This window comes from Myodes glareolus, chromosome 4 (genome assembly GCF_982192425.1).
Source record: "Myodes glareolus chromosome 4, mMyoGla1.1, whole genome shotgun sequence".
NCBI classification, from domain to species: Eukaryota; Metazoa; Chordata; class Mammalia; order Rodentia; family Cricetidae; genus Myodes; species Myodes glareolus.
This window is the reverse complement of record NC_142029.1, coordinates 34,550,789-34,825,299: the sequence shown is the minus strand read 5'-3', so window position 1 is coordinate 34,825,299 and position 274,511 is coordinate 34,550,789. Positions and strand designations below refer to the sequence as shown.

Here is a 274,511-nt window from a genome sequence, read left to right as displayed (position 1 = left end):
AGTCCAGTTATTTGGCACCAATGCTTTGCTGGTTTCAACTTACATTGACTGCCTTTCTAACAGGCTGGAGGAATTACTACCAGATACCATATCCCTCATCATTTGATAGATAGACTAATTAGAACATGTGCCTCATTCACAGCAGAAAAAATTCATTTATCTATTTAAACTATACCATCTATAAAATTCTTGACAGCATAGGTAGATTCTTTATTAATAAATTAATTAATGGTTAAAGATAATCTTAAAGTCAATAATTCTAAAATATCACTCGCACACTTAACTTCCGTTCCTCCTGTTGCCCTCATTCTTGATGGAGGAGGGTTATCTGTCTATTGTGTTATTTTCATTGGTCAATAAAGAGACTGCCTTGGCCCCTTGATAGGACAGAAAATTAGGTAGGCGGAGCTAACAGAACAAAATGCTGGGAAGAGGGCTATGAGCCAGAAGCCATGGAGCCAGCCACCAGGTCAGACATGCTGAATCTTTTCCGGTAAGCCACCACCTCGTGGTGCTACAGATTATTAGAAATGGGTTAATATCAAGATATGAGAGTTAGTCAGTACTAACTCTCTAGAGATAATGGGCCAGGCAGTGTTTAAAAGAATACAATTTGTGTGTTGTTATTTTCGGGGCTAAGCTAGCCGTGCGGGAGCCGGGTGAGGCGAAAAGCAGGCCTGCCCGAAGCTCCTCACTACACATTCTTTTACTTTTTAAAAGAGTTATCTATTTTTATTTCATGTATATGAGAGTTTTGCCTGTATAGACGTAAGTGCATTATGTATGTGTCTGGTACTTACGGAGCACAAACAAAGAAGTGGGATCCCCTAGAACAGGCCATGTGAGTGCAGAAAACAAAATTCTGCTCCTCTGTGAGATCAACAAGTATATTTTTAAGCACAAAACTACCTCTCCAGACCTCTCCCCACCTCTATATTGCCTTGAACCACAATGGGAAGATGGGCAGTTGAAGGGACATGGGAAAGAAAGGATCTGTGGAAAGGATGCTTAAAAGAAGTCCCACACTAGCTCAGAATTGAGAAACAGATGGTTATTTATTTAGGGGTAAACTCACAAATCAGAATCCTCTGCTTGAACGGAGAACAGAAACTGAATCCAGCAACTGGAACAGAAAGGCCGGACGCAAGCTCTGCATCAGCATATATAAGATGCCACGCCCCAGTGGGCGAGTAACCACTTGATGTAAGACTTCCTACAGCAAGGATCCATCCAAGTCTGATGGAAACCTCTTTCCAGCTGCGAAGATCAATTATAATCCCAGAAGAGCTAACATTTGCTTGAGGCCCTTCTCCTTTCTCATGTCCAGACCTGTAATTGACTGAGAATCTTTCTATCAGATTTTCCTATTAGAACTGCCCGGTATAGGAAAAGGTCCAGTCCAAAGGCCTTATGACTTCAGTGACTCTGAGTTTTACTCAGATTATAACCTCATCCAAGGCTTCTCCGGAGTCATCCCATAATTTCATCAACCAAACAAACAGAGAAGTGGACAAATTGAAATGTTTCTTAGCAACCCTTTGAGAAATCATTGATACCATTTGAAAGGCACAATGGTATGTAGGGTTATGCTAAGGCACATAAATGTGGCTCTGCCTTGGGAAGCCCACACCAACACTTGAGCGCGTCATTTTCTTTCTCTGAGCATCTCTCTTTCTTTTAATCTCTGTACTTAAACTCTATATTAAAAATAAAGATGAGGAGATGACTCAGTAGACAAAGGATTCACAGTACAAGACTGAGAACCAGAGTTCAGATACCCAAAATTTACTTAAAAGCCAGACATCCATGGCAGCTGCCTTTGACTCCAGCACTCTGGAGGCAGAGAAAAAAAATCCTCAGAGCAAGCTGCTTGGCTAGACTAGCCAAATTTGGGCTAGCTCCAAATTCAGTGAGAGACCCTTCCTCAATAAATAAAGTGGAGGACAGAGGAAGGCATCCAACACAGGCATGGACACACAAATGTTTACAAACACACTTATACACACACACACACACAGAGAGACAGAGAGAGAGAGAGAAGAATGCACTTATAAATACCCATACCATATACACATTCACATACCAAATAAAAGGAATAAAACTATAGCAAATAGAAAGAATAAAAATGTATCTTAATAAACTTTGACTAATCTCTGAAAGGCACATACCCACTCTCTTGGGTGTGTTTTATTCTTTCTCTGAACACCTTTATATTTTAATAAACTCAAACTAACTTCACAATGACTCCCACTAATATTCTCTTCCACATTCAAACCAAAGATCCTATTTCATCTGAATTGAGGTCCTTAAAAGATTAGAGAACTTCTCAGGCTGCTGAGGGTGACAGTATGGAGCTGTGCCTCTGTCCCCGGCTGCTGAAAGCCTGTCATTGAAACGGTATATCCCAATTCACCTGGTTCAGTCCTGGTTAGTACCATTCCTGTCCTGCTTAGAATTAGCTTAACTGATCATTTGTAGCAAAGAGATTTATCTAATAATTGAATAATAAAACGAAGAGGGGGGAATTTATGCTCACAGTGTAGCTCTAACTTCTGTCCAGCCTCTTCCTGCAGCGTGTGAGGCATTTGCTCTGAGAATGGAGTTCTCAGTTTAGCACATGATTACATCTGCAAGATGACCCGGCAAGCCTCGCCGTAGCTTGATCTCTTCCAGATGCAGCACATCCACTATCTCCCTTTCAAAGTCAGCATGCAGAATGCCCGCTGATAAAATGAAATGTGTTCTGAGAGAAGCAGCGAGGGAGTCCTAACTCTCTCTGATCTTGGGTGCTGATGGTGGGAGGACAAACCAGCCCTGTTACTCTGACAGGTCTTTGTTCTACTAGATAATTTGGCTCCTGATTGTCCTGGGACTTCTCTGAAGCTGAGTCAAGGAAATATTTGAAATTATGTAAGCATAAACATTGTGAGATAGCAGGCTGGGCAGTCCTGCCACATATGGCAGAGAGGAGCCAACACTTGAGATATACTGTTTTTATGCTACCCTACAAATACAGAGTTTCTCTTAACTTTCTTTCCGTCACTGTTAATACTTCTTATTTTGCAACAAAATCAGAAGACACCAAGTTCTTACTAAAAGTATCAGCCATTAGGAAGACAATCCTTGAACCGATTGGCAGTACCTTGAACAGTAGGTACAGAACATGGAATATGTACTGCTCCCCAACTGTTAGTCCTGAGCCAGTTTTTCAACTATTTTAAATCAATCCTACCTACTCATATTCTAAGAGGTTTATTGCTGTTGCTGTCATTTGCATAAAAGATAAGGTTAATTAGTCTGTCTGTGAGCAACAATTCCTCAATGAGAACTTCAGTTTATTACATGGTTCTCAAAGGTTTCCCGAATCACAGCTCACTCAATTATAATGAAAGTTATTTTCACTGGGATTCTAGCTTTTCTTGTGCCAGGGGAAAATATCCAATTTTATTGGTAATGTTACTAATAATTTGTTTTAAAATTCAACATTAGAGATAAAATTATTTAACTTTTGCTGTGTTGATAATAAACAAAACTTTGGGTAAAGCACAGAAGTAGAGGACAAAGTTCTTAAGAAGAAAAAGTGTAATCGGAACTGGATGGGAAGCACAAATAATCCAATCATGTGAACAAGTGCAGGGAAACAGTCTACTAACTCCCACTGAAAAGTTAATAAGGAATATTGGGGTGTCTGGGAACTATAGAGTTCTTCCCAGTGAGCCAGGATTCTGGAGACTCCATGGCTCCTGAAGCCACCTCCAGTTAGTGGCTTTCAGGTTCCCTTCTTCCGGAGTTGAAAGATGAATTTCAAGGGACTTAGAGGCTGAGATTTGAAGAGCAGCACATCCTAGATTTATAGACGGAAGCTTGGGAGGGAAAGAGAAAGCGCTGTTAAATTATGCATGGAGACAAGACACATGTGGCTGACAGGCAGCTGGTGACAAAACGGGGAAGCTCAGAGTGCCAGAAAAAGAGTAATTAGGCTCTGACCTAATTAAGAAACAGACAGAAGAGAAGAAAGAGGGAAAATGAATGCTTCTCTGAACTCAGAAATGTGGGTAGACCCCCCAAAAAACTCATGACAGCTCCTAGAGATGACAATGAAGGCAAAGATTTGGGGAAGGAAAGGTATTTTTCTCCTTACAGGGGTTATTATTCCTCCTGTCTCTTAAGCATGAACCCTAATCCCTGAGAGTAGTTCCTTGGTGGAGTGACTGACTGGCTCAAGGGAGGAGACAAAGGCTTGTCTTCACCCAGTGGGAGATTATCCTCATTACTGTAATAATGTAGCTGTCAACCAAACTACGCATACTAGGAAACAGATTATTTATGTGCAATTGCTTTTACAAAAATTGAATTGATGTCAGAAACAAAAATCAAAATTTCAACATAATGATATTGTGTTCACTCCTCGTGACCTTTGGTCTGATGTCAGAAACTTGATGGAGCAATGTCAGACTTCGGCATGATATTAGATTTCTCTGCTAAAGGTTCCTCTGTAATGTGATAATGTTTTCTCAAAAAGAAATGAGAAATATAGAAAATATTAATGCTTTTCTTTACTACTTCAACTAAATAAATTTAAAATGATGTAAAAGATTTAAATCTGAAATTACACAATTGGGATTTTGAGTGTTTGGAATTTTCGAAAGATCTTTTAATAAAGTTGGATTCTTTTCCTTGCTTATCTTATAAATGAGAGTGGAACTAAATTTAATGACAAAGCTTATCCCTATACAACCTTTAATTTGAAAATGTCAACAAAGTATATCCTGAATAGACTATTAGCCTTCATGCATAAAAATACATTAATTGTTTACAACTGCTGATATACACAGCATGCTTAATGAGTTCTGTCTTGAAATTTGTTGTAGGCAGCGCTGAAGCCCTGAGATGCAGCCAGCCGTGGGTGAGATGTTCCCAAAGGGTGCACAGCCCTATGTGGCCCTGGACAAGGCTGGAGAAAGTACCAGGCTCTTGATGGACTTGGCAGCCAATGAAAATGTAGTTTATGCAGACTTTTAAAATGATTTTGAACTCTTTGATGACGATGATGATGATGATGATGACGATGATGTCCAGTGAGGCTCTCTAGTTCTATATGCTCCCCTTTTGTGATGTGTCTCGAATTTCTCAGGACAGGATCGATCAGATGGTTGTAGAGACCTTGCAAAGATCACTAGAAGTCAAGGCCTGGTCAACCACAGGAGGGAGACTGTCTGAACCAACTGGGTGCTACAGTCTCTGAGAATGCTAACCCCTTCTTCTTATTTAAATTAAAAACAGCGCCAAAACAAGGAGGGTAATTTAAAAAAGAAATTTGTTGGAAAAGGAAAACTACTGTGAAGGCAATTAAAAATGCCACACTTTAAATTTATTTATAATGCTATTCTCAATCTGGTGACTGAGGTAGGAAGATGACAAGTTTAGTGCCAGCCTAGGCAGGCTATACAGGGAGCTTCAGGTCAGTCTGGGACAGAGTTCGGATGTACAGTAACAGAAAGCTGATAGGATCCCACCACAAGTGTATCTGGGTTTTGGCCTGAATTTGAAATGCATCCCCCACCCCAAAAAGCACCCAAAGTACCTTAGTGTGTGGGCTCCTTTGGGATGACTTCTTTCTTCGCTAAACACGTGAGAATTCTGGCTTCTGGATGCTAATACAACACTTTACATCATGCAATGCAATCATTAAGAAGATCACTATAAGCTGCAGGCGGGGAGCAATTTGTAGATGCTGCTACATCCCCAGAGAGGGCCATGGTTAATCCATGTGCAAAGATGTAAATTCTAGGAAGTGAGACTTTCTGAGTATTGGCCTGGTATCTGTATACAACAAAGGTGATATCAAACGTTTCTCATTTTGTTAAAAAATAAAAGATGGGCTAAAAGACGGACAGCTAAAGAGATGGCCTAGTGGTTAAGAGTGTGGACTGCTCTTGAAGAAGATCCAAGTTTTCAGTTCCTGGCATTGGGGTGTATACAATACCTGTAATTTCTGTTCCAGGGGGAATCAGATACTTCCGATCTTCATGGGCACCTACGAGCACACACACACGCACATGCACACATAGAGAATAATTAAAATAAAATAAATTTTAAACAATATAGAAAAATTGTAATGTGTTGGCATAATCACATGATATTTGGATGGTTTTAAATACTGAAATGCATGTACAAGCAAAGAGATAGCGTGGTTGATAAAGTGCTTATTGTATAAGCACACAGACCTGAATTCAATGCCCACCACTTATGGAAAAACCTAGGAATGGTGCCACATACTTGTAATCCCCATCAAGAAGACAGGAACAGGCAGGTCTCCGGTACTTTCAGGCAAGCCAGTCTTACCAACCTGGTAAACTCCAGCCTGCTAGAAACCCTGGCATTTCCAAAAGATGAATGATACCTGAAGAACAAACCAAAAGGCTGAACTACGGTCTACACATTCATGTGCACCTCCACACATATGTGAACATGCACATATAAACATGTGCACTCATATAATAAAGTTTGACCATTTTGATTTTCCTACCACACGTGGTGTCTCTTCCTGTGTCCCACATCTTTAACTCAGGACTAATCTTTGTTGTTTTTTGTTTGTTTGTTTGTTTTGGGTTTTTTTTGTTTTTTTGTTTTTTTTTTTTTTTGGTTTATCGAAACAGGATTCTCTATGTAGCTTTGGAGCCTGCCCTGGCACTAGCTCTGTAGACCAGACTGGCCTTGAACTCACAGAGATCCACGGCTTCTGCCTCCCCAGTGCTGAGATTAAAGGCGTGCACCACTGCCGCCCAGCGACCCGGGGCTAATCTTAATTGGTTCATTTCTATATACAGAGTCCTGTGAACTGGTGCATAGTGACTTCCAACACTGGGTTAGAAAGAATCGCCATTCTTTTACTGAATCACGTTAATCATTCACTCTCACAGGCCTCTCTTGTGACATGTCCTTTGAGAATCCACTTGACATACTTGAAGGAATCTGCACCATCTGAAGAAGCCATGTGTGAACACTCAAGTCAATAGACTCAGTCTAAAAGTCCAGCTGCAGGTAGACTTTATCTTTAAAGTTGTCTCTCCAGCCCCCACACTTTTTAAAACGTAGTCATCCTTTGGTCTTCCCAGCAGGGGTACCAGACATTGTGGAACAAGAAATATTTGTCCTCTTTAAGCCCTTTCTTAAATAGCAATCCACAAAATCTATCAACATAATGAACGGTCATGTTGGTGGACTGGATCTGAAATGTTCCCTCAAATGCAGGCTTAAAGGCTTGACCGACACTCTAGTAGCATGTAGAGGCGGGGCCTTTAGAGGTGACTGGGTCATGAGAACTGTACAGTGGATTAATTCATTGGTGAATTCGTGTGAATGGGCTAACAGTAGGCTAAGATCCAGTCTAAGAAAAGAGGTCATAGAGGGTCACAGGCTTCTGTAGGGAATATCCTGTCACGTGAGTGTTTTCTTCCTTCTCTCCTTCCCTCACCACCTCTGCTCCCCTTTTCCACAGACACCACTGAGGTGAGTAACCTCCTCTATCACAAGACCCTGCAGCCAAGATGTTCTGTCTGCTCTCAGGCCTAAAGTAACGAAGGCAGCCGGCCTTGGACAAAAATGTCCAAAACTGTAAGCCAAAATAAACATTATCTTTTTGGGTTCTTTGAATATATTTTTCCGGAGTGTTTGTTACAATAACACTGTATATGGCTCTATGTTCAATACCTCTTCCAGTTTGTTTTAATTTTTACAGAACACTAGTATTAAAACCTGAGGACTTCAAATTTTAGGTTAAAATCATTAAGTCTGTAAAACTCTCATCTAACTCAAATGCTTCTGACAAATCAATAAAAAACAGAAAAACTTTGGAAACTTCATGAGTTACCACTTTACAGTATTTTCAGGCCATGTCTTTATGCATTTCAACTACACACACACACACACACACACACACACACACACACTTGAAAGCATATTTTCTTTCAAGGGAGATAGCAGAAGTTACTTTCAAATTAGTTTATGCAACTGATGTCTTTGAAGATTCAATTCTTTGTTAAACTGTTACTTGCCTACTTAAATATTTTTATTTAAAGCAGCTGTGACAAGTCTACTTACTATGTAGACTTTGAAAAATCAATGAAGAATACTAAAATATATATAAAACCTATAATTAAAGCCAGTTGCTAGCTTATCAACATACAAAAAATTTAAATCAAATATTACCATTTAAATGAAAAATATATTAAAATGGCATGTTGTACATAAAAAATAAGATGTATACAAAACTCAAATGTTCTTGTGCTCAGCAAGCAAATATGGACATTATTTGCTCCTTCACATTTTGTTTGGATTTCATTTCAAGGTTGAATTGCAGTATTTAAATGTTATGAATAATGTAAAATATTCCTTGGAATCTATGATATGGAAGTAAAAATATTGTGATTTGGGGTTTCTATTGCAAATACCATGTCAACAAACTTAGTAAGATTTTAATAAAAAAAAAACTGGAAAACTTTTGAGATCCTATAAATTTTTGTAATGTACTAAAGTCATGTTATAATAAAGTATTTAGATATGATTCACAACTACTTTCTATCTATGAAGACATAACTTCTTCCAAGCAAGACCGTTCAGTGTAAAAATTAATCCCAGATTTTCAGAGATGTGATTGAAAAGGATACAGAGGTTGACAGGAAGGAATTGAAAAATAAATATATGAATAAGTTGTTAAAGGAAAAGGTTGAAAAGGCTCAGAGCTCATGGCCCAGAAAATTACATGTCTAGGTTCTATGTGAAATAAAAAACTAAAACAAAACCCAAAACCTTCTTTTTCCTTTACTGGTGAAAATTGATGGAAAGGAAATACTAATTAAAATGGTTGAAATGAAGTCATTATTTAAAACCTAAGGGAGTACAATATTCATCTAAGGAAGGATGTTAGTTGAAATTATAAATGGGAGAATTTATAAGAACAGAAAATAGAAAGAATCTTCAGTGACCAGCACAATTTCACACACACACACACACACACACACACACACACACGCATGCATATACATACACACACACACACATGCACGCACGCACACACGCACACACAAATGTTTCACTCTATGCCAAACTCACTTTCTGGATTGACTAATCAGGAAAGATAAGAATAAAGAATCAAGAACCTGAACCCTCCCCCTTCACAAGATAATACTTGCAAAATAAAATCCTAGCTAACAGTAAATGTCTGCGGAGATTCCATTACTTCACCTGTGTGGCTACAAAGATTAGAGTTTGGATTGATGATAGAATCCTACATTTATAGCAATAAAGTGTAGCTTTCAGCGTTGAGTTCATGGTGAGCTAATTCGTACACCTAATCTGCACAGCTTCAGAAGACAGGTTGTCATCACTAGATATGGTCAAATATCGGGTCAAAGCAAACAAAACTCCTGCTCTAGAGTGTTCTGTCAGTTATCTACAGCCGCTAGGGTTGCCAAGTGTTGGGTACATTCAGACATGGCCAGATCTGATGATTTTGTGCTGTGTCCTGCTCTACCTCAGACAGCATGTCCCAAATGTCTAGTATTTTTCTTTGGCATTCGGTGGATGCCAAAGAAATTACAAAAATGTCAAAGAGCTATTTATCTGTCACAATAATGGGTGCTTAAATTACTTAAGTGGCAACACCAGTCGAAAGACATAATCCATACATTAGGAGCTGGACAGACTCTTACAGAGTTTCCTGCTGTCCTGGCTAAAAGACCAACCAAGGGGACTGAGACTTAAAAGGACTTGCTTTTCATAGCCAAGGAGAGAAACAAAGAAGGCTGTTTTTGGCTGGAGGCCCAAGTCATGACAAATAGCCACCATTAATTGGTGAAAGAAAGCCAAATCCGTTCACATGCTCTGAAACTCACAAGTCAACAAGAGCCTCACTTCTTCAATTTCCACATGAATGACAGCTTTACGCTTCTGAAAGGAAGTTTTTGGTTCCTAGAAGGAGAAAAATGCATACAGGAAGACTTGTAGTCACATTTGAAGGCACCATCTTTTAAGACTCACTGCTGACATTTCAGAAGTTTGTTTTCCTGACTTTGCCTTTCTTTCCACATGAAAAAAAAAATCAGTTCATGGTTAAGAAGGCATTGAAAAGACACACCCAAAAGTCTGCAGCTTGTTGGTACCCAGCAACATCGCTAATAAATAAACACAAAACCAATAGAATCAAGTCACATGTCTAGGTGACACTAAACATATGTAATTTCTGGTGTAGGTAATAATGATTAGATACAAACCCACAAGTATTATTTTGCATAAAATTTGCATGAATTATATTTTAGTAAGCACTCGCAGCATTTTGATGGTTTTCTGTTTCTCATTCTTTGAAATAACAAAGCAAAAAATCAAAATAACTGTGCCAATGTCTAAAGTATATGTTATTCAAAACTCAAGATCCTGAAAGATTTGAGCTGTTGACATTATCACACATGAAACTAAGTCAACAGCTCAACTCTCTTTTATGATATTCATCTGTATTTAAGACTTTGTTACATTGATGAGTACAATTATTCAAAACTCAAACATACAAGTGATAGAATCTGAGTATAATTTTAGTGGAAGTATGTGAGTCTTTTCAAACACAAAGGTTATCAGTCCTCAGTATGTCTCAGAATCACATAGGGGGCTGCTAAAATATGAATTAATGAGCCTTAGACAAGGACTTTGATTTAGCTGTTCTGATATAAGATCCCAGAGTGTGGAGTTTTTTTCACAAGTACCATATGTTTATGCTGCTGGTCCCAGGAAGAAACTTGGAGAACTGTTGATTTAAGGACCTGAGAAGCAGCATGAAAATGCTATCCTTTGTTATTCTAGAATCTCCTGTCTACAATTTATTTTAATAAATGATTCTATTTTCTATAATCAACTTAATTCATAATACAGTTGGTTTTCTGCTTGTACAAGGCAGAAAAGATTGCTACAGCTAAAGAATACATGACTTTAAGAAATTGCAAGTATCCATATAAAGAATTAACACTTCTTCATAATTCAGATATTAGGAACATGGAGTTGTTATTTAAACTTCATTTAGGTTATGATTTATCTTCAATTCTATCTCTAGCAAATTTTGTTTCTAAATAAAGAATAGAAGGATATTTTGGGGGGCTTTCTATATCTGATAATTCAGGGTAGTTTTCCAGAAAAGTGTTATGTTCTATCATACTTTGTGACTTCCTCGTGGAAGCGTACAGGCTATGAATACTGGACTCTTTTCAGTGGGCTTGGAATGTGATTATTTTCCTTTGTTTCTAGGGGACAGAACACGGCTTTACCGACTGGGTGTTGTGTCACCACAAAGCTTCATGTGAGAAAAGAGCTCTGTTTCCTGCCATTCATATTGACTTTAGCCTGTTACTACATCTCCACAACGAACTAGTCTAAAACTTACTAAGATACCCTTCAAAACCAAGTAAACGTCATAGAACGCAAACTTTTAACATCATCGTGTGTTGCAGATAAGCCAACTAATGACGAAACTATATCGTTTTGGAAACTCAAGAGTATAGGTCTTGAGATCTGAGTGTGATTTTAAAATACTATACATCTTTACAAGTTAGATGAGGGCAATTAATATGACTCATCAGGTGAGGGTGTCTCCAAGTCTGACCTGAGTTCAGTCCCTGGCACCCACATGGTATAAGGAGAGAAACAATGAATTTTGCAAGTTTTCCTCTGCCCTTCACAGTATGTTCCTTGACACACACTGTGTACACACGTGCACATGCACACACATACACACACATATGCACGCACACACCACTGAATAATATAAATTTTATAAAATCATATTTTAAAAAAAATCAATTAACTTTTTTTCTGCAGATTACAATTTGCCCAGCAAGATATATTGTTTTCTTCTGGAGAGAAACTGACGGGGTCAAGTGTATACAGTCTCTAAGTTCTCTCATGTACTTAGCTTACCTGTCTTTCCATCAGTGAAAAAAATAATGAGCTTGTTCCACAATAACACACAAGCCTTCTATTGATTCAACAGCTAAGAGGATAGAAGAGTGTGGTGGAGAGAAAGTTCATTCACTAAAGTGTCTCATCCAAAATTTCCCTCCCCCTCCCCTCTTTCTTTTAAAGGAAACCTTTTAGAGCAAAGTAAAGTACTGGACGGGCGTTGGTCCAGTCGCTGCTGCACCACTGATGGCTTTATCTGCAGAGCTCTTGCCAAGTTTCCTACTGACAGAGAAGCCCTGAAATATGAACCTAGGAGTCAATTCATCAGAAAACAAATATTACATATAAATTAGCTGGAGGAGATGAAAACTGTACACATTCTCCAACTTCCATAATTATTTTGAAACAAAACAATTCCCTCCTACTTCTGCCAAAGTATTTGGCAAGCATACAAAAGTGGCTACAAATTAGCATAAAAAACTTAATACTGCATTTATCTTTCTAGATTAGTTTAAATAACTTCCAATTCCTCAAGTTTTGTAGGTTCAAATTTGGAAACAGTGAAGGTATTTTTTAAAGACTACACACATAATTTCCAGAACCTTTAGGTGAAAACAAAAGGGAATTTTAGCTGCTAAAATATTTACATTAAGTAAACTTATTAAAAATACAATAAAAAATTCAGAGGATATTGGCAGATCAATATGTAGTTTTAAAGGTTTATTTTACTTTTGAAATTAACCATGAATGAAATGTTTTCTTGAAATTTTTTCACTTAGCAATATATCTAAATCTAGAGAAGAGATTATCATTAGAATGGTGATAATTATATAGATTTTTCACCTTTCTGGATGCAGGAGATTATACTGACATTTTATACTCACATTTGAACAGTGGCCACTACATTATAGAGAATAGTCTAAATTTACTAACATATCAATTTCAATAATTCTTTTTTTTTTTTTGGTTTTTCAAGACAGAGTTTCTCTGTAACTTTGGAGTCTGTCCTGGAACTTGCTCTTGTAGACCAGGCTTCACAGAGATCCACCTGCCTCTGCCTTCCGAGTGCTGGGATTAAAGGCGTGCGCCACCACCGCCCAGCCCCGTTTCAATAAGTCTTACTGAAAGAAAACTACAGCACAAAAAAGTTAGTGAACAGTTGACCAGGTATGTATATTCATATGTGACATTATTTTATTTAACAACATTTAAATCTATAATTCTCTGTGATGAAAATGGAGCACTGTCATACCCAGAAAAGTCTTTGGCCACAGATTCCACGAGAACTGTTTCAGGTAGGCGTCAGCTCGCAGCACTACCATCTGCTTTAGGATAGAGAGACCCGTGTCCTCCCTAGCGAGTCCTCCGTTCAATGGTTGATGAGGGCAAAGAGAAAATATTATGGCGATTCCAGCTGAAGTTGGGCCAACTCTGGCTGCCCATAGCAGCTCCGGAGGCTATCTTCAGCCTTACATTGAAACTTGACTCACCTCTCAACTCAATCCTATTTCTTCCTCCTCCCTTCCACAGACTGGGATTCCAAGAACACTTCATAATATATGTCTCACCTACTAATCTCCATCTTAACATCTGCTTCCCAGAAAACCTGGCCTACAATGATTTTCCACACACTTCTTAAATGCGTTTGTGTTACTGCGTACTTCAGTTGATATATTCTTCTGATTATAAAACTTTTCAGTGAATATCATTGTATGTATATTTAGACATTGATAAATAATCTATACTCAAATGGTTATGATATGTTTTATTTAGTGGCTTGTATTTCTTAATTTTAGAATTCCATTGCCCTTCCTAAAGATTTTTCTAACATAGTAAGATATATATCCGTAATAACACTACAACTTAAAGTCTCACTACAAGCTATAGATAGATTTCCATTTTCAACCGTGCCGGTTTCTGTAGTAACAGAGAGTGGTAAATACATGTTACTACCACGTTAATGCTCTAACTCCTAAAAAATATACTATGAATACCATTATTTTTTAAACCCATATTTGTTATATAGACCCTGTATTGATGGTATATTGTAATTCTCCTCTGACAAAATAGCAATATAAAGTCCTATTTTTTTTCTTTTTTGAAAGAGATGAAGTAGTATTCATTTCGTAATTTTATAATAAAATTTTATAATGAAAATGTATTCATTTTGTAATTTCCTTATTGAATAGGCTAGTGTACTGGATAGTTTCTGTCAATTTGACGCGAGTTAGAATCATGCTGGAAGGAGGAACCTCCATTGAGAACCGTCACCACTGGAAAATACCTGCAATGCATTCTCTCCCCGCCTCTCCATCATCAGTTCCCACCTCTAGCGTCCCACCTTGAATTCCTGCCCTGACTTCCTTTGTTGATGAAAGGGTTAGCTGAAAGGAACATTTTCCCCTAAGATTCTTTTGTTCACAGTGTTTATGTTATATTCATGCTCGTTCACAGCAATAGAAATCCTACCTAAGACAGTCGTTTACAGGTCCTGCAGTATTGCTGTGACAAAGCTAACTGTGTTTAGGGTGGGCCTTGTGTTGATATTGAAACTTGAAGCTGAAGAACCAGTTGAGACCTCAAAGATGAGTACGGAGAATCCTGTCCTCAAAAGAAAGGAAAGACTATGGTTTAGCAGTGGTTCATTTGTGTTTTGAGTTGTCAAGAGGTCAGTTATGATGGCTGGAGTTATATCAACCTGACACAGTTAGAGTAATTTTGGAAAAGGAAACATCAACTGAAAAAAAAAAATATCTGCATCAGATAGACCTGTGACCAAGCTTGGGCACACTTTCTTGAATGATGATTGATGTGGGAAGACTCAGCTCACTGTGGTGCCACCCCTGGGCTGGTGGTGGTCCTAGATGCTGTTAAGAAAGCAGGTTGAGCAAGCTATAAGGGGTAAGTCAGTAAGCAGCATTTCTCCAGGGTATAACAGTTTCATTCCAGACTGAAACACTACATTCTACATGGAAGCTCTCTAAACAGGAAGGGAAACAACTCAAAATAGTGAAGAGTCTCTCCTCTCATACCAAGAGAAGCTGAGCTGCAAAAAAAAAGAACTGAACCAGACCCACTGCCTGAAAGAAGTGAAAGCCTGAAGAGCAGCCTGGAAGGTTCAGACCAGCTGAGCCACCTGGGAAGCACACTGCCCACCCTGTTAAGCTACCTACAGGCTGTGCACTGTGCTCCAGGTTCCCAGGTTTACAAGCTGTCGCTCCTGCTGGGGTGGGCTTTGCTGATACAACTATCTTGGAGTCATTTCTACCACTATAAGTGATATCAATAAAACCTATTGGTTCACCAAATTGAATGTTGTTTGTATCCATACTTTGGTGTGTCAAGAGTTCCCTGTCTGGTGTGAGTAGGCATGTGTTGTATCTTTCCAGGTGAAGTTTTGTTACACAACACCTCTGCATCAGTTTCTGCTTATAGACTCCTGCTTTGCATTCTTGTTCTGGTTTCCTTCAGCAATGGAAGTCCTAATACAGTTTATTTAAGATCTAAGTTTCATAATTATTTATTGACAGAATGAAGATCTCAAGTCAAGTATTTTGGTACCTGTCCCTCTATACTCTATCCTCCTAGTCACAGTGATTCTTTTAATCTGCCATACTCAACAGTTAAGTAAATACTTGTAAGGACTTCTTGGCAAGCATCCCAAAAAGGAGTCTTCTGCATTTACACATCAGAGATGTTATCCAAAAGTATGTCTTATTAAAATAAGGTTTGCTCCGTGCAGAAAAGAGAATAATGTGCCAACTCTCAGAGTATCCTTGTGCTAATCCCCATGTCCTCTTACATGACAAAGGTTCACATGTTGCCATTACGAGTCTGAGTGAGATGGCTATCCTAGATTAACTTTTGGGAATGAATTTATAAGGCAGAAACAGAAGAGTTGAAAATCAAAGGAATTCTGGCAATAGAAGGATAAGGATGAGGAGACAGAGGTGGGTAGGGAAGGATGGAGGGAGGGGGAAGGGGGAAGGCAAAAGAGATAAACAAAGATAAAAATGCTACGTTACTTCCTTCATTTTAACCAACTGTGCTTTGCTTTGATTCTTGAAGCAGAAATGATAGCATAATGCTTCAATGCTTATAGAAATTAAGCTTGTAATATTTAGTTATAAAGCACCAGAAAGCATGTTCCATGCTTGCAATTCTGCAGACTCCTTCATGTGTCAAAGATGAAGTGAGCTAGAACGGCTAATTTTTGTTCTTACACTTAGAGTAGAGATAAATATATTTTTATGAGCCCACAAAATATAGTGCTAATATTACCAGTTAATAAAGTGATATACAAAGTTGAACTTTAAATTCATAACAAAATACTACCCTGTAATTTTTACAGGAGAATACTATTTACCTCCTATACTCAACTGCATTCCCTACAATAACTTGGAAAATAAATCATCACTATGAAGAGGGGTGGCTCAAGCAGCTAAAGATCACAAAAGGGGTTTGAAGGAGAAGGTAATGTGGCAGGCACGGGGTCATGTTCTCAGATGTTCTCAGATCGTTCACCAGAGACAGGATTGATACACTAAGTTCCAGGATGTTGACAGCAGATTAACTTCAGCTTACAGTTCATTTAGTGTCAGCCTTAGCTACAGAGAACTCAGCTACACCCCATCATGCCTACACACTTTTCAGGGTAGCCTACATGAAATATCAGTGCATGCCAGAAAACAAAGGCCTGGAATTTTATCTCTGTTAGGGATACTGTCGGTAGCTATTACAGTACCTGGTGGTCTCTGTGGAGCAGTTGCGGCTGTTCCTAGTACTAATTTCTCCTCCAATCGCCCTGAGTTCATTTTCCCTTTCAGGTGTTGGTCTCAAGTGCCTGCTTTGGTTAACATCCTGATAGTAAACTGCACCCTAAGAATCTGCTTCTTCTAGAATCTACTTTATAAGAAATAGAATTCATGGAAACCTACTTCCATTTTTACTGTTGAATATTAGTGAGCTGAAGAATAGAATGGCTTTCTTTTCCCTTCAGTTAATTACTCTGTATGAGAAAAAAAGTCTAATACACACACACATAAGTGGAGGCTGCTCTTTTGTTTCCTGGCCATTCAGTTCTGAACATAGAAACTATATTAATTACAACATTGCTTGGCCTATTAGATTATGCTTATTTTTAATTAACTCTTACATATTAAATTAACCCATTTCTATTAATCTGTGTATCACCAAGAGGCTATAGCCTACCGGTAAAGGTTCTGGGGCATCTGTCTCCTTCAGCAACTACATGGTGTCTCTTTGACTCTGCCTACTCTCTCTTTCTCTCTATATATATTTGTTCAGATTTCCTGCCTGAAAAACTTTATTCTGCTAAGCCACTGACCAAAACAGATTCTGTATTAACCAATGCTAATAAAACATATCCATAGCATACAGAGGGGAATCCCAATCACATGCACACATGCACACACGCACGCCCACACACACACAGAGAGAGAGAGAGAGAGAGAGAGAGAGAGAGAGAGAGAGAAAAGGAAAGGATCTCATGAACTCTGGCTAGTCTCAGTCTGGTGAGGCTCCTGACTCAGCTTTCTCTGTGCTAAGCATGTATAACCCTTCTTGTTTCACTTCTGGCTTACTTCTGATCATTTAATGATGTAGGAGGGTCTTCTATCTGTCTGTTGCTTTCATTGGTTAGTTAATAAAAAAAACTGGTTGGCCTGATAGGTCAGAACATAGGTAGGCAGGGAAGGCAGAACAGAATTGTGGGAGAAAGAAAGCAGAGGCAGGCAGGCAGACGCCATGCTTCTCCTGCCCAAGATGGATGTGGGTTAGAATCCTCCCGGTAAGCCACGACCTCATGGTGACATACAGATTATTAGAAATGGGTTAGTCAAAATGTGAGAGTTAGCCAATAAGAGGCTGGAGATAATGGGCCAGGCAGTGTTTAAAAGAATACAGTTTCCTTGTAATTACTTTGGGTAAAGCTAGCCGGGTGGACAGCCAGAAGCAGCCCACCATTCCTTTTACAATTTAATGCAGTTAATCTGTATCCTTTCTTCATATTCACCAAGACCATTGCTTTTCATAGTAACACATTAAAATTATTCTTCATAATATTAGTAAATATTTATGATAAATCATGAGTTCTTCCTCAGTCTTCTTAACTATTTTGCAGCATTTTTCCCACTCAAACTTGTTCTTGGTCCACTAGAACCTGCTGCTCCCACTTAGCTTCTTACCTTCCCTCAAGGGTAACATGCTTTTCATATCACCTCTGTGTAACAACATTACATACACACTTTCATGCATCTTTGAAGAAGTCAGCACTCTACTGACTTCTTCTTTATATGTCTCGGCTATATAAAAAGTTTGTTAAACAGATAAGGCAATGGTTCCAGAGAGGTTTGTGGGTGCTTCAATTTTCATTTTTCCCTGCTCTATCTACACATAAAGGAAGACATTGTCAAAGTTTGTGAGTCTTTGCTAGTAAATCACATATTTTTTAGCTGAAAGTTTTCAGAACAAAATTAAGAGCAGGCACTAAGTTAATCATATTCAAGGATAGAAATGATATTTTTTTTTCTGAAGATGGAATGACCTCCCATGCTCTGGGATTTGTACAATATTAGTATTGCAAAAGTGACTTATCAGATCAAAAAAATGTAGATTTAGTGAAATCCCATCAAAATTCTAACTCAGTTCTTCATAGAAGTTGAAAAACTCTAAAATTTTATTTGGAACACGTGTGCACACACATACACATACAAAAAACCTAAAACAAGATAGCAAAAACAATTCTGAATAATAAAAAAGATCTACTGGAGGTATCACCATCCTTGATTTTAAATTATATTACAAAACTAGAGAAATAAAAAACTTGATACTGGTATAAAAACAGGCACATTGGTCAGTGAACTAGAATTAAAGACTATATAGTGTCCAGCACTAAATCAAATAATTATATCATATCCCTCCACCAAAAGGCTCACAGATCTTGGAAGAAGAAAGGCTATACAGATGGTAAGAAACGGAAGGAGTTAATAACATCAAGGAAACAGTGTTTTCAGACACTTGGGGGGTAATTGCACAAATGAACTCACTGAGAGTGTCCAAGATCTGTACAAGTTCTAAAACCCTATCATAGAGGGGAAAGTGGCATAAAATACCATCACTGATGAGGGGATACTGGTATTTGATAGATGATTGTGTAGGGTCAGTTTTCTTTAATAAAGTAACATCTGGTATGTTGACCATACATCAGGGCAGGCCTACTGCCAAGCACAGCTGGGCAAGAATGAGGAAAAAAAAGAGAAGCTGTCTCAAAGTGGTGTGGGAACGGACAGGAGGGGTCAGAGTGTGATAAAGGCAGGTGTTGGGGGAGAAGAGAGAATGCAATCAACATTTTAAAACAAAATATATGTTTTTATTTAAAAAACTGATATGCCTATTATTTTGCCATTAATTCATATTGCTTAAAGAAAGTTTAGAGTATTAGTGTTTTAGAGTATTAGTTTCAAATTCTACAATTTGTTAGAATTTTCTTTTAAGATTATCATTATAAAATGTTGCTAATACTTACACTAAGAAATCATGTAACATAAGCAACAGTAAGTAATATCCCTATGAAAGTCAATTTCTCTATTAAATGGAAAAGGTCATTCTGTAATCTATTATGTATATATATAAAATAATGAATATGAATTGAATTTATTAAGCACATGGGTCTTCTGGCTGGTCTTGTTGTTTCCAAGATAGTTTTCCAACACCAGGAGATATATGAACAAATTGCTATTGAAACATTAATTTAAACAAGAAAAAAATAAAAATAATAATAGCCTACCAACCTATCTATACCATCTATTTTAGCTAAAATTTATTATTAGAGCCAAAACAGCAGAAGAGATGATTATAGGACAAGCTGCAAAGTGAACACAGGACTGTTAGCTGCGACAGACCTCAGAGAGGCAAACCCAAAGCTAGCCATTAGGGAAGCATTAAAGGGAGTTTAAAGGCATCCAATGCACTTTGAAAACTGCCAGTAGTATGGTTTGATGGTGCACAACTTTAATCTCAGCACTCAAGAAGCAGAGGCAACCAGATCTCTGTGAATTCAAGACCATTCTTGCCTGCATAGGGAGTTCTAGGCTTGTCAGAACTATACTGAGACCCTATATATTAGCCACCTTTCTGTTCCTGGGATAAAGTACCATCAATAAGGTGACATCCCCAAGGCTACTTATAGAAATAAGGCTTTATTTAAAGCTTGAGCTTCTAGAGAGCCAAGAGTCCATCACCATCGCTGTGAAGAAGCCAGGTGTCAGGCAGGCATGGGGGTAGAAACAGTTGAGAGCTCACATTCTGAACTGCAAGCAGCAACCAAAAGTGAACTGGCTGGTCCAGTCTGAGACCCATGCCATGAGAGTGAGTCTATTCCTGACACTGCCTGGAGAGCAGGAACCCAGAGGCTGGATGGACCAGAAACCTACGATAAACTCAAACACAACTACAGGAAAAAAAATTGTCAATGTAATGATGCCTAATGACATATTTATAGGTATGATACCCAACCCAATTGTCATCAGAGAGGTTTCATCCAGCAACTGGTAGAAAAGGATCCAGAGACCCACAGTCAAACATTAAGCCAAGCTCAGGGAATCCTGCTGAAAGAGTGTAGAAGCCAGAGGGGTAAAGGACACCCCGAGAAAATCCACAGAATCAACTAACCTAGGCTCACAAGGGCTCACAGAGACTGAACCAACAACCAGGGAACCTGTATGAAACTGACCTAGGCCCTTTGCATATATGTGATGTTGTGTAGCTTGGTCTTGTGGGACTCCTAACAGTGGGAGCAGGGACTGTCTCTGACTCCTTTATTGGCTTTTGGAACCCTATTCCTCATGTTGGGTTGCCTTGCCCAGTCTTAATACATCGGGAGGTGCGTGAAATTACTACGACTTGATATGTCATCTTTTGTCAATATGCAGGGAAGGCCTGACCTTTTCTGAATAGAAATGGAGTCGTAGATGGGGAAGGGGCAGGCAGAGGGGAGGCCAGGGTAGGGGAAGGACTGGGAGGAGAGCAGGAAGGAAAAACTGCAATTGGGAAGAAAAAAAAGCAAGAGTGAACTGGAAATGTGAAGTGGCTCAAAGCCCACTAGCATTGACACACCTCCTCCAGCAAGGTCACAACTCCTCCACCTCCCCAAACAGGGCAGCCCCCAAATATTCAAATGCCTGAGATTATGGGCAATGTTTTATTCACACCACCACATCCTGTCCCAAAAGGAAAGACTAAACACAGGGAAAGTGAAAACGAAAGAGGTTGCTGGCAACCTCCAGAAGAGCTTCCAACCCCATCATAGGGTAGCTTCCGGGAAGGTACTTGTGAAATACTTTGAACTTACTGAGTATTAAAAGTGTTTGAGGCAGGAAAACTCACAGCATTTGAAATTTGCACAGAAATAGTAAGACCTATAACAGAGTGTTTCTGAATAACAGCATTGGGCAAATCTTACTTAAAAACTCACTTTAAAAGAAAAGATCTATTTTGCTTCTGATTATGTATGTAAGATTGTGCCTGTGTGGGAGTCTATGCACGTGAGCGCAGGTGTTCCATGGCAGCACCAGGGCACTGGAGCCCATAGAGCTGGGGATTTAGGTGCTCGGGATATGCCCGATGTGGGGACTCAGAACTGATCTTGGGTCCTCTGCAAGAGCAATACATGCTCTTGTCAACTAGGTCATCTCTTCAGTCCTAACACATTGCATTATTAACTGTGATTCTGACATCTTTTTTATTTATTTTTCCATTTCAAGACTCTGTCTAGACAAATCTGTCCTCTATGCCTCACTAGGAGAAAGATCAGATGCGTACTACCTGGGGACATTACGTCAGAGGACCTACTGCTTAAATGTCAACAGAAAAAAAGTGAATGAGGGTGCAGATGAGAGGTACAGGGAGTTCCCACGAAATTCAGTATTGGTGACTGGAATTAACTGGCGCGAGTGAGAAGGAAGCACGAAGCATGCAACAAACCCACTTAGGAGTTTATTAGAGGGGACGTGGACAGGCCCAGTGACGTCGGTGTGCAGAAAGAGAAGGCTGAAGATGGCATGTCCAGCTTTTAAACGCTGTCTAGCAAATGTGCACAAGGGGTGAACGAGGCTACGTCATATGCAGATGACAGAGCTCACGCATGCGTATAAGGACTTACATAGCTGCGTCATTCTTAGATGAAGCAACCATGCCTCATAGATCACGCAGGGCCTTTTAAGGTCCCCAGAGCAGCTAGGTATTTTGCCTGAGGGCTTGTCTGTACATTCATGGCCCTGGAACTCGCAAGTGGCAGCCATGCTGTGTGGCTGGAATCTTCACAGTGACTGGTGGTGTTTTTCCAGCTCTCTCTTCCAACTGGAACTTACATAGCCAGACTCAAACCCCCTTGAAAATTTCACTCTTGGTAAAATGTTCCTAAAGTATTTATGGAATATGATATTTGAAAATACTCAACAGAACAGCTGGGAGCCATTCCATTGCAGATGATAAACATAACCACAGGGTCTGCTCATGCATCTTGCTGAGCATTACAGATACTCCCACTAAGAGATGAGAGCAGTTTCTCCACCCTGTGTATCTGGGCTTGGTATGTAGCTTGCTTTGGCCAAAAGAACATTTACAAGCACAATACAAAACAGATGCTTGTGAGCCACTTGTGCATTAGGTCTTGCTCTCTACTGCCCCTGGGATACTAAGAATATCATGTAAATGAGACCAATCTAGCCTGCAAGAACAGGAAAAGGGAAAAAAAAAGTCTTAAACAACAAGCTGCCAACTGCAGCCTCTGAGGCCCTAGACCATCCACCTGCCAGCCAGTGTAGCTGATGGTTTTAGAAGCATGAACAAGACAAAATAAATCAGCCAAGTCAGTCAAGAACCAAATCCTATAGAGCAAGCGAGTAATTTTGTGTTCAAGAATGGTTCTCATTGGAATCGCCATGGTTATTACAATAGAATGACCACCTACTATATCCCGTAGGTTCTGTTATGTAGAAATCTAATCCAAGATGAATAACTTAAAGCAATAACCATTCATCTATTTCATAAATTGTTATTGATTAAAGCTGTTTATTTTTAATTTCTTTATATAGCTATTCTATTGTAGCTCTTAACTAGAAAAACAATCACATGCAATCAGCTCATGTTAGGAGTCACCAGAAGACTAAGAAAAAACAAGTTTTTTAAATAAAGAATTCGTAGAAAACAAAATAAAGAGAAAAGATTAAACTTTGAGAAACTTCAACTTCCTCAGAAAATGTGATCTTTTTAACTGTATAATAAGAATATAAGTTTATTTAAAAATGGAAACAGAGCAAACACACACAAAAAGTTCTTGCTCATTTTAAAATGCAATTGTAGAAATGAAAATGTGGCAGACGATGTCAGAAGAATCGATTGTGGAAATGGGTAAGGAAAACAGAATGAAAAGATTAGAAACATTTTATTTGTGAGTTGGTTTAAGAATTTGAATATGAAGAAAAATCCTTTGAGAGAGAACAGAGAAAGAGATGAAATCGTCAGAAACATAATTCTCCTTACGAAACAGAGAATGTTAATTTCTATGCTAGTTTCAAAGACCTACACTAGATAGATGATTTTGAAACATCATAGCTTTGATTAGAGACATTAGAAACAAAGAGGAAATTAGAGACAAAGAGGAAAAGAAAGAAAAAATATTATGTCAAGCACTTAAACTAAGTCAGTTGTGGGCCTGAGAATGGGTAGACTCCTAGTTGAAAAATTTTAGACAAGTTTCTGTGTGCTGGGAGTGCAAAGATTAATAGCTAAAACCTAAAATGCAGTTAAAGCTAAACACCTTAACTATTTGAAAAGCAATAATTCCCAACTGGAAAATCAAGGTATCAAATACGAGAGTGACTAATGAGATTCTCAGCAATGCAGGTTTTAAAGATTTTACTGTCCATGCATCTTTTCTCAGGGATGACCACAGGAGATACTTCCTAAAAAGAGAAGATAAAACAAAAAGATGTGGAGGCAGGAGAGATGTATATTTCAGGGAATAAAGGATACATACAGAATGATGGAGAGAAGCCTTCTGCAAGCCTCACAGCCAATAGGCCAAGGATATGGGGGAGGGAGAACTTAAGGACATAGAAAAACAAAACTAATAGAATGCCAGGATCATATAGAAGGGAAAGAAAAGAACATTCATGCTTGGTGTGCGCACTCATGCGTTTATAATGTTAAAACCATATGGTCCTTGTGGTGAAAAGTACTTAGGCTTAGAAAGTCATTCTGTGGGCCAGTAAGATAATCAGCAGATAAAGGTACTTGCTGTGTAAACCCAAAGACTTGAGTTCAATTCCTGGAACCCATGTAAATGTGGTCAGAGACAACTGACTCCACAGGATAGTTTCTACCTGCTTCTTCAACAAACCAACAAGCAAGTGAACATTTCATACTCAATCATTTTACCCCATTACAGGCAGGAACAAAAATTCTAGAAAATCAGTAAGGTGTGGTTGTCTCCCAAAAGCTTGAGTACCCAGACACCCTTTCAGATATAGCTCTGTCCCAAGAATAGACAGTATGCTTCTCTGGGCCTCACACCTCCCTCATGATACAAGAGGTCTCCTGATCCAAGAAGAGAGTTCTGTTCAAGGACAATCGTCTCGCCACTCTAAGAACATGATCATGTATTTTGGTCTTCTGTGCAACTACCCTGTATACTTTGTACTTCACTCTACATCTGATGTATGTTCTAAGTAAAACATGATATATAAAAGGAAATTCTGTATAATCAAGTTTAATGGTTCAATAATACCTTTTCTCCCCCATCTTCTACTGTCAACTATAATAAAATGAGGTTGGGAACCAAGCAGAGCAGGAAAGAAAAGGTGGTCTATTATGAATTAAAGTGAATTTTTAAATTTTTGTTTATTTCTTTTCTTTCTTTTTTTCTTTCTTTCGTTCTTTTATCTTCTCTGTTTCTAGTGTTTAAAGCAAAGTCTTCCTTAGATCTTAGGCATTGCAGGCCAGCCTGAAACCCCTTGTTTAACTGAGATAGCTGTCAGGTGACCACCCGTACCTACACCGACTGATTACAGACTAAGTTTACAGTTCCATGCCACAACACCTGGACTTTCTTTCAGTATTGAAGAATTTGATGTAGAGTATGGCTGAGAAGCATCAGTTCGTCCTTCAAGGGTACAGCCTAGAGCATGAGGCAAAGCCAATATAAGCATCACACATAACAGTTCAGAATAAGAAGGTGAGAGGATTAGAGAAAACATACAATATACAATCGCTTTGATAATTCTGGAAGCAAACGTTTACTGTCTTACCTCAGCATTCTGATGACTAACGAAAGTGAAAATAATGTATTGTTAATCATTATTAACCAAAATAATCTAGACACAGCCATGGCATCCAATTGAATCAGTATAGTTTACTATATTTATTTTTTAAAACTCCATCATTAACTAATGTTAGTGAGTACAAATATTTTAAACACAATTATGCATAGTCAATAATTTTCATTAATTCAAAATTGTTTACTCTTCTCAATAAAATCTCAAAATAGAAAATGTGTACCGACATTTCACTTGTATTTTAATACATAAAGTTTGCCTGAGGATCAGAAAATTAAACAGCCACACTGGCCAGCCTTATAGATCAGGCAGCAATGACACACACCTTTAATCCCAGTAGACATATTAGCTTGCCAGAGAAACCAGGTGGTAGTGGTGCATGCTCCTAATCCCAGAACGAGAGAGGATTATAAAACGGGAGGAGACAGCTCTCAATCTCAGACTCATTCTGAGATTCCTCAAGGCAGGATTGCCATTTTGGACCGAAGTAAAGTCCAAAACAGTGACTGGCTGTTTTGCTTTTCTGATCTTCAGGTTGAAACACAATTTCTTTCTGTGAGTTTTTATTAATTGTACATCAAAAAGGCTTTTCAATTTTATTCCACACTACTAAAGCAAGTCTTTAACTAGTTTATTCTTACATAATAAATATCTGTGTTAGGTTAAGATTGTAGACATACTCAATTTTATCTATAGATCTTTTCAACTCAGAAACAACTGTATTTTGTAGATAAGCATATCACATATCATAATGGACAGTGAGCTCCTCAACTTGGATAAGCTATTCACAGTATTAAGCACCATACTTGAAAAGTAAATTATGCGCTTGCTTTAGTAAGATAATAATAATATTTTTTTAAGATTTCTTTTTCTAGAATTAGGAAATAGTTTTCATCTTGATCCACAGTCATGCTTTTTATGAACTAATGGGGAGAAGAGACAGTGATACATAAAGCAGCAAGAAAGCCATATAAAGTTGCATTACATTCCTGACATGTCTAAAAGAATCACTGAGAGTCCTGTGTGTACACCTACATAGGTAAACACTCATATTTCATCCTACTTTTCACTTGAAGAAACAAGCTTTCTTACTTTACAAAAGACTATAAATGTGAACAAATCAGAGAAGAAATGTGCTAGCCCATACACTTACTGGTAATTGACGAGTTGACCTACATTCACCTCAAGGCAAATATGATCAGAATTTATGCAGCACCCATAGAAAAAAATGCATGAAATTTCTCTGTTCTTGCAAAAAATCAAGGCCACTAATACAAGTGTAAGAGTATCTGGTCTAATACAACTCACATGTTTCCTTCGGTTACAATAAATAATAAAGCCATTTATTGTGTTTACTTATTTATTAATTGTTTATGGAGAAAGATATGCATTTAATTAACATTGTAAAAGCATGTATTGGAATAAAGAGAGAATTACAAGCTCAAAAATTGGCATCACTTAGTCCTAAAGATGAAATGAGAATGCAATACTCAGAAAACAGTTAAGATATATATATATATATATATATATATATATATATATATATATATATCAGGAAACACCAGAGGAAATATTTTTATTAAAAGAACCACAGTTACATCAATGGTAATTTCAGAAATCCATCCTCAATGAAATTGGCTTACCAGTCTGAAAATGAAATAAGCACAAAATGTATTGCTCTACAAGATGAATCCAACACTGATGAGCTTAACGTACTAAGGAGGTTTGAATTCTACAGCAGGAACAATCATCAGGAAACGGAAATGACTAGAGCAGGCAAGAGGAAGTGAAGAGGAAGGTATAAAACTCAAAGGGACTGAAATGTTATCCAAAATTAACAACAGAATATTGGAAAGCGAAAAAGAGAGATGAGAAATATATTACTTAAGACAATTTCCTCACATTTCAGAAACATTCTTCTGAGTTTATAAATTTCAAAACTTTTCACTTGTGCTAAAAAAATCCCTTTGAAATAAATTATGTATCTTTGTATCTTGTTATATTTAATCTCTTCAAACATACTGAAGATCTGTGCTTTTCTTATTTGTTTATACTCTAAACATCACTTTATTTAGCTAAAAAAAATCAGAATTTTATTAAAGACAATACTGAGCTTAATGTCCTGTTAATGTCCTTCACCATGGTGTTCTTGATTCTAATTGAAGCTAGGAACTGAGTCAAAAGCTGTAGCCAGAAGACAAACATTAGCAACAGATTTAGATCTTTGCTGTAAAGGTGTGTGCATAGTGGAATAGGTTGTTTGCTGAAACATCTACTTGGCCACAACACCCAACAATAGTAAGAAAAGATTGAGCATTCTTTGGGTATAACCCCAAAATGGCATTGCTGTGTCTTGAGGAAGGTTGTTTCCTAATTTTTTGAGAAATAGCCATACTGATTTCCAAAGAGGTTATACCAGCTTTCACTCCCACCAGCAATGCAGGAGTATTCCCTTTATCCCCCAACCTCTCTAGCATAAGTTGTCATCAGTGCTTTTGATCTTGGCCATTTTTACAGGTGTAAGATGGACTCTCGGAGTTGTTTTGATTTGCATTTCTCTGATGACTAAGGATGTTGAGCATTTCCTTAAGTGTGTTTCTGCTATTTTAGATTCCTTTGTTGAGAGTTCTCTGTCTAGTTCTGTACTCCATTTTTTATTGGATTATTTGTTCTTTTGATGACCAATTTCTTGAGTTCTTTGTATATTTTGGGGATCAGACTTCTGTCTGATGTGAAGCTGGTGAAGATCTTTTCCCATTCTGTAGGCTGTCATTTTGTCTTTTTGACTGTGTCCTTAGATTTACAGAAGCTTTTCAGTTTCAGGAGGTCCCATTTATTAATTGTTTCTCTCAGTGTCTGGCCAGCACCATTTGTTGAATATGCTTTCTTTTTTCCATTTGATATTTTTTGCTTCTTTGTCAAAAATCTGGTGTTTGAAAGTGTGTGAATTAATATCTGGGTCTTCGATTTGGTTACATTGGTCCTCCTGTCTGCTTTTATGCCAATACCAAGCTGTTTTCAGTACTGTAGCTCTCTAGTAGAGTTTGAAGTCAGGGATTGTGATGCCTCCAGAATTTCCTTTATTGTACAGTATTGTATTAGATATCCTGGATTTTTTGCTTTTCCATATGAAGTTGAGTACCATTCTTTCAAGGTCTGTGAAGAGTTTTGCTGGGATTTTGATGGGCATTGCATTGAATCTGTAGATTGCTTTTGGTAAGATTGCCATTTTTGTTCTATTAATTCTACCTTTACCCAAGAACATGAGAGATCTTTCCACTTTCTGGTGATTTTTTCAATTTCTTTCTTTGAAGATTTAAAGTTCTTTTCATACAAGTTGTCCATTTGTTTGGTTAGAGTTACTCCGAGATATTTTATGCTATTAGTAGCTATTGTGAAGGGTGTTGAATCCCTGTTTCTTTCTCAGCCTATTTATCATCTGTGTACAGGAGGGATACTGACTTTTTTTTAGTTAATCTTGTATGCTGCTACATTACTGAGTGTGTTTTTGAGTTGTAGTAATTCCTTGGTAGAATTTTGGGGGTCGCTTATGTAAACTATCATATCATCAGTAAATAGTGAGAGTTTGACTTCTTTTCTGATTTGTATCCCCTTGATCTCCTTTTGTTGTCTTATTGCTCTAGGTAAGATCTCAAGAACTATTTTGAATAGATATGGAGAGAGTGAACATCCGTGTCTTGTTCCTGATTTCAGTGGAATTGCTGGGAGTTTCTCTCCATTTAGTTTGATGTTGGCTGTTGACTTGCTGTATATTGCCTTCATTATGTTTAGATATGTTCCTTGTATCCCTGCTTTCTCCAGGATCTTTATCATGAAGGTATATTGTATTTTGTTGAAGGCTTTTTGTCATATCCAGAACCTGGAAATAACCTAAATGCCCCTTGACTGAAAAATAGATAAGGAAAATGTGGTACACTTACACAATGGAGTAATATACAGCAGGAAAAAATGACATGGTGAAATTTTCAGGCAAATGGATGGATCTAGAAAACATCATATTGAGTGAGATAACCCAAACCCAGAAAGACAAATATCATATATACTCACTCATAAGTGGCTTTTAGATATAAAGCAAAAAAAAAACAGCTTACAAATCACAATCCCAGAGAACCTAGACAACAATGAGAAGCCTAAAAGAGATATAAATGAATCTAATCTACATGGGAAATAGAAAAGACAAGATCTTCTGAGTAAATTGGGAGCATGGGGACCATGGGCAAGGGTTGAAGGAGAGAGGAGAGGCAGGGAGGGGAGCAGTAAAAAATGTAGACCTCAATAAAATAAATTTTAAAATATGAGAAAAATAAATAAATAAAACTGTGTAAGCATTTATGACAAAATGAAATAAAATGTAAGAAAAGAAATAAATAGGGGAAGAGCTACAAAAGAAGTTGTTAAGTTGCAAACCCCAATCTCCATTAGTAAACTTTGGCCACTAGACTAACACTCTTTCTTCCTTGCCACTGCTCTGATTAAATACAACAAAATACAACTTATGGAAAAAAACATTTTTTTTAAGCTTACACATCCTGAGCCACAGTCCACTGAAGGATTCAAGGCAGAAAGTCAAGGCAGGAAACTGGAAGCAGGAACTGAAGGAGAAGCCGTGATGAATACTACTATTGGCTTGTTCATTCATGACTTGATCAGCCTACTTTCTTATACATACCACCTTTTTCACACCTGACCAAAGCATGACACTCTCACAGTGAATTGGGCCCTTCCACATCAATCCCAAACCCAGAAAATTCCCACAGGACTATCGTACAGAGGTATTTTCTGGATTGCATACCCTCTTCTCAGATAACTATAGTTTCTGTCAAATTGAGGGGAAAAAAACAGCCAGGGCAGACTGAAAATACCTTAGTCCTTGTAATACGAAATTATAAATGACATTTACAAAATTACTAAAAGCTACAATGTTCTTACATTTATGTAAGAATAGTAATGAATGTGAACACTTCATATTTCTTTCTCATGTAGATCAATCTGTTGCTGCATTTCCAACTTTAATAACTTTACTGGGTTGAAATAAGAACCCTTAGGCACATTAAGTCGATTATTCATCCATCTTGAATATTGGATTCATATCTGAGGAAGAAAGTTTCCTCATGGAGAATTGTAGGTCATAGAATGTTTTATTTCCCTTGCTACCACCTAACTGGACCTTTTGTGAATAAAATCAACACAGTCTAGTGCATGTGTATATAAAATTACATTATGTGAAGATACTTTGAAAATGAGGATTTCTACTACTAATAATGTATTATCTGTTATGACACATATATCCCAAGTTGTCAAGTTAACAAAACTCCAAATATATAGATGGTTAAAATTATTTAATGCCAGCTATTGTTTTCCATAACATTTCTAGGTATTGCAGATAGCTTCCATATAAATATCATATATGTTCTTGACAAAACAGAAAAATTTATACATGTAAGATAAAAAAATGTAATGATAATGTAAGTGAAAAAATAAAATGTAAAGTATATATAAATATATATAGATGTATATATAAATAAAATGTGTATATGTATGTGATGCATATATTATATGTACACATACTTTACATTTTATATAACTATATTGCTGAGGGAAAGAAGTTCAAATTCACAACTTGACATAAAACATGATCAAGTTATAACAAAACCTCACTGATACAAAGAGCAAAATATCTTAGGTAAAAAATAGTTCCTTCATCTTATTGGAATACATTTGTTATAACAAAAATCTTAAATACAATGATACTAGTCATCAGTTTGACTGCATTCTTGCTGAGGGTAGGTTTGTTTTTCTGTTAAATTAGATTAAAAAAACATATTATTTTTAATCATTTCTCAGGTGTCAACTCTCCAGTAGGAGTTCTCTCTCATCACCAGGAAAAAAGGTCAGACAACAGGAAAGCTGAAATGCAGGGACAGGAGACCAATAGGGAAACTTTTAGTTCTGGTCCCGGTAACACTGGCCATTTCTGAATGTAAATATGGCATGTGCTTAATAAAGAATGTTACCTGAAAATGAGAGTTGACATTCTGGAGAAACTCTAACACCCAATACAAACAATCTCACAGGCTTTTCTGATAATACAGCTCTGCTGGTATCATCCCTGATCTGACCTTGATGTTAGTGTATCAGCTGTCTAACTAGATACTTGACAGCCTGGAGAGAGAAAACGATTCTGTTTTGAAACACTAAATCTCCTAATCAAGTGAACCTAGCCAAGCGGAACCTTGGTTTAACTTTCACAGCTTAACAGTATTCACAAGACTTAAACAGCACACATAGCCTACTCCTTAGCCCAGACAGTAAATGGAGACTGTAGCAAAGGAAATGCCATCAAAGAGTGCTGAAAAGGAATTTTATACTTAAGATAATGATTCCATTTGAACGCATTTTTAAAACACCATTTTGTCAGTAATAGTCTGTTAAGTATCGTAGAAGTGTCATGTGACACTGTTCCTGGGGAGAAAAATAAACATCTTCTCATCTCAAAGAGGGAACTAATGATAGACAACAGATCAAAGCAGGGATACCACCAAATCCATCTTGGTAAAGCTATAAATTTTATTAGAGTCACTTATAGGAATATGAGTATAGTAGTTTGTTTTAGAGTGTCTATTGTTGTGAAGAGACACCATGAACACAGCAACTCTTGCTAATGAAAATATTTAATTAGGTGGCTCACTTACAGTTTTAGAGGTTCAGTCTATTATCAACATGGCAGGGAGCATGGCAGCATGCAGGCCTATGTGGTAATAGCTACATTACCATCTTGGTTTGCAGGCAACATGTAGTTGTCTGACACACTGGGCAGCATCCTGAGCATAGTAAACTTCAAAGCTGCCCCCACTCCAACAAAACCACACTTCCTAATAGTGCCTCTCCCTGTGAGATTCTGGGGGATAATTACATTCAAACTACCCCATTCTATTCCCTGGCCCCCATAAGATTGAAATAAAATCATATTGCAAAATTCATCTAGCCCAACTTCCAAAGTTTCCACAGTCTATAACAGTCTCAACAATGTTTAAAAGTCTAAAGTTCAAAGTCTCTTTTGAGATTCATGCAATCTCTTAACTGAAATCCTGGTTTTTTTTAAAAAAAAAGATGACATACTTTTAACATATAATGACACAGGATACACATAACCATTCCATACAGAGGGAAGGGAACATAGTGAGGACTAAAGCAAGACTGAAAACCAGGTGGGCAAACTCTAGACTCTGTATCTTTATGTACGATGTCAAAACGTTCTTCAGATCTCCAACTTTGTTCAGCTTTATTGACTGTAACACACTTCTTTCCCTTGGGCTGGTTCCACTCCCTGCTATCAGATCTCCTCAGCAGGTATCTCACCACTCTGGCTTCTCTAGGTTCTCCAAGGCAATCCAGGCTTCAAATTTAGTTTCACACAATGGCCTCCATTCAAGACACCCCTGACACATGCTGGCCTCAGTGGCTTTCTTTAGGTATCGAGGTAAATTCCATAACCCATTTCTTCTATCCTTAACTTTAAAGCCAGAACCACATAACCAAGTTGTCAAGTTCTGCAGCTTACTGGGACTGGAGTACTTTCCTGTTGTTCAATTACAGTTCGCTAACTTTCTGTCCTTCCCTGCCTAAGCTTGGCTGTCTTAAAACTGGGTCTCTAGACCAGGCTGGACTCAAAATCAGAGATCCGCCAGCCTCTGCCTTTCCAGTGCTCAGATTAAAGGTGTGCCTCATCATACCTGACTCTAAGCTTTTCTTTTTGTTTCTTTCCACAAATCGGAAATTACCTCATGGGATCTTGCCCTGAGGTCACTAGTCCCTTTATTTCATTTCCTCATCTGTTTATCTCCTTGATAAACACGGGACTTAGCCCCATTTCACTTCCTGATGATCTTTTTCTCCTCAAAATTTACATTTTGTAAATTACCCTGATTGGCTTTCTCCTGTTTCATTTTAAATCTTTGTAAGCACCAACACTAGGAACCACACAGCAGAGTCACTTCTAGGTTGCTGTGAAATTTCTTCTGCCAATGGAATTAATCCAAATCTCGTCAGTTTAACCTCAGACATATTCTTCAGGCAAGGGCAAAAGGCAGCCACTTGCTTCACCAAAATATCATGACCAGTCTCTAGGCCACATATTTAATATTCTTTCCCTCTGAAACCTCTTGATTCCCACCATTCATCAAGTCAATAAAGCCACACCTCCTAAAAGTGCCACTCCCTGTGAGACTATGGGAAGCAATTACATTCACACTACCACATGGTATGTATGAATAAGATGTCCCTCAAAATGTCGAGTATTTGAATACTCAGTACCCAGTTGTACTGCTTTTTGGGTAGGTTCAGGAGGTGCAGTCCTGCTGGAGGAAGTGTGTCACTGGGAACAGGCTTTGAGGACAGTGAAGGACCAGCCTTAGGACCTGATGAGTTCCAGACTTGCTTTGACCAAATATTCCCTCAATGTGGCGAAAACAACAAAAACAAAAAAACAACCAAGCAACAAACAGCTTTTACCTTAAAAGGCATAAGAGATACTTTATTCTGGAACTATTTTCAATGACTGCACCCTGAGTAAACAGCTGTAGATTACCCCAAATTCCTTGTTCCCAAGTGGAATTGGTTTTATGAAGTCTTACAGTCTTACAGAACAAAGAAAGTCATGAATAAAGGCAAGTTAAATATATTGTTAAATACCTCAGAGAGGTGATTACTTCAACATGGAGGGGGGTTCTTCTATAACCCTCATGTGCTGTCTTTTGGGATGGTGGGAGACAGTTATCTGATAAGTCAACAGGTTTCAAAAGACCTTTAGGTATTAGTTACAGAATGTTAGTTCTGACACAAGGGTAGGCAAGGACTGGTTATTCAGAGAGCTAATGCTTGCCCAGATAGGGAAATTCGCCTCTGGATCTGCAACATTCCAACCTCACCACATCACTGGAGTTCTAATTAGTTAATCAGTGTGTGCAGACACACCCTCTTCCTAGGAATCCTTGTTCCCACCCTTAATTCTGCCTTTTGGAAAATTAATGTATATACTTTGCCATTATATGTTTGGAGTATATAATTTACTCTTTTTATTTTATAGGGTGGTTACAATTAAGAGATTTCCTACAGAATCAAAAAAGACTTTGGACTTTGGACTTTTAAGTACTGTTGAGACAATAAAAGACTATGGTACTTTTGGAGTTAAACTAAGTACACTTGGCATCATATTATGGCCAAAAGCCTATGGGACCAAGGAGTAGAATTTGATTTGAATGGGATATCCCCTGCAGAAGGACACAAGGTTCATGTGATTGCAGATAAACATTAGAGAAACTAGAACTGTTGAACATGCAGGCTTTTTTTCTTCAATAGAGGAAATTGACACCTGTTCACCCAGAAGGATGGAGTAGATGTTGTTTAATAACCTTGTGAGCTCTTGCTAGTCTATAGAGCCCTCCCCTACCTGAATTCCTCAGAATCCTGAGTATTGAACCAGAACCTATCTTCATGCAAGAAATATTATGTACATTGTAAAAGAGTTTGCTATTATGCTTATTATAAACACTCCCTACCTAGGCCCAAACTCCTAAGCATTGTTTCTCAGTCAATACCATTCATTCTAATACTTATTAGAAACCCTTCCTCCCTAGGCCTTTGTCCTGAATACTGTGTCAGACAATAGAACTCATTCTTGTGGGAAAGGTGCTTTGCTAGAGAGATGTACCATGCAAAAGAATTCCAATGCAGCCACATCTAAAACTTTGTTGTGATAACTGTCATGAGAAAACATTTTCCCAAAGTGATATGGACAATGTCTTCAACAGCATACAACAAGTACTGGCACCATCTCAGGATCCTTTTTGAGAACTTTACACAAGATCTCACTGGATGAAACAAATAAAAAAAAACATAAACTTTGCACCCAAAATTATCTATAGGATAGTCATGGTGCAATATACCTTTAATCTCAGCATTCTAGAAGCAGAAGCAGATGGTCTCTGTCAATTTTAGCCCAGGCTTGATTTACATAACAACTAAGACCCTGTTTTAGAAAAACATTTAAATTGTCTATATTCAAAGGCACTGTGAAAAATAGAAAGAAGGAAAAATAAAGAAAAAGAACCACTCATTTTTAAAACTTACATGTATGTTTAATTTCCTTTATATAGTTATTTTTATATTTGCATATATTAATAAATTAGATAACCCAAAGAATGAAGCTAGTTCAATTTGTTAATAAACATGGAATACCAATTATCCAAGTGAACAAGCACATTACAGAGAAAGAAATACTTATTTTTATATCCACAGATGAGTTCAGTTCTTAGGGGTCATTAGAGAAACTTCATTTTTAAGTGGAGAGCAGTTAATGCAGGGACTTGAAGTACCTCAGAGTGCAGAGACTAAAGAACTGTGTAGTTCTCAGTCCTAAGTGAGACATCTCCACCATTCCCTCTTCCCGTGTAGCTCAGAAAACATTTCAGAAGAAGAGGTAGAAAGACTGGGGAAGAACTGTTTTGAAACAGTCTCCTTTGAACATGTCAGGAACCCAAGGTAAAGCCAAATGCTACTGGTCTGAAAAAAACAAATAGAAACAACAACAACAAAACATATCAATAAAATGACTCTATTCTGCTCTCCCCCTAAACCAGTGTTCTGCTTTGCTATTATTAGAGAAACTTCCTACTGCAACAGATGGTACACAGACAGACACTCACAGCCAGACAGGCACAGAGTGAGACCTTGGAACACTCAATGCTAAATGGGATGTCCCTATTTCTTTACACCTTTCTTGTGAATCAAGGTTCAGGGAGCCCAGAAGAAGAGAGGGATGAAGAGGAGTGTAAGATGAATGAGTGAAGAGGGATGAAGATGATTTGTGTAAGGGCCACAGAGGATAGAAGACACCAAGAAAACAAGACCCTCTAAATGAACATGGTCAAAGCTCACATGGACTCAGAGACTGAAGCATCATGCACAGAGCCTACACAGGTCTGCACCAGGTCCTCTGAATAAACATTATTATGTTTTGACTCTAGTGTTCCTTTGGGATTCCTGAGTATTTGAAGGAGACCACAGATTTGAAGAGGAGAAAGGAGGGGAGAGAGAAATAATATAATTAAACCAAAATCTCAAATAGGAAAATCTCCTAATAATCATAATATAATGGGAAATTCATAAAAAAATGATCATGGAGAATAAAAGTTAATTAAAAAATGTTAAAAAAAATTAAGGTAGGTGTTAGCCTGTAATGATCCATGCTGTTTCATATGCATATTTTTAAATAGAATATTTTACTTCTCAGCAGGTGAATTCGTTGTTCTTAGCTCAGTTAGTAAAACAGCTAGCATATTTCTTATTTTTTTTAACTATTTACTTTGAATCGCTGCTTTTCTTCCAAATCATTATTTCCCCCAAAGTCTCTTATGGAGTAAATCCAAACTCAGCTTCCCAGTTCTGCTCTGTGCCTATATTCCTGTGCCCTAATGTTGTAATAATAACAACAACAAAAAGGCCAGCAAACTCTGCTGTCCTATGGGTCATTAGCTAACCTGCTTTGTTTCTGTTGCAACAAGATCAAATTTTAAGCTGATCATTTCCTTCCTTGGCACTGTGTTTATGTGTGTGTGTGTGTGTGTGTGTGTGTGTGTGTGTGTGTGTGTGTGTGTGTGTAAAACACTAATCTGACCAAGAAGAAAGGACCCTATCAAAAGTGGAAACAATGGAATGAGTTGATCTTAAGAAATCAAATACATTTTAAAATAGAATTTATGAAACTCAAAGCAGAAACATTTTAAACTCTAAAGAGATTGGATTTTTTGGAGCCACATCTTGGAGAAGAAATGTGCTTCTTATTACCATTTTATTACAAAAAGGTCTTACCTTCAAATAAATAATAATGAAATATCAAACTACCTATATAATTTACATCATAAAAAAGATTTAGAGAGATTTTCGAATGGTGGACTGTGAACTAGAAAGACTGTGCCACACCATAAAACACCATAAAATCTAACATCTTCTTAATAATTTCAACAGAGCCTGCAAGAGAAGTTTTGATACTAACTTTAATATCTCTTTAATACTTTAATATCTCTCTAAAACACCAGTTATCCAGGTAAAGGGAAAAGGAAGGCAAAGAATGACACATTGAATTTGAATTGTTTATACTGAAGCTTTTTTAGTTGCAACTTAACAGTATTTGTTTCATAACAATTTTAACATTATAGTAGTATATTAGATAATTTAGTGGTTTACTAAAGTTTTAAATTCCAAGTCAATGTGACTTTGAAGCCAAACTTCAAAGTTATTTCCCAATATAGATGAAATTATATGTTGTTAACAGAGCACATTGCCCATGGGCACATGTCTCCCCTTTCACCTGACTCAGGTTGCTGGAAGATTTCAGCACAAAACTCCACATCTTTCTCTCCAGTAAAGAGAGACTCTCTTCACTAACACTTCCTGAATGGTTTAACGTCCATGGCAGTGACACATCTACTGACAGAGTGTCAGGATTCCTTGGTTTTCACTTTGTCAGATTTCCTCGTTTTCAGTCACACATCATCTGAAACGTATTTTGGGACACAAATTATCTGCATCTCTGAGAGGTTAAAATTAAAGTTATCATTCATCACAAGTCCCTGTTCCTCAACTTGCTTCTCTGTATTTTATTTTCGGCAAAGTTAGCTTTGAAAGATTGGTTTTTGTTTATTGTGGATTACTTCCATTTTTAAATCCTATGTGACTTCTCAACATCATTTGTGGTTTTTAACCATGCCTCTTTTTGGAACGTCAACTGTTATGCCACCCTCTTATTTTCTAACTATTGTTTTGAGCCTCCCCTACTTAGACACTGGATATTTCAAGACCCATTGCTAATGACTTAAGTTCTTGACATAATTTCTTCTAAATTTTCACAAGCACATTTATATACTTTCTTGATTTCTATTTCAAAATGCATACTGGTGACATTCAAACAACACATTGATTCAGAATATCTCTCTAAAAGTCCCAGCTCCATACCAGGGATTTTTAATTGGGCATCTCATTAGAATCTCAAATTTCACATAGTCAAAATGTTCCTTTATTAAAGATGCTTCTTACATTGCAGTAAACAGCATCATTATCTAATATATTTCTTGAGTAAGAACACAGACATCACTTACGACCAATTCTGTGTCTTACCTAACTCAGATTATCTCCAAGTCTCTTTCTGTGTTGGAGTTAACTCTGACATGATGCGAGCTGATCATGGGCCATTAATGTCAGTTCTCTATCAATGTCTCCCTTTCTTTACTTTCCTTCTTGAATACATCTCACACACTGGTAATGAGTCTGAGTCACATGATTGAGCTAGATACAATACTGAGATACTAAAGCATTAGCTGGCACCATGAAGTTGTACTATGGCAGACAAGAACATGTCAGGGTACAGTTGATTGTGTGATAAATGATTTTTACATTCCTCTAACACTCCATTTTATGTTTCTTAAACTGAATGTCTTCGAAACGCTAGACTTTCGCTTTCCCTTCTTTTGTGTGCTTCTGTCCCAAGCCCAGTATAAATTCCTCTGTGTCTAATGATCCCCAAGCAAAGCAATGGTTTCAAATATCTAACAGAAGAATAAATTTTGTTTCCAATTTCTAGACAACCCCAAAGAGCATCAAAGCATTAATTTTCTTTTTAAGATGTTTTGGGAAGCTAATCTTTTAGTTATTAGAATTTTTTATTGGTTGAGGATCTCATGCATGCACCAAATATGTTTTGGTCAAATCTGCTCCCAAGTTCTTCTCCTCCTGTTCCTTCCACATCCTCTTCACTTTATGATATCAAGATATGCATAGGTATCTGGCCATCAACTGGAACATGGATAGCATCTCTAAGGAAAACTGACTCTCTGCTTCTCCCAGTGGCCATCAATTGCCAACAGATGCTCAACAATGGTGGATCTTTGTGATTCTCTCCCCAATTTATGCTGGGATTTTCTCTTATTCAGGTCTTGTGCATATACCCAAACTACTGTCCATTCCCATGTCTCATGATCCTGTTATGTCCATATGCTGTAAGACAATGGTCTTTTATTCTGTCACTTGTGTTATTATTATGATGATGATGATGATTATCATTATTATTATCATTATTTTGGGTTTTTGAGACAAGATTTCTCTGTAGCTTTGGAGCCTGTCCTGGAACTAGTTCTTGTAGACCAGGCTGGTCTCAAACTCACAGAGATCCGGCTGCCTCTGCCTCCTGAGTGCTGGGATTAAAGGCATGCACCACCACTGCCCGGCCACTTGTATTATTTTTAATAAAATGTTCATTGGCCAGTAGCCAGGCAGGAAGCAGAGGTGGGGGAAACAGACAAGAAGTAGAGGTGGGGCAATACGAATTCTGGGAAGAGGGAAGTTTCAATCTGCAGTCATGACTCAGATGCAGAGGATGCAAGATGTGACTGCCTTACTGAAAAAGGTACCAAGCCATTTGGCTAACACATGAAAGAATTATGGGATAATATGTTATAAGAGTTAACAAGAAGTCTGAGATACTAGGCCAATAAGTTCATAATTAGTGTAGACCTCTGTGTGATTTCTTTGGGACTTAACGACTGCAAGAACTGGGCAGGACAGAAAGTTCAGTCAACAGAATAGTACCCAATGTGTGGACAACTGCATCCACTTGAAACCTGAGAGAGCTTGGGAAGTAATACTAGACACAAAATAACAGTTTTAAGCTTGGCTTCTTGATAGCAGTACCTTCTTGGGTTGGCTCTGCTTGCTAGAAGCAAGTACTCTCATTTAAGAAAGGCTTCCTGACTCAGCTTTCACTGCAAAACCTTGCAGCTCTTTTAAGAGGTCCTGTCACAAAACACTTAAATGGTGTTGATGAAAAGCTGACCTTATGCTTTTTGGTGGTGGCAGGGACCTTGAAACACCATACCATTGTGGCAATAAACGAGAATTCTGGGAAGAGAGAAGTATCAGTCTACAGTCATGTCTCAGATGCCAAGGACGCAAGATGTGACTCCTCCTCGAAAAAGGTACAAGCCACATGGCTAACACAGAAACGAATTATGGGCTAATATAAGTTATAAGAGTTAATAAGAAGCCTGAGATACTAGGCCAATCAGTTTACAATTAATGTAGACATTTGTGTAATTTCTTTGGGACTTAACGACTGCAGGAACTGGGCAGGACAGAAAGCTCAGTCAACACCCATAAAACAGATTCTCAGAAGTCCACCACTAATTTAGGTCTTATAATCTTTGTAAATATTCTTTGTGATGATTCCTGAGTCTTGGAGAAAAGTATAATATACTTTATATATTATATATTATGTATATATATATATGTTATATATATGTGTGTGTGTACACACACACATACATACATACATACACATGTATATATCTCCCATTTAGGTCTGAGCCCTCCACATCTCTCATTATCTGCATCTTGATCAATTATGAATCTTTATTAACAGCCATCTATGGGGGAATAAAAGAAGTTTCTGTAAGGACTGAGAGTTGACACTAATCTATGAATATAAAGTAATAGGGGCAGCTGAATAGTAGGCTCTCTGAAAAATCCCCATGAAGACCTACTATTTTAGAAGCTTTCTAGTGCTTACATATACATCAACATCAATCCCATAAATAACTCTTCTGGATACCATAGGCTATCAAAAAGCCCAGCGCCAGGCGCAGGTACCTCTTTGCGCCATAAGGAATTACAGGCTGCTGTCAATGTCTTGGGTTACCCTCTGAAACTTGTTAAGACCTTACTGAATACACCACATATTTGAGTCATAGGACATGGAAATATTAAATTGATACTAACATGGAAGCATTATCTCTACTGGCTAGTTTTCAAATTTTATGCACAATTGGATGATAAAAGTAATTAATACCCTTATCTAATTGTGAACCCTGAGAGCTACAATAATGACTTTCTTGACAAGATAGGCGCATTGTTACAATAGCAACACAAATGCTATAACTAACCAACCACTTTCTGATTTGGTATGAGACCATCTCACAAGATAGAACTCATGTCTAGTGCTAAAAGACAAATTATTTGTATAAATAATAAAAATAATGTTAAAACTTTATAAAGTAAGACTTTATATTTTTAAATAATCAAATTTAAGTATTTTGATTTAGCCTTCTACTGCTTTGAAATAAATTCATTTATCAATACTTATAATGCATATTATTTGACAGTGTCTGTGGGTCAGTAATTTGGACAAGGATTCATAAAGACCTCTAACCACATGCTCTCTCTCATGAGATACACTCAAATTATTGGCCAGTCTGTAGTCCTTTCAAAATGGTACCATGCCTAAGCATCTGCTTCAAACTTGGTCACAAAAATGTTAGCCACCCTTAATCTTTAGTTTCTCTATGCACTAAACAAATTTTCACTCCATGGTAACTGCCCCAGTATCTCAGAGAGAGAGGAAGGTACAGGGAACTGCCTAGTGACAGTAACAGAGACAGAAAGAGATTAAGGTAATACAATCTTTTTATCATAAGAATATCATCTTATCACTTCTCCCATATATGAGTTGTTAGAAATGAATCAGAAGATCCAGGCTGTTCTGAGGGATGAGTTTATACAAAGGCATGAATAAGAGAAATGGAAATAATTGTATCTGCAATAAAAAATTCCTGCTCCATATTTTTAAATATCTAAGTGAAGAGGGTTGACCTGTATCTCAACAGTCTCTGAAAACACTGAATTTGGCTTTGAGCAATATTTTTGCAGTTACTAATTAACTTTTTAGATGCTGAAAAATATCTGTGTTAAAATAATTTGAGAAATATGTTTTGTTATTGTTTCATATAATGTGATTTTAAAGGAAAACCCTGTGGCTGTAGACACACTCCCTCACTGAGTTATATAAAAGCTCTTACTCACTGGAACACAGTAATCTGAATATACATGGATTCTTCTTAGGCCATTCCTTTGTACTTTGCACATGGATATTTTAGTAGGATTGTAGTTCACTGGGGACTATTAGGTTTGGGAAGAGAGGCTGGAGAGTTGGCTAAGAGGTTAGGAGCATTAGCTGCTCTTACAGAGGACCTGAGTTCAGTTTCCAGAACTCACATGGTGGCTTACTCTTTCCCATTTATAACTCTAGTTCTGGTGATCTGATAACTCCATGGGCTTCTTCTGTACATATGTGGTATACACATATACATACACTCAGGCAGAGAGAGAGAGAGAGAGAGAGAGAGAGAGAGAGAGAGAAAGAGAGAGAGAGAGAGAAACACACATGCACACACAAAATTAAATCTTAAATATTAAAAATAAGGATTGTAGTTTGGTCTACATAGTGAGTTACAGTCCAGGCAATATTACATAGCTAGACCCTATCTCAAAAGACAGAGGGAGGGAGAGAGAGAAAGACAGAGATTTGGGAGGAGATCCTGGGGCTGAACCAAGTGTTATCCTCTTGATAACTTCCTGAGCATACTGACTGCCATCTCCTCTGATTCCACAACTTTGAAACTTCACAGTTGTAGCCTGTGTGACCTCTTCCAAGGCCAGCCCAAATCTTTATTTTCATTTTTCCTAGGAAATCCCTTTGGGCTTTAAATTGGAATCCAAAAAATAATGTAAAGACATTTGCCTCAAATCTCAGCAGTGATGAAAAAACCTTCAGGTTAATTAAACTAGTTTTAGAGGAATGTATTAAGATCATTGTTTAAAACTCCTCAGTGAAACCTATTCTAAAATTTTTCAAAGTAACATAGATAAAATACGCTATTGAATTGATGCATTTGTTTTTCTGAGCTCTAAGTCCTACTTTATTAAAAAAAATTATATAATATTATATTCAAATCTACTATGAAGTTGGGCAGATTGGAAAACTGCTAATGCCTATTCACACCTACAGTAAGGGCCCATGTATTGCCTTAACAATCATGACATGGAAAACAGCTCTCTTGCGTAGAACATAAGCTTCTGGTCATGAAACAATACAGAAGGGCTGAGCAAAGGAATCCCTGGCTCATAACTTTTCTTCTCACAGATTTTCCCTCGCGGGAATATACTTTCATAAACTTTTTATTTTGTTTGTTTGGTTGGTCGGTTTGGTTCCAAATCAAGCATAGACGTAAGTCCCAGTTGTATGCTAAAAAGCAAAGGAAGCACCATGACCTTGCCACGTCATGATCCTATATAACAAATAACCAAAAGAGCCTAAAAGCATTCGCAGAACTGTGCGCACCAGCAGGATCACATTTCAAGAATTAACCCACAGGTTACTCAGTCATGAGTTAACCCTCTGCATGGAAAACCACACTCAAGGTATTGGAGATCAGCAACTGCTCTTCGGGAAATGCCTGAGGTAAATGCCAGGTTTGCTATTGTTTCTGTGAGCTTGAGCAAAAGCAATTACTTTCTCTTTTCTCACTTCTTACCATAGGACAGAGATAAAGCGCCGTGTTACATATGGCATGTTGAAACCTTAAAAAGAGTACTGTTTTCAATTTTTATTATGAAAAAAAACGAGCCCTGAATTATCGTTTACAACGGGACCCATTTATCTTACTTTAATATTGTCTAACTAACAGAGCATGAAGGACTCACACAGGTATTCTCTGCAAAGCAATAAAATTCATATCAGCCCCTCTGGTCTAGCGTCTTGAAGGTTTCGTTTCTACCGAAAGGAAATGAATCAGACTGCATGAGTAGCAGGAAGTTTAGAAAGCAGTACTAGTCAAACAATTCAAAGGGCTTGAAAACATTTTCTGGAACGTGCTCCAGACATGGCAGGGGAGTGCAGCAAGTCCCCTGTGGCCGTTTCTCCTTTAAAGCACTGTCTGTGGGAGCCGAGAAATATTTGCAACTTTTTCTTAAGAATTCTTTTCAAAAGTTTGAACTTTTCTACATTATGTCTCTTTTTAAAAGCTAGGTCATAAAAGTCATGAGCTGAGTCCCCATTAACCTTTGCCCTAACTTCTTAACTTTGAAGAGCATTGTGCCTTGTGTTTTAAGATAAACTGAATGGACATCTAGGAGAGGTATTCCAGAGTCAAATCAACTGTTAAGACCACTGTAGGAACACAGAGAAAAAAATGCCTTAAACACTAAGCTGTTCAATTTACTAACCATTTACCAAGAGAGAGAATATCATTCATCACAAAATATGTATAATTGTAAGCAGGTAGCATTTATCTTATTCAAAATTACAAATAGTCTTGAAAATTTTTGGAAGATAAAATAGATGCATTTTATTAACAAGCTTTGCAACATTAACAATACTAAATGTGACTGAAATTTCCCAAATGTCTATTCCCTACTGGGTTTTCTGTTTACTTCACTGAATCTGCTCAGGAATTCTATGGGCCTGGAACCCTCATCCTTATCTGCGTTCCAAAGATAAAATGCCTAGACTAAGCTGAATAACAGAGACCAAGCCACTTAGCTAATGGCTTCAAGGGAAGCCCTGTTTACCCTGCAGAGCCAGTGTTGTGAGGTACAAACATTGTGATCTGAAGAACTTTCTTCTTACCCGAGGCTTGCCTCTTTAACCGCTGAACATCAAGACTAGGGTGTCCTGTGTGAAAAGAATCTAGTTTGTGTTTCTTTGGTAACAGAATAAAGTAACTGTGTCATTATGAAACCTGCAAATACTGAACTTTGTATGAATGTAATATTTCCTTTAAATGCTTCCAAGCAATGCTACACAAAAGATCTTAAATGCCACATAGTTACACTAATTCTTCTGGGTGTTAATAAATAAAGTTAGGTCAGCAGACATGTGCCGTGTTTCCTGGCTGGCCAGCACCTTTTAGATATAACACTATGCTGGAAGCATTCTGCTCATGGAGTATAATCCATAAAGTGTATTTCTACAGGCTTTCAGCTCAGAAAATAAAACACCAGAAATGTACTTGAGTTGCACAAATTGCACTCATCTAGGAAAAATTAACTTACAAGAGAAATACTTTATCCAAAGATTATTCAGGGTTAAAGTGAATACTATTTCACGTACCGATTTTGGTTGATGAAATCCCTGCAGTGACTCCTTGGAAAGACTGACGGGTGCCAGTTCCTGTCATTGACAACTGTCCCATGATCAAGGAGGCTCTGTGACAGGGTTAATGGTATCATTCCTCATGTGACCTCCACTCCCATTTTTCAACACTCTCCATTCAGCAAGTTACTCTGTAAATTTGTAAGATTTTCTTCTTTATCAAGCAAAGTCAGTTTCTGTTGCTTATTTTTAAGAATCCTAACACTTGTTCTGAGTCTAAAAGGGAGGACTAAGCACAAGCCTGTCCCTGTCACGGAGCATGACTTTACAGTCAGACTACATAATGAATAAGACAAAGGGCAGACACCAGAATCAGTCCCGAATGTGACAAGTCTACCCTGCTTTTCTTTAGCATCACTTCGTCTACATGAGCACAGCCTAAGGATGGGACGGGCAATGAACTGAATAGCTTTTGTCAGTTTGACACACACCGAGGTAACCTGGGAAAGGGGCACCTCACCTGTGAACATGACACCAACAGATTGGCCTGTGGGTATGTCTGGGGGTATTTTCTTGATTCATGATTCATGATTGGCTTGGGAGACTCCAGTTCACTATGGTCAAGGCAGCTACTGGAAGCTAGTTCTGGCTTGTCTAAGAAAACAAGCTGACTCTAAGCAGTGGGAGCAGGGGCTCTTCCTGGGGCATTGGCTGGCTCTAGGAAACCTATGCCTCATGCTGGATTTATTTGTCCAGCCTGAACACAGGGGGAGGTGCCTGACCTTAACGCACCTTGATAGGTCATGCTTTCCTAATGCCCATGAAAGGCCCACTCCTTTCTGGGTGAATATAGAGAAGGGGTAGATTGGGGGGATGCAAAGAAGAGGGGGGAAGAAAGTGGGAGGAGAGGAGAGAAGGGAGGCTGCAATCAGGATGTAAAATAAGTAAATTAATTAGTTAAATAAATAAAGTACAATGACACTGTCAAAATACTAATGATGAAAAAAAAATACTGAACAAGCCATGGAGCTTTCAGTTCCTCCCTCCTGGTTCCTACCTTGGCTTTGGATAAGTAACAGAAACCTTTAAGTCAAATAAATGCCTTCATGCCCCAAGTTGATTTTGGTCAGTTTCCAACCAATAAATAAAAAATTTTGAGTCTCTGGAAAACAGAGTACCAAGGAAACAATGGAAAAAGAACTCCAAAAGGCAGTCTAACAACAGTCCTTTCTAACTCCCAGGGTCACTCAGAGTTTCAAATTCGTTGAATCTATTATCAGGTAGGCATGGCAAAAAATTTACCAACTTAATAAATAAAGTTCCTCCCCAGCTCAACACACAGTTAGGTAAGAAATGCACAAATAAACAAAAAAAGATTAAAGTATCATGGCAACATTTTTGAAAGGTCGACTGATTTTCAAAATCACCAAAGAAAAGAAAAAAAAAGAAAAAGTTTATATATGCATCCTGGGCCAAATTTTTTCAATTGCCTGATATTAGCCATCCTCACAAAATCCAAATAAAACCCAGAGTTTCATAACCATAAAAATGTCAGTAAATGACTCAATTATTTGTATCGTGATATTAATGTTAAAAGACCATCAACATACATCATTAAAAGACCATCAACAGACATCAATAAAAGACAGCAAGAAATCAAGCCAGAATTGAGCTCGAAGCTGCCTCACTGGTAACTAGCTTTCATTGTGTCTGGGGTGCTATGCAGTTGGCTGGGACAAAAATATCATCCTGTCTCACTCAATTCTGAACTCTCTGTGCAATGCTACTGATCTACCAAGCAAGATGTATCCACTGGTAAATAGTGGCACATCTATTATAGAGGTCACCAATCTCTTTCTGATTGTTTCTGTTTTCTGCTGAGGAGGTCATAGTTCTTCATGGAGAAATTATTTCTGTTGTTTGGCTAAATGGACATGTTGTACTAGTTAGACTGCCTTCTAATAATTGTGTTTATGCTCATAGATTAGTACTTTTCTCAACTATGGTCAGAGAAACTTCTATTCGGAGTGATTCATGATTGAGCGCATGTGAGCCATGTAGAGGCTCATAATTGTTTGAAGTACTGAGAATAAATGACTGTTGTTTGCTCAGACCTAAATGAAGCATTCATATTACTCCATCCAGGGTTCAGGGGACATTGGAAAAGAAGACACAGAAAGAATCTGAGAGCCAGAATAAGGAGTGAGTGTGTTGGAAAACTGTCTTCCAAGCAAGACATGGTCACTCACAGAAACTATGACTATCTGAACAAGATTTCTGTAAGACTGGAAATGTCAATATTGTGTCATTGATGGAGAGTGTTTTACTAGAATTCATCCTTCCCTGAGATCTATAGACAGTTTATTTTATTGCTGGTGTAGTAGTAAACTTTTGTCAGTGGTGTAGTCACTAGTAAATTGCCTGTGTTCCTATAAATAATCCCTCTTTTTCTCCCATGTTCATTTAAAGAACCCTAACTATGCTCATTACATCACAGAAAAAAAAACATGACACTGAGAGGACTAGTTTGGCAGAAGATGACCATCAGTAGTGAACAGTAGACTACAGAGGGAGTGAAGGGTGACATTGATCCAAATACTTTATATACATTTCTGAAAATGTCACAATAAACTCCATTATTATGTGGATACTAAGGTTCCACAGAGTCCCAAAACATTACACACTATTGCCAATGGTCTTGTTAACCATGCAGAACTTGAGGATAAGACACTATCACTGAAGAGACCACATACTTAAGTCATAGGACACAAAGAAATAAGCTGGAACTCACCTGGAAACTCCATCCTTTCCAGATAGTTTTCATGGTGCTAAAATGTGCTAAGCATGCTACTGAAGAAAAAAAATAACAATCAATATTACCCAACTGTTAATTCATAGAGCTACCATGAGAACCTCTGGCCCCCTGGTGCAATATTGGCACAATATTGGTATACATATACATATATATAATGTATATATACTATATTATATATAATCTCTAAATCATAAAATTCATGGAAGCATAAATATAGATATTTAATACCAGGATTGAAGAGGATGAGACAAGAATATTGATGAAGTTGGCCTAGGGTAACATAGGAAATCTCAAATCAATCTGGGATACATAGTGATAATTTAGCATATGATAAACCAAAAGAAGCTAGGAAAGGGAAGGAAGCATGGGGAACTGATCTGCAGAGATGTGCTACTCCTCACATGCTCCAGACCTAGCAAACTAGAAGAAGCAATGATTGGCTGCAGGTTTCTAAGAGAAACTACCAGGAAAAGACCTGTAGCTTCCCATTCCCATGCCAGAACCTTGAGAACACTGAGGATGCAGAGACCAGTGCTCCCACTCACTTCTCCTTCACATAGAACTGTAGACTGGATCAAAGAGAGAACATAATATCTCAGCTTAGGACAAGGCAGTGAAATTGGATCAATCAAGCAAGGGCAAAGAAGAAAATAAGATACCACTGGTAGCTCCAAATTAAGCAACACTTTGAAAAAAAATAAAATCCACAGGCAATGTGTGTAGAAGAAAGAAAATACTCTAGTTCCAAAGGCATAAGAGAGATTTACAAAATGATCATTATAGAGAATTCCCCATAGTTTAAGGATGAAAACCAGTCCAGATACAGGAGGCATGTAAGACAAGAAAGAGGCAATACCAGAAAATGTTCCTCTTATTGCATAATGAAAGCATATTAATAACAAACAGTAAAGATATATTTTAAGTAGCAAAAAAGAAATACCAAGTCATCTTCAAAGGCAGACATATAATAATATCAAATTACGTATTTAAAATGTTGAAAACCTGGAGAGCTTGGGCAGATATATTTCAAATTCCTAATGATAAAGTGGTAGGATGAACTACTATACCAAGAAAAAGCATCTGTCATATTTGAAAGAAATGTGAAAACTTTCTATGATAAAAATATAGCTAAAAGAATTTATGACTAGTAAGTCAACTCTACAGAAAATACTTGAAAGAATTCTTTATACTGAAGAGAAAAACTAATCCATCCAGCAAGGCCAGAAGAAAGAATAAACCACACTATTTAAGTAAGGAAGAAGAAGTAAAAAAAAAAGATCTAACTATAAAATCAGTAAAACTGTAAACCAATACAGAACTTTCAATAATCACTCTAATTATTAATAGTCTCAATCCCCTAACTGAAAAGGGTATGAATAAATGCCAAAATGAAGACAATGAAAATACAAAGAGCTGAATGAAATACATAAAAATATAATTAAATAAAGAGATATCATCTCTGGGAGAAAAGCCAAATTGAAATGAACTTGAAAATTCAGAAATACAAATTCAGAGAGAAGCCTCACCAATAGCTTGGACAAATTATGATAGAGAATATCAGGCCTTAAAGACAAAGTAGAAAAATCGGGGCACTCAGTCAGAGAAAATGGAAAAGCCCCCCAGAACCCAAGAATGAAATATGTAGAACATCTGAGACACTGTAAATAACCAAACCTATGAATAATAGGTATAGGAGAAAAGATCCAGAACAAAGGCACAGAAAATATTTTCAACAAAATAATAAAACTTTCCTAACCTACCCAGGTCTAAAAGGCACACAGGACATAAAATAGATCACACAAGAAAACAAAGTCCTCTCATCATGCAGTAGTCAAAATGCTAATTGCACAGAACAAGAAAGGAAGCTGAAACCTTCAAAAGAAGAAGATCAAGTCACATATAGAGGCAGGCCCCTCTGAATAACAGCAGATTATTTTCAATACAATGTTATATAAGTATGAAAGACCAAAAACATCCAGCCCAGACAACTCTATTCAGAAACATAATCAGTCATAGTCAAATGACAAAGGAATTTTTCCAACATAAAAACAGATTTAAGAAATTTATGACAATAAAGCCAGCTCTAGAGACAATGCTGGAAGGAGTACATAGGTCTGAAAAGAAAGTTAAGCACACCCAAACACAAGGAACAAATAATTCCAGAGCACTGAACCAAGAGTCCTAAAAGAACACCAAAAATAAACAAAATGATAGAAAATAATGAACATATTTTAATACTGACTTTTAATATTGGTGGTATCAATTCCTCAATAAAAAGACACAAGCTAGTGCATTGGATCAGAATACAGAATCCATCTTTTGATGTCCCCCCAAAACACACATTTCTCAGAGTGAATTTTGCTGTCATAAAACACCATGACCAGAAGCGTAGGCTTCATACAACAAATTGGCACCAACGTGGCCAACTAAAATCCACTTAAAACCTGAGAGAGTTTGGGAAGGAATCCTAGGCAAAATAAATAAATAAGACCAGAAACATAGGCTTTCCTACAATAAATTGGCACCAGTGTGCCAACTAAAATTCACTTAAAACTTGAGAGAGTTTGGGAGGGAATTCTAGGCAAAAACAAACAAATAAACAAACAAACAAAAACCAAAAAACACCAGACTTAAACATAGCTTAATGCTGTGGCTCCTTTAAGAGGGGTTTTCCTGATTCAGTGGTAGCAGAAAGAAAGGTTGTGTGGTTTTGAAACAGCAGCTTCCTGGGCCAAACAGCTCTGACTCTTTCCAGAGGCCTATCTATGAAGCATTTGAATGGGTTCTGTGAGCAGAGTGCTACAACTTGCTTAATGGCAACATAGACCTGCTGTGTGTCTAAAAATGGGGCAATGTGCATGGCTCTCAGAGGCACTAAATGGACTTCTGCCATGTTGGACTAGGCAGAGCAAGCAGGCAGGGCCATATTTTCCCTACTATGCAGTCGGAGGCCCACATTGGAGCAACGGATTGAGCCCCCCCCGAGGTCCGGAGGGGGAGCGGAAGGAGGAGGAACATGAAAGACAAATCAGTACTGCGAGGGATGCTATCACCCACTGATACAAGGGAACGGATCTGATGAGAATTTACCAGGGCCAGTCGGACTGGGACTGAACGAGGACGTGATCTAGCCAGATTCTCGGAATTTGGCCGGATTCTCTGACTGTGGCTGGCCCGGGGTCTTTCTGAAAAGCCATTGACTATGACACTGGGACCTGTTTCCTCTGCATATGCTGGATTTTGGGGATCCAGTCTGTTTGGACGCTCGCCTTCCTGGACCTGGAGGGAGGGGGAGGGAGCTGGAGCTTCCCACAGGGCAGGAAACCCTGACTGCCCTGGGGGACGGAGGGGAAGGAGGGGGGGAGTGGGGGGAGTGGGAGGGTGTTGGGAGGGGGGGCAGAAATGGAAACTTTTATAATTTAATAAAATTTACTAAAAAAAAAAAGAAAAGAAAACACAATTATAAAGATAAAAAAAAAGAAACATAACAAAAAAAAAAAAAAGAAGCAGTCCTGGTCAGAAAAGAATTATAGATACACAATAAAGACAAATTTAGATGAGAAAGACCTCTAAATGGGTGACAGTGTTGTATAAATGTATGTAGGCTTGGGAGAAATAAGAAAAAGAGTATAGAGAGCTATGAAAAGAAGTAAATTGTTTTAAAAAAACAAAGTCTTTAAGTCTTTAAAGATGCAGAGTAACATGTAGAAAAGTAATAGAGATAGAAAAATAAACCATGTAAAAACGGGAAATGCACAGAGAATCTGGATGATGTATATTATTGCGTTTTCTTTGAATTTTTTAATTGTGAATGAACTAAGTACAGAGAGACATTTCATTGTACAGACTGTTAAACTAAACCAGCATATATACTTTAAAAGTTTCTTGACTTCAGAATTTGGGTCTAAGGATTTGTTGCTTTGGAAAAGAGGTTCTTCTTTTGTTTCCACAGAAGATGAGCACCTGTGGAATCCTACCAGACTAATGTGGTTTGATGACTACCAGACTAATGTGGTAGCCAAAAGGCTACCATAAACACCCCCAAAAATACTTCACCTAACAAAAAGCAGGAAGCAATTTGGAGAGAACTATGCCCAAATTCTCAAATATTATTTATAAATGTTTGATTACATTTAAAGGTGTATACATTATAGAGATTTGCATTGGTATGGATCTTGGTTTATTGATACAAATTTAAAGTCAATTTTGTTATATGTAAGGTATTATGCTTGTGCAGCTCATTTAAAAATGTAATGTATAATTAAGAAATACAGGTTGAAAAATAATCATCTAAAATAGTCATGCTTGTAGTCATGTTAGTTAGGTTTTCTAGATATATAGAGATATATTTCAGTTAGATAGGTACTCTTCAAATCTTTCAGAGACCTTTAGAACATGGCATTTGAAATGTTTTAAAAACTTAGGACTTTTCATGACTATGAGACACATCTGCTCCTGGCAGCACCAATAACTTCAAGAGGAAGATGGCCATTGAAAAGGCAAACCATTTGGGCAAGAAACTGATCTTGCCTGGACAGTTTGATGCTATGCTGTATAAACTGGACATGCAGGACTCAGAGAAATGACTGTTGAACTTGCCTAAAGATTAGATGTTCCTTTGGGGTTTCTGCTACATGAAAGAGTCTGCCAGACATTCTTCATTACACAGAAGAAAGTGACTGACATACTGCCAATACAGGTGGAACTGTCTTTGAAATTCCCTGCTTCATGAAAAAATCTTCTAGATACTATGGGCCTATAGGCTGAAGATGGATGCTCCAATGGTACAAAAGAAGTTTAGTTGACTGTTCAGGCAGTGAGATGTCTCTGTCAATTTTAGTTTTGGAAGTTGTTTACAATGTACTTCCTATTTACTTAGGTAATATTATATCCTTCTAGAGTATTTTATGGAGTCGAAGAATATATAGTTATAGTTTTAGTTATGATAAAAGATAAAGTGGATATAAATATTGTAACTGATAGTTTTGCTTGATAACTGTTTTATATAATTTTACTATGTTAAAGTTAAAATCTTCCTTCTTATTTAAACAGAAAAGGAGAGATGATATGAGAAGTCCTTCTGTATATGTGCTGCTTTTATTGGTTAATGAATAAAAAGAACTGCTTTGGCCTATAGCAAGGCAGAACTTAGCTAGGTGGGGAAAACTAAACTGAATGCAAGAAGCTGGAATCAGTGAGAAGCCATGTAGCCCCTGCCAGAGACAGACGTCAGACAGAACTTTACCTGGTAAGCAACAGTTATATGGCAATACATAGACTAAAGGATTAGTTTAGAATATGAGTTAGTCAGAAATATGCTAGAGTCATTGACCAAGCAGTGTTTTAAACAATAAAGCTTCTGTGTGATTATTTTGGAGCTGAGCAGTCGAGAATAAACAAGCGACTCTCTTACAACACGGAAGGATTTATTTTGCTGACACTTCTGTATCATAGTCCATCATTGAAAGAAATTAAGACAGGAACCTGGAAGCAGTAGCTGCTGTGGAGGCAATGGAGATGTTCTGCTTACTGGCTTGCTCAGCATGATTTCTAATAGAAAAGGGACCACTATCCCAGGGTTATACCTACCCACAATGTCCTGGGACCTTCCACATTAATCACTAGTGAAAAAATGTCCAACATGTTTGTCTACAGCCAGATCTTGTGGAAGGATTTTCTCAGTTGAAGTTTCTCCTCTCAAGTGACTGTAACTTATATCGGGTTGACACAAAACTAGCTGACTCTCCTCACAACTAAAGATAGCTAGTTTTATCATGGGGTTTAAAAAAAGGAAAGATATTCTAAGAAAATAAGACAAAGAAACAAGCAGATATAGCTATTCTAATATTTGACAATATAGATATTAAACCAAAATTAAACAAAAGAGAGAAGAAAGGAAATGACATACCCATTTAAGAAAAAATTTAACAAAAGGATATCACAATCATAAACATTCTGTGCAACAAACACCCAGCTTTATAAAGTAAACAGTATTATGTCTAAATATGACAAATTGACCTCAGAATTGTGTCAATGATTTCAATGCCCAACTCTCATCAACAGTGGGAAAATTAAACAGAGTGGAGAAATTCTGGAGTTAAGTAAAATTTCAAATCAAATATACCAAATCAATATCTATAGAACATTTTACCCAAACATTGAAGAATACACAATTTTCTCTGTACCAGCCTTTTTGCTTGAGGTCACCAACCAGCTCCCAAGCCATAACCCAGAGACTTATTATTAGTTTTGAAATTTAAGCCTTAGGTTAGCTCTTATTTTAATCTGTTTCTTATAACCTACATTTTTCCCCAGGGCTTTTTATCTTTCTTTCTTTCTGTATGTTCTGCTTTGCTGCTATATCCATGTCTGGTTGGCAATTTCCTGCCTTCTGGCCCCAGGCATGTCCCTCTCTTTCTCCCTCATTCTCTCCTCCTTCTCTTAAGCTTAGATTTCTCTTCCTATTTACTCTTCCTGCCAGATAGCCCCTTCTATTCCTGTCCCGCCTAGCTCTTAGCCATTCAGCTTTTGATTAGTCCAGTCAGGTGCTTTAGGCAGGCAAGGTGAAACAAATGTAATGTATCTTTACATCATTAACAAAGACAACACAACAAATATATCACACCTTTACACAATTAAATATTCCATGGCATAACCAAATGTAGCACATCTTTACATAATTAAAGTGATATTTTGCAACATTCCTCAGCAACCAGTAAGAATTTCTCCAAAATGGACATTTAGGATACAAAGCAAGTCTCAGCAAATAGAAATTGATGTCAAATCTTATATTGTATCTGATCACCACAGATTAACGGCTAAAGAAAAGTCAGAAAGAACACAAAGTCACTAAACAACACACTACACAACCAAAATCAGGTTAAGAAGGAAGAAAAAGGAGGAAGAAGAGGAGGAGGAGGGGAGAGAGAGAGAGAGAGAGAGAGAGAGAGAGAGAGAGAGACATTTTAATTCCAAGATTTGAATAAAACACAGTCTGCCAAAAACTATTGGACAATTGGAAAGTAGTCACAGGATATTTAGAGGAAAGTGTTCAGCAGTGTGTGTCTACATAAAAAAATGGATAGATCACAAATTAATGTCTTAATGATGCAACTGGAGACCTTTGAAAAACAAAAACAATTAGAACCCAAAATAAGTAAATGGGAAGAGGCCATCAAAATCAGGACTAAAATTAATGAAGTAGAGATAAAAAACACAATACCAAACAAATTAAGGAAGCAAAAAGTTGATACTGTGAAAATGTTAAAGAACTGACAAACTTTTAGTTAAACTAATCAAAAGAAAGGCGGCAATCCAAATTTATGAAACTAGAGATGGAAAGGGAAGCATCACAACAGACACAGAGGAAATTCAGAGAATTATAAGAACACACTTTAAAAATCTTTATCTCTCTGAACCAGGAAAATCTAAAATAAACAGCTGAATTTCTAAATTAGATGCATCCTACTAAATTTGAATCATAAAAAGTAAGCAATTTAAGTAGACCTACATAAAACCTAGTGAAATAGAAGCAGTTATAAAACATCTTATAACTTAAATAAAAACAACAAATTTTAAAAAATGATAAAAAAAAACAAAAACTGAGGCGCAGATGAATTGTCTAGAATTCTACTAGACTTTCAAAAAGAGTTAACACTAACACTTCTCAAACTATTCTTCAAAATCAAAAAGGAATGAATATTGGAATATTTCCAAACACCATTCATGAAGTCTGTACAACTGGTGCCAAAACTAGACAAAGAACCAATAAAATTTTTAAATAAAAGAATAAAATTATGGGTTAACACATATGATATATATGATGATAATGTAAAAAAATCAATAAAATATGTACAAATTGAATTTAAGAACATATCAAAATTATTATCAATTATGATAAAGTTGGCAGACAGGGATGGTTCAGCTTATGTAAATTAATAAATGTAATCCACCACATAACTAGTAAAGGATAAAAAAGAACAAAGATTTTCTCATCAGATGCAAAAAAGTCTTTTGATAAAATTCAATATTCAGTTTATTATAGAAGTCCTGGAAAGAATAGGAATATTAGGGACATATATCAATATAATAGAGGCAATATTTAGACTGTGCATACATAGACAGTATCATCCTAAATGGATCTCTAAGGTAATTTTGACATATCATAGAATAAATATTTGTGCTCAGTTATTGGGCAACAAGAAAACAGACAAAGATACATAGATAACAAGTTGTTTTCTGACTGGGCTGCTGTATTGTCCTGGAACCAGCGAGATGGAGCCAATGTTCTTCAGTCCTTTTCCTATTCCTTTAAGAGAAATGGCACCGCAAAAAGCAATATGGATAACCAAGCCTCCAAGTTCTCAAGGCTCCTGCCAGTCTGTGAACAGTCAGCTCATTATTGTTCTGCATTTAGGAAGTGCTCATAGCAAATGTGGTATCCGAATTCCTCCCCTTTTCTCACTCCTTTTCCATAGCTAATTCCCATGCACTTCCTTCATTACTGCATGTTTATGCAAACTCAATGTGGGACAGCACAGACAGTAATGTTGAACACTAACTGCGTAGTACATGAAATATTTACAATTAGTTTACACAGATTCCTCCAAAAATCATTGAAATTGTGTCCACTAAAACTGTCTAGTTCCAGATGTTAAGATTTATTCAGTTTCTCTATAAGAGCCAAAAGTAAGAGCTTGGTTTTAGAATAAAAATGTACTTTCTTAACATAGGCGTTCTAGAAGCAATTCAAATTCCCTACCTTTAGAGAACTTAAATACAAGGAGATGATTACCATATGTGGGGAAATACTCCTGCTTTTGGATTTGTTTGGCATTTAGGCACTGTTTATTTCATAAGCTTGGACACGGGCAGTGAGCTCATGGTTCTAGTGGCACAGGGAGATGACATCATAGCCGATTTCTGAATGAAGCAAATATCCCGTAATTTCTCTTTCAAGGTTTTCTCAAAACCCACTGATAGAAAAATTAAAGAATATAAATTTATGAATATTTCTTATTTGACAATCTTTACATTCTGAGGGCAATTAAAAAGATAAATTTACTCTATCTTGCATAATTACTGAACTCTAATAAAATGAGACAAGAAGAGAAAATTTGACGTTTTCTTGTCTGAAAGAGGTATAGTAAAAATTCCCAAATTAAATTAAGACATGGATTTTCATTTTTCCCTTTTATTAAACCTGAATTCCTTTCTTATACAGTACAATCTAAATAGTTTCTCCTCTTCTCTCCCTACTCCCCTGAGTTTTTTCCCTTCCTATGAAGTTGAGACTTGTCCTTTCAAAATCTATGAAGAGTTGTGTTCAAATCTGAAGGGAAGTTGCATTGAATCTGCAATTTGCTTTAGCAGGAGGCCATTTTGTCTTCTTGTAAAAGCAAAAACTGATCAAAACAGGTAGACTTCTGCTGTAGAAGACAAAGAAAACAAAAGGACAAATTTAGACCAGTAAAGTGTTTGTTATGCAATCATGAGGACCTAAGTTCAATCTCCTTCAAACCATATTTAAAAGATATAAAAAGCTAGACTTTCCATCACATTCCTGTAATCTCAGCACTGAGAAGGCAGAGACACAAGGATGCCTGGTGCTTGCTGACCAATCCAGATGAATCTGTGAGTTCTGCGAAAGATCCTACCCAAAAAATAAGGTGAGAAGCAACTGAGGAATGAAACATGCATACACACACACACACACACACACACACACACACACACACACACGCACACGCACACACACACACACACACACACACACACTGGTAGGGGAATTCTTTGTATTTCTCATTGGAGAGTCCATTAATGAAATTCTTCAATAAAAGTTGGCATTAAATGTGTTACAAAATATTTTAATTCCTGCTTTAATCCTATGACTGTCATGAAATGATCACAGAAAGAGGTATTTATCTTGAAAAATGACTTTCCAATCTACTTGGAGCTCAATTTTAAAATCCATTGAGAATAATGGTAAGAGATTCTACTAAAGTAATTCTGCAATTAAAGTTGGTCCTGTGGGAATTGGGAAATATTAAAACCCCTGCTTTAAACCTATGTCTGTCATGAAACTATCACATAAAGAGGTATTTATCTTGGGAAATAACTTATATCAATCTAACTGAAGTTCAATTTTAAAATCAACCAAGAGCAATAGTGAAATAAAACATTATATAAATAATAATACTAACATAGACACCTCTTTTAAAAGGCTACCACATTCATTTTACTTTTATTTTCACATATATCAAATAAGGTAATTGCAGAAGGCATCCTATTTTATGCATTGTAACTGCCTTGCCTCTTCCATTTCTTATATGGAAAGATTTAGCAGTCATTTTTGCCTACGGTAATGCTGTTAATGCCATATGATCATACAGTTAGACATACTTGATACTAGACTATTATCATAGTATGATGCTGAAACCAAACGTGTGACTGTGGTCTAATAGCTAGGTAGCTACCAAATGTGAAGAATGATTAACTCCTCCATATTAGGGCAATTGCTCTTGGATTGCTAGTGCTTTGAAAAAGTAGAGCTACAACTGACGTAGTATGCAATAGAAATACAAATATTTACCACTACCCTACATATTTGCTCTAGGTTCATTACACATCTATTTTTGTATTTATCACATGAATTAAAATATGATATAGCTTCAAGGACTTTCATTAAGGGCACACACTTTAGACTTTGTATGCAGCAACACAAAATAACAAGAAAACAGGGTAAAGGGAGATACATGGAATCACTTTTTAAAGTTACTAGTTGGTTTATGTTCTTAAAGAACCTGATCAATAAATAATGACTGAAATAGACGTGAGAGTTAAACTGTACACAAGTCGACAGATACAGTGTTTTCCTGTGTGATGTTACCTGTGCAGTCATTTAGTTCAACAAAAGCAAAAACAAAAAAAATCTAGTTTTATATCGTTTACGAAAACATTTTAATTTCCCAGTTTCCTTCTGTTACTGGACATAACCAGAGAAACGATACAAGGTTCTAAATTTTTTGAGCAGAATTACCTTTATTAATAAGTTAGAAAAGTAGAGTTGAGAGTAGGAAGCAAAAAACAGGAATAGACAGATCCTCCAAATGTAAACAATTGCATGTCATTGATAGTTTTTACACTGTTGAGTGTAGTAACTACCATCAGCTTTACTGTGACTCACCCAGGCACAAACTTTAGGGGACTCTAAGGCCAAAAGTGTTCTCTTTTATTAGAACAAGCCTAGGATTAAGGCGGTGTCTTGTTAAAAATCAGGCTTTTTTGTTTAGGAGGTGTGAACTCTCTAAGGAGATGATGATGATGATGATGATGATGATGATGATGATGATGATGATGATGATGATGATGAGACATTTGGAGCCACACTACTTCATGAAATTCATATCAGTTTAACTGAAAGTCTTAAAACAGCATTTTTGTCCTACAAAGGATGAAAATGAAAATGTGTTTTTTTTTCCTAACTAAACTTCTGTTAGAAAGATGTACTGCCAAAGAATAAAATCCCTACCCTAAGTATATAATACCATCAAAGTGACTCATGTCAAAGCAGAACTATGTTGTAGCAAGTTGTATCCATGTGTTATCTTCAAGATAGATGATGAGTGTATGTATTTGATAACTTAAGAAGTATTTCTTGTAGTTTTTCTTTGAAAGTCTGGTAGACTTTTTCCACAAATCCATGTGAATCTGGGCTTTTATCAACCAGAAGGCTTTTATTACTGTTCCAATCTTCTTATTTCTTGTGTCTGTTTACCTTGCTTTCTCTTCTTTCTTTAACTTTAGTGATTTTCATGAATCTACTAATTGTTCCATTTCTCTTAAGTTTTCTAACTTAAAGGAATATAGATTTTTTAAAAAGTATTTCCTTACAATATACCGATTTTCTTTAAGATCTTTTGTAATCTTTCTCTTCCCATTTTCAATTTTGTTAAGCAGATTTTCTACTTTTGGTTAATTGGGCTAAGAGTCAATCTTGCTTATCTTTTCAAAGAACCAGGTCTTAGATTTGTTCTTTTTTTGTGTTTTCTTATTATATCTATTTCACTTCTCTTGCCATAGTTTGTGGTTGTTTCTTCTAATCTACTGAATTTGGGTTTCATTTGTTCTTGTTTTTCTAAATTCTTGAGTTTCATCCTTAACCTATTTATTCATGTTCATTCTACTTTTAAGTTAAGGCTCTTGGATATATAAATTTATCTTTCAAAACTGATTTTAATGCATCCCAGGGGTTTTAATGTAGTTCTATTTTCATTTATTATCAAGACATTTTATTTTCTTCTTGATTTCAGTGAGACATTAATCTTTCAGTAGTGTGTGTTTAATTTCCTTGAGTTCCTGTCATTTCTGGCTGTTTTCTTTTCTTTGCTGCTGCTGATTTTAAGCTTTATTGCATGGTCCTCCAAACACATGGCATTATTTCAGCTTTTCCTTTATTTTTTTGAAGACATTGTCTGTTTTATAAAAACTTCCATGGGCTGCTGAGTAGACTGGATATCCTTTGGTGTTTAAGTCAAATGCCTTTAGATATTTGTTATGTCCATTTGATGTATGATGCAATTTACTTCAGATGTTTCTCTGTTTGTTTATTTGTTGGTCTGTTTTTGTCTAGGCAATCCCTCTTTAGGAAAAAATTGGGTACTGAAATCTACTACCGTTACTGAGTTCATGTTGGTCTGTGTCATGAAGTTCAGTTAGTATGTTTTTGATGAAATTGGGTACAACAGAATTTGGTGCATATATTGTTCAAGACTGTAATATCATTTTAGCGCACTTTCCCTTTATCAAAATGAAATGCCCTTCTTTATTACTTCAGACTGATTTTATTTTGAAGTCTATTTTTTCATGAACTAGGAAGGTGATTCTGATTGTTTGAAATACTTTTCCATCCTTTCACTCTAATGTGGTGCCTTTCTTGAACATGAGATGAATTTCTTATAAAATAACAAACAAACAGAAGAAAACTGCGAAAAAGTTGCATTTTAATACTTACTCTATTCAACTAAACCCAAGCATTTTTATTGGGAAGTTGAATCAATCAATATTTAAAGATATTACTGAAAAGTATGTATTGATTGCTGTTCTTTATTTTTGTTGTTTGTGTCTTAATATTCTTTATGTTTCAGTAGTTATATTTTCATTTATTTTCATTCTGTAGCTTATAGGTTATGCTTATTCCTCCTTGTTACTGCAGCTAAGACTTTAATACAGTTCTAAGTAAAATGCATGAGAGGTTCATTTTTTTCATGATTTGATTTTAATTTTAGCAAGAAAGCATTTGGTATGGTAGAAATACACTTATTTGATGATATCCTTTATTGATTTTGGCAGGATTTGATTCTTTTCCTATTGTGAAAAGGTTTTTTTAAAACTACATTTATGTTTTGAATATTGGGAGTGGAAGTTTGCTTTTGCCACATACTTGCAATGAGTTTGTTGAGATAATCATATTTGTTCCTGCTAATATACTTACTTGGTAAGTTACACTAATTTTGTCATTTTAAATAAACCATTCATTCTGGGGATAAAATATAATTGATTGTAATGTGCTAATATGTAAAAACAGATATACATACAGATAAACATATTTAATATATATTAGATTGATTAAGTTTTGTAAAAATTAAAAGTTGACTTAGAATTTATTATTTTAGCCTTCATTAAAGAATAGTCTATAAATGTTTTATTTGGTTTTTTGCATTGTATTGTAAAATGAGAATTATAAGAGTAATTATATACCTAGAAGAATGTGCATAATTAACAATATTTAAATGTTATTGTTAAAATATCTGTAAAGCTATAGTGATTTGAAATTTACTTGTAAAGAGCGCTATTGCCATAAATTGCATTGTTATGGATCTTGGTTTATTGATACAAATTTAAGGTCAATTTTGTTATATGTATATGTATTTCTGATCTTGATTAAGGTATTGTGTTTATGTAGCTCATTTTAAAATGTAATATATAATTAGGAAATATAGGTTAATAGATAATCATCTATAATATAAGCTTGTAGTCATGTTTTAGATTTTTTTAAATATACAGAGATGGATTTTAGATAGATAGGTTTTCTTCAAGCCTTTCAAAGACTACAGAATATGGCATTTAAATATTTTAAGAATTTAGGACTTTTCATGACAGTGAGACACATACGTTCCTGGCAGCAATAGTTTACTTCAAGAGGATGATGGGCATCAAAGAGGTTCCTTATGGAGTCTCTTAGCCATTTGGGCAAGAAACTGTTCTTGTCTGGACTGCTTGATGAACTGGACATGCAGGACCCACAGAGAAAAGACTACTGAACTTGCCTAAAAGTGAGATGATCCTTCAGAGATCCAGCTACCTGAAAGAGTCAGATAGACATTCTGCAGGAAACAGAAGAAAGTGATTGACAAACTGCCAATATAGGTGGAACTGTCTTTGAAACTTCCTGCTTCATGGAAAAGTCTGCTGGATACTATCGGCCTGTAGGCTGAAGATGGATGTCCCAATGGTACAGAAGAACTTTGGGTGACTGTCCAGGCAGCAAGATGTCTCTGTCAATTCTAGAGTTTTGGAAGTTGCTTACAATGCACTTCCTGTTTACTTAGGTAATATCATATCCTTCAGGAGTATTGGATGGAGTTGAAGAATTCATAGTTGTGGAGGGCCGGACCACATTCTCCATTGCTTCTAGGAACAAAGGTAGAGATTGACCTCTGTGACCTTAAGGTGTGGCGGTACATGTCTTTAGTCCTGATGCCTGGGCGGCAGAGGCAGATTGACCTCTGCAACCTCAAGGCGTGGTAGTACACGCCTTTGGTCCCAATGCCTGGGAGGCAGAGACAGGCAGATCTCTGTGAGTTCAAGGTGATGTAGCACACGCCTTTAATCCCAGCGCACGTGCTTGGTAACTCTCTACCGCTGCATCCCTGCCTACTCCGGAGGCATCACCTGGGATAATGGGCAGCGGACCAATCCAAGAGTGACACGTCAGAAGCGAGGACTGTTTCCTTTATAAGGGCTGGGTTCCCCTCATTCTGGGTCTCCACTTTGGAAGCTGATGCTCTCCCTCTCAAGAGGCATTAAAGCTTTACTGCAGAAGTATCCTAAGTGCCCTGCGTCGTTCTTGCTGGCGAGAAGGTAGCGCGGGACACATAGTTATAGTTTTCTTTTGTTATTATAAAAGATAAAGTAGATATAAATATTGTAACTATAATTATTGCTTGATACATGTTTTGTTGTATGTAATTTTTCTATGTTAAAGTTAAAACTTGCCTTCTTATTTAAACAAAAAAGGGAAAGAGATGTGGGATTCCCCTCTGTATGCTGTGAATACCATTTGTTAAAAAGAACTGTCTTGAACCTGCACAGGGAATAGAGGTAGGCAGAGAAAATTAAACTGAATGCTGGGAGAAAGAAGGAGGAGTTAGAGAGAACTCATGTAGCCCAGCTGGAGACAGACTCCAGAACATTAGCCAGTAAGCCAAAGCCATGAGGGGATTACATAGATTAATAGAAATGGATTAGATTAATATGTAAAAGTTCGCCAATAAGAAGCTAGAGCTAATGGGACAAGTAGTAATTTAATTAATACAGTTTCTGTGTGTTTATTTCAGGGCTAAGTGGTTAGGAACTAACTAGCGGCCCTATTACAGCACACTATAACTTGAATTCCATTTCTTTGGTGGGCACAGTACTAAAGTTAGACGTTTTTCTTGAAATAACTGTGATTGTTTATAGATTCAAGACTTTATTATTTCATTTATATTGATAAATATATTTATAGAACATTGTTTCTAACCATCCCTTATGGCCTTTTAATAGCTTTAGATTTTTTAATTCTACTGGTGTACTATCTAAATATTGATAACTTGGGCCTTGTCTCAGTTTTTAAATTTTTTCTCAGATTAACTAATGAGAAATATTATCAATTTTAAACATAATTTCAAGTGAACTAGTGCTAAGTTTCATTAGTTTATAGAGTTATACTTTCTATTTTATTGATCTTGACTGCAAGCTTTCCCTTTTCTCCTCATGTTTTGCTTTTAGGTGCTTTCTGTCTTTTATTTTTCCAAAGTTGAAAACTAAGGCTAGTGATAAAAAAAAGCTCTAGCATTATTGTTCTCCTTTTCTCAATGTATTTTTCAGTATCCCACAACAATCACATGTCATGTGGTTTTGACCACATTATATATTGATATGTGTGTGTGTGTGTACCTGTGTGTGTCTTTGCCTCCTGTCTGTTTGTGTGTGCCTGTATGTGTGTCTGTGCCTGTGTGTCTCTGTCCCTCTCTCTTGTGTGTCTCTGTGTCTCTCTCTCTCTCAGTATCTCTATCTCTCTATCTGTGTGTGTGCACGTGTATGTGTGCATGTGTGTGTGCACATGTGCGTGCATGCACACAAAAGCCAGAGGACAGTGTCACTCCTTACCTTCCACCTCGTATGAAGCTGGCTGGACTCTTTGCTCACTGCTGAGTACCTGTCTAGTTGACCCTCAAGCTTCCAAGGCTTCTCTCATCTCCACCTCCTACCTCACTGTGGCAGCACTGGATTACAGACATCCCCCGCTGTGTTCAGCTTTACATGGGTTCTGGAAACCCAAACTCATGTTTGTGGTCGCACAAACTGAGAAGTTTCACTGAGAAATTTTCCCAGCCTGTATTTTCACTTCAATTGTTTTGTTAAAAATAGTGTCAAAGTAATTTAAAATAAACTATTCATTAAATTCTTCCCATTATGTCTTTCTTTTTCTGTTTATATTCTTAATATATTCTGAATGGCAGGAGCTGTAGTTTGCTCCCCCTAACTTCTCCTATAAGAACTATCTATCCTCTCTGAGACAGGAAACACCTAATTTTATGTATTAAACTGGGTCGCAATCCAAGGAGTTTGATCTTGACACATGTGGATAGTATATTCTAAATCAACAAATAAATACAAAATAAGCATCCTGTGCATAGAAATAATGCCAAGATGCATAGTTTTTATCTAATAAACTACTTTCCATTTAAAAATGAAGAATATTATCTCTATGAAAGAATAATGTGTTAATTATTTAGGGAAATAATAAACTTATTTTCTCTTAATCTGATCTGTCAAAAATATTTTATTTTCTTTTACGTGGCTTAAATTGAGCAAAAAAAAAGGTTTTTTGAGAACTTCATATACAAGTACACTCTGCTTACATAATTTCCAACCCTCCTTCACATCCAGATCCTCCCCAGCTCCTTCTTAAATTCATGACCTCTTCATCTTTAATTATTGTTATATATATATATATATATATATATATATATATATATATATATATATATATATATCCTGCTGTGTCCATTCAGTGTTGCTCATATATGTATGCATATAGGGCTGACAATTTGGGTTTGGCTAACCCATTGGGGAGCTTGTCCCTGGAAAAGACTGATTCTGTCTCTCTCAGCAGCCATTCTAGAGGTAAGACCTTTTGTAATTTACCTCATCCACACTGGCATGTCAACTGTTGTTGTCATTATGTCTGTCTTGCTTAGGGGACCTTATTGCTGAGATGTCATGGATGTAGCTTTTCTGTCATATATAGAAGATACTACCTCACAGCAGATGTCTTGATCTTCTGACTCTTAAAAATATTTCTGACCCTTTTTTGACAATGTTCCCCAAGCCTTAGATGTAAGGGTTTTATTTATAGTCTGCATAAGAATGGGGATTAGACACCGGCAGTTGGATGTTCTCTGCATTTCGACTAGTTCTGAATTTCTGTAATGGTCTCCGCCAGCTACAAAAAGCGGCTTCTTTGATGAGAGGTCAGAGCTACGCTTGTCTGGAAATATAGAGATAAGCATTTTTAATGCAGTTAGGAATTATACTGGCCTAGGAATGTGGTAGTAGTTGGATCTTCTCTAGGGTCCATTGTGCCTCACCAGCTATAGGTAGTTGACAAGAATCACAGTACTAGCTATACCCTCCTTGTTAAACAGGAATAATTGCAATTAGACAGCCCCATTGCAATTATGATACCCTAAAGATGTAAGTGTCACTATTACACTCTTGAATGGTGTAGAAAATTATTTTAAGGTGCGCTACTTGTGTTTTTGCTGTATTTGTTTAACTCTATGAAGCTGTGGTTTTTGCCTATCTAAAACACCTGATGGTCTAATAAAAAGCTGAACGGCCAATAGCGAGGCAGGAGAAAGGATAGGCAGGGCTGGCAGGCAGAGTATAAGTAGAAAGAAAGGAGCAAGGAGAGGAGGACATCAGGGGCCAAATACCCAGCTACACAGTAAGCCACAGAGTAAGAGTGAAAGTAAGATTATAAAAACACAGAAAGGTAAAAGCCCAGAGGCAAAAGATAGATGAGATAGTTTAAGATTAAAAGAAAAAAAAAAGCTGACTAGAAACAAACCAAGCTAAGACCAGGCATTTATAAGTAAGAATGATACTCCAGCTGTGAATTATTTGGGAACTTGATGGCACACCTCCCCCTCCAAAGAAAAATCGAAAGAGTAAAGAGTAAGAAGATTAAAAAGCAGACAAGCAATAACACTTGGAGCTATGGTTCCATGCTGGTCTTCATATAGTTTGCACACATTAGACCCTGGTAGGACTATTAATGGTTTTTCCATTGGTAGTTTGCATGCACCTTCATATACCATGAGAGGGGAGGCTCCCGGGTCAGTTCTCTTATTTCCAAGCCTGTCTAAAGTGTGTGCTTTCTTTAGTAGTGGGGTAGCTTCTATTGCTATGAAAGAGACACCATGACCATGGCAACTCTTATAAAAGAAAACGTTTAATTAGGTGATTTATAATTCAGAGGTTCAGTCCATTATCATCATGGATTAGATATGGCAGCATGCGGGCAGGCATGGTGCTGAAGAAGGAGCTGAGAGTTCTACATCTTGATCCATAGGCAACAGAAACTGAACTGTGTCACTGGGCATGACTTGAGCATACATAAGACCTCAAAACCCACCTCCGCAGTGATATACTTTTTCCAGTAAAGACATACCTACTCCATCAAAGCTATACCTCCTAATAAGCTCAAGAAATATAATGGGAATTATTTTCTTTCAAACTATCACATAGAGTCTTGCCTTCAAATTCTGATAGTTAACCAACGACCATAATAACAGCCTAATAAAAGATGAACAGTCTATAGCACGGCAGGATATATCCTGCTGTGTCCATTCACTATTTTGTGAATCTCTTAGATTCCCCTGATAAATATTCAAAGAGGTGTTCCCCATACTTGATATTGGGGTTTTGTTAGGAAGTCTCAGGCTCATGTGGGGAACATTACTACACCAACTACTGTAGCTTAGTTCAGACTATTTGTATATGCACACAAACATACAACATTCATATATTTTAAGTAAACATAAAGGAATATGTTTCTTTGTGGCTTTTCCAAAATGATAATACTCAGGAGGTTTAAAAAACAATATTTTTATTGAAAATAAATTTCAATACAATATATTCTAATTATGTTTTATTCTCTCCCAACTCCTCCCAGATCCTCACCTACCCAAATCCATACCCTTTCCTTCTCTCTTTCATTAGGATACAGACAGACATACATAATAACAAAATAGAAACAAACAAACCAGAATATGATAAAACAAAGAAAAAAACAGAAGAAAAACAGCCAAAGGAAAAGCTCAAGAAACATACATGGACTCCGTGACTAGCATATTTACACACACAAAAATCTCAGAAAAACACAAAACCAGAAGCCAGAATATGTGTGTGGAGGACCTATAAGAGGGGGAAGAAAAGGAAGAAAGAAAGCCCTGACAATGCATTATGAGACAAAGACCTGCAAAACTGCCTCTGAGTTTGTTTTGTATTGGCCATCTACTGCATGGGCATCTTCTGGGGCCTGTTCTTTGGAGAGGTTTGTGAGTGTCTTCCAATTGGCTATCGCTGGTAAGTCAAGGACGATGACCTTTGTCCACTCACCCTCTCGGCATTAGGACCCCCATCAGGCCCAGACCTGTGCAGGCCCTGTACATACTGCCACAGTCCCTGTGAGTGCATAGGAAACACAGGATTTTTAAGGAAAGAAATTATGGAGCCGATCCTTACTGTGGTGTGCTCATATTGACACAGAAGAGAGCGTTCATAACTGGAAGGCATCGGTGATATTAAACAGACCTTAAGGCTGTGAAGTGTTGAGAGTGCTCATGTAGAGCAGCAGGCCACAGGAATGCAAATCGTCCACAGAGCCAGGAGTGCAGCTAGCAGGTGGCTTCATCCATTAATCGGATGTCAGCACACTGATGCTCAGGCTCTTAACATCTGGAAAGACCCATTAATGCATTTAATTAAGTAGAAGACAGATCGTGCCGTGTTCCTTCATATTAGAAAACCACAGTAACAAAAGAAAAACTATTGCCTATATTCTAAGTCACTCTCATTTTACATAAATAAATACAGTATTTTAGGTACATTGCATGGAGGTTTTACTTTCACCGATTTTCCATGTATCATTTCAGGATTTTAGGGAAAATGCTTCATTGGCGTTTTGATGATTGAAGAAATTTTCATAAAGAGAAAAATGTTATTTTTACCTCTGTTTTGATTAACATTTTTAACTTTGAAAATATTTTTACTAGAAAGAGTTTGTGAGTTGTAGAAGTCACTTGTTAGACTTTTGGGGTAAACTATCATATCATCAGCAAATAGTGAGAGTTTGATTTCTTTTCTGATTTGTATCCCCTTGATTTCCTTTTGTGGCTTATTGCTCTAGTTAGAACCTCAAGTACTATATTGAATAGACATGGAGAGAGTAGAAAATCTTGTCTTGTTCCTGATTTCAATAGAATCAGTGGGAGTTTCTCTCCATTTAGTTTGATATTGGTTGTTGGCTTGCAGTATGTTGCCTTTATTATGTTTAGGTATGTTCCTTGTATCCCTGCTCTCTCCAAGACCTTTATCATGAAGAGATGTTGAATTTTGTAAAAGACTATTTCAGCACATAATGAGATGATCATGGCTTTTTTCCAGTTTGTTTATATGATAGATTACATTGACAGATTTTCATATATTGAACCATTTTAAAAAGTAATTTAGAACTGCATTACACTGCACTAAGTTTCAACACCATACCCCAAATGCTCCTCAGTTCCAATCATCTCTCCCTGCACTCTCTCCCTCGACCCCATCTGCCCCCTACCTGATCCCCCACCCCCATTCCCACCCACCCCGAGTCAGCCATAAAATCTATTCTATTTTTCCCTCCCAGGGAAACCCATGAATTCCCCTTGGACTCCTCCTCTTTCCCTCATCTCTCTGGGTCTATGGATTGTAGCGTATACTTAATGGGTAATATGTACTTTTAAGAGAATACAAACCATATTTATTTTAGTGAGTCTGGGTTACTTCACTCAGGATTTTTTCTCTAGTTCCACCCATTTACTTGTAAATTTAATATTTTTTAAACATCTGAGTAATACTACACTGTGCAAATGTGCCACACTTTATCTATTCTTTGGTTGAGGAACATCTAGGACATTTCCAGTTTCTGGGCATTATGAATAGATCAACAATGAGCATAGCTAAGCAAGTGTTCCTGGGGTAAGACAGAGAGCATTCTGGTATATACCCAAGAGTGGTATGGCTGGGTCTGGAGGTAGATCAATTCCGAACTTTCTGAGGAACTGCCATTTTGATTTCCGAAGTGACTGTACAAGTTGGTACTCCCACCAGCAATTGAGGCATGTTCCCCTTGCTCCACATCCTTACCAGCACAAGTCGTCACTTGTGTTATTGCCTTAGTCACTCTGACAGGTGTAAAATGGAATCTCAAAGCTTTAATTTGCATTTCCCTGATGGCTAAGGATGTTGACTATTTCTTTAGGTTTTTTTTTTAGCTATTTGAGTTTCCTTTATTGAGAATTCTCTGTTTTTATCTGTACCCCATTTTAATTGGATATTTGATTTTTGATGTCTAGTTTCTTGAGTTCTTTATATATTCTGAATATTAGCCCTCTATCAGATGTGTAGTTATTGATAGAGGTTTTTGTCCTGCCCAGTTCCCGCAGTTGTTTAGTCCCAAATAAATACACCAAGGTCTACATTAGTTATAAACTGATTGGCCTGTTAGCTCAGGCTTCATATTAATTAATTCTCACATCTCACATTAACCCATTATTCTTATCTGTATTAACCACATGACTTGGTACCTTTTTCAACAAGGCAGTCACATCTTGCTTTCTCTGTGGCTGGGTCACAACTGGAGACTGAGCTTTCCTCTTTCCAGAATTCTCATTGCCACGCCTCTATTTCCTGCCTGGTTGCCATCACCCCGCCTATACTTCCTGGCTGGCTACTGACCAATCAGCATTTTATTAAAAATAATACAAGTGACAGGATAAAAGACCATTATCCCACAGCATTTGGTTGGTAAAATCTTTTCCCATTATGTAGACCATTACTGTCTGAATGACAGTGTCCTTGTCTGTGCAATAGATTTTTCAGTTTCATGAGATCCCAGTTATTCATTGTTAAAATTAGTGCTATCTATATTCTGTTCAGAAAACTATCTCCAGTGCAAAATGTATGCAATGGTATTCCCCACTTTCTCTTTTATCACACTCAGTGTATCTGGTTTTATGTTAAGGTCTTTGATTTCCTTGGACTCGAGTTTTGGTTAGAGTAATTATTAGTACGGATGAGCTTGCATTCTTCTACATGCACACTTCCAATTTTATCAACGACATTTGTTGAACATGCTGGGAGGGGGGTTCTAGTATGTATTTCTGGCTTTTTTATCAAATATCAGATGTCCATATGTGTGTAGATTTCTGTCTGGGTCTTCAATTTGATTCCGTTGATCAAGTGTCTGTTTTTATGCCAGTACCATGTGGAAACTGGCAGGAAATGAGAATAAAGCCTGTGTGCTGGCTCTAGCAGGTGGGAAGATCTCAGAATTCCTCCATCACAGACAGAAGGTGGGAGTCAGAGCTGACAGTGCTCACCTGCATAGACATGGAAATGCTAATGGCACTGGTGTGTGCCAAAGTTGGTTGGTTTCTCTTTCTGTTTTTGAGACCAGTTTTTTCTGCGTAATCCAACCTAGTCTTGAACATGCAGTCCTCCTACCTCAGCCTCCAGAAATCTAGGACATGAGTGTGTGCAATTACCATTTGGAAAAATGAAGTTTATGCCCTGGCAGTGCTGAAGCATGCATGGATAGCGCATATATGGCAGTGATGTTGAACTTGTCCTTATTGGGTTTCATGGTCTAAGTTGGTGAGGATGACAGGCCAGGTTGAAGAAGGGCAACCACAATATCAAGCTAAAAATAATGGCTTCAGTGACCGGGCATCAACCTAATTGTGACAAGTATTGTTGGGATTCAGATTCTAATTTCAGACACAGTACCACACCACACCTACTTAAAGGAACACGCTAGAGCATTGGCTCTCAACCTTTCTGATGCCGCGACCCCTTAATACAGATCTTCATGTGGTGGTGACCCCAACCATAAAATTATTTCATTACTACACATAACTATAATTGTGCTACTGTTTGACTTGTAATGTAAATATCTGATTAGCAGGATATTTGATATATGACCCACAAGTTGAGAACCTCCGTTCTCGAGTACTGAAGTCCTACCTCCATGGAACCCCTCCTACGTTGTACCACTTCCCATTCGGGAAAGTTACATAATAAAATAAAAGAACACAAAAAAAAATTTCCTTCAAAATACTATCTGTGATAAGTTGTATTACTTACTGATTATTTTATATCATTCAAAATGACAAAATGTCAGCACAAAATTGCAAACTGCCACAATTTGAGGATGTTTGCTAAAGCCATAATACGTATTCTGTGGCAACTATCATTTATTGATTCAATAGTTTTATTTTTGTAATCTCTTTGGTTGCCAACATTAAGTACAGAAAATGCACTAACATACAAAACAAACTTATGTTCTGTTGAAGAGAGCTAAGAGTGCAGAAGGAAGCAAATAATAAATAGGATAAACATACAAAATATATTAACTACTGCAAGACCCTATAAAACCTCACATGGTAATAGCATTGCAGGATGGCAGATGCTCACTGGGCAAAACTGACATTTAATGGTGCTTAAAAGACTAGAACTTTTCATCAACCCAAACGTTGGCAAGGAAAAAGAGCCTGAAACTTGAATCAAATCTTGGGATTGATATTTTGATCAACCATGCTTGTACAATAAAAACAAAATCACAATCCGGATTTTTACTTTAGTGACCCTTTTAGGCTGAACACACGAATGTCCTGAGGGAAGGAATGTGGGAAGGAATTATCTCACAGGAAGGGCATGATAACGGTTGTGTCTCCTCCTGCCCTCACACTCACACAAGGCCTGATCTTCCCTAGGTGCCCCTTTCATTGTCTGTCCCTAATCCAGTTATATTTGAACTATTATGGCAAATATGAGTTCTATGATCAGATTACCAATCTTGAGAAAAAGGAGTCTCCCATGTTAAAGATTATCAGAAGTCCAAATGTGTCTAACATCTGAACTGGGGACAGTCTTATCCTCAGAACTGTTTGCCCTTAATATGCAGGTCTGTGGTAACTCTGAGTTATTACTGTGTTTAAGAGAAACACATAAGAGGACATCGATTTTATTATTTGAATTTTTCCATGTGATACTCACATATCACCTCAAATCAGTCTTAAATAAATAAAGTTACAAAATAAAGCAATCCGCTGTCTGCGAATATTGAGGACTAGTTGTGCTGAAATCATAGAAACTTACTGAAATAACTTTTCCAAAGGCCTTTTTCATATTCACATAAATATTTAAAGAGGAAATTCATGAGCAAGTTCTTCCTATAGCTAAGTAGAAAAGTGGCAAGTATCCAGTGGCCATGAATAGTGTGAATGGATGATATGGGTGCTTCAAAACAAAGCCTACCTTTTAAATCATCATAGTTCACTGCTTACACATCCTCTGGCATTGGTACATCTTGACTTCAAATTTTTTTCAGACATTTCCAAAATGAAAATTTAGAGGTTTAGAAAGAAATATTGGGAAAATAAATTCATATGTAAACAATATGTCTACAGGGCTATCACACAACTCAAATTACAATACAAGCAATGTTTTTAAGTGTTCTTACAGTCTGAAGATAATGTTTCAGGATTTCAAAAGCCAGAACTTTGTTTATAATAGTCATGGCCTTGCTAGGCCAAATCCTTAGCCTGTGAACTAAAGTTAAAAGAGAAAAAAGCAAGGTTAAATTATCACTTAGATTGCTAGTGCAAATTTCTTTTTCATTTCCCAAAGTGTAATGATACTAGAAATGTGCAAAGCTAACAAAAACAAACAAAAAACACCAATACTAACAAAAAATTAAAATAAAACCCAAGCAGTTGACTGTAACTACATAAGGCAATGCTGGAATCGTCTGAAGTTGATTTTGTGGCAACAAGAGGGTTTACAAGGAAATTAGATCAATGTTAGCTCTCTCTCTCTGCTCTCTTGTAAGACATAGTGAAGAAAGCTCTTTGTATTTAAAATATAAAAAAAGAAAAGTAGCTGTCATTATGCTTAAAGTTCTAGGTATAAAACCGCCAGAAGAAGTAGCAGAGTTACACCTGCTGTCTATAAATCTCATGGGGTGGTCGGGGGAGATTGGATGGCTAAAAATAACTTCAGGGGAATTCGATCTTGGTACTCCCTGAAATTAATTCACATTTAGAGTCTTTATTCCCATGTAAATCATATTGAGTGTGTTGAACTGTTTCACAAACTGAAACACCCAAACTCTGGGTGTTTGGTTTTTCAAACAAATTTCAGAATTACTTTAGTAATTTCTGCCCTCTGTTTCTGTTTTCAACTATTAGCACCCACTATCGTAACTTCCTGTGTATTTTTACCTCGACTAAAAGCTATGAAGCTCTGGCCATCTCCATTATGAAAACATATTACTTCATAGCCGTGCTAAAAGTTTCCTCTGCATGGATGTTTCCAAAGTCTCTTCTCATCCAAAATTGAATTCTGAACTGCTTAATCCCATCATCCACAATTGCTTGTTTGTAACCTTGCCATTATGCCCTCTCCACACCGCCTTTTCTCTATTCTCTACCTACCATAAATTCATGTATAGATTAATTTGCAACTTGGAATTTTCCTTAAGGGAAAATTGCACATAATTTTTCAGACTCTCTGATATGTGTTTAAAGATGTAAAAACCAAACCCCAGTTGTACAGGTGGATAATGATCCAGAAGAAAGTTTGAAATTAATTTCATAGTGTGAAGTTTACAGATAATAGTGGCCTACATGTTTGAAAATATTTAACAGAAGTTTCCTGGAAACACCAGTCTTGGCTAGTTGTGTCTTTTAGACAGAAAGCCTGTGGTGTCGAGATTTTGGACTTTTATCTGCCTTTAGACTAAATGTGAATTTAAAAAGTAGATAAAGGAAAAACTATACCAATTAACTTTTTATAACGTAGCAATCTATTTGATTTTTCCTTAAAATTAAATATAGTCACATCTATTTCCCCTTCCCTTTCCACCATCTAGTCATTCCCATGTCCTCTGCCTCCCTCATTCCTTAAATTATTTTCCTTTGAATATATATTTTTCTTTGAATATGTAGTATATATGTATGTATGTATGTAGGCATAACTGTATAAATCCTACCTGATGAGTCTTAGTGATATATATATATATATATCTTGTAACATGTAATATATATATTGTAGTGTGTGTGTGTGTGTGTGTGTGTGTGATTTCAGGGCTGGTCATTTGGTATTAGATAACCAACTTAAGAGTTCATCCTTTGGGCAAATTAATTCCTCAGCAGCTTGTAGTTCTTTGTGTGAAGTGCTGCTTCCAGTATGTTATTTAGAATTGGTCTGCCTATCATGAATTCTTTTTGATTGTTTGGATTATAGAAAGCTCCTCTCTCTCTCTCTCTCTCTCTCTCTCTCTCTCTCTCTCTCTCTCTCTCTCTCTCTCACACACACACACACACACACACACACACACACACGCACGCACACACAACTTCAGCAGATAGCTTTACTGAATACAGCCTTTTAGAATGTGGGTGCATTGCTCCAGGCTTTCCATGTGATGTGGGCATATAGACTTCTTTCTTTGGCTGTGTGTCTGATGTGAGAGTCTAACCCGCCCAAGATTGGGCTAGTACAGGGACTTCAGGACCAGAGTTGAACCAGGTAAAGCAGGTGAATAAGCTGCTTAACCGGGTCTCAGTCGGAGGGAGTGGATGGCAGTTGGGTGCTCACTAGGCCAATCTGGCTCATGAGCCAGGCAAACTATTTGACTTTCTAAGGAACACAATATGTACCATGTCAGTTTTCTTGTCTTTTAATTTTGTTTGTTTAGGGAGTTGAATATGTAGGATGTTTCAACATTTGTAGTGCTGTTAGAAAGAAATACTAAATGGCGGTGACAAGTAACATTGTAGAACATGCTAGATTTAAAACAGTCTGCTATGTAAGTTCTAACAGGGTAGTAGCTTATAATACTGTATGTTGATAATGAGACAACCAATATCTGTCTGGTTTCTTGTATAAAGTTCATACTTTAGTGAACATGTGGCTGTCATCACCACCATTTCATATACAGGTAGACTGAAGTACAGCCACATCAGACATGCTGCCTTTGAAAGCAGAAGTTAAATGGCAGAAATGACTTGAAATCAGCATTTCACACCAGAATTTGGGACTTCCAAACTGTTGTTCCCATTCTTGTCACTATTATAATTTTTTAGAGTAATAACCCTAAAATATTGACTTAAGAAGTAATAGAATGAAAAAAATTATGGAGAAAATTGATATATGCCATACATGCAATTTCCTTATTTGTCTTGCATTTTTAAATTATTTCTTTCATATTTTTTTAGATTACAATATACTTACATCATTTTTCCTTTCTCTTTCCTTCCTCCAACTCCTCTCATAGATCTTTCCTCGTCCTCTTTTAAATTCATGACCTCTATTTCATTCATTGTTTTTACACATACACACAAACATGTAAACATGTAAAAATTTTTAAAGGCATAAATGCAACCTCAGTCTGTGCAATGTAAATTTTCAGGACTGACCATTTGTATTGAATAGACAACTGATGTGCTCTTCCCCGAGAAAACAATTTCTCCCGCCCTCAGCATTCCTTAGCTGCCTACAGATCTTTGTAGGCACATTAGTATGTCTTTCCTTGCCCTTGTTCAGCTCATGGACAGACAGTCAAGTTGGTAGGACTCTAATTTTTTTAAATTACATTTTGTAAAATCTTGGGTGTTTGATACGTATATTGATATGTTAATCTGGACCCTGACTCTCCTACTTTACTACTTAAATTATTGCATCAACCTGAGGCTTATTTCATATCAATATATATCATGACTTACTTGCCAGACTTACTGTGAATATTAGTTAATACATGAAAAATGCCTGCAAGGCAATACGCACTCATGGATATGGTTGTTGTGTGGCAGTGACAAAAGTTATTGCTTTCTTTCCACTTACTCTCTGTCCTTTTCTCCTAATTCAAAAGGAGAAGATTAGAAAGTCCCTGGAATGGCCCATTGCTCTGGGGCTTGAGAAGACATGATAAAGTTTATCAAAACCATATCTGTCTGTAAGCTACCTATTTTTTTTTAACTTGGCTGCAGTGAAAATGAATATAAGATTAGATTGGTTATCTACCGGTTATTTAGTAGATTCTGTGGCATCTAGGCAACAGAATTTTTTGTCTTGGCATAAGAAGGTACTGTAGAGAACAAAGAGATGCTTGGTGTAGCTCCTCACCATACTTAATACATTATCATTCCAAGAAATGATCTTTGTAAGCACTTTTGATTCTCCTGCAGCCTCCTTTCTGACTAAATTGGTGGTGTCTAGTTGCTGTCACCCTAGAGGTTTGTTCTCATTAAACGCTTGTGAACTTTTACAAGGTATCATATTTCATTGGACTTACGTCAAAGAACCCTTATTAAGGGGACTTTGAAAAAATAGTTCAAACTAAATTATAGAATGAACAGTGAAGAGAGTCTCATGTCCAAATATACTCACTAACATGTAAACAATTAGGAGAATTTTTAAAAAGTAGTAAGATGACCTTTTAAATACTTAATATATTTTTAAATTCTTCTTGAAATTTTATTCACCATATAAATATCTATTGATTTGTTGAATATTTGCTTTATGTAAATTTCTATGATTGACCCTGGAAAAGCTTAACCCGTATTTGCTAACAAAATAAAACACTAAAAATCATCATTTTGTGTTGCCAGGGATCATTGTTTTAAGGAGAGAAAAGCCTCTGCTTGTTGGTTCCTGGCTGCCCAACTAGCTTAGACCTGAAATAATCACACAGAAACTATATTATTTAACTTGGCCCATTAGCTCTAACTTCTTATTGACTAACTCTTACATATTAATTTAACCCATTTCTATTAATCTGTGTATTGCCACATGGCAGTGGCTTACTGGGTAATGTTCCTAGCATCTGTCTCAGGCAGAGAATCCATGGCTTCTCCCTGAGTCCACCCTTCTTTCTCCCAACATTCGGCCCAGTCTTCCCTGCCTACAAGTTCTGTTTTGCTATAGGCAAAACCATTTTTTTTAATTCGTTAACCAATAAAAGCAACACATAGACAGAAAGACCTCCCATACCATTTCCCCTTTTCTGTTTAAACAAAAAGGAAGGTTTTAACTTTAACATAGTAAAATTACAGAGAGCAAACAGTTATCAAGCAAGAATTACAGCTACAATATTTATATCTACTTTATTTTTATCATAACTAAGGAAAACTATAATTATAATTTTAAATTCTTCAGTTACATCAAAGACTCAAGAAGGATATAATATTACCTAAGAAAACAGGAAGTACACTGTAATTAACTTCTAAAATTCTAGAATTGACAGAGACATCTCACTGCCTGGACAGTCACCCAAAGTTCTTTTTTATCATTGGGATATCCATCTTCCACCTATAGGCCCATAGTATCCAGCAAACTTTTCCACAAAGAAGGAAATTTCAAAGACAGTTCTACCTATACTGGCAGTTTACCAGACACTTTCTTTTGTATACTTCAGAATGTCTAGTAGAGTCTTTTATGAAGCAGGTACCCCAAAGGACCATCTCACCTTTAGACAAATTCGGCAATCATTTCTTTGTGGGTTCTGCATGTCCAGTCAAGCAGTCTAGGCAAGAGCAATTATTTGCTCAAATGGCTAACCAACTCCATAAGGAGCTTCTTTGATGCCAATCTTCTTCTTGAAGTAGCTTGTATTGCCAGGAACAGATGTGTCTCACTATCATGAAAAGTCCTACATTCTTAAAACATTTAAATGTCATGTTCTGAAGGTCTCTGAAAGATTTGAAGAATAGCTACCTAAAATATATCTCTATATATTTAGAAAACCTAACTAATATGATTAAAAGCTTGACTATTATAGATGACTATTTATATACCTATATTTCTTAATTATACATTACATTTTAAATGAACTACACAATCACAATACCTTAATCAAGAGCAGAAATAGACTTATAACAAAATTGACCTTAAGTTTTTCCCAATAAATCAAGATCCATACCAATGGAAATCTCAATATCATATTCCCCCTTTAAATGTAAACAAACATTTATAAACAATATTTGGGAATATAGGTGTAGTTTCTCGAAAATGCCTCCTGCTGATTTTTAGGCATAGTAATTTTGGGGGGTGGTCATGGTGACCTTCAGGGGTCTTGTTCCATTAAACCACACCAGTCTGGAAGCATCCATAGGTTCTCATCCTCTGTGGAAACAAGAGAACCTCTTTTCCAAAGCAACATATCCTTAGACCCAAATTTGGAAGTCATGATACCTTTATAATATACATACTGGTTTTGCATATCTGTAAGACCATCCTGTATATTTTACAAAGGACTCATTTTGAGCTATAGCATGTGTCTATTGTAATCACAGCCTTTTCACATCATTTAGGCAGCTTTGGGTTACTTGTCTAGAAGTGAAAATTATCATGCTCACTATAAGTATTAGAGGCTGGAGTAAGTAGTGTAGAGCATATGCAGAATAGAGTCTAATGTAATAGGGATGAGAGAGCAAAACTCATGTTTGCAAGCAACACCTTCTCTATCTTCACTGTTGATCCTCTAGAGTACTCAACTTGACATGTTATTGGATGCAGGATTTAGAGGAGATTTGTTAGAAGTGGTAAGAAACCAGGATGGAGTGTGCAACACTTCTAAAGAGTGCACCCCAACTGAGAGCTTGTGTGTCTAGGGAAAATTGCATGTATAAATGAATCACATTGAAAAAATACATATTTAAGATGTTCAGTGAGTTTGCAATTATTATAATCCCTTCAAGCATTAGTCTAATCTCACATGTGGCAGCTCTTAAAGAAAAGTTTTTAGTGTAAAATTACTTAATAATAAAAGGGTCAGATTTTTCAGTAACGATAAGTCTTCACAGAATGACATACTCTTAAAAATATGATGCAACTCCTCCAAGCTTCTCTAACAGTCAGAGTCAGGACTTGGTGCTTGAAAAAAGGTCAAAGATGACTCAAAACCAGTAGATTCATTTACTTTTAGCCAATTATAATGACTATCACATGAAGGTTGTTTACACTGCTGCGTGACCCACATGCATCAGCACCGAGTTAATGTGCAAACCGTGACCCAAATGATAGCTTTTATAAATCCCCACTGCTGTCAGATAACAAAGTCCATTGCCCCGGCCTTCCTTCCTGGAATAACCTTTGATCTTCACAACAACAGTAAAAATAATTACTGACTTTGGCCAAACCAGGATTAGTCATTTCTTGTGAGTAGCTGCACAGCTGGGGCCAGATGTGCAGATCTCGCTGTACCGATCCTCACTGACCATCCTCCAGTCTTTATATCATGCTTGTCATTCGTTTATCAGAGGCCAAATGTTTTTCTTTGTAAATGTGTGTAAAACAGTCTCAGAATTTCAAACAATAACAAATCAGGCCTGAACATGCTGAGAGGCACAGAAAGGAATCTCCCATTTGCATAAATCAAACAGTGGCATCACCAGAAGAGAAAAGCAGAAAGCTGCACATACACATACATGTTAGTACATATTTTCAATAGTTCTTCTGTGGAACATGCTCACAGCTTCAGCAGGAAGGAAAGAGAAACTAGTATTAGAAATGACAAGAGGCTGACAGACCCGCAACTGTTGGACAAACATGACCTGCTTTGGGCTTGAGCTTGTTTGTCAGACAGGGACAATGGCCAGAGGACTGTGTGTGCCTTTGTCTTAAACCGTCAGGTCTTTTTTTATCAGATCAGAGATGCAAGGAAGAAGTCAGAAGTCGACCATCTTTATTATCTGTTTGTCGTTCCTCTTCCTATATGTCTGCCATCAGGATCTATCCAACTCCTAGTTCCACCACAGTACTGGCATACATTACCTTATTTGTAATTTTAAACTAGGATAATTTAATCTGTCAATCATCATAACTGTTTCCCCTTGTTTTCTTATTTTGACGAGGCCCTTAAATGTACTACCAATTAATTGAACTTTTATATAAACCAAAGTGGAGGTTTATTGTTCTCTTCAGTTACGTCATCTGAAAATTAGATCTTTCAGATGGATTTGATTTGATTTACCTTGTTTGATTGAAAGGCATTTCAGGCAATAGGCTTCTCATATACACAAAACCTGGGTGACATGGGTTGGGCCCCTTTTTATCTTTTCCTCCCTTTGGGCAAGGTTTAGTGTGTAGATGGAAGAACACTTGAGTTTATCAAGTGGCTGAGTGAGGTTCTAAGGAGAACGTGGGAGCCACCTTACCCTCAGGAAATGTCTCTGAAGCAGGAGGAAAGCATTCTGTATTCGTTTCTCACTGGAAGAAACCATGACTGTTGACTCTCAAGCTATGCGGAAAAGTGTCGTTCTAGACAACTGCTCCATAAGTTTCAAAAATACAAAAGAAACTTAAGTTCAGTTATTACACGGAAATTGTACCTAGTTTTAAAAGGATTCAGATATACAAGATTTTTCACTATTTTATTAATAATTTCTCAAAAATCAGATATAGCAATACATGCATATGATATAAACCTTTAAAATAATATCAGGATAACTGGCTACATACCATAAGTTTTTGCAGGCTAGACTGTGCTACATAACTAGCTATAAACCAGCCTGGAATATTAGTAATAATTTGGTTTAAATAAATTAGCTACATTTTCTCAAACAAAGGGAAATAAGACTCTTAAGACAGAGCCTGTTAATGTCATTTTAAGCCCAAGTAGCATTTGTCACATAAGAGAACAAGCTAATCAATCTAACACTGAAATCCTCAACCTTTTTCCAGTAATATCAAAACTAATTAGTCAAGGATAATCCTTCACACACACACACACACACACATACACACACACACATATATTTATATTTATATATATGTATGTATATATATATATATATATGCATACATACATACTGATCCTGGAAAGCATCAGTAACTCTTAAGTCAGGATATTCTTTTGTGTCCTGCCTATATCTTACCACGCGTTCCTCCAACATGATCACAGGTCATAGAGCAGGACTGCCAGATACATTCTTGTGCCTCATACCCAAACTGAATTATTCATTTGCATCTGACCCCAAGCAGGACAATTAAGATTTTCCTTTTTAAGAATTTGAAACTCTTTCCTGCGATGGCTTTTACCCGAATGTGATTTTATTTCCTAGTATAAAGTGTCAATGTGGACTCCTGGGAAGAAGCTGTGTCTGCAGAGGTGGATTGACCAACTAGTTCTGCATGATCTAGAATGGTTGGGATGTTGCAATTCCAGAGGGTAATCACCTGACCTGAGCTAGCTTTCACCCTCTGAAGAGCCATTTCTTGACTATCTTTGTGTCAGAACTAACATCCTGAGACTAATAGATAAAACCCTTTTGGAATCTATTAACTTAGCAGACCACTGGCTTCCACCAACCCAAAAGCTAAGAATGTCATCATCTGAGGTCTATAGGAAACCTTCCACCAACTTGCTGTAGCCATCTCTCTGCTGTATCAACCAAAGTATCTTAAATTTGCCCTGATTTATGATTTTCTTTGTCCTACAGAATTATACACAACTGCTTCTGCGTTGGAACATGGAATGCAGGGTAACCAGAATCAGTGTTCTCAGACCACGGTTACTCAACACTATGACAAACTACACATGCGGCATTACTTCTGCTCAAGAGAAGGGGCTTTAGGGCCTGTGTAGAGAGGGAGGGAAACAACTCATCGTTCCATAATGCCCAGGACAGTGCTGCTGATTACAAGGAATTAATTCCCAAAATGCAAAGGATTAATTCCAAAACTGCGAAGAATGAAGTCCTAATGTTTGTAGCTATAAGACTCGTTCTTCGGTGTAACTTAAGGAATGTTAAGATAGGAGACTTGTGTTCTACAGTGACTGAGAACCCAGATCTGCATGACAAGCCTGGATCCAGACCCACAGACTAAGGGCCATCTTTGTGAGCTACCTCCTCTTGGTAAGTCACTTCTTCACTTTCCTCCGCTTCCTACGATCCATTGCTATCTCCACACTCCAAAGCCTAGTTTCAGACCCGCATCCTGTGATACCTCTTTGTTCACAAGCCACCTTTGCCACCTAAGTGATCCCTTTCATTTCCTACCCAGTCCCCTCTCTCCCATTCACCCAACCACTCACCACAATCTCTACACACAAGCCTAACCTAGGAGCCCTCTTTCTTTGGGAGTCACCTTAACTTGGTAAGTTGTTTCTTCTTTCCCGTCCCTGTGTCCCCCTCACCAATGTCCTCCTGCCATCTCTAGAAAAACATGTCAATGTCCAGTAGCTGGTCTTCCAGCCTGCTTTGTCCAGAAGTCACCTTTGAGAGGTAAGATGCTACTTGCATTTCCCATCCTTCTCTCTGACCACTGCCATATTGCACCCACAGGGCTAGTTCCAGATCCATGACTTAGAAGTCATCTTTCCCTGATTCAAGTAAACAGTTCATCCAGCAGCTTTACTTGGTTCAGGCCATGAATCTTCTGTGCAGGCCCAACCTAAGGCAAAGGGTTTATCTCATCATACACATCACCAAAGAAAGGATTTCACATTTCCAGGTCAAATTGCCAAAACAAAAACAACATAAAATGGCCAAGACAGAATGTCCCATCAAATCCACTAGTCCAATAAAAGTTTTCTGTAACAAGAACTACCTAGATGAAATCCAGGACACAGAGTTTAAAAGAACAATCATAAACTTTATCAAAGAACTCAAATAAAGAAGACATGAACAAACACTTCACTGAACTCCAAGAAGACAGTAATAAACACTTGAGTGATTCCAAGAAAATACAAGTACATGGCTGAATAAAATGATGAAGATAATTCAAAACTTGAAAACCGAGTTCAATAAAGAAAGAAACATTGAAGGGAATAAAAGCTAAAATGAAGATTGAATTTAAAACTAAGTATCTCATAAAAGAGGGAAAACCTTAGAAATTGAATGAATTAAGCAGGAGATAGAATATCAGGACTTGAAGATAAAGTAGAAAATCTAGATGAAATAACTAAGATTATGAAAATTTAAAATCACAGGGAAAGAACATGCATGAAATGTGAAACATCATCAAAAACCAAACTTTGAATTATAAGCATAGATGAGGGAGAAGAATCCCAGAACAATGAATTAGATCAAATATTCAACAAGATCTTAAAAAAAATTCCATAAATTAAGAAAAGACACATACATACAGATACAAGGAACATACAGAACCCAACTAGGTAGGTGGGCAAAAAACACCCTATGGCATATCACAATAATAATAATAATAATAATAATAATAATAATACACTAAATATACAGAACAAAGAAAAACTAAAGAAAGCTGCAAAAGAAAAAACAAAACTTACATATAAAGGGAAGCAATCAAAACCATCTGATTTTTCAATGGAAACTTAAAACCTGGAACAATGAACTCCACATTCTAAAAGATTGACAACTAGAACTACTGCACCCAACTAAACTATCTGTCACAGTTGAAGGTGGACAAGAAGCTTCCCGTGACATAAGCAGCTTTAAAAAGAAGTCATACTCAAGAAAACCAAAAATCCCTAGCCAGAACACTAGAAGTAATTCTTGTATCTGAAGTGAGAAATAAGCATAGCCACAGCCAAGATTCTTATCTTTTTCTCAAGAAAATAAAAAAACTCTTATGACAAAATACAATACAAAACACAACAAAGAACACAAATCAGTAAAATAATTAATATAATTCTCAGATGCTTTTCAATAATAGCTCAAAATATTAACAGTCTCAATTTTTCAATCAAAAGACACAGATTAGCTGAATGGATTAAAAACAAAACCCATCTTGTCTTGTTTTAAAGGTGAGATGAACTAGAAGGACACCAATAAACATGGCAAACTGAACAGGGTGAAGTTCAGAAGCCTCAACCCTACACAAAGCGTTGCAGGAAACTAAGTAAAGCTGGGAGTAAGACAGGCAGAGTCGCCCAGAGAAGAGCACACCAATTGGTTGTGCAGTACCAAACATCCAGACCTGAAAATATATACAAGTAACATAATATGGACTCAACAGGTTATATTTAGGAATAGGTATGTTTATGAAATATATATATGATACATGCTATAACAATTAATGAAAAATAGGCCATAAATCTGAAAAAGAGCAAAGATATGTATATGTGAGAGCTTAAAGAGGGAAAATGGAAGGTAGAAATTCTGTAATGAATTAGTACCTTAAATACAAACAAAGCTAAACAACAACAAAAAAACATAAGTAAGATAGTCAGCACTTTAAAATGAAAGAATGAAAAAAGTCCTCCATGCAAATGGGCGCATGAAGCAAGCCGGTGCTGCCGTCGTGATATCTGACAAAACAAACGTCAAACTAAAACTGACCAGAAAAGAGAAAACACACACACACTCATTAAACACAGAGAGAGCAAACGAAAGAAAAAGGTAGCCAAAGGAGCAAACTTACCCACATTGTACAATAGGAAGAAAAATGAATAGCAAAGGAATACGAATATAAAAATTACACTTAAAATTGATTCAAATTTGTAGAAAGAGCAATAGTGAAAATTTTAAAAAGAACATAGATTGAAGCATATTCTCTTTTATTTTAGCCAGTTAGTTAAATTGGCTGAGCCCCAATTCGTATACATGCAGAACTAGCATCACAAAACCTACACGTCAGATTGTTTCACACAGCATGAAAGAAAACCAGCTTTGTTCTATGTGTGATTTGTGACACGGTCAATGATGCTCAGATCAGAAGCCTGAAGCCAGAGGTGCTTCCCACGCTGCTTGCATTTGCCATTAGAACTCCTCCCTCCATATTCCCCCTGCTCCAGAATCTCTGCTCGTCCTTTCTTAAACAACTTTCATTGAGATATGATTTTATGCCTTAATAGTTTAATCTTCTAAAATATTCAATTAAGTGACTTTGCATACTTAAAAACTTATATCCCAAAGTCCGAAACATTTTCATCAACTGCCCCAAATCCCCTATTTTTGCATGTATTTGAGGTTTACACTATGACATTACAATATATACATGTATAGAGAAATGAATCCAGAATCATGGCTGACTGATCATGGTTGGGAATGTCACTGAAAGGTTGGATATGTGACTAACACATTATATTTTTCAGTTTGATAAGATGTACATATTCACTTTTATTAAACTTATTTTAAAATTTGACTAACATTTTATTCACTTTGAATATCTATTTCATAGTTTTAAAAAAGTAATGTTCCTCCAAACAAGTAAGAGGTAGAAATAATTTGTTAAAAAAAATCACAACTATTGCTACAAGAACCAACAAACATTTGAGTGTTACAAAAGACATCTGAGCATGGACACTGAGAACCATGGTTACAGCATGTATTAGGGCTGTGCAAAGGAACTGATAGAATGAATATACATGCTCATTATACATGCTCAATATATATTTTACTATTATTACATGCATATATGTGTGAATATTATTATATGTGGGTGCATGCATACATACACGCATGCTTATGTTTACTCACACATATACTATGTAGTATATCCAACAATTTTTCTCACATTGGATAAGTGGAGACTTAGTCTTTGCTCAAGCTACAGGTCTGCACGATTCAGCAGTCTCACTCAGGTACTGGAGTCCTGAAGGATTTGTGGAGAGCTGCTAGTTAGTTTTCAGTCTGTGTTGGAATCCTGAAGAAGTTGTTTCTAATATTGGTGAAGGAAAACGCTGCAGCAACCAGATAGATGAATTTGCCAGTGAGAATGAGGGCAAGCCTTTAGAAGCAAAGGTCCCTTCTTCCACATCCTCTCATCTGGGCTGCCAACAGAAGGTGCCCCCCTCATTCAGATCATGTCTTCCTGCTTCAGATAATCAGATGGAAGAAATCCCTCACAGAGGTACCCAGCTCGTTTTAGTTGGTTCCAGGTGCAGTCAAGTTGACAACCATGATTTAACCATCACAAATGGCTTGCAGGCTAAAGGAGATGTTTATAAAAGAGCATTAACAACTCCTTAGAGATTCTGCATGTTAATTCCCTATCTGATGTGTAGCTGGCAACATCTTTCTCCCCTTCTGTGCCTTTTTCTTTACTGTTTCCTTTACTTCACAGAAGCTTGCAAGTCTCACACAACCCTATTTGTCAATGATGTCATATAAAGAAATGAAAAACTTAAAGAACAAAAGACAAATAATCTTAACAATAAATAGGCAAATGAAATATTTCTCTAAAGAGGAGATACAAATGACTGATAAAGATAAAAAGAAATGTTCAAACTCCTTAGATACGTGGCATCTCAAACTACAGTAGGAATCTATGTCACTAAGTTAAACTGGATACCATCAAGAAATAAACTTCACCAAATGCTAGTGAGGAAGTGTGGGGAAAGAAAATGTAAACGCTGTGGCTGTGAATGTAAATTAGTGTGCTACTGTTAGGGGAATCAGTAAAAAAGGGTTCCTCAAGAAGCAAACAGAAATCCTATGTGATCCAGCTAGTCAACTCCTAGGTTTATACTTGAATGAATCCAAGTCAGAATACTGGACATCCTTGAAAGTTCTTGTTTATTGTAACACTCTTCACAACAGCCCAAACATGGAACTCGTCCATATACCCACTAACACGCGAATGAATGAAGAAAATCTGTCTCCATGAGTAAAACCCTTGCTGTGCATGCCTGATGACCTGAGTTTGAGCCCTGTAACCTGAGATGAATGGAGAGAACTGACTCCTGAGAGTTGTCCTCGGACCTCCACATGAGTGCCTTGCACACATGCTACATGCATACATATATATACACACACTGTACACACAGTAATAACAAATAAAAATTAAAAGTAAGAAAATAAAGTGTGGCATATAGACAAGCAAAGGAGTTTGTTTAACTGTAAAGAATGAAATTACATCATTTGTAGGAAAACAGAAGAAGCTGAAAGCTTTCATTTTATACAAAATCACTCAAATATTCTCTCCTGCATGTAGAATCAGGATTTTATAGAAATGACATGAAAAGACAAAGGGGATCATTTGTAAGGAGAAGAGGACTAACAGGAGCTGGGAGGGAGGGTCAAGACGGTGCTGAACCTGACCAAAGCACATGATGCATATAGGTTTGAGAACATCACAATGAAACCTGTAATCTGAAAACTGAATAGATGTTACTACTAATAGAGAATAGTATACAAGAATTTAGAAAATGTTTTCATTAAAAATTGTGTGGCCAATTATAAGGTACTTTAATTTTTTCCCAAAAAAGATAGTAAAATTAATTTTTTACTTCAAAAACTAGCAAAATAAAAATAAATTAGTAAAGGAGCATAACACCAACAGCATCAGATATCACTGGTATTTAGGAAGATGAAAGTTTATGGCTAAATTTCAGCAACAATGTATAACTCATTAAATATTATTTGTTTCAACTGTGCTTCTTTTTCTCTTTAAACTTCTTACCAGTTTACGAGAGTTTCAGTTTATGTCAGACATTTAAATGTCTTGTGCATACACATGACATATATTGCATAATGCTTATGGTCTTCTGTTAGAGTGTTCTATGTATACCATTTACATACAAATAAAGGGACATATATTTTGTAATCACACTATAAGAGAACATAATATTTTTTAACATTTGGAGACCAATGGTCTAAAAATAATTTTGTCATCTCATGAAATATTACCTTTCCATTCTGGATGACTTTCAATGATATTTGTGACAAGAGGGACCATCTTAAACATCGGGCTTACTACACACGCATTAAAGATATACAAGAAGAGTCACAGAAATCTGTACCTGAATGCCCTTACAGTTGACTTCTTTGGTTGACTGGTTGTTTATATGTTTGTTTGATTGGTTGGTTTGTTGGATTTCTTATTACTGTACATTAGTTATAAAAAAAAATACAATTCTTTTATGTTTTCGTACATGCATGTAATTTCCTTTCCTTATTTCCTGTCCTCTTTCTGCTGCATAATAACCCAAAACTCACTCAGAAATATGGTGGGGGTGGGAGTGTACTCATGAGTCCAGACTTCCCAGGGAGCTCTTGGCTCCTGATATATGTGTAGGAGAAACAGAGTTATTGTCTTCAGTAGTACATACGGTGGTGAGTCCACCAGCCTCCATTGGATAATTTCACACCATTGTCAGCATACTGCCCTGTTGTGGGAGAGCACTTGCTTGCTCTTGCCTGCTCAGCCACTGCCTGAAGGATTTCCTACATCACAGTCCTGGTTAAACTCAGCAGGGCACAACACAAAACTAAAAGACATGAGTGTCCCTGGAAAAAACTTCTGAAGGAAGGTGTTTGATGAGAGTAGAAGAAGAACAGAAGAAGATGGGTGGTGAGGGCAATCATAGTGCATTGTGTACACGTTTGAAATTGGTAATGAGTAAATTATATTAATAAGAAATAAATAACAATAAATCTTGCAATTCAGTAGTTCATACACACACACTCATATAAATACTATGCAGTAGTAATCTAGAAATATTTTGTTTCAATTAAGCTGCTAGAGAATTTCTATAATATGAAAATAAAATAATTGCCATCATAATTTCTATATTTGAATCTATGCATTAAATAATCTGGAGGGAATCACCAGTTCTGAGGAGATCACTCTCAACTGAGGAGATCAACCTCACATTTGGCTACAAATTTCAACACAAATTTTATTATTCAACTTTAAATTTCAATTCCCTCAGTCTATTTTCCTGAAGAAAAAAAAAACATATTCATATTTTTTACTGCTGAAGTTCCTCAAAAATACTCCTTTGAGAGTATCATAATTTTTAGTTGATAATATCAACGCCAAACACAATTTTTTTCAGAAATTAGTCTCATTCCTTTACATTGCAGCCATGATAGTGTTATTTCTAAATAAATGTACTAATCTATGTTAAACATCTGAAATATTAACTAAAAAAAACTACCTAAGATGGGTGCATTGTGTCGTTCCTGTAATCTAAGTATGGGGGAGGGGCATAGACATGGAACCTGCCACAGATTGAGGACAACCTGGGCTCCATGCCAAGCTCCAGTCAGCCTGTAGTACAGAGTGAGAGACAGTCTCAAAATAAGAAAGAAAAAATAAAGGAAGAAAAAGAAAAGAAAAAAAGAAAACAAATAAATAAATTTATTTAAATAAAACATTTTAAGCAATTCAGATACTGAAAATTTAAACAAGTAACCTTTACTTACTCAAGAATTATTAGCTAACTATATAGCTAAACAGAGTATTTTGGAAAACGTCTTCAGAAGTCTGTGTGAACAGAAAACCTCCTTCAAGTTTCAGTGTTTGGAGGCTGATAGCATTTGATGGATTTTTTTTTTTAATATGAACCAAAACAATGAGTTGCTGCATTTACTCTCAAACAGGTGATTTATAGGGAGATGTGTTGGAATAAACAAGAAGACTGAAGAATCTGGACCATGATGCCTTGGGACTCTATGCTGTTGGCTGAGACACAGTCCAGGTGCATTAATATAGATTTCTGCAAATGCGTAATCTGTTCTCCTACGGAAAACTTCAACACGAACAAAAGAACAGGCGCCCTTTTACCTTTGAGCAATCTGTTCAGAAGGAACAGGTAGAAAAAAGAAATCCCTGACACAAAAGTAGGAAACCTAAATAAGTGTCTACAGACTGCCATAACACTTAACGCTTGTTGTTTGAAACCTGCATAGACCCTTTCTTCCTGTGGGTTAAAAACTAATAACTACATACTTACATCATTAATATATAGAGAGAGTCACACCATATAGGATATGAAACAAAGAGAAACTTCTATATAGCCAGAGAGGAATATTATTTATATAAAAGCTGAGAGCGTTTTTACCATACTCATAAATGAACCCCACAGATGTATTAACTCCGAATTTTGTATGCCAGGAGTCTGGGTTGGCTCAACTGATCAGTCTCTGAGCTTCATAAAGCAACAGGTGAGCAATAGTTAAAGACTCTAGAAGATTCTGCATGCATGTTCTCTTTGGCAGCATCCAATTTCTCGTGATGATAGACTGGGGGTTCCCATTGCTCATGGGTTGGTGTTGACAGCTGTTCTTAGATTCATCCATGTTGCCAACACAAGCCCTTCTCCCTCCATCCTCAGAGCCTGCACTGTTTTTTCAGGTTGTTCTCCTTCCCTGCTTTGCCTTTCCATTCTGCTACTGCTGTTGCTGCTGTTGCTGCTGCTGCTGCTACTGCTATTGCTGCTGCTGCTGCTGTTGCTGCTGCTGCTGCTGTTGCTGCTGCTGCTGCTGTTGCTACTATTGCTGCAGCTGCTGCTGCTGCTGCTGTTGCTGCTGCTGCTGCTGTTGCTGCTGCTGCTGCTGCTGTTGCTACTATTGCTGCAGCTGCTGTTGCTGCTGCTGTTGTTGCTGCTGCTGTTGTTGCTGCTGCTGCTGCTGTTGCTGCTGCTGCTGCTGTTGCTGCTGTTGCTGCTGCTGTTGTTGTTGCTGCTGCTGCTGTTGCTGCTGCTGCTGCTGTTGCTACTATTGCTGCAGCTGCTGCTGCTGCTGCTGTTGTTGCTGCTGCTGCTGTTGCTGCTGCTGCTGCTGTTGCTAATATTGCTGCAGCTGCTGTTGCTGCTGCTGTTGTTGCTATTGCTACTATTGCTGCTGTGCTGCTGCTGTTGTTGCTGTTGCTGCTGTTGTTGCTATTGCTGCTGTTGCTGTTGCTGCTGCTGTTGCTGATGATGAGGAAGAGAAGAAAGGGTAAGGATGACAATGACAAAGATGATGATGCATGTGACAGTCTGGCTCTTCTGGCTTCACAATTTTCTTGCAAGACTTCAAGTGATTGTTTGGATCCATCAAGATGGTCCAGGCCAATATCCCTGTCCTACAGTCATCTGAGTATCCACCCCATCTTCACGATCCCTCAGTGAGACCAAGAGTAGTCTTTAAATTGCAATCCAGAAAGGGAATCTTGGAGTAATGTCCTTAGAATTCTTCCTAGAGCAGTTACACTAACAAAAACTGTGAGCTGTGCTAGGCAAACAAGCATCTGCTTTGAATTTCTTCTCTGACAGTTTCCCCTGCAGGCCAAACAAATGCCAGCTTCCTTCTCTAGCTCTCTATCTACACCCAAGATCCCTATCATAGAGGCCAAGCAGTTAGCTAGTGTTCTGTGAAAAGTTGTTTGTGATAAACGTCCTAAATTGTTTAATATTTGATTTGTCACCTTGTTTCTTGGCTTTATTCTTGAATGTATTAATAAAAAGTCACATATTTTTACATTTAATCTTACACTAAAATACAAGTTAACACAGCATCCTTAAAGAACGCTGTTTAAAACACAAACTTTATTGTTCATTTCCTTACCCCCAGATGCCCACATTGAACTGCTATATCCTGGTTTTTCATCTTTTATACAGCTGTTCTGATATAGAATGTATATATTGCTTAGCTACCTAAGAAGAGAAGAATTTACCAAAACCACACTTCATCACCCTCTCCACTTCCTTACCCCCCTAATAAGTTGGTGACCTTGTCAGATTGTATTTTTTCGGGATAACTGCATTAAGCTCTCCCATCCCTCGTCAGACACAGCAAAACTTTCTTGTTGAGACGTGGAGTATGTGTTCCTCCCCTGATTCTCACAGGCGTTTGGAAACAGCAGAATTGACGCTACTTGACTTCTAAGGGTCGGCAATAAAAGACAAAACAGCTTTCTCATGATTCTCTTGGGATGCTCATTCCTGGAACGCAGCCATCGTGCTCTGAGGAAACCCAGAGCACAAGGAGAGGTCATGTGTCGATGTTCCAGCCAACAGATCCAGCTGAGGTCCTAGCTGACAGCCAGGATCAACGGCCAGACATCTGAGGAAGTCTCTGGGATGACTCCGGTGCCAGCCATTGTCTGTCTATAACCACAGGAGAGACTTGGAGTGAATAGCTGGCTGAGACCAGCCCCTTCTCAAAAGCAGGAGATAGAACAATGTTGTTGTCTAAGGTTGCTAGGTTTAGCGTCAACAATAAGTATATGAAACCATTATAGCTGCATTTTGTCCATAGTGCTATATTTTATTATTTCAGCGTTCTGTGTAAGTTTAATTTTAGTTTGTAAAATAATTAATTTTAAATCTTTTTCATCTTTTAACATCTTTAAGTTTCTACATAAAGGATATTTTACAAAATACTATTCAGAACTCCCAGAAGGGCATCATAACACTGCCTCCCTGTTTGATTGATGCCATGATGAAGCAGGATGAATTTTAAAAATTTGTTGGTTTGATGAAATTCTTTATTTCCTTGACGCTAATCATACTAACTCAGTTTTTCTCAATTTTGATGGCTAGATGAGTTCATTTCCCCAAACAAACATAAGAAGCAAAGTTCTTAGAAAATACTTCTTTTTTTCTATAGTTATTTTTTGAAAGCATATTTAGCAAATACTTCACAAGCATTAATCACTTGTAATTAGTGTGTGTGAGAGAGATACAAGACAAATATAAATCGAATGCCCTGATCTTACTCCATACCTATTCATGTTTACATAAGCAGAATTTAGTATATTGTGAGCCTATAAATGAAACATCACTAAAAATTAAGAAACATAATTAAATCTCTAGGGTCTTTCACTAAATTTTTGCAACCAAATAATGATCCTGCACGTGAAATTTTTGTATACACCTCACAAATGTTTTTTTACAGTCAGCTACCGTTGTTCTGGTATCTAAAGAAATACTCTCTTTTAATATTCACTCATTATTATGTGTGTGCAGGTGTGCGTGCGTGTGTGTGTGTGTGTGTGTGTGTGTGTGTGTGTGTGTGTGCCACAGCCTGCTATGGAGATCAGAAAACAACTAGGTGTTGAGTTTCTGCCACTATGTGGATTCTGGCAATGGAACTTGGGTCATCAGCCTTGGTGGCAACCACCCACCTTTCTGAGCCATCTTTCTGGTTTGTAATCTCTCCTTATAGCACTTTTCCCTTCACTTTTTTAAAGTTAACTTATTTCATTGAGGATGCTAAAAGGGGACATATTCCAGGTTTTGCAATTTTAAGGTTTTTATCTTATGTTCATTTTCTTGAGAGTAGATTGTTATAGACTTACAAATTTAAAATATTTTTAAAGAAATTAAAATATTTTTTATATTTTAAATTTTATATATTAAATATAAAATATATTTATATTTTCCTGGTATCCACTTTCATTGTGGGTCTCATGTCTTTTATTAGTGTAGAATAATTGTATAAAGAGGTGGATTTCATCAGTGTAGCTATGGGATAAGGCCAGTTCAGGCATCCTCTCCTCTGCTGCCCAAGGAACAAGCTGGGAACATCTTGGACACCTGGGAACCCCTCTAGAGTCAAGTCTCTTGCCAACCCTAAAATGGCTCCCTTAATTAAGATATCTACTTCCCTGCTCCCATATCTACCCTTCCTCCATCTCAACCCTTCCATTCCTCCAAGCTCTCCCCAATCTTCCCCTTCTCCCTTTTCTTTCCCCATCTCCCCTTACCCCCACCCCCACCCCGTGCTTCCAACTTCTGCCTGGCAATCTTGTCTACTTCCAATATCCAGGAGGATAACTATATGTTTTTCTTGGGGTTCACCTTCTTATTTAGCTTCTCTAGGATCACAAATTATAGGCTCAATGTCCTTTATTTATGGCTAAAATCCACTTATGAGTGAGTACATATCATATTCATCTTTTTGGGTCTGGGTTATCTCACTCAGTAAAGTGTTTTCTATTTCCATCTATTTGCATGCAAAATTCAAGATGTCATTTTTTTTTAACCGCTGAGTAAAACTCTAAAGTGTATATGTGCCACATCTTCTTTATCCATTCTTCTATTGAGGGGCACCTAGGTTGTTTCCAGTTTCTGGCTATTACAAATAGTGCTGCTATGAACATAGTTGAACAAATGTATTTGTAGTATGATTGGGCATCTCTTGGGTATATTCCATATCACCATAGAACCTTCATTCAGTGATGGATGGAGATAGAGACAGAGAACCACATGGACTGGACTCCCAGGATCCAAATGAAGAGCAGAAGGAGGGAGAACATGAGCAAGGAAGTCAGGACCACAAGGGGTGCATCGACCCACTGAGACGGTGGGACTGACCTAATGGGAACTCACCAAGGCCAACTGGACTGGGACTGATGGAGCATGTGATCAAACCGGACTCTCTGAATGTGGCTGACAATGAGGACTGACTGAATTAGCCAAGGACAATGGCACTGGGTTCTGACTCTACTGCATGGACTGACTTTGTGGGAGCCTAGTCTGTTTGGATGCTCATCTTCCTAGACATGGATGGAGAGGGGAAGGACCTTGGACTTCCCACAGGGCAGGGAACCCTGACTGCTCTTAGGACTGAAGAGGGAGGGGGAGAAGGAGAGGGAGGGGGAGGGAAATAGGAGGAGGGGAGGAGGTGGAAATTTTTAATAAATAAATAAATAAATAAATAAATAAGAGGTGGATTTCATTGTGACATTTATAGATGCAGATAAGGTACCTTACCATCACACATTTCTTCCTAGTCTCTGGTGCTTCCCTTCTAATTCCATATTTGTATATGTGGAGTGGTTTACTTTGACTGACATTGCTCATGGTTTGGATATTTTAGGTTTGAGATTTGCCCAGTTTTGCTTTGTTTTGCCCTCTGCATATGAGAGAAAACATTGACAGTGCTTTACCTGGCTCTGGCTGATGTTGCTCAGCATGGCAGTCTACACTTCTGTCCATGTTCCTGCAGTTACTGTGCTTTTCTCCTAATGGCTGAGTGATAATCCCTTGTCACGTCTTCTTTATCCATCCAAGACGTGGCTCCTAGGCTGGTTCCACAACTTCACAGCTGTGAGTAATGCCACTAAACCTGGCTGTACAGTGTCTCCACTGTGTGTGCCTTCAACACTGCCAGATGGTATGGAAGGCTGTGCTGGGAGCATGTGGTTGTTAGGCTCTTAGATTATTGAATGGCTGCAACAGTTTACATTGCTACTAGCAGTAAATAAGAACTGCCCCCCAAACACTTGGTGCTTTTGTTGTTAGTTTTTATTTTGTTTTATTTTGTTTTTCTTGATATTGTTTTCACTGTACAAGATGGAATGTTAACATAGTTGTGGTTTGTGGTCCCCTGATGGCTAAGGATCTTTCTTTCTTCCTTTCTTTCTTTCTTTCTTTCTTTCTTTCTTTCTTTCTTTTTTCTTTCAAAGATTTTTTTCATTTTATATACCAACCGCAGTTCCCCCTCCCTCCCTTCCTCCCACTCTCCCCCCTCCATCCCCATCTACTCCCCAGAAAAAGGTAAGACCTCCCATGGGTGAGTCAATAAAATCTGGCAGATAAAGTTGAGGCAGAACCGAGTCCCTCCCTCCTGTTTCAAGACTGAGCAAGGTATCTCTCCATAGGGAATGGGCTCCAAACAGCCAGAGCACTGGTCCAAGCTCCAGGAGTCCAGTAAAAGGAGGAAGTAGGGATTATATGAGCAAAAGGGTCAAGATCATGATAGGGAAACCTACAGAGACAACTGATCCAAGCTAGTGGGAGCTGACTGACTCTGGACTGACAATTGGGGAACCTGCTTGGGACCCAAGTGGGACCTCTGAATGTTGGTGACAGTTCTGCAGCTTGGACAGTCCGTGGGTCATTGGCAGAGGCCCCAGTGCATGAACTGGTTAAGGATATTTCTATGTAAAATATTTCATCATTGCTAAAGGTCTTTGGAATTTGACTTTTTTACTAAAAAGCATTCGTGTCTACATGATTCTTGGCAAAACTAGGACACCTAACATCAAACAAACAAAAGGGCCAGGTCTGTCATCTGAGGATACAGGAAACTGGGTTCACTGGAGTTCTTTATAAGAGTGCTCGCTTGCTTTCTTGCATGTGTGCTAAAGGCACTGATCTTTAGAATGCAGATCCCAGTGATGAGTAGAGGCCCAAAATGTGAGATTATTTCCACCTTGTCTGAAGGTCAGGGAGTTTTAGCTTGTTCAAAGTTGTTGATGGCTACACACCCTGATCTAGGGTGTGGTTACTTGGTGTTTTTGACATTAAGATGGCCCATACAGGTAGATCCACTCCACCCTAACCAATGGTCAGGATATTGAAGCATACTTCTGCTCTTTCTTTTGAAATAGGAGGTTTGACTTGAGAGTGGCTGCCTTCCAAGATACTTGGCCTAGGATAGCTAAATAACAGAATGTTTTCCTCGTGGATTGATAGCTTGACGGCTCAAAACACTGAAGTAACAAACTGTTCTCGTTGTCCTTTGTGTCATATTAATGCGGTTTTTTATCTTACTCCTACTTTTTGGGCTGGAGATATTTTAAGCAATTGGAAATTAAATGCAGATGATTTCAGTAGTCACTGGAACTCCCTCCAGGTACTATTCTGGGTTTTCTGTTCTATTATTTTTACTCACGTCTTTGTTCTCTTTACTGTTTTCTAATCTGTATGCCCCTACCATGGTGAGTAGTATTTTTGTAGAAGCTGGTCCCTGACAATGATGACATTTATCATGAAATTCTGGATTAGTATGAGCTGGTAAGCACAACTTATCCAGCCAACCACCACTGGACTTTCCCTATTAGTAAATGAAAAGAAAGGAAGGAAGGAAGGAAGGAAGAAAGGAAGGGAGGGAGGGAGGGAGGGAGGGAGGGAGGGAGGGAGGGAGAGAGAGAGGAAGGGAGGGAGGGAGAGAAAGAGAGAAAATAAGGAAAGAAAGAAAGAAAAAGGAAGGAAGGAAGGAAATAAAGAAAAAAGGAAGGAGGGGAGACAGGAAGAAAGAAAGAAAGAAAGAAAGAAAGAAAGAAAGAAAGAAAGAAAGAAAGAAAGGAAGGAAGGAAGGAAGGAAGGAAGGAAGGAAGGAAGGAAGGAAGGAAGGAAGGAAGGAAGGAAGGAAGGAAGGAATATAGCTGTCTTGCAAAACCATCTCTGAGTATTTTCCTCATCTCAGCAACTGACTCCACTGCCCTGGCTCAGCTGTGCTGAGGACACAGATGTCCTGTTGTCCATCTGTTTGGCAGCTCACGATATCTTGCTGCAGTGTAGGAACATTGTCTTTTATTGATTATTTAGTTTCCACAACCTCCTTTCTCTTCTCTGCTGTTGCATGCCTTGGCTCCCTAGCAAGATTTGCCGATTTTCCCCTAATGCTGGAATATTTGTCTTGAGTTCTGCACTGGGGAAAGGTCTCTCTTATGCATCTTTAATTATCTTTTCAACCTGATCCACGTATTGCATTCACAGGATTTGTCACAAATTTTGGAAATAATATGTATGTCTTATTATTTGCTTATTTATGGGTAATTTGGGGGTAGTTACGATCTGCTCTTAATTTATTGATATAAAGCTCACATGTATCTCACTGAATAAAGCCAGCATATTTTATGATACTCTCCCCATTTTGAGTGCATGGGGGGAACTGGAGAGGAGTTAGCTTATCACAGTTGGGGGAAACGCTGCAGGTTCTGGTGGGTGAAAGGGGGCAAATGCTGACAAATATCCCATACTTCAGAGAACAGACACCCACACACATTCAAAAAAGTCAGTTAGGCTAGGTTTAAGAAGTCCTAGAATAAATCTATTAAAAGTATAGGAAATTCCATTTATCCCATCTATTACGCTTAAGTGAGTAGATATATTTTCCATTATGTATTTTATATTGTTTCTGTCCACACAAATGTTGCTCTTACCTCTGAGAGCACATTGACACAAAATATACACGACTGATTCATAGGTATTTTCCTCCTAATTGTACTTGTCTTTGCTGAATAAGAGACCTAGATATTGGTTTGTTTTATAGAAGGGATCATGCCAAGAGGTGAATACAATAGTAAGGTATAGAAGGAGGCAATTATCAAACCAAAGTAAAGTGGTTTCTATGTTTCACCATGAAATATACCTTTCCATTTTCTACATTTAAGATTTTTCATATTTTTTGCTACTTACATAAAGATCTTAATTCATTTCAAACCCTCCTTTGGCTTTTATTTTTTATTTTATTTTATTTCTTTTAACTCTCCTCATTTTACATACCAACCCCAGTTCCCACTCCTTTCCCTCCTCCTGCTCCCTCCACCTTTTCCCAACCCCACCCCATCCCTTCCTCAGAGAGGGTAAGGCTTCCCATGGAGTCAACAAAGTCTAGCACATTGCTATGAGGCAGGACCAAGGCCCTCCCCACTATATCTAGGCTGAGCAAGGTATCTTTTTTAAAGAGAATGGGAGCAGGGCTGTGGTGGCGCATGCCTTTAATCCTAGCACTCGGGAAGCAGAGGCAGGTGAATCTCTGTGAGTTCAAGGCCAGCCTGGTCTATGGGCTCCAAAAAGTCAGTATAAGAAGTAGGGATAAATCCTTGTCCCACTAACAGCGGCCCCGCAGTCTGGCCCTGCCATACAACTGTCACCCACATTCAAAGGGCCTATTTAGGTAGTAAGGGGAATGCTTCTCCATTGCTGATTGGAGTGCAAACTTGTACAACCACTCTGGATATCATTATGGGATTTCTCAGAAAATTTGGAATCAACCTACCTCAAGACACAGCAATACCTCTCTTGGGCATATACTCAAAAGGTGTTCAATAATACTACAAGGAAATTTGTTCCTCTGCCTTTCTTAAGCTCAAAGTATTCTAGAAAAGCTCTCCAGGTAAACACTAAGTTGGATATCAGAGAGAAATATCACTGCCACCTTCTGTACTGGGGGGGAAGAGGGTCTGAGTCTCTTCAGAACCTGTTGTGGAATAATCCTGCACACTGTGAATGTGTATTACTTTCATTGGTTAATAAGAAGCTAACAGGCAGGAAATATAGGCAGGACAACCAGACTCAGAGCACTCTGAAAGAAGGAAGGGCAGAGACAGACAGCCAGATGCCAAGGAAGCAGGACATATAGAAAACGAGAAAACAGGCCATGAGCTACATGGCGAAGCATAGATAAGAAATCTGAGTGAATTTAAGTGTACGAGTTAGCTAGTAATAAGTCTGAGCTATAGCTGAGCATTTATACATAAAATTAAGCCTCTGTGTCAGTTATTTGGGACTGGAGGCCAGAATTGGGAAAGAAACTTCCACCTACAAGATCCGGCTCTTACTAAAGCAGATATTTATTAATTAATTGGTTAATTTCCTTTATTAACCCTTTTCCTCTTTATATTGATGTTACTGATCTTAGAATTTTTTCCTGGGCTCCATTGGAATTGATTGCATTCATGTCTGCAATATTTACATTCATTCTTATATCCCACCTGCTTTTTAGATTACAAAGTCTGTTTAAACTTTCTGGTCCATTTGAAGTTCTATCTTCTGTTTGTCAACAATGCTGTGTATTAATGTCGCATTTCAAATGGTATCACAGTTATTTTAATGAAATAATTGGTAGGAGAAGAAATAAACTTGAAAATCTCAAAAGCTTCCCACACTGATTTACAGAATAGATATGGCCTTAATAGATACTTGGCGCAATTTTAAGGTCAATCTAATGCATTTGGTCATATTTCTGGGCAGAAAATTCTGAGACAACCACCCTACGATTGATTTCCTGAGAAACACTGCTATTTAAATGGTTTGAGAGTTGATCCAGAAAGGGGATATGGGGACTGACTGTAGAGACTCTTGAGAAATCCAAGTCCAGCTCTGGAATCTGTGGAAATGTTACTTCTTATGGCTAAAAGGATCTTCCATCTGTAATTACATGTAAAATCAGAGCAGAGAGAGGGAGGTTACCCTGGGTTAGCCATGTAGGTTAAGTACAATTATAAGAAACCTTACAAATCAAAGAGGCAGGAGTAAGTGTAAAGAACGGCGTTTCTGGTTTTGAAGAAGGAAGTCGAAAATCAAGCATACGTATATTCTCTAGAAGCTAGATATAGGCAGAACAAGAATCACAGAACTGTCAACACAGACTTTAGGTCAGAATAACTTATTTTGGACTAAACTTCCAGGATTGTAAGCTAATAGTCTTGAATGGTTTGAAGTCAAGCCCTCTATAGCAACATGCTTTAAAAAGCAATCGTCAGCTAATCCCCTAGACAAGGGTAAAACCTCAAGCAAGATCCATGAGCAAACCTCTGACTAGATCCCACAGGAAAACCTAAGGAAGCAAACACTTCCTCTGCATTGCCTGTACCTACTGAGACAGACACCAACACACCAACACTCCTACCACATGGGTTGTTAGTTTGGTTTACATTTCTGGGTGGTTTTGGCTCTTACCTGTGATAGAGAGTAGAACATTGAACAAAGAGATTGAAAGAATTATGGGAAAAGCACCACTTTCTCTGGCCTTCCCTTCAGAACTCAGCTGTACATTCAGAATTCTAGGGAAATGGAACCTCACGAAGCTCCATGACTCGAGTCTGGGTCTCCAACAAGCAACTGAAACTAATTTTGCCTTCTCAAGTACATCCTGTTTCTATCAACTTAACATCTGAAAAGCAAATAGACAAAAAAAAAAAGATACCTCCAAACCAACACTCATGCATATAATGCCTCGTAGAGAAGCTGAGGTGAGAATACAAGGCCAATCTAGGCTAGCAGGACCAATCTATGGTGGGCACAGGCAGAGACAGAAGAAATGATGGGGGAGAAGCAGAATATTTCAAAGACTCATGGGACAAGGACATGTGCTCAGCTGCATTCATAGCAGCATTGTTGGTCATAGCCAGAACCTGGAAACAACCTAAATGCCCCTCAACTGAAGAATGGGTAAGGAAAATGTAGTCTATTTACACAATGGAGTACTACACAGTAGAAAAAAATAATAACTTTTTGAAATTTGCAGGCAAATGGATGGATCTAGAAAACATCATCTTGAGTGAGGTAACCCAGACCCAGAAAGACAAATATCATATGTACTCACTCATAAGTGATTTTTAGACACAAAGCAAATAAAACCAGACTACAAATCACAAACCTAGAGAACCTAGACAACAATGAGGACCATAAGAAAGACATATGTAGATCTAATCTACATGGGAAGTAGAAAAAGATAAGATCTCCTGAGCAAATTGTGAGCATGGGGACCATGCGGGAGGATTGAGGGAGAGGGGAGAGGAAGGGTGGGGAGCAGAGAAAAAATGTATAGCTCAATAAAATCAATTTAAAAATACAGATAGAAAAAAGGCACATGGGATTTACAATTGGTCAAGTGACTGAGATGCAGCAGAGGCAGCAGAAACCATTGTATTCATCTTTTGAGTGGGAACCAAATAGCTTGCACTATGAAATGGTAATACCCGTTTAAATATACTATCCGAGGCTACTGATAAGCAAATACCTAGGGAACTGTGAATCTGGTAGGGAAACAGTAGAAGCAATATAAGGAAATAAAAATTGAGAGGTTGGCCATGATTTATGAATTTGGAACTTTAAAGAAAAAAACCCACAAATATAAATGCTAAATGTTGAGCTCAAGTTGTTAATTGCAATGGCATATATCCCAAAACATAAGGTTTTCTCCTTTATTTAATAAATGAAACAAGTTAAATGAGGTTGTTAAACTTTCTTATTCTTTTATGTACTTGTTTCTGATTGATGTTTATAAAATATGTATATCTGGTCTAGGTATATAAAGCATAGAGACAATAGTACCCACATTCACAAATAATCTTTGCTATAGAGAAATGGTACCATACTATTGTGTGAAATTAGAGGCATAAATAGAAATATATATACACATATATGTAGTAGATAATATTTAATACATCAAATGTATTAGTTAAGAACTTTTCCTTCATTAGGCTCAGATAAATAAAAGCATGATTTGACAATTAGGAAATTAAAGACAGAGTGCTTTAATATGTACTCTGTTGGTTAAACAGCTCTCTTGAGAGTATGGAACAGCAAAAAAATAACCAGTCCAGTACACAAACTTTTTCCCACCAATAACACTCACCCTGACTGAACATTGTGTTTCCATCAGTTTTTGCTTAAATTTGAGATTGTTCCTTTACTTTACTGAATGTAAAGTTGCCTGTTAGCATGCAGTTGTTTCCAGGTTCAACCAGCTCTTGACTATTGCACCTATTTTTGCTTTGCTTATATTCAATACAAAATGGGCATTTGCATTATGGTAATTTAAATATGGAAAATTACCCTCAATTTTCTTATTTTTATGTTTATGCCCAAATCTGAGGTTTAGGACTATTGAATTTTCTTAACAGAGAAGATATAGATTTACTTTTTAAAAATATTGGAAACTCCCAAAGAGTGGGAAGGACTCCACGAAGGAAATACCTTAGAAATAATGAGTTTAGAATATCTCTGCCCTATAAAATATTCTTATATACCAACTAAAAAACAAATTCAATTGGCCTCTACTAAGTGTTTTTAAGTAATTCAAAGTTATACTCTTTAGTTATAATAATTGTCTTGGAAGTGAAATACACTTTGTTTGGGTGTTTTTTTCAGTCAATCAATAAATCAATCAATCAATAAAAATAAACCTTGTTATAGGCTGTGGCTATTTAGCCATCAGGAAATTTCACTATCAGCTGTTTTTAGGTATTTTGTTTTTAAACAATAAATCTATTTATATGCACGTATAAATTTATATTCATATTCATCTAAGTAATAGGCCTTGTGTAAAAAGAAGACCTTTCCACATCAGCCTTGAAAATAATTATTTTGACAACCAAAATAAAGCATGAATTTATCTAATATATGCTAAAGTATGAAACATTTTGTCTTTGTTTTACTGTTATATGTGTGCAAATATATATATATACATATAACTAAAAAATAATTTATTAAAAATATTTCAATGCAGTAAAAAAGGAACAAAAATAAATACAAAACTCTTAAATAGAAGTTACACAACTGACCTGTCTCAGTAAAACCTGTTTCAAAACCCCCTTGACAAGGACCATCTGCCCACATTGTTAACTGCTTTTAGGGGTCATAGATTTTAAAACAAGGAATTTAGCACCCTCACTGTCTCAATTCTGACAGCATTCCTGTCAAGTGTAGCATTTTTTATGTTAAAGTTACAAATAAATCTATGTGCTACCCCATTTTTAAATGATCTGTTTAGCCTCAATTCTAAGAACATCATTGTGATGACTTTTTGAAGTAAGGAAATAATAAATAACCTAACAGTAAACTTTCTTTACCCTACCTACAGGACCTATAGGAGTTCAAGACATTTCCAAATAAATGCTGTAGCTGCTGTCAGAATAGTAGTTTATCTGGGAGATCAAACATATCTGTTTCGATGGTTCTTACTTGGTCTTTTCGGAGGTAGTGAGAACAAGAAGGCTCTCTAAGAACTAACTAAAAGGACAGGCAGACTGTCAGGAAGTTATGTGTGGCAAATAAAAAGGGTTCTCAAGGATCAGAAGCTGTTCTCATGTGCTGGAGCAGGGAAATACAAAATAGCTTAAAAGTTACTTATTTAAAAATAGAACTTACATGTAAGGTGCAAGTCACCGGGCACATTATGTTCAATATCATACCAAAGCTTTTCAAATATCTCTTCCTTTCAACGTTGACATTGCTGACCAAAAACTTGCCCTTTCCTACAGACCACTTAATTTCCTAAACAGAACTTAGAAATATACTCATTTATATTGACTTGTATGTTTTGACAAACTGTGGCTTACATTGTCTGATGGGGAACCTCCTCATAGGTAGATTAGTGTGAGCTTACTCACACTAATAATAATAATAGTGAGTAACAGAGTGAATACTTATAGAATAGTAATACTTATAGAATAGCAATAGATCTGTTTTTATATATAATTTACATTTGCATATATTCTTGCATATTTATACAAATTCAAATTATAATTGTCATATTGAATATGCTCCTATTTTTGTTTACAATATTTTTACACCTATGCAAAATATTTGTCAGATTGTATGCATGTATGTTAAGACATTGTAACATGAGGAGCCAGCTTGTTGGGGTTTCTGTCCCACCTGGTACCCCACAGCTGGAAATTCCCAAGGAAAATCACACACAGGACTCCATAAGATTATCAACTGATTGGCCCATTAGCTCAGGCTTCTTGTTAACTCTTATAGCTTATATTAACCCATTATTCTGATCTATGTTAGCCATATCATTTGGTACCTTTTCCAGCTGTCAACTCACATGTTGCCTCTTCGGTGGTCTGGGCAGGAATGGCAGAGGGAGCTTCCTGCTTCCCAGAATATTCCTCTTCTCATCGCCCCACCTCTAATTCCTGTCTGGTTGACCCACCTATACTTCCTGCCTGACCAATCAGCGTTTTATTAAAATAAATGATTGACAGAATTCAGACAATTCTCCCACACCATTTCCCTCTTTTTTTTTAAACAAAGGAAAATACCCATAGTCCATTTGTTGGGAATGTGGGCATAGTAGTTCAGGCTACTTCCAGCTGTTTGGGGGCGCTGATAATCTTATGGGGACCTAAAGAAAATTTAGAGTTATAATCAAGTCCTGACTGGAGTATCCTGTGAGTCTTGATCATCTCAGGCAGCAGTCCTGTATCTGTTTTGGATGTAGAACTCTGTATCCAGGCCATCTGTTCCTATCGGAGATTTCTCAGGTGGTCTTCCTTGATTGAACCTGATTTTTCTTGATTCAGAATGAATCCACAGCCTCTCATTTCCTGTGGAAACAAAAGCACAATCTCTTCTCCAAAGTAGCATACCTTTTGACTTCAATTTTGAAGCCAAGGTATTTTTGAAATATATATCTTGGATTAATTCAGCATCATTTATAAGCAAATATCTTTTCGCAGCTGTTGCTCCTTCCTCAGCATGCAAACAATTCAAAGAGAGCTTAATAGCATACAGTATTAAGATTCTCTGTGTATTTTCCATCTTTATTCAACTTTATTTTAACTTCTATTTCTTTTATTTTTACTTTTACTTTTTGAGACAGGTTCTCTGTATATCTTTGTCCTAGAATAACTCTGTAGACCAGGCTGTCCTTGAACTCACAGAGTCCCACTGTCTCTGCTTCCCCAGTTCTGGGACTAAAGGCGTGAGCTACCACACCTTGAACTCAAAGAGATCTGTCTGTCTCTGCCTCCCAGGCATTGGGATTAAAGGTGTGTGCTACCACACCTTCAAGTCACAGAGGTCAGTCTACCTCTGCCACTTGAAGTCTCAGAGGTCAATTTACCTCTGCCTCCCAAGTGTTGGGATTAAAGGTGTATATCACCACACCCAACTTCTCTCTTTCTTTTTTTACTTTAAAAACTTTAACTTTTATCCTGTATATATTTTAACACACTGTAAACCATTTAGAGGTTTTTGTCCTCTTTGAATCTCTCTTTACTGTATATCTCTCTTTTTCTGACTACATGAGTCTTTAAGGAGAAAATTAAAGTCATGACTTTGATGGCTAGATCCAGCCCATTCCTTAGCTTTCCAGCCTCATGGCTGAGATACCAGCCAGAGCTGTGTTCACTGTCACAATTCTATGGCGTTTCAAGGTCCTTGCCAGCAAGCAAGCTACAGCATTCTGCTCACAGACCACACTCAGTCGGACTGCCTGCCTGAAAGAGCCAGAGATTGTCCTGGCAGGAAAGCCCAGAAAGCCGGCATTTTATTAAAATACATGATTGACAGAATACAGACAATTCTCCCACACCATTTTGTATATTGATACAATTTTAGGATATATTTATCGTATTACATTATGTATTTCTACTCCTGATCAAGATACTTATACATTGTTTACATTTTGAGGTCATTATCTTCATTTGCTGCACACAGTTGTTTAAAGATTGTTAAATATTCTAATATGAAATCTTATTCTTTAAGTTATACAGGTATTAAGTATTATAGGTCAATAGTCATCCATATTTGTCATACTTACAGAAGACCAATCAGGTTCTTTAGATACATAGAGATTATATTCTGCATAGATCTTCAACCACTTCAAAGAACTGTAAAATATGACATTTAAATAACTTAGGGTTCTGCTGACATGAGACACAATTGCTCCTAGCAGCACTAATCTATTCCCAAGAGAATGTTGAGCACTGAAGACACTCCACTTGGAACTTGTTGTCTTCTTGGCAAAACTGGCCTTTGGGCAAGGAACTGCCCATGCCTCGATCACTGACAAAATTTCTGGTGTCCTGACTGGACAAGAAGGATACAAAAAAAAATGCCAAAGCTTGCCAAGACAGTGGAAGATGGTTTTAATTTTTCTGCCTCTGTAAATGGTCTGTCAGATACTCTAGGCCTTAGTCAAAGTTAGTTGCTGCAATGTTGAAAATCAGACTTTGGGTGATTGCCCAAGTAGTAAGTTGTCCCTGCCATTTGTTGAACATTTTGGAAGTTGCTTGATTGCACTTCCTGCTTACTCAAAGTAATATTATCTCCCTTCTCAGGTCTTCGATGGGATTAAAAACAGTAGTAGTTACTTTCCTCTTATGACTTAGACAAGCCATTTTTAATACAAGATTTAGACTTCTTAGGATAAAATAATTATTAAAACATTTAGCATGTGTTTCTTGTTTAATAATGTTTATGCTGGTTATAATTCTATTTTTTATACTTGATATCTGTTCTTATTGTATATAGTTTTGTATTGGATTTGGAACTCTATTATTTAGACGAAAGAGGGAGGTGATGGGGAAACCTACTTCAGCCAATGGCCTTTGAGAGGCTAGACCAGGCTGGGTGTGACCTTATGTATCAAATAAGTGCATATCCACCGCTTTCTCTCCACTCTCACATGTGGATGCTGGATTGCAATCCTGTTTCTCGTTGTGATCTGTGAGTCCCCGCTTTAATAAAGAACCCCTTATTATACCCTATTCGGAACTATGGTGGGATTACTTTATTTGCATTCCCCTTCAGTTGTCTTTAAAACAAGTTGCTATTGGGTAAATCAGCAGCACTTGAGCTGGAGGTCCGATGACAGAGAGGCCAGTCTTGGTTACACCATGAGTTTTCACAATATAAATACTAAATAGGATGTTAATAACCTTAAAAAACAGGATGCTGCATGCCATGATGACTCTCTAGAATTAACATTTTGTTTATCTGGAACTAGCCATGAAGACCCAGTTGACTTTGAACTTACCAGTCCCCTGGACTATAGGTGTTTGACCAAACCCAGCTTATTGTTTTCAAATTAATAAAGTCAATGTAGACAATGCTTTATGATCTTATGTATCAAAAGTCTATATACTCTCATATTTTAAACGAAGCACACTACTTATAGGTAAAGTATTTTTCTAAAGATGAACTTTGTTCAGATTTTATTTGGACATGTAAGGGAAAAAGAAGAGATAAATTGCTTTAATATGTTCATATATTCATGTCAAAAATGTTCTTTAAGTTATTGAATTTATGTTTAGAAGTTAAGTAAAACATTGACTTGAATGCAATATATCGTGACTGTTCTACACATGGCTGCTAAATTATATTTGCTAACCAGGTACATGTGCCCTCTTCTAACTTATTCTATTTTTTCATTAGTCTATCGATTCTTGTGAGAAATTTGCTCAAACCTTTACAGTGAAAGACTACATTCAATCCTTCTTTATGAATCTATTAACTTTTTATTTAAATATTTTACTTTTAACTATGTGCTGCACATGTTTGGGAACACGGATTTGTGCATTGTGCAGGTGAGTGCAGTTCCCAAAAAGGCCAAAAGAGGAAGACAGAACCTCCTGGAGCTGGCATTACAGTAAGTAGTGAGCAGCCAAATAAGGAAGCAAGATTCAGAGCCTCTGAAAAAGCAACAGATACTCATGACCACTGAGGCATCTCTCCAGCCCTCAGTTTTGTGGTATTGGGCACAGTAAAGTTTTAAGAAGCGACGTCACTGAAAACTGTAATGTAATGTGTCTCATTGTCCCTACTAAAGATTTTTTTAATTGCAATGTAATATATTATACTACTATAATTAACCCTTAGTGGATACTGTTTTAATAGTTGTGTGTTCCTTTGTTTTATCCTCATCTTTCCTGTAATTTTAAATTTTGGCATATTCATTTTTAATAGCATATCATATGACTACTTGTTGAAACAATTATTTAAAAGCAAGCAGGATAACGATCTCTTCATCCATTTGCATTAAATGTTATATGACTATAAGGACCTCTTTCCATCCTGTTTCTGTGTGTATTATTTCACCCTATACACACATTTCTTTGCCCTCCTTTTCTATTCCATTTGTGTGAACTGATTACATTTTATCACAAGGATCTCCCATGCTGGAATAAAATAGGTGTCGGGACACTTTAGCTCAAGGCCCACTTCATTCCTTCCTTGTTTCTGCAAATAACATGCTATATCGTGGCTACACCTATTCCTTTAAGTCATTCCTTCAAGTACTTTGAAAATATGGAAGCGCATGTGAATATTTACCCAAGAAACACAAAAGCCTAATAAAGTTGTTAACAAACTTTTTATGGAAGAAAAAGTTTCGATTCTGGTTTAGATGGCACATATTGGTTTTCTGGTCTGGTTTTATCTGGAAACTTTAACCTGAATTCTGGAGACTAAACTGAAGATGTTCATTAAGCTATCATCAGATAAAACATAGCACTGTCATTATCCACCCTCTTGACAGTCTCATTCTGTAGCAAACAAACAAAAACAAAAATCCACTTGCATTACCAACCTCCTGCTCTCAGCATGTGTATTCTACAACAGCACTGCCGTTAATTCCATCTCAACTCCCTTTGAACACAATGCAATCGTTCTTCCTTTTAGAGGTACTTCTTTTAGCAATAGAGTTCCTTTTAATAATATTTTTTCTTTTAATTCCCTGTTTTATTTGTCTTTATTTATAAAAAATTTGAAATTTTTTTATATTACTCCGAGATTTGACAGATAATTTTGACTCAATTCATAATTCTTTTTTCTTAGCAAAAATTCAAAGACAGGAATTACGTGTTGACTGATTTTCAATTTTCATATTGAAAATTGAATGATGGGTCGATTATTAGCCCCAAACTCGTCTTCAGTTCTCTGGAACAGGCACATGGTGGAACTTCCTCTGATACATGGAACTTTCAGTTCCCTCGTAAATGGCCCTCCCTTCTCCCATCACACTGTTGTCTCTGGGAAAGTGTCTGCACATCCAACTTCTAGCTCATCAAACTCACTAATCACATCTAATACAGTTTCTATTCTTTTTTTTACCTTCTTGGATCTATCAGACCTTATAAAATATTTTCATAATTAACTTTTTGGTATCAAAAAGCACATCGCATATACTTACTATAGTCTCAATTATATTGCTCAATGCCCTGGATAAGTCCTCTGAGCAGTACTACCTTTGTGCTTTCTTTGAACCTTTACACCATGTCCTGCACACAGTTCTGGATGGGAGTTTCTATTCCCTGGTGTGTTTTCAGTGGGTGGGATGGCACAGCAGTCCCCAGACAGAACTGCCATGTTCTTTCCCCCAATACCTTTTGAGATTCACCTGGAGATCTTCAATACTTGGAGCACACAAGTATGATTTTTGGTCACAAGAACAAATGAGTATCACAGAGGCCTGTTTTCTTCTCACCATGCAGAGCCAAGACAAATTTCCTTGCACTCTGGTTCTGCTTGATTTCCTGATTTATGTGGTAGTGTGTGATCTGGTCCCTTTCAGTGTGTAGGATTTGTTCCTGTTCCTAAGGCTTGGTGACTGAAATCAAAGTTTTAGGTGACATGGAAACTCCACTCACTCCCTGAACATTACTCCTGCATCCCTACATTTTTTTCCTTTTCTTTGTTTATAAAACCTTACAATCTATTCAAGAGTATGTTTTATAGATCAATGCCTTGGTCAGTCATCAACAGAGAAGCTTCCTCTCGCAGCAGATGGAATAAATATGAAGACCCACAGCCAGACATTGTTCAGAGTGAGAGACTTTGGAACACTCAGTCCTAAATGGGATGTCCCTATCAAATCTCTCCCCTCAGGCCTCAGGGAATCCTATGGAAGAGGATGTGGACAGAGTATAAGAGCCAGAGGGGATGAAAGACATCAAGAAAACAAGGCCCTCTAAATTCACATGATCAATGACCATATGAACTCACCGAGACTGCATAGGGTATGCACATGCATACATAGCATGCATAGGGTATGCACAGCATGCATAGGGTATGCACAGATCTACACCAGGTCCTCTGCACTTTTATCATGGCACACAGTTGAATGTTTCTATGGGATTCTTGGTGTGTAAATAAAAAGGTCTCTGATTCTTGAACCATTATCTACCATGATCAATTTGGCTTCATCCCAGAGGTGCAGAGATGGTTCAACATACAAAAATCTGTCAACATAATTCGCCATATAAACAAACTGAAAAATAAAAACCACATGATAAACTCATTAGATGCCGAAAAAGCTTTTGACAAAATACAACATCCCTTCATGATAAAGGTCTTAGAGAGAGAAGGGATACAAGGAACATACCTCAATATAATAAAGGCAATATACAGCAAGCCAACACCCAGCATCAAACTAAATGGAGAGTAACTCGCAGCGATTCCACTGAAAACAGAAACAAGACAAGGTTGTCCACTCTCTCCATAGCTATTCAATATAGTTCTTGAGGTCCTAGCTAGAGCAATAAGACAACAAAAGAAGATCAAGGGGATACAATCAGAAAAGAAGTCAAACTCTCACTGTTTGCTGATGATATGATAGTTTACATAAGCAATCCCAAAATTCTACCAAGGAACTTCTACGACCCATAAACACTTTCAGTAATGTAGCAGGACACAAACTTAACTCAAAAAAATATCAGTAGCTTTCCTGTACACGGATGATAAAAGGGCTGGGAAAGAAATCAGAAAACAACACCCTTCACAATAGTCACAAATAGCATAAATTATCTCGGAGTAACGCTTAACCAAACAGTTGGAAGACTTGTATGACAAGAACTTTAAATCTTTGAAGAAAGAAATTGAAAAAGACACCAGAAAGTGGAAAGATCTTCCATACTCGTGGGTAGGCAGAATTAACATAGTAAAAATGGCAATCTTACCAAAAGCAATCTACAGATTCAATGCAATGTCCATCAAAATCCCAGCAAAATCCTTCACAGACCTCAAAAGAACAGTACTCAACTTTATATGGAAAAGCAAAAAACTCAGAATATCTAAAATAATCCTCTACAATAAAAGAACTTCTGGAAGCATCACAATTCCTGACTTAAAACTTTACTACAGAACTACAGTACTGAAAACAGTCTGGTATTGGCATAAGAACAGGCAGACAGGAGGACCAATGGAACGAAATAGAAGACCCAGATATTAATCCACACTCCTTTGAATACCTAATTTTTAATAAAGAACAAAAAATATGAAGTGGAAAAAAGAAAGCATACTTAACAAATGGTGCTGGCATAACTGGATATCAACATGTAGAAGAAAGAAAATAGACCCATATCTATCACCATGCACAAAACTCAAGTCCAAAGGATCAAAGACCTCAACATAAAGACAGACACAGTGAACCTTATAGAAGAGAAAGTATGAAGTACACTTGAGTGCACTGGAACAGGAAATCACTTCCTAAATATAACCCAAGCACCACAGACACTGAGAGAAACAATTAAAAAAATGGGACCTCATGAAACTGAAAAGCTTCTGTAAAGCAAAGGACATGGTCAACAAGACAAAATGACAGCCTACAGATCTTCACCAACCCCACATCAGACAGAGGTCTGATCTCCAAAATATACAAAGAACTAAAGAAATTTGTCACCAAATGAACACATAATCCAATTTAAAAAAAAATGGAGTACAGACCTAAACAGAGAACTCTCAACAGAGGAATCTAAAATGGCTGAAGAAAATGCTCAACATCTCTAGCCATCAGAAAAATGCAAATCAAAACAACACTGAAATTCCATCTGACACCTGTAAAAATGGACAAGATCAAAACCACAGATGAAAACTTATGCTGGAGAGATTGTGGGGAAAAAGGAACACTTCAGCATTGCTGGTGGCAATGCAAGCTGGTGCAGCCCATTTGGATGTCAGTGTGGCAATTTGTCAGAAAATTAGGAAACAGCCTTCCTCAAGACCCAGTAATACCACTTTTGGGTATATATCCAAAGGATGCTCAATCGTGCCACAAGAACATGTGCTAAACTATGTTCATAGCAGCACTATTTGTAGTATCCATAACCTGGAAACAACCTAAATGCCCCTTAAATGAAGAATGGATAAGGAAAATGTGGTACATTTACACAATGGAGTACTACATAGCAGAAAAAATAATGACATCTTGAATTTTGCAGGAAAATGGATGGATCTAGAAAACATTATTTTGAGTGAGGTAAACCAGACACAGAAAGACAATTATCACAGGTACTCACTCATAAGTGATTTTTAAACCAGCCTACAAACCATAATCCCAGAGAATTTAGACAACAATGAGGACACTAAGAGAGACTCATATTGATCTAATCTACATGGAAAGTAGAAAAAGACAAGATCTCCTGAGTAAATTGGGAGCATGAGGACCTTGGGTGAGGATTGAAGGGGAGGGGAGAGGCGGGTGGGGAGCAGAGAAAAATGTAGAGCTCAATAAAAATCAATAAAAAGGAAAGAGTTTTAAAAAAGGTCTCTGATTCTTGTGCCTTCTCCTGTTGGTTTGTCCTATCCAACTTTAATGTAATGGTTTTTGTTCTTTCTTATATTTTAATTTGTTATATTTTAAATGCATGAGCGAATGAAAGAATATCTAGTCACTAGGGTAGAGGTTAACAACTGGACTGTCCTTCCTATCTGCTGAGAGGGGAAAATCCATTTTTTCCAACAGAGTGACACTGGGAATAGAGCCAATCCAGGGCAAGCCTGGTGTCAAGTAGTTGACAAACATTCAATTGGACTCCACAGTTTGTTTGTGTGTGTGTGTGTGTGTGTGTGTGTGTGTGTGTGTGTGTGTGCTTTTATTTGATTTCAATTTGGTGTTTTTGTTTGTTTGTTTTTTTGGGTTGGTTTGATTTTGGAGTATTGTTTTATTTTATTTTATTGGTTTGGGATAGTCATTGCTTGGGGTTTTGTTTAGTTTTTTGTTTGTTTGTTTGTTTGTTTGTTTGTGAAGAAAGAACTTAAAGTTGGGTAAGTGAAGGAAGAGAGATAAAAAAGAATGTGAAATATAATAAAATATATTTAAATTTAAAAGTTGTTTTTACAACTTGCATGTGAAAAATACCACGTTTTAGTATAAATGTATACACATGGATGGAACTAGGTGTGTGTTCTATTGAGGAAAAGATACTGATTACTATGTAATTTAAGGAACCTTATAGGTCTCTTGTCACAAGTTTTTAAAATTGTACTTTTACTCTGGGGTTTTTTGCAGGAAAATAAATACAATCTACACTTTAAATTGTCTGTTACTTTATTTCGCTATTTATTAGTAGCCATGGTGGGCTGAAATGACGGAATATTACTCACAAACAAGCATCAGGTTATTTTCTGTTTCAGCACTGACAAAGTCCTGAGGCACTTAACATAATTCTCATTCTCTCTCTCTCCTATAAATGATCGTATAATTTCCAGAACTGAAAGTATAGTGCTTCTCCTTCCCTGTTGTGTACAAACACTGACGTTGCAGTAAAATGGAAAGTAAGGGGAGGGGGGAAACTTGATATAGGGTTTTAGTTTTCAGAAATTTTGTGATTTATAAAGCTGCAAATTCTCTTGGGTTTCCTCTCTGAGATCATTGCCTCTCAGGTGCCATCAATGAGTAGTGTAGTGTTCTGGTCTTCTGAGCCCTTCACTCCTTCTCTGACAGCCGCCTTAGAGTGTTTTTATAATACACCTTGTTTTATACCTAAATAAGAGAAATATTGGCATTGCTTATAATTTTTCATGCTTTCTCCTCAGCTTTCATCTTCCCCATCTTGATAAAAACACAGATGTAGACTTAGTAATATGTATGTCTACCTTATCAGCAGAGGCATCTTCACTCTCAACTTTTAAACTGTCCAGCTTTCCTCCCCTCAAACAGGAAGAACAAGAAAGCAGAAGAAAACTCGTAACTCGAGACAGACTTTGAATGATGGATTGAGCACTAGACTCAATGCTTATGAGGTGGCTGCCTCTGGTTGGGAATGTGGATTTCTTCTGCCCCGAGCAGAGCTGCACTGTAAGCTAATTATTCATTGTGAATGTCTTGAGAGATCACAGTTGCCAGACTGTAGAGTTGCCAGGAGGCTCTGGCTAAGATTTGATGATGATGATACAGGGAATAGGAAGTGAAGGTTCTTCAGTTGAAAAATAATTTTGGTTTTCCAGTCTGTTTTCTTTAGTTCTATGCAAAATCTTTTAGCCTTAGTTTCTTATAAACTTGAGTATTTACAATTTATGTCCTCTTCTTTCCAAACTGGATGAAGTGCTCTCATAAATCAGAACACATGCAAAGTAGAAAAATTTCTGAAGTACACCAAAAAAAAAAATTGCCAGCACACTAACTACTTATAATGACATAAATCTATTAAATCCATTTTTTTATTTCTAAAATTATACTAAGAATTTATGACAGTTATTCAATCATGAGTATATATATTTATAATTTTTGGAAGATGCAAAATCAATGTCAGTTAAGTGTTTCTATGTATGCATTCATGTATGTGCTCATATGTTTTGATGTGTATACATGTGCACACATGAGTGAAAGCTAGAGGTCAACCTTGGGTCTCCTTCCTGAGGAAACACACTCCTTTTTGAGACTGGTCATTCACTGGACCTGAGCCTCACTAAGTAGATTGTCTGACTGGTTCCATCTTCCCAGCACTAAGATTACAAGTGCACATCACAACATCTACCTCGTTCTGAAGACTGAATCAGGTCCTCAGGTTTCCATCTCTGCAGCCCCATTTATTTTCCTTCTTATTTCTTGTTTTAGATGTATAAGAACAAATTAAGATATTTTTCCACTCTAATTATTTCTGCTATTTTAAATTATTTTTTTGTTTGAACAGATTTTGTTCTGCTTTTTCTTTCTTTTATTTCTTGAATTTTAGCAAGGTCTGATTTAATTATTGCCTTTTTAAATTTTGTTTTACATTCCTTTCACAGTTCTACCCTCCACTCCTCCTCCTACCCTCCCCCCACTATCCTCCCAGTCCTAGACCCATTCACTCTTCCCAACGGGTAAGGGCTCCCTTTGGAAGTCAACAAAGTCTGGCACATTGGCGCAGGACCAAGACCCTCCTCCCCTCCCATATTAAGACTGACCATGGCATCCCACCATAGGGAATGGGCTCCAACAAGCTAGCTCATGCACCAGGGATGGATCCTAGTCCTACTGTCAGGTGCCTCACAGATAGTCCAAGCTTCACCACTGTCTCCCACATATGTGAACAGATTTAAAAAAAAAAAACTGTAATTCATAGACTGGTGCTTTCTCTACTTAATAGTCAATAACTATGAAAAATACAAAAGAACTTTATCAATTGAAAGCAAGTAATGACCCACATAATTAAAACAACAGTTTCCATCTGGTAAATATTTTAGTATAATACGCACTTACATTTTATAGTTTTTTAAATAAAGAACTATGTCATATATAAACAAACAAACAAAAAGCAGAGGCTGGTATCACAAGTTTAATATATTTTAAATGTAAACATACATTCAAGTAGCACATTTAAAGAATAATATAATAGATTTCCATTTCTTAATCTCTAGTCTTATCTTCAATGGTATACTATTAACTTATTAACTAAAAATATATTACTTAATGTATCCCCCAATATAGTCAATACCATACTTTCTATACTGTAAACTGGGTTATAAAGCAACATTGTAAAATGTCTGAATCACAAACAAGCCCCAATGTTTCGGAATTCCTAATGATAGACCTTGGCTTGAAAGCTACAGACAGTGATTAAGAAAAGGTACTTGGATATTTCCAGTTGGCTGCTACAAACCACGCAGTTAACAGCAGCAGAAGGCGGTCAACCTGAAGATCCACTCCCCAAAGAGTCAGCCTGTGCTAAACGAAGACCGCAGCTACCAGTTACCACTTCAACACGGAGAAAATAAATTAACACCAGAGAGGAGAGTATGCGCACACTCAAACACACACACACTTTCACACCACTCCAAAGCCTTCCCTTCTGTGCTTATTCGTGCTTGAAAGAAGGTTTTCAAAAATCTCTTTCTCGAATCAGGTTTACACTGTTTTGATTCTCAAAAACAAGGAAAAAAAATGGCTTTTAGCTGTTTAAAAATGGCAATTCCGTCAAAGACATACTGTGATATTTTTCATTCAGTTTAATGTCAATGGTTTCACCCTAAGTAAAATCCCTTGCGTCACATCAACCTGCAAAGTCTCTGTTGGCATCATCAGTTCCAACCCATTTTGTGCATGAAGTGACTCCTCCCTAGAGGGAGAAAAAGGCAGTACGTGCAAACATTTCTCTACTGTGGACTAAGCTGTAACCAAGGGGAACAAAGCACTGTAGCTGCAGTGTTCTAGACAATGGCCAGGTGTGGCTCAGCTGAAGTGAGGCTGGACTGAGCTTTTTAGTGTCAGTTCGGGAACTGGTGGACATTGACTCAAGCCTCAAACCTGTGTCAAAGAATGTTGGAAGCTCTGACCTTCTGGAAAAAAAGAAATCTGCAGCAATCAGAAGCAAGAAGCACAGGCTTCGGAGTTACACCAATCCCCCTAAAGAGAGCAGTTAAAACAGTTACGCTGTCCTTCACCTGTGTCTGTCCTGCCTACCGTTTATTTAGTCAAATGCAGTCCAGCATTTCACTTTCACCAATAAAGCATAAGCGCAAGAGGAAATTTTTATTTAGCTAAGCAATGATATTTAAAAAAAATGGATTGCTAGTTTTTAAAACTTTATTTCTAAATATTCTATTTTAGTTTTCACTGGTGCAATATAACCAAATGTATTCATTTCCCTTCAACAACATTAAATTGTCAAGGGAGTTCTACTTAATATTAGAAAATTATTTGTAATAGTATCGGGAAGATGTCAACGTAGAATTAAACTGGGCTCAGCATACCCCATCAAAAGTGAGAGTAGGAATCTATCATAATATAGGACCCTTTAAAATAGATTTTACTGATAAGGCATCCAAAAGAGAATACACACTTTTAAATAAATAAAAAAGTGTATATACATAATATGATACATAGAGAGATGAAATGACCCCTGCTGATTTTAAGGAAGTCCCCATTTATCTGTCTTTGATTGCAGTCATAAACATACTACAGCTCGGTTTTGTTATTCCCACAATCCCTTAGCGCTAGTGGCAGCCACACGAGCGTACTACCATGTTTCTGTATTTCTTCAAAATGACATTGGAGCTGTCATCAAAGTACAGGACGGAGATGGCATTCAATTTGGTTGGAGCACAACAGGGCTTGGGAACGTGGTCAGGAAACATCAGGTGTACCTGGTAAAGAAAGAACATAAAAAGGGAAGTGTGTCTTTTGGAGAAATGGGGTAAACATTTTACTTACAGCTTTAAGAATATGATGTTGATGTCATGACTCTCTGACAGGCATATTCGTCATCTGACTCCTTTATATACCCTAGATGACTGGAAGACAGCGGCTGCTTGACAGGATGCATTGTCAATCGACAAGCACTAAGAATCAACAGTTCTATTTATTGCAGCTCATCAGATAAAGCAAGCTCTGTATGGAATACTGAGTGGAATTTTTCAGTGGGGGGAACATGACGCTTAGTACGGACCTGCTTTAACTGACTAGGTGTCTTCTGTGTCCACTACAAGAATAACGGAGGCTGTGGACTCAAGTCAGTGCAGACACACTTGGACTACAGAAAGTTTTAAGTCTGCAGGATATTGTAATAGAATAGTTAAGCCATGTAGCACAAACAGGGTGCCAACTCCTACGTGGTAAAGGCAAGCTAAAAACCACAGTGAAGTAAAATCTATACTGGCTTTGCCTTCACTCGGGACCCTTTTTCTCCTACTGGGTTGCCATGCTATGATATGAGGCTCTGTTCCCAGCCTTGCTAGGCCATGTTTAGTGGATATCCCAGGGAGTCTTTTTTTCATAAGAGAAACAGAGAAGGGGTTGATCTGTTGTAGAAAGGGGAGGTAGGAGAAGAGACTGGGAGGAATGAAGGGAGGAGAAACTGCTGTGGTCAGGATTTAATGTATGAGAGAAGAATAAAAGTTAAAATAAATCTAATACTTGTTTTAGAGCAATGATTTCAACTCTTCTTCATAGCAGTTTTTCCCGGACTGACGGGAGTTTAACACCGTCTTTCTTTCCCTATGCACTCATTAGACAGCTGCCAAAGAAGCGAGCTAAAACTGAAGCGAGGGGTCCAGAGAGTTTGCAAATTGAATATCCATTCCCTTAAAAGACTGAAAATGTATGGAAAAGTGAAGCACTTAAGTAAAAGCTCGGAACTCATTTTAATCAGGCTGGCACTTTGCCTGTGTGTTATAATAACTGAGCCAGAAGCCAGAATGTGGTTCCCACCTACTCTGGCCCGTCCCCCAAAGGAGTTTATGGGAAGTCCCCTTGATGAGCCTTAAGGGATCCACAAAACAGCAAACATGGCCTCTTAGAGTTTTGGCTCCACAGCATCCTGGCTGAGATGGTATAGCAGGCCTGCGTGTGAGCGAAAGCACCGGATAAACGAGAGGTTCCACATGAGCTTGACATTTCCTAAGACCTTGCAAAGCTAAAAGTCACGGAGCTTTTGCAGATTTCAGATACAACTTATATTCCTCATCAGCTTGATCTCCCATAGCCCTCCCAGGCGTGATTGATAACCCCCAAGGTTTCAATGGCCTTGGCAGCCTTCACGAGCAGCCGCTCCAAGCAAAATGGATTGTTCTTAAATGATTCTTCGAACGTATTCGTCATAAAAAAATTGCTCTTCTGTAACAAAAAGTCTGACTGTCTTCTCATTCCACGTCCTTCACAGAGCAAATGCAAGAATATTTACAACACCACAAGCGCTGAAGTCCCACTTGTCCTGTGACCTTCAGGTTTGGAGCGATGTGTCTTCTGTACAGGATAATAAGCAACACAGATAAAGATCTTCTAACTTCACATCAGGGTTTCTTTTTGTTTTCTCTTTGATGCCACTTCCAGATCATAGCCATAAGAAAAAATACTTATTTATATATTTATGAGAAAATAAACAAAGTAAATAAGAAAAGAGGATTATTTGACAAAAAAATTTTTACAATCAGTAATCATGCTTAGTCTGATGGAAATTTGACAAATTGGATACATATCTAAGAAAGCAAAATTCTGCTTCCTTAATAAGGCATCATCACTCTACAAACAAAAACATAAAGGATTTTGAGAAATCAAGTGGCATCATTTTATAAGCCGTCTTAGTTAAGGTTTCTGTTGCTGCAATGGCGCACTGTGAACACAAGCAACTCAAAGAGACAAGGGTTTATTTCATCTTACAACTTGTAGTCCATCATCCGAGGAAGTCGGGCAGGAGTCTGGAGGCAAGAACTGAGGCAGAGGCCATGGAGAAATGATACTTACTGGCTTCCTCCTCACGGCTTGCTCTGTCTGCTGTCTAGTAGCACCCAGGCCATCAGCCCAGAGGGAAGCCATCCAGGATGACCAGAGCCCTCCTACAACAATCATAACCAAGGAAATGCACTCCAGGCTTGGCCACGAGTCAATCTGGTGGGTGTGGTGAGGCAGGGCACATTTTACATGTGGCTGCTTTCTTGTCCCCTCCCTGATTTTATTTTCAAAAATTTATAAAATCCATGTTTATCCACCATAGACAACATTTCAGATAAACCAGGAGAATCTATGGTGTCTTTTAAGGCAAATGATACAGGTAAGCATTAAGTGATGTGAGAGATCCTTCTGTCTATGTGTTGCTTTTATCGGTTAATGAATGAAGAAACTGGGTTGGCCTGATAGGGCAGAGCAGAGCTGAATGCTGGGAGAAAGAAGGCAGGGCAGAGAGACGTCATGGAGCTGCCAGAGGCAGACACATTAAAACCTCACCAGTAGGCCACGGATCTCATGGTAAAATAGAAAATAATAGAAATGGGTTAATTTAAAACGTAAGAGCTTGCTAGGAATATGCTATAGTGATTAGCCAAGCAGGGATTTAATTAATACAGTTTCTGTATGGTTATTTCAGGTGTCCAGGTAGCCGGGAAACGAACAAGCGGCCTCCTACTACAATCAAGAAATTCAAATACTTGATATGTCTGTTTATAACTATATTATATTTACGTGAGTCCTTATTTAAAAACTGGCTATTCTGTCCACCAGCTTTTAGGTCAAAATGGGTCAAAGGGAAAGGTATACTTGGGAGGCCATATACAAAAACTAGGCGTTTGGAGCAGAGGTTACGAAATAAGCCTCCCGCACACAGTAGGGTCGTTCTGCCAACAGCCAACAACCCAACTTCTATCAGTGCCTTGCGGCTCTACAGCTGTGTTCTCTACTTTTTCCCCTAGATAGATAATTATGGTTTTCATATTAACCCAGACACTAAATAGCAACTCTGCAACTTAATCTGGTGCACCTCCTAAGAGACTGCTGTCTTCCAGGGACTACCTTCTGACACATCAGTGTGTGGAGAGAGGTTGGTTTGGGTTCATTGGACAGAATACAATCACAGATCCCCGTGTCGACATTTCACTGTCTTCAGCACAGGAACCTGCTGAGGTTACTAGAAATTTAATCATGGCTAAATATCTGGAAGTATGGAAGAAGAAAAAGGAAAGACAAGTTTCCTTTTTAAATGACGGAAAAATAGGAGGAACTGAGGAGAAGGAAAACTCAAGTGAAAATATTCTACTACTTATACATAATATTCAATGACTGTAATAGCAATCTGTATAAAGAACTTGCTTGAAATTATGTCAAAACTCTCAGATGAAGTTCAGTGCAGCTGTTACTCAATGTTTCAGCAAAGACAACTAGTGAATTGCTCTAAACATCTGGTTGATCTCTGTACAATGATGAAAGCCACGCAGAGTAGCAACTTCACTTCATTACTTCAGTTTTCCCAGCTGAATTTGTCCCAATTCTGAGACCAGGGTTATTGATTCAAACCAATCTGAATTTCTTACTGTACCCTCAATTGACAGCCCCCACTACAAGTTACAAAGGAATTTAAGAACTTGAGGTCGATAATTACATTTTCTTTAAAACAGATCTATACTGTATTTTTATTAGAACCAGGTTCTGCCCCATAAGCATAGACCTTACCAGAGTCTGGACTATGGCATGGTTGGTGGCATTCATGTGGGCATTAAGTGGAAAAGTACATTCTCCATCACAATAAAATGCAGCATACCCTTCTGGTGCTATGATCCAATCCTGAAATGTACAAAATCAAGAAAATTCACATCAGATAAGTGATAGTGAAAATAGATAATTCTTAAGGAGCACTTAAAGATATCCAACCTGAATAAGTTTCCTTCCTTAGTCCAACAATTATTCTAAAATTCCAGCTTAACCTACATCCTTTAATTTTTAATTGACATTTACAACAAAAGTATAAATATTTTTAAAAAAATGGTCATTTCCAATTTCTCCCAAGAGGTTACTATATAAAACATAGTCCACATTAATCATTCTGTTTTCTGAGAATAAAACTATTATCACAAAATAGTATTCTAAATATTGTTTAAACTGGAAATGATTAACTCTGGGGCATTCAAGTGAACCACAAAAAGTAGGGAGTGAATGAAGTCCTGAGTGAATCTGTTACTGACAAGAGCAAGGCCATATCAAAGACCCCAGTGACTCGGAGTCCTGGGAGTGGCAAGGCCTTCCCTGGGATAGGCTCAGAGGAATGGCAAGGCCTTTCCCAAGTTGAAGTATTACTGTTGACAACATGTACAGAAAGTATCAGCCTCAGCTTCCTCCTCCAGGACATCTGCAGCTGTCTCTGCTACCCCCAGATACCACCTATGAAGATTAAGTCGTCCACCTTAGCCTTCTTCATCTGTATGTAATGAGCTCTGAGTGTCCCTGCTACTGCTGGGACATCTTCATCAGAGAGCATGACCCATCTGATCCCAGCTTTTCTGTCTGTCATTTTTTCATTCCCAGCCACCTAGTCAGGTCAATACAAAGACCCTGCAGGCCAAGGCAAGGGGTATCCAAATATGGGTCCTTGACCACAGGGAACTCACATCAGTCAAGCAGGGAAAATGGCAGTGACGAGTGCAAGCAGGCAAAGGAAAGGAAAGAGGGGAGCATTTCTGCAAACTGGGTGTAAACCATGAGATGAGCAGGCTATAGAGACGGTGAAATGTTTGTGCTTTGGAGGAGTTTTGAAGAATCATAGAAATAAGGTAAAAACATTCCAACTGCATCAGCGTTTAGACTGTGCTTGGGAGACATGCCCAGATACTCATCCTGAGGAAAGGAACTATGAAGATGCCCTCTCCCAACCTGTGGCAGAATTGTACCTTGGGACTGGGTTGCAGCAAGATTTAAGGGGAGGTAAACTCACTCCTTGACAGCAAACTTTGTTTAGGGTAAGAGATTCGGAGGACAATACCAATGTTTTTAAGTGCTTTCCTGTGTTTGGGTGACCTGATCCAGACTCAAAACCAAATGTCAGAGGAGCAAGCATGAGACCCGGGGTTGGAAAAGAACTCAGAAGTTATATTTCTGACAGAGCTAGTGATTGTGGCAATGCAGAGCAGTCCGGTCCAAGGTGAAGTCCATCGGATCTACAGACCCACTCAGCAGCTTCGTCACATCCTTCCGGACCTGGTTTTATTAATCACTCCCTCAATTTTGGAGGCCACTTCTCTAACTACCTGATGTCCCAATGGGTCCCAGTCAACTATTTGAAATGGGCTATGACTTTACTCAAATGTGTTGCTCCTTTATTGTTTTCTTAGGGATTCCTCTCAAAGAGACCTGGAGAGCCACCCTGCTATGGAATGGTACCCATGTTACCATTTAAATTTAAAAAAAAAGTGGAACTCCTAGAATTTAAGGCCTCTACCAAATACAACAGCTCTCACGGCCCACCCCAACTGAAAATCTGCAATGTACATAGTATTAAATGGGTCTCTGGCTATATTCCCTGAAGACATTGCTTGTTAGACACCATTCAAATACACAATGTTAGTGGCATTAACGTCATTCAGTGGGCCACTAATGGCTCCATAGGCGTAATAATACAGTGTATTGGCAGTCGCCCAATCTCCAGCTAGACAAATGATCGTATATGGAGCTATAGCAATTGGCAGCTGTCAATCTTTGTAGTATTACCAGTTGGTCAATTGATGACCTCAGTGTGGATAAAGGGGGGTTACAGCCAGATACCAGACAGGATTTGATATGTCACACAGATTGCCAGCACATATGTGTGACAACAACTCTTATAATAAAAGCAAATATAATGGGAAATAATTGATAACCACCATATCAATTATGGAGTGCTTGAACACACCATAACAATACTGTAGATACGGCCCAAATACATTGTACACCCTGAGATTGCAAAAAGCTTATAGCCAGATTGTCTCCGCTGCTAAGACTGCAAAAGTGAACCTTGATAAGGTTCAAGGCTCCAATCACTTTAACTTGTTAAAGCTTTCCTGGTTTTTGTGTTGGGCACAGTAGCTGTTTGTTCTTCCTTTGGTCATCCTTACTGCCTAGTATTGGGCATTGCAACAAACCAGCTTGGTAGTAAAAGTGAAAACACCCTGAACACCTCAGTAATAAGAAAGAGGGAAACATTTAGAGCAGGTAAAATTCAGAGTGAATGTATGTTATTAACACAAGCATGGCCTTGTCAAGACCCCAGGGCCTCAGATTCATATCTGAGCAAGGCCTCAAATAGCAAGGCCTTCCCCTGGAATAAGTACAGACATTGTCAGTACGTACAGAAAATATCAACTGCAGTTTCCTTCTCCAGAATAACTATGATATAAGTCTGCCCCCCCCAGAGAACACACCACACACACACACACACACACACACACACACACACCTAGATTAGCTAATCCTTCCCTTCTTCATTCAAGTTCAATAGACTAAGTGAACTGAGGTTCTGGGCTACTGCTGGTGTATCTCCATCAGAGAACACAGTCCAGCTGATCCCAGCTATTCTGTATGTATATCTGTCCTTTCTTCACCTGTTACCCGTTCAGGTCAAATCCCCAAACTTTGTAGGTTTCAACAATAAAAGACACGGAGAACAGGACTGAGCTAATTCTCTTCACTGTTAGATAACACATTCCCAGTGTAAGAGTCTTCCAGACCAATGAAGCTTTACCATCTGCTTTATCTCATGTTTTTCTTTTCATCATTATATTAATTTACAATGTTTTAGACAAAACAAATTAAAGCAAATCTTGAACACTGTGTGTGAAAAATTTCTAGGAAGTTAAAAAGTGTCCCATGGAATATTTATTATGATTTCCCCACCCCCAGAGAAGCAAAACTCTGTGTGTGATTATGAATTATTAAATTATCTTTAATAAAAGTTTATTCATAAAATTGGACATTTTGTGCAACAGAGGACATCATCACTCTAGTGAAGGGACAACCTACAGAGTAGGGTAAAGTCTTTACGAGCTATACATTTAAAGAAGTATTAATTTCTAGACTGCATGAAGAATCAAAACAATTAAACATTAATAAAATTAACAACCAAAATAAAAAATTGGAAAGTAACTTTAGTTCTAAAACAAAAATGGCATACAAATATCCAAGAGACTTTCTCTTAGAGGTCAGCATTCTTAAACAATAGACTGAAAACTAAAACTTTTTTGAAATTTCAACTTACCCTAGTTATAATTCCTAAAGTAAAAACAAACAAAGAAACAAAATGTTGACAAGGATGTGGGGAAAGCGGAACATTTATTCCCTACTGGTGAGAAAGAAAACGGATGCAGTCACTATGGCTATCACCACCAAAGTTCCTCAAAGAGCTTAAAGTAGACCTACCACCTAATTCAGCACAGCACTCTTGGGTACACCCAAAGAACTCTAGATTCTACTATAGAGATGCTAATCATCCATTTTCATTGATATTCTATTTCCAATAACCAGAAAATTAAAACAACCTAGTTGTTGATCAGTTGATGAATGGATAATAAATATGTAGTATATTTATGTTACTGAATATGATTCTGCTGATAATATAAATGAAATTAACAGGTAAATGGATGGGTCTGGAAGTACTCTTTAGGAGTGAGATAACCCATATCCATAAAGACAAGGATCATATTTTTGTCTCATTTATGAATATTATCTTTGAATCTTCAGATGTGTGTATTTTATTTGATATATCCAAAGAAGTTGGGCGATCACAATAGGCTATGGGAATGAACTTTTAAGAAAAATGAGATGCAATGTATCAGTATAAAGTGTTAAATGTGACTAATGGAATAGGAATGGTTAAATTTGAGTGGGAGGGGCAATTTCAGGGTAGGGGAGGGTATAAATAACATTAAAGACCTTTTCTCAAATGTCATATAGAAACACATCACTGTAGAAACTTCCTATGTATAACATATACATATATACATAGAGAGAGAGAAAAAAGAGAATCAAAATGAAGTTACTCTAAACAATGACCCAACTTGACAACACAAGCTAAAAAATAAAAAAAGCCTCCTGCAAAGAATAGGTTACTTCTTTAAGAGATGTTGGCCAGTGAGGTTCCAAAGACCTCCAAACATTGCAAGCTATTATCTGTCAGTGTTGTTGGGTACTTTCCAGAACTTGACAATAAGACTTTATTGATGAAGATATCACACACTTGAGTCATGAAACATGGAGAAACCTAGTGGAATAAACCTGGATGCTTCATCTCTACCAGCTAGCTTCACAGTGCTAGAAGGCACTATCCTTATTATTGAAGAAGGAAAGTAATCATTAATCTTACCCAACTCTGAACTGTATCAGATACAATGATGACTGACCTGCCAGGACAAGCCCACTGGTACAATAGTGGCCCTAATGTCAGTGAACTAACCAATCATTTTCCAGTTGGATACGTCACATTCCACAAAATGAAACCTACCTGGCACCAATATTTGATCCAGAACCTATGGCAAGAGAAGTCATAGGCTCTAGAGGATAACCTACTGCTATGATGCTGCTAAATGGCTACAGTATTGCCCTCATGACTGGCTGTTATACCCATAGCCTATGGTACCTCTCATTCCTCCTCAGAAAAGTTTGCATTGCAGTAGATAGTCATTAATGCAAAGATTCACACTAGACAAGGTGCAGAGAGTGAGAGACTATGGAATGATCAATCCTAAATGGAACATACAGCCACCCTCTCCCAAAGCTCAGGGGGCACTGGGGAAGTAGGAGCAGAAAGATATTAAAAGCCAGAGGCTGTGGATGACTACAAGGAAGCAGTATCTTCTGGACACAGTAGGGTAAATACATAATTTTGAGTAGTTGTGACAGTATACACAAGACCCAAAGCCAGACCAAATCTCAACATGAACAGGGGAATTGTGCATATAATCCCAGCCCTAAACAAGTTGCTAGTGCCAACTGATTGCCAAGACAGGAAGAGACCATTTTCTCTAAAAGTGTATCCCCTGATAAACTGACCATAGTCCACTGAAAGGTGCACATACAAGAACATTTGAACAGCACAAATTTGTCTCAGTTTTTTTAGAAGGAACATGAAGTTGGAGGGGTAAGGAAGGGAAGTAGATCTGGGAAGAACTGATGAGGGAGAATAAATATGATCAAAATATGTTAGATAAAATTTTCAAATAACTAATAAAATACATAATAATAAAAATAAAGACAATAAATATTAATGTACATTTCCATCTTAATATTATTTTATAACCTTGTTTAATTTTGTGACCATAATACTATGAATATGACTCAAATACTGAGAATGTGTTGTGATACAAAAGAAAAATAAAACTTTGTATTAAATTGTTCTCAGAGCCATTAGAAATTATTTTTTCTTCTCTACTTCATTTGTGAAGCATATTAAAAAACATAATAATATGAATTTTGATTAAAAGAAAAAATTTGGGGCAAACCTGCCTTATGATTTAAACTTAATAGTTGGAATTTCTATTTCCTAGACAGAACCATCATCCTAACAGAGTTAATGTAGGTGTTTATACTAATTCAAACAATCTTCATAAAATTAAAAGTTCTGGAGGTGCTGTGGAGATGACTCAGCAGGTAAGTGCTGGCTGGGCAGGCATGAGGACCAAAGTTTGGATATTCAGTACCCAGGGAAAAATCTGGGAAATGTAGAACATGTCTATCATGCTTGCTTATAATTCCAGGATTTTCCACATTGGAGTAGGAGACGTGACAATCTCTGGCCTTTACTGGCAGCCAGCATACCCCAAAGACTTTGAGCTCAAGTTTCAGTGAGAGGTAAAAATTCCAAAGTGTAAGGTGGAAAGTGATAGGGTGGGACATGAGGTGGTCTCTTCTGGCCTGCACACATGCAAACAGACATGCACATGCATGTGTGTACAAAATTTAATTAATTAATTAATTAGTTTTATTATATATGCAGGGCCTGGTAATATATGCCTCTACTCCCAGTACATGGGAGACTGAGGCAGAAGGAGCATTCAAGGACATCTTGGGCTACATAAGGAGACTCTAACTCATGCAAGACAAAAGACTTGGGATATTCAAAGGACAGTATTATTTTTATCCATTTTTAAATGTTAATTTCAAGAATGTTATATTTCCCTAGATGGCTGTTAAACCCAACTCATTTTGTTCCAATGACAAAATAATAATAAGGAAATGAAAATGATATGTGTAAATCACATGCTGAATAGTCTTCAAAACTGACTATTATATTGGAGCAATTGCTAACAAAGACTCTGACTTACTGAGGATTTGAGACAAAGCAGAAAAGAAACACCTAAATTGAACCAGCTTACCTGCCATCCCAGATCCCGGAAACTCACGTAGAGCTCATGCTTTTTGCAGGCTTGTTTTTGTTCACTGGTGTTATAATCTGAAGATTAAAGAAAAACATAAACTTACGTTTTAAACAAATGACTGCCTATTAGGTATAGAAGTATACAACTTCTGTTACGAGGTTATGGGTAAGGTTTCCGGAAGATATTACCTATGTTAAGCACAAGTTTGATTCTTAACTGAGAATTTTGGCTTAACTGTGGCACTCAGGCAAGTTACTTTAGTAGAATGTAGAGTATTGTTTGCCTTATACGGTTCTGAAAAGAATACACACACACACACACACACATATATTTCACCTTCCAATTTAATGATTCAACTGCTAATGAAAGAGTATCACACCAGAACCAAATGATGACTCAGTTGTCCTTATAATCACTTCAAATTATTATTTGCCTGATGTCAATATAGAAAACAAAATTGTATTTAAAATTTGAACAAGATTTCCTCCTATGCAATAATGGAATAAATATATGTTAATAGTGAAAAATGGAGAAAATTTGTTTTAAGAGTATGTCCTCTTGCATTCAGGGAAATTTCTTCCTTAATTTGAATAACACCCTCAAACAATTCTATTCAGGCAGTGGTCAATTATGTTTTTGACAATTAACATTAAATGAATACATTACATTACACACAGAGATTAGATAGAAAGATAGATAGATGATAGGTAGGTAGGTAGGTAGGTAGGTAGGTAGGTAGACGGACAGACAGACAAACAGACAGATAGATAGATACTACATGTACAGTTATTACAATTGCATGTTTAAAAAGAAATTAAATAAAATTAAAAGCCCAAATTTCTCATATAATTAAAGTAGTTTCATAAAGATTAAGTGTGATATATATTATATCACATAAATGTAATGAGCAATTAAGTTTAAAATGGGTGCTTATTCCAAGAGTCTGATGTCATGGAGAGTTGTATCCAAATGCTTATTTTGTCAGAAATAAAAATTAATGGGTACTGAGTGAAGTAAATACTTTAGCGAAATCAGCAAAGTCTGGAGTTAGGTTCATGCTCAATGATTGGCGAACAAAGCTACAGGAAAATGGGCAAGGAAATGATGTTTATAGCTTTAAAAATATCAACTGGCAGTCCTTAGAAGATTAAATGAAATGGACATAATTCTACTGTTGATGGACCAATCTATAAATGAAATCATGTGCCCAACTCCATTCTGCCCACAGCTGTTTGCCAGGAATCTTGACCTTCTTCTGGACTCTCGCTCCTCTAGGAACTCATCAGAGTCCGTACCCACCAGGCCAGGCCACCTGGCATGAAGACACATGTAATTTATCTGTGTTCCTCTTCGTAACTCCTCCCAACTCTGACCACCATGGAGCAGTTTGTACCAAATCCATCTTAAGGCTCAGAGAAGCCCACACATCCTATGCACTGACCAGGCAAGTCTACCTGACCCTGTCCTGTCTGTGTATTACCCAATTCCCAGACCTACACCTGAACTCACAAACAGAGCCTGGGCCAGCCTGATGAGCCCAATCTACACATTTTCTAACCTCCAGGTCAGGCCAGGTGGCACATCCTAGGTACCATTCCAGTGTTCTGGGTCTCTTATGAAAATAATATAAAGTATCAAGGCATCGTGAACCCTCCCCCAAAATCTACCAGTACTATCAGAAATGTTCTCCAATGAGAATTACATAGATGAAACCAGGATACAGAAACTAAAAGAAAAATCACAAACTTTAACAAAAATTTCAAGGAACTTAAGGAAGACACAAACAGTTCAGTGAAATTAACAATAATGAACTCAATATGAATACCTGAGGGATATGAAAGAAAATACAAGCATAGACTGAATGAAATAACTAAATTCATTGAAGAAAGAAACAGTGATGAGAGAACTCAAGCTAAAATGAGGTCATAATTGAAAAACTAAATAACTAGAAAAAATAAGAGAATATTAATTTATTTAGAGCACAGGAAAGGAACATGCTGCAAATGTGGGATACCATGAAAAAACAAAGTCTTCAAATAATAGGCATAGTTGAGGTAGAATAATCACAGGTAAATGGCAAAGACCACATTCAACAAGATCATAGAAGAAAACTTTCATAAACTAAGGAAAAGAATATCATAGATGAGCAAAAGGCACACAAAACCCCAAACCAGACAAGACTCACACAGAGAACCCCAACAACCAGACAAAACCAGAAAAGACACTGTGGCAAATCTTATCTGCATCACTAAATATATAAAAAAAGAAATATTCTCAAAAATAGGAAAGAAAAAACACATCAAACATAAAGAAAAACCCACTAGAATAACAGCTAACTCCTCAATAGAAACTTTGAAACCCAGAGTAACATGAAGCAATGTATTATGAATTCTAAAAACCACAACTGTCAACCAAGATTACTGTACCCAGCAAAACTATGTACCATGTTGAAGGAAAATGAAAAACTTTCCATGATCCCAATGGGCTAAAACAATTCATCCCCATCACAGCAATTCTAAATAAAATATAGGAAGAAGTACTTGAACTGAAGAGAAAAGGAATCATAACTTTGAGACTGTAGGAACTCCTCTAATTACTGAAAAGTATGACTAAACACAACAAAAAAAGAAACACATACCTTTCTATAATAACTTCAAATATTAATGGCCTTAGCTCTCCAATCAAAAGACAAAGTCTGCTTGAATGGATTAAGGAAAGAAACTTCACCCTTCTGTTGTCTCCGAGAAATTCATCTTTAAAGAAAGACCTTACCACAAAGTGAAAAAGGATGGAAAAAGGGATTCCAGTAAAATGGGACCAGGAAACAAACAGGTGTTGCTGTCCTAACATCTGACGAAACAGACCTCAAACTAAACCTTATTAGAGCAGATAAACAAGGATACTTCATTCTCCTTAAGAGAACAATTTATCGAGAACACATTGTAATCCTAAATATATATGCACCCAGCTGGGGTGAACACAATTTCATTAAAAAAAAATTTACTCCTGGAAGAAAAAGAAACAGACTTAACATCAAATCATTAACAGTAGATAATTTTAATATCACACCTTCTTCAATATATAGGTCACCTGGACAAAAAAATAAACAGAGAAACATCAGGATTAAGTGATGAAATGGACCAAACAGATATCTACAAAATGTTTCACCCAAACACCAAGGAATATATATTCTAATCATTAGGTCATGGGAGTTTCTATAATAGAGACTACATTCTGGGACACAAAACAAATCTTTAAAAACTCAGAAAATTTGAAAAAACTCCCTCTATCCTATATGGTCATAATACAATAAAACTTAAAGTAGACAGCGAACAAATCTCTAGTAAGTCCGCAAACTCAAAGTGATTAAAATTTTGTTTTTGAATAATGAATGGGTCAAAAAGAAATCAAAATAAAAAAAATAAAAATAAAATAAAATAAAAAATTCCTGACTTTAAATGAAATGAAAACACTATGCTATAAAACTTCTGGGGCACAATAAAAGGAGTCTCAGTATGAAAATTTATAGCTCCAAGTGCCTACATTAAAATATAAGAAAGATCAAAAAATAAATGACTCAACAAAGCAACCCAAAAATCTGGAAAAACAACAAACCAATCCCAAATCCAGTACACAGCAAGAAATAAAAATCAGAGCCCAAATTAAAGAAATAGAAACAAATAAAATAATTCAATAACTCAATGGTTCTAAGGACAGATTCTATAAGAAAGTAAACAAGATGTTTAGTCTAACTAACTAAAAGAAAGAAAGAGATGATCCAAATAGACACATTTAGAAATAAAAAGGGAGACAGCAGACACCAAAGAAATTCAGAATATTATACGAGATTTTAAAAACAACTTGTACCCCATTAAGTTTGAACCTAAAGATATGGAAAAATTTGCAGATTCATCCAAACCAGCACAGTTAAAACAAGAAGAGATGAACAACCTAAATACAACATCTGAGGAGAGTAAAGTAGTAATATAAAGGCTTCTGACTTTAAAAGGCAAAATTCTATCAAATATTCAAAGAATATTTGATCTACAGACGATACTTCTTAAATATTTTTTTAAAAAAACAGAAACAGAAGGAGCATTTCTACAAAGCCAGTATCACTCTAATACCAAAACCAGGTAGACACAATGAAAAACAGAAAACTATAGTTCAATAATCCTGATGAACATGACTCAAAAATCTTTAGCAACACCCTCGGAAACCAAATACAGCTATATATCAAAAACATCATTAACCATTACCAAGGTTACCTTATCCCAAAGATATAGGGTTAAAACAACATACACAAGAGAAGGAATGTGATAAATCATGTAAAAAGACAAAGACAAAAATTACATGAGAATTTCAGTAGATGCAGGGCTCTTAGACACATTCCAATTAACAATAGACTAGAAGAAAATTAAATAACTAGAAAGAAACACAATGAATAAGATAAAAAGACCATTATAACGAAAGCTTTAAATCTCTAAAGATATTGAGAAGGACATTATAAAATGCAAAGACCTTCCATGCTCATGAACTGATAGAATTTCAAGTCATATTAAGAACCATAACAGTAAAAACAGTATGATACTAACACAAAAAAGGACATATATACCAATAGAAATAAAATGGAAGACCCAAGTATGAGTACATATGATTAGATCCATCTGATAGTTGACAAAATGCCCTAAAAAAATACACTGCCAGGGGAACCACGCTCAACAAATGGTGTTGGAACAACTTGATGTTCATATAGAGAAAAGTGAAATTTGACCTGTATCTATCACCTTGCACATAAGCCACTTCTAAATGGATCAAAACTTAAATGTGAGACCCACAACCCTGAAACCTCTGGAAGAAACATAGACAGTACACTACAGGATGTGGATGTAAGATAAAAACCCCTGAGTATGACTCCAATTGGGCAGGAATTAGGGCCAACAATTGTCAAAGTGGGACCTCATCAAACAAAAATGTTTTGTCACACCGAAAGAAATAATCAACTGAGAGAAGAGGAAACAAACCCGTAGAATCTTTGCCAGCTATACATTTCCTGTTAATATCCAGAATATACAAAGAGCTCAAAAATCTGAGTCAAATAATGGACTATGAACAGAGAGATCTCAGGAAAAAAAAAACTAAAAATGGCTAGGAAGTATCTAAAAAGTGTTCATCCTTAGAAATCAGAGAAATGCAAGTTAAAAAGACTTGAGATTTTATCTCACCCCAGTCAGAATGGCAGGTAATGGATAGAACTAGAAAATCTTTTTGATTTTGATTTTTGATTTGAATGAGGTAAGCCAGACTGGTGATGTAGAAGGGTTTTCTATCTATCTCTTGTTTTCATTGGTTAATTAATAAAGAAAACTGCTTGGCCTGATAGGTCAGAACATAGGTAGGCGGGGAAGACAGAACAGAATGCTGGGAAGAAGGGAAGTGAGTTAGACGCTATAGCTCTCCTCTCCAAGATGGACACAGGTTAAGATCCTTCCCGGTAAGCCACCACCTCGTGGTGCTACACAAATTATTAGAAATGGATTAATCAAGATGTGAGAGTTAGCCAATAAGAGGCTGAAACTAATGGGCCAAGTAGTGTTTAAAATGAATGTAGTTTCCATGTAATTATTTTGGGTAAAGCTAGCTGGGAGCCGGGCCACAGCCCGCCACTTCTATCACTACAACTCAGAAAGGCAAATGCTGCATATTTCTCTCATCTGTGGTTCCATAGTGTCACATGTTAGTTTTTTAACCTGGAGAAATCAAAGAAACTCAGACGTCAAAAGGTACCATGGGAAGAGAGAAAAAACACTAGAGCTGAAACAGCGGGACAAACACAATGCTAAGAAGAAAATAGGAAAACCAAAGGGTGATGTATTTGAGTTAAGGTGGTCAATACAGAAGTGGGAAAGAGGAAGAAAAAATACAATAAAGATGTCTAGAAAAGTCATAAATAATAATACTACTCTTTATTTATCCCAAATTACATATAATGCCTATAATGATATGTACGTATGTATGTATAGATAGATAGATGATAGATAGAAAGATGATAGATAGATAGATAGATAGATAGATAGATAGATAGATAGATAGATAGATAGATAGATAGATAGATAGATATAGGTAGATAGATGTACAGTTTAAATGAAGTTAAAAAACTTGGGCTGAAAATGCTCCTCAATTGCCATAGACTGTCTAATGAAAACTCATAAGAAATCCTCTCTTGAGTTGTTGGTCAATACAATTTTGCCCTTGGTTGCCTCCCAGAGGTTGAAGGTAAGTTATTGATGCTGATGAAACTACACACATAGGACCCAGAACTTTGAGGATCCAACCTGAGTCTGACCAGAAAACCACTTCCCTGGAGACTACCTTTCATAGTCCAGGACAGTGCTGAGTAAGCTGCCAATGGCAGAAAGTATCATTAGTCCTACCCAGCTCTAAAATTTATGTGCCACAACAACCTATAGGATGAGTTTTTCTCAAATGTGCAATAATGGCACTTATACATTGACAGTAACCAATAGTTGTCTAATGGGACTTAAGATCTATTCAACAAAAGGGAAACCACAGCTGGTCCTGAAAACTAGTCAGCTACCCAGGGTTACTGAGCATGAATATTCAGAAGAGACCCCCACTACCACCAATTTACTAAACCAGCATATTTTCCAACTACATGCTAAACACTTTCCATATACACATCAACAAGAGTAACTCTGAAGCCTCACCAAAGAAGCTTCTCTTTGCAAAAGACAAAGACCATTATAACTTGTCACAATGCAGAGAACAACTTATCTTTGCCCAGCATAACTCATATACATAAAGCTCAGGAAACATTGCAGAAGAAGGGGCAGAAGAATTGTAATAGCCAGAGGACTAAGAAATCTAATGTGCAATTGTCTCCTAGAATAGCAGGAAAGCTTCACCTAGGATGCTTGTTTAGCTGTCTCACTCAGACTTGAACAAGGACAACAATAGACATGCTGACATAGAGCATGAAATCTCTCAGAAGGCTCCCACCCCCAAACAAAGTTCTCCGGGTAACTAAGGAATGCTGAAAGTAGAAATATATTCCCTTAAGGATGAGCCCCCTAATTGCTTATCCAATTCCAAGTGATGATCCCCCAAATCACGAACATGCCAACAACACTAAGTGGACCCAGGAGATTGTATTTATATATTCTTGTGTGTGTATGTGCATGTGCATGTGCTTGTGTGTGTGTGTGTGTGTGTGTGTGTGTGTGTGTGTGTAACAATAACAATTAAAGAAGAGGAAGCCAGGAATTTGAGAGGGAGTGGAAAAGATATATAGGATATATAGGAAGACTGGGAAGAAGGGAAAAGAACTAAGGGAAATGGTACATTTTAATAAATAAAAACTATAAAAATTAAAAATGAAGTCATGATAAAAAATACTAATTAGTTCTGGTGCCAGTAAACAGTACAAAAGAAAGCTAACTTACTTCAAAGATATGCATGTATCATAATATATCTCTGATTTATCTTTCAAAGTTAGTAGCAATGAGAAAATAATGTCTAACATTGAAAATATTAAGTATTTGTACAAATTTTCATGGCCAATTTCTAGGAAAAATGTGAAATCATTTTAATTTTGTTTAAAATATCATTGTCTTTGACTTTAAATAATGAAATAATGAAAATACAATAAAATAGGAGGCGGTTTTTAAAAAGTGGGCGAATAAAACCTTAAGATTACAAAATCGTTCATGTTCTGAATACTAACTATTGAAAAGGCAAAGTTGAAGATGGGTGACCTAAATGTAAGAGGAATGATAATCTACTAAAGTAAGGCAAAAAAAACTCCTTATATATATATATATATTAACAATGTTTTCATTTAAGAGGTATCAGAGACAGATAATATACAAAAGGTAGATGCCAGATATAGTTGTATAATTGATAGATAAATGATAGATAGGTAGGTGTAGGTATCTATATTAGAACGTGTGTTTGTGTATGTGTGTGTGTGTGGAGAGAGAGCAGGAATCCAAAAGAGAACTTAGCACTTAAGCATGACATATAGTTCAGTTTACATGAACTATATGATGAAAATTCTCCATCTCAGAGCAAAGAGATTTTTAGCATTCTTTTTCTTAGCTTTCAAAAAGAAAAGAGTAAGTGAACAACTGGAGAACTAAAACCAAAAATTGATTTATTCACAGAAAATAATGAATTTTGAGCCTAAGGAAGCTCAAAATAGACTATTCAATAAAGTGAATTTGATGAGTCCCTAAGGATAATTTTTGCTAAACCAGTGAAGAGAGACAAGTCACACTCAGTGAATTACCAACTTGAATAAATAAAACCTGACCAAGAAGGGTTGCTGCTATTTGTACATACAGAGATATTTGTACTTTTCTGGTATAAATTTGTGGCACAAAACATCAGCCAATAAATTAATAGCTACCTGGAATCTTCCCATGATTCTGTTTAATCAGGCGTCCCTGTAACCATACAAATGTCATCTGCACCTTAGAGGCCACTGACATAAAATTTTATCTACAGACCGTAAATTCTAACTCTCTGCTAGACCTTTCTAAACAAAAGCTTCCCAAATGTACCCCACTCACTATTTCTACTTCCAGTCTCACTCTTGTTTTCATACTTACAAACTGAGTCAATAGGATTAACAGTCACCTGGTGGTCACAGCCAAAACTACACAACTGGTAAGTGATATAGTCAATGTTAAATGACAGACAATAGAAAACAAAAATATATCAATAAAGAAACAGGGCTAGCTAATGGCATATTAGATGAGCCAGAGAATTTGCTTGAGAAAGGATTCTAAAACAATTCATTATTCACAGAATAATCAGTTTTTAGTGTTAATTTCTGTAGCAATCATCTAGATTAGAACCATTTTTCTGTATGTAGCATTATGGGATTTTAAGTACAGTATTTATTTTAGAGACCTCCCTTGAAAACAGGCAAAATGTTAAAAATGATGTGATTAACTACACTAACTCCAGTATGATTAAAAAATTCCGCAACACTTTACAAGAATCAGGTCATTCTGTTCAGAAGATGACTAAATCACTTCTAAAGTAAACAAAGCATAGCATTTGTGTAGTTTTACTGATAATACGTTAAAAAGTACTCTGAATGATTTAATCGATTCTGTTTCCTTGTTTGGATTGATATGTTTCAAGAGGCATAGGTTTCCACTGTATACATTAGACAAGAGGTAATGTTTATTTGATTTGAGAATAAGTGCAGAATGTTTGCATTAGGATTAACTACGTGAGAGAACTACCCTGAGAAGCTATCAAGTCTTCAGGCAGGACCACCACATGACCAGACCCACTTGCAAGGGTCCTTAGTCTTAAGCTTGTAATAAAATGTTTTCTAGGAGTTTGGTGTGAGCTGATATGTGGCATTTTTCCTGTGAGCTTTCACAGACTCTTAATACTCTGCTCTTCTGAGTACTTTATGTAACTCTTGAAACAGCATCATGGTCCATGGCTTCTTTGTAAACCTTATCAATCTAAAGTCATTCTATCTTCAAGGGTGGCTGGTTTAAAACTTGGTTAATGCCTTTTCTTCCTTCCTCTACTGCTCAAACTTAAAAAAAAATATCACTGAGCATGGTCAATGTGACACTGTCAATATCTTCTATAAGATTAATGGTCAACCTTCTTGTCGAAGGAACTGAGACAGGGCAAACTCCACAAACAGTCTGGAAGCAATGGGCCTACAAACAGGCCCATTGAACAAGGAAGTTGGTTTTCCAGAAGCAAGCATGCTAATTTGTTTAGAAAGTAATTAGTGGACTCCTATTTTGTGATAGACACTATTCTATACTCTCCCTAGGATTATATATGGGACAGAGAGCCCTGAAAAGTCATAAGGAAGGAATCTTAGTTTATTTCCTCCCCCTCCTTCCCCTTTCTCCCTCTCTCTCTTTATTCCTTCCTTTTATCTTTATCTTTCTCTCTCTCCTCCCCCTTCGTTTTTATGTTTCTGCAGGGTCCCTAGATAACTCAGACTGAGTTGGAATTCTGGATTTCCTAGCCTCAGCCTCCTGAGGAATGGGATTACGTGAATGCACCACCACGTACAATATAGAAGGCCTTGAAACAGAAAAACGTGGCGTAAAATAGTAAAATAACTAGACAAGGATTTTAATTCTCCAATGTCTTATGCCTTTTCAGACTTCCAGTATTTTTAGGAGATGCGTTAAAAACTCCAATTTGACAAACCTCTATCATTGCTCTTTCTTAAACCTGCCTCCACCAGGGAGCCCTTGTTCCATCATTTATTATGAAAGCCTGGCCCTATTATGTCATTTATTATTTATATTTGGATAGTTTTACATTTTACCTGGCATTTCAAGCCCCCCAAATATCAAGGGTTCTGTTTATATTGCCCTTCCCTTTCCTTCAGTCCCGCCTTTTAGCCAGCTCCTATGAGGCTTTTCCTCTCTGCTTGATTATTACCTACTGAAAGGTCAAGTCTCACAGAAAACTAGCTACTTTCTTATTATCAAAATATGAACTAGCTTCAAAACCATCCACCACATTTTTCACAGGGATGCTTGCCAAGGACCAACTCTGCAAAGGGAAATATCAGCCTATATTACAATAAGCAAATGTAATAAATGTGTTGGGGGAACTGGTGAAAAGGCTCCTAGTTTTTGCTCCATGTGTTTTATTCATCTATGGCTATAGAAGCACATTTGTTACTTTGTGGTCAAGAAGAGAAGATAAATAGAGTGGGCCCCGAGGGAAAAGGACTTTGATGATTCCGGTTGCTGGAACCTTCTGCCAGAGTAATTATAAACTTGAACAATCAGGGCATGGCTGGGCTTTCTGTTTTCCAGTTTCCTCAGAAATTGTTTACTATTCTACTCAAAGTTTAGAAAAGCCCTCTCTCGATGCAAAGTGCTACATTAAATTAAAAACATTTCAGTCAAATTCAGAAACCTCTTAGCTGAAATATATACATATGTATTATATATATATACATATATATATCTTTGAAAAGCTAATATTTGCAAGGAAAAGGGAGACTTAGAGGTTATTTTTCTCCATTTTCATATTCAGAGACTATAACATTTGCCAAACTAAATATTTTGTGAGTATCTTTAACAAAGTAGCATAAAACTACCATTATTCTTCAATGAAACTTTATTTGAAAGCTTCGTTTTTATGTACCATTTAATTTAGTATAATGTAGTGCCATATATAATCCTCTCCTATTGCTTCTGTTTCTATACATACCAGGTAACCTGGCAACTACATTTTAAGAAGGTGAATGAATTCCACCTTTTGAGAATCTTGGGTTCTAGGAGATTTGTTACTTTGAAGTAACCCCAATAAATGAAGACTTTAAAAAAATAGCAAAGGTTATTTGAAATTAGATTTCTAATTTACCATAATACTGCTAGTGAAACTCATTGGCTCACCCTTTGTGCCTAGCAAAGTACGGGACTTATGGTGCCTGTTAAGAGAACCACATACATCGTTATCAGTAAACAAGTTTTTACTAAGTTGAGAAGTGCTAGGATTAGTAAAGGTTTAAATTTATTTTTCATAGATGAAAATAGATTCTTGCAGGAATGTAGACATCAACTTTATGCTTGTATGTAGACTAACCAAGGTCCTTCGCAGCATGAAGCATGCAGTTAAATCTCTGGTCATTACACACTTTCTAGTTAAGGAGAATAAACTAAAATCAAAGTAGATTGATATCAACTGTACATTTGTAATATTTTTCTGAAAAGTTTTATGTGTACATGTGACTGGATAGTTCAGATATCAGTCCACCAGACAATTAAGGAAAATATAAACACACCCTGATTCTCTGACAGTCTGCCCTGTTCCTATTTTCTAGAACTATTCTGGGCTGCATGATTCACATCCAAATACTAAAGAAAGAACTATATGCTGAATTCACCTGGTTGACCATTCCTTGGGGAAGTTAGCCTGTAAGATATGTCATTTCGTTTGGGCTACACTTTGTTGACTTAGCCGTTTCAGAGCTTTATGACTGCCAGCTTGACTTTAATTTGAATGGAATCTTTCAACACATGAAGGCAGATCATAGTTATTTTTAAATGAATTACTGAGTGATTCACTGGTGAAGCATTCTGGGGATGCTAGAGACATCACTAGTGATTTAATATACCAAATGAAGGTATATGCAGCTGGAAAATTTATTGTGATGACTTGACTTGCAACACATGACCCAATTATCCTCCAAGCACAACTGTCACTCTCATTTTGTCTTACCTCCAGCCGTGGACATCCTGGAGGTGTCCTGATGAGAGCTGGATTTATTGCGGTTTGGATTTTTCCGTTTGCTGGCTGCTCGCACAGATCGAAGAAGTACCTCGCTTGCCTTGAAGAAGGCCACCATGAATGGCTGTTTTGACTGAGGTCCATGTCTTCCCACAAGACCAGCAGATTTTACGTTAATGCTGCGTCCTAGGACATAATATATAAATGTTTGGTTTGTGAGAAAGAAATAAAGAATTGTGGATGAGTTCTGCAGTAAAGGAGAAAAAGAGAAAAATAGTTAAGCACTATCAGAATGTTTTCTTTATAGATCAAGATTCTTATAAACCTTGATATTTATGATTAAAGATAAATATCCAGGCATATTTGTTTAATTGTCTTATTATTCTACCACAGTGTAGAGCACATGGAAGTACACTAGGTTACATCCCATATCTGCTCTCATTCACTTATACTTTCTCAGACAGCAAGAAATAGATTTGCTTAACCATCAGACATGAAATATCCACATGAAATATAGGTTTCAAAGCCAACTTGGAGTTTTTCTGCAGTAGAAACCCAATATGTAGCCAGAAGTTTCTTTTCTGCCTGGTTCTGCAGCCATTTATGTAGAAGGCCGCAACCACACTCTCCACCATAGATGGCGCTGCACTGCCAGGTGAGCTAGAAAGCTCACACGTGTTGGTATTTTTCCACTACTGTCCCCGCCTACTCCCGAGGCATTCACCTGGGATTATGGACAATTGACCAATCCAAGAGTGACACGTCCGAAGCAGGGTCTGTTTCCTATATAAGGGATGGGTTCCATCTTATCTGGGTCCCCGGCCATGTGGGCTTATGCTCTAGCTCCCAAGAGGATTAAAGCCATTCCTGCAGAAGGATCCTAGTGTTGCGCGTGGTTCTTGCTGGCGAGACGGAAGCGCGGGACAACTGGTGCCGAAACCCGGGAAGAAGAAAAACTTTACACCGCCGGAGACCCCTTGGACACAAGGAGGATTCAAAACTACAGACATGCATACTCAGAGAGGTACGCTCTAAAGTCCAGAGAGCATATCAGAAACTGAGCAGCAGTGGGAGGTTGTGTGCGCGCACTCAGATAAGTTAAAAAGGACCCCCCAGTGATTTTAAGAAAGTAAAAATGGGGGAGAAGGCTGATTTACAAGGTCAAAAGCTTTATGTTATGTTGTTCATGTTGTCTTTTGTATACTGGATAGGAGAAAGATATTTAAACTTAGAAACTGCTAAGGATATGATGTTTTGGGAAAGAGGTTGTGTTTTCGTCTCCACAGAAAAGAAGAGCCTAAGGGTGTACTTGGGATTTATGTGGTTTGAATCACCGAGACCTCCTGAAATGTTGTAGTGTATACCCCTGAAATTCAGCGGCCCAATAACAACAGGAAGCAGCCAGAGACTAACGACGCCCAAATTCCCTAAAAGATTAAATGAGGTCCTTGCAGAGCAGCAAGCCTGCTTCTCTGAGTTCTGCTTTGCTCCGTACACCGGTTTGGGCTCGGAGTGGGTGCAGCTGGGGCTGGAGGGCGGCTGGAGCGGAGCTTTGCTCTGTGGCTATGGTGGGGAGCACGTTGCGCAGGCTCAATTGGTGCGGCTCGGTTGGTGCCTGGCCTGGAGGATGTCACAGCGGTGCCACAGGCAGCTGGGCCAAAAGGCTTACAATGTACCTAAAACTGTGCTGGTCTCTGAGGGTAAAATGGCTTTGATTCCATTTGGCTATGCTAAACTATGCTGACTTCAGGCAGGGCTGGTCGTATTTATCATAATAAAAGCGCAATTAAGGTTTAGACGCAGTAAACAGGCAGTACCGTATTACATCTACATAGTGCGACTTAAGTTTTTAAGAACTGCTTAGCATTTTAAGAACTCAAGTCCTCCTAAAAGATTGCTGTGTATACGCTTGGCTTGTCTGGTGTTTCAGGATCCGCAGGGAGGTGGATGCGAAGGGCCCTTGGATTTTGGGGTGATTGGGTCGTTGGCTGGATCTGTGAAAGTTTACAGCCGCTTTTGCTGTGGCACAGGTGTTGAGAGTTTGCTAGTAGGGAAGCGGCCCTGGTCGCCGCCTCTCCCATCGGCCCCTTGAGCCGCAGGCTCTGGCACGGACCTTGAGATATTGCCGGCCTGTGCCGCCTCGGTCTGAGTGTCGGCTCCCACCACACTCCGCCACCAACACAGCCTCAGAGAACTAGGCTAGCCCCGCGGGGAAGGCAGGGGCGCCTGGGGGTGGAGCCGCCACTTCCTGGCCTGGGACACGGGGATCCGCACAGCGAGCAGGCCCAGGGCCGCACACAACACTTGGATGGCGGGCGGGCTCTGGAGCCCGAGGCCACCTTACCGGCAAGGAATACGGGAGCCAATAAATCTTAAACCTTATATCAACAAACAGGGCCTGGGTTTTTCCTAGGCGCCACTGGGACAGCACGGCCTATATCATAAAAAACAGAGACCCTCAATCAGTTATCTACCACAGTGGCTACAGCCCTGGATCAACAGGCTACCATAGATACATCTATTAGAGGTAAAATAAAGAACAGGTGGATATCTTATGGCAGCTGCCCAATTGGGCTATAAATGGAAAACTCCAGCCTTATGTGTGACCAGTGTACCATATGAAAACTTTATAAAAGTGGCTAACTTGTCCCGAGAATTGTCTTTGTATCTTGCAGGAGAATTTTGATGATTTGCTGTCCTCCTTGAGATGGTCCATCATGACAATCAACTCCACGCGAGTGGACATAAGCCTGGCCAAAGGATTCCAGTCCTGGATTGTGTCCTTCATCTCCTACTTCAAAGAATGGGTGGGGGTTGGAATGTTTGGAACAGTCCTATGCTATGGAATAGTGTTTCTCCTCTGGATGGTCTGCTGACTCTAATCCCAAAGTCTTAGGGACAAAGTGGTTTTTGTACAGCGCTGGCTGCCCTGGAACAGGGAGCTTCTACTGATATGTGGTTATCTATGTTAAAGCAGTAAGGTTTAAGCCAACCAGCTCCTGCACCCCTAGGACAATGGTCCATTGCATAGGGTGGAGTGCTTGGCTTAGCTAGCCCTGAAGGTTGTGGAGCTAAAGAGCATCGCACAGAGAATGGCCCTCTCTGAGAGATAAGTCGCTCTGCATAAGGGTTTCCTGCCGTATATTCCCCTTTCCCAGAAAAATGGCAGAGGGCAGGCCGGATAGGTTCCAGGTGTCATGAACCTAGGGGCAGATTCCGTGTAAGCCCATTTTAATGTTTTCATTTTGGGAAGTGCAACCTCTATCTTTACCTTCCGAGGGAGTTGCCTTTCTGCAAAGAAGTAAAATTAGGGGGAGATGTAGAAGGCCGCAACCACACTCTCCACCATAGATGGCGCTGCACTGCCAGGTGAGCTAGAAAGCTCACACGTGTTGGTATTTTTCCACTACTGTCCCCGCCTACTCCCGAGGCATTCACCTGGGATTATGGACAATTGACCAATCCAAGAGTGACACGTCCGAAGCAGGGTCTGTTTCCTATATAAGGGATGGGTTCCATCATATCTGGGTCTCAGCCATGTGGCTTATGCTCTAGCTCCCAAGAGACATAAAGCTTTTCTGCAGAAGAATCCTGTGTCCCGCGTGGTTCTTGCAGGCGAGAGGAAGCGTGGGACACATTTAGTCCCAAATAAACACAGAGAGTCTTGTATTAATTACAAACTGTTTTGGCCTCTTAGCTCAATTTTATCACTAATGAGCTCTTACAACTTGAATTAACCCATAATTCTTATCTATGTTTAGCCACGTAGCTTGGTACCTTTTCTCAGTAAGGCATTCTTATCTTGCTTCCTGTGTCTGGCTGATGGCACATCTCTGCCTTTTCTCTTCCCAGAATTCTCTAGTTTGGTTGCCCTACCTATACTTCCTTCCTGGCTACTGACCAATCAGCATATAAGTAAACCAATATGAGTGACAAATCTTTACAGTGTGTAAGAGCATTATCCCACAGTATTTCCTTCTTTTTTTTCTTTTCAAAGCAAGAACCCTGAATCTAATCTGCTTTGTTTAACATTTTTCCTGACCATTATTCATAACAACTTGTAATCAATATGTAAACAAAGTCATACATCCATAATTCATTTTGGGGAGAGGGATGCTGGTGCAGTTTTCCAGGTTACTTTCTGCTTATTGGGAGCACTGATAATCTTTGAGGGACCCTAAGAAAAATCAGGATTATGGTCAAATCCTGACTGGAGTATTTTGTGAGGCTGGATCATCTCAGCCAGAAGCCTTGAATCTATTTTGAATGCAGAACTTGGAAGAAACTACAACAGAGGCACTCTGAGACATTGAATCATCTCAGCCATCCACTCCTATTAGAGATTTTTCAGGGTGTCTTTCTCAATCGAACCTGATGTTTTTTTAACCCAGAATGAATTCACAGCCTCTCATTTCCTGTGGAAATAAAAGCAGAAACTCTTTCCCAAAGTAACATTTCTTTTGAGTTAAATTTTGAAGTCAAGATATTTTTTAATTATATAGGTTGGCTTAATCTAGCAGCATTAATAGTCAAATGTCTTTTAGCAGCTGTTGTTCCTTCCTTGGCAGTCAAACAATGCAAAAACAACACAATAACATACAGTATCCAGACTCTCTGTGTATTTTCCATCTTTAGGGACTTTTTTTTACTCTATTTCCTTTACTTTTATTTTTTAATTTTTTTTTTTTTTTTTGCTTTTTGAGACAGAATTTCTCTGTGTATCTTTGGTTATCCTGGAACTCTGTAGACCAGGCTGGCCTTGAATTTACAGAGATCCACCTGCCTCTGATTCCCAAGTACTGGGATTAAAGATATGCAGCACCATGCCCAGCTACTCTATTTCTTTTTTAAAGGACTGTCTCTATTTTTTCTTTTCTCTCCCAAGCCTATGTATATTTTTAAACACACTGTAAACCAGTTAGAGGTTTTTTTCCCATCTGAATCTCTATCTTTTTCTGAGTGTATGAGTCTATAATCTACTAAGCAGCATGGTTAGGATTAAAGCTGTGGCTTTGGCGATCGGTTCCACCCCATTCCTTAGCTTTCTAAGAGTCTAGCTTCATGGCAGAGGTACTAGTGGGAACCATGTTTATTGCTCCAACTCTTTGGAGTTTCAAGGTTCATGCTACCACCAAGAAGCCTGCCATTGGTTGCTCAAAAACACCATTTAAATGTTTGGTGACAGAGCCTCTTAAAAGAGCTGCAAGATTTTTACCACTAACATTGAGTCAGGAGACCTCTCTTAAAGGAGACACGCCTCTGCTTGCAGCTAGCATAAAGAGCCTACCCAAGACAATGCTGCTAACAGGAAATCATACTTGACTTTGTTCTTTTGTATCTCAAATTCATTTCCAAGTTCTCTCAGGTTTTATGTGGATGCAGTTGCCAAATGTTAGGCACCATTTGTAGATGGAAGTTTATGTCCCATCTGGTCCTGCAGCTGTTCAATTCCAAATAAACACACTGAGGCTTATATTAAGTACAAAATGTTTGGCCTTTTAGCTCAGGGTTATTACTAATTAGCTCTTACAACTTAAATTAACCCACAATTCTTATCTATGATTAGCCATGTGGCTTGGTACCTTTTCTTAGCAAGGCATTCTCATCTTGCTTCTTCTATATCTTGTTGATAACTGTATCTTTGCCTTTCCTCTCCCAGAATTCTTCTAGTCTGTTTGCCCTACCTATACTTCCTGTCTGGCTACTGACCAATCAGTGTTTTATTAAACCAATATGAGTGACAGATCTTTACAGTGTACAAGAGCATTAACCCACAATACATAATTTTTCTATAATTGATAAAAATTGAATGCCTGAAGGGTAACTCTACTTTTTCCAAACAGTTTCAGCCTTTCTCCTATTAAGTCAATACCGACAGCCTTTCCCCCATTTACTTCTGGCCATGTCAGTAAGCTTTAAAATGTTGTTTGCTCTATTTAACATTCTTCGTTTCATCCTGAGAGATTTTCCTGGGAATGCAGGTCTGTCATGAATTCCATGCTCATTGAAAAACATTATGAAACAAACAATTTCCCAAATTCCTCTCCCCATGATTTTCCACAAACTGAAAGTTGACTGAGAAGATTTCAGGAGACTCAAGTGGAGTCTGGTAGGTCTGCAAAAAGAGAAGGAAGTTCTAAGTGAGCTCATAAACTCACATTTGAAGTGTATTTAGTTTACGTCTTAGACCCATCTTAATCTGTACATGTGGTTGTACAACAAAGGAAGAGAAAGAAACCAGAGTATGTTTTAAGTCAGAGTTCCTGGGCTCTTGAAACTTAGGTGTCTTAAAGTGCCTTTCCCATGGATGGAGTAGCAATATTTATAATCATACCAATATGTTTGGAGTGCTTTCTATGAATAAGTTATATAACTTTCTGGGTGCTTCATCTACATTACTTAATATGATTCCATAAACACTATAGTAATTATTCACTATTGTGCTACCAATTTAAAGTAATTGTCACTTTAAATTATATGTTTATATAATACGTAATTAAATACATATACTATACAAGGACCTATTATATATTATGTACATAAAAAAACCATTGGTTGCTTTCTAGTTCCATGGAAATCATTCATAGGGGGCAAGCTATTTAGTCTTATGCTGTAACTTTACTTAGAAATTACTCAGGCTTATTGAAACTACTTTCTAGATATGAAGTTACAGATCCTGTAAGAGTAATATATAACATGGTTTGAAATATGTGCATGATTGACTCTGGCTTACCCCCTGAGAAATGTGCATGTTTTCTTAAAATATTTATTCAGCAAAGACTATGGAGCAACTTCAGTTCACTACAAGACCTAACCAACCATAGAAGAAAGAAAGGGAAACAAGTCCCTAAAATGGCATCAATGGCGTTTAACCAAATAAGCCCTTGTTCTTAACAAAGTGTATTTTGGCAGCAAAAACAGTTTTGTATGCACATGAATTGTGCCGAGAGACTTCTCTACCATCAGAAAACGAGAGTGCGTTGTAAGAGTTCATGCAGCTGTTGTGAGAGAGACAGAGGTCCTTCACATATGGCAATGCTAGTTTTTAAAACAAAGTTCACACCAATCCAAGCTGCATGGGTGTCTTCAACAATGGTCCTCTAACAGAGAAAAGTTGTCTACAAGAAGGAAAATGGACATCTGCCTCACAAGCACTTCTGCGTTCAGTCCTACCAGGAAAAGGACTTACAAATAACCCAAGCAGTAAACCTTAAACAAATAAGCATACACGTTTCCCTTTCAAATGCAAACTTATGGTGGCTCTGTGCCAGAGTGTATATACTTCTTAGAAAAACTTTATCATTGGCATAAATGAAAGAGGCAGTTTGATTTGTGGTTAGAGCAGTTTCCATTTTACTTCCACTGTAACAAATGTATTAATTCAGCTCAGACTTCCTCCTTCTGGCAGCCCTTGTGCTGTAAAAAGAGAAATTAGGAGTTCCAGCCAAATACCATACCTTGAACTGACCCACTTCAATACATAAACACTTTTACAACGTGTTTATTCAGGTGTAGCCCTTGAAATCGGTTTAAGAGTTTCCAGCGACACAGAGCTCAGCAAAAGAAAAGAAAATGAGAACTGAGAAACTCAGCTGCTGTGGGATAGAAGAACTGGCAATCTGTTCTTCATTTTTTTGTCCTGTTTTGAAATATAACATAAAAAAGTATTTGTTGAAACTTTTACTTTGATATTTTAACGAAGTGTTAATTTAACAGTAGCTAGACTCTACTTGTATACATTGAGACTGCAGAGACCATTTTTAATATATGATCTTTCTGATTCTGAAATAGGTTACTGTAAGGACTTCACAGTGGTAAAATTGGTTTTTCTGTTCACTACGATACACATTGACTTTTAGCGCACAATAAGCACTTAACTCAAAGCTCCAAGTTTCCTGCAGTTTGCAACATTTCTTTTTTTTTAAATTTTTCCAAAGATTCTCAGTATCCTTATTTTTAGTTATAGAGTAATAACACTGTTCTATAGATTCACATTCTGAAACTTGTGAAGATGTGAACTACAAATAAGAGTTGTCTTGAGAGTTGCCAAGGAAAATATTGTGCAGAAAGCAGTAACCCTTCAAATCAACGTGACATCCTTTTCAAAATTACTTTAGCTATTACTGAATTTATTCTTGGCATTTCACTTCAGCAATGAAGTAACTATTAAGACTTTGTAAATTCATGGTTGCTCAGTTACTCTTTGTCTTAAACTACATTATAAAAGTGTTGTCTACTTTATCTACTTCTCTAGACAAAATATACCTACATTGATTATGAGGGTTAAACCTTTTGGATGACTGATCAGCTGTTTTCATTCAAAGTGCCCACAGACCCTTAAAATATTCTGCATGTAGAAAAGACCGTGAAACTCTTTTAAATATACTGAATAATTTTTCATTTTAAATGTATAAATGTGTCAGGTATTGGAAATATGAAATAGATGATGCCCTAAACCATTTTAAGAAAACTGCATTCATATATTATCAATATTCTTCAAAGCTGACCTTGTTTTTTAGTTATTTCCAAGTTAGAAAAATAGACACAATAACAAAAACAGAGTGAATATGTAATGGAAATTAAAACGGTATGTGATATTAAATGTGCATTAATATAAGAGTAGTAAAGATTTTATCCTGAATCCACACTTAAGCATTTTACGACTCACACATATCTTGGCATAGCTAGAACTTAATATTTAATTCCAGCAGGGATACATTTGAAAAAACTGGCAGCCTACAGTATGGGAAACTATTTTATCAACTACACATACAATAGAGTAATCATTGAATAAAAATAGTCAAAATACATAAAGAATTCAAAAAATTAGGTATCAAGGAAACAATAACCCAATTAAAATTGGGATAAAGATCTAAACAGAGAAAACTCAAAAGAATAAATTCAAATAATTGAGAAACAAATTTTCAACATCACATGAAATGCAAATCATAACTATTTGAGATTCCATCTTACACTTGACAGAATGGCTAAGATCAATGAATAAGCGACAGCTCATGCTTGGGAGGATGTGAAGTAAGGGGACCACTCATACATTACTGGTGGGAGTGCAAACTTGTACAGCCACAATGGAAATCAGTGTGGTGATTCCTCAGGAAGATGAGAATCATCTACCTTAAGATCCAGCTGTACTACTCTTGGGCATATACCCAAAGGACACTTCCTCCTACCACAGAGACACTTCTCAACCATGTTCATTGTTGCTCTATCCATAATAGCCAGAAATTAAAAATAAGCTAGATGCCCCTCACAAATGAATGGATACAGAACACAAGGTACATTTACACAATGGAGTATTAATCAGCCATTTTTTAAAAAAATAATGAAATCATGAAGTTTTTAGAACTAGAAAAACTCATCCTGAGTGAGATAGTCTAGAAACAGAAAGGCAGTTATGATGTGAACTCAGTCTGCTATGTCAATGGTAGCCAAGCTACAATCCATAAGACTACAGAGGTTCAGTATAGAGTAAGGGACTAGGGAAGACAGATAACTGTCTCTAGGATGGGGAGGATGGGGAGACTCACAGCCATACAGGACACACACACACACACACACACACACAGAGAGAGAGGGGGGGGGGAGAGAGAGGAGAGAGGGAGGGAGGGAGAGAGAGAGAGAAGAAGAAGAAGAAGAAGAAGAAGAAGAAGAAGAAGAAGAAGAAGAAGAAGAAGAAGAAGAAGAAGAAGAAGGAAGAAGAAGAAGAAGAAGAAGAAGAAGAAGAAGAAGAAGAAGAAGAAGAAGAAGAAGAAGAAGAAGAAGAAGAAGAAGAAGAAGAAGAAGAAGAGAGATCTTAGAAAACTCATCATCCCTAAAAGGATGTCTCCATCAAATCCCTCCCTCCAGAGTTCAGGGATCCTTACAGAAGAGGCATGCACACTAACTCACAGAGACTGAAGCAGCAAGCACAGGGCCAGCACGGTCTGTACCAAATAGGGTCCTCGTACTGAAAGTAGATGTGAGCATAAATCCCCACCCTTAACCCAGAAGTCATCTCTAATTGGTAACCTCTTGTAAATGAAAATTTAGTTTCCTCCAAGGAGACTCATTGGGGAAACAAACTTCTCGTAAGTGTCGGCTACGTGCCCAGCAAGAGATGGCCAACAGAAAATGAACTCAGCAGCATCTTTAGAGGCTTTTCATCTCATAATGTCATGTCGGAACTTTTCCTTGTTGTTGCTGTTCTTTTTAATTTCAACTGTTTTTCATTGTATTTATATGTTTTTCTTCTCTCTTTTTACCCTACAGTGTATATATGACTTCCAGTTTTGTGGGATTCCTGAGTGTGGAAATGAATGAGTCTCTGTTTCTCGTGCCTTTTCTTGAGCTCTCTCACTTCTGCTTGCTTGTTTTGTCCATTCCAATATTTTAGCTTTTGTTTTATTGTACATTGTGATTTTTTATCCCTTAGAAGTCTATTTGTTTCCTAACTAGAGACAGAAAGGAGGTGAATCTGAATAGGAGGGGAAGTAGGGGGGAATGGAGAAGAAAGCATATTTAGATATATTATGTGAGGGAAAAAAACCCTATTCCAACAAAAGAAAAGATGAGCTACTTTGAGCAAGGCACCAAGGATTATAAAGAAGTCGTGACTTTTGAAGTAGAGGTGTTTCTAGCTCTAATACAATCATTTCATCTCTAACTCTAGAAACAAAAAAAAAATTCAGAGAAAATATAGCAAGCCTTTTCAAACCAAGTTTCTGTAACATGTTGGGAGCCAGGGCTACTACAGAACTTGGTTTGCAGAGTCACACAGTGGTGAAAATGTATTCTCCCTGTGTGAATACTTCTCTAATGGGTCAGGATGGCCACAACAGAACAAGGTCTAAGCTAAGTCAGACCTGTATCAGCATCAGCAGAGACTTCTGAGAATGGGAGAAGTTCTCTGGATGGTTCCTAGACCAGCAACCAGAAGACGTTAGAGGTTCTGTACTAACGCAAGAAATAATGCAAGAGCAAACAGCTCCCTTGAAAAATGCCCGTGTCTTAATGCTTCGTATGGGGAAGGGGCAAGGATGCAGTGGGAGGATCACAGGAGGCAAAGATCTTTCTTTCGAGGAGTTGCTCAAGTTTAGATACGCATGTATTCTCCCACGCGAAGGAGGAGGAGGGTAGAGAAGGGAAGAGGGCTGAAGGCTCTTGGAAGGATATGGCAGCATTCCAGAGACCTCACGGATGACTGCTGGAAACAAAGGAATGCCATTTGTGGAGAATAAGCTCAGTTGAAGTTTAATGGAATACTTGAGTTCTGTACAATAATTAATAAAAAAAAGACGTATAAGGGACTAGAATTTGATATTGACGTTTGTATTGTCCTTTTGCCTGTAGAATTAAGAATATCCACTCAATCTTTGCATGCAAAAAAGCCATCCTTTTTTACCTTAAAATTGTTGTGAAAGTACCAAGCATTAAAAAGAAAAAAAGAGAGATTTTTTAGTGGATACCTGGGCAATTTCTCATTCTTTCACTGTATTAACTACAGTGTGGGTAAAAACAGGATTGAGGTGTCTTCTAAAGAAAGGATCATTGCTTTGAAACAGGAATCATTAGAAAAATAGATTAGACAGAACTCTGCTCTACTAAATCTTGTTATCATTCAGTGTGGATATTTAAGATTTCAGTTTCTATCATTCTGACATCATCGATTTGAGCAAGTACTGGGAACAGCGTTAAGGCAAATTCACTATGAATACAACTGAGACTATTTCAAATTTACAGTAGCAGAGAAGGTAGAATACTGTAGCAAAGACATATACTAAACTTACGGTCTTGTGTTTCTAGATAATTCCTTCTGGAAAAATATAAAGTCTAAAATCATAAATTCTTTAAAAACAGGGATAATTGAAGGTACTCTGACAGTAAACTTCTGAGTCATGCTGATACACTGTTACATGTTTCCACATCAGCGGATTCCGTTTCCCTGTAGGGTACACAATCTGAAAGGTATTCAACTGAGAAGTTATCAGAATGTAAGTGTTGATATCACCCTAAGACATTAGCATAAATTCCCAAGTGCCTTCTCCTTATAAACCTATTGCTGCTGACTGTTTAACCCAGAACACCTGTGAGAGATTACATACCAATTAACTTCCCTACCTTCAAATCAAGACATACAGCACCCTTCCCAGAGGACTTCACAGAAAGCAAACCCATTCCGTTTTCCACTGGCATATCTACTTGATCTCAGTTATGTTCAGCCTGTAGTTAAGACTGATCCTAGCACATATAAATCATGGAACCAGGAACTCTAGAATAGACTGGGATTTTGCTCGTTTTGGAAACCAACGATTTTAAATGTATAGAATTTTCTGCCTATCGTATATACTAAATCATGCTTATATTACATTTTAAGGTATGTAATTGAGATATAATTTTATCTACTTGAATTTCAAGCATATTTCAAGTCAGTGTAGCCTTAAATTATGGATCTTCTAATCTGGCTACAGATTTCAACGTAGATGAAATCTGCATAGCTTTATGTAGAGCAGAAATGCGGCCCACTCCAGATATCAGCATGTGAACTTCAAGGACTCCAAACGTAATTGAACATGCCTGCTCAAAGTTTAAGAGTATGTGTTTAAAGTTAAGTTTAAAGTATGTGTTTGACTCATAAAGTCAAACACAAACAAATAAGGCTTAGATTTTAATTTTAATGATACTGAAACCTAAAAGGTAAGTGGTATTTTGAAAAATTTAATGAACTTTAGAATGCAAGGTAAATTTTTTAAACAATTCTTTATAGTAATTTTAAAATTAAAGTCAATAGATAAAGCTTAAGAATCAATGTCTTCCCTGGAACTTTGGATTATTATCTTTATAGTGAGATATTTAAAGATTATTATCTTTAAAGGAGAGTTTTGAAGCTAATCATTTTTATTTGTGTTATATATTTAGAGATGTCTGATATCTTTTAAATATGTCAAAAAACAAAAGATGGAATGAACGGATTGATATGCCTAAACAAGTGTAGAGCTCTGTAAGTGACAAATTAAGGTAAAATGACATTTGAGAGGGGCTGGAGAAATGACTTAGTAGTTTCTTTCTGTGTTACCAAAGTTAGAATTCTCTTAGCACCTATTGAACAAGCAAGACAACTAATACCTGCAATTCTACTCTGAAGGGATTTGATCCCCTATTTGTCCTCTTTGCTTATACCTGTGCATGCACATATGTACACACACACACATGTATTATGTATACTTGCATTGACACAAAAGCACACACACACATTATCAAAAAATTCAAAATAGAGAAGTATCAAAAATTATTCACAAGCATGTCCTGACACACTGATATGTCCTGAGAACTGGGAACTGTCTGTGATGAAGAAATAACTTGGTGCTGAGCATGGTGGCATACACCTTTAATCCCAGGCATCCAAGGAGATAGAGGCAGGCAGACTTCTGTGAGTCCAAGGCAAGTCCTGTCTACATAGTGAGTTCCAAACAACCAGAACTAAACAGTGAGACTTTGTGTCAAAAAGAAAAGAAAGGGGGAGGAAGGGAGGGAGGGAGGAAAGAAGGAAGGAGGGAAGGAAGGAAGGAAGGAAGGGAGGGAGGGAGGGAGGGAGGGAGGGAGGGAGGGAGGGAGGGAGGGAGGGAGGGAGGAAAGAAAACAAAGATATGGTAGGATAGAAGACTGAGTATAGAAGATGAATAACTAACACTAAAGAACTTTGGAAAATGCTCTATGTAAACTTATTACTCCTAAAATCTCCTAAAACCTTACATACTAAACTTACTTACTTACTTACTTACTCCTAAAATCTCCTAAAGCCTTACTTACTAAACTTACTTACTTACTTACTAACTCCTAAAATCTCCTAAAACCTTACTTACTAAACTTACTTACTTACTTACTTACTCCTAAAATCTCCTAAAACCTCCTAAAATCTACACGCATGCACACATACACACACACACACTTATGTGGAGTATAAATAGAGCCATGTGGACAATGCCTTCCTGAGACAAGATAGGCAATAAAATAAATATCCTTATGCCAAATATGTGCTACTTCTTTTGAGTTGTTGGTCAGTGAATTTTGGCCTTCCCAAAATTGCTCCCCATAGATCGGCCCTCCTCAAAATTATTGAGTATTACTATTTCTCTCGGTGACCCTCCAGAATTTGATGAGAAGACACCATTACCAAGAAACCAAATATTTGAATCGTAGACCATGAAGAAATCAAGCTGATACTGACCTGGAAGCTCTTTCCATTGCTCCTGGCTAACTTTTGATGTGCTGGAAGGCACTATGTATGCTCTCAGCAGAGTCAGGTAGTCAACAGGTTATCAACATTTAACTTTGGGAACTACAATAACAAATGACCTGATAAGATACAACCACACACAGGGGGCAATAATGGCATAACCTACAGAATATCAGACTAGCCAAACTGCCAGCTTGGATGTGGGGTGGAGGCTCAGAAAATTCCTCCTGTAGCTGAGGATCTATTCACAATTGATGGCTGCTGGGGTTAAGGTAGTCAGTTTCCTTCAAGGGTGCAGACTCTGATGGGCCACCCAGGCTTAAGTGGTTGGTCCTACACCCATACAGACAACACTAACTGAAATCAGTAGATTTATAAAAAACAAAAACAAAGAACCAGAATACATAAAATTTAGAGGGAAAAGTGATGGGGATGAAATGGTGGGAACTTGGAAGGAGAGAAAGGGGTATGGATCAAAATGAACTACACACAATCACAAAATTAAAACACAATAAAAGAAAATTCAAAAAAGTATCTCTTATACAATATCTAGAGAATAGCAACAACAAAAATAATAAACAAAAGAAATAATTACAGTCCACTGTGGTGGCACTCGATTGTAATCTTGGTATTTGGAAGGCTGAGGGAAAAGACCTACTATAAAGCAGGTATCAGGTCAGCAAGTGCTACAGAGAATGCCCCTGTCTCAGATAACAACTACAAAATGTAGTTACAAAATAAAGTCAGGGGAGGGGAGGAGATATGGAGGTAAACACAAAAAAGATGGGAAGGAGTTAAAATAACAATAATGTTGGTAGGAATACAAACTGATACAGCCACTCTAGACATCTGTACAGAGATTCCTTAAAAATCTAAAAAATAAGTCTACTGTATGTTGTAGCCATGCTGCTCCGTTGTATATGCCCAAAGGGCTAGACATCCTCTTCCACGGCTGCTTTCTAAGCAATGTTAATTGCTGGTCTATTCACAATAGAAAAGGGCAGTAACCTAAATGTCCTTTAATAGATGAGTTTAATAGATGAAGTAAAACAGAGCATGGGAAGAGTGAACTAGAGATGGTGCTAGCAGGATCTGCATGACAGGATTGGGCACAGGGAGAACAGGCAGGACCTTTAATTGGAGAGGGAGAAAGAACGCAATACAGAAGCAGAGAGAAGGAGGAGGGATAAAAAATCCTTAAGGAATCATTATTTTATATTTACCTAAAATTAATATATATATACCAATATATATGCATGTACATTAATAATATAATATATATCACTTGAATGAAGTTATGCCACACCACTTGTGTTGGCCATGTTTCCAAAGGCCATACTTTTAAAACAGAAAAGTACCAGGCATGAGAAACTCCTATCAATTTCTTGGTCTCCAAGAGACTCCAAAAGGTAGTATAAGCCATTTCTATTTCTCTAGGTTGCCTCCCAGAGGTTGGAGATATATCTCTATTGCTAGAGATGCCTTAAAACATAAGACTCAAAAGATTTGAAGTAAATCTGATTTGAAAGCCTCCTGTCTGAGGTTTCTGTCTGTTTCATAGTACCAGATGTTGCTCTGCTAGTTGCCAAGGGAGGAAAGCATCAAAAGTCCTACCCATTGATGATGCCTATGAACCACAATAAAAACCAGACTGCCATGATATCCTGAAGGTGCAATAGTAGTACTCACATACTGACAGTAACCAACAGCTGTGTAATTGGACTTAAGGCCTGTTCAACAGAAAAGAAATCCTGCCTGGAAACCTAGCCAACTTCCCGGGATTAGTAAAGGTTTGGGATCTTAGGAGAACCTGGTACTGCCATTTTACTAAACCAGTTTAATTCCTAACTGGATTCTAAATATTTATCCTTATGCTCTCAGATAAGTGCAGCTCTCACACCTCATCAAAGGAACTTTTTTTTACGGCAAACAGAGACCACTACAGAAAACTACAACTGACCATAATGCAGAGATTAACTGATTTTGGTGTGCCTGGACCCAGTGGCTACATCTACCTTTATACACCAGTGAACACGCACAACGACAGTAAGAGCCAAAAGACCTGAAATTATGTGTGAGAATGTGTCTCCTAGAATTAAAAGAAAGCTACAACCATGATACCTCAACAGTACGGCTGCCAAAAAGAGAACTGAAGAAAAATAATACCTATAGACATGCTAACATGGAGGGGGGATATAGCCAGGTTCCACCCAGGCAAAGAACTAAAGACTACTGTTAGTGAGGGAATTAGTCTAATTTAGGATCAGGAATTAGGTCCTAAATTGATTTCCAGTACCAACTGGTCATCCCTGAAATTGTATATATACAAGCAACATAAAACTGACATGGCAGATATTACTTGCATATTTAAACACATAATAATAATAATAATAATAATAATAATAATAATAATAATAATAACCACGAATTTGAAAAGGAGTGAGGGAAGGACATGAGAAGGTTTGAAGGTTTGAGTGGAGGGATTGCCAAAATCTGCACCGCTTTGATATTGACCTGGCAAAGAAGAAATTGCACATGTACATACAGAACAGCAGGAATCATGAGTGTAAACAGAATTGCACTTTTGTTTCCTGTCCACCCAGACTTGAATAATCACACAGAAACTGTATTAATCACAGCACTGTTTGGACAATGGCTTTGACATATTTCTACCTAGCTCTTACATCTTAAATTAACCCACTTCTATTAATCTATGGATCACAATAAGCTGTGGCTTACAGGTAACGTTCTGGTATCTTTCTCCTTCGGCGGCTATATGGTGTCTCCTCGATTCCATCTAAGCTCTCTCTATAAATCTCTGTTATGATTTCCTGCCTGGCTTTACTCTTCTAAGTCTTTGCCTGAAGCAGTTTTATTCATCAACCAATAAAAGTAGCACATATAAAGAAGGAGATCCCATATCATCATGCCGATGGAGATGTGATACACATCAGAACACCTGGAATCAGGAGGATGTACACACTGATAGAGAGATGTGATACACATATGGAACATATGGAATCAGGAGGATGTACATGGTGGTGGAGATGTGATACACAAACAGAACATATGAAATCAGGAGGATATACATGCTGATGGAGATGTGTTACACATACAGAACAGCTGGAATCAGGAGCATGCATATGTTGATGGAGATGTTCCGTTTTTCAGAAACTCACCAAATTTCTTATATACAGCTGGACATGGAGACAGGTTTACTATACACAGTTGAAGATGGAGGTGAGGTAGCTAACTCTCTGCGAAGGAGGAGTCAAAGGGAGTCATGGTCCCACAGTGACAAGAGACACGGAAGCTGCTAGGGTACTTTTGTATGGGCATTACTCTTTGCATGTGCTGTTCTCAACTAAAAGTTAACCATTTATCAGCATTTGTACTTGAACTCAGGGAAGGTCTTGTCACTTGTTCCCACCCAGCCTGACCTGGAAAAGGGCTTGCCATTCTCTTCCCAACTTCCTACCCAACATGACCTTGTCATTCCCATAAGTCAGAGACATCGGTGGGCTTAACATGGCCTTTCTCATGTCAACAATACTCATCCACACAGGGAAAGATACAGTCAATCACCACAGGACACATAGTTGAAAGGGGTGGAGATGATATAATTTTATCTAATTAACTTTTTAATTAAAAAAACAAATAGTTACAATTCCAAGTAATATAAAGTACTAGAAGAAACTCCTTTCCTCTGACTGGGCCACAAGCAGAGTAGGGAAGCATGAAGGTGAAAGCAGATCTACCAGCTTTCCTGCTATCTCTACACACTATGATGCAGGAGAGTATCTGACACAGGAGAGTATCTGATGCCTTCATTTTGAGATGTGATGGGAGCTGGAAAAAGAAATGAATGTGTGTGGGCAGAAACATTGGCAAGTAACTGGGGCATGGCAGGAAATACAGTTATAGCAAACCAACACTCAGGAGACCCCAGGACAGGAAGGTCTGGGGGCAGAAAGGCTGAGATGCACACAGAAGCAGAGCCAGAGGTCTGTGTCTAGGATAGAAGCCTTTCAGCAGATTCAAATATTTTTCAGTCTGGGGGGCAGGACTGAGGTGGTAGAAAAGCAGGTGTTCTCCTTCCATGAGCATCAGCCTGAAATGAGGGGTGCACAGCTCCTGCATAGTAATCCCAACAAGTGCTCTTTCCTGGGCCCCAGTTTTCATCTGATGGAAATATGGATCTCATACTAAAAGTTACAGTTTATCTCCACAAAAGCCCTTAGTTTTTAATAGCACTCTTCTTTATAGAGCCCTTATTCCCTGGGGCCCCATGAGCTTTGCAGACATCATCTGTCACATACCCCAGAAAGACCGGCGAGCATTTTGTCTTATAGCCCTCATTTATTTTAAGAAAGCAGAAACATTCTTTTCATAAAACCCTAAGAAGAATGAATTATTTTTAGTCTTTTTTCCAGTTATGTGACTTTTTATACTAAAAAAAAACCATTACACTGAGAAAATGTTTTTCTTCAAAAGCATAGGAGATGTAAATAAAGCTACGGTAAACCTCAGACTAGCAGCGACCTACAAAGGTTTTAAAGCTTCTATATGCTGTGGTATCCACACGGAAACACTTTTAAAATTAAAATTTATTTTCTGATGTACCAGCAGTAAGATTGACTTAATACTCGACATTTGGTTTACATGGTAACAATGGTTTTGGAAATTCACTCAATGCAATAATAGCAAAATTGTGTCTGAAGGAAGCATTTCTCTGTACTTGTTTACCCAGAACTCTTTCTCACCGAGAACAGTAGAGTTCATTAAAGATTTGACCTTAATTTTACATTCTTTAAATGATGATAAGCTGCTTCTAGAACCATGGAAATAGATCAACAAAACATTTTAACACTGAGAAAAGAAAGGTAAATGAAGAGAGCTGACAGCAAATACCTAATGTAATATCGTATAATGAGTGTTCACACCCCCGCCCCAAATATGGACGTAAGACATTTGGGGCCAGGTAGAGTGATGCATTCCTGTAATCTTGAATTCAGGGTTGAAGCGGGTAACCTGTTTTCAGTTTGAGGCTAGCCTGAGCTATGTAGAAAGGCACGTTAACCAGAACGAACAAGTACGTGAACAGAAATACATTTAAAGGCCATTTCATTATTGCCTTCATACATATAGAATAGAGAGATAGAAAGCATTTCTCTAAAAAAAAATTGCAGACTTTCATTGGCAATTTTCCTGTGTTCAGTCAGCTTAGCATGCCTAACCCTGAACCAAAGGCAGCAGCTGACCAGCACGGAAGCCAGGTATTTTACCGGGTTCCTTACACGCATCGCCATATCTATTTCTCACAAAGCAATAGTTACAGATTTTAAAATGATTAAAATAAGACTCAAAGCATAGTTGTTTTCCTGGAAAAAAAACATATTTTTAATTTATTCTTTGAAGACTTTATGCATGTATACAAGGTATCTTGATTATATCCATCCTCTTCTCCCGGACCCTCCGACTACCCCTGAGTCATCTTATCCCATCTCCCTTCTAACTCCATGTCCTTGCCTTAAAGTTTATTATTAGCAACTCACTATTCTATTTTACCTACTGAGTCCGATTAGTGCTAACCACATGCACATGACTGTATGCCAGCCGCTTGGGCCTGGATATCCTACCAGCAGCCACACCCCTAAAATAAAGTGGCTAACCTTGCTCCAGCAGCCACCAACTGTGAATAGCCCTCAGCTATGGATGGGGAGAAGGTAAGATTTTTAACAATACTTGCAACCCAAAAGTCATATCATTTTCCCTCTTGGTGCCAGGAATTTATTATAGCTAGTGTTTTTCTCTCAGGTCTCTCCATATAAATACTGCCCTCCTTGTGAAAACAGAGGTCTATCTTCACAGTCTATCAAAGGCACATGGAGCATAGCTGTCAACAAAAATTGGTTTTTTTATTCAGAAATAGCCAGTCCTGGGAAGGCAGATCATTCCCCCAAGTTTTTATTTCACAAAAACCAAAATATCACTTTATAGAGAAAATAATATGTCCTTTTGTGAGCTATTTTATGTGAATTCCCTATCCCCATTTTCTAATCTAAATATTAATAGTCGTGCTATTGGCTTTCATTATTGGCTTTCTGTTTGTCACTATTTTCAGTTTTCCCCTTAACTTTGTGAATCTACAGGCGTACTACACTTGAGAGCTCCTGACTGCTGGTGGGTTTTTTCCTTTTTTCTTCCCAGTGGGCATCTGTAAAGCAAACAATGCCAGCACTGCAGTTAATTTTTAACTTATTATGGAAAAATACATATCATCAAGAAGTTAAACTCATGTGCAAAGACTAGAGAAAATACAGTTACGTGGTATCTTGCATGAGAATTTCACAGTATTTGTGGCTATAACATCCCTGTGAAAAGTGTTTCCCCCTCAGAACTTCAGTATAGCCATAGTGAAGAGCCCAGAATAGGGCCACGAGAAAGACTGGAACATGTTTTTGACATATTGTTTGTCGAGAGTGTTACTACATGGCTACTCTTTTGAATTAAGGGAAAATAAAACACAAAAATAAAGACTTATCACAATGCTTTCATATTCATTTTCATTAACTGGAAGGTCTGAAAAAGGTGAAATGGTCTGGAGTGATTGTTCAGTGGTTAGGAATATTGGATGGTCTTTCAGAGAACACAGATTCAATTCTCAGCACCCACACAGTACCTCACAACCATCTGTAACTGCAGTCCTAGGGGATCCAACAACCTCTTCTTTCCTCAGGGGGCACCAGACACATATGCAGAAAAAACATCTACACATATAAGATAAATAAATTTCTAATGGTGAAATATACCCTTCAGCTGATTTTTTTAATTCACCACTAGTAAGTACCATTTATACTTAAATTGCTACTTTTGAAACCTATTTCCACGTGTACTCTTGAGTTGTTGCTAAACTCTGGATAAGAAAGAGAGGTTATAATGCAGCTCTTAGTCAATTATAAATATGTTATAAATCAGAACATAAGACGTTGATTTAAAAAGATAGTCTTTGAATTATATGAACATAATAAAAATAACAAGAGATTTTTATTCATTGGTTTATTCAGCTGTTTTGTTTTTTAGATGATATCTCATGTGTTCCAGGTTAGCCTCAATATACAACTGAAAATGACTCTGAGTGCCTGCCCCTCCTTTCATGATGTTATTACAAGCATGTACCACCATACCCAGCAACTTAACATTTTTAATAGACTACTGAAATATATTCACCTATTCACCATGAATACAACCAGAGAACACTTTCCCATCTTAGTCTCAGGGAACACTGTGACAGAGGGAGCAAAAAGACGGTAAGAGCCAGAGGATTGGGGAGTGTGCTGTGAGAAGCTACACCCATAAAATCTCACCAACATTACTGCCTAAACGTCAGCTGAAAAGGGGTGACACCAATGGACATGCCAACGTAGATCAGAGAAAGCCTAAAAGACCTCAGCCCTACACAAAGAACTATAAGCCTCTGAGGAAAGCTGGGAGCTGGAGAGGTGGTCCTCCGCAGGGAAGAAAACACCAAATGGTTGTCCAGTGCTAAAAATGGTCAGTCTTAAGAAATATACACATAAGTAACATTTTCTTAACTGAACAAGTTATATTTACAAATATACTTGTATATACATTTAACGGTATGCATATAATAGCAATTAATGGAAAAAGAAGCCATGAAGGAGAGTGGGGAGGGGTAAAAGGGAGGTTTGGGAGGGAGAAAAGAGAAGGGTAGAATGTTGTAATTATATTATAATCTTAAAAATTAAAAAGCAAGTTCCTATTTAGAAATAATTATTCATAAGCCAGGCAGTGGTGGCACACACCTTTAATCCCAGCACTCGAGAGGCAGAGTCAGAAGGATCTCTGTGAGTTTGAGGTCAACCTGGTCTACAAGAGGTAGTTCCAGAACAGGCTCCAAAGCTACAGAGAAACCCTATCTCATAAAGCCAAAAAAAAAGAAAGAATTATTAATGAATAAAAAGAACTACAAATGTTATATATCTACAAGTATTAGTTAACAAAAAGTATATTTAGCAAAAAAAGAATTTTAAAAAATAGAATCATGACTATATTTTTAATTATCTTTCTTGGGATACAAGGTTTTCAGAAAAGCAGTTCTGCTTGCAGAATAAAAATATCCAAGCAAGCTGACAAACAACAAGCACTATTGACAGAATTTTCTTTTCAACAGTTTTGGAGAAAAAAATTCTAAAATGATGCTTTTCCAAGCCTACATTTGGTTTTCTCTCATTCTAGATATTGGAACAGGGAAGATAGGAGCAGGGAAATTGTAGATTTAAGGTTGAATTTTCTGAAAAGATAATGAGTTCTGAACTGCATGTTGGACAGCAAGCTTGAGTATTTGTTGATACTTTACAAAAAGGTGAGGTGGTAGTGAATGGGATTTACCAAAGACTGAACCCATAAAAAGAAATAGTTTATAAAATAGAATTCATTATAATAAAATTTTCTCTTCTGAAAGATATTAATAGATAACTTACAGACAAGGAGAAAATATTTGCTGAAAGACTATTGTCCAGAATTCATAAATAACTCCTAAAATGGTGTGGAAGAATGGTCTGTATTCTATCAATTATATTTTAAATAAATGCTGATTGACCAGTAGCCATGCAGGAAGTATAAGTGGGACAACCAGACAGGAAGTAACCATGGGTCAATGAGAACAGGAGAATTCTAGGAAGGAGGAAGCCCATTCCTCCACAGTCCTGACCCAATCACAGAAGAAGCAAGATGTGACTGCCCCGCTGAATAAGGTACTGAGCCACATGGCTAATATAGACAAGAATAATGGGCTAATATAAGTTGTAAGAGTTAATAAGAAGCCTAAGCTAATGGGCCAATCAACTTATGGTTAATGTAGACCTCTATGTGATTTCTTTGGGACTTAATGACTGTGGGAACTGGGCAGGACAGAAACCTCAGTCAACACTAAAACGCAAAAGGAAAAGAATCTAAGCCAGGAGTAGTGTTATGTACCTGCAATACAGTGTTCCAGAGTCTGAAGCAGGAGGATCACAAGATGGGGGACACTGTGAGGTATGTTTAGGGTATATGTCCCAAAAAAATTAAGGGTAGTCTCATATCCACTATACCAATGTGATTATAGGGGAAGGCCAGTTCAGGCACCATCTCTACTGTTGTTATGAGTTTTAGCTGGGGTCATCTTTGTGGATTCCTAGCAATTTCCCTAGCACCAGGTTTCTCCCTAACCTCATAATGACTTCCTCTATCAAGATATCTCTTTCATTGTTCTCTCTCTCCTTCAGTCCCTCCAATTTGGTCATCTTGGTACTTCATGTTCCCCTTTTACCCAGGAAATGTTAACTATTTCCCTTCCTGGGGCCTTCCATGTGTGTCCCTTTAGGGTCTCCTTTTTACCTAGTTTCTTTAGTGTTGTGGATTGTAGCCTGGTTATCCTCTGCTTTGTGTTAATATCCACTTATAAGTGAGTACATACAATGTTTGTCTTTCTCGGTTAGGGTTACCTCACTCAGTATGATTTTTTTTCTAGTTTCATCCATTTGCCTGGAAATTTCAAGATGTCATTTTTTTACCACTGAGTAATTGTTTCATTATGTAAATGTACCACATTTTTTTCATTCTTCAGTTGAGGGACTTCTAGGTTGTTTACAGGTTCTGGCTATGATAAGTAACGCTGTTATGAACATATTTGAGCAAATGTCCTTGTGGTATGAGTGCACATCCTTTGGGTATATGCCCAAGAGTGGTATCACTGTGTCTTGGGGTAGACTGATTTCTAATCTTCTGAGAAGACATCATACTGATTTCCCAAGCAGCTGTATAAGTTTTCACTCCCACCAGCAATGGAGACGCATTTCCCTTACTCCACATCCTCTCCAGCATAAACTATAATCAGTGTTTTTTATTTTAGCCATTCTGACAGAAGTAAGATGGTCTCAGAGTCATTTTAATTTGCATTTTTCTGATGGCTAAGGATGTTGTGAAATTCCCTAAATGTCTTTCAGCCATTCAAGTTTCTTCTATTGAGAGTTCTGTGTTTAGATCTATAACCCATTTTTAACTGGATTATTTGGTAGTTTGACGTCTAGTTTCTGCGTTCTTTATATGTTTTGAAGAGCAACTATGATGTGCTTAAATGAATGAATTCATTGGATGAATGGATAAATAGGATACAGAATATTTAGAAAATATAATAATATTCAGTGATTTAAAAGGAATGAGATATAAAGCAATGAAAATACATAGAGAAAATACATGGTCCTAAATAAAATAAGCCAGAGTTAAGAGACTATTTACTGCATGATTCTAATTTGTTATATGCCTGAGAAGCCAAACTATGGTGAAAATTTAAGAGTCAACAACTGTCCAGGGCTGGGGATTGAGACATGCATGGGCAGAGCACAGCCTCAAGAAGCAAAGAAAAACACTCTCTAATAGTAAAATGGTAGATTCATGCCCTTATAAGGTTTTCTCAAATTCACAGGTTACAAACTAAAAGTGCGTCTTAATGTAAACTATGTATAACTATACGTCACTGTAGGAACCTCAATTGTAACAAATATGCCACCCTGGAAGGGGTGCCTAGAAAGAGAAAATCAAATTATGCTGTTTGAAGAGAATGGTAGAAGTAGTTTCCCATTTAACATCTGTGTACTCTCCAGACACTGTGAGTTGTCTGGGTTTACAATACCAGGCACAAATTCTCTCCTGTTGAGACCAAGTACAAATAGACTGCAGTTGGTTGCTCCCAAGACAAAAGTGCCACTACTGCACCATTGGGAGTATCTTGCCAGTCCATCCTCTTTTGTGGTTTCTAGGCTTTACATCTGGATGGGACTATTGGTTATGTTTCTACTTTAGCAGTCTGCATAGCATAACTTCTGATACTAACATTCTGAGAACTGCTTCTCAGGAAGGAAATTCCCAAGTCTGTTCAACTACATTCTTCCAAGCTGTTTCTCAAGTGTGTGGTGTCTTTGACAATAAGGTCTTATCTGCAAGTTCTTGAAGGCAAGCAAAGGCAATGGCAATACTCTATATAGTTTGAGGAGTCTCTTGAACCTCTTTTGCAGCATGTGGAGGCTATTACAAAGATCCACAACTGTCCAAAATGCACAGTGGGATGCACCAAATGATACAATATACCAAATGATACCTCTACAAACCAACCCCTACACCTAAGACTCAGAAAAGTCATAGAAGAAGGAAGAGAAAGACTGTAAAAATTCCAAGAATCAGGATTCCTACTACAAGGATATGTAACATGTATGCTGCACCCATGAAATCACAATTTAACTGTCTAAACAAGATCTACATGACAGTAACACCTGAAAACATGGCAACAAGGACAGGAGAAATGTCACAAAACCCATCCTAGATAAGCTCAAGGCATTCACTGGCTGCTGAGAGAGGAAAACCCAGTTTTCTTCAAGTATGTGCCCTGTTAAGTTACCCAATCCCAAGTAGTCAACTCTATAGACATGTATGTATAAGCAACACTACAGTTGCTATTTAAGTGTGTGTGTTGTGTGGGGTGTGTGTGTGTTGTGTGGGGTGTGTGTGTGTGTGTGTGTGTGTGTAAGAAAAAGTTAATGAATAATTTGAAGGATGGATGGAGTTGTAGCATAGAGAAGTATGAATGGAAGTGATGTAAATATAGCACTCATGCATGAAATACTCAAAAAATAAAACTTCGAATTAAAAAATGAAATCAATCAAAAGCACTATTCATCAACATGGAAATAAAAGAAAGAAAGGTTCATTATCAGATTCATAACAAGTTAAATTTGGCTATATTTAATGTTGGAGTCAATGACTGGCAGAAAAAAATATCTTTTCTTCTAATTTATGAATTTAGAAAGTCACAATGATATAAGGAACTGAGAGAAATATTGAAGTAGTTTAATTTTGAAAAAGAAAGTACGGCAGAAATGTTGTCATTTTGCCGGCGCCAAATCATAATTGAGTTTCAGGGGGAAAAGTATAAAAACTCAGAGAAAGTATCCTGTAGAGCTCGATGAAATTCATTACTCTCCTATAATGGTTGTTTCAATACCATTGTTTCATTAGAAAATTAGAAAAATGGCCTTTTATTTGTTTTGGACTTCATACAATGATACTATAAAGAAAAAGGCTTAAGACGTAAGAATCTGACTCTGAAATGGTTTTAGTTGATGGGCAAGATTCTTATTATTTCTACGACTAAGTATGTTCATGTACAGAATGAAATAAGAAAAGTAAATTTTTAAAGACCTGGTTTTAAAACTCAACATGATGCTCATTAGCTGTTAGTAAGCTCCCTGCAAACAGTAAGTTTTAATTAATATCATTAACATGATTTCACCTAACTACTCCCAAAAAGAGTTATTTAAATGTTTATTTTAAATGAATTAAGGGGCTGTCAAGATGATCGATGGGTGAAGATGCTTGCTGTCAAACATGGCGACCTGAGTTTAATCTGAGGCCCACACAGTGGAAGGAGAGAACAGATTCCTGCAAGTTGTTCTCTGACCTCCACACTTGCAAAGTGCCATGCCTGCTACCCGGACACCTCCCACACAGACAACAGAAATAAATTAATGTAATAATTTTAATGAAGTAAAGGTGTTTCTGGAATACAAAACCTTTATTTTCTTTGTAGGATTCAAGGATATGGAATTTTAGCATAGAAGAACAGTTGATGCCAGTATAAACTACCTAGGATGAGAACATGTGAAAGCATAGATTTATATAGAAATAAAATATATTTTGATAAAGTGAGCTCAAAAATATAGCATGTATGGTTTATTAAAATCAGCGTATATTTGAGTGAACAATACACAAATTTAACACTAATCTTCATGTTTCTTTACTTTAGTCATGAAAGACATACTGAGATTTTGTTCATTCAATGGGCAGAAGGCAGTTGAGGCAAAAAACAAGAAATCTATGTTCTGTGAGACCCTCTAAAATAGCATTCCACTTACCAAACCCTTGGAACACAACTTACATGGCTTTGAAGGTTAACAAATACTGACTCCAAACCACAAAGGAAAGCTCATTCATATTTATTTTTGAGCAGAAATCTTGCCATTTTTACCCTGAATGTACATGAATTTTTTTCTCAATGGATGATTTTACAAATATTAATGCTAAAATGACCAATGTATTTGTGTTCTTTAACTTCCTTTTAAATATCTAGGGTCTTTGTTCAAACAAAAAGCTATTCTCGGAAATTAACGCATTGTGATAGGTTTTGCTTTAATGCTTTTTAAATTATATATAAGCATGACAGAAACAGAAATCACTCTGAAATGTGGAAATTTTTAGATTGAATTTCATGTTTAATTTTGTTAATGAAAGCTTTCTGAGGGTCTTAAGGGGAAAAAGAATAGTAAGCTGGTGAATGCAGTAAGGGTTCCCTGGAAACGTTAACAATCACAGACTTTCAATTACAAAATGTCTTGTGGTCTCTCATACATGACTACTTGAGAATTTACGTATGCTTGGCATTTCTCCTTTACACATACAAGAAAAGCCGTGTGACCTTTCTTGCTTTCTTTGTCTCCACAATGCCTCTCTCTCTGATTTATGTAGGAAAATGTTTTGAGTTGCAGGCATATTGTGGCTTATTTCAGATGTGAGGTGTTTGTACACTGCACTCTCTCTGTGTACAGTCCTTAGATTGTGTGATGTTCAGAGTGTGAGCACGCACTCAGCTTGCAGTTGGTTTATTGTTATCTGATATGTCTTCGAAAGTTCACGAGTGGTGATATTCCACAACACATCAATCTTTAGACTGAAGGTCAACTAAATGGAAAATGCTTCTGGTAATACTAGGTCATGACATCATAGAACACACCCATGGCCATTAGCTGTCATTGTCAGGCATTATTTTTTTGTATTTGGGTCTTAAAATCTATTTGTTTTACACATTGATTTAGTGTCCAGACTATAACAAAATTATCTACTTTTATTTATGCATTCTATTTCTTAGAGTATTTAAAGATAACCCTTTTTCAAATTGTCACTTCATTTATTCCTATACACTCATTGAAAATTCATGCTCTAATTATCCTCAGTGTTAAACAATACACAGAGGGCATATTCATCTAGAACAAAGCATGGCAGTGTATGTTCCTTTTCCACCTGGAACAGTGAACAACATGTGTGGTTCATGTCAGTCTTGGGATTTGGAGACTCACTATTTATTTATTTAAAACCATCAGTCATTTCATTACCATAAATTTACCAAAAGAGGATCATATAGGCTTATGAAAAAAAATGACTTAATTGCTTTCTAAGATAAGGATCAGATAAAGAAAAGGAACACTATTAAATCTTTAAATGTTTTCTAAAATTCTTAAGTAGACATAATTCAACTTTTTGAACTTGGATAAACAATAGTGAGATAGTGCATTCAAAACAATAGTGACAAAAGGAAAACATCACCCCTGGTCTATAATTTCTTCTGCTCCTTACTAACTCTGTCAGATAACATTCAGATTGATCAGTCATATAGATCCTCTTACCCTTGAAACAGATCCATAGCCATTTGGCAACACAGAGGACTTACATGGATATCTTCACCTAAGGTATAAGTGACACTCCAAGGAGGATTAGGAAAATACAGTCAATTTTCTTAACCAGAATTTTCTATTTAAAAAGAACAGATTCAGAAAAAAAATAGATTCAGTATGCTAAGCTTAGACAGTGCATAAGAATCAGTCTTCACTCAGACAAACCAGACTTTAGAATGTAAATTTGGTAATTTGCACATTAGTTTAAGGTATTAACCTTTAGATCAAGGTTTAACCATTAGAGGCTGCCATATATGTTTCCAATTATAAATATGCTACATATCAAAAATCGTCATGAATTTGGGAAATTCTGATGTTAACAGGGTATATTGATGGGACATAGGACTATGTAATTCTGGGGACGTAATTTACTGGCACGTTAAAATATTCTGCATTTAAGAGGAAAGAATATAATATTTTTAAACCTCTCAAAGTTATAGAAAAAGTAAACTATGAGCCCTTATTAGCACCATCATAATAGTTCTGAAATTCCAGAAATGAAAAATAAAACTCAGAAGTTAGGGACTAGAGAAGGAGAGAAGAAAAGCCTGGGCAACACGGGGCGGGAGGCCCTGACTGCTCTTGGGACTGGAGAGGGAGGAGAAGGGGGAGTGGGGGGAGTGGGAGGGTATTGGGAGGAGGGGAGGAAGTGAAAATTTTTTATAAATAAATGAATAAATAAAAAAGCCTGGGCAATAAAATTTTAAAATGCTTCATCTTCACTGTCTGAGACCTAAAGACTTTTTTAAAGTTTTCACAATAATCTTGGTGGAAAACAGGGGCACAAATTCTTTGTACTATGAAAATAGAATAAAGAAAACTTTTGTGAACCAATAAACAAAAAAAGTGATAATATCTGAGAAGCAGATAAATGGGCCAGCCTGGGCTAATCATCTAAACAGAAAAACACCCAACAGTAGCTGCCCTGACTAGCAGGGACTCCTTGTAAGTTCTTCCTATTACTTATGAAAGCTCTTCATTTTTGAAGGGAAAATGTAACCCTGGATGATTTGGAACTTGCCATGTAGATCAAGTTGGTCTTCTCTCTTGCAGAGGTCTGCCTGCCTCTGCCTACCAAATGCTGAGATTAAAGACTTGTGTTACCATGCCCAGGGATTTTCTGATTCTTTTATGGGGAATATCATTATATAATGGTGACGCTCCATAGCTTTCTAAAACTAACAGCACTACATACATTAGGAACCATTAGTACTTGCTCATTAGCAAAGATGGTGGGGAATTTGGGAACCATGACTATGTGATTATTAAACTATTGGTATCCTATTATCTTTAAGAAATGGTTTCAATGTTTAAGGTTTACTAAGGCATAATCAGAATCTCAAAAACTAATTTATATTGCAGCATCTTTGGATTAGAAAATGTCTGCAATGTTAAAGTAAGTCAGCCTTTCATAAATCAGTCATGTATACATGTGTGTATATATGTACATTGTGTGTACACAGATGTATGCATGTATATGTGTGTCTGTACATGTGTGTGTGTGTGTGTATTATGTCCTTTTGAGAGACAAGGATCTTACCTCCCTTATCTTTCTGATACAATTAGTTGCCCCAAAATAACTTACTCTTTCCAAGAAAAAAAATGTGGCACTCAGAAAAACTACCACATCAGGATTTAATACAATGATATTTTATTGCCTATAAATTTCAAACAATGTAAGCACAAGTTGACAATGCCCCATGACTCAGTGTGTTGATTTCATTGCTTTCGTATCCTTGATTGAAACATATATAAAAGTGTCTTACCAGTAAGACAGCCAGAGTGATTGAGCACACACTTAATGAAAACCTAGAACAAGCAAAACAAAGCCCCACCTACAAGTGTGCCCCTAACTTAACTTCAGAATGTTACCTATAATACCACTCCTCTATGAACTAGTCATCTCTTATGAATTTACTGAAAAGACACATTTAAATTATTTTTTCTACCACTGCACTGAAAGAGCTTTTCCTATGATAAAGTTGCACCAGTCAAGAGTTACCTCCATCCCAAAGAAGAACAACAGACTTTTATTCCTACTCTACTGGGGGCCAGGCGCTTCCATCTAAGATAGCTCCGCACTTCTTTCAGTGATCCCTATAACATTCATTTCACTGTTGTTATGACTCAAATTGTAAATGTTTGATCAGAGTTAATATATTAATCTATTATGGTGGCTGGTGTTCTTTCAAGTGTACACAAGCTAGAGTCGTTTAGGAAGAGGAAGCCTCGGCTGAGCAAATCCCCCACCAAACAGGCATGCTGGCAAACTTTGGAGCATTTTTCTTGATCAATGATTGAGGTGAGAGGGCTCAGCTCACCCCGGGGACTGGTGATATTGGGTGCAAAAGAAATCAATCTGGGCAAGCCCGGAAACAAGCCAGTATACAGCTCTCCTCCTTGGACTCTGGATCAGCTCCTGCATCCAGATCCCTCTCCTGGCTTCCCCTCAGTGAAGAACTAACTTCACTGTGGGACAGTGAGCTGAAATAAACCTTTTCCTCCCCAAGTTGTTTCTGGTCATGGTGTTTTCTTAGAGCAATAGAAACCCCAACTAAGGCAGAACTTGGTAACAGGAGCGTGCTGTTCCTGCGACAGACCTCACCTTCTGTTTGGGAAGGATTCTGGAATGAATTTGGAATTTGGGTCTAGAAAAACCATTGAGTGCTCAGAGCTTAATGAGCTGTTGTGGGAACGTAGATTATTCTGAGAGCAGTGCAGCCGACGGAGGACTAACTGGTGAAGTATCAGAGGGGCATTTAAGAGTCCCTTAAAGACTCTCAGGGCCATTTATATGATATTTTGAATTAAGAACCACTAAAGTGAAACCTTGGCTTTGCTGGGAAAATTGATACTGGACAGCTGGGGCTAAGAATCAGCTGTGCTTCAGAACAGACCAACGTAATTGAGGATAAACCTTCTGGGAAGTGTTTTCCTCCGTGTCAGCACACAGAAGCTGTGCTGCAAAGAGACCAAGGCAATACCTTGGGCTAGCAACCGAACTTGGCAATGTATAAGAATCTCTGAGGTAGTTCTCGTTTTTGAAGGCATAAAAGGTTCATGGAAAGCCACTGAGGCTTGGCACTGAAAGAGGCCATTGTCAAACACGCAGTCTTACTTGCAGTAAAAGCTCCAGAGTTGAAGGAGTCAGGGAAAGCTGAGTATTGGCACCATGTGGTGGGGTCGGGGTCCCTGAAGAGAACCCATGAAAGGCTATCGGTGAGGTGCAGTCTACTTGTAGCAGATACCCCAGCATATTAAAGATTCCAGTACCACGGGATGAGCTCCAAGGACAGCAGCCGCCATGGAGGGAAGCCTCCCTGAGCCTGGCAATGTGCTGCAAAATGTGAGCTGGAGAAGCGAAGCCCTTGGGGTCCCGGGGACTGTGAGAGGGTCCCAGACCTCAGCGCTGAAATCTTTTCACTGTCAAAGTGTGGTTTTGCTTTTATTCAATTATGGTTGTGCCTTGGTTCTTCCCTCTTGAAATAAGAAAGTATTTAACTTGTTACTTTGATTTGACAGGCGCCCACAGTTGGCTTTGAGCTTTGAAAAGAGACTTTGTAATTTTAGAAGAACTTTGGCATTTCTGGGAGACTGTGTATATTTTCAAGAGAATGACCTTTCGAAGCGCTTGAAATTTTAAATGCTGAGTGGCTTTTAAAATTTGAGATAATGTTTTATATTGCAGTATTAATATTAACATACTTTCTTGATGACAAGTGAGGAAGGAACAGGGGTAGTTGAAGAACTACATGTTTTGTGAAAGTTGTCAAGGGGTCAGTTGTGCTGGCTAGTATTTTGTTAGTTTGACACAACCCAGAGGCATTTGGGAAGAGGGGACCTCAACTGAGAAAAATTCCCCCACCACAATGGCCTGCTGGCAAGCCTGTGGGTACATTTTCTTGACTGATGATTGATGTGGGAGGACCAGTCCCATATGAGTGGTACCACCTCCTGGGCAAGTAAGTGGTCCTGGAATGTATAAGAAAGCAGGCTGAAAGAGCCGCAAAGAGAAAGCCAATAAGTAGTACTCCTCGATGACCTCTGCATCATTCCAGCGCCCAGGTTCCTGCCCAACGTCCCTCAGTGATAGACTGTGATGTAGAATCAGAAGCTAAAATAAACGCCTTTCTCCCCACGTCACTTTTTGTCAGGATGTTTATCACAGCAATGTAAATCCAAACTAAAGCATCTCTTTTCCTAACTTCTTCCTAGGGACCCCAACATATCTAGAGGTCTTCAACTATTCAATTTTCATCTCATTTAAATTACATGTCAAAAGTTTATATTCTAATTCATCTATAAACTACAACTAAATTTCTGTCTTTGGCTTGCATCAACTACAATGGAATTTAATTTTGATTAATATTTCAGGAGTCTTTTCTTGATTGGGGTTCAAAATTTAGTGGAGTTTGTAAGCCCTACTTCTATCCTAAACCCAAAGTTTTACCTTGACATAATGGATAATAGACCCATGACTTTCTTCAAAGGCAAATGGACTTTACAGGCTAATTTTTAAAAGAATGCTATATTGTTTGGGGACATTAAACAGTAAACTAACTAAGCAACATTTTGATGGCTTGAAAACAAATGAATCAGAAACATATGGGTTGGATTTTCCTTGACACACAAGCAGGTTTGGATAAAAAAGGAAAAAGTCATTGGCAAAATTCAACCTGAGTATTGCCAAATATAAAATGTCTGAAAACAGGGCTTTTAAACCGACATTATAATGAACCCCAAAACACTATCTTTGTTTTTCCATCCTTAAATTATTCTATAAATCTGTGTTTTAAAAAGAAGGAATTAATTTGCTTGGAGGGTTTAAATACACAAAGTACCAAACAGTGGAAAACTATCATGTTGGAGGGTTGGAGAGAGACCCAAGTCTTAAAAGTGGGATTAAAATTACCACCTAATGAACTATGTACATATGTGTAAAAAATTACATATATATATTAGAAATGTTCATGAAGACCATGTAAGTCAGATAATTATGTTTTTACAATTCAGGAGAGTGGGGGTCTTACATTGTAGATCTAAGCCAGTTTACTATTTTAAAAAATAACATTTATTTTTGCCACAGAAACTAGTAGCCGTCAATGAAAGAATGCTGGACAGCTTTGACAATGATTTTGTTTGTACTTTGTATAAAATAATTTGTCTGAAAGTCCCTGGATTTTGCCAGAAAAAAAAAGGAGATATGTTTGAAATATTTGCTTTGTTTTGTGGAAACAAGCAAATGGAGCTCTGAAAATCATCTGTTAAGCATGAAAATTTTTTCAACAAAATATCCTTAAACCCTCATGACAGATCCATTGCAGTTCATTTGTCAAATTTCTGAAAAGATTATTTCACAAACAGGCATAGTTTCCACAGGTTCTCTGAGTCACAATGCTGCTTTTTATTTCAACAGCCTTTTGATTTCTAAAATATATTTAGAGCATTTTTCTTTACAGGAGAGTGAAAATAAAATCCAATAGTATATCTCACCAACTTTCTTCTCTTTTTGTGATTGAAGCTATTTAACTAGACTGTGGTTCACTCTTGTTAACATGTGGGCCACAAAGGCCTTATTTAACTTTCAAGGTAGCTTTTTTCAGTATAGTTTATTACATTTTATTCATTTATTTATGTGTGCATGTGTATATGTTTGAGGGCTGTGCATTCCATGAAATATTCATGGAGGTTAGAGGACAGCTTTCAGGAATCAATTCAGTCCTTCTACCTTAGAGGTCTTGGGAAGTCAGGTCATTACGTGTGGCATAAGGTGACCTTACTCATTGAGTCACTTCACTGTCCCTCAAGACAGTTTTTTTTAATACATGTGTCCGTTGTGCCAAGCATGGTAGATACAACCATAAGTGAGAGATGCACAATTCCTGACACTATGAAACGGATATTCATTCAAACACGCAATCCAAATTGGTTCCTTTGACTGATAAAAGCAACAACTATACTTTCTTATGACGCATGATCTAGTCACAAGAGTAGACTATGCTTGATGTAGACACCATGCTCCTTCTACAACTTTGTTCACCTTCTTAATAGCATCTGCAGCCATTTTTGTGCATGAAAGTTGTTCTACCCCGCTCTAGATGGTTAACTTTCCGCGAGAGAGCACACCATTGCCGCGCTCTATATTTACTGACATTGTTGCCTTGCCCAGGAATAAGTCACCCTTCCAGTTCCTTCCACTTCCCACTGCCACTCCTCACACCGCCAAAATTCTCTCTCTCTCTCTCTCTCTCTCTCTCTCTCTCTCTCTCTCTCTCTCTTTCTCTCCCTCCCTCTCCCCCCCTCCTCACCTCTGTTTCTTGAGATCCTATCCCAAAACTGGGTATGTAGATGCAAATCAATGATAGAATGTTTGTCTAGCATGCAGGAAAGCCTGACTTCTATCCCAACACCACATATACCTGGGGGAGTGGCACTTATCTTAATCCCAACACTTCAGTAGTGGAGGCAAGAGGATAAGACAATGAATGTCTCCTTGGCCACCTAATATATTTGAGGCCAGCCTGGGATACATAAGGCCATGCCTCAACAAAACAAAATATTTTGCTTAGAAAGTACATTCATAAAGTAATACTGCAAATAAATGACGGTCTGTTGGCTCTGAAGCAATGTTCTGTTTGCCATTTTTCTTTACCGGAGAGGATAAATAAAATTTAATTGAGAACTCTGAGAACATACACCATCAGTGGGAATGAGTAAGACTGTAAAGAGCTGAAACATCTGGTTATTTCTATTTATAGGAAAATAATGTCACATATATATATTTGCTATGAGACGGCAGTTAATACAACTAATTTACCAGGAGGGTCCTCCGTCTTCCAAGGCCATGCATACTCCACTTCTGGTTAAAATCAAATCTGGTCCCAGTGATAAGGGACCATAAAAAAGGAGCAACTAGATAGCTAATCTGTTGTTTTTGTGAATGCTGAACAGAGGCAAGAAAGGAAGACACCAGAACTGAAACAAAGTCATCCTAGGCATGATAGTGCTTACCTACAATCTCAGCACTTGGAAACTTGAAGCAGGATCATACGTTTAAAGACCACCTAGGCTTCACTGTGAGACTCTGTGTCAAACTAACAAGATGGATCTGCCAAGGGCTTGTGCAGAAATACTTCTTACACAGGGTAACCTGCTGCTAACTGAATATGTTCTAACATTGACTCTTACATATATTCTGCCTGTGATATTTGTTTCAAACAGAGGCATGTTTCTTTAAAGACTTATTTTATTTTTATGTGTGTGGATGGCTTGTTTGCACATAGGTCCATGTACCACATGCACATGGGGATCAGAAGAGGTCAACAGCCCCAAAACTGGAGTTACAGACTATTGTGAGCTGTCATGTTGGTGATGACAAATGAACCTAGGTCCTCTGCAAGAGTAACAAGTGTTTTTAATTGCTAAGCCATCTCCTCAGCCATTACACATAGACATATTTTACCCCGAGACTGGGAAAACGTATCTAGCCTGTATTGGGTGAAGGTGTTAATATGGTAAAAAGATCATTGTTCTTCCCTCATTTATACCATTGAAAGAATGGACCCCAAGAAATGAGAATTTCTCAAAAATCTTCTGCTGAAAGAGAAAAGTGCCAAAGCCCTTCTGGCAAGCAAAATAAAGAACTTGCTAGATGATGTTGGAATAGAAACTAACCTCAAAGAAAATACTTGATTCTGAGACAGTGCTGGATGAGTAACCATACCTGGTGGTCATGCTTTGTTAAGTATATCCCTTGTTTCCTATGTAAACCTTATCCTCATGTCAAGACCCTGAAGATAGACTTGGATGGGCAAGGATCACAAAATGTCTTTGAACCTCTTACCAGTGTGATCATATTGAATAAGTATTTCCTTTCTGGCCTTTATTATTTTATTTAAAAAAACAGTCTTAAAGACTATTTATGCATGAAAGACCAGAGAGCCTGTCACATTTAACTATTTTAATATTCTTCACATTAGACTTCTATTGAGACAAGGAAAACTATCAAAAAGTAGGCTCCGAATTAACACTCAAATTCTAAAAATTTGAAGTATTTGAAAGACTTTAATACTAGTTTATTTTAGGCTCAAAATGATAAATAATATAATAATTCTTAAAGGCATAATTACTTGTGAAGTATAAGAGAAATAAATATGGGCAAGTAGAAACTCAATATATAAGGTTCTTAGAGAGAAAAGAAATCGACAGTAGAGCAGAAATGAAATTGTATAAATAGTGAAATAAATAGAAAAGCAATAGAGGCAAAGAATGAAAAAAAGCAAAACTTCAGAAAATGTATGTGTGGTAAGAGAAGGAGTGGAAATTAAAAAAAACAAACAGGATGATCATGTTTCATAGATTTCTTGATTTGTTTAGTTAGACATTTCAGGCATATCCCCTGGGAGAACTCTTGGATAAGTACACACCACTAATTTAATTTCTCTCCCTTGGGCCACATACCAAGGAGGAAACAATGGGCTCCACCCCCACAATACTGATTTCCCAGTCACATATCTGACCATAAGTGTTCAGTAGTCTAAGACTGAGAATTATTGGAAACTCATCTAAATATGTTCTTTTCCTTGGCTTACATTTATAACGCTTAAACTTGATGATTTTCAACAATAATTTCAAATTTATAATTAGAAAACATCCTACAGTCCAACATAATTGAATTGCTTTCAAAATTTTTAATTTTGGTATCACAAATGAAAATCTGTGGAAAAGTTTTCATTTGGAGTCGGAAGAGTCCAAGGCTTTAGCCAATAACACATTTGGTAGGAACTACTTTTTTAGATCAAGATTTGAAGGCACATGAAACATTTGCTTGATGAACCTTTTGACATATCTAATTTGTGACTATCAACCTCATTCCACACACAGTCCTTGGAGTCAGAGTATTGTTTATGATGTCACAAATAGGCTATAAAGCTGGCTGACTATCAGTGAACCAGGATCACCAAGAAATCTTAATACATACAGCTATTACTTTCTTTGAAAGAGACCAAGACAGACCCTAATTGGGTGTAAGTGTGGAGTCCATTAAGGCAACAGTCTACTACATCAGGAGAACTAAACAGATTACATTCTAGGAGCAATGCCTGATTCTTGGAAAAAGCAAAGGCAGTGAAACTTAAACAAGAACATCTTCTGATCAAACAACCTTTAAATCCATGCTCTGTGAACCTAAGGGTAACGTTAGAAGGATATAGAGTTTGAGGAAACGGATAGCCACAGAGGGAATTTTTAAATATTTAAAAATTACAAAGCAAGCGTAGCATACAATTGAATAATTAGGTTCTACCCTCCTATCATGACAAATATAATTCTGAGTGACCTAAAATCTTAGGTTTGAATGATAATGTTTGAGCTCTATGTGATCAAGAGCTAACAAGGCTCTGAAAAAAAAACTGACTTAGGCATCTCTGTCCTTATCTGAAGGGGCCAAGGTTCTTGCTATACAGTCTACAGAGTCTGACCCTTTTGTCTGAAATGCCCATCCCTATAATGTCTACCACTAATCATATCTTCCTTATCTGGAGGATAAGAGCTTATTCCCACCCACTGTATTATTCTCTACACCATGGCAGGCCCAATAACATCACCATCATGACAAAGTGATCACCACTTTGGGTCTTACTCAGGGCAAACTTCAGGAAGCCTTTTCTGCAGACGCTTTCTTCCATTGTTATCTCCAGCATCAAAGTACACAGCGCATAGTAGGTCCTCGGTGAACACGTGTGCACAGGAGAATTAGAATTTTGTCTGAGGTTCCTAAAATGACCCCTTCCATAGATGACTCTAGAGCAATTGTCACATTTATCACTAAATATCACAGCATGTTCACAACTTTGGGCAATTTTTTCATGATGATTACTCCATCCTTTCTCCTTCCTTGTATTATTAATTGCTAGTTCTTTATTTTTCCTACCATGTTCAGGGGAAAAATTGTATGTGTCCCCATAAGCACAGCCAAGCCTTAGGTCCATAGCACTCTTCATATTGGTTATACCGCAGTAGTGTTACTGGTTTTTTTAGCACCACATTGAAAACCTCCTTAGAGCAGAAGTGGTGTCTACTGTTTACCATGCCCCCACTAGTACCCAAATCCAGTCAATTCATGTATAGAGAATAAAAACAGCTCCATGGGTTGATTTATCAACCTTTGGCATTATCCTAAAGAGTGTATTGCCTTATGCATAGGTATAAAGCATTGATTAAAGAACACAAAAAGTCATGGGTCTAAGCAAGGCCTTTGTAAACATTTAGGTCAGGACTTACCATCCCCGGTCTCTGCGCAGAGCTGTAAACCCAAATTGTTCTGTGGGTTAATCACCCAATGGTTGCTGGTCACAGTGATATCGAAGACAAGCCAGCCTACATCCAAAGCTTGTGCCTTCCTTGTGTCCAGCAGGAAAAGATCCGCATCCCTAAGGAGAAAGGAATGAAGAGGAAAAAAAAGAAAGCTTTGAATGAAGCCCATAATTTCTCCTATGAAAGTGAAAACATTTTAAAGGCACTTTAAAAGTAACAGGAGTTAGAGAACGAGGAAGCAGAGGACGCACACTGATGAGCAATAAGACACTGCCACCTCCCAGCCCAAACCTGGGACTTATTAGGAATAGCTGAAAGTAATTTCTATTTTTCTGTTTCTCATTGTCATTTCATGCTAACTTAATGGCCTTAATTTGTTCCCTGTTCTCATCAGAGCTCCCTCCAACCAACATCTGTTAGTACCCCTTAAAAAAAAGAAAAATTATTAAAATGAATTGAGACAGAAATAAAAGTAGCTGCTCCGATTTGGATGAGTGCAGACTCTCGGAGGAGCCCGGGCAGGGGATGTGGCAGCATCTGGTTTAGGGATAATTGTCTTCTACTTTACAATTTTAATATAATAGTTTTATGGATAATGAAGTCCAGAAGGAGTCACTAAGTGTGCCACTTTATGAAGAGGTGAGTCTCATGAGTGGGGAGGCACAGCCCACAACGGTATGCTGTCACTTCCTCTGTGAGTCAGCATTCCCTTGCAACAATCATGGCACTGAAGAGAGGTGCAAAGGAACTAGAACAATCAGAACGGGGTGGCAATTAACATCTGTGAAGAGATCCTGAATCTTGATTGTGCTATTAAGTTATGAACATATGTTTGTTGGACTGTAGAGAATGGTTTCATATGTTCTTTCCCTACCACCATCAAACGGTGAGCTAAATGTGCCTTCTCCTGGCATTTCATTTTATTAATGAAATCAGGGCTCAGATCAATCAATTGTAAAACACCGAAGCCCTGCCAACATAAAGTAAAAACAAATCAACGGCAACAGCAAATACCACTAGTATCATTTTTAATGGATTTTTCTACTGTTCCACGTCTTTTGTAGAGCACACTCTATAAAGATAAAACTAAAGCTATGCCATAGTAGGCTGCATAATGCCACTTCAGAGGTGTCTCAAAAATACAGAAAAAATTTGCATAAGTCATACCTAGAAATTACTTCAGAAAACTCAAAAATTGTATTTATAAAAGTGAAACTCCTGGTCAATATTTCACTTCTTCAGTTTTACTTGATCTATGTCATTCGTTCAGTAACCAGAGAAATTAAATTCAGTGGATATGACAATCAAATCATCTAATTATCTAATATTACGAGATACATACTCAGCATGCTTATCATGTAAAGGCTGCAGACACAGAGGATGATGCAGAAAGTGGTTTGGGCAATTCTACAGACTTCTGATGAGCAGAAAGCGCGAGGCAGGGAAGCGCCACACGGTGCCACACGAGTTTTCAGGACCCATCTTACCCATTCTCATCAGACAATGTCAAACAAATTTTTGCCTTTCCTAACTTGAGAAGGCCATCAAATATATCGAATAAGGAAAACCTGAGAAAATCAGGGTTGCCCTTAGTTTTGAGCCATTTGATACGCATCTCTGAAGCTGCAATCTTTTTAACTAACCACACTGCTTATTTGTTAAACGGGAGTCACTGTGTCTTGGAAAAGACTCAAGGGTTGCACAGCTTTCAGACAGCTCTCTTCTGAAATATGATACAGTGTCCCAATCATTTCTGCAAAGCTGATGCTCCATCCGTTGAAGCTCTTGAAAAACAATAGATAAAAATAAGTACCTTTGTGTTTAGAGTGTGTCTATGTATGCACACATGTTTATGTACATGTGTCCATGTGAGTGCATGTGCAAGCATTTGGAGACCAAAACTTGACATCATGTACCTTCCTCAATCACTCGCCACTTTATTTTCTGAGATGGAGTCTGTCACTGAGCCTAGAGATCATCGATTCGAAGAGGTCAGCTAGGATGGTCCAGAGATGCTCCTGCCTCTGCCCCTCAGCACTGGGACTGCAGTGTGCATCACCACACCCAGCTTTTTATTTTTAGTTTTTTAACATGGGTGTGGGGATCCAAACTTGAGTATTCAAGTTTATATGGTAAACACTCTACCAACAGAGATATCTCCCCAGAGCCCTCAAAGGGGGTAATTTTGATAGGTTAAATTAACAATATTCTGTAGGTAGACATTTAGGTGATATTTTCTATTATTTTAAAACTGTATGACATCATCTTTTCATAAAAGAAAAGGTGCCATCCAAGATCAATTCATAAATCTTTCTAACATGTTCAGTATCAGTAATAACTATAGATTTGATGCATATGTTTAGGGGGGAATCATAGCACCGGACTTGTGCAAACGCTAAATGTCTGCATTTCACTGACACAAACTGCAATGCACTAGAAGACAAATCTACAAAGAAGCATGGTTTCAAAAATCCATATATTCTAGTCTACCTCTGAAGTTATAGATATTCAACTGATTTCATAGGTGTCAACATGTTTTCCTACTCTCGAACAAAATTATTTTCTTCTTATCATTTCTTTTATTTATCCTTTCGCTCTTTATAGAAAAACTTCTACATTACTTTCAGGCAATGAAATTTGCTTCGGGATAATCAAGTATTTTATCAATGAATACAATGGTGGCCATTCTATGATTTCATTCATGTGATTCCATTCATGATTGTAACTTAAAATAAACCCTCTCTAAGTCTGCACAAAATTAGGTGTGAATTCCTTTGAAGTATAAAATTTCTCTACCAAGAACTTTTATCACTGGGAGAAGTAGAAAAGTCTAATCATTTCCTATGAACAGTCTAAAATAAACCTGTCACTCAGTCTCACTGTTTTTATTTGACATTTTTTCCTGAACTTAGGACCTCATGCATGCTAGTCAAGAGCTCTACCACTACGCCAGTCCTTTGACTGAAAAAGGATAAACTCTTGTTGTTTTAAGGTGCCCACACTTTTTGTAGTTCACAATAGCAACGTCAAGAAATCACTGATCACTTAACTTGGAAATTTTCCTACATGAAAAAGAGAGTTCACTAATATAAAATACTAAAGAAAACAGGGAGAAAGAAAACATGTCTATAAGCTCCTTGGGAAATGAAGCTATCAATGGATGATAGAAAAAATAAATGGAGTTTTAGAAATCGAAATGCAATTGGTTGAGAAGTGAATGAGAAAGTGAAAGAATTGGAAAGGAGAAATAGCATGTAATTTGGGGCCTTAAGTGGCTACAAAATCAAGTAGGAGGGGTTTTTCATTAAATACAAAATGTTGCTTATAGGATCTATTTACATACATATTCACAAGACAAAGCATCTATCATTTTAACACAAGATAAATTTGGGTGGACAATATTGAATAACCCCTAAAGTCAGTATTATTTAATTATCTTTCCATAACGCCGCACTTGGAGTTACTTCTTTATGAATCAAACTTCTTTATGAATACGAAACTTCTTTATGAATCAAATCACTTGACAAGAGACAACGAATAACATAATAGTTACTTTTGATAATAATTTAACAATACAGCAACATTTATGCTGCTTTTATTTTTGTACTCTTTTCTCCTGCAATATTTCCAATTATATTTTCTGCATGTTTTATGAAGGTTACTGTATGGCTTGTGGATAATATATTTTCTTGCTTACTTTTAAGTACGTTTGATACACATTTCACATTAGTATTTTCCCACAACCTAAGCAGAGGTGTGACATTTTTGGATCTTCTCTGTCTATCTTAATTAGAGTTTCCATTGCTGTGATAAAACACTGTGACCAAAAGACCTGGGGAAGAAAAGGTTTATTTCACTACATTATCATATCTCAGTCCATGATGGAAGGAAGTCAGGGCAGAAACCTGGAGGCAGGAGGTGATGCAGAGGCCATGAGGGCGGGATTGTTTATAGGTTTGCTCCTTGTAGCTTGCTCATCCTGCTTTCTTATAGCACCTAGAACTACCAGCCCAGGGAAGGGACCACTCACAGTGAGCTGATCCCTCTCACATCAATCATCAATCAGAAAAGTCTACCATAGGCTTGTTCACAAGTCAACCGATAGGAACACTTTCTCAGTTTAGGTTTCCCCTTCCAAAATGGCTCAAGCTTCTGGCAAGTTGATATGAAACTAGTCAATATGCTCTGAGATGACACACTGCAAGTGTGCTTTCCCAAAGCCAGAAGAATTATGCAATTGCCTTTGGGAAGTTCATTTAAGATCTATACTTAAAGTTTTGGATCTGTGAATTAATCCATCTCTCTTAAACTTTCAGGAGATTTGTTAATATGTTCACCATAATGGATTTTAACCCCTAAATCAAATTAGGATAAAATATTAATTTGAAAGAACATAAAGAAGTAAAATGACTTATATAATCAATAATGATACTATAAGAAATTTTCCTGATGGTCTAACTTTATGTATAAATACAGATCTCAGTCTCTCTATCTCTTTATGTATGCATATTAATAATTAAGATACACTGTTAAATTAGTCAATTTAATATATAATTTATTACACAATAATATATTATTAATAGATATTATATTATATGATATATACTATTTAATTTACTTTTGTTGTGACATAAAGCACCCTAAAGAAGTAAGAGTTTACTTTGGTTTACAACTGGAGGGGGCACAGTTAACTATGGTAGGGTAGGGAAGGCATGGCAGTAAGGACAATCTGTGGTTGATCACAATAAACCCACAACAAGGAAGCAAACCACAGACAGGAAGTGAGGCTGACTAAGACTTGAGGCTTGCCTCTATTGCTTCACTTAATTCAGCAGCAAGCCACCTCCTACCTTCATATCCTACCCAAACAACCTTACCAGCTGAGGGACAAGAGTTCAAACACGTGGTCCTATAAGGACCATTTTCTATTAAAACAAAGTGTGGCCACAATAATAAATTATAATTTCTGAATTTTGTCTGAAAAGTTTGCCCAGCCCCAATGGTTATATCTAGATACACTTCCACATCTAAGACTCAGGGAACGCTGCAGAAGAGGGAACAGAAAGCTTCTAAGAACCATGGGATCAGGCAGTTTACTGTGAGATGGTGTCTCCTGGCGATGTCAGGAACTATACCCATAAGGTTGGTGTGGGAGGATTGTCTGTATTCTGTCAATCATGTATTTTAATAAAATGCTGAATGGCCAGGCAGAAAGTATAGGTGGGAAAACCAGACAGGAAGTAGAGGTGGAACAAAGAGAACGGGAGTATTCTAGGAAGCAGGAAGCTCCCTCTCCAGTTCTAGCCAGACCACCTGAGAGGAAAGATGTAAGCTGCCCCCCTGGAAAAGGTACTGAGCCATGCGGCTAACGTAGATAGGATAAGGGGGTAATATGTGTTATAAGAGCTAATAAGTAGCCAGAGCTAAGGGCCAATCAGTTTATAATCTTATGGAGTCCTGTGTGTGATTTTCTTTGTTGCTTGCCGGCTGTGGGGTACTGGGCAGGACAGATACCCCAACAAGCCGGCCCTCATGCTACATAAGGTCTCACCCATATGACTGCCTACACAGGGGCTAAACAAGGATGATACCAATGGACATGCCAATGTGGATGGGGGAAGCCCCAGAGGCCTCAATGCTACACAACGAACAGGCGACTAAGAAAGGCAGAGGGTGGGAGAAATAGCCTTTCCAGAAAGAGTCCAGCAGCTGGTTATTCAGGACCAAGCAGTCAGCCCTGAAAACATACATACAATATCATTACACAAAGCGAGTAGGTTATACTTAGGAATATATACGTATATTATGCAAGCATATGTGCATGGAACACAGTAAAAAGGAGACCATGTATTTGAAAGACAGAAAACAGTGGTATATGGGAGGCTTTGAAGGGAGGAAAGGGAAGGGGGGAAAATGTAGTTATAATATAATCTCAAAAAAATAAAAGAAAATATGGGGGGAAAGGTTAAAGCTTAAATTGTTTACTGATTGATGTTTATCGTTGACCTTTATATCATACAAAACAAGCATGGACTTTTAAAATTATAAAAATCATGAGGATCATTGTTACAGAACATCTGATTCTGCTATATTTCAGATGTTTAGGTAAAAATTGGTCAAACAACCAGGAATTATAGCACATGCCTTTAATCCCAGCACTCAGGAGGCAAAGACAAGAAGATCTCTATGGGTGTGCGGACAGCCTAACCTACATAGTGAGTTTCAAACCAGTCAAGACCACAGAGATTCTGTCTTTTAAAAAAAGGTAAAAGAGTAATATTAACTTAAATTAATGGAAAGTACCACTTAAAAAATAATTTTTAAGCTTGATTTATATGAAGAAAGTCATTATTTTTACATTGTAGGGTTTTACATTATAAATAAATTTTAATATTTGATAAATTTTAAGTATCATTATACCCATTATATCCTATGTTACCCTGCAATAGAAACTAATTTTTATGTGCCACCCAGTAAATATGCAGAAGTTCTTCCAAGTCAATAAGAAAAAAGGGAGATAAAATTACTTCACAGACAGTCCAATCATCTTTCAACCCCAGGAAATGGACACTGTGCCCAGGGTACCTTCTCCAGAGCTCACAAAAATATGCTGTGTCTTACAGTCCACCTGAGAAACCTTCAGGGAAAAATCAACAGATCTGCTCTTTTCTGAACCAAATCATTCCCACATTCAGGTCAGGCTTAGAGCTGAAATCTTCTAAAGCAGCAGAACTTCCCACCTTGGAAATATGATCGCTTGGGAGAGGATCATTCTTCGTCAGTTAAGGGGGATGCCCTGGGTCTTTTAGAAGGTTTAGCAGCACCCACTGTGCAAGCTCAGCATATCCACACATTTCGATGCCGGTGGTATCCATACAGATCTCACACCATCCCCATTATTGTGACAACCAAAAATACCTTCAGACATTGACAAACGGTCCCTAGGGAGCCACGTGGCCCTGGCTGAGAAGCACTGATAAAAATCAAGTTTGATCCCAGTATATAAAAAATATAAGCTGTATTTGAGTGCTGTCCTGCACTGGACGCAGTCAGCCCAGGCTCCTTTGAGAGCCCTGCTCTGCTATCCTCAAGGGCCCAGGAAATCTTCCAGTGTAGAAACTGTCAGCATGCATACATTTGAAAGAATGTCCACAGAAGAATTCCAAATCTTAAAGAAGCAGAAAGGGGAAGAGACGGTGTGAATGGGAAGCTGACCATGAACGGAAACGATGACAGCTGACCATGAACTGAAACACACCGAGGACAGTAGGTAGCCAATGGCGTGGAGTGGTCTAGCTTAACACAGTTCTACAGTGAAGGCTAGAGATTTATTTCCATAGTAGAGCATTAGAAAAAATGTAGACTTCTAAAAAAACTCATTTTCATTAGGGAGGGAGATAGAGAGAGTAATTTTTAGTTCAAATGAAGCACTTTAGTCTAGCGCTAGACACAGGAAATGTCCATTAAATGAACCATCACTACCCATCTTGCTGTTGATCGTTTTATTTGGGCATTATTTAATTGATTAAATATGTAGGCTTCCTAGCATTTCAATGTATAATACTTTAAAACTAAAATCCACCCGTTCGTCAGCCTATAAAAAGTTCCTACCCATCCTGAAAGGTAAGCACCTAGAGCCCTCCCCTGAGGCCCCTCACCCGCCCACGTGAAGAACTCATTTCCCTTCCTTCATGCTTCCGCATCACTTAGTGCATACTTACATCATAGTTCTTAGCACATCGTGTGATTGTTATTAAAGTCTGTGTGAGGCAGACTCTCCACATCCCGTGTCCCCCAGGCTATGAGCTTTGGAGATCTTATTTACTCTGCCTTGGGTCCTCTGTGCTCGCTCAACAAAAGCGTGCGTGTGGCGCTCAGCTGCATGATCTGGAAAATTTAATAGTGTGGAAACCTCATTTCTCAATAATGTCAATATATGAGGTGTGACTGAAGAGCAGTGCATTCTATATGGAATTTTGGAGCTGTTGGTTTTATATAAAACGACTCAAATAAATGAAATGATAGAAAAATGTGTTACCTCTTGAGCAAGAAATAAAAAGACCTGGATACCTATCAGAGCACGTCTTTAAATTGCATGCGTTTAAATATGCATAAGCATAAATCATGGATGTAAGAGATGGTAGGAATGAAATATGGAGAGAGTTGTGAGTTCTATAGAATAAACAAGTAGGAAAGAAGGCGATAGAATGGCTCTGTCTGCTTTTCAGTGTGACTGTGTTATAAGGAGTCACAGACTAGCTGGTTACTAGATCAGCCGGGGTCCCGAATGTGAAATGCATTCAAAGCATCATTCTAAAGTGTAGCAGGGATCCCCACCCACACAGAAAAGCGGTACCTTAGGGACAGCGAGCTCCCACATAAGATAATGCATACGCACTATTAGAGGCACTGAGCTAAAAAGTGCAGTCTATGAGGATTTCAACTACTTCTGAGTGTTACATTAAAAATGTTACAAGTTTGATGGTAAAAGCTGTGAGAGATGGCAAGTACTTTGAAAACATGAGACACTATTTTATTTCCCTACCTCTGTTTTAGATCTTTAAGGAATAGCATTTGCGTATTATGTGTGTACATATGTATGTATGTATATGAAACACGAATAAATTATTTCAAAGATTTATTTGAACTTTAAAATTAATTTTTCTATTGCAATTCTTTATGCTTTAACTGTGATCATATAATGTGGAAAAAAGGAATTTTTAGCTTGGTTCCTCTCTTACAGAATTAAAGTCAAATTAGTATGAAAAAAATCAATATGAGAAATAAAGAGAATTAATTCTTAGTTTTCACTGGGGAAAAATTCCTTCCATAGCTTGAGAAATACATGAGAAACTTATTTTTAAATCCTGATATTTTATGTTAGTCCTTCTTACTAAAGAGTGGTTGGGAATTCTACTTAGTGTATATGTAACATAAAGTTGTTTCTCTCTTTCCTTCCCTCTTTCACTCTCTTCATGTGTGCATGAAAAATTATCCTGAAGGAAAAGAGCAATTGACTTGTGCTGGTCAGTTGTCCATTACTATAATGAAAAACTTAAAATAATAAGCATATAGATAGAAGAGAGTTGTTCAGACTTGCAATTTTATCAGTTTCAGTCAGTCTTGGTCAAACTAGCCTTTGGAGCCTTGTCTGAAGGAATACATCGTGGTAGGATTCTGTGACTGAACCAACTACTTGTCAGCCTACTTGTCAGCCATGAGTCAGTGCAGGAAAAAACACAGGGTAGCGCAGACCCTGAAAATCGGCCGAAGCGGCCCCGACCTTTCCTTTTCCGGTGGCGGCGCCGCACGGTGAGGCCCTCGTGTTCATACTCGCAGCTATGCCGGCCAAGGGGCCACTGCAGTCTGTGCGAGTCTTCGGACGCAAGAAGACAGCCACAGCCGTGGCGCACTGCAAACGGGGAAGTGGGCTCATCAAGGTGAAGGGACGTCCCCTGGAGATGATCGAGCCGCGCACGCTGCAGTACAAGTTACTGGAGCCTGTTCTGCTGCTGGGCAAGGAGCGATTTGCTGGTGTGGATATCCGGGTCCGTGTGAAGGGTGGTGGTCAAGTGGCCCAAATTTATGCTATCCGACAGTCTATCTCCAAAGCCCTGGTGGCCTATTACCAAAAGTATGTGAATGAGGCCTCTAAGAAGGAGATCAAAGATACCCTCATCCAGTATGATCGGACCCTGCTTGTAGCTGATCCTCGGCGCTGTGAATCCAAAAAGTTCGGAGGTCCTGGTGCCCGTGCTCGATACCAGAAATCCTACCGATAAGCCCAACTCAAGGATCAGGGTTTACCTTTGTAATAAACATCCTAGGGTTTTAATGTTTAAAAAAAAAAACAAAACACAGGGTAAAGGTCCCACATTCCTCTTCAAGGCCATACTCCCAACTGAATAAGGATCTCTGGTAAAGTTCCCATTACCTCTTAAAGACCTAAGGCACTTCTCAACAGTCCTCCTGCCAAAGATCACACTTTTAACCTAGGGAGGAGCATTCAACCTCAAAACTATAGCAGGACCTGAATAAAAATTGTCTTTTTATTTTAGTCAATAAAAAGTCTATATTAAGATTCAATCAAAATATTCCCAATGAGTAAGACCAGGCATATAAAGGGTTCTTTGGGAAAAGACTTGAGATATTAAATAACAAAGTACAGCTTAATGCCCATTAAATATACATGACTCCCCATCATAAATAATTGCGATGTCAAAATATTAATACATATCAAACCAGTTAGTAGTTCTGATGATAAAACAAATGTTTACAATACTCTTCCTTCCATTGTAGAAAAAAACCTACAAGTAAAAAGAAATTATATAGTTGTATAAATATTAATTAATGCTCAAAATACTATTTTCACATTTCACTTAGCTTTAAGGGATGCTCCCCTTACTTAGTACCAAACAGATGTTTTGTAGGGCATATACAGGCCCTGTGCCTTAATTTTGTAAATAGAACCACTGGTTGGACGTCATGGGCCACGCCAAAAATCCCATCACTTAATAGGCAGACATAGATCTGATTTAGACATAAGTTCTAAACTAGCCTTGACTGTATATAAGACATTGATTGTCTCAAAAAGAACAAAAAAAATCAATGATCAAAATCAGCACTATAGTAAGACTTTTTAAAAATATATAAATATTTTTATTTATGAAAAATATTTCACCCATGGCCAACAATTACTAAGGTTAAAAAAATGACATGAATCTTTCCAATTTCTTATTAGTTCTCTTAAAATTAGCAATGTATTTTTTTTGTCATATCCACAACCTGGAAACAACCTAAATGCCTTGGACCAAAGAATGGATAAGGAAAATGTGGTACATTTACACAATGGAGTACTTCACAGCAGAAAAAAATAACAACATCTTGAAATTTGCAGGCAAATGGATGGATCTAGAAAACATCATATTGAGTGAGGTAACCCAGACCTAGAAAGACAAATATAATATGTACTCCCTCATAAGTGGCTTTTAGACATAAAGCAAGGAAAAAACAGCCTACAATTCACAATCCCAGAGAACCTAGACAACAAAAAGGACCCTAAGAGAGACATACATAGATCTAATCTACATGGGAAATAGAAAAAGAAAAGTTCTTCTGAGTAAATTGGGATCATGGGGACCATGATAGAGGGTAGAAGGAGAAGGGAAAAGGAGGGGGGAGCAGAGAAAAATATATAACTCAATAAAAACATTTTAAAAATAAGATATAAAAATAGCAATGTATATAGAGTAATATTTATTAAAATGATTCTCTTTAATTAGTGCTCCTTGGAATAATAATAAGTGCTACAGATCAAAAATTATATTAATTAATTATTTAAAGACCAGCTAAAAGAAAATTAATAGCCTTTTTAATAATGAGCCTACCTAAGACTCCCTGTTTTGCATTCTGAGCCTTCTCCAGGTTGTCTAGCAGAGGTATGTGACATCAGCTTTTTCTCTTCACCGAGTATGGTGAGAGACTCATGGAATGTTCTTTGGGAAATTATTACAGAAGAATACCAAGAAAAACCTAAACATCAGGGGACTCTAGATATCAAGGTAAAAAGGAACAAGACACTGACCCTCAAGTATTTGCCTCACCAAAGGATACAGGAGCTCACCATAAGACAGGTTTGGTCTCATGAGCAAAAACTCCTGGCAGATGAAGAGCATCCTGCTATAACACATCAATTTCCAACAAAGATAACTAACTAATCATCAATTAAAAGTGCTATCCAAATGACTTCTGTGTTAGATTAGAGGTCAGAAAACATGCCTAAGGCCCCTCTATAGTTCATACTTGATTGTTCATTTGCCTTCCGTTGTCAGTGACATTTTCATATATTTAATGTTTCAGTATATCATCTGTTTTCATGCAGTTTTCAAATATCTTTAGACAGAACATATACTGGCTCTCTGTTAGATTCTATTATAAGTAGAACTATCTTTATTCAAAATTCACATAGCTAATTGCATAATATCCCACCCCTTACCTCGCAAATCAGTCCTTCTCTGACTACAAGAATACTATATTATTTAAATAATTTTATATGAAAGCTTTATGTAGATAGAATAAAATGAAAATTTTCTAGACTGAGAGACAAATTTACAAAATGAAATAAAAGCCCAAGAAGGAATAGAGAGAGAGTTGTGATACTGTTTTGGTGCACAGATAGGTCAATAATAGAAAAATACGTAAAATGTAGGAGAAATTTTTAATATTTTTTTGTTTTTAGACTGTTTCAAATTTCATTCATATATATGTGTGTCTGTCTGTGTGTTGGCATGCACATGTGATTCAGATGCCAAAGGAGGTCAGGAGAAAGGTTCAGATCCCCCAGAGCTGGAGTTAAAGGTGACTACAACTGCCTGACATGGGTGCTGGGAGCCTCATCATGGTCCTCTACAAGGCTGAGAGCTCTTAACTGCTGAGTTCTCACCAGCTCCTTATTCTTCCTTCCCAATGGGCCTCTGCCTGGCTCTGTATCTCCCTTCACCCAAGAAAATATGCTGTGTATCATATAGGTTCTCAATGGCTTTTAAACTAAAACTCGGTCTTTTTGTTTGCTAGGATAAACAGTTAACATAAAACTGATACCGATTTGTGTATTCCTTGATGATCTGATATATACTGATCTTAATGGTCTCGTTTTCAAATCGCTGGTGGCTCTTGTCCTTATAGATCCGGAATTCAGCTGCTGTCACTGCTTCTCCATGCGGGATCTGGGTCAGATCAAACCGAAACTCTTTGTAATGCCTTCTCTGGTGAGAAAAGTCCTTGTCTCTTTCAACTGAAAAAAAATTAAAGGAGTGAAGAAAGGAAAAATGTTAGCTCTTTATAAAATATGGAAATTAATGATAAATTCCCCACCTTTTAAAATGAAAACAAACTGGATAGTATAAAACTGTGAAAACACTAAAACCACAGGCCCATATGTGTTTCCAGTTAAAGGAAATTCCACAAACCAATAGCCTTTTAGTTCAAATGCAATATAAATGTCTGGTTTTATACAAATTCCTGTACCCTAAATGGAAAGACTATCCAAAAATGTTTTTAAAAATGAAGGTTGTAAAGTGATTGCCAATACGCATCAAGCGCCAGAACATAGGTTTCATCCAGGAATTTAAAAGATGCTACGGAAGCCTGACAGCCCCAAGCAAAGGTGCTCGTAACATTATCCTAGCCACAGAGGAAAGAGGAGGACTGGGGGTCTATAACACAGGACCTTATTGGTGGCAGTTTCGGCGACAAATAAATAAGTCGGGTTTTTTTTTCCAATTTAAGTCAAATTTATTTTTAGCCGAGCCATAAAAACAGCATTTGTGTTCATCATGTGACACTTCGATTGTGTGACGTGATGTGTTGTGTTCACTGCCCTAGGTCAATCACCTTAAAGATAAATCGTCTAATGGTGCTCATTCTTTTACAAAAAAAAAAAATTCAAAATCCTTCTTCCATCTTTGGAAAACACACAGTAAGCAGGACTCATTCTTCTGTGAGACATGTACCAGAACAGCCCCCTCCACCTGACTGCAAAGTATACCACAAGAAAGATCAATTCCAAAGTGACTTCCCCAGATAAGGGATATTTATTTATTCAATTACTTCTGTGAATGAAATATTTTCTTCGATTTTAAGGCTTTTACATGAATGATTGTTCTAGCAAAACGTAACGTCTAAAGACCTCTGGCTCATCTCACTCAGGGTGAAGAGGAGACCAGTTCTCCCTTTTAGCTACCTTTCTACCAAGTGAAATAAAAGATATTGATCTCCTGAGAACAGTAAAAAATGCTGAAGGATTTAGAATAATAAATTTCAAATATATTGTAACATGATATGACTTAGTGTACTGTCTGACAGTCTCCTAGTGGCTGCCACAGCTTTCTCAATGAGTTAGCTACAAAAAGGATTCAGTTTGGGACATTTGCTGTTATTTGATGGACTTAAGTTTCTTTCTCTGTTTATTGATTTTTCAAAATCGTAATTACTTAGAATAATATGGGATAATATGAAAACAAAACATAATCTGCTATAATACACAACCTTTTAGGCATTTCATAATCACTGTCAACAGTAATTTAAAATTTTCCCAATATTTGTTTCATTGTTAAAATTTTAGTGCAAAAATGATAAAAAAAAATACATACAAGGGCTAGGCTTATAAATTTGAAAACTTGTGTTAGCAGTCGAGCTGATCCCACAGACAGGGGTGCAGATGAGCCAGCCCCAAGAACACGAGCATGAGAGAGCTGGCCCAGCCCCTCTCTGCCTTGCAGTGGCATGGGCCCTGGAGAGATGGCCCAGAGATCCTGAGAACTGGAGAGCTGGTCCTGCCCCTCACTTGAGGCTGCGGCTCTCAGGAGGGCAAGCCCTGCACCTTACCTGAACAGCACAGTAGAGTTGACCCTGTTGACAGGGACATGGCTGAGCTGGCCCAGAGGGTTTGAGAGCGGGAGAACTGGTCCTACCCAACCCTCATCTACCATGTGATGTCATGGGCTATGGAAAGATGTCCTCCTCCCCCTTGCCCCTCATCACCTGTAGCAGGTAGGAGACCTGACCTTGGAGGTTTGACAGTGGGAGATCTGGCCTTGCCCCTCATCAGTTGCAGCACTCTGGAGAGTGGCCCTCTACATCACCTGGGCAATGCAGTACAGTTGGCGCTGGCGGTATGGGCGCAGGCGAGCCTGACCAAGGGCATGCGGGCAGGCAAACTGTTTCCACCTACTACTGCCTGCTGCATCGGTTGAGCTAGTCAGGGCAGTGCTGGAGGACTCGCCCTGGTGGCAAGGATGAGGGAGAACTGGTGGACTGATCAACTCAGCTACCACCCAGACCCAGAACCAGGACAATGAGTTGACCCACCCCAACATCCACCCCATCTGGTAACTGCTGGAGCATGTGAAGGGGCTGGTCCTGCAGATACAATGCTTCAGGAGCTCCACGACACAGGGAAACAACAGATTATCCAAAGGGGGTCCCAGCAAGGGCCCAGTATAAATAGTGTAGCGGAAACCAGAGGCCTCGAACCAGATCAATAACTCATTGCAATGAACCCTTGTTTAAGTAAGAGATGTATGGACTAAAGTGTAGACTGTGTGGCTCGCTGTCTCATACTACAGCTTCCACAATGAGATGTTTTTCTTTTAAATTTTGTTTTATATATTTTATTTGTGGGAGGTGGTTGCAAGGGCAGAGGTCAGATAGGAATGGACGGGGAGATGAAGGGGATCAGGATGTCTGGTGTGAAAGCCACAAAAAAAAAATCAATAAAAAAATTTTAATGGAAAAGACTACTTGTAAAACAAAAAGAAATGTGCTAGGGTATAGAAACCTCTTTAGAGCAATTGACATGATTCTAATAGTATTATAAGTATTCGGAACTTGGGTATCTAAGAAATAGGAAGGCTAGGATTGATGGAAGGAGGTCGTGACAATCCAGATATATGCTGGAGAATTGAGGCACTGAGAGATTTGAGTTCCAAAGCCAGATAAGAGACAGCTCTGAAATGACTCATGACAAAAACACACAACATATCTTGCCTTCGTCTTCCAAAAGAATCTTGTGTCTATTTCGCACCAAAGTGGGTGGTTTGGGAAGCCACGGGGCCTCTGCCTACCTGTGCATCAGGCTCTGTGATTAGCATTCGTAGATAAAAGGACGAGACAAAGCCGTCCCTGTGCTCCAAAGCTTGCTGGAATGGTGATTTGGGGCTGTCTGACCAGCACTAGCATGACTTAACATGGTGAAGTCTGTTTTCTTAAAATATCATAATTTCATTCCTAACAAAAGCCTATGTCCAGAGAAACTGAAAAGCCCTTTCTCTCAATGAGGCAAATGAGCTCATTTTAGAAAGTGATTTGGGTTCATGATTTAACTTTCTTCTGTCTTACTTCCTGCCAGCATTTGTGCAGACTGCTGTGGATGCTTCCCCATCTTCCTTTCGTCCATGCTCCTCCTGAGGACATGGCAAGGGTAATGGCAGGAAACACCCGTTAATTGGGTGGCTAATCACTGAGAGTGCATTTCCAAAGGGGAAATTTGCCACAGTTTTTGTTTTGAGAGAACTAAATTAAGCTAGCTGTATTGTTATTTTCTCATCTTAAATTTAAATCCGCAGATAATACCATACCTTGACAATAGTTAAATAGCATTTATATGGCATAAATTAATATATTCTTCTGTGCAAAACCTATAATGTAGAATCACCTTTCCTCATTTTGACGTGGGAGAAACAGAAAGATGTGAAACGAGTTTTGTCCAGGATTGCTAAATGCCAGGACCTGTTGATTCCAGTTGGTACAGTCTTACTTTTTCCTATTTTGTTAGTACAGTAATAAAATTCTTGAATTAACAACTCTAATATCTAAAGAGCCCTGTAAAATGAAGATAGGTTTCAGCCTCATTTGGTGACTAAACTGGAATCCAACTGGTATAAAGTGATCTAAATTCTCTATTGGTCCTGGTTTATCTAAATAGTCATTGCTTTGCTGTTGAAAGTTCGTATTTAACTAGGTAACCCTCCCAGACCCTAAGTAAGTAGTTCCATACGTGAAGATATGTACCCACTGGACATTCACCAATATGTTTTCTACATTCTGTAAGACAATATCCAGCATTCTAAATTATTGTAGCCATTAACCAAACTTTCTTTAACAATAATTTTGTAATTGAAATTGCAGTCAAAACTTATACCATATTCCTGAACTTAAGAGCTGAGATGTGAGCATTGTAGAATCCAATCTAAAGTATGAATTTCCAAAACACAGATAATCTGTATGCATATTCTATAAACCATCTACTGTTTTGGAGTCTAGGTTGTTTAACCCTCAAGAAGACAAACCTTCAGAGTTTAACAACACTTGTTTGACATATCCACACAGACTAAAGCTGTACTGTAAAAGCGTCTGTGGTTCACATTCCTATATTCTCTGACCAGAACAGCAATAGAAACTTCACAGGACATGGAAGCTAATGATGGAAAAAGACTTATTTATATGGACTTCGGCTACAAATGATGCCCATAAATTTCCAACAAGGTAAGTTAGGTTCCTGCAAAGAGTAATTCTACAAGGTGGCAAATATTAATATCTCTAAATTGAAATTAAGAAATCAGATAATGATCGCTAGGTGGTAACAGATATCTGACTTCCAAACATCACTATAAATCTTGCATAAAGGTTTAAGCAAAGACACCCAACATGACACTTGTACTGTAATTATATTCTGAAATGTAACTGCTTTCAATTCTGAAATGTTTGTAACTATCCAACTGAATTTCTCTATACCTCTAATTTCTTCATGAGAGCTTTTTAAAAACCAAAATTCCCAATGTATTTTTAAGCAGAAATATACATGCAATTCATTAAATGTAAGCTTTTTCAGGGCAAAGTCTTACCTCTTGTGACAATTTGGTAAATATTAAGTATTTTTACAATGCATTATAACCCACTGCTGTGTTAAATGGCTTGGAAAACTTAAAAAATAAAAAGTAAACAAGAACAAAAATCAGAAAATTTTATTCTGTTATTAGCTTTTATATTCATATTATTCTAAATGTTTTACTTTTACTTTCTCCTTAATGTGCTTGCTGAATCAACTAAATGCAAGAAGTTTCCTCAACCTTCTATTATTTTTTATCATTTTTAATAAAGTCTGTTTCACTGGATCAAAATGTTCAAATTGCTATAAAATCTATAATCCTATTTTGTTGAGGAAAAAGTTCTTTCATATATACAATCCCTTCTAAAGATAAGAAAATATTAAAGAAGGTGTGGGAAGAATGTAAGATCACAACAAAGATAGAGGAGGAGGGTGGAGGGTTAGAGAATCCTGGCCTCTGAGTCACGTATTTTTGTCAGTAATAGTTTTTACACTTGAACTCACAGAAGTTAATATGACTTGCATAAGATCTACACATCCTGTCACGGAATCTGGAGGGTTCGTGGAACCCTGCCACTTCCTGAGGATTTATACAGCAAGTGATGCTTGATGAGAGGAAAAACATTTTCTTCATTGATGCAGGGACTGGTGAAATGCCCAGGACACTGTAAACAAACTCTTACCCGTGCTCCTATAAGCAGTCCCAATACCCTAATGGAACTCATTCAGTCATTAGGGGAAAAAAATATCTGAAAGGGGCTGGAGCGTTGCCCACGTGGTTTAGAATGTTTTGGTGGATTTGTGAAGTTCAGTTCCCTCAACCATGTTGGATGGCTCACAGATGCCTGTAACTTCAGCAACAGGGCCTCCAGCAGCCTCATCTGGCCTCTGCAGACACTACTCCCAAGCCCAAACTCTCACACAGTCATATACACACACGTAAGCAAAAATAAAATAAAGCTTTTGTAAAAAGATAAAAGCAGAAGGAAAGACTTGGGTATCAGGAGGAAGACTGAAATCTAAGCTGGGAGGACTCAGGAAAGTAATGGGCAAATAAGACTGATCAAAATACACCATCTACAGGTATGAAAATACCAGACTGGAATCCATTATTATGCACAATTAATGTATGATAATAAAAAACAAAAAATCCAGTAATTAATAACTATATACAGAAAACAAAACTATCAGCATAAGGGACTTAGCTCATTGAAATCAAACTCAGATTTGTCCAAGGGAATTGGAGAAGGCGTGATACAGCACTGTGCTCTAGTGGAGACCATTTCATTCCCCAAACTTACACACATTATTTTTTTTTAATGAAACAAGAAGGAAACTGTAGGGGGAAAATATAACTACATTTGAAGCAGATTGAATCAGTCAGCTCCCGATAATCACTGTACTGGGAAAGAGAGCTCTACAGCCATTGGAAATGATAGTATCTGATGACATCTCTCCAAAGCTCAGCAGGGAGCATTTGTCTGCAATCACACATTGACTCTACTTTGTAACATACTCTTTCCTGTTAAAGCTTATGTCACAGGAATGTTCCAAATTTAAAAAAAAAAATTCATATGGTATATGATGTATGTATTTCAATGGATAAGATTACATAGACAATTCTACATGGGAGCATGAGAAATTACCAACAAATCCATCGACATAGGATTGTTTATCTGAGCTAATGATTGCTACTGATGTTCTTTAAAAAATTTCCAAACATTTGTTTTACTGAGTGCACATACACATACAAAAAAAAATATCTATCAAAACTCTGTTAAACATCCACAGTCAAGTCAGAATTACAAGGGCTGACTAAGCTAGCTTCTGCTTCTAGGCTTTATGTACGCTCCAAACATTTTTATCTACGTGAAACTCCAGACCACAAATCTGAGTTGAGCAACAGAAAACTTAACTACATTACCATACCAACATAAATAAGTTTTTATTATGTTTGGCTTTAAATCCGAACATTTAAATGTGGTCATATAAAAGCATACAAGAGGTAAAATTTGAATCAAGGAATTCATATTCCGTGATAAAATGTATTTATAGTAAAAGATTGCTTTAAATTACTTTATAGTTACTCATTTAATTTCTGCATATGAATGCTTTATGTGTATATTCATATACATCGTGTCCATGCCTGGTGCCAGCAGAGATCAAAAGAGGTACCTGGATCTCGTGCAAATAGAGCTATAGATGACTGTGAGCCACCGTGTGTGGGGGAACCAAACCCAGGACTGCAAGAGCAACAAGTGCTCCTAATTACTGAGCCACCCCTACAAGCGCCACCACTGCCGCCGCCGCTACTCTTTTGACACAGGACTCACTATGTAGACCAGGTTGGCCTCAACTCACAGAGCTCTGCTTGCCCCTGCTTCTTGGGCACCAGGATTATGCTGCAGACTGAACTGTAGCTTAAAAGTTGTAAATGGACAGAATCCTGAAATAAATATGAAGCTGCTTCGGCTCAAGATGCACATGCCGAAGACATTTATAATTGAGATAAATGTATTTAGTCCCAAAGCAAGTGCCTTGCCTAGTGATCTGAACACTGTTGGAGACTGGGAAAACCTGTCCTGTTCTAGATAGTTCCGTGTCTGCAGTAACTGGTGAAGGAAATTAATTGACGAGAGATAGCAGTTTATCTAGCAATTTATTGCACTTTTAGAAAGATACAGCCTTGGACAGTCTGTCTTAATATCCAACTCATGAGCTGCATCTGAGAAGACACAAATAGCAGGGGTAGGCTGCAGAAGGTAAACAACCCTTGCCAAGAGGATGACCAGCCGATGAAAGCACAGAAGAGACAATGTAAAGCTATTATGAGAACGCTAACCTGCATGACTTTTCAAGAATTCCTTCCCTGGTCCACTGAGAAGCAAAAACTTGGCTCTGTAACGACCTATTTATTGGTCAATGAATGCCTATGTGCAGGTTTTCTGTGAATGGATAATCACTCCCGAAGTGGGGCAAACCCCAGATTCCAGGAGCGCCTGGAGCCTCTTAGCACCACTGTGGTGTGAGAATTCCAGAATTCGTTGTCTCCTTAAATGTTGCAAAGCCCAGCGTCCGTTGTTACTCATATTTCCTAATTGTTGCACTCTGTCATACTCCTAAATGCTCATGAATACAAACCAAGCTGAATGTAATTTTGAAATTTAAGAAATTGAGTAAATGATCCAGTATTAATATTTGTTTTAAATATTTTGTTTTAAAATTGTTGAGAGTTTAGAAACACAAATGATGAGTTCTTAAGGAAGGAAAGGCTTGACAATGGCTGGGCTTTAGAACTGAGTGCCCTTCGGGGTTATTTAGAGAACATGACCATGGCTATTAACATCTACCATTGTCTCAATAATTAACCATAAACAATGAAAGCAATGAACAAACTGGTGATTGGTTTAATAAAATGAATAGGTTTGAAACTTTGCTTCTCCCTTAGTTGATCCACCAAGGTAGTATCTTCATTTCCTTCCTATAATATAGGTAGACTATTAATTTCCTCAATACTAAAATGTTAATTACAAAGCAAAAGAATGATCTCTAGGACCTATAATTCCTAATGTGAAGTTTTTTGCATCAGAGCTCCAAATGTGTTATGTTATAGTTTGTGTGGTTGTGTTTTGTGTGTGTGTGTGTGTGTGTGTGTGTGTGTGTGTGTGTGTGTGTGTTTACAAGACTGGCCTAAAACATGATCTTCCTGCCTAGACCTCCTGAGTGCAGGGATTACATATGCAAGCCATCCCTCCTGGAGACAACGATTTCACCGAATCACGACTACCACCTCTGACTTGGCGTAAGTTTTTCCAAGGCCAACATTTCCACATGCTCAAACCATCGTTCTTGCTACACGTCCTTCTCTATGCACTGAGGCACCCCCTCCTTTCTGTACTAGTTCCCAGGACACAACGGCATCCTGCAAACACGTCTGCGTATGGTCAAAGTTGAGTTTACTGACTATTTTCAGTAGACGTAATAGGCAAATGACACAGGGACTCGAGTATTCGAAAGGAATCATGGTTATGCAACAGGTGATTTGGGAGAAGTTTCCAGGAGGCTGTTCTGCTTTGTTGTCCTGCCTGGCAATGGAACCCAGGCTGACCTCAAACTCATGACGATCCTGGCTCAACCACCTTAAGTGCTGACCCTACACATGTGAGTTACTTGCTCAGCTCAGAACTACTTCCCTTCAAGAATTAGTAGTAATAATTAGAAACATACACGAGAACTACAGTTGGTAGAAAAATAAATAAATAAATAAATAAATAAATAAATAAATAAATAAATAAATAAATAAAACAGACCATGATGTAATCTATAATGGGATATAAGGCATGGTCATTTCTGAGATACACCCCAATCTGTGCTTGGATATGATTATGAGGTCATCTTTTATTTTATATTTTGTTTTTGGTCTTTCTTGCTTGTTACAGAGAAGTTTTGTACATTGTTGCTGTTCTCTGGCTCTAGTTTTCCTCACCCAGACTGTGCCAGTACCTCCTAACAACTCCATTCCATGCTGTTAGACTCAGGCTAAGTCCTGATTCTACATTACTGCCTTATTCTTTCTCACATTCCTCACTCATCTTGCTTCTCCTAAAAATAGCTACCGTGTGTGAGTTATTTATTCAATTCTAAAATCATTAGCCTTGCATGCTCTAAGATAGACCTTAGTAGTTAAGCAGACAGAAAAGAAAGAGCCCAAGATGATCAAGAAGAGTGGTTCTTTTTCAAAGAGTTATGATCAAGGTAAATGTTATTTTTCACTCAAAGTGGGAGGAAATTAAAAGAGAGATAAAAATGGGAGAGATGGAGGATGGGAGGCGGAGTGGTGGAAGGCGGAAAAGAGAAAGAGAGAGTTATAACAAAAAAGTTATCTCCTTTTTCCTGCACTGTAACTATGCTGCCTTATATCTGCCACATGAGTAATTGCTTAAGAGAATTATCTGTCTTCTGCATGCATGCTATCTTGATATATTTCTTGATTTATACCAATAGTAAATGATCAGAAAAACTTAATTATCAGAATATTGTTTTTTATGTAGAATAAAGTTTTGTTAACTAAAAGAAAACAATGTGGCTTTGTTTTTTAAATTTTTTCTTGTAGAGTTAAAGAAAACTCAGGTTATAATTCTACACTAGTAGACAAAAAGCAATAGTAGTTGTTACTTGACATCCTCTCTCGATATTTCATGCCTACAGGGTGGACCACAGAGTGTTACAAGTTTTATTGCTCTCATATTGCCCAGAAATATCAATCCAATAAAATTTGCTATCTTCCTAAGGTTGGTCATCTCATTATATTTAAATGTAGTGCAGTGTATGGAAAATGTTTTTCTCCTTATATTGAACACTTTATAAAAGTACTTATTAGTTGGAGATTAAAGAAGTATTCATACTTATTGGTAACATACTCATACCAATGCTAATATTAAGATTAATGTAAAATAATATAGAAGATAATACTTGATTAATAAATTTTATGTAATAAAAATGGTTTTATAATAAAGAGTGACTAGATTTACTGTAAATCAGGGACTGTGATATCAATATGTAAAAATTATTTGATAACAAGATAAAGGCACAGCTTTCTTATAGACGCCTTTTAGTAAATGTTTAGCATTTAGTTCTCATACTAAATGAAAGTTAATAATAAAATAAATAAAGTGAAGGTTTTTTCACTTTCTGGTGAAAAAAACTGGATCCTTTCATAAATTGCCCGATTCTAGAAGTCACCAATCTGATTCTATTAGTTTTCACTAAATGGCCTTGAGAATTCTTAAACTAAAACAATCCGTTTATAACCATTTAAACCAATAAAACTTATTGTAAAACTTACAATAAGTTCACCCAGAACAAGCAGCTTCGCTTTACATCTTGAAATTGGCAAGATGACAGTTTATGTGTAGTGAATATGTGTGATTATCTGACAAACATAGGTAGAAGGTGCTAAGTATTTGAAAAATCCCAGGTTGTGGGGTTCTCAGTGGCGGGGTCTGGAGAGGGGTGGGGGTTGGACCAAAGCAGAGCTTGCATCTAAACAAAAAGTTTGGGGAGTTTTCCTCTAAAATTCTTCTGTGGCTCCTCTAATAGCTGATATTGTAAAGAAAGGGTGGGAGCAGGATGTGGGGGGTGACAGAGGGCCAGCTGGCTTAGCAGCTGTGTTTGGGTACGAGACACTGGAAGGTCATGCATCACAAGGCCTAGCCATTGTGCCACTGTGAAAGAAAATAGACATAAGAGTTCATTCTCCCTCTTTCTCAAGGCTGAAATCCACTCTTGCCTCCCTTGGTTACAATCCAGAGATGATCTGCTTGTCATCTCAGACATGGTGTCCAAGTGAAGCCAGGCACTATAGCTGTCAGTGATTGCGGTTTGGATGCTTTTGTATCTATAATAATAAAGACTTTCTATATCACACCTTTAGTATATTCAGTACCCATTTAGAAAAAAATAGCAACATTCTACTCAAAAAAAAAGAATTGTACCTCATGGAAAGAATCCTTGAAGAAAATGAAAAGCTAACAATTATATTGTTTTCAGACTCTCTTTGCAGGGGCTAAAGGAAGTAAGTGTAAGGCAGAGTTTGTATAGCTAAAGGGTATAAGAATTTTTTTAGATGGGCGAACAGACAAATGTAATTCTCAAATTAGCTGCTTCAGCTGTTAAATCTGTCTGATAGCACTCTCATGTGTGACTTACAATTCAATCCGGTCTTTCTTTAAAGCACCCTAAGATTTTCAGTAAAGTCTGGCACGGCACATGGGAGAAAGCCCAGAGAAGTGTGACTATATTCACTGACCTCTAAAGTTCACAGTGCAACATCCCTGGCAGGGGAGAGAGATTCTAAAGAACCTGGCACGTACCCTACTTTTGGAAAGTGCATTAAGTGAAACAAAAGATCTCCAAGAATTAAGATTTCCCTCCGTACCCCATGCTGGGGAAGAAGGGATGAATCCATGGTGCCAGTCTGAGAAGGGACTCGCGTCAGAGGAAGAGAACCCACACAGTTCTACATTTATCTGCTTGTCTTGTATTTCTTCTCTTCTATAAAGTTCGTAAACGTCTACAGCAGCATTTCTCAACCTATGGGTCACGACCCATTTCTTAGTGAATGCCACTGGTGACTTCAGGTAGTGATGGTACACCTGCCCTGTCTTCCACCCCAGACTGTAAACCTGCACAGCACTTCTGCCTGGCCCGACACTTTCTCTCCTGTACCTTCAGTACCTACTTCAACCCCTGTCCCATAGTGACTGTATGTGATCTGGACTTGAGGTACCTTTTCAGATGTTTAAGGGGGTGACTTCAGAGCTTTTCAGTCACCTTTGCTTAAATCATTGTGCTCATGTCTTAGGAAATAACATTAGTCCCTTTCTTTTGGGGGAAAAAATTCAAACAATAATAGCTGAAATAGAATCCCTTTGCCATATATTTATTTTTAGATGCACACTATGTTGTGACTTAAAAATATATGCTAGCTTAGTAGAATCATTATGATTACTTAGGAGTTTATTACATTTGGAGGAAAGAAAAGGCTAATTGAAAGAATGTATTTTTTATGTTTCAGCAATTAGTAAAATTCTAAATGAGTCATAGAAGATGAAAAAATATTTTAAAAATAATGTCTTATTTTCTCACTGTCTTTTATTTATGCATAAAATACTTGCTAATTCTTTCATGATATATGTGCAATATGTGTATTATAAATTTTAAACTTCCTTTGAAATATTGAAAATTGCTTACTATAAATATGATTTTGTCCCAGAGCTTTAAGTGGTATGTCTCTCAAATCCCTCCCTTTAGAGCTTGGGGAACCCTGTGAATGAAGAGGCAGAAAGAGTGTAAGAGCCGGAGGGCATCAAGGACAGCAGGAAAACACGGCCCTCGGAATCAGCTAAGCAAAGCTCATATGAACTCACAGAGACTGAAGCAGCAAGCACAGGGCCCGTGCAGGTCTTCCCCTGGTCCTCTGTGTATATAGCCCAGCTCTCAGCCTAGTGCTGTAACGGGACTCCTGAGCGTGCACGTTGGTTGGTCTCTGATTCTTGTCTCTGTTCTCAGGGCTCTTTTCCTTCTGTTGCGTTGCCTTATCCAGTCTTGATGTGATGGTCTTTGTTTTATCTTAATATGTTTTATTTTGAAATGTTTGGTAGTTACCTCTTTAGAAATTTTTTCTTTTCTAATGAGAGACAAAAACGAAGTGAATCTGGAGGGAAAGGAAGTTAGGAGAAATATGGGGGAACTATAATCAGGATCTATTATAAAATAAAACAATCTATTTACAATAAAAGTGGAAAAATAAAATGCTAAAAGTATTGTTTTGTGACTTCTTCTTAACTATTTTCACTTGTCATAAATTGAGAGTGAGCTCTTACTGTGTCAGTCCTCATATTTAAAAATGGAAACTGGGATCCACGGCATAGGACATGCTAACAACTGCTGATGTCACATTTTCACAAAGTATGAGTGAGATAAATATTAAAAGACATCCTCTATAATTAGAGACCAAATTCAAAATGGTTTAATAAAAATACAGCGAGTGTCAGTATCAATAAAACACTCACATGATTACTTTACATCTTCTCAAATGAGACTACACTGTAGTGTGAGCCAAGAGATCCCCACTGGTCTCCAGTCAGTTTGCTCACATAGATGGTCTCAGACTTTTTGTTGATCTGGTTCCATGCTCCTGAACTCTTCTATGTGGGGTTTAAGGTCAACCAGAAAATACAGAGTAAAGTTCATCTATGAAGAATTTCCTTATAAATTCAAACTTAACAATTTCTTGACTCTCCAATGCAACTCCATATTAATTATCAGAAAATGCATTTTCTTACACTACTGTTGTTAAAGTTATACATATTCTTAATGTTATTCAATATTAATCCAACTAATGCATATGTATTATTACAAAAACACTTGAGTTCAGCAATAGAATTAATGAGTATATTTGAGTGTTAAGAGAGCCTAATGTACTCAGGCATTTAATCTCAGTACTCAGGAGGCAGAGGCAGGTGGATCTCTGTGAGTTCAATGCCAGTCTGGTCTGAAAAGTGAGTTCCAGGACAGCTGAGGCAGTTACACAGAGAAACCATGTTTTGAAAAACCAAAAAACAAAACAGAGAGAGAGAGAGAGAGAGAGAGAGAGAGAGAAAGAGAGAGAGAGAGAGAGAGAGAGAGTCTATTGTAGTCATATCACAAATTAGGAGAGAAGGAAATAATGGGAGGGAAGGAGGGAGAAAGGGAAGAAGAAAAGAAGAAAGGAAAGAAGAAAGGAAGGAAGGAAGGAAGGAAGGAAGGAAGGAAGGAAGGAAGGAAGGACAAAATTAATCTCTTGAAGGTACAGACAAGTATGACTATCAAACTCAGTTTGAAAGATTGAAAATTTTTTCAAGTAAAAGAAATAAAATAGAGAGTAAATCTATATACTCTATGGGAGAGGAGGTCAAGAGGAACTGGAAGGAGTAGAAGGAAAGAGTACTCAGATGGTATTCTATAAAAAAAGAAACTATGTCAATAAAAGGGGGATAAAAAAATAAAATAGTCACAAAAGAGGAAAATAGGAAAGGGTGATTAAAAGTCAAGGAGTGGGAAATGGTTTTCTAAATTCACACCGATAATAGTGTCTCTGCAATAAATAATGAGGAAGGAAAAAAATCATCGATTTGAAATAATAAATTTCATGAGGAAAAATGTTTACTTAATGTTTAGACTACAGGACACACAATTCTGAAAATTTAGGATCCTGGAGGCAAACCAAAGATTCCACAAGCTTCTAGAAATCAAAAAGGAAAACAAACATACTGGAGAGGAATGAATAGCTTTATACTAAAATTAGATATTCAACCTAACCATTTCACCAAATATTAAATAAAATAAAAGTGCTTCCATACATGGATATATAAAATCATAAAATATTTTTTCAATAATTTCTGACAAGCTAGCTTCACAGGAACAAGAAAGTCAACCGATGACACTCACTGTAATGTCTTCTCTCATTGTAAACCCAGGTTTAGTCATGAGATCTCAATGAACTCATAAAGCTTATACACTGAGATAACTTGGAGTTCAGAGAATTATAAAAATAATGAAAAATCATAAAACTCATGAGTTACATTCATGAGTTAGTATGCAAACACCAATAATCTCATCTTGCATGACATATTTAATGAGTGAAAGAATACCTCATTTTTAGATATACTTTCCACAATTAATTTTATGGAAACCAAAACCCTGTCTATCTATCTATCTATCTATCTATCTATCTATCTATCTATCTATCTATCTATCTATCGAATTCAGAACAAAGAGAAGATAATGCCTAAAAGTTCCTGAGAAGCTTAAAGACAAAAGATACTGTGGATGGAACAAACAAACAGGGTGACTGAAGGGACAGAATCCCTCTGGTTGTCAACACACGTGTGAAAAAGCTCAGCGGGGCCAAGCTGACTCCACTCCTGCCCTGCGCATCAACTAGCAAATGACTCAAATGACAACTAACTAAATAACTTAATTCATGCTGATGGACCACCTATTGGGCATAAAGTGTTCACACGAAGTCATGAGAGGCCAGCAACTTGTGTTGTCAAGAATCCGTTCTACAGACACTATTTTTGAGCCACATTCTAATCCACATTGTTTAGGACTCATGGGAGATGTGGTTCTATTTTTCCATCTCTCTGTCTGAGGCTTGGATTCTGTCCAGTTTCCACCCACCCATTTTTTTCCTTCTAGAATGCCAATTATAGCTTTTCTTTTGTTCCGGCAGAAAGCAACAGATAAAGGAACTTTACAACACTTGAAAATCACATCGATGGCAAAAGACTAAGAAAGGAATTTTCTGTCAGAAGCAATTTAAGGGAAGGAGTTACAAACACTTTTCAATTTAAATATAAAATTAGAGTGGGAGATGAACTTGAAGTTAAGCAGCCCTGGTTTAAAACTTTGGAAAACAGGCATATAATCAATACCACCATGGGTATGTTTTCAATATTCTTTGATTTGGCATAATGAAGTATTGACTTTCTTGTTTCTTAAATATCAAATGAAATTATGACCATATAAATATGTATCTAAGCATAAGCCACATGACTTAATTTCTCCAAACAAAGCAATGTAATGAACAAGTTGGTGAAGTGGAAATATATAAAAGATTAAAACATCCAAAAAATGAACAAATAATTTAATTGTAGGCCGTATTCACCAAGAGTTCAATAACTGTCATACCATAACTTAAAAATTGCAAATGCATTGTTTTATTAAATACTATGTTTGAAAATCAAGAAGTACAGTTCAAAATTGTAACATGTAGGGCCGGCTTGTTGGGATTTCTGTCCCACCCGGTACCCCACGGCCGGCAAGTCCCAAAGAAAATCACACGGAGTCTACATTAGGTTATAAACTTATTGGCCTATTAGGTCAGGCTTCTTGTTAACTCTTATAACTTATGTTACCCCATTATCTTTATCTACATTAGCCACATGGCTCCGTACCTTTCTCTGCTGGGCAAGTTACATGCTGCCTCTTCGGTGGTCTGCGCAGGAGTGAAGGAGGGAGCTTCCTGTTTTCCCAGAATACTCCCAGTCTCTTTGCTCCACCCCTCCTTCCTGTCTGGCTTTCCCGCCTATACTGCCTGCCTGGCCAACCAGAGTTTTATTAAAATATGATTGACAGAATGCAGACAATTCTCCCACACCACAAAATCATCTCAAAAGTTGCTGTTACCTCATTTCTACAACAGAGTTTGCATTGAGTACTAAGCATGAACCAAACCCTATAACACATATATTTTAAATGTTTACTGTTTGTTTATGCATGTGTAAATATTTTAAGAACAAAGGTCTGTTTAAAAGTAAAATTTGATAAAGAAAAGCTTTCTCCCATCACTCTAGAGAAACTTACACTTGGAAGTAAACGTTGTCTACAATCAGCAGCATCATGGGGCTTGATAAGGTCTGACTGAATTACGTGACAGATCAGTAGTAAGAATGACATCTTTGATTACTGACTTCCTGAACTGCTGGTTGGTCATTTCTAGGCTGTGGAGCACTTAATACCTCACCCACGTCAAACATATATCAATAAAAATAAATGGAAAGTAGATTTCATTGGCAAACTACCCAGGGTATAGTAAGAACTCTCTCGGCCATTAGATAAAGTCTTGGGCATTTTTAAGTTTTGAAGTAAGCATTTATGCTTTTGTAAAATATAATGAATTGAGCAAAAGAGACAGAGGCATGGACAGGTTTGATTTCACTCAAAATCATCTGTCTTTTAATGCTATTTCATTAAATATTGCTTTAAAGCCTTCTAGGGGTGTTCTACAGCTCTGGAGCCTCTCTGAGTCATTTGACGCATTATTTTGGACCTATTATTACCCTAGAGAAACTTCTCTCAAATCAGTGCCATGGGGTGCTTACTGCCACACCCATGTGGCACATTAAAGCAAACAAGAAACAATATAATTCATATATCATCTCATTGTGATTGTGTTTTATAATTTCACCCAATCTCAATTTTAACTTTAAACTTTAACCAAAAGTATATAAATAAACCCAAAATGTATTTTTATATTCTATTTTAAATAATTGATGATATTCTTCACCTCAGTTAGAGTATGGTTGTATTGGACTATTTAGGTAAAAGAAAAGAACTCAAAGGAGTAGAAAAACAACAGAATCTACTGTTCATATGATTTCTACCAAACAGAACAACAAAACACTCCAAACTTTACTACCTATACACACACACACACACACACACACAGGCAGGCAGGCCCACTTGGACACAGACTCACATATATGCAAACTGCATGCTTGCTTTGCAATGTTGTGAGGCCCTTCCAGGTGCTGAGAGAGACCCACACTTAAACAATACACATATAAAGTACATGCTGGCATTTTTGTCTATGCCAAAGCACATTTCTTTTAGAATTGTAAAGAGAACTAAAGAATATATTGTTGAAATTCATGTACTGATGCATTTTAATAGATCTTTTTCTTATATTTTTGATTGTGAGCCTAGCCTTGAACAGCTGAGCCATCTCCCCAGACTATAGAGCCTTTCCTTAGTGAGACAAGTGATTGGAGATATGAACGACTTGAAGAAGGTCCAGATCTGAAAAATACCCCAAAAGTATTTAAAGCAGTATTTAATGAAATAGTGTTAAAAGACAGATGGTTTTAGACAAAATCAAACCTGTCCATGCCTCTGTCTTCTCAAATGCAGCAAAATACACAGATGTTAAGCATATGATTTGATGGATTTGAACAAATGAATACAATCGTGATAGAGAAATACCAATCAGCACAAAATTTGCGTCTCCTCAGCAATGTTTTAGAGATGCAGTCCCATTCATACACAGGAGCCTAATCATTCTTTCTTGGTGCTCTTACTCCATTTGGGGAATATGGCAAACACATGCAAGATGTATAAACCTATGAATAGACCTGTACTCATATCAAACTGGAAGCTGGGGTAAATTAATCTGGGATATACATTCTAGTTTAAATCCTTTTGTAGCACAGACTTTTTGTATCTCTTGAATGATGCCTAAGTCTAATGAATTGCTAATAGGCATATATTTAATTTAGGTGAAGGATGCTAAACACTCCCAAAACAATCAAATCATGCAATAGTCCTGCTAGCAACCAGCAAGAGTTCCAGTCATGGGACTATTTTGGTTAAAGTTTGCTATTCTAGTCTATATAACTAGAATTTGAACTCCCCCCATTGAATATTGAATACTTTCTCATATTTTTGCCAATCACATGGCTTTTGAAGTAACAGTTCCATTTTTATTTCTATCTTATTAGACATGCTTACAGAATTAACGCACATTTTAATTTTACTTTTCATCTTATTTCTTTGTGTGTGTGTGTGTGTGTGTGTGTGTGTGTGTGTGTGTGTGTGTGTGATGTGTACTTGCAGACTCATGGGTATGTGTGTAGATGTGTGTGCATGTGTGTGGAGGCCAGAGATCACCATCTAGTAGTTTTCTCAATTGCTCTCCACCTAATGGTTTTGGAAAGGATCTCTCACTGACATGGGAGTTGACCTATCCTCCATCCTGACTGGCCAGCTAGTTCCTGCATCCTCTTGTCCCTGCCACCCTAGTGTGGGTTTGCAGGTGGGTGCTGCTGGTCCTGGCTTGTTACAAAGACACTAGATATCAAACTCAATGCCCTATGCATGCACAGCAAACATTATACCAATGAAACCATCTCCCCAACCTTTTACTTTTCATTTCAATGGTAATTTATGATCAAAAATTTTCATTTTGATGAAGCCCAATTATTTATTTTTAAATGGTTATTTCATTCTAAATCATGAGGGCAATTTTGTGTTTTTATTTAAGACATTGGTTGTTTGAGCATTTCTGAAGTACTACAGTCTATCTCTAAGTAACATACACAGACAGTAGGAAGTAGTGGCTGACGTACATTTCTTTCTCTGTAGTTTGCCTAGCTGTTTCAGCAACATTTGTTGAGAAGATCTTTGATACATGTAAGTTCCTTTCCTCCTGAACCATTATAATTCTATCAGGTTCTTTTGGGATTTCATACTGTTTTGTTGCTGCTTCTGGCTATTCTTGTTTCTCACTCTTGATCATTGTGACTTTACTCTAAATTCTGGAAATAGGTTAAAAAAAATCTTCTAACCTTTTCAATACTATTTTGATATTCTAGATCACTCACATTCTCATAGACCAATTAAGAGCAGTTTATCAATTTACATCTCTTTGAAGCCTTTGGGTTTTTCAATTGCAATATTGAATCTGTGAGTAAACTCATGGAAGATTGCAATCTTAAGGGAGTTGAGCTCTCTAAGTCCTAAAGTTGATACACCCATTCAATTGTTCAAGTTTTTATTTCACTATCTTTATAATTTTTACAATAAAAATTTTATTCTTCCTTTTATTGATTTTTACGGACCATCTTTGGAAACTTTGTACATACTTACATTATCCAAAAATAGATTGTTTCATTTCTTTTTGAACATGTATGCTTTCATTTCTTTTGGGTTATTTTCTGGCTTAGATTAACAGTATAAAATTGATTAGATATTATTAATAATCAGTCACATGTTACTTCTCATCTTATAAGGAAATTAGTCAATATTTTGCCTTCTGGATTAATCTTCTGGTATAATGTATCTATGGATTATATGTAGATATTCTGGTGGTGCTGGTAATATACTAAAATTTTATATTTATTGTTTATAATTCTCTTTCCACCATATCTCTCCCTCTTAGTCTCTCTCTCTCTCTCTGCCTCTCTCTCTCTCTCTCTCCATGTGTGTGTGTGTGTGTTTGTGTGTGTGTTTGTGTGTGTTTGTGTTTGTGTGTGTGTGTTTGTGTGTGTGTTTGTGTGTGTGTGTGTTTGTGTGCATGTGTGTGTGTGTGTGATGAGTGTAGGTGCCAAGGAGGCCAGGATCCCCTGGAGTTGCAAGATGCTGTGAGCAGCATGCCAGAGGTGCTGGAACTGTATACCCCTGCAAGAGTGTTATGTTTGCTTAACCTCTGAGCCAAACTTCCACCCCCAAAATCCTCAAGTTTTTATCTGTGTTATGTTACAGTTCTTATTTTCCTACTTTGAAGAATATCCATTTTAACTCATATAAAATAAATATGTTTATTCAACCCATATTTTGATACTGAAGCTCTTGTTTGACTTAATTCATTATTTTAAAGATTCTGCTCATTTGCCATCTGTTTTCCATCACGTGAGATGAGAAGTCGGCCATTACTTGAATCATTGCATTATTGACTGTAGTGTATCTGTTTTCCTCTGGTTGCTTTTAATAATTTTCTTCATTTGTGCTTTTCAACATCTTAAGCTTGATGTGACTAGATATATCATCTTAGAGTCGACATCTATTGATTTGGTTATGACTATGCCACATTTTCTTTCGTTTAGACATTGTGAGAAAGAGAGTCTGCATGTTTGCTTTCTTTAAAGGATTCAAATGTCCTTCTAGTTGAAAACATTGTGATTCCTCTCTCAGAATTGTTTTTATAATTTTAATTTCTTAGGATGAATCTCTGTCAACTCATTGTTAGTTCTAGGACACGATCCTACCTTAGCCATCCTTTCCCCTGAGAAGTCACCTTTCTGAGATCCTAACTGAACTAAAGCAGACATCAAGGTTCCTCCACTCTGTCCAAGTAAGAACATCCAGTTGGGCCTCCCAGAGGACCCACACCTGGGCCAGGAAAGGAGTCAGAGAGCCTCAAGACATACTATCTGACCTTGTTCATGCTGCCATGGGCCATGGTTCAGACCAGGCACAGAGGACATCTCAGTGACTGAAGCTTCCATAGTAGTGCAGCAGCAGCAACCTAAAAGTACGGGAATGTACAGGAGCTTGAGATGACCTTGAAGCTCGTGACTGACCATGAAGCTCGGCCTCTGATTGGACGGAACTCTTCCAAGGACGTGCATGACCCTAAGCTACCACCATCAACTACCCATTTAAGAAGAGACCACTGAGTATATGCTTCCGAGGAAATCATGCATTGCGCAGCTACCCTTCTTGAAAGGAACACTGCATTGCCCGTAAGCTCTGTGAGGCCATCTGTCCTGCAAAAGCCATCACCGTCAAGGCTGAGCCAAGAACCGATGGCAGCTGCCAGACTACAATGCTGTGACATCGACATGACCAAGCGTGTCTACTGCGGTTTCTGACAGAAGGCTTGCCCTGTTGATACCATCATGGAGTTCTCCACCGAGACACATGAGATGTTGTACAACAAAGAGAAGCTGCTCAACAATCGGGACAAATAGGAGGTCGAGATCTCTGCCAGTATCCAGGCTGAATACATGTACCGATGACCTGGCTACTTGGTTCAGTCCTGTGGCCCCTGATGCCCATAAAGAAGCCATGATTCCCACCCTACTCCCAAAAAAATATCCAATTGTGGAGCTGAGCTTCTTAGGAAAGTTGCCCCATTCAATGGATGTTAGTTTTGTTGCTTTTTGTTATTATTTTTTGTTCCCACCGCATAGCCCAAAATGTCAGGATCTACTAGCAATCTTCCAACCTCTGCCTTCTGAGTAAACGCTTGCTTGGACTTTCAAACATTGAATGTATAAGTCTAAAATTAGTTCATTACTGTTAAAAGAGCAAACCACCCATTTATATAAACTTTAAATACAAAAGCTAAAATATTGTAAACTAACTAGAAGTACTATTTCCCCCATTCATTCTTCGCTGTAAAACCAAAAAGAATTTGACTCCTTGTTTATACCAGGTGCTAAATCTTCAAAATACATGTCACTAAATCTACTCTTTGACCATGAATAACAGTCTTAGGAAAATTTTAAACCAAATCTTAAAATAAAATAATGAAAATGTAGTAGGCCCTCCTAATTTTCTTGCCCCAAAGGCAACTCAAAAAAAGAAAAAGAAAGAAATAGGAAAAAGAAAAGAAAAATAAAAAATTAAAGACTTGAGGTTGGGCCTATCAGTATAGAGTACTTGTGTGTCATGTGTGAGGCCCTGATTTTAACCACTAACATTATAAAAGTAAAATAAGTAAGCTAAAAAGTAAAGACAAGTAAGACAAATTTACATCACTTCATTATACTGTGTAAAGATATCTCTTTATTTCTCTCCAATATTGCTAACTAAAATGTTTATTTTTCTTTAAATTTGGTGTGTGCTATAGTGTGTGTGTGTGTGTGTGTGTGTGTGTGTGTGTGTGTGTGTGTGTGTGTGTGTGTTTATTCACTGGGCCATCTTCTTGGCATCCAAGATATGAGTGTTGTTTGTTCAGCGTCTCATGCATCGCATACTGTCTTCCAACTTGGTGTGTAGCTGAGAATGACCTTGAGCTTCTGAGCCTCCTGCCTCCACCAGCTGTGTACCCCACACTAGTTTACTTGTCGCTGAGGACCAAAGTCGGGGCTTCCTGCAGGCTGTGTAAGCACTCTTGCCAGTGGCTCTGCATCCTCAGTCCAAGATAAATTATTTGTAGGTAAATAACTAGATTTTAAAGTATCCTGAATATCTTATTACACTGCTTGTAAGAAACATAAAATTTTTCAAACAGTTTCTTTTAAATATTTAACCTTTGTAAAACTAGATAAACTAAACTACTTTTTAAATCAGTAAACTTAACCAACTAAATTACTAATAGTTTATCTCTATATTGTCAATTGGAGCTAAATCTTCAAATTCTTGCATATTTTATCAATAATTTGATTATACTTGTAATTTTCATTTTGTCCTTAATTTAGAGTTACATTGTTTTCTGAATTAATTCTTAAAGGTTAGATTTCCCAAGGATCAGGCTGTCTTTGTTTCTAAAGAGCTAGATGATTGGTGAACACAAACATTCAGGAAAAGATTAAGTTAAGCTAAGGTCTCTAATAAATTAAGTTGCTATCTATAAATATTTTGAAAAATGGTGAATTTGTTAAAGAGCATCTCTGTTTCAAGTTTTAGTACTTCAATGTTAGTATCTAAATGTCAGGAGTAAACTGCAGTCTAATTTCTACTTTGTAGATGTTTTCGTCTTAGAATAACTTAACAATTAGGCAATTTATAAAGGAAGGTTATGTGTAATTATTTCATTCAATATTCTGGAAGAACTCTCGTTCTCACTGAGAGGAATCCTAGTCTGAAGCGACAGAAATAGTTTATCTGGTATTATATTCTGTCAGGCACAACCTTTGACATCACCCAGTGATCCCTCACTAAATATATAGTAAATAAGTGAAAAAGGCTTCTCCAAAATACCTTAGCTGAGAGTCAAAAAGCAAAACAAAACAGAATAATGTATTATCTAAGTAATTTTACATTTTAAACAACGCAGTTTTGTTTAATCAAAAAAAAATCCTCTTAAATTAAAATTTGTGATCAGTAATGGCTTTCCAAGATAAATCAGGTTTGGCTGCACGCGTGCCTATGAACTGCGCATGCACTGAAGGAACAAAGACCAGTGACCATTTCTATGACTGTGCCTCTACGGTTTGAAGGCATTTAATATGCTTTCTGTCCGCCCTCTGGATAAAACATTGGATCGTTTATCTTAACACAACATGGCATAAATGCTGATTATTCTATTTGCTGGGTTGAGCCATTTCTCCCAGTAAAAAGATTTTAGACCCCTAGGTCTGGGTTTGGAGATAGCCTGATCATGATGGGTTGTTCTCCCGTGTCAACTGTGAGACTGCATCAGGCTCCATCAGCCTGAGCCTGAATCGGTCAATCAAATGGAAGAGTGCCAACACTAGTTGTCTGGGACTTCAGAAAAATAAAAAAAAAAATGCCATTGCTGTAGGAAATATATCATATCATGAAAGTATACAGTTTTGGAGTTAGACTATGGATCTTTGATACATTTTTGATGGATTAATTTAAATCTTTTTAATGGACTTTTTATTTGAACAGGACCTCGTGACTTTCATAAATCAGTGTATACCATACCAATATTACCCAAACTTGAGATTTCAAAACAGGTCATAGCAAATCATTAAAATTCAATGTGTATTTAATAAATAAAAAGCCAGTATTTTTGCTTTTTTCATACATATTTTGAAAGCTTCCTTTCTTGATCCTTTAGATCAAGTTTTTTAACTTTGGCCACAGTATTCTTGAATGCCATAAAAGTCCTTAAGATTTAACATAAGTGAAATAGTCAAAGAAATACTTATGTAGACAAAAAGTATTAATGGTGATCAACACCAACCAAATATTTTCCAAAAGACTTAAATGTTTATCTAAAATTATACTTTGAAATATTGACTTTGTCACATTTAATTCAAGTGTATTTCAAAGGCAAAAAAATGACACCTTGTATATATATCACATAGCTTCAGTTTAATTCACCATGTACATGACTGTCAGTTGTATTTATTATTTCCTACACACATGAAAACCCATAAACAAATTCTATTCTGCAAGTTATTTGCAGCATAGTAAAATTTTAAATCCCCCAGAGGACATTCACCAAATTTTATGGCTAATATCTTTACACTGCACATGCACATAATAAGAAACAGAGCTGTCATATTTAGGTCAACGGACTATTATAATGAGATTTATATTTTTGCCAAGAAGTCTGAGTTTCACAACAGATATGCTGAGACAATGGAAGACTAACATGGAACTATATGCATATTCCAAGATAGGATTTTTTCCATACAATGTACACGTTGTCGCCAAGTAAATGGACCACTCCATAGAAAATCCACCTAAACTTTAAAATGAGGTTGTGGGACAGTTCTGTTTGCTGTGAACAGTTTGATGTAATGATCTCATCAGAAGGTAGACTGTATTAATGAACTAGATCATATTCATTATTTTGCATCAGTTCACTTCCTTGAAATGTCTATTACTATTTTCACCATGATTTTTATTACTACGCAAATTCTTGAGTAATAGTAACTATTGATTTTTATATTACTTACAAACTGACTTATGTTTGTCTTGGTTAAATATGAGGTTAAACTATTATAAAAATAAGACAGGAGTCCATCCCAGGGCAAATAGAGAAGCATGAATTGATTTCTTTCGTGCAAGGGACAGGACTATGATACTCTGCCCTCTGTTATGAATTATGATCTGCCCCTCTGGGCTCAATTTAACAAATCCGTCCTGTCAGTCTTCTTGGAAAACATATTAAACCATTAGGCAGCTGTTTTAACTCTTCGTTTGTATATTGATACAGAATAAGCTACCTGGGACAAGAACACCAAATTCAGTTCTACCCATCGTCTCTTGCTTAGAATATCAGAGCTAGAGGTGTTGTCCCATAAAACACAGTCTCAAAATTCATGGAGCATTTGAATTCTATGGGAAAAGCAAGGGATATTTTGAAATAAAAGTCTCTCTCAGTGAAGAATTGTCTCAGGCCTCACACATCCTTTGAATGTCTCTGCAGATTAAATCCCATAAATACAAAGAGCTCATACTTCAGCATTCAACAGCAGTGAAGACATTTTACAAAAGCTAACATGAAAGTACAACAGACAAAAACACTGAAGGACCACAAGGGTATTGCCTGGTGGTTTTTAGTTACTTTCTCCTCGCTATTTTCATTGACCAGTTTAAATTCTGTATGCTTATAATAAATAGCTTAGAGAGTACTTCAACTATTGATCTGGTCATTCTTACTCGCTGGTGGTTTATTTTTATAGACACGTGATCATTGTTGAAGATGGTCCTGATTACATCATCAGAAAGAAAATGCCACTCAAACCAGTTTAGACAAGACGGCAGCCTGGGGGCTTGTGAAGGCATTTTTTACACCCTCATCTCGGTAACGCTAACCCATCTCTTTTTTTTTTTTTCTTCTTTTTTTTCTATTTTTTTCCTTATTTATTTATTTAAAGAATTTCCACTTCCCTCCTCCCAATACCCTCCCGTTCCCCCCACTCCCTCTCCTCCTCCCTCATCATTCCCAAGAGCATTCAGGGTTTTCTGCCCTGTGGGAAATCCAAGTTCCTCCCCCCTCCCTTCAGGTCCAGGAAGGTGAGCATCCAAACAGACCAGGATCCCAAAAAGCCAGTCCATGCAGACGAAACAAGACCCAGTGCCATTGTCAATGGCTTCTCAGTCAGTCCCCATGTCAGCCACATTCAGAGAATCCGGTTTGATCACATGCTCATTCAGTCCCAAGCCAGCTGGCCTTGGTGAGCTCTCATTCGATCAGTCCCCTTGTATCAGTGGGTGAATGCACCCTTCGTGGTCCTGACTTCCTTATTCATGTTCTCCTTCCTTCTGCTCTTCATTTGGATCTTGGGGTTCAGTCCAGTGCTCCAATGTGGGTCTTCGTCTCTATCTCCATCCATCGTCGGATGAAGGCTCCCTCTGGTTCTGCTTTCCTTCTCTTTAATGGCAGATCCTACCCTTTGTCATCCACCTCTCTTTTCACTAAGTCTGCACTCTACACACTAACTGCTATCGTCTTTCTGTTGCCGTGTGTAACTGATTCAGTTTCTGCTTATTTATTTTCACATCAATTATGTATTAAATAATAATTAAAATTTGTGACTTTTTTAATTCTTTTTTAAATACGTGGTAATTGTTCATATTTATGGAGCATAGTGTGGTGCTGTAATACATGGGTACATGTGTACAACAAATTGTGTAACAATAAACAGGATATTTTACATGATTTTCCCTTTGCAATGAGAACAGAGGCTAGAAGCTTATCAAGTAGGCCAGAGACCCCAAAGTGCTTGGTGGAGTCAGGAATGCCAGAAAATAGGTCTGTTTCCTGTTTCATTGTTATGTGACTGAGAACTTCTGCCTAGAGGCCATATGTCACTGCTGGACTGGAACTGAGAGGAGGCACTTGGACACCTGCTTATTTCAAGTGGTCTGATCCACTCACTTTCTTTGCTGTCCCTCATCCCAGTCTCTGCCCTAAACTTGCGACTACATGGTTCCCTGTTTCCTAGGCTCCTGCATACAGAAGCTCTTCCCTCTCCCTCCCATGCTTCCACCTGTGATTCTATAGTAAACTCCCTAATGCTCACCCTCTGTGGTCTGAGAACATCATTCTTCACATTTATGAGACCTGAATCCAAAGCCACTGGCTAGCGTTGGTTTGGGCTGCTCCTGAGTATTCCGGGACTTAGCTTCCTACAGTGAGAAGAGCTCGGTCTTACTCAATCATTTCCCACTATTCCCATGTCACTCAAACACTGAAATGTTTATGTAAGGGACAGTAAATCCCTTGTATTTATAAGATTTCTATTTTTTTATTTTGTAAATTAGAATGAAAGAGATAGATAGATAGATAGATAGATAGATAGATAGATAGATAGATAGATAGATAGATAGACCGACAGAGTGTGTATGTGTGTGTGTAGTTCTGAGGACAACTGTGTGGAGCCTGTTCTCTCCTTATTACTCAGGTTATAAGGCTTAATTACAAGTACCCTGACAAACTGAGCCACCTCACCAGTCCTACTACGACAGAATTCTAGGGAAAAAATATTGAAACTATATCTTAATATCCTAAAAGTAAAGCATCACTCCAAAGTTTTCCAATGGATTCCCTAGCAAGTCACAGGGCTTCTGTGGTTTTCATCTGAACCAGAGCACTCTCAGAAAGAGAACTTGTTATTTTTATATTCCAGTGGAGTAAGGATAATAAATGCTTCTAACATAAATAGTTAGGATTTCATGAAATTATTTTTTTATTTTTTAGGAACTATTTACTTTATCGAAACTACTGGTATATTTACACTTCCTTGCACGAGGTCAAAGATTTTACTTAATCCAGAACCTTCTTTGTGTATACTTCCGTAGCATTGCCTGTAAAATGCTGCTTGTTGCCCAGTTTCCTGGAAGACCACCCGAATGGAAGAATAAACACCTGGCAAACATCTGGCTGACTCTTCGTTTCTGGTTGACCAGTTGCTGTGGCTTTGTTATATTCATTCAGTCACCAAAAGAATGCAAATTTGTAAACAAAACAAAAACCCCAAACCCAGCTCCTGCAGCTTGTTTCCTGTTTTCATTTAGCCACAGCACACACGGTGGAGTTGATTGGCACACCACTCATAACTCAATATATTTATACTGCTCATAATTCACATTGGGTTCATCTATCAGATAGTAAATGGCATCATAATAGGAAAAAAAAAGAAGTACCTGTTTATGAGGTTTGCTTCTGTGACATCAGTATTGAAAGCTGATACTCTGTGGTGTCCTCAAGGTTAAGACCCAGCAGTGGGACCTGGATCCTCAACCAGGTAACCTTTCCTCAGTCCTTGACTGATGATGTACACTTTAATCCCAGCACTCAGGGAGTAGAAGAAAGCAGGCCTCTTGAACTTGAGGCTATCATATCTACATAGTAAGTTCCATAGAGACACTGCACGTGGCACCATCACAGACCAAGAATCTGTGGCTAGACAGATCATAGGCCCTAGAGATGAACCTACTACCATTATTCTGCTAAATATGCATGTTATTAAACTGACTCCTAATGACGTATCTTTATACCCAGAGGTTGGTGCATCTTTCAACCCTCACAAGGGAAACTTCATTTTCAGTAGATGGTGATTGGCAATTAGTAGATGGTGATTGGCAAGGAGACTCCAATTGATCAACATGTAGAGAATAAGAGATTGCAGAAGGCTCAGACCTAAAGAAGATATCTGGATCATATCCATTACTCTAAGACTTGGGGGTTATTGCAGGAGAGAGAAAGGAAAGAGTATAAAGGCCAGAGGCAGGAAAAAAACAACTTATAAGGAAACAGTGTCTTTGGGACACAACAGGACAGCTATACATATGAACTCATAGCAGTTGTGACAGCAAGCACAAACACCTTGCAAGCTGAAGTCAGACCAAATCTCAACATGTGAGGAAAGTCAGGCACCAAGTCTGCCCCTAATAGAAGAGCTACTGGGACCCTCCCACTAGTCAAGGAGCTATTGGCCGCTAGCGGGGGGAAAAAAAACAGCTCTCTCTAAGAGTGTAGCCACTTGTGTGTCAACCATGGTCCAGTAGAAGGCCAATCCTTCAAGAATTTATGGACAGCAGAAATTTTATTTGAAGTGTGAGAAAGACAGACAGACACAGAGAAGGGGGAAAGAAAGAGAACACAAGTTAGGAGGGTAGGAAAGGAGGGGGGCATGTATGGATCTTGGAAGATTTGAGTGAGGGATGAATGACTAAAACACATTATACAGAATTAAAAGAACCTGCGCACATGTGGTTATATTTCTTTTCTTTCCAATCATTAAAAAAAGATATATGATTAGACCATCTTGTTGCTCCATGTTGACCAACAATGAGTCCCTTCAAATTATACCCAAAAAAGGCAGTAACTATTTGAACATGTTAGTTGCAGAATAAACATCATCTGTCTATCTACTACAACTCAAACCCAAATGTGAGCATCAGTAACCTGACTGTATTCTAGATGATGCCCAGCTGCATACCCGTGCAATAAGAACTCAAATATTTTAGCATAGCAATTACCACCACTGTGCCTTCTCTTTTCTAAGGTAAATGGTAAATCATTTATCCATTCGAGCTACATTTATCATGAGCCTACTGAGTGTAAGACGCATATGTGGGGATTGTGATGACAGCGATGAATAAAATGAGCCTCTCTTTAAATCCTATTTAATTCATGAATTAGAATTTATGAATTTAATTAATTCATATTCTACTGCAGAAAACTGTCATTACAATGGTGAATAGCTGATGAATATACATGGCATGTGTTGATTAGTGCCATCCTCTGTATACATGTACGCATACACACATATAACGCAGACAGAGGCATGTAAAGGCATAGAGAGTAATAGGAGCGCTCTTCCAGGTGATTAAAGAAGAACTCTGAGGTGTGATCTAATCAAGCAACAGTAAGCAGCACCCGTCTATTTCAGAACAGTGCTCAGGGAACACGATGGCAGGTGCGTCGGTCCAAGGAGGAGAGGGGTTGGCTTCTGGAAGAACATCTTAGTGAGCACGCTTGCAGCTGTGGTCCATCAGCAGAGTTGAGATAAAAGGGAAGACAGAATCTAGATCACTTGCAGAACACAGTTTGGATTTTATATTTTTTCATGATGGAAACCCTTTAAAAGACTTCCATCAAGTGTTCCTAAACCAATTAAGTGATTTGGAACAGACTCACAGTCGGCATTCGCTCCTTATTAATTTGCTGTAGTTTCTCCACACCGATTTTAAACCATGGGGACCAAAAGTGCGAGAAAATAACTCAGATCTTTCTTAGAAACCAGGAGAGCAGAACTGCTTCTATCTACTCTTGACAGTCTGCTCATTCACAAAGATTCCACTCTGGTGGAACTCTGTCTCTTCTTGAATGTGTAGTCAAACTTTCAAATGCTTTGCATACATGTTGTTTGTCAAGGTCTGTTAGGGTTCAATTTTTATTTTGAACTGGAGCAGAACTTCTGATTTATCTTTAAAAGACATTTATTCTTTCTGAATGACTGGGATTCAAACGCCGGGTTATATATAATCCATCAATGGATGAGTGAGGGGAACACTCATCCATTGTTGGTGGGAATGCAAACTCGTGCAGCCACTGTGGAAATCAGTGTGGCGGTTTCTCAGGAAACTGGGAGTCAACCTCCCTCAGGACCCAGCAATTCCACTCTTGGGAATATACCCTAAAGATTCCCGATCATACTACAAAAGCATTTGTTCTACTATGTTCATAGCAGCACTATTTGTAATAGCCAGAACCTGGAAACAGCCTAGGTGCCCCTCAATAGAAGAATGGTTAAAAAAGGTGTGGAACATATACACATTAGAGTTTTACTCAGCGGTAAAAAACAATGACATCTTGAATTTTGCATGCAAATGGATGGAAATAGAAAACGCTTTACTGAGTGAGGTAAGCCAGACCCAAAAAGAGGAACACGGTATGTATTCACTCATAAGTGGATTCTAACCATAATTAAAGGTCTTTGAGCCTATTATTCGTGATCCTAGAGAAGCTAAATAAGAAGATGAACCTGATGAAGATTATTTAGCTATCCACCAGGAGGTAGGAAATAGACAAGAGTCCCAGGTAACCTCGGGTGCATGGGGGGGAGGGAGGGTCGATGGAAGGGGAGAAGGTTAGAGAGAAGGGAGTAGGGGAAGAAAGGGGAAAGCTTGGTGGCCTGGGATGGGGGGGGAGGGAGGAAGGATGAACAAGGGATCAGGGAAGATTATATTTCAACTAAGGGACCCATTTTAGGGTTTACAGGAGACTTGAGTATATATGGGATCCCAGGTCCAAGGAGAGATCCCCCAGATTGCTCTCTGGACAGAGGAGTGGGTGCCTGAATCGGCCGTGGCCCATGTCCATACTGATGTATATTTTGCTTATCACCATAGATCCTGCATCTGACGAAGGATGGCGATACAGTCGGAAACCCACATTGCAGCACGGGACTGAGCCCCCCGAGGTCCAAATGAGGAGCAGAAGGAGGAAGAACATGAAAAACGAAGTCAGTACTGCGAGGGATGCCATCACCCACTGATACAAGGGAACGGATCTGATGAGAGTTTACCAAGGCCAGTTGGACTGGGACTGAAAGAGGACGTGATCTAACCAGACTCTCCGAATTTGGCCGGATTCTCTGACTGTGGCTGACCCGAAGTCTTTCTGAAAAGCCATTGACTATGACACTGGGACCTGTTTCCTCTACATATAATGGATTTTGGGGATCCAGTCTGTTTGGACACTCACCTTCCTGGACCTGGAGGGAGGGGGAAGGAACTGGAACTTCCCACAGGGCAGGAAACCCTGACCGCCCTGGGGGACGAAGAGGGAGGAGGAGGGGGAGTAGGGGGAGTGGGAGGGTGTTGGGAGGGGGGGTGGAAATGGAAACTTTTATAATTTAATAAAATTTACTAAAAAAAAAAAAAAAAAAAAAAAAAAAAGACATTTATTCTTTCTGAATGACTGGGATTCAAACGCCGGGTGTCATCTGCTAACCTGGCTCGAGCTAGAAGTATAATCCTATACTATTACATGTTATATGTAAATATGTTGTATAGTACATATTATATTAATATTTAATATAACAAATATAATACTAAGAGAATATACTTCAATCTCATTTTCTCACTGGTTATATAATACTGGCTTGTCCAAACTGCAAGTTCCTCATAGTAAACTTACATTACAGGGCTTACAATGGTTTAAATAAGATACATATACAGCCATTATGAATGTATGATTGCAGCAGACATCTGGAAAATCATAGTTATTTACAAAACTGTTTTAACTTTATGGTAAAAGATGCACTGCCCAAGAGAAATCCCCTGTCCCTTCTTTCCATACAATCCTTACATCCAGAGCATCATGTCATGGAATTTTACTACTGTGTTTTGATCACTTTGTAATTTCGATGGAAATGAGGAAAAGGAGCTATTTTTCAGTTTGTTTGTTTGTTTTTTAATTTTCCTTTCCCCATCCTAAGCAGCTAAACAGGTCTTGGCATTGTATCTTTTAGCGGATTATTTGTGTTTATGGCAGAAAACAGAAGCAACTTCTAAAAACAAAACAAACTTTCTGGCTTGTCTTGGGACAGATTGTGCTATATGTACACATTGGGGGAGGGGCGGGTTGGTTAATGGTTTTACAGAAGACTGGAAGGAAGGAATGGTAAGCAGAGCCCATCTAGGGGTCCAGAAGCATCATTTTCTTCCTGGAGGTGGGAAGCAGACCTGGAAAGGCTGTGGAGAGAGAAATGTCAGCAGGGTTACAACCGGGGCACCACTGGAGAGAAGTGGAGCGGGGCCACCAGACTCCAGAGGACTCTGTGGATTTAGGATATGTGTGTGTGTGTGTGTGTGTATGTGTGTGTATGTGTGTGTATGTATTTTTTTTAATGTACACTCCACTTTTTTGTTTTTAAGACAGGTCATTTGCTCAGGGCTGCCTCCGACTCACTGTGTAACGCAGTCTGAACTTGCTTCTCCTTGTCTTAACAACTGAACCACATGCATACCTACAAGTATGCTCTAAATATTGTTTACACAAAATCAGTTCTTGGCTTTGTCCTTTTGTTTCCTTTTTCTTGGACAGAAAATGATTTAGTAGTGATCTAATCAAATCTCACCTATTAGTAAGATTTTATTATTTCTGTTAACAGCTCATACTTACTCCAGGGACCACTCTAAACCAAGAATGGCTTAATTTAATTAATAAATTAATAAATAGTAAAGACCGAATTCTGCTATAGTTGTAAGCATGACCTATCGCATAGTAGTTTCTTGTTGCACTAGCATTTCTTTCCCGACCCCCCTGCTTCATGAATATCCTGTTGTACTCAAATCCTAAACTGCATATGCTGTAAGGACATTGTAAAACTTCATAATACTGAGTATAGTTTTACAACAGTCTACGTTAAGATGTATATGTCCTGTTCTTCCATTTATCAGTTACTCCAATTTCAAAAATGAACATCTTATCAGACACACTCTTAACATTAAAATGCCTACTGTTGTTATGGCTAGGAATGTATAAACATATACTTATATGTATACAATAACAATTAGCAACCAAAGAGGGGGAGGGGGCTTGAATTTGAAGAAGAGCAGGAAGGAGTGTATGGGAGGGTTTAGAGGAAGGAAAGGGAAGGAGAAATGTTGTAATCAAATTATAAAGATTTGATTTTAATCTTTCAAAGATAAAAATAAGTAAATAAATAAATATATTGTTAATTATGATATTTATATTCTGAGTTTTATTGAATGTCATCACTTTTCTACTAAGATCACTGTGGGTAGGAGGTCAGCCTATGAGCCACTCTACGTCTGAGAAAGCGATCTGTTTTCTGTAGAGAATTCAAAAACAAGAACATAGGCAATTAGACGCACTGTGTTTTTTATCATTATCCTGCCTCAGAAACTCTGGACAATGTCAATGATAAAGCATCCCTTCTAGTAGAAAAAATGTGTCAGTGCAAGTTCAAACATTGCCAATTGGCACATTTTGGTCGTTTTTGTCTTAATAAACATTGAATTCTTTGGAAGCTTACAATCCAACATAATGACACAACAAATAGTGAAGAATTTAATTACAATTATATCTTTTTATAATAATCACTATGTTAGTCATTGTTTATATCAAATAACCAGCAATATAAAAAAACCAAAGAATTCCAAATAATTATGAAATTATAACCAAATAAAATAAAATCTTACTATGAACTGTCTAGTGAGGTTATTTTAGTAGAATATTTTCAAATGTGAAAATTTGAAAGTTTCCAGACAATCTAAAGAAAGGAAATCAGGGACTGGACAGACAGCACCACTATTTAAATAAAGCACATGCTGCTTTTGCAGAGGTCCTACGTTTGGTTCCCAGAACCCAGAACATAGTAAAAATGGCCATCCCACAAAAATCTATATACAGATTCAGTGCTATTTCCACCAACATTTCAAGACAGTTTTTCACAGATCACAAAAGGACCATTTTCAGCTTCATATAGAAACACAAAAAAAAAAAAACAGGATAGCTTAAACAATTCTGAATACCAAAGGAACTGTTTGCTAGAAGTATCGCCAGCTCCAGTTTCAAGTTGCACTGCAGAGCTATGGTAATAATAACAGCATGGCATTGGCACAAAAAAGATACAATAATCAACTGAGTCAAACTGAAATCCCATACATAAATCCTATACAGACACCTAATTTTTTATAAAGAAACCTGAAATACACCCTGTATTTCATCTTAAACAAATAGTTCTGGTCAAACTGGATGGATGTCAGTAGAAGAATGCAAATAGATCCAGACATATCCTCCTGCACAAGAATCAAGTTCAAGTGGATCAAAGATCTCAATTTAAACCAGATACACTGAACCTGATAGAGGAGAAAGTGGGGGATAACCTTGAACACATTGGCACAGGAAAAGACACTCTGAACAGAACACCAATAGCACAGATACTAATATCAACAATCAATCAATGGGACCTCATGAAGCTGGAAATCTGATGTACAGCAAAGGGCATTGTTATTCAGATGAAGTAGGAGCCTACAGGAAGGAAAAAGATTTTTAACACTATACATCTGATAGAGAGTTTGTGTCCAAAATATATAAAGATCTCAAAAAAACTAAATATCAGAGCACAAATAGCCCAATCAAATATTGGAGTATAGATATAAACAGAGACTTCTCAAAAGAAGAAACTACAATGGCTGAGAAACACTTAAGGAAATGCTGAACATCCTAAGTCATCAGGTAAATGCAAATCAAGACTACTCTGAGATTTTCATATAAGAACAGCTACCAGAATGACAAAGATCAATTAAGCAAATGACAGATGGCTCATGCTGGTGAGGACATAAAATAAGGGGAACACTCGTTCATTGTTGGTGAGTGCAAACTTGTACAGTCACTATGGAAATTAGTGAGGTGCTTCCTTGATAAGACGTGCTGCCTCTGGATCCAGCTGCACCACTTTTGGTCATATACCCAAAGGGTGCTTCAACACACCACAGAGACACTGCTCAGCCATGTTTATGGCTTCTCTATTCATATAGTCAGAAATTGGAAGCAACCTTGATGCTCCTCAGCAAAAGAATAAAGAAAATGTAATACATTTATACAATGGAGCATTACTCAGCCATTTAAAAAGATTAAATTTACAGGTAAATGGATGGAACTAGAAAAAAATTCATCCTGAGTGAGGTAACCCAGAAAGACAAGTATGATATGTTTTCACTTACATATGGATATTAACTGTTATGCCAATGATAACCAAACAACAATTCATAGAATTTAGGTATATAGAGTAAGGGACTTGGGGTGTGGACAGATTGATCTCCCTAGGAAATGAAAATAGTTATGGATGGATGGGTGGGAGTTCTAGAAGGAGAGGGTCAAGTGAAGATGGGAAGGAGAGATGTGGACCATGGAAGGAATACAGGAAAAGACAGCTAAAGCTAAGGACCATTTAAAGAGTAGTGTGGAAACCTAATGCAGTGGAAGCTTCCTAACATATACATAAATGGAGGTAATCTAAATAAAATCTCTAAATAATGGGGGACACAGAGGCCAAAATTAATATTTCTTGTCACCAGGTGAAGCTTCCAGTTACTGGGATTGAGTTACAACAAACTGAGTTGTTGGCCAAAGAGGTTATATGGAAACCCCTAAACAACCTAGGCTATTGCCAAGACTATAGATTGTTTGCTCTCCACAAACAAACAGCAGGATCTCATTGCTTAAGACAACACCCATAGAACTAATTGAGCATGGAGAAGTTGACAAGTGCCTATATAGAGCCTTCACCCCATGTGCTACCATCTTTGGCAGTGGAAGGAACTCTGCACACTACCAAAGGAGAAATGTAAATCCATGAGATGGAACTTGTCTTAATTGGGGTTTCTATTTCTGTGATGAAACACCATGACCAAAAACCAAGTTAGGGAGGAAAGATTTTGTTTGGTTTACTCTTTCACATTGCTGTTCATCACTGAATTAAGTCAGGACAGGAACTCAAACAGGGCAGGATCCTAAAAGCAGGAACTGATGCAGAGGCTATGGAGGGGTGCCACTTACTATGACTTTTTCAGCCCACCTTCTTATAAAAGCCAGGGCCAACAGCCCAGGGATAGACCTCCCCCACTGGTCACTAAATGAGGAAATGCCTTACAGCTGAATCTCACTGAGGCATTTCATCAACTGAGACCGCTTCTTCTGATGACTCTAGCTTGTGTCAGGTTGACACAAAACCAACCAGTTTGGAACCCATACCAGACATGGCTTGGGTGACCAAGAAACTGAGGCTACATAACCCATAAACGCAGGGTAACCAAATACTACTGTTCTAAAAACTAAAATAACATAACAATAAAGTGACTCCTAATGACATTCTGCTACACTCATAGATCAGTGCCTTGCTCAGCCATCATCACAGAAGCTTCCCTCTGCAGGAGATGGGAACTAATAGAGATCCACAGCCAGACATCATGCAGAGAGTGAGAGACCTTGGAACACTCTGCCCTAAACAGGGATGTCTCCATCACACCTCTCCCCTCAGGGATGAGAGATCCCTGCAGAAGAGGAAACATAAAGAGAGAAAGTCAGAGGGGATGAAGGATAGAATTGAACTCAACAGCACCTATGAAGGTTCCTTGTCTCATAATGTCATGGCATAGCTTTTCCCTTTTCTTTAAATTTTAGCATCTTTTATTTCTATTTTTATTTTATTGATGCAATTTTTCTTCTCTCTTTTTTTTTACCCCAATAGGTCCTCTGTGTATATATTATGGCTTCCAGTTTACTGTTTTTATAGGATTCCTGAGTGTGTGCATGAGTAGGTCTGTTTTTGTGCCTTCCCTTGGGCCCTTTTCCTTGTTTGTTTGTTTTGTCCTATTCTGATAGGTTAGCTTTTGTTTCATCTTATTATATCTTATTTTAGCTAGTTATTTAAAAAGCAAAGAGAAGTTTCCTTGATGAACAATGAGAACTAGGCTTATCTGTAGGTCTAAGAATAATGTTTAGGATATAGCGAGAGTTTACACCGCGTAGTAAAGCGGTCGTAGGTTCTCCTTCAAGATCCCTAACATACTTTTTTGTTATAATACTTTATTTATTTTTATTTTATGTGCATTGGTATTGTGCTAATGTGTATGTCTGCGTGAGGGTGTCGGGTCCCCTGAAACTGGAGTTACAGAGAGTTATGAATTTCCATGTGGGTACTGGGAATTGAGCTCAGGTCTTCCGGAAGAGCAGTCAGTGCTCTTAACTGTTGATTCATCTCTCCAGACCCCTTGACACACTTTTTTAAAAAATAATATTTTAAAATAAGATAAAATAAATTTGTTCAGTCTTGACATTTATGTCAGTCATTTGTATTTCTGTGTTCATTTTTAGTAAACAAAATATACATAATTTGAAAGTTGTGCATTTAATGTCCTTTTCCTGAAATTATAATATATAGTTTATTCATGATAAAAAAGGCAGAGATTATTAATCTTGCTCCCAAACATTTAGTTAAAAGTTGATAAACTATTTTAAATGTTGGTAAGATAACACATAACACCTCTCATTTTTTTGTTCTCCCTGCTTGCTAATGAGAGTTATGGGCAATTGGGTGAATTTCCTTCATGTATTTCAACACTTTGCTTTGGAGAGTATTTTTATTCCAAAAATATTTTCTTTAATACCCTAAATGTTTGCCTTTAGTTAATAAAAACGTGTGAGGAACGGGGGGGGGAGCACTTAGCATGTGTGCAACACAAGGATAATAAGCTAGCTTAGTTAAGAACCCACTTCCCACATCCATGCCATTTGCTCTAACTACTACAGATAAAGAAATACACACCAAGAGCACAGCTGTCAGTGTGGCCTAGAACACAGAAGTGGTTTCAGCCACAACTAGTGGCTGAGACCAAGCCCATCTGTGTCTGTCTGAACAGGAATTCCCTAATTTATAGACAGCCATTGTCTTACAGCCTCTGCTTCCACTCTGTCAAGTTTCTCATGAGATTCACCAATCAGTCTGGAGCAGAGAAGCAGAAACAAGACAGGAACCTCGAGCTGCAGACCAAGTCTTCCTGTGTGGTCCCTGTACCAGCCAACCAAGTGGGAGCCATTCAGCCACTAGCTGATTTATTCCTTCCTCCCTTCTCCAGCCGGTCCTTCAAGGCCAATTTACTGTTGCTTCCTGTTTTTGCCAAATACTACTCCTTGTACATGCCAGATTTGATTCTTAAATGTCAGAATCAACAACACAAGTCAATCATAGTTTTGTCCCTTGTAACTGGCAAGTTGTATAGCATTGTAAGGACTGGTACCCTCAGTCTGGCTACACAGTACTTCCTTCCTTCTGCCTCTGCTTCCTTCAGAAGGCTATAGTGACCTAACTCCTTAATCAAGAGTCTGTAAGAGTTAGACTTCAGGGCTGGTAAATTCATTTCTAAAGACTTTTTACCTTTAAAAAAATATAAATTCTATGTTGTATTTTCATATTTTATGTCCTTTACATTCCATATGCAATAAAGAACAGTGTTGGAAAACACATGGAACTTTACAGAGGTAAAGCAATATTCCTACACAGCCATCCCACTAGCATTACTAAGGTGGGGTAATGCAAGAGTGGACAGTCTGAGCTCTCCCTCCTGTATGTCCTATTCAAAGACCTATTACACCTCTGGCAAAATAAGGAATGCTTGCTATATATTTAAGACAATGGATAGGTGTCCAATAGAGCAGAAATCATTAAAAATCATTAAGTTCTTCTTCTGCTATTCCTCTTGAACAATCTGGCATTTTGTAATGTGAATTATTATGCCAACACCAACAACTGAGGTGATGTCCTATAAATTAAGGCAGGAAATCGCTGAGTAGATAAAGGTCCTTACCACTAAATATGATGTCATCGTGTGTGTGTGTGTGTGTGTGTGTGTGTGTGTGTGTGTGTGTAAAACAGAAAAAAAGGCTTTTTAAATCTACAATTTGCTGCTATTTTGTTCCACGATGTTAGTCAACTGTTGGTAAAGAGAAAGACAGTCATAGAATACTGACCAATTTTTCTTAACTAGTAACTAGTAACTACTGTCCTCAATGTCCAGTAGCATGAGCAGATTCAAGGAAGAACAGGGGAGAAGTCCTTAGGCCAATTCTTGGATTTTTTTATTCTTTACAAGTTGTGGAATGTATTTCTACTGACTCATTATAAACTGAAACTGTATCGACTTCATGGTATAAAGTACAAAACAAACAATGACCATAATTTAGTTAACAATAGAAAGCAGGGAAGTAGCTTAATCAAATACAACTAAACAAGAAAGGTAGACCCAAAGAACAAGACATAGACAGAAGAAACAACTAAACTTTGAAAAATTAGATGTTCTTTTGCCCTATTGTCCCGAGGAAACCCAAATAACTTGTGAGTATCTGAGCTGTACGTATCTGGAATGTAGGGTTGGGATTCACAGTGGGATGTAAACATGTTAGAATATTTCCCTAAACTCTGTTACAGTATGGTTGGTTCCTCCACTGCATCTTGCTCTTTTTACTGAAAGGCTGCCTTAGGTTTTGTTCAACATAACACACTTTTGTTAAAAGGGGCTGAGATGTGAAAAATATTTTCTTTATTCACAGGAGGTTAATTCAAGTTAGTTATTTAAATAACAATACATTCTTTTACAGGTCTGCTAGTATGCTTAGTTTCACTCAATGTCGGATTTATTTAAACATTTAAAGTGAAGAGATAAAATTTTAATGTTGAATATGTGATCTTAGTCTGTATTTTAAGAAATATATTAAAAACTGGGGAAAGTTATTTTTAGAATTTTTATCAAATCTATATTTCTACTCAATGTATTATAAAGTATTGAGTCAATATAAATATTATGATCTAAGTTATGTAGACTTCATTATCTTTTTGGATAATTTAAGAAGAAACTTGTAAGTTCTTAAACTGTTTTAAATATTATAACAGTTATTGTAACTTATACAGACTAACAAAGACTTAGCTGTCATCTGGGGAAAAAATTAGTCCAAACAAATAATCTAACAAAGTCACAAAATTGAAGGCTGAATTCTAAATAGAACAAATGTGCAATAAGGTTAAAACAACAGTGAGAATCCTCTGAACGAGAAAGCATAAATTCAAACTTAATCTGAATTACAGACAACACTAAAATCTTCAGGATTTCATAATTATTTGAGCATCATGGTTTTCCTTCTTGAAACTCAGAAGTTTGTTCACCTAAAATTTCATCATAGGCCTGTCATAAGAACTCAGGATCAAAAATCAAATTGACTTATGAAAATATACATTAAAAACTGCCTATTTTTCCCCATCTTCACAGGGCCATTTAAGGAACGTCCATTTTCTTTCAATCAAGTATCTTTTCATTGTATAACTTCAGTTTGTATTCTCTTCCCCAGCTGTGGGACAACAGTGTCGTACCTTGTAAAGATTTGTCACTTGTATTGGTTTAATAATAATTAATGCTGATTGGCCAGTAACCAGGCAAGAAGTACAGGTGGGGAGACCAGAATAGGGGAATTCTGGGAAGAGGAAAGGCTCAGTTTGCAGTCATCACCCAGACGCAGGCGATGCAAGATGAGAATGCCTCACTGATAAAAGGTAACAAGCAGCGTGGCTAACACAGACAAGAATTATGGGTTAATGTAAGATGTAAGAGTTAATTAATAAGAAGCCTGAGCTAATAGGCCAACCAGTTTATAATTAATGTAGGCCTCTGTGTGTTTCTTTGGTACTGAACCGCTGCAGAACCGGGCGGGACAGAAACCTCTGTCAACATTTTCCCTCTTTTATAATCTCCTGGATAAATTAAAATCATACAATCGTTCCAGAAATGTGACAAAGGTCACCACTGATCACAGAATCCATCATGTGGGGTCTCATAGGGCAGTGCCTCAGTAGGTCTCCTGGTAGAGTTGGCTAACTTCGCTGAAGCGCAGGCATCCTATGTGTGTGACAAATACAGTGCAAGAGAGGAAGGCTTTTCTGACTCTTGATTTGAGAAGATACGGTTGCTCCATCATGATTAAGGATGGCTTAGGAGCAGACAGCAGTGTCCCCATTGCAGAGTGGATACGGCTTCTTTTGTAGCCTCAGCCAGGATGCAGAGAGGCTTGGTGGAGGAGGGGTTGGAATAATCTCCAGTGTTCGCCCTCAACAAGACCCTTCATCCAGTCAGCCTCATATCTAAACTAACCACCCACTGAAAGAGCACCGGCAGCAGGGGAGCAAGCGCCCAAGTGCACGAACCCCTGTTCACAGGTCACATCAAACCATTAACAGTTCATTACAAAGGCAGTCAATTAAACCTGACGCTTTGTTTTTGTCTTTCTCTGGATAGAAGAAAGGTTGCATAAGTCTTTCAAATTCTCCCTGATGCATCTACTTGCCAAAGCCTGGTGGACTGTGGATCTCTGCTAGCCTTAGACTCCTCGGAGTCTTCTCTAAGAGTAGTTGCCATAGAAGATATTCGCTGACTGTGTTCCTCATACAGGTTCGCAAGTCTGTGACAGTACTCGATTAAATCCAAATTACCATTTTCTCCTATGATCTCTACTTAAAGGATTAAAAACAGTTATAATAAAGAGAAATGGTTTGTTCGAGGATATACAGGAAGTTGGTATACTAACAGGCTCCACAAAGCCCTCACGCTTTAACCCTATTGGCAGCAAAAAAGGGAATAAAACAGCCTCCTCTTCCTCGCTCAAAGAGTACATCTAAGGAGTATTAGCTGGCCCGATTAATGGACCATTTTCCCTGCCTCCACACTTGTACCCAGTTACTAACATAATTATTTGCATTAAGTTCAAGTTGAACCGTCTTTTACCTCACATTTAATATTGAAAGAAAAATATAAAATTTAGGGCTGTGTAGATGGCTCTGCATTTAAAAAAAAAATATTGCTCCTGCAGAAGTCCCAGGTTTAGTTCCCAGCCCTCACAGGACGGCTAAGAATTGTCTAGAACGCCAGTTTCGGAGGATCTTACTCTCAAATGCTTTCCTTGGGTACCACATGCACAGAATACACAGACAGACATGCAGGCAAAACACCCATAAAATAAAGAAAAGTAAACACATCTTTTTTAAGAAATAAAATATAAAAATTTAAGACATATAATAATATCTAATAAATTTGAAGGACTGTCCTGGGGTTGAGCGTTCTAGTCAATGTTTCTTATGATTCAAGGCGAGGAAGGTAGTTTTGGCCTCCAGGCTCAGCGGTTGCTTATTTACGAGAAAATCGTAGCTGAAATACTTGATATTCCACTAAATTCTGCTTCTGTGACTCAAACAATTCTACCTGGGGAGAGTGGAGGTTCAAGCAAGAAAGACAATAATCCCAACTTGCCTTACCGTAGTGTTATGTTTTCTTGCAACATTAATTGTGGAATGTGAATGCTGCATGTGAGAATATTCTATAGCGGCCCTCGGAACTCAAGCTCTAGTGCACAGACGTGAATCATTTGGAAACAGCAGCTGAAGGTAAACTTTAGGAAGGAAAATATGGTTCTCCCCACACTTGCCCTCCCTGACTGTTGCTTTCTGGTGTGCTCTGGACTGAATCTGCTGCCTGGGTACCACAGTATCTTACTAAGATTGATATTTCTCTTTTTTTTATTAACAGCTTTGGGGATTTTCCGTGCTTGTTTTAGCTTTTCTAAGAGCTTGATTCATTCTAAAGTAATTTTAATGTTGACATCGGCATCCTATATACAATTTACAGATTTTTTTCTTTCCCCTCCCCCAGAATGGGATGGTTGCTTTCTTCAGTTTATTTTCAACTCCTGAAATAATTCTCTCAAGAGAAAATATGATTCTCCCGTTTAAAAGACATAAGTTAATTTTAAAAATTTCAACATGCATGTGAGTAACTTACACTGAAAGTAAAGTAATTCTAGAACCCAATGGACCAAGCATCCAATCCTTTATTTATTTGTGTCCACATTTTTAGTGTGGACCTCAAGATCAGCTCTTTTCCACACTTTGCCACATATTGCTGCTCTGCCCTCTGCACCATGAAGATTTGGGAGGCTGCTAATGAGTTCTGTGACTATCAGTAAGGAGCATGAATGGGAACCGTGGATAGGAATACAGTCTAGGAATTTATTGTTTGCTTTCCTTCCCTGCTGAACATCTGGGGACTGGCTAGATGGCATCTTTGCTCCCAAGGCTGCAGTGCCTCTCCAGGCCCCTTCCCCACACATCTGCTCTGCAAATCTTCTGCGAACAAGTTTCATCATCTGCCTAAGAGTCATGAAAAGCCCTGAGCTGTGCTGGGCTACTAAGTATTGCCTACATTGTGTTGAGAAGATCTGACCACAACAGTATCAATAGTAATCAAATTTCCCTCAAATGATTCAGCTTACAAGTGTTTCCTCTTCTGGGACTCTGAACAAATGCTGGGGTAATACAGGGATAAGAAGGGTGTGGCTTGTAAGCAAATGCCACAGCCAGGCCCTGTGTCGTGGGTGTGGAGGAGAAGGGCCCCAGGCTTAGTAGGGCCTTGTCTTTGATCTCATATTCCTCTGGCACCATCTTAGAATTGCTAGCCACTTTTAGACAAGGACTCACTGTTTAATCTCACACTGTGATGCACAGAACCTATAACTATGCTGTAGATGCCGAATAATGCAATGTAATAACAATCGCAGGTGCTTGTCTATGCCTTAATGCAGTGGTTCTCAACCTGTGGGTCATGAGCCCTTTGAGGTGACTGTTTCATGGGGGTCTCATATCAATACTTATATTATGGTTCAAACAGTAGCAAAATTACAATTCTGAAGTCGCAATCAGATAATTTTATGGTTGGGGGTCACCGCATGAGGGACTGTATCAAAGGGTCCACAGCGTCAGGAAGGTTGAGAACCACTGCTTATGTCTTTTAAAGACTTGAAGTCCTTGAAGATGGATGCACAGCAGTCATTCCGTCCTTTGACACCCAGTGACAGGCAGAGCCACAGAGCACTCAACTTGCTCAAGGCTGCACTGCCTGCCAGCTTGAACCCTTGATTCCAGATAAGGCAGCCGAGCTTCCTTGGTGTCATGTACCTCCGTGATGGAATCATAGAAAAGACAGCACTTACATTTAATTTACAAATGAGTCTTAAAAACAGGAACCTACCATGAACTGACATTCTGGAAGGAGTGTGTTTCCTCCGCAGAAAGGCGAAGGGCAGAGTCATAACTGTGAAAGAAGCCTGGTCACAGCAAACGACAGAACCTGAACTTCTCTTAAAATAATACCAGTGATCGTGTCAGAAGTGTTTTATGAAAGTTACAAAAAGTAATGTTTTCCTTGTTCTGACACATCCAACAGTCAATTAAAATCTAAATATGGTATTACAGAACTCAATCATGCCTTTCTTAAGGTGTATATAGATATAGATAGATAGATAGATAGATAGATAGATAGATAGATAGATAGATAGATAGATAGATGGATGGATGGATGGATGGATGGATGGATGGATGGATGGATGGATGGATGGATGGATGGATGGATGGATGGGTGGGTGGGTGGGTGGGTGGGTGGGTGGGTGGGTGGGTGGGTGGGTGGGTGGATGGATGGATGGATGGATGGATGGATGGATGGATGGATATGTGTATGTAGGTTTATAAACACTTACTGGCTTGGTGTGGTGTGCGTGTGGCTGTGTGTGTGTTTTGTGCATGCATGCCACAGCATGTGGATGGAGATCAGAAGAAAAATTAAAGTAGTTCACTTCTGTCTTTCTACCATGTGGATTTCAGAGATGGAACTCAGTTTGTCAGGCTTGGTGGCAACTGCCAAAACTTACATGTGTGTGTGTGTGTATACATATGCATACATACATATATTTTTCTAGGAAGCTCATTCAGTATTGGAAAGTTGTTAACACCCAGTTCTAGTAATTAATTAAATAAACACAGTATCTAATATATACCTTAATTATATTCAATTTGTTTCTAAAACATGGAATTATTGCTTGCATGAAGAGGACCTTTAATATCCCACTGCTCATGAAAAGGAGGGTGAAAGAACATATTATGAGGATAAGGATATCATTATCTTAGAGAGTATAGACTTGCAAGGTCTTACTTTAACTGCTTTGATGCCTATTTTAAACCTCACATGGCTTTGCTATCTAAGTGTCACGTGATATTTATTTAGCTCTTTGCCTGCTGAGCAGAGGACAATGAACTTTCTTTGGATATATTGTTGTTGTTAGCTTCTTTTCTTCCAAAAGTACTAAATATCACTCCTACTAATCTATAGATACATTTTCCCCACATTTTAAACACTGTTTACACTAATAGATTTTTTTTTATAGGTCTTTTTAATTAGAATCTATCCTCCACTGTTTGAACAACTCTCATACAAATGACAAAGGTGACTACTTGGTTATGTGGATCATTTTAAACATTTCTGGGGGGAGGATAGGGGACAGAAACGTCTTCCCATCATTATTTTTATCTTACTGTCAAACTTTGTGAGCTGAGTCTTAAACATCCCAATCTCACAACATGAAAACAAACCCCTCTCCCCTCCAAATGAATGAGCCGCTTGACAGGGCTGTCGGGCTTTAAAGGATATCTTAGCCACGGGTACTATTTTAAGAGATGAGCAAAGAGGGGAAACCCCGAAGACTAGCTCATAAAATATGAAGGAGAGGTGCAAAGAAGACCTCATAAATACTCCTTAGAACAAGGGATTCATTGTTTCCTCCAGTCCTGTGAGCGGTTCCTGTGATCTCAGCCCTTGTCTGTGTGTGCATTAGCAAAGCCTCTTCCTTTGACCTGTGGTGTGTTTGTTTTTTTTTTTTAAGCCAAACTACTACATTATTTATGACTGTACATAGTAGTTGGTCTGTGTGTTCCTTATGCACATATACTGAGATATATGCTTTCTTTTCCCCAAGTCAGTATTTCAATGCAAAAGGGTGAAAGGGTTTTTTGCTAGAGCTAATGTCATTGGAATGTCATTGGGGGTGTTAAATTAGCTTTTGTGTCAGCCTGAGAGGGACTGAGGATTTCCCAGCACGTTCTCCACCTGCACACCTCAAGGACCAGCTTTGAGTAACTACCTCATTTACTGCATTTTTAAACTATTTTTAAGAAGTGTTTTATTTCTTTATCAGCCTTATCTACATGGTTTTAATCTAGTTCATTATTGCCTCTTGAGAACTTAATAGGGGAAATAATTTCTTAATATTAGTGGGGTTGGTCTTCAATAAAGATAATATAAAGAAAAGTTGGATGGCAATTGAATGTTGAATTAGTTTTGTTCAGTGCTGTAGTCTTTTCAGTCTTTTACTTTAGTTTATTTTTTTCCTTTTAAATTTTAATCATCTTTAAGAATAGTAAAGTCAAAAAAATCTATTAAGTTTTATCAAAGCGATCCTCAAATAGAGTGGATAAGAGGAAGGCAGGGAGGGGGTGTCAGAGAAATCATTGCAAGGGACAGCAGAAGCCAGAGAATTCTAAGGCCCTGGGGTGCTCTCGTCCCAGTGGGTGGAGGCTGCAACTGGCAGATCATTACCTTTTCCTTTTCAGCTACTGAGGAAACAGGAGGCTGTACCTAGATTCTCAAACTGGAACTAATTGATTTTCAACTAATCTAAGCCTTTAGTTATAAAGAAAGTAGGACCAAAGGCAACTCCCAGGAAGGGTGGGAGCAGTAAAGACAGCATGCCAAGAAAGCCTGGGGCTCCAGAAACTGCAGAACTAAAAGGGGGAGAATTAAAAGTGTTGGGGTTGGGGCAAAGGGTAAGGAAAGAGTGTAATTATAGACAGTGAGAGACTAAGGAGCCAGAGGTGGGCTTGGGACCTGTCCAACTCCTCCCAGCTGTGTGTCCGTTCCTTCCTAATTCCAAAGTTACTTGTCATTAGACTTTTGAAACTGACTATTTTGTAAATGACCATTAAAATATTTTTTTTCTTATACTATGTTTATAATAATCTCCCTCTGGGAGCTGCCCCAGTCATTCGGCAATAAACTAGCTTTAAGAACCTCAATCTAGTTGTCTTGCTTATAAAAGAGAATGATTATTGATGAAGAGGGAAAAGGGTTTTTGTCCTTAGCAATAATTTAATTTTTCCCTTCAAACAGAGGGAAAAAATATTAAAGACAACTCCCAGTTTTACCCAATATCAGTATTTCTTATTTCAGACATAATCCATGGTGGTTTGAATCACCTTTTCTCTCAACCCATCACTTATATTAAACAATATTTTGCATGTGTTTATGGATATGTTATATTATAGCTGTTAATGATTCTGTTGGAGAGCCTCCATGCCATAGGCAGCATCTTTACAAAGATTGATACATAAGTTCCTCTCCATCAACAACAGTAAATACCAACGATGACTTTCAAAGCTGTCAATTGATGACATAAACATTATATTTTTTCTAACAAAGGGGGTTTATTGATTTTAAAAAGGGAGCCTTAATTTAGTTCTCTGTATTGCTCCTTTTATATCTAACATGCTATAAATCATGAAAATGCCAAATACTGCATCTATATACTTTATACCAGTACACTAATATATATGCTTAAAATGTGTCTAAAAAGAATTTTAAATCAACACAATGATCCAAAAACCACTAATAAAAACAAATGTCAGTTTTTGCTTTCAGAAAAATTTATGTAGGTAATGAATAACACAAGTTTCACATTTTTATGATTTTCTCTAAAATATTTAGTCTTGTATCATTTAGTATCATTAAATAATTAGATGAAATATTGTTATCTAATTTTTAAAAATAATTTTAGAACTACCCCATAGGCATATTTCCCAAGACAGGAATTGTACTTAAATACTAAAGGTGTATAATCTAACTGCTCATTTGTATAAGTACTTCATTCACAAACCAAGTAAACATTTAGGAAAAAGAGATATAAAAAGTAAAAAGAATTACCAGAAGGATATTTTTATTCCCCATAAAATTAAGTGTTATCAGTTCAACAATAATTTGGCTGATATTCAACAATTTTTGGGTGGGGATTTAATCTGCAAAAATTTCTCACTGTAGCAGAAACTAAATTTGGTCTGACCGTTTAGATTTGCTTCTTTAAAATGAACAAGTTGTTAAAAAATCATTTAAATGTAAAATAGTAAGTTTGATTTATTTAGATGCTTACCTACCCTAAGTCCCATTATTTATATCTCATATTTATCTTTTATAAATAATAATACTTTTTCATTTATCAAAACAATACCAATTCACAAGAAAGTTTTAAAATAAATATTTTGTTGGATATGATTCTGGATCTGGATTAAGTTAGTTATGAGAAATGTTACAGATGCCATTCACATATTTATACACGCAGGTGGCTTTCTCAGAACACGCCCCCTACTACATTAACTGAACTCATTTGGAAATAGTCTCCACGACATAGAAATCTTTTCAGATACTAAATAAATAAATATCTCTTGAGCTTTGTGACAGTGTGAAGCATAGTGAAGGTAATATATGCCGGTGAATTACATGAAAAACATTGGAATTTTTGTCCATTTTATAATTATATTCTTCTCTTTGCTTTTCAAGTATGCTTTGATTTGTCTTATGCATGGGAGAAATACAGAAGTCAGCTTTACACTAGGTAGTGATTGGCTATAAAGTTTGATTATATTAGTAGGCATATTTTATACTTGATCTTAGCCATAAGGCTTAGAAGCAACAGTAGGTATGTTTTAAGAGTAATAAAATTATAGCTCAATTTTACTTCAAGGCAATGGCAAAAATTCACCCAGAATAAGAATCCATTTTCTGGTAATTTCTTATGAGATTTGAGGATTATTAATAAAGAAAAAACATATGGTTTGTTATTTAGGAAAACAGCACTCATCACCTGTTTAAGCATGATCAAAATAATGCTTATGAAGTTTAAATCTATTATTTCCTAGAATAAATAAACAATTATATGTGCTGATGTAAGTAACGGGCTTGTAAACAGCTGACCATCATTCTATGACCAACACAAGAAAAATACCGTTAACTTAAAAGCAAAAATATTACTTAATAGTAAAACAGGGTTCTAGAAATTATTGAATAAACTGTTTTCTGTTTGCTTTGTTTTCTTATTTTATCTATATTTATAAAACATCATGGCATACAACTTCAAAAGTCTAATTATTTTACAAAATAACACTATATGTCTATTGAGAATGATTAAAAGATTCAGTTAAATGAAATATATTAAGACAGATTTGTGACTGAGCTGGTTTTGCTTAATCACAAATTTAGATGCCCTAAACAAACAACTGAATTTGGTCTAATAGCTTAGATTTGCTTCTCTAAAGTGACCAAATCAATAAATAATTTAAGGTAAAAATGACGGGGTTTGATTTATAGTTAGATGTTTACATGGTCTAAAATCTATGTAAGATGTCTGCAGCTAAACATGGTGATTTCAGTGATCTACATTTAGTGATGCTGAGCAAAAGATATTCTATTGATATTAATATGAATCCTTGAATTAAAAAAACTGAAAAGTCACATGTTCTACAAGGAATATTTTCAGGCCCCTTAGACTAAGAAGAAGCAATCAAACCAATTTAGAATTAAGTCCTATTTGAAAGCTCTTACTCAAGCCTGTTAATTATATGTACAAAAGAAAACGCCACGAGAAAGACCTGCGGAGCACCTGGCATGCCGTGGAGGATGGCTTTCTACAGCTCAGCACTAAAAGCTTTGTCCCTGGTAACACAAAACATATGATTTAGTAAGCCCCTTATCCTTCATGCCAGGATTCCTAAGAGTGAATGACCACAGCATAGTAAGAAACATACATTACAAACATGGCCACATGTCCCCAAGAGTCACTGCCATCTGACTTTTCAAAAAGTATTTCCTTTGAGATAGTATACAAGGATATTTTTTAGTAGGTGTAGAGCAAAATATTTTGAAGTCACCCCAGATCACATTTTAATGTACAATTTAAAAGGTATTACTTTATAGGGACCTTCACTCTTTAAAATTTATTAAATTTGTTGGTTAAATTTTAAGTTTTATTATGTTTAATGTTACTTTCCTTTAAACGTCTAAAGACAGTCAATTCGTCTTTAGTTTGTACTAAAGTATTTTAAGTTAAAACGGCCCTTGTAAAACCATTTTAAGTAGGTAAACTGTGTAATATTCCTGTAGAGGGAATGCTAGGCAGGGGTCTGCCATTTGAGATTGTCAGTATTTAAAAATTACTGCAAAGCAACAGCACTGAATAAAAGACAGTTTTAAAACCTATTCCTTAATATCCTGGTTGATATTTATAGAAAATTGTCAGTTAAGTATATTTATCTCCAAGGGGAATCTGGGATAGATAAATACCATCAAGGCAAGTTTCATATTTATCTTGCCCATGTCAAAAATCAATTAGGCGTGACTACATTTTAATCGTCACAGTGAAGGGGCGTTTCAATTAGGTTAGATTTTCTTTTCTAAACTGTTTTGTCTTTGAACTCCCTTGATTGTTAATACTTTGCAGTTTCAGTTGATCTTGGTCAACTTCATTTAAAGATTTGTACAATCATTTCTTCCCCTAGATGAAATTTTTAAGTAGCATATGAATATGTATTCACACGTTCTTTAAATTACTAACAAAAATGGTTTGGAAAGTTACTTTTATTTTCCCATACATACATATTTGTCTCTTCCTTTCTTCATTTCTTTCCCTTTTCTTTTTTGCCCAAAGCATTGCTATCCTTATAAATTTCCTCTTTATAAATTGCCTGGTATGCATATCTTTAAATTAAATTTAGCAGGCTCTCAAAGGACCAAATTCTACTCAAATTGTGACCATTAAATTTTAGCTATCCCACATTAAATATATGTGACGCTGTAGCCTAAAGCATAACCTTGTATCACTGTAAAAAAAAAAAAAAGGAAAAAAGAAAAGAAAGAAAGAAAGAGAAGTTATTGAGGAGAGTTTTATAAAATAAATATATAAACACGGCCACCTACCAAGAAGCTACTTTACCATTAGAAAAAAATTCCTCTTTATAGTACGAATGAACAAATAAATGAACAACATACCTAAATTGACGAAGCTCATGACCATGTCGGCATCATTCAGAAAGTTGGTATCGTGTAGGCTGGCAAGAGGAGGGCTCTGGGTAGTCAGCGGGATCCTTGGAGACAACTGCATACGATGAGCATACCCATTGGGAGAGGCTGGGTATCCCTTTCTGGCCTCTTTGGCCTCTCCTGCCAGGGATACCCTCACCAAGTATTCCGACTCTTCAGGATTGTCTTCGCTGGCCATGGCATTGTACAGATCCAGCATAAAGAGGGGGGCAGAAGATGCTTGTTTTCCAGGTGAGAACGGCCTGGGTCTGTGAGGCAAACCCAAAATAGAGAGAATTTCCCTCTGTATTTCCCGTCTTTCATGGTTCCGCAGTCTTCTATAAATAAAACTGGAGTGAACGTGATTGTCTCCCAAACCTCCTTTGGCATAACCCACTTGAACCCAGCCGCACCAGAGGAAGCCCACAAGACCCCTAAGTAAAAATACGGTCCAATGCATTTTTGTACAAAAGCAAAAGTCGATATTTTAAATCCTTCTTGTCCACTTAAAAGTAATAATAATCCAGGTTCCTTGAAAGCACGCTTTGTCAGTAGCTGTGAAGTTGTAAAAACAAATTTACCTATTCTTCATGACAGTGGTATTTCTGAACACAACATACTCAGTCCATTTTCTTCTGTTTTAGATACTTGCAGATACGTCAAGAGTAGTGATTGCTAAGAAAGCTGAGATTCAGATTTCTAATTATCCACAGTTGTTAAGGACTTTTGCAGTATTGATGGAGCAAGAGCTGGCTAAAATTATTCGATCAAATAACCTATGCATTCCTATGTGAATGTATGATAATCAGGCTCTGGTATTTGAACTGACGAAAGCTGGTCTTCTGATAATCTGTAGCTCCCAAGTTCTCTTCATTGGCTCTGCCTTCTTCTCAGTGCTTGAACTCTTTCCAAGACAAATCCTGAGTTCAGAATCACAGATCTACGCTGGTCTGCACCTTGCTGTTGGAATTCTATTTGTCCGGCAGCCTAGTGATAACTTCAACATCTCTTGTATGGTCTTAGTGTAAAACAAGACCCAAGGTTATACTGCTCAAGTAAATGTATTTCCCTGAGTTTACTTGAAATCCTTCTGTAAATCCATTCAATCTTTTCCTCCTCCTTACAGTTAATTCCACCTCCAGCAGGCACAAATATACCAGCCCTCTTCAAGAGAGATCTAAGGAGAAATGTAAGCACAACCCTGCTGGGAAAGAAGAGGCTTCTCATTGTAATTTGAAACTGGTAAAGCAAAAAGAAGTTAACCCTTTTGCTACCAGAAAAGCCTCCATTTTCGCAATTTTAGAACTAGGCATACAACATACAACAGTGATGTGTGGGGTGGACAAGTTCCAGGGAGGATAAAAGCCAGTTTTCAACTAGCAGACTGAAAACTTTGCCACCCTTCCACCCAGGGTGTTTTAGGTCTTTTTAGAGGAGTGTATTTATTGCGCTTCCATATTAAGACTCAGGTTGTAGCAAGTTAGCTTAATACGCCTCAGTTCCATGCTTGAGATTATTTCAGCTTTTGAATGCCTTTAAAATTTACTTCTTTAAAAACTGAAAGGACAAATTTACAATTGGAATAAATTTATTGATTCTTAATGACGACCAGCTATTTTAAAGCAAAAAAAAAATGACAATGAATCATTAGCAAATATATTCTTCTCCCCCCCTCCAAAAAAAAAGAGTAGTTATAAAAATTCCGAAATGGGATTGGATAGCTTCTATTTAATTGTCTACAGAAAAGATTTAAGCAGAAATATATATCTATTTCTGATTAAATCAATAGTTGAAATAGAAATGTCTAATATATAGTATCTTCATTCTTAACTTTTACTTCATTACAGCCCAAATGTAAACACAGTTACAATGAGATATTTATTGCAAAGTGTACTCAGTACTTTGATTTAAGCTGTGCAAATAAACACCAGTTGTACTAAAGATCAAATACCCTGCGTGACAACACACAGATTAAAAATAGAATTCCTAAACTTTGATGGGTAGAACAGAGAAAGTGTGCACCTTTCTAGAATGCCATACCTAATCTGAGGAAATGAGCAAAGTATGTGTTTATCCTTAATAGTTAATGCCTTTAAAATTTGGAAGTCTGCAATGTTTCTCTGCCTGCTATAATTTTCTTCTCAGGCACGCCTTTAACCTTAGCGTTTACAGTGCTTTCATTGTCTGGGACAGCATTCCGATAGCAAGGTAAATTTATCGAGTGAATTCTAGAACTGTGGTGAGACTTTAATGTTTTTTTTTTCTTGGCCTAGAGGTGTCTAGTTTCTTGTTTAATTTCTTTTAACATATTTCCTCTGCGTGAATAAAACAGCCCTATTTCTCGTGGTCTTCAGTTCATTGGTGAATGCAAGACACTGAAAGGGCTCCTGAATCTGACGACATACGTCATTTCTCTTGTACAGATTCCCTAGGAAAACTTGACAGTGCAGCTGGATGTTTACCTCACTGAGAACTCTGCGTCATTACAGGATGCCACAGCCTAGTCATAGCAGCAGCCCCGATGCTGACACACAGGCATGGCTGTCAAGAGACACCACAAGGCAGGGAAGCCATGCAGACTTGCAGGGACCAGATCCCATTATAATAAGCAATGCTTGAACTGCTAAAATTCCTGAGATTTATTTGCTTTAGCATCCAAAGCAAACAGCAAATTGTGGTCATCAGTACAGATTCAGATCAATTACTCCTCTGTGTTTATAAAACACATTACAGATCAAGTAGGCTATAGTTTTCCTCTGTATTTTAGAAGACATTTTCAAAGCTGTGAATTTGCTTTATGTCTCAAGAGCACACAAGAGTTACAAAGTAAAATCAGCTGCACTAAAGGAAAAACAATTCTTATTACAAAAGTATTGATTTTTTTTCCCCTAAGATACACTTGAAAAATAAAAAGAAGACTGAATGTTACAAGTCTCAAAAACTTTTCCCAAACCGTAATTTATAATGCCAGTCAGGATAAATGTAACTTAATTGCTTACCCAGGCATATATAGCTTCCATTGTATTGGCATTAACTTGCTAGCACACTTGATCAGATTTTAGTATCTACTCTACCCCTATTTCCCTTCCAATACAGACTAGACGTAGCCCACATTTTTCAAAAGATCAATAAGAGGAGAAAATAAGAAAAAATATTCTAAGACTAAACAGGAAGTGCTAACTAGTACATGAAAAGTTAGAATCATTTTCAATTGACAGTAAATGTGTTTTACCACATCTCAGTTCCCGCATAGATTTATACCTGAGTGTTTGAGAGCAACTTGAAAGATAAAGTAGATTTTGTGTGTGCAGACTAGGAAGGATCCCCATGTCTGAGTACATATGAGACAAGGGACTGGACATGCTGTGTAGTCACACACAAAAAAGAGCATTGAGATTAGGAGAAAGACCTGACTCATCAAAAGAATTATTCTTAATGATCACCAAGAGGCAGGCCCACGAAAACCCACTCCTGCCCTTGTGACTTTGGCACAGCCCAACAGCCTCTCTACAGGTTGCTCTTCTCTGCGAGTTTCTTTTCCCCCTGAAATCTGATGCTTCTGTCTCTGGATCTGTGAAGCAATTTTACCCAATTTACCAACCTCAGCTTTCCCAGTTTCTCCAAAGTAACTTGTTCAACAGATAGCAGAAGCATTTGCAAATCTTTTTGATCTAGAGCTTTCTTATCACTCTTGAGTTTGGGTTGTTGCCATTTCGATGTAGAAGCAAAGTATCTGGAAGGGGTAAAGTCAGTAGGGATCTATAAGACCATTTAAGTGGCTGGTGGAACTGGCAGCAAACAGAATTCTGGGAAGGCATCTACAAGAGTCCATTGTGTCCAGAGGAGGGCAGAGCAATGCTGTAAAACTACTCTCAGACAGGCTTTGACTTTCTTGTTTTGAATTGGTTTGGTTTGGTTTTTGATTTGTTTTGTTTTTTGTTTTTTTTTTTTTTCACGGTAGCCTGAAAGGGATTATAGTCATGGGCAGCCTACACTTTATCTGATCACCAACTATTACATGAAAATTAGGAAATAGATAATAAAGATAATAGAACTTTGAAAATGTTGTTATTGTTGAATAGCCAGGATTACATAACAAGATTTTTTCAAGATATTCTCTAGTATATATTTCTAAAATTGTTTTATATGAGGTCAAGAGAGTAGGTAATAATTAGAATAGTTATTTCTTGAGAAAATAAAGCAACAATGAGCCATTAAAAAGTAGACGTTCTTAGTGAAGCATCTCTCTCATGATTCCATAACTACCAGATTCCAGTCTGTCAGTGTTAGACAACTACCATGACTCAAAAGAGAAAAGAAATGTGTAATGAGTTACATTCACATTCATAAATCCTCTGCTACATTATTACAGGGAAATTCTATTGAATTAAAGCTACACTTGACAGATGTGATTAGTTTCTATTCCTGTCAGCAAATACCTCATTCTTTTGAATGGCAATGGCTCGTTTTCTTTGTGCAACGGTTATCCTTGGTTGTCAACTTGACAGTATCTGGGATCAGCTAAGAGACACGCTTCTCAGTGAGTCTGCAAGGTGTCCACCGGATCATTAACGAAAGGGGAAAGCATTACCCCGGAGTGAGCAACCTTCGATGGACTCTCTAGATATAAATCCTGTTTCTTTTGCTTGACTTCTTTCCTTTTTGGTGTGTGCATCTACTCTGCAGCAGGAGTAGCAGTTGCTGGGCTACTGCTGCCGTCCTTTCTGACAATCAGAACCCAGATTCTTTGGTCTTTCGATGTGACCCAAAGACAAGCAGTTCACCTGGAATCCTCAAGCCTTCTAAGCCATATGGAAACTGCTAAGGAATTCATATCATGAACTGAGGAGGTACTGGGTTGTCCATCTCATCAAAGCACAGGCAGTTATTGTTGGATAACCCACCCCATCACATCATTCCACCTAATTAATACCCATTCTATCCGTTTTGTTCCTCTAGAGAACGCTAATTAATATAATGTGCTTGGGCTTTTGCCCTGGTGTTGTCTTTATGGCCCATATTGCAATGCAAGAAATTCCAAAAGTTATCACAGTTTATTAATTAGATTTTAGCAGTAATGAAAACTGCCTGCAAAGTCTCAGCAGAACGGAGTCGCACAGAGGACAGACAGAAAATGTGGAGCATGGAGAAGAGCACCAAGCAAGGCACGTAAATGAGGGCCGGAGCCCAAGCTCCTAAGCCCACGCTGCTCACACTTTACACTCCTGCAGATGGCTGGCTCTCACCAACATATCAGACATTTCAAACTTGTAGGAGTATGACAGTTCAAAGACAGGTCTGGTTGTCAATTTATCCTAATAATTCCCATTAGCAACAAGATAACCCTCAGAAGAAAATAAGTGTATAAATGTCACTCTTAACGGTCAAAATGATACAATTTAAAGGAAATATTAAAATTACATAATACAAAAATTGTTTTAAATGCATGACTGCAGTTTTCATAGTATCTTTTGTTATGGTAAATACAAAACATTTTGTGGTGGTCTTGAGAGATGGCTCAGTGGTTAAGAGCACATACTACTCTTGCAGAGGATCCAGGTTTTGTTTCCAGCATCCATGTGGCAACTGGATCCAGGCAAGGGATCAGATTCCTTCTTCTGGCCTCTATGGGTACCAGACACACAAATAGTGTATTTACCTACAGGTGGGCAAAACACTCATACTCATAAAAATGAATAAATCGTACAAAGAACTTCATAGAAACTTTTAGAATAAATTTAAAGCCTAAGGGAGTATCCTTACATATGTCACAGAAAGTGTCTAATAACAATTTATATATATACATATATATATATATATCCTCTACAGATTAAGAGAATATGGACTTTGCTTTGTAATGTGCAATATCCATTGTAATCATATAAAAACCCTCTAACACAGAAGTTCTCTAGTAGGGATGAACATAGAATTACCAGTTGTAGACAGGTGATAGTTTAAGAAATGCCCATAATGAATCGTGTAAGGACCAAGGACGTCGCAACTCTTGATAGGGACTCAAATATTAACACTTTTAAATGATTAACATGTAATCAAAGATGAAAACCCCCAATAAATATTCTGGGACAAATACAAATGACTATACATCAAAAGGACTATGTTTCATGGTTATAATAAACAGGTTTCTAAATAAGAGTAAGATTTTTTTAATTGTCCATTGATCTTTAATAAGATTCCATGATTTTTAATAAATGTTTATTTAAGTAAATACACAGTGTTTATTCCAGAAAGTCTTTTATCTCATCCATACTCTAAATACTAGCTTTCTAGACATGTTGTGGAAATAAACAGTCCATGCTTTTCCTACAGGTTGGTTGCTTCTAAAAAGATTTGCTCGAGTATTGAAATTTAAATTCAGAGTCAAAATACAATTTCCTATACAAAGTCTGCACTATGTCATAATTTAGACACAGATCAGTTGGAAAATGTTATCTATTTTCTACACAATTTTCTTTGCTTCACTTGTAATGCTTTCTTGGGCTATCATGACATCACAGGCCTCCCTCATTATATTACACAGTTCAGTTGGAAATCCAGTCATCTGAACTTATAAAAGTAACCTTCGGGCTGTACTGAATATGCTCACTTTTGAAGTGTTCAGACTCTCGGCGTTTGGTGGGGCACGTACATACGCATTTCAGACACAACGTGCAGGCTTTCGTCTCGGTTTTCCGTTTACATTGGATCTCTTCCTCATCTTCACTTTCAAGTTACTTTCTGCATTTAAATCCTATTATTTCTGTTCTTATACTTTACTTTCTCTCTTTTATTGATATGTCCCCTTCGTTTACAATAAGCTTTATCTGTGTCCCTAATTTTAAAAGCCTTATCACCCGCCATCCACCCACCCCAACCCTCAACCCCACTCCCCATCCACCCACCCCCAACCCCCACTCCATCCTCTTATCTAGAACTCTCTCCCAAGTGTCACTGTTTTCTTTATCTCTCACCTTTCACCAGCTCTCTTCCCAGAAAGCAGGATTTTACCCTGCCCTCCACCTTCTTTCTTCTTCCTCCCGAGTTGCTGAGTCGGTTTATCTTCTACCGTCACACATTCCTTAGCACCAGAGTGATGACATTAAGTCACAATCTGACAGTGCACCTACCCCCAATTATATCTTTAAGCAGCTTCTCTGGAAATGGAGAGAAATGCTGGTGACCGTTTCCAGGTGAAGATATAATCCTTTGGAAAAATAACTGTTAAAACACTCCTGACCAAAATTAAAACAACAGGGAAAATAATGACATCATAACAATAGAAATAGCAAAATCCAAGGAAATGACTCAAATTATTCCCTGAAGTTTTAGCCAATGTCACTCCATACTTGGGATAGAGAATAATTATCACAGGAATGAAGGCCTAGCGTCTTACTTTCAATGTGTTTAATCCTAATTTGTGGTACATTTGTGTTAATAATTGAGCTCTAATTCAACATGCACTATAATTTCATGTTATGTCTCATCAATATCTTTTTAATGCCTTTTGAGATCATTCTAGAAAACTTCTCTAGGTATAATGTTTATCAAAAGTATTACCTTCCAACCACTTTTAAAGAAACAAAGTTAGGCTGAGTTGTTTAAAATCTCTACTGGCATTCTGGAGTTTCTCATACAGAAATATACTACCTATTGCACACAGGTTTGTTGTTGTTGTTATTTACCATTATATGCTGATATCAAACAGAAAATGATATCAACATCAATAAATTTCACGTATGAACTGACAAGCCTCGCCAACAGGCTTGCACATATTTTTAAAATCATTGAGGAAGCCTTACCTGGACATTGATTAGCATTGAGTAATAGAGTGAAGCAAATGGCAAATAAACTGGCCATGGTGTTAGGAGCCCGCTAGGCAGCCTAGAGCAGTTTAAATGCTCCCAACCTTCCTTAGTCAAAATCTTCAGATTTTGACTTTTGGCTCTACAGTTTTGAGTACAATCGTACATTAGCGTAACTCCTCAAACTGTATAGGTCATTCACATACATTGATATCAGAATCATTTAGATAAATAAAACCAGTAACTACAGAGCATGATCTTTAAAAGTCATTGTCTATACATAATACGGGCGCTATTATCTTTGCAGTTATCCCAACGCTGCCTGAATCTTTCCACCAAGTAACTAACAAGTAATGTGCTTAAAGAATGCCATAAAATTCCTTGGTTCTTTCACTTATTTTTTTTCCACACCCAAGAGTTGTGCAAGAGACTTGTAATGGGCATAGTGCTTAACGAAGAATCTGCTTGAGATTTACAACCAGGAACCCAGGTTGACATCATACTGTCTGAATGACTTTAGAATCACACAACCAGAGGGTAACCAGAAACAGTAATTAAACTGAACCAGTTTCCTCAAGGGTGAAATGAGGGGAAAAGTCTCTTACTGTGAAGTACTGACTTCATTAAGCAAGAGGATGTATGAGAACATGTTTCATAGCTTTATTACCATGGCCCAGTAATAATGAAATTCTTTTTCACTTGGGTATTGGTAGTCTTACACTGACAAACTAAGACATAGTGTTTATATTCTTTAATCAGTTAATCAGAGAAAAGGAATATACCATCCTCTGAAGTAACGTTGCCATGTTCATGGATATACAACAACCAGAATTTTACTGTGTTATCTTTCTGTACAATCTGCTCACATTTGGAAAGATATACAGCCTTTTCCTGCTACATGGGATTCTCTCAGTTTTATCGGTCCATCTCAGATCTCTTCCACCAGAACCCTAGTGCAGTGGCAAAGTCAAAAAGAGAAAATAATTCTTAAAAACTTATCTAACTGTTCCATCACTCACAAGTAGTTAAATCTGAAGTGCACATTTGTTCCAATGTTCTCGATTACTGTTGATGCGATATAGTTCACTTAGAAACCAAGTGAGTGTTTCCTTGGCTCTGAGTCAAGTGAGCATTATACAACCAACCCTGGGCTGGGAGGGGGACATCTGAAGCAGAGAGGCAACTGACAGCAAGGATGTGACAGCTTCCAGTAGAGGCTCTTGCTCTACCTACTTTGAGTCACAGAATTGATTCAAATGCTAGTTTTGCTGCTTTCTATTTTGCTATATGTGCTAAAGAATCACTTCCCACCTCCACCTGTTATTCAGAGCATTCCCATGCAGGTATTTAATTTTCACGCCTTCACTTCAATTATAAAAAAATATTTAGCATGCTAATATGCATTTAGAATAAAAGAAAGAATTAGCAACATGGGAATACAGTATGCAACATTTTCCAAGCAAATTTTACCATGAAGTAACTTATTTAAGTACCTGGTTACTGTTATGCAAAATATACCCTAGGACTGATCTTCCACCAGAATGTTGTGAGGGAGAATCAATCTGTCTCAAAATACTTAGAGAGGCAAAATAATATGGTGATTAGTATTTATGGTCTCAGAAAACAGAAGTTAAATGTTGGCCCTGTGTTTCAAAGCTTTGTTACCACTTATTGCCTGGGTTTTCTAATCATTAAGAGAAAGATAATGATAACTCCTATCATACAAGATTTTATAAATATTAATCAAATTAATTAAGCATGAGAAGATTTTAGTTGGAATGTATATAAAATCTAGCTGGGAATTGGCACTCATTAAATAATAATGATAGATTCCATTAGATTCCACTGCCTTTTGTAGACTTCTTTTAAGTATTATTGCACTGTGTCAGTTAGAAGCCATTTGTTGACATGAAAGCTCCTATGTATAGTAAACAATCAGCCAAAACATTTATCCCCTCAAGAACATTTTCTTCTGCCAATGTGACCCACGACAACACTAGCCAGTGTTTACCAAAGGCATCAAAGGAACTGTAACTGAACATGTAGGGAGTGCTTTTCAACTGGAAAGGTGGTCTCACTTTGGTTTCACTTAAATTCTTAAAGAAAGAGAATATATAAGGAAGTAGTGCTAGCATGAGTCCAGCGTATACAGTCAATTCCTGACTTTGACTTTTCCTTCCTTCCCTCACAGTCACTTTGAGCCTCACTAGGGCTCTCTCCACTGAGACGCAAGGCGACAAAAGAATGATGGAACGACGACTAGTCCACCCTGTGCTGACTCAGAATGCCGGTTATGGTATGTGGTTAAAGGGATTTTAAATTTAAAAGTGTCAGCTAAAAAATTCTTCATCGTTGCTGGGTGGTGGTGGCACACGCCTTTAATCCCAGTAGAGGGAGGTGGAACTCTGTGAGTTCAAGGCCAGCCTGATCTACAGAGTGAGTTCCAGGACTGGCTCCATAGCTACCGAGAAACCCTGTCTCAAAAAAAAAAAAAAAAAAAAAAAAAAAAAAAAAAAAAAAAAAAAAAACTTCGTCACCAACACAACATAAAACTAAAAAATTAATGCATCTTATTCTTTTTCACAAAACTGAATATTAAAACTTATTTTGATTCACCAACTAAAGATGACCATTATTCTAACACATAGTAACTTGGCTTATGGTTTCTTTAAAATTGAAAATACTCTGTAGTGTTGACTGCATAGCCTAGTATTTCCAAATACGATGATTTCCTACAATTTATAATTTATATAAAATAGATAGAGACAGAACAAATTCCCAAGTTCAACATTGTAATCACAATAAATGGGAATTTCTTTTCCTCGTATATGTAAGAATGGAAGTGAAAGTCCTAGGGTGTTTGGACAAACTCAAAACTAAGCTCCTTGCACTGCTTTAGAACTGTGATCTCAGACTTTAGGCAAGACAGTAACAACCCACGGCACTGCTGCCAGATGCTGGAAAACAGTGAATTTTCATCCAAAAGCTGGCAGGCTGTGACTATAAATGATATCACAAAGCATCGCTAGAATAGTATTCTTCTTAAGACTCTTGGTTACGTCAGGGTAACTAGTTTACTAGGGTAAACCATTAGCTCTTACTTTAATAAAACTGAAGCTGGAAAAATTGCTCAGGGGCTAACAGTGCATATTACTCTCAAAAAGTACCCAAGTTCAGTTCCTAGCACCCACATTAGACTTAAAAAAATAAAACTAGATTTTGTTCCTAATAACTGACTGTTAAGCAAATTCTTGCCGGGACATACTTGCAAAATAATTTTGCCTCAGGTAAATTTTGACTCAGCATTTGCTTAATGTTTTGGAACAAATTTAGAAGCTTGGGTAGAATTATTTTTTATTTTTCAGTTGTTTTTATTATAGTACTAAGATTTTTATTTTAATATATTTACTCCAAAAGAAGCAACTCATTCCTGGCACTAAGGTTTTGGTTTGTTGGCTTCTCATGCCTAGTAAGGTTACCCTGTTATAGGGTAATTTCGTTTTTAACTCTTTATGTATATATGTATATGCATAGCACGTGTACGTGTGTGTGTGTGTGTGTGTGTGTGTGTGTGTGTGTAAGATTTCTACAGTAGTAGGTTTACATAGGACTACAAACTTGAGTCATAGACTATAAAGAAATCAAGCTGTAACTACCAAAAAAAAAAAAAACTTGATGCAAACTGGCTGGCTTTCATAGTGCTGGAAGATATTATGTGGGCTGCTGGAGGAGAAAAGTGAACATCAATCCAACCCAGCTCTGAACTCTACAAGCTACATTAATCAGTGTCCTGACTAGACATGCCCACAGAGGTAACAGTAGTTCAAAATGTCATGAGAGCAACAACAATTTTCTGTTTGAATATCTCCTGCTCCACAAAATGAAACCCATACCAGGCACTGTTACTGAACCAAAAACTAGACAAGTCATAGGCCTTCGGAGTGAACCAACAACTATCTTGCTGCTAAATGAACATAGCATCAAACTGACTTCTAATGGCTTGTTGCTATGACTATACATCAGTGCTTCACTCAATCCTTACCTGGTGAGCTTCTTTTGCAGTAGACAGTGATCACCACAGGCTTCCACATGCACAAAGTGCAAATGCTGCAGAATGCTTAGCCCTAATTGGAACAGGTATACCCTACTCCTTCCTCAAGAGGCTGAAAGATCACTGCAGAAAAGGGAGCAGAAACAGTGTAAGATCCAGACACAGCAGATGCCCACAAAAAATGCAATGTGTTCAGAACACAGTAGGGCAGCTGCACATATGAAATCCCGCTGATTGTGATAGAGCATGCACAGTGCAAGTCCAAGTCAGACCAAGTACCAGCTCAGAGAGAAGATGGGAACACCAAGTCCTATCCCTAACTGAGGAACTATGGGCAACTGTTAGTTGCTGGGAGATGGAGAGTCAGTTTTCCCTATGAGTGTAGTCACTGGTAAATCACCCACGCTCCAGGGGAAGGTCACATATCCCAGAATATCTGGGCAGCACAAATTTGTATTTATGGGGGTCTGGGAAGAACACCAAGTTGGATGAGTGTGGAAGGAGGGCAGACCTAGGAAGCATGGAGGGACGGAAGTGGCTATGATCCAAACATGTATGAAACTTCCAAAGATTAAGATATTTCTAAAAAGAATATTTGCATATGTGTCCATTCTGTTCATTGTTGTTTATAAATGGCTATTATTTGTTTCTTGGAAAATCTTCCAAAGTGAGTATAATAGTGGAAAAACATTGAAACGAACATGAATTTTGCATTGGTCCCTTCACTAACAAACCCTACATGAAAACAAGCCACTGCTTGCATACTGTCACAATGAACTGGATCTAGATGCAAGACTGAGTAAACCCCCCAAAGAGATGAGCAATGGCCAAGTAAGCAGAATGTGCAAAACCTGTATGTTGACTGGAGGTGGCTTTGAAAATCTCTCTTCTCTCTCTCTCTCTCTCTCTCTCTCTCTCTCTCTCTCTCTCTCTCTCTCTCGTTTCTGCCTTTCTGTTGTACAGATCAAATCATTCTATGTGAAAATTCTATAAAACTGTTATTGTGAAAAGCATTTCCCTTCAGTTACAATTATTGTTTGGTGTATGTGATAATAATGATATTGCTTGCTATTTCTTTAAAAAATCCCATTCGAGGCAGAACACAGTTGAAAATTTCACCTCTAGAGAAATGAAGCTTCACTGGTAACCCAGTAGGACACTGCCACCTTTTGGTTGTATGAATTTTTAAACTGTTGAAAATTACCAATGTTATTTTCAATGGAAATGTTTAGACAACTAACTTTTATAAATAATTATCCTATCATTGTTAATTTGGAAATGTAGACCTTGAAGTTTTGTTTCTCAGTTATGCTACTTTTTTTAAGTATTAAAGTTTTTCATTTTACTAGGTTCATCTAAAACCTTTTGATAACGTATGTGGGAATCATTGTTCTTGCTTAATCTATAAAGAATGATTATGATACAGTAATGAAAATCACAAAAGAACATTCTTCCCATTGCAGAACTCAAGCGAGAACCCTCTGTGCTGTTTCTCATAGCACACCATGCCCATCCTTGCGGGGCAAAGTCACAGCACCGCGCTCAAGATCACCAAAGTGCTGACTGCGTTTCTCAGTAACTCATCTCTTGTTGAGTGTTTAAATTATATCAAGCAATAGTACCTTCGTCTCAATATGGATAAAAGGAAATCCATTAGCTTCCTGGCTTCCTCTAATAATGTACATAGTATATATTATAATCACTATCAAGTATTCTGTGTTTATGGTGTTATTTTTGGTTTTAGTAATATGACATGCTTCCTACTCTTAGAAAATGATATTATCTAACCTTTAGACCTAGGGGAGAAGACATAACTATATGTTTCAGTGTGTATAATGGACTCGAGTTCAAATTTTTATTGGTCTTTGTAAGAAACTTCAAATCATCAGAGGAGAATTTTTGAAGAAATTATAACTAAACAGTACTCTTGTTTGAGTTTTCTTTGTCTACTCTCCAGTTTAGTCCATGGAGCAACACAATGGAAACATGTATATGTTATAATGACCACTGGGACTTTTCAAAACTGAAATGCCCAGATACATCAGAAAGAAACAAGGATGGTCATGTCCCAGAAACCAAGATGGCAACTAGTGTAAAGGAATGGATTAACCACCACTGTCAAACAGATCAGAAAGCTCTCCAGCTGGGCTTCTAATGAAGGTAATGTTTTAGCAGGCTCTAGATGAGGCCAAACAGTTGTATTTTTCTAGTGTTCCCCATTTAAACACTGATTTAGAATTTAACTAATTCATTCCCCAAGTGACAGAACCAAAGATTATCTATAGGGTGTAAAATTACTTATGAACCTTGGAAAGTACTTTCTCTCCAGTCAATTTTGGAAAACATAATGGCCACTCTTACGTGCTTGCCTCTTTCAAGATCTTGTCATGGTTTCAGGGTCTGCAGCTGTGGCATGTTCCTTCAGTGCCCTGATGCTACCCTCGTTTCTTCCATCTGCCTCTTAGAATCAATGAGTTCCTTCAAATCAGGGAATTTTGCTTTTCTACCTTTGGAACTTCATTGCTAGACAATGCCAACCTGAATGACTATTATAATGGGAGTAATTCAAATGAATGTTGGCTATGCAATATTCCAGGAAAGTGTCCTGAAGGCTATAAAAACTTCCAAAAGTAGTTTTAAATATATTGTAATTTCTAAAAGTTAGAGCAGATTTTTAAGTTTTACACTCAAGTAGATAAATATATAACATTCTTCCAGAAAAAAATTGTACTTCCTTTTCAAACTCTGCTATAAAATTTTAGTCAACTCTACTGAAAAATAACAAAATTTCGGTCTTCTCATATTTCTTTCCAAAGAACATTTAACTCTATGTCATAAGAGTACAACTTCTATTTATCTGCCCTGTTTTGTGTGCAAAAAATGCAAAATCAAAGGTGGCTTCTGGGATCCTGATGGCTAACTGCTTGGAAATCATTCCAGTTCACAAAAGGAAAAAAGCAGCAGAGGAATAACAAGTGTGGGCAGAGTCGATTTGAGAATGTTATCATCCAGATGCCTAGGTGAGGAGATTGGCTCCCGAGCACTGGTGATTATCTAGGAAGTCGAGCTCAGCAGAAGACTGAAAGGCTGCCCTGCCGTTCACCTACAAAATACCTGGCCAAGATAGCTCTAAAACAAACAAACAAACAAAACACACAGGGTAGGAGATATAGAGATGGCTCCATGGCTTAAAAGTCTGCTCTGTAAATGTGAACCGTGCAGTGCAGAGCTCTCGGCCCTCTTGTGACAAGTTATGGGTAGTGCAACATAAGCCTCCAACTCCAGAACAGTGCACACAGGAGGAGATGCACCAGGTCTTGTTGGTTGCCAGCCTTGCTGGAGAACCCTCCTAGTCTGTATGTGTGCAACGGCACACCCACAATAGACAGACACACACCATTAGAAACGATGCACGGACAAGGAAGATACACGTGTACAACAGAATAGCAGGCTAAACAGCTGTGAACAGAAAGGAAACATCAGTCCACATGAAAGCAGTTTTCTTTAAATAGCTGGACAGACAGAAAAGAAACAGATAGTCACGTTCAGATAGTACTCAGTCAGAAGATAGAAACAAAGGTGAAAGAAAGTTCAAAGGGGTGGAAAGATTGCCATTATGAAATATATCAGAAAGGCCACCCAAGAGAAGTAATAAAAGTTATATACTCTCTTACGCCATCAAGAAATCATGAAAGACCTCTGTTCAAAAATGTCTGGCGAGATAGCCTAGATAGAAACCAGATTTTAAGGGCGCTGAAAGCAAAATCCATTTTGATATAATGACAGCTATCTTACAAAATATCTTGTGAGTAAAGAAGGAGAAAGTTAGTTTGCGATCTAAAGGGCAGTTAGAATAGCAGTTCCACTGAGAACAAGAGAACACACATTTCACTAGTCTGTTAGTATTAGGGAGATTTGGGCTGTGCCTTTCTCTTCCTTTAATGAAGACTTACAGAAACCTTCGTGGTTGCTCCATGAACCACTTCCCTCCAGCGGTTTCATATTTGTCCCGTTCTTTCCTACTTCTCCTGCCAAGACGCCCTTAAGTCTACTGCCTTCTGCATCTCCTAAGTCGTCTGCAACAAGCACATAAGCAGCCTACTGAAATGCTGCTTTGCATCACACATCTGCAGTGTTTCCAATCTTCCTCTTCTCATCATAGAAAGCAGACAATGTACAAGCAGAGATTGGGGGTCTCAAATCCAAGACTCTCTTAAATGGTTAAATTCCGGTTTTCTATGACTTCATACTGCTCTGTGATTACCTTTAGATGTCTGGAGACAATATTCTGTCTGTTTTCATCCAATTCCTGCTCACCATCTAAGACTTGGTCCAGATGTCATCTCCACGGGGCTATTTGCTTTGATCTCCCTACGTAGAGAATAGAAGATCCCTTTAATTGAGCAATCTGACTGTCTTGAATTTTCATAACTTCTCTCACATTTTTCACATGCTGTAGGTGTTGAAGTTATTGGTGTGTTTAAATGCTTCCTATGAGACAGTATATAGCCTGGAGATAGAAAGCACACCTCCTGTGTCTTGAGATATATATATCAGAAAGTTTTTCTCGGTGAGTGTGTAGCAGTACTAGAAATCTGTGAATTCATGTGTGAACTTTGGTAAAGGAAGGGAAATGAAGAGAAAAATCAGGTAAAAAGGGAATAACACAGGCTTATGGTACTATTTAGTAACAGAACCATTCCGATCTCTTTATAATTATTATTTTGAATTGTCACAGATTGTGTGCCAAAAGCCTTCTTAACCCATATGCCATGGTAGTAATAGTGCTCACAGTAGATCCTCCAGAACACAATTAAGATGCATGATCCTGAATTTGGGGAATTTACTATACTAGGCAGAGTTTAAAAAGCTAAAGGGCCCAGATTTCTCATTATCACAAAAGAGGACTAAGTTAGGGTTAAACTATTGAGTCTCTGGAAATCGCACAAATACCTCTAGTTTGATTCATGAAGTAAATGTGGAGTGTTTTTCACACCCAATTATTCACACCCAAAACATTTTGTGGTGCTTAGCACAATGTATTAATAACACACTACAGCACTTCCTCAAGAATCTTGGAGTCTAGTGGGAGAAACAAACAATTGATAAAAGCATGAGATTATTAGCACTTTCTCATAGGGACAGCCTCAGACTTACCGTGCATAGGGAGTCTTAATCATTTCCTGTGATAGTCTGAACTGGCTGCCATCTTACACAGTAAAAACCGTGGAGCTCAGGCCCGTAGGTGAAAACCAGGATCATCCTGTGGACAACGCCACACACTTCAGCTTCAGTTCCCCAGCCAGCACACCTGAGGTCTGGCTGTTCTGTTACTGCAGACCGGTTCTGGTAGCCTGGAAGGAATCCACAGGCTCTCATCTTCTATGGAAACAAAAGTAGAACCTCTTTTCCAAAGTAACATATCCTTAGACTCAAATTTTGAAGTCAAGGCACCTTTAAAATATATATGGTGGTTTAGTTTAGCAGCCCCCAGAATCAAATGTTTTTTCAGCAGTTAACTCGTTAATAGTCAAAAATCAAAAACACAATAATACACATAATCCAGACTCTCTGTGTATATTCCATCTTTATATGACTTATTTTTTTACTCTATTACTTTTTAGTATTTATTTTATTATCTTTACTCCTTTAATCTATGACTGTCTTACTCTTTCTTCTCTCTCTCCTAAGCCCATGTACATTTGTCCAACAATGTGACCCACTCAGAGGTCTTTTTTTTGTCTGAATCTGTCTTACTGTGTAACTGTAACCATTTTTTTAACCAGGAGAGGGTTTTTGTTTTTTAATGCTAAGCAGGTGTGGCTAGGACTGATGCTAAAGCGTTGCCTGTTGGCTCTCTCCCATCCATGGCAGAGGTGTGTTCACGGCCTCTGCGAGCCATGCTCCCCGCCCAGCTCCAGAGATGCAGCAGGTCTGTGTCACCATTAAGCAACTTGCAGCACTCTGGTCACAAACCCTGTTTAAGTGCTCCATAGCAGCATCTCCCCCAAGAGCCAGAGCCATCCGTGCCACCAGCACGAACCAGGAAGCCATCTCTTAAGCTGCACCTGTGCTCGCAGCCAGTTCCGACAGCTACGGACTAGTTCTTGTGACTGCAAACCAGTTCTGATTGCTGGAGACCAGTTCTGGTGGCTGCAGATCAGTGCAGAAAAGAGCCCAGGTTGTCTTTCTTTTCTCCTCCATCCTTAAAATATTCGTGTTGTCTCCACTCCTTCCATGCTGGACTTCAAGGTAGATTTAGTGTAGATCAGAGCTTTCTAATCAGAAATAATAATTCCACTCTCAGAGTGCACTATATATAATTCAAAGTTTTTCTACTAGCTGCATTTTAAGTAGAATTATTATAGTTAATTCAATAAGGTATTTTTTAACCCTATATATCCAACATATTAGCATTTCAACATGTTACCAAACATTAATGAACTACTTTTTATTTTTATGCTACCTTTGAAATCTGGTGCTGCGTTTCATGGTCAGTACACATTCATTTCCTGCTAGCCACCTGTCAAGTGCTATATTGTATATTGTAATTCATATTGTAATTAGATAGATAGGTAGATAGATAGATAGATAGATAGACAGACAGACAGACAGACAGACAGACAGATAGATAGATAGATAGATAGATAGATAGATAGATAGATAGATGCAACATGTACACAGGAATGCCACACTGTAGACTCAGCTCTAGATATTTGTCAAACATGGGAGACTGAGGCACTGGATACTCATGGGGATGGAGTCAGCACACTTCTGCTAAGCATTAGTGTGTCTTATCTACCCTTCTCTCAGCTACCAAATTTGATGGAATGGATACATGTAGTTCTTTGGATCTTGTCGGTAGAAATCATTGCGTATACTTAGTTCTCTGTTTGTCTATGTCTTTATGTTTTTGAGAAAGAGTCTCACTATGTAATCTTAACTGGCCTGGAATTTACTGTGTAAATCAGGATGACCTAGAACTTGTGGCAATGCCCCTGCATCTGCCCTCTAGGGTACATTATAGGAAGGTGCATTAGCTGCTACATTTACTTTTAGAAACTAGAGATCCAAAATAATATTAAAGAGTGGTGCGTAGTGTGCTCTTGCCCCAATGCAAAAAGGAGCACATCCAGCATTATCCCATTATATAAACTGTTTGTCCAGAATGTCAGGATGCGTATTGTATATTCATTATACTTAAGGCGATTTTTAATTCTCAAATAACTTATATGTTTTTGTTGCATAAAGAATCTAGATTTCCCCCCTTTTTTATCTTCTAGGAAATTCATATACTTTCTAATACCAAATACAACTTAAATCTGGAACATAAAAATTTCAAATTATGTTTTTTTATGTTCTTTGAATTCAGTTTAACAATATTTGCTTAGATTTTTAGCATTTATAGATTGGTCTGTAACATAGTTTATTAACTTTGTCTACTTTTGATATCAAGATTATTTTGTACTATAAAAAGAGGGCAGTTTCCTTCGTTTTTCTTTTGTCTAGAAAGTTCCATATAATAGAAATAATCCATTCCTTTTAAAGTATGTGGAATTTATCTCTATAATTCTCTAGATCCAATACTGCCGTTGTGGAAGATTAACCAGTTCAATTTTTAAATGTTATTGAACTACTTAAGTTAAAATAAAATACATGAAATCATAAAAAAGAAAGTCAAAGAAAGCTGAACTGGATACGCAGACAGAACAACTGACAAGGAGAAATGAGCAAGAAGTTTGTAGGCCTGAACAAAGATTTGAAAGATCAGTACAATTTTTAGACATTTTTGAAATGAAAATACAATTACATCATCTTACCCTCCCGCACGTAAGTCCCACTCCTAGCTCCTCAAACGCATGGCCTATAGTTCTCAAACTCTTTTTAGCATAACTTCAACAGAAGAGACCTGGGATAGGGTCTGACAGACATTAGAAATCTTGAACACAATTTCAAAATCAACAATTTGCATAATCTAGCTTTTTTTTTGTCTTTTGTGTTCCATGGAAAAACAAGGAGGATGAACTCAAATTCAGCACTCAGCTATTTAGGCCTGACCTTGAAGGTTACATGGGGATTGTCACCATGATAGACCCTCTTCTGTAGAGCTGGTTCTTCCCAGGCTAGAGACGACTAATTTGCTATGATTTAAAATAAGCTGTACTTTTCTTGACTAATTTTCTCAAAATATTCTGGGCTCTGAGCTGCTACTGTGTCCTAAGAATGGTAGCATATTGAAGAAGACAGCCGATCCCCAGAGAATGTCTTGATTACCTTTGCTTTTAAAAAAAGAAATGAATCTGATTCACAGTTATTCTCTTACTTCCTAAATGAACTAATGATTTTTTTACCTCACATAAACTATAAAGTGGGAAAAAATTAAGAAGTTGCTGTAACCTAAATATATCAACTTAATTTTTTACTTTACCATGACTTGATTTACGTCTAAGCCATTTTAATAATTAACTTTATTTTAAAATATTGTGATACATAAGGAGTGAGACACTGGCTCTGGCCTAAGAATTTTGCAGTTTGATAACTTCTGAAAGAAGGCCCCGTTATATTTACTGACTGCTAGTGTACTTTAAGCACCAGGCTAAGTATTGTACCAGGCTATATCTTTTGGGCCACCAACCAGCTCTCATCTCAAATCATGGCATGTGGGGTTTTATTGTTGTTGCTGGGGTTTTTTTGCTTTTGTTTTTGTTTTTGTTGGGTTTTTTTACTTGCATTGATAAATCTCAGCACCATTCTCAGAACTTTCTTGACTGCAGCATGGTTCATAAATGTAATATTGACTAAAATGAAGAGGTGACTGCTTCTTAATTAGCTTCAGTTTCTTCTTACTTAACTTTGTAAGTGACTTAACTCTGCACTAAGCACATAAAGTCAAAGTGATCATCCCTACTATAATAAATGACTGGTAAGACTAGCCAAACACTAAGTAGTAAGATTCCAATTGCAGAAGTTGAATGATTGTGTTGCAATCACTGGATCACCCGAAACTCATCCCTCTACTTTTTAATAAAGTGTTCGGGGGGGGGGGGGGAGAAACTCCCTGTGAAGTGGATGCTGCGGGGCTTCGTGTTTTCTGCAGATGACAGAGGAAAAGGAAGAGCAAAGTCATTCTTGGGGGGGGGGGGTGAATGTGTAGAGTGTTTTCCTTTCCCTGGGCTCCGGTTTCCAGAGACCTAAACCATGAACAAAAGAATAAAAAAATAAAGAGCTGTAAGGTGAGGATAAATGAGACTCATTTGTTCAAAGAACAAGGTCCAGTTGCAAAGATACAATGGGAAAAAGGGGGCCTGAGGAGGCTCTATCTTGGGCAGTTTGTTTTTTTCTATAAAAACTCATGTTTTCAGGCAAGAAAAATCTAATTGGAAATTTGAAGGCAAAAAGAACATATAAATCGAGAAATAACTGAAAAGTGGTCAGAAACCCTGTGGTAGTGACAAGGAAAAATGGCATTGTTTCTTAAGGAGCTAACAGCGAACCTTGAGTGTTCGCTACTCTAGGAAATGTTCCCAAGGTGAAGGCTATAAAGCACACACTACCATAAAGAGCATGTAAGATTAAACATCACTGTGGTTTAATTAACTGACTTTCAAAAACAAACACATAAAAAGGGCACAAAGTTCTATCCTGACGTGCTCTAGGTCTGTCTCCAGAAGAGCAGGCAAGTAAGAAAAGAACCGCTGTTTATTACTCGGCCATAAGGAAACAGACACCAATGCTATCTGTAGGGATTCAGGGGCAACTGTAGATGGTTGTATCAAGGGGATTAATTCAGACTAACAAGGGCAAGTCACATATGTTTGCTCATTTTTGCCTCCTAGACTTCATACTGGTGTATAAAATTATGTAAATATGTATGTGAATATGACATGAAGTAGTTAAGCTGTCTGTGAGGACAGGGCTAATGGACAGAGGGGCGATGCAGATTGGGTTGGATCTACTCAAAACACATCATATTTGTATGAAATACTGTGAAATTCGGAACCACATACAGTGAATGTACACCAGAAACTTATGGCGGGTGATTTTATAGGCCTCTGGAATGTTTGCATGTCTTAATTTTATTGTTAATTGTGAAGAAAAATAGTTTATGCTCTAATTAACCATTGCATTCATACTCTGATTTTGTGTATATGTGTAAATAACTTTACAATTTAAAAAATCATGCAAAGCAGAAGCAAATTGACACATTATGATCTAAGGGATAGAACTAAAGAAATTATTAATAAAGAAATTGATTACAGCAATCACTAGCCCACGCATGTAATACATCCAAGTGGGGGGGCCTAAAACAGGAGGATTGCAGGAGTTTGAAGTCAGACATGTAGTAAAAGACCCTGTCTCACAGAGAGAGAGAGAGAGAGAGAGAGAGAGAGAGAGAGAGAGAGAGAGAGAGCAGATTGCTTAGCAGAAAAAAGAAATAAAGAAAGCAATCAAGCAAGAAAGTAAGGCCTGGAAGATACATTAAAAGTTTTCACCAAATTGGAGACCCAGGAAGATTAAAAAAAAAGAAAAGAAGCAGCAAGAGAGGAAAAATATCAGTGAGGACCATGTGTGTGCCCTTAAATCATGATACAATGTATTACGTATTACATATATAAAATTACAAGTGGATATTTATTAGATCAGTAGCTTGCAAATCAGAGACTGGCAACACAACCATGGCTGCCTACACTCTAGAGAGTAGTGGAAGACTGTCACAGCTGTGTCTCAGGTCACAGGAAATAGAAACCACCAAAGGAAGCACCAGTGCCGCCCCAGCGAAAGGCTGACGGTCCTGAAGCTCCCTGGGGAGTCAAGTTGTCAGTCTGCATTGAGAGGCTGCTTAGGAACTGGAGTTTGGAGTCTATAGGAGATGGCAGCAATTGTAGATACTCTCCATCAGGAAGAATTCAGCTAGCATACTATGGTTGTCTTCCTTTTTTTTTTTTTAACTCTTTTTCCTTCCAGGCCCTCTATTGAATCCTTTCTTCCAGATCCAGGATCTGTCTGTCTTAGTCACTGTTCTATTGCTATAAAGAGACACCATGACCAGTGCAATTATAGAAGAAAGAATTTAATTGGAGGCTTGCTTACAGTTTCAAAGGTTAGTTCATTATCATCATGGTGGGTAGTGTAGCAGAAGGCAGGTACTGAAGAAGTGGCTGAAAGTGCACATCTAACACGCAAGTTGCAGGCTAAGAAAGAGGCTGAGTCTCTTATTTGAAAGCTAATCTAATAAATATTCTATAATTTTATGTATGTGATATACAATATATTATAAAGTGATTTATATGCATACACATAACTATAACGAAAATATTTCCTCTCATGTTTCTTCTCCTCGTTCTTGATATCTTCCTGGTCCTTTTGAAACCTCAATTCTCACCTCCATGGCATATTACCTCCCACAAGACCACACCTCCGCATCTTTCCCAGATAGGTCCCTTAACTGGAAACCTAGCATTCATATATATGAGCTTGTGGGAGACAATTCTTTCAAATCACCACACTGTCTTTTCTTCTCAGTTGCTGTTCTATATGCCAGTCATGTCTGAGATAGCCTCATGGGTACACACAATATACACATATAAATAAATAAACCTTTTAAAGTGATGAATCAAATTCTCAGTTAACATGTTAAATAGCAACAACAATAAAAAAATAAGTTGGTGGATTCTTTTAAAAAAGTGTGGGAGTACTTATCTCTCAGCATTTCAATGAGGAAAAATGTGTTTCCTTCCAAACTGTCTCTCAAGAATAATGAGAAAATTTTGCATATGGGAATGGTTTTATAAGGAGAAAGTCTTAAAGATGTGACACAAAAGGAAGGCAATTCACAGCAAAAGAATGGTTTGAGAGGCAGGAAGGAGAAAATGACAGTGATGTGAAAATGCGGAACCGCACCTCGTGTCTAAGAATTAAAGATACAAGAAACAGTGAGTTAACATTGCATAGTAATAGTGCATTGGCCTAGAATATGCTAAAGACAAAGAAGGCAGGAAGTGGAGGGCAAAAGACTGATACATTTGAGAACCAATCAAGGTTAGGTTCCATGCACTGAGTGCCATACCAGGTTAAATAAAACACATTAAGTGAGAGAGTCTTTAAAAACGAACCAGATTGAAAAAGGAACATATTTGTTTAAAGCGGTGGTTTTCAGCCTTCCTGATGCTGCGACCCTTTAATATAGTTCCTCGTGCTGTGGCAACCCCTAGCCATAAAATTATTTTCCTTGCTACTTCATAACTGTAATTTTACTACTGTTATGAATCATGATATGAATAACTGTGTTTTTCAGTGGTCTTAGGCAATCCCTATGAAAGGACCATTTGACCCCAAAGGGGTCGCCACCTACAAGTTGAGAACCACTGATCTAAAGGAAGCCAAGAGAAAGTAAGACATGGGAAGAACACTGTTAAAAGTCAGGCCAAGGCTTTCTTGGAGGCCCTGATAAGAGGACAAAAGGAACCTACTTCTGTGTCCTTGCCCAGGAGCAGACTTGACAAGGACCTATTGGGACTGAGACCAGGGCCTCTAAGGGTTAAGGTTTTGATTTCTGAGAATTTGGATTTCACCCTTGAGACTGGAGGAAGCAGTGCCAAGGCCACTATATGCTTGGTCTATGACACACTTGAGATACCTTGTGATCCCATTGTGTAACATTGCTTAGTTAGCTTCCTGCTGACTTCACCCCATTATATGATAGCTTCCACTTCTCCTGCAAATAGTATACAAGATGCTATCCTTCTCAATAAACTTACCTGGCATGAGATAAAGCTTCTGCAAGACTTCCTGACCCCAGCATTTCTATATTCTTTATGATCACATCTCTGATTAACCCCCTTAGGATCCTGTCACTGAAAACTGACTGGCTGGCCCCAGTCAAACACAAATTACACAGTAGAAATAAATTTGAATACATGAATAATTGAGTTTAAATGAATCTATTCACCAGAGGTTTTAAAAAAAAGCTACTATATTGACTGGGTAAAAATGCAAAGTTATGTGTCATTAAAGAGTCATCATAAAGTTCAATGGGCCAGAAGATAAACAGTAAAGGATTAGGAGATAAGTCATACATATATCTAACACCCCTCCCCAAAGCTACTAAGAGTCTGATCACCCCAAAACTGAAAAGCTGAAAGATAGATGTGTGTGTGCTGTGTGTTGTTTTTGCTTTTTTGACAATTTTGAGGGGCCCACTTCCCAGCTTCCAAATAAATCACACACAAAGGTTTTTTCTTGATTATTAATGCCCGGCCTTAGCTTGACTTGTTTCTTGCCAGCTTTTCTTAAATTATCCCCACTACCTTTTGCCTCTGGGTTTTTCCCTTTCTCTTACTTCTGTAAATCTTACTTCCACTCTTACTCTATGACTGGTTGGGTGGCTGGGTGACTGGCTCCTAGCTTCCTTTCCTTCTCTAGTTCTTTGTTCTCCTCGTTCTCAGTTCTCCAATTTATCCTCTCTGCCTGACAGCCCCGCCTATCCTTGCTCCTCCCTCGCTATTTACCGTTCATCTCTTTATTAGGACAATCAGGTGTTTTAGACAGGCATGGCAACACAGCTTCACAGGGTTAAACAAATGCAGCGTAAACAAAAGTCACACGCCTGAAAATAATATTCCCCAAAATGTGTCTGCCTGTGGACGCCTGAGGTTGACATCAGGTGTCTTACCTGATCATGCCCCACCATAAATAGAGAAGGGCCCCTCACTTTAAGCTGGAGTCCCCCTGCTTGCTCTAGCAATCCTGTCTCCTCTGGCTGCTATGTCCACCTAGCATTCATGGGAATTTTAGAGATCAAACTACAGTCACTTTTGAACCAAGCACTTTACCCATCGAGCTAGTCCACTGTTTACTATATAAAAAATATCAGTATAAGACATTTTATTGTATTGATAAAGAATTCTAACCTATTGCATTCTGGTGTGAGAATTTTTAAAAAATTAAGCCAATTTGTTGAAATTTTTTGAGACTGGTTTATGGACTATTTTATGATTAATTATCTGTGTTTAATTTAGTAATATGTATATTCCTTAATTGCTAGATCAAGTTATACATGCTCTTGTTACCTAAAGCTTGTTAAATGTGATTTCTAATTTGATTAATTTATCTATTACTATATAAAGACTCCCATCATGTTGGTTGTTGCTAATATGGACATTTCTTTTTGTGACTTCTGGGTCTTTGTCTTATTTATTTTGTGGTTATTAAGTACATGAAGCTATAGATATTAAACTAAATAAGCTAAAGATATTTAAACATATCATATGGTAAATACCTTCGTGTCAAATCATGCTTTCAGCTTTTAGGTTTGGGATGATCAGACTCTTAGTCTCTGTGTGTGTGTTATAGACCTGTTTAACACACTGAATCAGTGATTCCAAATTTTGCTACAAAAGTGTACACTAAAATAATACATAAAGGGCTTATGTATAACTCTGTGTATTGACTCTAATTGTTTTGGCTCCTTTATATGTATGCTTCCTGTCCTATACAAATTTTCTAAGTTGCAGAGTTTTGGAGAACATTTTATGAAGCTGGTGTCCTCCAAGCTAGAACGGGTGAAACTAACATTTTTCAGGTCTGCGTCCGTGTCTTCCCAATGGTATCCTGGCAAATCAGGTGTTTTAGACAGGCAAAGTATCTCAGCTTCACAGAATGAAACAAATGCAACATAAAAGAATGCAACAACATGATTTTCTTCAGGTTCACCTTATTTAGCTTCTCTAGGATCACGAATAATAGGCTCAAAGACCTTTAATTATGGCTAGAATCCACATATAAATGAATACATACCATATTCCTCTTTTTGGGTCTGGGTTACCTCACTCAGTAAAGCGTTTTCCTGAAGAAAATCATGTAGTTATCCTCCTGGAGATTGGAAGTAGACAAGAGTGCCAGGCAACCTCGGGTGCATGGGGGGGTGGGGGGATTGTTGGAAGGGGAGAGGGTTAGAGAGAAGGCAGTAGGGGAGGAATGGGGAAAGCTCGGTGGACTGGGATGGGGGGAGGGAGGAAGGATGGATATGGGTTCAGGGAAGTATATATCTCAACTAAGGGAGTCATTTTAGGGTTTACAAGAGACTTGATTATAAAGGGGTTCCCAGGTTCAAGGAGAGATCCCCAGATTGTTCTCTGGACAGAGGAGAGGGTGCCTGAACCGGCCTTGGCCCATAATCATACTGATGAATATTTTGCATATCACCATAGAACCTTCATCTGGCAATGGATGGAGATAGAGACAGAGACCCACATTGAAACACTGGACTTAACTCCCTTGGTCCAAACGAGAAGCAGAAGGAAAGAGAATGTGAGCAAAGAAGGCAAGACCAGAGGGAACCTTCACCCGTTGATGAATGGAGATTGAGAAAGAGAACCACATTGGAGCACTGGACTGAGCCCCCAAGGTCTAAATGAGGAGCAGAAGGAGGGAGAACATGAACAAGAAAAGCAGGAACAGAGGAGTGCGTTCACCCACTGATACAGGGTTCACCAAGGCCAATTGGACTGGGACTGAACGAGCACGTGATCCAACCAGATTCTCTGAATGTGGCCAGATTCTCTGAATGTGGCTGGCTCGGGGTCTTTCTGAAAAGCCATTGACAATGACACTGGGACTTGTTTCCTTTGCATATACTGGATTTTGGGGATCCAGTCTGTTTGGATGCTCACCTTCCTGGACCTGGAGGGAGGGGGGAGGAACTTGAACTTCCCACAGGGCAGGAAACCCTGACTGCTCTTAGGGATGGAGAGGGAGGAGGAGAGGGAGTGAGGGGAATGGGAGGGTGTTGGGAGGAGGGGCGGAAATGAAATCTTTTATAAATTAATAAACTTTTATAAAAAAAAGAATGCAACACATCTTTGCATCACTAAACAAATATTCCACAGCATAAAAGAATGTACACATCTTAAATTAATATTCTACAACAGCATAGTGAGGAAATATTGAACAAAATCAAGACGAAAAACCAGAGGGCAAGCTCTAAATCCTGTAGTTCTGTGTCTGTGTCAGAGGGCTTAATAGGAAAGCGTTGTAGCCTCCAGTTCAAGAAGGAGTTGGTGGAGTTAAGTGACTAATAGAGTTTATGCTAAAATCCACAGCCTGTAAGCCACTCTACTAAATCTCCTTTTAATATGTAGAATCTATTCTATTAGATCTTTTCCTTTGGAGAGCCCTGACAAACAGACATTCACTCAGTAGTATTTTCAGACTTAAAAGTTTGCTTAGATATGAATAAAAATTAAGCTATCAATAAGTATAAAGAAAACATGAAAGTTTTAGTACTTTCTCCCAAAGTGTGCACAAATTTTTAAAAGACTAATATTACAATAATTTTATAGTAATATAAAACAGAAAAGTCTACCCCATGAACATAAAGTGTTTCAACAAAATTTTCTTTTATACTTCCACTCACAAATAATACTAGCCATCATTAACAACTATTTTAATTCGAACTGAAATGATATTCTGAGATGTGTGACAGCTAAAACAAGTTGTCATGGGATCATATTACAGGTGGAAAGCATGCTTATTCATCCATGCCCTCAAAATTGCAGAACTTTGTGTCTTTGTTTCTTAAACTCTTTATTCCAGAGTTGGTTTTGACTTCATCTGTCTGTCATGTCCTCTCCGTGCCTCTCCAGATGCCTGCTCACATGATCATTTTCGTTATGAAATTCTCTTTGTTGAGTGTTCTTTTTCTTCTGTAAAGTTCCGTACCTCCTCATCTATGAACCCTTCTGTTATGGAGAGCCTAGCTGTGTACTGATCATTAAGGGTTAAAAAAAAAATCAGACAGCCTGGCAAGACAGTATCTTGGAGGTGGGTACCACCACCAAGAGATGCTAATCAGGTGAACAAGGGTAGGTAAACAAGATTGGTTCAGTGGCAGTGGCAGAGGGTCCAGGTGATTTTTTTTATAAGCTTCCTCTCCTAGTTCAGATAATTTATATATAGACATCACACAGGGGTGGGGGCTATTGACAAGCAAAAATAAATGACTGCCTTGCTAAAATTCTGAATATTAGTGATGTACACATCATAAAGAGAGAGAGAAAAGACTTTTCATATGTAAGACTGTATTCCACAATCATAAACCATAGACATGACGAATTCTCTCAGCTTGTGAAGGGTCTTTACAGCTCATAAGAGCAGCTGCAGCTGAAACTCTCCTTGGCAGGACGTTCTCAGTCAATGGCTGTACAGCATGTCTGGCCATATGAAATCCCTTGTGGTTACCAATGGCTTTGCTGTGGAGAGTCTGGAGGAGGATACAGCAATGCAGTATTGCAGAAAATGTCTGGTGTATTTAAAGTAAAATGAGACAGTAAAGGGCACATACATCACGTACATCGCGTGCACAAACACACACACACACACACACACACACACACACACACACACACACACACACATGTAGAGCTTTTGATGGCATCTCATAGCCCAGGCAAATTACCTACCAGCTTCCTTGAACATGTGAAACCAAAATAGTTACAGAGCAAAGTGAAAAGTGGCATATGACTACTCCAGCTAAAGCACTTTACTCTAATTACAGAAACCACTCTGAGAAATACCTGAAAGATAGTTTTAGGGAAGAAGAATGCAATGAAAGGAATAATACTTATTTTTTTAATGGGATCTTACTAGAGCTCCAGTTCAATGGCAGAGAACTGGCCTAACATCTGTGAGGCTCTAAGTTCAATCCTGTCAACACACATATACACACATACACACACATACACACAACACATACACACACATGCATATACACACACAGAGAGAACAAACAAACAAAAAGCCCACAATGGTTCCTACCGCTGCCCTTGGCTGTGGGTCATGCTTGGCACTGGGCTTCAGCTTGTACGTGAACACTGGGTTCATATTCTTGTCCCTGCCGGATTTGTCTTTGAATGCTATCTAGACAGGAGGGATGACGAAAAGCTAACTGCCTTCCAGAATAAGAGGATGCTATTTCAAAGGGAACTGAGGCCCAATGAAGAAGCTACTTGAAAATAAAGCCTGTGGCTAACTAAATCTCAGAATGTTCACATTTTAAAAGTTATCAGAGAAACAAAACATTTATTATTTTTTTTAAAAAAGCCCACAACTGATTCTTAACCTCAAGGGGAATAAGAGACAGCTTATGGTAAATCAAATATGGATAACTTATCAGAAATGGGGTTCACATTTCCACAAACATGTTCCAAATGCCATACATGTATGAACAAGTTTCATGATGTTTATACAATAGCAGAAAAAAATCATAAATCAAGGCACTGTTAAGATACATTGGTGTGAACATCAGGTAGGAAGCTTGGCTACTTCAAAGTAGGGCCTCAGGTGTATGATGACATTCTTGGCATGCAGGTTGGTAGAAAATAAGTGATCTGTTTGCTCATTCTTTTACCTGGTGGACATAATAATATTGGGCCAAACACAGAGGTGAGCAAAAAGTGAGTATTTAGGGAGCTATCAAAGCCCAAGTTAATCTAGCTCAACTGCTACTATATTTGGGGTCT

At 37.7% G+C, this 274,511-nt stretch overlaps 1 protein-coding gene and 3 pseudogenes across 3 annotated transcripts; 3 read left to right on the top strand and 1 right to left on the bottom strand.

The window, feature by feature from the left end:
- Window positions 1-102,364: 102,364 nt before the first annotated feature.
- Window positions 102,365-245,380, bottom strand: Bmp5 (bone morphogenetic protein 5). 3 transcript variants are annotated; one of them, XM_085689397.2, is made up of 9 exons: window positions 244,114-245,380; window positions 192,360-192,552; window positions 179,727-179,875; window positions 140,643-140,837; window positions 128,388-128,464; window positions 121,726-121,836; window positions 117,810-117,932; window positions 106,408-106,477; window positions 102,365-105,190 (listed from the first exon to the last, which is right to left on the bottom strand). In XM_085689397.2, the coding sequence occupies exons 1-8, from the start codon at window positions 244,601-244,603 to the stop codon at window positions 106,442-106,444; spliced, it is 1,374 nt and encodes a 457-aa protein (XP_085545523.1). In that variant the 5' UTR covers window positions 244,604-245,380; the 3' UTR covers window positions 102,365-105,190; window positions 106,408-106,441. The 3 variants fall into 3 exon arrangements, with proteins under 3 accessions (XP_085545523.1, XP_087761504.1, XP_048279927.1); XM_087905378.1 differs by having other exon boundaries at window positions 102,365-106,477; XM_048423970.3 differs by lacking the exons at window positions 102,365-105,190; window positions 106,408-106,477 and having other exon boundaries at window positions 116,111-117,932; window positions 244,114-245,373.
- On the top strand, window positions 189,045-189,594 carry LOC148122227 (small ribosomal subunit protein uS9 pseudogene; annotated as a pseudogene).
- LOC125393446 (NADH dehydrogenase [ubiquinone] iron-sulfur protein 8, mitochondrial pseudogene) lies at window positions 213,426-213,986 on the top strand (annotated as a pseudogene).
- A 28,432-nt stretch (window positions 245,381-273,812) lies between the features above and the next one.
- LOC146894603 (NADH dehydrogenase [ubiquinone] 1 beta subcomplex subunit 1 pseudogene) lies at window positions 273,813-274,002 on the top strand (annotated as a pseudogene).
- The last annotated feature ends 509 nt before the right edge of the window (window positions 274,003-274,511 follow it).

Bases quoted from the DNA above. Each gene is read 5' to 3' on its own strand.
- Bmp5 (XM_087905378.1), bottom strand. From the start codon at position 244,603: ATGCATTGGACCGTATTTTTACTTAGGGGTCTTGTGGGCTTCCTCTGG. The intron at 128,465-140,642 runs GTAAGACAAAAT...TTTAATCTTCAG, and splicing joins CAGGATGTCCACGGCTGGAG to ATTATAACACCAGTGAACAA. The intron at 121,837-128,387 runs GTAAGCTGGTTC...TGTACATTTCAG, and splicing joins TCCGGGATCTGGGATGGCAG to GATTGGATCATAGCACCAGA.